This window comes from Eschscholzia californica, unplaced genomic scaffold (genome assembly GCF_041429995.1).
Source record: "Eschscholzia californica isolate CP2 unplaced genomic scaffold, dmEscCali1.0.p SCAF_1, whole genome shotgun sequence".
NCBI lineage: Eukaryota > Viridiplantae > Streptophyta > Magnoliopsida > Ranunculales > Papaveraceae > Eschscholzia > Eschscholzia californica.
In genome coordinates, this window is record NW_028238198.1 from 70365259 (window position 1) to 70649424 (window position 284166).

The 284166-nt window shown below is 35.9% G+C and overlaps 25 protein-coding genes, 1 long non-coding RNA gene and 2 pseudogenes across 49 annotated transcripts; 13 read left to right on the forward strand and 15 right to left on the reverse strand.

Moving 5' to 3' along the window:
- Window positions 1–2414: 2414 nt before the first annotated feature.
- On the forward strand, window positions 2415–4377 carry LOC147568729 (L-ascorbate oxidase homolog). The gene has a single exon (XM_086655128.1). It carries the CDS (start codon window positions 2538–2540, stop codon window positions 4188–4190), a length of 1653 nt encoding a protein of 550 aa, XP_086511254.1. The 5' UTR covers window positions 2415–2537; the 3' UTR covers window positions 4191–4377.
- A 313-nt stretch (window positions 4378–4690) lies between these two features.
- Window positions 4691–11180, reverse strand: LOC147568730 (Leucine-rich repeat protein kinase family protein). Of its 3 annotated transcripts, none has more exons than XM_086655125.1 (20): window positions 10795–11180; window positions 10394–10596; window positions 9194–9311; window positions 9028–9099; window positions 8825–8899; window positions 8664–8735; window positions 8419–8580; window positions 8244–8318; window positions 8093–8164; window positions 7915–7986; window positions 7760–7828; window positions 7578–7652; window positions 7405–7476; window positions 7163–7297; window positions 6809–7050; window positions 6349–6498; window positions 6100–6239; window positions 5758–5977; window positions 5418–5653; window positions 4691–5296 (listed from the first exon to the last, which is right to left on the reverse strand). In XM_086655125.1, the coding sequence occupies exons 2-20, from the start codon at window positions 10485–10487 to the stop codon at window positions 4781–4783; spliced, it is 2667 nt and encodes an 888-aa protein (XP_086511251.1). In that variant the 5' UTR covers window positions 10488–10596; window positions 10795–11180; the 3' UTR covers window positions 4691–4780. The 3 variants fall into 3 exon arrangements, with proteins under 3 accessions (XP_086511251.1, XP_086511249.1, XP_086511250.1); XM_086655123.1 differs by having other exon boundaries at window positions 6581–7050; XM_086655124.1 differs by lacking the exon at window positions 10795–11180 and having other exon boundaries at window positions 6581–7050; window positions 10394–10787.
- Window positions 11181–25786: 14606 nt separating this feature from the next.
- LOC147568731 (uncharacterized) lies at window positions 25787–28381 on the forward strand. The gene is made up of 5 exons (XM_086660855.1): window positions 25787–26030; window positions 26524–27249; window positions 27341–27482; window positions 27790–28049; window positions 28295–28381. The coding sequence occupies exons 2-5, from the start codon at window positions 26530–26532 to the stop codon at window positions 28379–28381; spliced, it is 1209 nt and encodes a 402-aa protein (XP_086516981.1). The 5' UTR covers window positions 25787–26030; window positions 26524–26529.
- Window positions 27840–30836, forward strand: LOC147568732 (uncharacterized). The gene is made up of 7 exons (XM_086655136.1): window positions 27840–28342; window positions 28568–29002; window positions 29365–29534; window positions 29611–29779; window positions 30040–30267; window positions 30364–30479; window positions 30563–30836. Exons 2-7 carry the CDS (start codon window positions 28790–28792, stop codon window positions 30732–30734), a joined length of 1068 nt encoding a protein of 355 aa, XP_086511262.1. The 5' UTR covers window positions 27840–28342; window positions 28568–28789; the 3' UTR covers window positions 30735–30836.
- A 1097-nt stretch (window positions 30837–31933) lies between these two features.
- Window positions 31934–34938, reverse strand: LOC147568733 (protein FAR1-RELATED SEQUENCE 6-like). The gene is made up of 3 exons (XM_086660869.1): window positions 34663–34938; window positions 33318–34363; window positions 31934–32971 (listed from the first exon to the last, which is right to left on the reverse strand). The coding sequence occupies exons 1-3, from the start codon at window positions 34686–34688 to the stop codon at window positions 31938–31940; spliced, it is 2106 nt and encodes a 701-aa protein (XP_086516995.1). The 5' UTR covers window positions 34689–34938; the 3' UTR covers window positions 31934–31937.
- A 2490-nt stretch (window positions 34939–37428) lies between these two features.
- Window positions 37429–40456, reverse strand: CP33 (chloroplast RNA-binding protein 33). Its single transcript, XM_086655137.1, has 4 exons — window positions 39849–40456; window positions 39667–39768; window positions 37952–38260; window positions 37429–37754 (listed from the first exon to the last, which is right to left on the reverse strand). The coding sequence occupies exons 1-4, from the start codon at window positions 40272–40274 to the stop codon at window positions 37629–37631; spliced, it is 963 nt and encodes a 320-aa protein (XP_086511263.1). The 5' UTR covers window positions 40275–40456; the 3' UTR covers window positions 37429–37628.
- Window positions 40457–41404: 948 nt separating this feature from the next.
- LOC147568735 (nuclear transcription factor Y subunit A-4-like) lies at window positions 41405–47240 on the reverse strand. 6 transcript variants are annotated; one of them, XM_086655142.1, is made up of 7 exons: window positions 47051–47236; window positions 46710–46729; window positions 45840–46110; window positions 44111–44229; window positions 43948–44016; window positions 42523–42663; window positions 41405–42222 (listed from the first exon to the last, which is right to left on the reverse strand). In XM_086655142.1, the coding sequence occupies exons 3-7, from the start codon at window positions 46096–46098 to the stop codon at window positions 41884–41886; spliced, it is 927 nt and encodes a 308-aa protein (XP_086511268.1). In that variant the 5' UTR covers window positions 46099–46110; window positions 46710–46729; window positions 47051–47236; the 3' UTR covers window positions 41405–41883. The 6 variants fall into 6 exon arrangements, with proteins under 6 accessions (XP_086511268.1, XP_086511264.1, XP_086511269.1 ...); XM_086655138.1 differs by lacking the exon at window positions 46710–46729 and having other exon boundaries at window positions 47051–47240; XM_086655143.1 differs by lacking the exon at window positions 46710–46729 and having other exon boundaries at window positions 45840–46126; window positions 47051–47185.
- A 4206-nt stretch (window positions 47241–51446) lies between these two features.
- Window positions 51447–57332, reverse strand: LOC147568736 (protein IQ-DOMAIN 5-like). 2 transcript variants are annotated; one of them, XM_086655145.1, is made up of 7 exons: window positions 56968–57332; window positions 55852–55978; window positions 55485–55733; window positions 53797–54024; window positions 53045–53158; window positions 52530–52959; window positions 51447–51976 (listed from the first exon to the last, which is right to left on the reverse strand). In XM_086655145.1, exons 2-7 carry the CDS (start codon window positions 55933–55935, stop codon window positions 51849–51851), a joined length of 1233 nt encoding a protein of 410 aa, XP_086511271.1. In that variant the 5' UTR covers window positions 55936–55978; window positions 56968–57332; the 3' UTR covers window positions 51447–51848. The 2 variants fall into 2 exon arrangements, with proteins under 2 accessions (XP_086511271.1, XP_086511270.1); XM_086655144.1 differs by having other exon boundaries at window positions 55852–55975; window positions 56968–57326.
- Window positions 57333–63914: 6582 nt separating this feature from the next.
- LOC147568737 (RING-H2 finger protein ATL70-like) lies at window positions 63915–64666 on the forward strand. Its single transcript, XM_086671378.1, has one exon. The coding sequence runs from the start codon at window positions 63945–63947 to the stop codon at window positions 64497–64499; it is 555 nt and encodes a 184-aa protein (XP_086527504.1). The 5' UTR covers window positions 63915–63944; the 3' UTR covers window positions 64500–64666.
- A 12357-nt stretch (window positions 64667–77023) lies between these two features.
- On the forward strand, window positions 77024–80526 carry LOC147568738 (wall-associated receptor kinase 2 pseudogene; annotated as a pseudogene). Its single transcript, XR_015234500.1, has 3 exons — window positions 77024–77987; window positions 78069–78242; window positions 79197–80526. The product of XR_015234500.1 is annotated as a wall-associated receptor kinase 2 pseudogene (transcript).
- A 406-nt stretch (window positions 80527–80932) lies between these two features.
- LOC147568739 (uncharacterized) lies at window positions 80933–85872 on the reverse strand. Its single transcript, XM_086655146.1, has 4 exons — window positions 85033–85872; window positions 83466–83621; window positions 82602–83288; window positions 80933–82232 (listed from the first exon to the last, which is right to left on the reverse strand). The coding sequence occupies exons 1-4, from the start codon at window positions 85375–85377 to the stop codon at window positions 81195–81197; spliced, it is 2226 nt and encodes a 741-aa protein (XP_086511272.1). The 5' UTR covers window positions 85378–85872; the 3' UTR covers window positions 80933–81194.
- A 5610-nt stretch (window positions 85873–91482) lies between these two features.
- Window positions 91483–100209, reverse strand: NUP1 (nuclear pore complex protein). 2 transcript variants are annotated; one of them, XM_086655148.1, is made up of 9 exons: window positions 99675–100209; window positions 98896–98942; window positions 98306–98424; window positions 97089–97296; window positions 96651–96956; window positions 96488–96562; window positions 95661–96380; window positions 94694–95133; window positions 91483–93828 (listed from the first exon to the last, which is right to left on the reverse strand). In XM_086655148.1, exons 1-9 carry the CDS (start codon window positions 99922–99924, stop codon window positions 91944–91946), a joined length of 4050 nt encoding a protein of 1349 aa, XP_086511274.1. In that variant the 5' UTR covers window positions 99925–100209; the 3' UTR covers window positions 91483–91943. The 2 variants fall into 2 exon arrangements, with proteins under 2 accessions (XP_086511274.1, XP_086511273.1); XM_086655147.1 differs by having other exon boundaries at window positions 96482–96562; window positions 99675–100171.
- Window positions 100210–101250: 1041 nt separating this feature from the next.
- LOC147568741 (importin subunit alpha-4-like) lies at window positions 101251–108515 on the forward strand (annotated as a pseudogene).
- Window positions 108516–113182: 4667 nt separating this feature from the next.
- Window positions 113183–119867, forward strand: LOC147568742 (uncharacterized). Its single transcript, XM_086655150.1, has 12 exons — window positions 113183–113290; window positions 113410–113771; window positions 114596–114771; window positions 114882–114991; window positions 115227–115335; window positions 115504–115543; window positions 115697–115786; window positions 115873–115972; window positions 117533–117672; window positions 118006–118108; window positions 118412–119166; window positions 119365–119867. The coding sequence occupies exons 3-12, from the start codon at window positions 114630–114632 to the stop codon at window positions 119597–119599; spliced, it is 1824 nt and encodes a 607-aa protein (XP_086511276.1). The 5' UTR covers window positions 113183–113290; window positions 113410–113771; window positions 114596–114629; the 3' UTR covers window positions 119600–119867.
- On the reverse strand, window positions 113967–122260 carry LOC147568743 (Single hybrid motif superfamily protein). Of its 6 annotated transcripts, none has more exons than XM_086655157.1 (4): window positions 121576–122260; window positions 120092–120190; window positions 116218–116879; window positions 113967–114326 (listed from the first exon to the last, which is right to left on the reverse strand). In XM_086655157.1, exons 2-3 carry the CDS (start codon window positions 120152–120154, stop codon window positions 116232–116234), a joined length of 711 nt encoding a protein of 236 aa, XP_086511283.1. In that variant the 5' UTR covers window positions 120155–120190; window positions 121576–122260; the 3' UTR covers window positions 113967–114326; window positions 116218–116231. The 6 variants fall into 6 exon arrangements, with proteins under 6 accessions (XP_086511283.1, XP_086511279.1, XP_086511278.1 ...); XM_086655153.1 differs by having other exon boundaries at window positions 120092–120203; window positions 121576–121662; XM_086655152.1 differs by having other exon boundaries at window positions 116212–116879; window positions 120092–120203; window positions 121576–121662.
- Window positions 121825–125522, forward strand: LOC147568744 (DNAJ heat shock N-terminal domain-containing protein). Its single transcript, XM_086655151.1, has 7 exons — window positions 121825–122168; window positions 122295–122391; window positions 122477–122566; window positions 123001–123066; window positions 123317–123385; window positions 123577–123719; window positions 125178–125522. The coding sequence occupies exons 1-6, from the start codon at window positions 121825–121827 to the stop codon at window positions 123712–123714; spliced, it is 804 nt and encodes a 267-aa protein (XP_086511277.1). The 3' UTR covers window positions 123715–123719; window positions 125178–125522.
- Window positions 125523–137635: 12113 nt separating this feature from the next.
- Window positions 137636–142192, forward strand: LOC147568745 (uncharacterized). Its single transcript, XM_086655161.1, has 9 exons — window positions 137636–138045; window positions 138394–138668; window positions 138769–139134; window positions 139247–139305; window positions 140034–140111; window positions 140215–140296; window positions 140407–140478; window positions 140581–140691; window positions 141387–142192. The coding sequence occupies exons 2-9, from the start codon at window positions 138432–138434 to the stop codon at window positions 141936–141938; spliced, it is 1557 nt and encodes a 518-aa protein (XP_086511287.1). The 5' UTR covers window positions 137636–138045; window positions 138394–138431; the 3' UTR covers window positions 141939–142192.
- A 2975-nt stretch (window positions 142193–145167) lies between these two features.
- On the forward strand, window positions 145168–149255 carry LOC147568746 (fasciclin-like arabinogalactan protein 17). The gene is made up of 3 exons (XM_086655162.1): window positions 145168–146894; window positions 148428–148548; window positions 148925–149255. The coding sequence occupies exons 1-2, from the start codon at window positions 145556–145558 to the stop codon at window positions 148499–148501; spliced, it is 1413 nt and encodes a 470-aa protein (XP_086511288.1). The 5' UTR covers window positions 145168–145555; the 3' UTR covers window positions 148502–148548; window positions 148925–149255.
- Window positions 149256–151114: 1859 nt separating this feature from the next.
- On the reverse strand, window positions 151115–155034 carry LOC147568747 (putative hexosyltransferase MUCI70). Of its 8 annotated transcripts, none has more exons than XR_015231119.1 (9): window positions 154637–154762; window positions 154476–154541; window positions 154243–154382; window positions 153409–154140; window positions 153076–153142; window positions 152860–152975; window positions 152612–152756; window positions 152034–152155; window positions 151115–151916 (listed from the first exon to the last, which is right to left on the reverse strand). XR_015231119.1 is itself a non-coding variant. In XM_086655159.1 (7 exons), exons 4-7 carry the CDS (start codon window positions 154067–154069, stop codon window positions 152951–152953), a joined length of 282 nt encoding a protein of 93 aa, XP_086511285.1. In that variant the 5' UTR covers window positions 154070–154174; window positions 154243–154382; window positions 154476–154541; window positions 154736–155034; the 3' UTR covers window positions 152793–152950. The 8 variants fall into 8 exon arrangements, 1 of the variants encoding a protein (XP_086511285.1); XR_015231118.1 differs by having other exon boundaries at window positions 153409–154149; XR_015231117.1 differs by having other exon boundaries at window positions 153409–153590; window positions 154062–154382; window positions 154637–154750.
- A 4828-nt stretch (window positions 155035–159862) lies between these two features.
- LOC147568748 (fasciclin-like arabinogalactan protein 17) lies at window positions 159863–163949 on the reverse strand. The gene is made up of 3 exons (XM_086655163.1): window positions 162454–163949; window positions 160900–161022; window positions 159863–160163 (listed from the first exon to the last, which is right to left on the reverse strand). The coding sequence occupies exons 1-2, from the start codon at window positions 163796–163798 to the stop codon at window positions 160949–160951; spliced, it is 1419 nt and encodes a 472-aa protein (XP_086511289.1). The 5' UTR covers window positions 163799–163949; the 3' UTR covers window positions 159863–160163; window positions 160900–160948.
- A 4021-nt stretch (window positions 163950–167970) lies between these two features.
- Window positions 167971–172932, reverse strand: LOC147568749 (E3 ubiquitin-protein ligase RHF2A-like). Of its 2 annotated transcripts, none has more exons than XM_086655165.1 (9): window positions 172732–172932; window positions 172198–172332; window positions 172024–172070; window positions 171347–171409; window positions 171142–171250; window positions 170626–171020; window positions 170414–170521; window positions 169932–170295; window positions 167971–168188 (listed from the first exon to the last, which is right to left on the reverse strand). In XM_086655165.1, exons 2-8 carry the CDS (start codon window positions 172321–172323, stop codon window positions 169983–169985), a joined length of 1161 nt encoding a protein of 386 aa, XP_086511291.1. In that variant the 5' UTR covers window positions 172324–172332; window positions 172732–172932; the 3' UTR covers window positions 167971–168188; window positions 169932–169982. The 2 variants fall into 2 exon arrangements, with proteins under 2 accessions (XP_086511291.1, XP_086511292.1); XM_086655166.1 differs by having other exon boundaries at window positions 172198–172327; window positions 172732–172931.
- A 5073-nt stretch (window positions 172933–178005) lies between these two features.
- LOC147568750 (uncharacterized) lies at window positions 178006–199091 on the reverse strand. The gene is made up of 2 exons (XM_086655167.1): window positions 199067–199091; window positions 178006–179150 (listed from the first exon to the last, which is right to left on the reverse strand). Exon 2 carries the CDS (start codon window positions 178624–178626, stop codon window positions 178123–178125), a length of 504 nt encoding a protein of 167 aa, XP_086511293.1. The 5' UTR covers window positions 178627–179150; window positions 199067–199091; the 3' UTR covers window positions 178006–178122.
- LOC147568751 (ABC transporter G family member 22-like) lies at window positions 185760–193072 on the reverse strand. Its single transcript, XM_086655160.1, has 11 exons — window positions 192768–193072; window positions 190857–191208; window positions 189714–189781; window positions 189253–189491; window positions 188996–189151; window positions 188429–188612; window positions 187565–187873; window positions 186921–187211; window positions 186555–186839; window positions 186369–186476; window positions 185760–186269 (listed from the first exon to the last, which is right to left on the reverse strand). The coding sequence occupies exons 2-11, from the start codon at window positions 191206–191208 to the stop codon at window positions 186048–186050; spliced, it is 2214 nt and encodes a 737-aa protein (XP_086511286.1). The 5' UTR covers window positions 192768–193072; the 3' UTR covers window positions 185760–186047.
- A 3768-nt stretch (window positions 199092–202859) lies between the features above and the next one.
- On the reverse strand, window positions 202860–208157 carry LOC147568752 (calcium-dependent protein kinase 20-like). Its single transcript, XM_086655168.1, has 7 exons — window positions 206840–208157; window positions 205430–205573; window positions 205179–205331; window positions 204687–204802; window positions 203919–204086; window positions 203299–203523; window positions 202860–203191 (listed from the first exon to the last, which is right to left on the reverse strand). The coding sequence occupies exons 1-7, from the start codon at window positions 207642–207644 to the stop codon at window positions 203075–203077; spliced, it is 1728 nt and encodes a 575-aa protein (XP_086511294.1). The 5' UTR covers window positions 207645–208157; the 3' UTR covers window positions 202860–203074.
- Window positions 208158–210970: 2813 nt separating this feature from the next.
- Window positions 210971–212505, forward strand: LOC147568753 (large ribosomal subunit protein eL21x/eL21w-like). The gene is made up of 2 exons (XM_086655169.1): window positions 210971–211380; window positions 212072–212505. The coding sequence occupies exons 1-2, from the start codon at window positions 211144–211146 to the stop codon at window positions 212327–212329; spliced, it is 495 nt and encodes a 164-aa protein (XP_086511295.1). The 5' UTR covers window positions 210971–211143; the 3' UTR covers window positions 212330–212505.
- An 11702-nt stretch (window positions 212506–224207) lies between these two features.
- On the forward strand, window positions 224208–227318 carry LOC147568754 (uncharacterized). Its single transcript, XM_086660919.1, has 7 exons — window positions 224208–224811; window positions 224933–225016; window positions 225625–225783; window positions 225877–226011; window positions 226485–226550; window positions 226632–226813; window positions 227061–227318. The coding sequence occupies exons 1-7, from the start codon at window positions 224208–224210 to the stop codon at window positions 227316–227318; spliced, it is 1488 nt and encodes a 495-aa protein (XP_086517045.1).
- A 31908-nt stretch (window positions 227319–259226) lies between these two features.
- LOC147568755 (uncharacterized) lies at window positions 259227–263969 on the forward strand. The gene is made up of 5 exons (XR_015238429.1): window positions 259227–259567; window positions 262204–262402; window positions 262534–262863; window positions 262966–263514; window positions 263687–263969. It is a non-coding gene; the product is annotated as an uncharacterized LOC147568755 (long non-coding RNA).
- Window positions 263970–269873: 5904 nt separating this feature from the next.
- LOC147568756 (protein FAR1-RELATED SEQUENCE 5-like) lies at window positions 269874–270703 on the reverse strand. Its single transcript, XM_086660931.1, has 2 exons — window positions 270220–270703; window positions 269874–270079 (listed from the first exon to the last, which is right to left on the reverse strand). Exons 1-2 carry the CDS (start codon window positions 270701–270703, stop codon window positions 269874–269876), a joined length of 690 nt encoding a protein of 229 aa, XP_086517057.1.
- Window positions 270704–284166: the final 13463 nt, after the last annotated feature.

Sequence of the window (284166 nt, forward strand, 5' to 3'; positions counted from 1 at the left end):
GATTTTTTTTAAGAAAACAATAGATGAAAATGTAAATATTTCAATTGAAATCATTTTATATATCTGTTGACATAATGATGTTAAAATATATATACAAAAAATTGTATGTTACTGAGTTTTTTTTTGTTGAAATGTACTTTACTCAGTTGAGTACTAGATGTATATATTAACTCTTGCAACAAAAAATGTAAATAATTTATAATGACTTCAAGGTCAAAGGGCCCCATGTAGATGGGGACACTGCCGTCTTACGTGTATCCACACCCATGTAAATAAATGTACCACTGAATTTTATACGACCGTAAGGAGCTAGTTATCTTGCAAAAGAAAACTGATTGGAGAAGAAAAATGCATAGACGCCCTTGTTTACAACTTTACGTGTACTTTTAACTTTTGTTAAAGGTAACTTAAGTTTAAGAAATACGAGTTAGATTACAGTACATATTAGTAATAAATTTTGGGATATTTTCAAAATCTACATGACTACATCCTTGAATTTTCCAAGCTCATTTGGCGAGTTTGTCCGCCGAAGAGTTCTATGTCCTGGTAATGTGAGAGAATTTGATATCAGTAAATTACGGGGTGAGCTCTCTTATTAGTTGTATGTGGGTTTCCGATGCATATACTTGTGAGCCATCGCCCAACGAATCAGTTAAATTAGAGATACACAAAGAAGACTGAGAGTTCAAAGGTGTTTTTTTTTATGAACAAGTTCAAAGGTGTTTCATTGATTTAATTTACATATACTTATAGAAGAATTTACATGAGAAAAATTTACATAATGGGAAATATTAAAATGGAAATCCTATTTAAAAAAGTAGAAACAATAAATCTAATTACGAAAACTACTCTAATTATATTGGAAGCTAATATATTTGCAATCTTCTATTATTCTTGCCGTTTTGGTTAATGGAAGGTGCCCATTACTATGAGCACCTCCAATGTTACTTCAATAGTTCAATACCCCCTGCAAGTTGGATGTGAGGAAGAAATCTGAGTCAAGCCCAACTTGGAAGTTAATCGATGTAATGGTCAGAGCCAAGAGGCTTTGTGAAAACATCAGCTACCTGATCTGCAGAGCGAACATGAGATATTTGGATAAAACCACTTTCAAGTTTCTCACGAACAAAGTGGCAATTGAGTTCGATATGCTTTGTTCGTTCGTGGAAAACTAGATTAGCAGCGATATGCATAGCTGCTTTGTTGTCACATAAACCTTGAAAAGGTTCCGGAATAGAAATCCGAAAGTCCTGGAAAAAGTACTTCAACCATTGTAGCTCGGCAGTAAGCAAAGCAAGGGCACGATATTCTGCCTCAGCAGATGATCGGGAGACGGTCGGTTGTTTCTTAGATTTCCAAGACAATGGACTCGCTTAAAGAAGAATTAGAGATACACAGAGAAGATTGAGAGTTCAAAGGTATTTCATTGATTGAATTTACAAATATTTATAGAAGAATTTATATGAGAAGAATTTACATAACGGGAAAGATTAAAATGGAAATCCTAATTACAAAAGTAGAAATAACAAACCTAATTACGAAAACTACTCTAATTATATTGGAAGCTAATATATTTCCAATCTTCTTGCCGTTTTGGTTAATGGGAGGTGCCCGTTACTATGAGCACCTCCAATGTTACTTCAATAGAATCTCTGTAAGTATGGTTTTTGCTTCACTTTCCTCACTAGTGTGCGCACGCAGTGCTTCTGCTTTAGCTTCGATGAATTTTGCCTGGGAATCGTAGATGATGAAACGGACACCAATACAGTTATGTATATCAACAAAAGTCAAAAGGTGCATCCACATTAATTTTGAGAGATGTGATCAATGCTTTGTTTACGTGTATTTAAGTTCTTGACATAGTTCAACCAAATTTTATACGATCCAAAGGAGCTACTGATCTTGCGAAAAAATGTGAGCAGAAAAGTGCATAGGTGACATTGTTTATGTGTACTTGAGTTCCTGAAATTGACATATCTTACAATAGCCTAAAAGTGTATCTTTCGCAACAAAAAAAAAAAGACGAAACACTGCTTGTTATCGTTGTAACGGAAGAAAGAGATAAATACAATATTTCTTTTTGTCAAACGTGGAGGAAGTCATGGCCATGGGCATACGTTGGGTCGACATATGTGGTTCATGGACCGAACCGGCCCAGCTCGAACGATGCCACTATGTAGAAGGTAAATAACGGTTATAACAGTTATAATAAAAGTCCTTCAATTCCTTTTTACCTAGAGAACATTCTGTTTTGACCTATTCTAACTTGAAATGAACACCAAGAGAGAAACAAGGAAGAGAAAGAACAATGAATTAATGGCTATCCTAACTTCATGCCCTTGAATTATGGTTGTCTTAAAATAACAATCAAGTCATAATTTTAAGAGTATAAAAGGAGAAGAAATCTCATCTTTCAAATCACAACCTTCAGAGTTATATTCCATTATAACTCTTTAAGGTAGTCATTTCTTTATAAAATATAAATTCATACAAGAGAGAACAATCACATCTATATATAGAGAGAGAGCTCTAGAGAGATGGCTGCCTATGTATCATTTCTTGCATTGTTGTTGTGTTTATCAACATCAACACTTCTCGTCCGTGCCGAAGATCCTTACTTATTCTTTACATGGAATGTAAGCTATGGCACCATCTCTCCTCTTGGAGTACCTCAACAAGCCATTCTCATTAACAACCAATTCCCTGGCCCTAACATTAACTCCACCACCAACAACAACATCGTCGTTAACGTCTTCAACAACCTCGACGAACCTTTCCTCTTGACATGGAATGGTGTTCAACACAGGAAGAATTCATGGCAAGATGGTATGTTAGGAACTAACTGTCCTATCCAACCTGGTAAGAACTTCACCTACCATTTCCAAGTTAAGGATCAGATTGGTAGCTACATTTACTACCCAAGTATCGGTATGCACCGAGCTGTTGGTGGGTTCGGTGGTCTTCGTGTCAATAGTCGTCTTCTCATTCCTGTCCCCTTCGCTGACCCTGAAGACGATTACACCGTTCTTATTGGTGATTGGTATACTAGTAGTCACACCGATCTTAAGAAGACCTTGGATGATGGTAAGACCATTAAGAGGCCCGACGGTGTCCTCTTGAATGGTAAGTCTGGCAAAGATGCCAAACCCGAATTCACCATGAAGGCAGGTAAGACTTACAGGTACAGGATTTGCAATGTTGGAATCAAGACTTCTTTGAACTTTAGGATTCAAGGTCACACCATGAAGTTGGTTGAGATGGATGGATCTCATGTTGTTCAAAATGACTACAAGTCCCTCGACATTCACGTCGGTCAGTGCTTATCCGTGTTGGTGACAGCAAACCAGGAGCCAAAAGACTACTTAATGGTTGCTTCAACCAGGTTTATCAAGGATGTCCTTAACGTTACTGGCATTATCAGCTACGAAAACAGTCAAGGTCCTGCTTCTGTTGCGCTACCTGAGGCACCCACAGGTATTCTATTCTCACTCAATCAGTTCCGTTCCTTCCGATGGAATCTTACCGCTAGTGCTGCCAGACCTAACCCACAAGGTTCTTACCATTACGGTGGTATCAACATTACCCGCACCATTAAGATCGTTAACTCTGCCTCCACTGTCGATGGAAAGCTTCGTTATGCCATTAACGGTGTCTCACACACTAACCCAGAGACTCCTCTCAAACTAGCTGAATACTACGGAGCTCCTGACCAGGTATTCAAGTACAACCTTATCTCTGACGAACCCACAGAAGATGCTGAAACTAAGATCACGGTTGCACCAAACGTTCTAAACGCAACTTTCCGTGACTTTGTTGAAATCATATTCGAGAACCACGAGAAGTCAATCCAGTCATGGCATTTGGATGGATACTCATTCTTCGCCGTGGCTATTGAAGCTGGAAAATGGACACCAGAGAAGAGAAAGAACTACAACTTGCTTGATGCTGTGAGCAGACACTCAATTCAAGTCTACCCAGGTTGTTGGGCAGCCATAATGCTTACTTTCGATAACGCCGGAATGTGGAACTTGAGGTCTACCCTTTGGGAAAGGAACTACTTAGGGCAACAAATGTATATCAGTGTTCAATCACCAGCTCGATCACTCAGAGATGAATACAATGTCCCTGATAATGTTGAACTTTGTGGCGTTGTTAAGGACTTGCCCAAGCCAGCTCCTTACACCATCTAAGTATATTTATATTTGTACTAGTGATGTAATACTTGTATGATCATATATTTATGTTGTACTTAAATGGTGAATAAGAGAGATGGTGTTGTGAGACATTGAAAGGGTTGTGGGAGTAGTGACGAAAGAAATGTATGGGAAGGGTGGTTTACCAAATGGGAATGTGTCTTAATGTATCAGATGTTCTCTCTATCTCTCTCTCCGATTGAAAGATCAACTTTTAGCAGTTATCGATATTATGCGTCCTTTTTTACACCTAGGCCAAGGAATACAAAGTTTTGTTCTTGGTAGGAAGCTCCACGAGCCCACCTAAAAAACCTCACGACTTACTAAGCTTGAGCTTGCACCTATAACCAAGAATGTGGGACTCTCTCTCTCTCTCTCTCTCACCCATACTGCAATCTATACTGGCTCAGTCTTTTCTTATTTGATGTTCTAACATATGCAGGTCATTTTTGTGAATTCACTTCAAGCTACTATCCCAATTCTCTAAGAACAACTACTTTAGAAAGATTGACTCAATTCAGTTACTCAAAGAAAAATGTATTTTTCTTTTACATGACAAACAATTATCACAAAATGGTAAAAATCTATTACTTAGGTTCGACTTTGGTCGAAAATCCGTACCCACCACTATAATCAAAAGAATCACTGCTATTTGTTTCCTTTTTAGTGAGAAACTCATTACTATAAGGATGTGTGGGAACTCCACCCTTTGCATTTTTAAACTCTGTAGCCGACGAAGATGCTGAAGTTGAATTTGTGCTTACACCATCATTTTGTAATATAGTTTCTATTTCCTTCACCAAATCACTCATTGACGGACGATCTGCCGCTGACTCTTCAACACATTTCATAGCTAACTCTAGAAACTTCGAAAATCCTATTAGTCGGCCCACATTTCTAATATTTGGATCCATTATCTCTGTTAAACCACAATGCTGTTCATCGTTTTCGTTCATTACCATCTTTACTTCTCGAACTATGTATTTTCCCTTCTCTATTGGTTGTCTAGCCGTTATCAATTCAAGCATTACTACTCCGAAACTGTAAACATCGCTTTTCTCTGTTAATTGTTGTGTCATGTAGTACTCTGGGTCGAGGTAACCCTGCAAAAAACATTGAAAAGTGAGAGAACAGAGAGAGAATTTAGTTCTTAAGCCGACGGTCACCTTCAAGAAAGATAGTCGTATATCATATAAAGATCTATATACTTGCACTAACACTCACCAGTGTGCCTTTGACTTGAGTAGAAACATGCCCCTTCTCGCTATCTGATACCAATTTTGACAGGCCAAAATCTGCAACCTTTGCAGTTAAATACTCATCCAAAAGAATATTGGGGGATTTGACATCTCTATGAATAATAGGCGGATTAGCAAGCTCGTGAAGGTATGAAAGTCCTCTAGCCGATCCTAAAGCAACCCGAAGTCTCCTCTTCCAGTCCAGGTAAATACCAGACTTCCCTACAATTTATAATGAAAGAACGGTTACGGGTAAATGCTGAAACAACAGGAGTTCCCACCCACAAAGCAACAAGTTTAGCTTAAGATACGGTTGAAGAGCTTACCGGATAAGCTTTCTCTTAGCGTTCCATTGGGCATAAATTCATAAACTAGCATCTGTTCCCCTTGTTCAAAACAAAAACCAACTAGCCCAACAAGGTTCTTGTGATGGACCCTTGAGAGCAACTCAATTTCGGTCTTGAACTCGAGGCCACCTTGCATTGATCCTTGTTGGGCTCTTTTTATTGCTATGGCTTGTCCATCCGGGAGTATTCCTCTATAAACCTGAATACAATGGGAAGATTCTGAGTAAATATATAACTCACACACACACACACACACACACACACACACACACACACACACACACACACACACATATAAATGTTGCCAGTAATGGATCTCACCTTCCCATATCCGCCGGAACCAATTTCATTACTATCCAAGAAGTTGTTGGTGTATTTCTTTAATTCATCATAAGAAAACCACCTCGCTCCTTTTAGTTGTGGTGCACCACCGCTATCTTTACCACTTGGTGCCCAAGATGCTATAAAGTAAAGAAGAAAGTTCAAATAAGCCAATGATCTACTTATCTAGATAGTCTTAAACTCTTTTAAGTCGGCTTATATCAGAAGAAGTTCTGTTTTACACATTACCAAATGGTCTGCTCAATTCAAGAGCTTTTTCTGCACGTTTCTTTTGTCGAATGGCATAGATTCCAACTACCACAAGTACAAGGACGAGAATGGCACAACCCACGGTTATTCCGATGATCACACTCGTCTTCATTTGACCTCCATGTTCACCTAAAACATTTTGTTACGTTGTCTGTTAATCTAATGCAAGACAAGTAAATAATCCAAATTACATAATTAATTAGATTAGTACCTGGGAAAACATAAGGAAAAGCAATGAAGTAATATGGTCCAAATACTTTCGGAGGCTTATAAATTTGATTACTAAGATACAACCCGATCTTCTGAATTTCCGGTCTAGTGAAGTACTTGTTACTAGATGGATAGATACCCAAATGAACTTGAAGGTAGTCATCTGGATTGAAGAATGGGTTTTCAAGGTAAATTGAACCAGGAGGAAGTGTAAGATTCACCCACATACTCATTTCGAGAGAACGGAAAACGGTAGAGTTAGTAACATCACGGAAAAACGGTGCTCTGAAATATAAAGTTCCTTCATATGGATAAGCACATTCACAAAGAGGGCTACGCTTTTGATCCGAGGGACATGACTGGGTTCCACATTGTGCTAGATTAGTCGTATATGGTCTTTTGTTCTGTACTTGAGCTTTGCAGTAGTTAGTATTTTCAAGATTACCGATGCACACAGGATTTCCAATTAATCTGCAGCAAATAGATCGAAGGAAATGGTCAGAGAACAAGATTACATACTAATCTTGCAGATAAAAGTAGAATATATATATATATATATATATATATATATGTAGGTTCTTACATTAGAGTGCTTGTATATCCGGAACCCAACTTTACGGAGTTAATTTGATTGTTCTGCAAATCGACGAGTTGTAGTTGCTGGCTGATGCTATCACCCATGTCTAGAGTGTCATTGAAAAGATTATCCTTTAGAATCCTGTTGAATATGTGCAAGATTAGAAGTTTCCGTCATTTGGGACTAGAAAATAATTCTAAACTTTGATATTGTCGTAATCATTTACTCGTCGATCATTTCCTACTTACACTTGTTGTAGTTGTGGAAAGCTGAAGAGCTTTTGTGGCACGGTTCCTTGAAGATTTCCATTTTGTAGTATTCTATTCATTCATATCAAAAGTGAGATATTGGTCAGGATTTGTTATAATGTTCAAGAAATGCAAGTGATTTGGAAGCTCAAGTGGTTGTTGAGAAAACTCACAAGGTAGTGAGAGATTGAACAGTTGAGAACCACTTGGGAGGTTCCGATAGGGTGAACGAGTTGTTGCTCATGTCCCTGCGACGTCAATAAACCAAAATGAGTTTGTTAGTAGATGTTGATCACCTGCAGTTTCTATAAAAGCTCAATTCAAATGAAGTAATTCCGATGTTTTTTTTTCTTACACGTAGTTGAGTGAATTCATTCCAGTTAGATCAGGTACTGTGCCTACTAGGTCATTGTTTGCTAGATGCCTGAAAAGAACAGAACATAAGTTATTACTCAGTTCCCACATTTACAGAACTACCACTACTGAAAGCAGTCAAAAACATAATCTCACAATTCATTGAGGTTTGTAAGATTGTTCAAGTTGGATGGAACCGGCCCACTCAGAGAATTCCTATCAAGCCGACTGTTTCACAAGAGAAGTTAACGTGTAAATGAACCCAATGGCGTTAAGAAATAGGCCCAAGAGAAAATGGAGAATGAGTGAAGTGATAATAAAATTGGGTACTCACAGAGCCTCGAGAGTTTGAATGAGCCCAATCGTGTTCGGAATAGTCCCGGTAAATTGATTTCCATCAAACAATCTGCCCGTAAAGAAGCAAACAATCAGAAGCAGTTCCAAATATCGGACTCGTAACTATTATTGTCTGGGTTGTTTCTTACATATGTATAAGCACCATATCCGAGCTGAAAAGCTTAGCAGGGATGCTACCTGATAACTTGTTCTTGTTGAAATGACTGAAAATACGTATATATGTATATCAGCATAATGATAAAAAAACACGTATGTTATGACTATTTGATAAATAAACTTTGGAGGTTTTCTTATAGGACTTACAAGTGCTTTGTTTTATGGAGAAGGTCCAAGCCTGGATCAGTAGCTGTCGAAACGGGTAGAGATCCAGTGAGCTGATTATCCGACAGGTCCAGCCAGTAAACTTGGGAAAGCTTACCCAATGTTGGAGGTATGCTTCCGGTAAAGTTGTTCGAATTGAGAGCCCTAAGTAATTATCAGATTTTGTATCAGAATTCTTCAAAATAGCTAAAAATATTGAGAAACTTTTCATTTTATAGCTAGCTTACAAGAAGGATAGGTTTGCTAGTTTGCCTAATTCTTTGGGAATGGTACCACTGAATCCACAAGCAGCTACAATCCTGAGAAATGGGTACCGAAGACTATTAGATGAGTGCAGTTTTTAGTCAATGAAACTCACATCTTTGAGCTACTTATTGATGAATCTTACATAATGTGTAGGTTTTGCAGATCTCCTATCCGTGCCGTGAGCGGACCGGTAAGCTCCCGGTTGTATGACAGGTCCCTGCAGCGATTGGTTTACGTTTGCACATGTCGTAAGATAAAGTAATGATCTCACTTTCCTCATAGTTTACAAACACAGTACATATATACATTTATACCAAGTGGATAAGAAGGCATGATCGAACTCACAATGATCTTAGCTCGGAGAGTGCTCCAATGTCACCACTTACTGTACCTCTGATACCCATGCCGGAAAATCCCCTAAAAAACATAAACTGAAGAATGTAAAGAACTATTAAGGTGGTGAATAAAAAAGATTTACTCACAAAAATGAATGTCATAAGATATATCTCACAATGCAGTAATTCTAGAATTGGTGCAGTTGACTCCTTCCCACTCCGCACAAGGATCATCCGAGTTCCAACTAGGAGGTGTGTTTTGCCAATTAGACTTTAACGATCTGAGTGCCGATGCTGCATTATCACCATAATATTTCTTTAGATCTTTATTTTACTTTATCACAATGTTTCGTTTTCTTCTTGTAATCAACAAAAATTACGATAGACGTCTGATAGTTGATATTGTCTCTCTTTCTATTGAAGTTTAGCAGGTTATATGTATCATTGCTTGCATTTTTTTTCTAACAATCAACTCAAGAAAATACTTGTGCTCACAAAACCACATTCATTTCAATCAATTCAAAGAAGACCCAAATTTTGATATCTTTCTCTATTAATTTATGAATGGGCTAGGTTGAAACCAGTCCAAGAACCCGAATTTATGTTCTTGTCTATTAGGTATTGCCTTTTCAGTAAATTACTTACTCCTAACCCGGTTCTCTTTTTTTTTTTGAAACATTTGATTAATATTAATAGAAACCGGAGGCGTACGAGGCCACTAGGGGCTAAACAAAAAGAGAACAAAAGTAGCCAAAAGCTACGAAGAAACAAACAAAAGTTAGAAACTTAGAAGGGACATGGGAGCCGATCGGACCCTTCCCCGATACCCCTTAGGAAGATATCTAAAGCCCCTGGCTAACCTCCCTCTACCAAATGAGGGGGTAGCTCGCCGGTTTTACCTACCATCCCAAGGTAACTGAACCCGGTACCCCCCTTACACAAAAAACTAACCCGGTTCTCTTTCAAACTTTGATGTTTTATGAAATAGCACAATGATTTTATAACCTCCACGAGCAAGAGTTGGAACTCTAGTCTCTGCAGTGAAGATAATTAACCTATGGCCCATGATATCGCCTGACCAACGTGGGTTTCACCATAAAAACAAATTTGCAAGTTCTTTATGGGTTATGCTTCTTTCTATGTGACCTAGTTAGGTTGGAGCTAAGAACACTATCAACACACTATGAAATATTATCTAAATTTTTGAAAGATCAAAATTTCAATCCAACTAGTACTTTGTTCATTGTATAGAAAGCTTCATACAAATAGATTCCCAACTAGCTAGTACTCAATAAAAACAGAGCAATTAGACAACTATGACCAAAATTAAAATGAAAAATCGAAATATTTTGAGATTGCTAGATCATTTACTATACCATCTCCACTATCTGTTTGGATAGAGATTACTTGAAGTAGTCCAGGAGAAGTACAGAACACCAGAAAGATCAATAATAGCTTGATTTTCGCCATTAATGGAGCGAAAAAATCAATCCTTGCTTCTTCTATTAGTCAACTGGTTTAAATCGAACTTCAACTCTTCTTCATAGTTGAATTAGCAACTTGGGTCGTTGTTGTTTATCTGCAATTAACAACAAAAAATTAATTCTCCTTCTCTCTCTCTCTAGGAAACTCAACCAACCACAGGAGGGAGGTGGTTGGTTTTCTATAAATGTTGGAATAGGAAATTGAAACTCAAAAGAATGATAGACATATCTAATTAGAAGATGATTATGGGTAATTTTGAGCAAGTGGGAATCTGAATTTGTACTTATTTTACCTTGTCTTTGAAGGCAATCTAACAACTAAATGACATTCAAAGTTGAATCCATGATTTCTCTTTGTGGGGTTCTACTTCATGATTATAAAATTGAGTGGACATTTTACCATTTTTCCTACCCAACCACCATGGATTGAAGAAGTACCCACGACTTCATTATTTAGAGAGAGAAAGGATAAGAAGAAATATAATGGGTGGATGATTGTTTGAACTTTTTTTTTTTTTTTAATGAAATTCAATTGAATTTTTGTAATATTAAAATCTTACTGTAATATAGACTTGGTCCAAATTAGCTTTTAGTTTTGAAATTTATGACAAGTTGGACAATAGCTAAGTGGGTGTTAAGACCCATCTCTCTCTCTCTCTAAAAAGGACAATTTGTGTGTATATGTCCTAAGATGCTCTAGTACATTAGTAACATCCAACAAGATTTACCCTTAAGGTTTACTTACAACAAAATAATAAGGGTAATTCCCAAATGGCCCTTAAGGTGATAGGATGTAAAATTTTTTTTTAAAGGAATAGGATGTAAATTTAGTACTCATATTTTTTTTTAAAGGAATAGGATGTAAATTTAGTACTCATATTTTTTTTTAAAGGAATAGGGTAAATAAATTGGTCGATCAACCTCAACTAGATTGTAGGGTTTCTCTTCCGGGCTTCCAATATTTTCTTTTGGTTGAAATTTTGAGCTTAAAACTTGGAATGATTGAAATTCTCTTGCTTAGTCTTCGTAACAAAAAACATTCTTGCAACCAAAATGAGGTTTAAAAAAAAATATATTCATCAGAACTCTCCAGGTTTTCTAAGCACAATGTAGATGCCTTTTTGTTCTTTCCCCGCAAGTGGTTAAGTAAACTGGAAATTTGACTTGGTATGGTACCATGACTTGTGATCGAGAAACATAGATTTTTGAGAGTCAGTAACAAACATTCCTTTCGTAAATTGTGAAAGAGAGTATGCAGAAGGGATGAGAGGTTACCGACCTTTGTGAAGGAGAGCAAGGAGAAATAAATCATTTGAAGAGGTTAAAATAGTGAATTGGTCACTTCTGCAGCAAAACTAATAAGTTAAACTTCCTGCAACTAATTAATGGAGGTAAAAGACACCAAAAGAACCACCAACTTAAACAACCATGATAGAAGTATTGCCCACCTCACATTGCTCTATGCTGCCGACAAGGGACAATGCTATCTATTTTAGTGGTGGTCAACAGGCCGTGTCGTGGCGACACGACCCGTTTGACAGTCGTGGCGTGTTAGACACCCCACATCCACGCCAGACACGACTTTGAGCCGTGCCGTGTCGTGCCTAGATTACAAGGTCTTAGCACAGAAACGCCCCATGGCAACGACCCAACCGTTGCCGTGCTGTTTTCGTGGCGGTCCGAGTCGTTTCCGTGTCGGGTCGTGGCTAATGGGCCAACTGTTGCCAAACGCAACAAAAGAAAACACTAAATAATTTTCAAGTCAAACGTTGTGCTATTTGTTTAAACTTTAGAATCTATGTTTATTTTGTTACTTAATAATTTTAATAACTATTAATTTTATCAATTAACAACTACTTTTAATAAACTAACAATAATGTTTTGTAAATTAAGTACCCGTTTCTAACGGGTTAGCGTGTCGTGGCGGGTTAGGAACATCACGGGCCGTGGCGTGTCGTGTTTCCGTCCTAATGTGCCGTGGTTGACGGGTCTGGGAGCTTAAAATCCCAGACCCGCCACGACCCGCTTGACCCGTGACGGGTCGGCACGACACGGCACGCGACGTTCCGTGCCGTGTCGTGTTGCCTTATAAACGGGTTGTGCCGGTCCATTTCCGTGCCGACAAGACCCGTTGGCCACCACTAATCTATTTACACCTTTTTCAAGGGCAATATCGTCATTTCACACCGGCGGCAGGAGAAGGTGTGAGGTGGATATTATTTTTTTTTTTTTTTGTTGAACTAAATATTCTTTTTTGTTGAAAGAACCAAATATGAGTTGATGGATAACTTATAATTCAAAGTAATATTCACCAACAAAAAAAAATATATATTTGGTTGACATCCTAACCTCCTAAACGGTCCCCAACTGTGGAAAGGATTTTGAGGAAGCTGACTAAAAGGACCGTCATGAAAGACTAGATTACAGGTGGTATTTCTCACTCACGTTATGGTAAGTGTACAAGAAACTGCCACACAAGCTTCAGAAAAACTTCAAATTGGAATAATTGGGGAGTAATTAAAGTCAAAAATTAAGGTTCTCAGGCAATAAGTTTAGGTGGAAATAATTTTTTTCGTTTGCTCCAAACAACACCCTTTCAATTTTTTATTCTTTTTCTTTTTCTCTCACCTCAACTAGAATTCCGGCGACCTCCACCAGATTTCGGGGACTTCCACCATTAGTACCAGCGATCACCATCAACAGAGTTCTCTCTTTTTTCTTTTTTCTTCTATCTCTTTTCTTCTCTCTCTCCTCTTATCCTCTTTTCCTCTCTCATTATCTCACGAAAGTTCCAGCGAAGAGTATCTCCCTTCGCCGAAAACTCGTCTAGGTCTGGTTCTTCCAGATCCAGACGAGACGCCTTCGTCTGGATCTGAAAGAACCAGATCCAAATGCCTTTGTCTGGTTTCCAGTCGAAGGAACCCCACCTTCGTCTGGAACCAGACGAAGGGTTCTGGCAAAGGAAAAATCCCTTCGCCGCAATTGTAACAAAGAAAGAAAGAGAAGAAAAGAAGGGAGAGTGAACGGAAGAGATAAACAGAGAGAGAGAATGGCAGATAGAGATGAGATGAGAAGAAAGAGGGAGAGAGAGAGAGAAGAGAGAGAGAAACGGCCATTTCCGGCGACTTGAGGGGGAGTGTTTGGTTTGAGTTTTTTTTATTTTCCATGGTTCCACCGTCTTCCCCAGAAACTATTCTGCTTTCCCCAAAACGGCGACCAAAATTAATAATCACTTAATGATATTTAACACCCTCCGAGAATTTAAGTGGAAAACTCTCTCATTGTCCACTTCTCCTAATGCATGTACTGATTTCTCTGTCCTTTCATTGTCGATCAAGCGTTTCACTTTCATACACAAATATTTCATGTTTGCCTCGTTATTGAAATGGTAATACTCTATGAGTAACAATCACACAGTATCTCATAAATACATCCGCATAATATATGTTTGAAAAGAAAAAAATGGTGGATCATAATAGTATATTAATTAGTGTATTAATCAATATTCGTTCGAAGAATAATTTTTTTTCCAAATAAAGTCAAATGGGGATCATAATAGTATATTAATGTATTCATTAAATATAATCGTGATAGTTAACTTTGTGTTTGATTTGTTTTATGGAGGATCCAAAATGACAATCAAGGTTGTTTGGTGGGCCGGCAAATTTGAAGTCCGCCTGGCAGCTTAAGGAGCCCTAGCTAGCAAGTGGAAAGCATTGAGGAGGAGAGCTTGAGCAATTTTGTCTTTCTTTTTTCGAAATATTTTGGGCTAATATCTTTTGTGTTTCTCCAAACTTCACTATTTTTTTTTCTCTTCATTCTGGCAAGAGTCGTTGTCGATCTCTCTCTTTCTCTTTTTCCTCCCTCCATCCCCTCCCCTCTCCTTTATTCCAGTCGTAGAAGTTTGCCAACAATCTTTGTACTGTGCACCACTCTTTGGTTCAGTGGTTGGACACCCCTCTTAAGCTCATGAAGTCGTAGGATCGAGTCTCGATTGAAGCAGTTTGCCATCAACATGTACCCCGTGTAATTTAGATAATATAGAGTAAATAATATAATAAATTTGTCAGGTTTTAGGCCTCTTTCATGTTGTCAGACTTTAGACTCCTTTCATTATGGTTTAAATTAGGCGGTTATCGTGCTCATCACATCTTCATGATGTATCAATGCTTTGTAACGATCAACATAAATTGTAGTCTAAAAAAAAAACAATCTTTTCAAGTGCGAGGAGAAGAGTGTTGTTAAGTTGGGAAAAGAATCCATCAACAAAAAAAAAATTGGGAAAAGAATAAAAATTTAGAATTTTTGAGCTTATAGCCCTAAAAACGGGTCCTAATATGACATTTAGTCATCTCTAATCCTTTGAAGGGTTTGAAAACCAAAATAATAATGTGAATGGATATCTAGTCCATTTGTATACATCTAGAGAGAAAACACAAATCCCTAGAATACCAATTAAATCATAATCTAACCTTCCTCATATATTATAGTTGATTTATCTTCAAAATCCATAAATATCTTCTTCCATTTTTATCTCCCACATTCTCTCTCCAATCACGTTTCTAAATCTAACCTTCCTCATATATTATAACTGATTTATCTTCAAAATCCATAAATATCTTCTTCCATTTTTATCTCCCACATTCTCTCTCCAATCACGTTTCTAAACAAAGGTTTGTTAGCTTCATTATTTTCAGTAACCGAAACCTCTTTATTCTCTCTCTAAATCCGATTCACATAACAAAACCTCAATTAAAATCTGAAATCTTGTTTCATCTTCATTAGATTGTTTTTCGAACATTCGTCTTCTAATCAGGTTTTACAAATATTCATCCTTCATCAGCTTCTCGGGTTAAAGTAACAGATTTTCTATCTCTAACATTAATCGTAACAGATTTATTCATTTTGTTTTCCCGTTTGTTTACAGATTTATGAGGTTTATTTTCTCTCTCTAAGATTTTCATAACTGTTTATGATATGGATGGTTAATCCTTCTTTACCGATTCGTTCAAACTGATTATGTTTTGCTTTCATCTGATTATCATATCATATTTCTGTAGATTTATGTTTAATTTTCTGTGGTTTCTGATCTTTCTTCAGATCAGATCCATCTGTCCGTATAATTTTCGAACCTGGTGATTATCCGTACTGTTTCTCGTAACAGAATATACAGTGCAGTTAATTTAGTATACATTTCTATACTTTTCAGTAAATTACGCGAACTTTACAGGTAAGATGTTATTATTACTGAATGATATATATGTGTATTTTTAATACAAATTATACGTACTTTAGTATTGATATCAAATACATATTACAGATGTGCATACAGTATTAAAAATTTATCCAACATTACTCTACCTTTTCATATCTGCAAAATGCTACGACAAGCGTATAAAGCTTCTCTTAACCAAATAAACAATCGTACTTTGCCATACATTATATATAATTTACTGAAATGTACATGTCATTAATGATACAAATTTTGTTTTCATATTAAATGTCTCATTATTAATGTATGTTAATTTAGGTTTAAACTTCTTGATTTTCTGATATTTCTTCACCTCAGATCTTTGGTTTCGTACAATTTTATGAATCAGGTGTTATTCCGTACGTTTATCATAACAGAATATACAATATAGGTAATTTACAGTAAATTTTCATACTTTCTAGTACATTTACGGAACTGTACATGTAGTTTATAATACAATATATGATATTTATGTTTAATGTATATGTACTTATGTGTGTAGATTTGATATAACAGATGGAATTTCAAACAGAATCATCAAATCAAAGTAAGTCATCGAAACTAAAACCTGTTGGCTGGGATAAAATATTTACTGAAGTTGGTCAGGTGTTTCCTGGTGGTACAAAAGCATTTAGATATGGTCTTCGACAATATAGTGTAACTATTGTTTGTCCTGCTCAAGACTACAAATGAAGAGTACATGGATGAGCATCATTTTTGAACTAGATAAGATTTTGTACGTTTTTTTTGTAACAAAATGTAAACGATGTGTAATGTAAAAGAAATCATGTGTAATTTGTTGAACAAGACCCACGTACATTTGATAAATTACGTTGTATACATGAAAAATGATAGTTTTCTCGTCATAAATAACACATAATTTACGTATTTGTTTCATAATTTGTATTCGATGTGTATTTATGTATGAGTAAAAACGAAAACAAATGTTACTTTAATGTTCCTAGAAAAATACACTATTTCCAAATCTGAAAGTTAAGTGAGAGAAAGTGATATATATGTTTTGTATATTAACCCCCAAATCACGCTAAATTGATCCCAGAAAATATACTCTTTCCAAATCTGAAAGTTAAGTGAGAGAAAATTGATTTGAATCGAAAAAAAAAATTTACATAGTAAGATAGAGAAAATTGATTTGGTTTCCAAATCTGTAAAGAAGGAGAGAAAATTGATTTGGAAATAGCCGTGGTGATTTTGGTTAGGAGATTGGTTTCTGATTGATTCGGATAATAGGAAAGAATAAATTTAATTTTCAAATCTGTTTAGAGGAGAGAGAAATTATGATTTGTTTCTATCCATTTTTTGCTAATAAATCCCCCAAATCACGCCCAAATCTATCTTTTCAGAATGCGCGAATTTTGAACGTGGGACATTGACAGTACTGTGTTTAGAAAGTGAGGATTTTTATGTCCATAATATAAAAGGACTAAATATCTATATTTTGGGAAGATTTGGATCATAAACCTTTTTTGAACATTATTTTGGTCTATATATCCATGGACTCAAAAATTTATCCTAAAATTTTGACAACCCCTCATTTTTGGTCCCCCAAATGTTGACCTCAACTTCTCATAAAGGTCCAAACATTGACCTCACTTTTCATAAAGGTGTGACGGGTGAGTGTGTGACCATCACATAAAATGGACGGAGATCTTTATAGACATTTATTGGTACTAAAGGACTCTAAATGTACATTAATTACTCAAATAAGTTAATTTATGGAAAAGATATTCGTATCACATAAAGTGCACATTTATTATAGGTGTGAGTATGTGGCTATCACATAAAATGTACATTTATTAAGGTGTGAGTGCTTGAGCATCTTCGATGTTATGTTTGCCGACATATCTTCATTTCTCGTACTTATTTTTTCTTTCTTATCCGTCTTTTTTCTACTTTACGAACATGTATCGAATATTTAAAATTAATAAATCACAACAATTCGAAATAAAAATTATAAATTGTAAGAATTTTGTAAACTTCTCATTTGTTCTTTGCATTACGTTAAAATTGATGTTTCCAAGTGTAATCAATTTGAAGAAGACCTCTTCATATTTGTTGTTCTTCCTATTAAATATAACTCGTATGCATTCAAAAGATACAAATTGAAATTATAAATTTAACAAAAAAAAAATTAAAAATTAGAAAATATATTGTTAATTGAACTTGCAAATTAAATAGAAAAATTCAGGACTTGAGTTAGAATATTATGCAAGCCGTGAACTTACAAATTAGATAGAAAAATTCATGGAAAAACTGAAGTGTAGTGATATGAGAAGAAAAAAAGAAAATATAATAGGTGTAGGGTTATTTTGTACTTACTAGTGCAAAAAAGGGGAACATTAAATTAAAAAATGGGGTACCGCTAATTGGACATTAGTGGTGAGGAAGTATCGATAAATTCCCCATATTTAATTCATCACGGAAAAAGCACCTTTTTCTGGCGAGATGTATAGCACTCATTAAGGCTGCTAGTCGATAACTTTGCTACATATCGATGACTCGCTACCACTTTGAGAAAGGGCAGGTGTCGTATTTTCTTATGCAGAGTACCTGGATATACCCAAAACGGCAAAACGTGGCCGACAGACTCAGGCCAAGTTTTTAATGCCTTACCGATGTGGAAGTAGGGGGATGGGTGGAGGATAAAGCGGTATACAAAATTACGACATCAGGTGAATATACAATAAAGGATACTTACAATTATATTTGCCGCAAAGGAAACAAGGTCCCTTGGGGGAGACTTGTGTGGCGCCAGAGAGGTAACGAAGGTTGCTTTGATTACTTAAAAACAAAGGGAAAATTGCGTACATGGGTCTACAGGTTGATGTATTATGTTCATTTTGTCATGCAGGGAAGGGCACGGATGAACACATTTTTCCAATGTAAGTTCTCTCTAACTGTTTGGTATGAACTTCTCATGCTAGGTGTAAACCGTAAACATGTGTGTGGTCCGAGGAAATAAGCTAGTGCGTTGAGGTTTTTCGAGGTAACTCGGTTCTTGGTCCCATGGGCAATCTTGTCTACACGGCTTTTGTTAATAGCATATGGACTGAGAGGAACAATAGGGTATTCCGAGACGAGTAAAAAACAACCCAACTAGTTATGTTGTTCGTTAGTGTACAAATGAGAAATAATCTATTCTTTCTGTAATTATAGAGATAGACTAAACAAGTTTCTGTAAAAACAAAGATAGACAATATGGTTCATGTTTTATAAAAACAAAGAAGGTAAATGAACTCCTTTAGAAGGAATAAACTATCATTAACAAGTCTAAAGAATATGTTGAAAGAATAAAGAAAACATATATAATGAGATTCTTATAACCGAGGCTGAAATACTTCTTTCTAATCGGAAATCATTCGAACGTTAAGTAAATAGTTTAGACTCTTAAGTGGAGCACAAGGAACTCTATCAAATATTTTTTTTAATATTATACTCATACATATGGAATCGGTTTTATGCAATTCTTAGCTCGAGCTTCAAGCCTTCGACGACACGAACACAACTAGGGGCGGGTTCGGGCTCTTACTTTCGCGAGTACGGGCGGATCGGGTTCTATGGTGTTGTGTCCGATCGGGCTATCGGGCGGATCGGGCCGGTCATATATGCGTTATTTTGTGCCCGCGACCCGATTTTGCCCGAGAACCCGATCGGGCTCTGGCAGACGGGTTACGGGTTTTTTCCATAAAAAATAATATAAATAAAACTTAACTACAAAAAAAGAAATTACACAAAATAATAAAAATTAATTATAGACAAAAATTACAAAAAAAAAGATACATCAAAAGATTTACACCAAAACGATACAGAAAAAGAAATTACATAAATAAACAACAGGAAACAAAAATTAATAACTAAAAAGAAAATATTCAAGTCCCAACACATCTGCAAACACAAGTAACTCAACTCACCTGCAAACACAAATAACCCCATCATCTTCATCATCAAATAGTCCTGAAAACATCTTCAAATAATCCTAATTTCTTGTTCAAACCCTAATTTCTTGATGAAAACCCATAGTAAGAATCTTTACCATCTCTACAAGTGGAACCAAAAGATTCAAAATCAGAGAAGATGCGAGCTTTAGCACAATATCAGAGAATCATTAGTGAGTTGATCGAAGAGGTTACACTACTAACAATCGGAGAACAACAAGGTTGAACCATTGAAGGGAGATGCAAGCTTTAGAACTTTAGGGTTTCGGTTGGTTGTGGTAACAGAAGAAGATTGATCTATAACCTATTTTTGTTTCTCAAAAGCATCCACATAATGTTGTAGAAACCATGAAATGAACATAAAAAACTTTTCACAAATAGGTCTAAAAGGCAGTAGACAAACAAGTAAACCTAGTTCCTTGTGGTAAGTTGGTAACTAAAGACTATAGAGAGAGAGAGATTCAGAGAAGTGAGGGGGCGGTGAAGCTTGTAACAGTTATTAGGGTTTGGGTTAGGGGTAGGAATCGGTTCGGACGGACGGAAAACGGACACTAAGTCAACCGGTCCGGGCGGAACGGGCATAAGTCTTAAGTGTCCATTTGGACATCCGGGCAAAACGGACGGACATTTCGGATTTTTCTCTAACAAAGTGCCCGTCCGTGACCGTTTTGATAGTCGGGCAAACCAGGTATCGGTCGGTCGGTCACCGGTTACTAATGAACACATAAAAAAAAATTATTCAAAATTAAAACTGTTTAGTTACTAAACACAACTTTCTAAACTCCCACTACAATTCCAAAAAGTACATGAATACAAAATTAAAAGATAATCATTGAGATTTCTCATAGATTGCGATCGGTTCTATTCTTCTTCACATAGATTACGATCGGTGCATTGTGGGTTCTACGGTGTATTGTGGGTTCAAGGGTTACTGGTGAGATATTGAGATTTTGGAGGAGAGAGAGACTAGAGAAGTAGAGAGGTGAAGATAAGATTAAGAAAATTGATTTCTAGGGTTATATATTTTTACTCTTGAAATCTAACGGTTGTAGCTGACCCTACAAATCTAAAGGCTTAAAATCAATCATATAGGCGGGCGGGTATAACTGGTAGGATAAACGAACGGGTATGGACGGATTCGGTCGGGCGGACAATATAAGCGGGCGGATTCGGTCGAATCACCGGGTAAGGACCTATGCCCGCGTCCGTCCGCTTAAACTCTTTCGGTCGGGCGGGTACGGACCGATTCGGGCAGCGGACGGTCACGGCCGCTTCGGACTCGGGCGGTCGTGGGCGGATTCCGGGTTTACACACCAAAATCCCACCCCTAGTTTGGGTGGATATTATAGAGGTGGGCGGCTAGGGTTTCTGACCCCTTTTAATCCAACGGCTGGGAATGCATCAGCCGCTGGATCGTGTAAAAGGTCACGGATATGTAACGTGCGGTCGAGTAAACTTTCTTCCGGGCGGACGGGTAACGGGTTTCTTTCGGGCGGGCAGGTAGCGAACTCCAAACGGGCGGGTGTAATGGGACGGGACTCGGGTAGAGGGTCTTGCCCGAGTCTCGCCCACGCCCGCTCAAAATTACGGGTCGGGTATGCCCGACTCGGATTCCATTCGGATTTCGGGTACTAACGGTCCGGGCGGATTGGGCCGGATCTCGGGTTCCCGGACCGTTTTCTCGCCCCTAAACGCAACGATATGGTTTTTGAGTCGTTTTAATTAGGTGTCGTTTGGCAACCAAAAGTAGAAATACTTTTGCTTGTAGTAGAAGTTCTTTTACTTTAAAAAAGTAAAAATAAAAATAAAAATACATTTGGCAAAAATGTTACAAAAAAAGTCAAAAAGTTAGTTTGATAACTTAATTTACTTTTTATAATTTTATTTTTCTCTCATAGAGATACTTGATTTTAATTTGAATTTATTTATGATTTTCACGATTACTCTTGTATACGAAGTAGTGGTGATATTGGTAGTAGTGGTGGTGCTACGAAGGTATGGTTATAGGGCGTGGTGGTGGTTGAGGTTTGATGGTGGTGGTGGTCGAGAGGTATGATGGTGGCAGCGGTGGTGGTGGAAGTATGATGGTGGCTATGGTGGTTGAAGTATGGTGGTGGAAGTACGGTGGTGGTGATGATGGAAATACGGTGGTGGTGGTGGTGGATAAGGTATGCGAGTGATAGTGATGGAGTTATGGTGATGGTGGTAAAGGTGGTGGATAAGATATGTAGGTGGTAATGATGGAGGTATGGTGGTGGTGGTGGTGAAGGTACCGTGCTGGTGGTGAAGGTACTGTGACGGTGAAGGTACCGTGGTTGTGGTGAAGGTACGGTGATGGTGGTGGAACTACAAGGTGGTTGTTGTCGAGATGTGGTGGTGTATGGTGGTGGTGGTGGTACGAAGGTGGAGATTAAGGTGTGGTGGTGGTAGTTGAGGTAGGGTGGTGGGGGAGGTGCAATGCTTGTTGTGGTGGTGGTGAGGGTAGAATAGTATGGTATAAGTTTAATTGTGGTAGTTGAGCGGAGATAGACAAAAAAAAATTCGTCAAGTAAAATTCATGCATGTCTCAAAAAAAGTTACTTTACTTTGAAGTCAAAAGCTAAAAATTTTAAATTAAAAAAAAAAGTCAAATTTTAACTTAAATGAAGTCGGTAATTTTTGCGTACTAAACTAATTTTTTGACTTTTCTACTTAAATAAGAAAAAAAGTATTAGTGCTGCCAAACGACACCTTAGTAGAACCCACTCAAATATGCAGAAAAACATTCCCAACTGATGACCAATTCCAACACGTTCTGAAGGATGTGGTAGATGAAGCGCAAATGAAGGTCAAGGAATGGTAATGGAAACCGAATATAGTTTCGACAGCTGAAGCCAAACAAATATTAGATTGATTGAACATTGTTTTCACTCTTACCATGAAACTAGCGGAGACTTGTAAACTGGAGAGCCCAGAAGCAGGCGACATACTTATCAACACCGATGGGGCATCCGAAATTACATCAGGAGGGTTCAGATCATATGCTCATAATTCAAATTGAGAGATCATTGTAGCCGCAGCAACAGTGACAACAAGGGTGTCCGTATTGAATTACTGATACTACATGTAATGCAAGGAGTTAAAGCTGGGCTTTCAAGTTGCACTCGAAATAGGTAGGAGACAGGTTAAAATAAGGCCAGCGCTTTGGGGAAAGCTAAATAGTTTTCGGGGTGTGAAATTTTAAAGGGAATATGTAGAATTTTAGAAATTTTTCGGGGAAATAAAAAAAACACTCCACCTCACCTCACTCTCTCTCCACCTCACCTCTTTGTCTTCTCCGATTAGGTCGCCGGCAGGAAAATTTTCCGGCCGGCGACCTAATCGGAGAAGAAAGAGAGAGAATGGTAGGGAGAGAGAAGATGAGGTGGAGAGAGAGAAGTGAGGTGGAGAGAGAGAAGTGAGGTGGAGAGAGAGAGCTGAGGTGGAGAAGCTATTTTGCTTTCCCCCTAAATAAAATTGTCAAACAAAATTGACTATTTTTTACCTAAGTCTTCACACCTCGGAAACTATTTATAGCTTTCCCCAAAGCGCTGGCCTAAAATAACCACAAATTCGGTATTTAAATTCACAATTTGAAGTACAAGTAGCATTTTCTTTTATTTATTGTGATTGACTTTTTGTTATATGTTTCAACCCGTTTTGGACATTTTTAGATGCTAAAACCGATTATGTGGAGGATTAATTAAAAAACAGGAAATTGGGCTGGAGACCCAATTTTTTGTTTTTTTTTGTCAAAAAGACAAGTTATCTTTTTTTCCTTCTAGGCACCATGAAAAGTTTGGAAATAGGCTTGAAGGACAATTCTAAAAATCCCTTAATTTTGTATACCTGAATTGACCTTTGTATAAAGGAAAATTTTAGAAACACCCTCAGATTTTCCAAAAACCCTCACATTTTATATAATCTTACTTCTTAGTTACTTATTTTGTTAGGGTTTGATTTTGCGAAGCTTTGCAAACTAGTTTGCAAACTGATTTGCAAACTGGTATGCACTACTTTGCAAATTGGTTTGCAATCTGGTTTGCCTTGCAGAGCTTTGCAAACTGATTTGCAAACTGATTTGCAAACTGGTTTGCAATCTGGTTTGCAAACTGGTTTGCACTAGTTTGCAATCTGGTTTGCCTTGCAAACTAGTTTGCAATAAGGTCAGTTTTGTCTTTTCCCTATATTAGATAATTTACAAAAATGCCACAGGGAGCTGAAGCCCATAAAAAATTGTCCAATCCTTTTTAACCAAAGGCCAAAGTTTTTAGGGAGTTTTGGCCAAATTTCCCTTTGGCAAACAACTTGGTGTATAGTATTTCTTATTTTCATGACAATCACAATGTTTTTACGGCAATGTGCCTTCCACGCCACCAAAGGCATAGAAGTACGTCAATTTATAGAATAAAACCCTAGCTAAAAGCTTAACGATGATTATACGGTTGTCATATGTAAAATTTTAATCTCTTAGTTTTGTAACTTTTGTTTAAGTAGATAACTGATGGACCACTCTTCATATTTTAAGATGTGTTTCATCTTTCACTACTTTCTTAAAGGAGTGTAAGAACACATTCACACATGTTCATTTGGTGTAGCATGTACCTTTATCTATTTTCAATTTGTCCATGTTCTATAGGTTAGATCAGTCTCATGAGGTTAAAGTTTTAGTCAAACCCTTTACTAATAGAGTATATTTGTGGTTGCCTTTATAATTTTTCGCGATTACAATCATTATTATTATTATGTGATAACATTTGCGAGTAAGATGACCTTTTATAGTGACGAATGATCTTATTGTGACTTTTGAAATGACTAACTAATCTTATGGACCCAAACACCAACACAGGTTATAAACTCCAACACAGGTTATATACAAAATCAACACAAGTTACAAACTCCAACACAGATTATAAACAAAATCAAAGTTAGACGTGAGAATTGTTTCTCCGAACAGATACAAACTCCAACACGGGTTATAAACAAAATCAAAGCGACATCAACTAAACCACTGAAAGCAAGCAACAAGGCCGACAACAAATCTCATCATTCCTGGCGCCCTCCAGCAGAACCATATCTTAAAATAAATATAGATGCCTCTTTTATTAGTCTACCAGAATTAGCAGGAATTGGTTGCATCATGTATGATTATCAAGCAAATTTCATAGAAGCTAAAACAGACACTACCAGAGGACAGAATGCAGAAGAATGTGAATGCATAGCGAACCGGTGTGCTATTCAATGGGCTATCGATCTTCACATCTCCCATCTATATATTGAAAGCGACAACCTCAACTTCATCAATCATATTCAAGACCTCAACATATCAATCCAATGGCAATCCAGCAAGCACACTCAAGAAATCTTTAACCTCAAGGCGAATTTTACCAGCATCATTTTCACCTACACCCCACGAAGAAGACATCACCAGAATCATATTTGGATCTCTCTTCCAGACTTTCTTACTAGTATAGATACAATTAAGAGTATAATATAATTTGAACTAGGGAGACATGTACGGAAGTATGCCAAATGAATAGATTGATTTAGACATAAAATTAAAATTTAATCACTATTATACCCTTAGCGTTTTTGGTCAAGAATTTAGAATCACAAAATTTATTTTAAATTTAACTTATACATCACACAAATAAAATGAAACCAATCGTAAGAAATGAAATTTGAATTTGAACAGTAAAAAATAACGAGAATAATAACTAAATTAATTAGAATTTCTCATTGATGTTTAGTAAATGGGGATTGTTTGACCTCTTGTTTGATGAAGATGTGCACCGACTAAACTTATTATAAAATCTATTTGAGACCAACTAATGATTTGTTTCTTTAAAAATCAGGCTAGATTTTTTAATGGGAAATTTGGCCAAAACACCCTAAAAAATTGAGGCTTTGGTTAAAAAGGATCTATCAACTTTTTGTAGGCTTCAGCTCCCCGGGGCATTTTTGTAAATTATTTCATATAAAGAAAAGACTAAATTAACCATATTTGTTAGAGAAATTACAAACCCAAATCAGGTTGATATTTCCCTCTTTCTCTCTCTATCCCGTATTTCTCTCTCTATCCCGTATTTCAACCCTCTCGGTTTGAAATTACAAACCCAAATCGATTCTTCTCTTTCCCGTATTTCAACCCAAATCAGGTTTTCATTGATTTACTAGGGTTTACAAAACATTCCCTACACGATTACACGTTATTATTGCTTCCCAAATCGTTATTATTGATTTACTAGGGTTTTCATTGCTTCCCAATCGTTTCCATCTCAAATCTCTCCACTATCCCTCTCAGGTTCTCTCTCTCTCTCTCTCTCTTTTCCTATTTTACTGATTTTTTGTTCAGATTTATTATTTGTAAAGAAACCCGAATGATTGAATCAAATAGAAAGAACCCCATTGATCAAGGTGTTAAAGAAAATTAATTAGGGTTTGTGAATCAAACCTAAATTAGCCCTTTTCTTGGTGATTTGGAATTACAATTTCGATTTGAGGTAAACAGGTTTGTGAATCGGGTTTGGTATATTACTTAGGGTTTGTGAATCAGGTTTGGTGATTTGTGAATTACAATTAATTAGGGTTTGTGAATCAGGTTTGGTATATTACTTTGTTTCTGGCTATTAGCTTTGATTTGATATTTGTTAGTATGATAAGATCATCAGAGTATATAAATGAATTTTAGTATGTTCTAGCAATAGTACTATGCTGTATTTGGATTTTGGAATCATATAACTAATCTTGATGAATATTTTTCACTTAAACATAATAAATGTTTGTTTGTTTTGAAGCACAGTATGGCTCGAACAAAAGAAAACAAGCAAAGCAAATCGGTCGATACATCTACTGGTATCGAACGTAAGGTATCAATTCGATCTAGTTTGAACGGGTTGTGCAGTTGTTTAGATGATTTCAAGAAAAATATTAACGAGAACATCATCCGGATGTTGAAAGAGACACCATTCGGAAACTTGTTTGATGCAATATTGCAGAAGAGGATTACAACTAGTAAGAAGGATAACACAACCGATTCAGTGAACAAAGTACTCAAAACCTTCAATCTTAGTAGTTGTGAATTCCGTATTGGAAGCAAAAGTATAACGTTTACAACTAATGATTTGGCATTATTGTTTGGGGTGCCAAACGTTGGGAGTATTAAATTTCCAAAAGGAAACCTACGAAATAGTGAATTCATCCAAAAATATTTCAATGGATCAGGGAAGATAAAAAAGACGGATGTCAGTACTCGTTTGAAAGAACTATCAACGAAGATAGAGGAAGAATACGATGAAGGACTTGATGAGGATTTTGTTAAGTTGCTGCTTCTCTACATGCTAGCGACACTTTTTTATGCTAATGGTCCGGGAATTATACCACAGCATGCAATTAGTGCTGTTATTGATTTAAAAAAAATCAATGACTTCAATTGGGCTGCTGATATACACAGAGAATTAGCGGATAAGTTATCAAAATGTGAGACAACTTCACATTTTGCTGGTTGTGCAGTAGCTATTTTGGTAAGTTTATAATATGTTATTTTTAACTTCATGTTATTGACATTATTGCTCATTCCCAAATTGATTTTTAACGATCTGTTATTTTTTGTAGTGCTTTATATGTGAAAAAGTGAAAATTATTGAACCGATTGAAGGAAATGAAGCTCTAACTCCACGAGTAACAAGATGGGATCTTCAAATATTACAATCGACATTGAAAGAAGTTGATCTTGCCACTGTTGGGAGTGAAAAATGTAAGATCTCTATTGTTAAATGTTACTATTTTCCTTGAGAATTGGTTTGCAAGAGGTCTGCTAAGTTTCGCAAATCAGTTTGCAAATCAATTTGCAAATCAGTTTGCAAATCAGTTTGCAAATCAGTTTGCAAATCAGTTTGCAAATCAGTTTGCAAATCAGTTAGCAAATCAGTTTGCAAATCAGTTTGCAAATCAGTTTGCAAATCAATTTGCAAATCAATTTGCTAACTGATTTGCAGAGCTTTGCTTTATAGTTTGCATATAGGTTTTTTAATATAGTTTTAAATATTAATTTTGAAATGCAGGCTTTAAAATTGTTAATAAGTTCTTCATTATGCACTTAATGCAGGTATATGATGAATTCCTAGAAATTAGTCATGAAGAAACTCTATTACTATCTTCTTCGAACAATTTGCAAAGAAAGGAGAGCATTGGAAATCACCCAATGCCAAAGGAAAGACCTCCAATGCCAGTAAATGATGCTTCAGCTGGAAAAACAACACTTGCTATTCTTGAGAAAAGGATTGATGATCAAGCGAATGAAATCAAAATGCTCAAGAATGAAGTAAGTAAATTAACAAGAAGAGTGAAGTATTTAGAAAAAACGGCAAAGTTGAGGCAGGAGTAAATGAAGATGATGAAGAAAATAGTGGTGAACAAGGTGATGAACATGATGAAAAAAAAGCACAAGATGCTGAAGAAAGCTCTGGAAATGAGAAAGAAGAAGAAGACGACAATGATGATAATGAAGAAGGAGAGAGCAGTAAAAATGGGAGAGAAAATTATGAAAAAGATGGTGAAAATGGGCAGGGTAAAGATGCAGAAGATAACAGTAAAGATGATGTTGGGAGTGATAATGTAAGATCTTTGTACTCAAAGTCTTGGTTTGCAAACTGATTTGCAAATTGATTTGCAAATTGATTTGCAAATTGATTTGCAAACTGATTTGCAAATTGGTTTGCAAACGAGTTTGCAAGTTGATTTGCAAATCAATTTGCAAACTGATTTGCAAATTGATTTGCAAACTGATTGCCTTGCATTTTAGGTAAAAAATAATAAATGTTTATTATGTACTTAATGCAGGTTAATGATGAGTTCCAACAAACTAATCATGAAGATGAAGAGAGAGGCGAGGGAGATGAAAAAGATGGTGTAGATGAAGATAGTAGAGTTGGAAAGGAATTGGATGAACATGATGTGAGCAAAGATATAGTTGATGTTGTGAAGGAGATAAATGAGGGACTAGAAAAGGAAAAGGCAAACGAGGAAAACAAATATGAGGAAAAAACAGAAAGTGATGCCGAAATGAAGAAAGAGAAGGGAAAAGGGAAAGTGGAAATGAAAGGCCTTAATGAGGAACAACAAAGAGATGAAAATGTTGCTGAATTGAGGGAAATAGTTAAAGGATCCATTGAAAAGGGTGTGAAGGAGCGTCCTAAGAGAAAACAACTGGAAGACCCTATGTTTGTTTACACTAAAAAGGAAAAGAAACAAAAAAAGGCAGGACACACTTCAAAGGTGAATGAGAACAATTAAAAACATGTGTTCTAAACAATATCTTTAATAGTTTATTATGTTGAGTACATTCGATTACTTCGTTGTTCTTGTATGAATTTGAATTTTGGTATCACTTTTTGAATTGACTTGCAAAGCTCTTTAAAATCGCTGCAGAGCTGTGCAAACTGGTTTGCAGAGCTGTTTGCAAACTGATTTGCAGTGCTTTGCAAACTGGTTTGCAGAGCTGTTTGCACAGCTTTGCAGAGCTTTGCAAACTGGTTTGCAGAGTCTTGCTTTATAGTTTCATTTTTTTTTAATCTTTTTCATTAATATCTGAAGTCTAACAAATCTTTTTATGACATTGTTGATTCTATTAAATGTAGGAACAACAAGTTGAAAAGGGAAAAACGGTGTTAATTGATGACGATGATTTTGAGGATCCACCAGTTGAATATGGAAATGTTCTTGACCTAACAAGGTGTAAAATCTTCAAAATGTTGACATCAAAAGAGAAAAATGCAATTCAGAAAGATTGGTGTGATTACCGTAGAAGGTAATGCACATTTACTGTGTTTTTAGACAAAATTTACTTTACTAAAATAACAGAAGTGTTTGTCAATATTTTTTAGTGATCTTGTATGGTGTTCAAAAGAAGAGAGGATCAACATAACAGTTGATCAATTAGAAGATCTTCTATCAAATCGATTTGTTAATGGGTCAATCATCGATTGGTTTGCATATAAATTGAAGAAGGAAGGGACCGAAAAGAAATTCACTTACATCAGCCACTTTGATAGCGTAAGTATCTTTAATTTTTGTTTTTCTTAGTACGTTGATTGTATTTGTTCTTATATGTTGCTGATTTGCAAATTGATTTGCAAACTGATTTGCAAATTGATTTGCAAACTGATTTGCAAACTGATTTGCAAATTGATTTACAAACTGATTTGCAAATTGATTTGCAAACTGATTTGCAGAGCTTTGCAACTCAGTTGCAATGATGTCTTTGAAAAATAACGACAACATACTCACATGTTTCTTTAATTATTTTTCAATAGAAGCCGAAGATGACCGATAGTTTGACAACAAAGATATGCAACTTTGATGTTTCTTCTCAAATGCTGATATTCCCGCTTAATCATTCAAAGGAAAATAAGGATCCAACTGGTTATCATTGGTCAGTTCTGATATTGTGCATGATGAAACCATGGAAATGGTTTCACTTCAACTCCATGATGCCAAGAAAAAAAACGAATGACAAATTCTCCGCATGTGCGAAAAATACGGTAAACATATATATACCACAATTCGCATAAATAAAATGAATAGTGTAATTAAACTTATACTACAATGTTTAAATCAAGTATTTTCTTATATTTTAGGTAAATATTGTGGAAGGTCTTCTTCATTATGCTTACGATACGGATAATTTGCGTCCAAAACCTCCATCAAGAATTAAGAGAGTACAAGTAGACTGCCCACAACAACTAGAAACGTCGTAAGTATAAATTAATCATGCTTATTAATCAACAAGTAATTTTTTTTAATTTATAAGCTAAATGACTTGTTTTTTCTTTACAGAGTTGATTGTGGTTTATATGTATGTCAATTCATTTCGAATGCTACAAAAGGCCAGGATTTTGAAGAAATGGAGATTGACCCTCATGAGATAACAAAACTTAGAGGAAAGATAGTTGCTGAAATTGTTTCAGATGAAAAATATTGTTGGATTCAATCAAAAAAAGGCGTTTGAATATAGTGTTTGTTGTGAATATTTTGATGAATGTGTTTGTGAATATTTTGATGAATCTTTAATAGCTTTTTAATCTTATTATGTTGAGCATTTATTTGGTTACTTATTTGGTCTGATGAATTTAGGTTTCAGTGGTTTGCAAACTGATTTGCAAATTGATTTGCATTGTGGTTTGCAGTGGTTTGCAAATTGATTTGCAGTGGTTTTTAAAATTGATTTGCAGTGATTTGCAAATTGATTTGCAGTGGTTTGCAAATTGATTTGCAGTGGATTGCATGTCTTTGCAAATCAGTGGTTTACAAGCTTGATTCTTCTAATTTTGTAATTCAATTAATCGTTTTTTAAATCTCGACAAAAAAAACGAGGACTACACCCCCGAACTCCTGTAAAAAGACACGTAATCCAATTAGTTTGTAATTCATCAAAATGTTGCATACATTGTGTACATAAACTGATTTGCATTAGTTTGCATTATGATTGGCAGTGGTTTGGAAACAAGATTTTTTATTCAAATAGTCACAACATACTCATATGTTTCTTTAAATATTTTTCAATAGATGCAGGATGAACGAAAGATTAAATCCTTTTCGAAAGATTTATTCTTCATTTTTTTATTCGTGAACTCATCAAAATTGAACTCATCAAAATAATACGTGAACTCATCAAAATTGAAGGATATGCAACTATTCCTAAAAGTAATTTCCATCGAAGTTGCAAAAGGATTCTGAATTTTTTTATGACTTCGCAATCTTGTATGCAGTGGTTCGCAATATGGTTTGCAATATGATTTGCAATATGATTTGCAATATGATTTGCAATGGTTTGCAAATCAGTTTGCAAATCAGTTTGCAATATGGTTTGCAAATCAGTTTGCAATATGGTTTGCAAATCAGTTTGCAGTGGTTCGCTATATGGTTTGCAAACTGGTTTGCAAACTGATTTGCAAACTGATTTGCAAACTGATTTGCAAACTGATTTGCAAACTGATTTGCAAGACTTTGCAAACTGATTTGCAAACTGTATCAGCTCCAAGACCAAGACTTAAGGTTCACATACTATTTATAAGCAATTACACCAACATTGTTCATCCAATAAAAATAAAGACAACATATGCAAAAAGGCAAGTGAAAGCTAATGAAAACTAATTTATGAATTAAATTGACATGTCTTATTGTTAAAAGTAATAATGTAATGAGAACCGGTTCAAACATCATGTTTACAAGTCTTCTTGTTGTGACCAGATGTATGACACACGCTACACTTTATCGACCTCTTCCACTTTGCTCCACTATTTGGTATCCTCTTTTGCCTTGGTCTTCCAGGTTTCTTCTTCTCAGTCGGTGGTAAAGAAATAAGTTCGTCGGGATGATGATTCGGAAGATCATAATCAACCACAGGTTCAATAACTTTCTCGTACGACGCACAATAATGAGAAGAACGATAGAAATCACTAATGAAGTCGTATGGACTATAACCTGCACCTGAAATACAACATAGAGCATGATAGCAAGGAAAATCGTGTACTCTCCAATACCCACAACTACATGAACGATTCTCAAGGTCCACCCGAAAAGATCTACCATCAACAACCTCAAAAGTCGAGGATGATGCCCGTATTGCTCTAAAAACTCTACCTTTATTCAATCCTTCAGCAAGCTTTTTTTCCATCTCCGGTCCAAGAATAGTGGTCCAACTATACCCAAGATCACGTCTAGTAGAAAACAAAACCATCAACTTTTTGCGAATATAGTCAACCAAAGGTGTTATTGGATAGCTGTGACCTTCTAAAATCCATGAGTTAAAACTCTCAGCTATACCAGAACATGTATCACCATATCTGTTGCCTGGAAAGTAAGCATTTGCCCATTTCTCAACAGGTGCTGTTCTAAGAAATGCTTCAAAAGATTGGCCACCAACAGTTTTTAACTCTTCAAAAAGAGGTTTGAACTCTAAATGGTTTGGTGCATAAGCACATCGAGTGAAAAGATCAAGGATGTGAGATGATTCATATTTATTATCTCTTGTTCTAGTAGATATATTATGTTTTAAATGCCAAACACAATAACCATGGTGACTCGAAGGGAATACAGTAGATATACCATTTATAAGTCCAGGATGTCTATCAGTAAGAAATGTGTAAGTTCTTTCGGGAATAATCTGATAAAGAATCTCTAAAAACCATAACCAGTTAGCTTGATTTTCCGTGTCTACGAGCGCAAATACAAGTGGATAAAAACCTGCAAAAACAATAAAAGGAACAACACTATAATCAACATGTTTGCAATGCATTTGTAGAAGATTTGCAAATCAGTTTGCAAAGTCTTGCAAATCAGTTTGCAAATCAGTTTGCAAATCAGTTTGCAAATCAATTTGCAAACCACAATGCAAATCAATGCAACCCACAATGCAAATCAATTTGCAAACAAATGCAAATCAATGTGCAAATTGATTTGCAAAGCACTGCAAATCAGTTTGCAAAACACTGCAAATCAGTTTGCAAAGCACTGCAAATCAGTTTGCAATGGCTTGCAACGATTTGAACAAAATAAATACAAGAACAAAGCAGAAAAGAACATGTTTTACCTCCTTCGGCATTCTTGCCCGTTGCAGCTAATAAACATCCACTAAACTTTCCTTTGAAAAATGTTGCATCTAAATAAAGAATCGGACGGCAAAATCTAAATCCATGAATACAAGCCCCAAATGCAACAAATAAACGCTGAAATTCTTTTGAATCAGAGTCGATCTCAATTTTCACACAACTATTTGGGTTACTTCTTCGTAGAGCATCAACATAAGAAACTAAATGATGATAAGACGATGATGCATCCCCGTGAATATCCTTCAAAGCTAGTGCCTTGCCAGTATAAGAGTAATAGTAACTAACATCAAACCCATATGTATGCAATATATAATCAATAATTTGCCTAGGCTTGATAGATGGATCACTTTGAACACTATGCATCACCAATGTTTTTATCAAAGCACTTGTGAAACGACGTTTCTTAATGTCTTTTAGTCCAGCACCACAAGTATGACAATTATTCATCGTTTTGATAATAAAGATATCACTCTCTTTGGAGAATTTCGTGGAATGAATTCTCCAATTACATCCAGTTTCTTTTCTAGCACATTCCACTGTAACCCTATAAGGATCGTTTTTCACAAAACGAAATCCATAACCCGACTCAAGAGAGTATTTTATTAACTCCATACGTATTTCATGTACACCACCTGGAAATTTCTGACCTACATGTTTAAAAATGAATGCCCAAGTACTAGAAAGTAAAGGAACAGCACTTGGACTTGTGTTATGATTTGATGATGACGCGGTAGTAACGGTAGATGAAGAACAACTTGCATGATTTGTAATAGTAACTTGTATTTCAATAAGGTGAATATGTTTCGGCGAACAATAATAAAATATTGATTGTAAATGTAAATCAGATTCTACCTTCATATCTTGGTTGTTTATTTTGCAACTCAATTCGAAAAGTGATGGAGTCAAATCATTCCATTGTTTGCATAAGAACTCTTTCAAATGGAGTATAGTACTATCAATTCCAATCTTCGAACAAACAAAATTGCCCATATGTTGAAATACTCCAAGAACGGTCGGAACCATCAAACTGTAACAAAGAAACAGTTATGAGTTATAATAAATAACAACCGACTATTTGCAAATCACTGCAAAAGCAATGCAAACAATTTGCAATGCTTATAGAACAGAATTAATCTTATATAATTAATCTTCCTAACTCTTGTAAACAGAATTAATCTTATAGAACAGAATTTAAAGAAATCAAAATCAAATAGTAAATTATCATGAATAACTCAAAATTATTATTCATAAATCATAATCTATTGTGCAAAATATATCTTATATTTGTTGATGAATGAAAACAAACAAACTAAGAAGAAATTATACCTTGAAACAGAAGATTCTCCTTCCATTGTTGTCTATGACTCCAATAATGAAGAAAACAATGTTAAACCCTAGAAAAATCTTCCAATAGTTGATCAAAATGTACTTTCTCTCTCTAGAATTCTTTCCAAAAACTAATTGAAAACCCTAATATTCAACTTAAAAAACTAAATCCAGAGATTCAAAGCTAAGCCTAAAAGAAATTGTTGTTTTGATAGAGAAAATTGATCGAAACCCTAGCAAAGCTATAGCCAAAAATCGCCCAAATACAACCCTCTCGGTTAAGCTTTACATATGACAAAATCGCCCAAAAATCGCCAAAATTCTTTCCATCAGTTATCTACTTAAACAAAAGTTACAAAACTAAGAGATTAAAATTTTACATATGACAACCGTATAATCATCGTTAAGCTTTTAGCTAGGGTTTTATTCTATAAATTGACGTACTTCTATGCCTTTGGTGGTGTGGAAGGCACATTGCCGTAAAAACATTGTGATTGTCATGAAAATAAGAAATACTATACACCAAGTTGTTTGCCAAAGGGAAATTTGGCCAAAACTCCCTAAAAACTTTGGCCTTTGGTTAAAAAGGATTGGACAATTTTTTATGGGCTTCAGCTCCCTGTGGCATTTTTGTAAATTATCTAATATAGGGAAAAGACAAAACTGACCTTATTGCAAACTAGTTTGCAAGGCAAACCAGATTGCAAACTAGTGCAAACCAGTTTGCAAACCAGATTGCAAACCAGTTTGCAAATCAGTTTGCAAATCAGTTTGCAAAGCTCTGCAAGGCAAACCAGATTGCAAACCAATTTGCAAAGTAGTGCATACCAGTTTGCAAATCAGTTTGCAAACTAGTTTGCAAAGCTTCGCAAAATCAAACCCTAACAAAATAAGTAACTAAGAAGTAAGATTATATAAAATGTGAGGGTTTTTGGAAAATCTGAGGGTGTTTCTAAAATTTTCCTTTATACAAAGGTCAATTCAGGTATACAAAATTAAGGGATTTTTAGAATTGTCCTTCAAGCCTATTTCCAAACTTTTCATGGTGCCTAGAAGGAAAAAAAGATAACTTGTCTTTTTGACAAAAAAAAACAAAAAATTGGGTCTCCAGCCCAATTTCCTGTTTGCCAAAAAAGAATTAGACCGAGAATGTCAGACTGAAGAAGCAAGGATTTCTGCCGAAGTAGATGAGGAAGATTTGCTTCAAGATGAATTATGAGAAACGACTGATGAAGAAGCCACCATTGAGCATTTGATTATTTGAGAAATTTTTTTCTTATCCGTACATGAGTTTGTAAATTCATGAAAGGAAAAAGAAGAAGAAAAGGCAAGGAAGAAATGAGGAAATGGAATTTTAATGAGAGTAAGAGGAAGGGTCATTAACACTCTTATGCTTGAATATGGAGATTTGGTCGGTTATTTTTTGTTTAAAAGATTGATGTGTCTAGTCAGCATGTAAGAGCAACAAGTAAGAGCAACAAGTAAGAGCAACAATATGTCCTATCAGCATGTAAGGGTACTAATTTTGTCCTAGTCATTTTGACCTAATTTGTATTATCTATATAATATATAATAATAAGGGACCAGTGGCTAAGATTTACTCTCCCATGTTTATCTTTGATGGTTTACTCTTTCCGAGTTTGAGGGTTTGATTAGAATTCGTCCATGAGTTGAGATTATAAGAAGCAACATCTTTTAAAAGTCTCAGTTTTCTTTGGGAATATAGATATTTATGTTATAGGCACTCCATTTACATATGGATCCCTTAAACTTTAGCCTTTAAGGGGTGCCTATAGCTGTAATGTGGGGCGAATATAAATCAACCGCAATTATCTTAAAGCCAACCCCACTTGACGCATTTGATAGAACGGTATGTGTCTAGTGGGCACGGATTATACCCTCGGCTATATAACAAATGACATAGGTTTTTTTGTCATATCATAACTTGCATCTATACCCATGTTTATCTCAGACGTTCATTTCTTATTTATAAATCTTAACCGTTATTTTTAAAGAGTCTTTAAAAGATAGATATTATTTCTCACACTATTTCTTATTTAAAAGATAGTTTTTAAAGTCAAAAACACTTCCTATAACTTCTTACACTATTTCTCTCTCTTAAAAAAACACGATTACATTTCTCTCCCTTTATTTTTCTCTCTTCAAACAACCCAATATAATCTCCATTATTATTCTTTTAGAAAATGCAAATAATCAAAGTATTTGACGATAACCGCGTAACATGCATATAGAAATTTTTGTGCCCCACATGCACGGGTTATACCTAGTTCTTAATAAACTCCCCAATATCTAGTTGTTGCTATGGTTGAGTCATTAAGTGAGTTCGAGCCCTAACCTTATTTGCTAAAGATTTTCCGAGCATTTATAATGAGCCTCACAATTTAGAGAATGATTTCTCGGTCTAACTCTCAATTTTAAAAAGATCTCAACATCTTTTCTTCAATTAAAAGAAATCTAGAATCCGACTCGAAGTATGAATTAAGTTGACTCAGATTTTAAAGTGTTTAGTTTTATCTGATTCGTGTTGTTTGAACAACTGATATAGGTATATTTTATATCATTTGAATTCAAATTCAGACGAGTCAAATTTGCAAAATGAAAAAAAGAAACACCTAATTCGTTTAAAAAAAAACTCGATGATTCTCTTATTTTCATAAAATTCCCACCTTACCTTATATCTCCCTCCCATTCATAAACTTCATTAAAAAAAATTAGGTCACTGGTGAAGAAGAAAAGATTACCACATTTAGCACAAATATGAGATTCTTTAGAATTATTTGGAACCTGCAATAATCTTATACACAAATTGATGTCCCCTTCCTGCAGTCACGAAGAAAAAATTACCACACGAGGTTACAAATGTTTGGTTGCAATGTCGTAAACCTTAATTCATTCTCTTGAAGAATGCCTCAATTAAAACGAAGCGAAGGGTTTCATTCTTCCGTCTACAGGCTGGTACTAGCTTCCACTGCATTTTCATGGAAATCTTCTGTCTGCCTTGCTGGTCTAGAAGTGAAGTTGTTGGCCTTTTCTGCTGCTAGGTTTAATCTCAACGGCCGCCCTTCCACCTCCTAGTTAAATGCACATGTAGAAATAACCATACAAAAAAAAAAACGATTTAGAAAGATTTCAAGTAAATTGTGGCCCACATCATCTGACCACATGACATGATAGTTTACCGTCCGCTAGATGCCATGACATGTGGTCAACTAACGTGACTGTTTTAAACAAGGAAACGTAGATAGATAGGTTAGTCTGAAGCTCTTACCACTCCATTCAGGGCATCAATTGCAGCCTGTGCATCTTCTGCAGAAGAAAATGTGACAAACCCAAACCCTCTTGCCTTGCCAGAGTTTCTATCGTAGATGACTTTGGCACCTAATAAACCAGGCCTGTCTGCGAAGGTGTCTTTCAGGCCTTCGGAAGTGAGGTTCCATCCTAGATTACCAGCATAAATCTTGTACGGGCTATCTACAAAACCTCGGTAGCTGCCTCTAATTTTTGGTCCCATTACCTCTCTCTCTCCTCCTCGTGGAACTTCTGGAAAGTTAACTTTAACAGTACGACCTCCAACTTGCTATAACACCCAAGCCACACCACCAACAACAACAAAAACAAGACCAACATCAAGATTTCAGACAGTAGGAAACAAGAGACGATTGGAACTCCAACTCGAGTACCTTATGCACAATGTGGTCATTCCGGTAGATAGGTTAATGGGAATTAGCCAAAACTCCCTGGGGTAAAGTTTCTTTTGTTAAAAAATCCATCTATACTTTTTAGGCTCCGGTGCACTCCAGAGACAATTTCAGACCTGATGCTTCAGTGGAAAAGGGTGGAAGTTTCCACAACAAGAGGAAAGCTTTGGAATCTACTTCCTACAGCAATATTTTGGGCAATTTGGAAGTCGAGGAACTCAACCATTTTGGAGGAGAAAAAACGTGAACAGAAAATCAATAATTTTCCTCGCAAAAACTAATCTCTGTAGTTGGTCGAGAGGCAACTCCTGGACATCTAATCTTTTCTTTTTCTTTTTTGCTTTCTTGTATAGCTGGGAGGCCAGTATGGCTATTGTGTAATGGCCTTATCTTAGTTTCAAGAGGCCAATATCATTTGTCATTCTTGACTGTTTTACTTTATACTTTCAGTAAGACTAATCATTCTTTTCAACGAATATTAAATCGCAGTTTGAAAAAGATTTTTTTGTAGGCTTCCGCCTCCTATGTAAGGTTTGCACAGGTGTGCACGAATAAGCTCTGCCCAAGTTCGCACATGGTATGCTGAGTCAGTCGGTTTGCATAAGGAGTTAAAGTCTGAAAAATGCTGTCATGTTTTTTTAAACAAGACATCAACGAAATTGGGTCTTAGGCATAATATCGTGCTATAAGTTACTATTACTATTATTATAATTAGTACCATACACATTTTGTTGTGACATATTTAGACTGAATTTGGCGCTTGAGGACTTCATGGCCTTAAAATGCATCACTAGGAAGGGGTGCTTAAACACTTATAAGGAGCACCACACTTCATCTCCCACCGATGTCGGATTGCTTTACAACATGCCCTTCCAAGACCACATCTTAACAGAGACTATCGTGCTATAACGTGTTATAAGATTGTGCCGACCAACCTTTAGAGTTGCTAGTGATATCGTCCGCTATGGTGCTTTAGGGCCTCATGGTTTTAAAAGGTGTCTAGGAAGGGGTGCTTAAACCCTTAAAAAGAGCACACACTTCTTTTTTTTGCAAAAAAAGGGCACACACTTTGTCTCCGCTGATGTCGGATTGTTTTACAACACGTCAGATATTATATCCTTAATCTCGTATATATCTATCTACTCATACAAGTCTGTGTTGATAATACTTTTGACCTAATTGATACTTGAAACCGTAAGTATCAAATTCTAATCATAAGCTTGACATTTCTATAAAAATTCTAAAAAAGTATATAATTTTCAAATTGAAGAAGAAAAGTACTTACAGATCCTTCAAACAATCTAATAGCTTCTCTAGCTTCTTCACCACTACCCATTGTCACAAAAGCAAATCCTCTACTTCTATCTGTAACTCGATCATAAACTATCTAAAATTGAATTAGATAAAACTGTTTAGAAATTAAGAAACTATTTAGGGTTTTGAACTTCATAAAAAGAAGCCACCCACCTCTACAGAAGAAACTCTGCCAGCTTCATTGAAGATTTCTGTTAATTGGGTAGAAGTCATAGAGTAAGGCAAATTCCCAACATACAATCTGCACCCTTCTGATTGTTGTTCTACCAATTCTTCTTCATCTTCTTCGAATTCTTCATCGTTTTCAAATTCTTCATCCAATTCACTGTTGTAGTCTTTAATGGCAAAAGAAGAAGAAGAAGAAGAAGTGGAATCATGACAATGAAATGAATTTTTGAAATTTGAGAGATGGGTATTTGGGATTTCGAGTTTGAGAAATCTGGGTTTTGATTTGAAACATTTGGGTTTTAAAGTAAGAGGGCAATAATCAAAAGAGAGATTGAACATTCGGTGACTGAGACGAACAGAACTAGTAGTAGTAGCAGCAGCAGTAGCCATGGAGATAGAAGGTGATGCCATTAATTTGATGGTTAATTAAGGAGATGAGACTGTAATAAAATGGGGTTTTCTTGTGAGGAGATAATGTATAATTTAGAGAGAGAAAAGAGAGAGAGACATTGAAGTGGATAAAGTTACTATTTTGGAGGAAGATGAACTCGAATTCATGGCTCAGAGAATCCGAGTCGAGATACAGCTGAATCCCGATACCGTTTCAATATAAATCGGTGTTGGTGAATCCGGACCTTTTTTTGGGTTATTTCCCAAATGGCCCCCAACTTTATGACCAGCTTCCTGTCTGGCCCCCTACTTTAGCAATAATTCCCGTATGGCTCCCTTTTTCTGTTATCTTTAACTTTCAGTTCGGCGACCCCTGCCGGTGAACACGATGATGTGGCGTGTTGAAATGATGTGGCAGAGAGAGAAAATGAGATGGAAGAGAGAGAGTAACGGAAAGTTGAAGATAACGAAAAAAAGATGTCATACGGGAATTATTGCTAAAGTAGGGGGCCAGGCAGAAGCTGGTCACAAAATTGGGAGTCATTTGAGAAATAACCCTTTTTTTTTTGTTGAAAGATGAAAAAGTATTTTGTTGATGTTAATCAGCTTTACAAAATTCTACATCAGGCCCATAGGCCAATTTCGTCGCCTCGATTAACACCACTAACATACCGATTATGGTCCAGCTATAGACGTACAAACGACCCACAATATCCATGGGTTTTTTTAGTATATAGAGATTGCAAATTCAACTCACCTGTCATATTTATGAAGTCTATATGTTCCAACATAAATGTTATGTGGAAGAAAATGGAGGCCGACCCTGCCTGAAAGCTGATGTAGTCGGCTTTCATCGCCTCATCGGTCCAACCATGTGGAGAAAAAAGTCTAGAATGGAAGTCGGCCACATCAGAGACATCATTTTTATGTCTCGGGCTGAGGCCGACACCCATTTTCGGGCCTAGCATTTCTCTCCTTCCAATCGGTACAAGGCGAAAGCACAGGTTCTCCTTAACCAGTTAACACTTTATCTATGTTAAATACAATAATAAACAGGCAAACAAATACTCAAAAGTTGCCTTCTAATATTCACCTAAGGAAGCTTCAATCTGCATATTATAAATGGCAAATAAAAGCAATCATACCAATGATAACTCCAGAATCCAAACAGTACTTTATACATCAGAGTTGAAATCCAAACATCATAATCAAACTTCCAAGACACAAATTAAGTTTCTTCACAAACAATTCCATGAATCATAACCATACAAATAAGAGAGAGAATCAAGCCTTTAAAGGTCTTATTACTCGCAAATACTTAACCGAGAACAAGCCCGTTAACTGTTTTGTTTGTAAACAACACATTAAGGATTTCGAAGCCATTAAATACCTGAAACTTTTGACTTTCCAGGAATATCTCAGCTAGTAGAAACACTTTGATGTGAACAAAGCCAAGGATGAGTTGCCTACTCAAAGCAAGCAACTGAATGCGAGAATCCATTCAGTTGCAGCAAGGATGGGGTTGTTCATAGTGGAAGCAGCGAAACTTCAAAATTGTCCAATCAAAATTTAGATGAGATCGGAAAATCTGATGCTGAGTTTCAAACAACCCCATTTTACCCTTGCAAACTTATACTTTGAGGAAGTTACAACAACCATCAGTTGCTGTAACCCAAGTGTTGGGATTACCAACATTCTGCCCACGAGAAGCCGAGTGATGGAGATGATCTTCATTCTGAAAGGGATCAAGATAGCCCCTAGTGTATATGCTAGTTACCTCTGATGAGTTCATCTGCCCACTCTCAGATTGAAGAACTTCAGAACTTGAAGACCCAACTGGATGTGAAAGCTGCATATTGTGTTTTTTGTTTTCGTCAATCTTCCCCTTCACGTTCTTTGCCAAGAAGCGGCCCCCACCTCCTCTTGCTCGGCGTTTTGCATGGAGATGGCGTGACTTATGCAGGTATGGCTGTGGAAAGAGTATATCACGATTAGATAACGGAACTTCTGCAGAAGAACATGTCTATATCATGTTATTTGGCCGCATTTCGTGAAGTAAGAAGTCTAAATTAATTTATCGTTTTTCTTAATAGTGTAGAAGAAAACCACAAAAAGTTTACGGATCTTCTCTCCCTACAGTTCTTATACCTTGGGCTGAAATGGCACTAGAATCTTTTGTGAAAGATACCTTAATCCTAGGCTAACTGGATTACTTTATGGAATATCGAAATGAAGCAGGGGAGCTTTTACAGATATGAATCTAACAAACCTTCCGAGCTTTGATGGCTTTATTCTCGAGCTCTGCCTTTGCACGACATTGACGACGTCTCATGATTGCATTATACTGCTTAGCATTAACATATATAGGACCATTTTCTGTCAATGCATCCACAGGCAGCAACATTCGTCCCTACTCCATTGTGAAACGAAAATAATCGGATGAGAAATTATGCAGATAAGAGACATCTATATGTAAACTGACCACATTCAAGGCTATAGCTAAAGATCTACCAGAATAGTATGTCAGATTCTAATTTACATTAGACCTGATGCTCATAATTCTTTAACCAGTCAAGGCGACTAAGCAAAATAACATGAGAAAACAGCGTTCCGGAAGACCTGTCTTGAATCGCTTGAGAGCCATCGGGAAGTGGAAATACTACGTAGAATCTAGCTATAGCTTCACACATCCTTAAGCTTCAAGTTTGCCAAAACTATCTATCCATTTTTAGTAAAATGAACCCACTAAAATAAAGAAAAGAAGTGATTCTCGGTGCGTTTTTCGTCCAACTATAAAAAATACATATCCATATTTATGTGTATTAGTTAATTGAAAGCCTTATCTGAGGCTCTTTTACTTACTGTATTTGCCACCAATAAATTATTTTCAATGAAGTCTAAAGATCTTTGAAATGTGCAAGGGTCATATTTCTGAGGGTGCTTTGATATTTTACCTCTCAATGATTGTTCTTCCCGTTCACATTTCATATGTTTTATCTTCCATATCTGCGAGGATTATTTACTCTATAAACTTACCCCACTCTCCTAAATGTAATTTTCAAAAAGAATCACTTATATGCCCCTACATTCTATCTTAATGTCCACGTCTACCTAAAATCATCTTCATGTAAATCTCCACAATTTCACCCTCTCTACTACCAGTTTACATAGTACATATATATGGTACCATTGACTACCGTAGCTAGTCTTTTGGGGGTTAGAAGAATAATCAAATCATTCTCAAGTCTCAACAGATAAGCAGCAAAATGTCATGGTTAACCACAGTGATGTCCTTTAGTATATTTTCCTGTTTCACAGGAAAAGCATGAAAGAGCTCAAGTAGAAACAAATTCGCAGATAATAAGCCTTTCACCTCTATCATTGAGGCATCACACCAAATATTTGGTTTCGACTAAAGGTATACTTTCCGTCCATTCCATTACCAAGTACACATACCATCTCAGTTTTTACGTCTTTTTTCATATTTTCCTAACCTGTATGATTAGTATGTTTCCAGATTAATTCATTTCTTAGATTATTCTTCAAAGTGTTTCTAATTTACACTCGTAAGTAATCCATCTAAACTCCCTTGTCTCTAGCATGCCACTATAGTACAAGAAATTAATATCTAATGAATCTTGAACTTAAAAAAAACAATCGTATTAAATGAGGTGAATATCGTAGGAAAACCAACCGCTGCAGGAGGTCCATAACTTGCAAATACGCCATAGTTATGATCCACATAGGGGTAGTTTGCATAGAACTGCACAGTTAAATATCACAAACTACATCAGTCACGATTATTTCAAATAATCAGGAGTGATTAAACAGACAAATGTTTCAAAAAGAAATCTAACCATAGGTTGACCAAGTCCTAGTTCGAAATGAGAACGAAATTCAGGGTAAGATGGTTGCTGAGAGATGGTTGGTGGAAGTTCCTGAGAACTATGCCCCTTCCCAGAATCCTCTGTCATACCTGTATGGGATAAAAGATATTGCTAAACCAAAAGCGGCTTGATATAAGGTAATGACTAATGAGTAACATCAGCACTACGCCATTATTTGCCTTCAATTTCAGTGGTTCAAAAAACACAAAATCTAGCACAAATGCTAGCGAAGTAGTGCATTAAACTACATAACAATATCTGCTTTAGTCGTATGCTAGAGTACTTGGATCCCTGATACTCAATCCTGATACTGAGATATTTCAGTCGAACTCGCATTACTTCTATGTGTATAATTTAACATTCTATTTTAAATCTCGCATTCATGTAAAAAAAAAAGATAACCTTTAGCACTGCAATTAGAAAGCAAACCATCCTTAGCAGTGAGGAACTGAGGATAAACCAAAACTATCTGCTAGTAATCATCCCACTGATGTGGAAAACTTCAAAACCACCAATTGAAAAAGATCTAACTGCAGAAGAGCCAACTAGTATCAGAAGACCCTTATTTGGAGACACTCTTATTGTCTTCTGAATCACACGGTAAAAGAGTCATCTTAGGGAAATACATATATTGTCTATTTGTCTCTGCTATATCTTTTTATCTGAAGTTAGTAATTATATATTCACTCCTATAATATCACTTTTGCATCTGACTTCATGACTTGATTAAATTTGATATAGTTTCCATGTCTGAGAAGGCTTTATTATTTTATTTTAGACGTCCCGCTAATCAAATTATGTTTCCCTATAAGAGATGTACTACGTAGTTGTACTTGTTCCTTGTGGCACGTTTGGACCGTAGGACAAAAATATGTGAGGCATCCATTCATACTAATTACATTATATGAATATGTGCGTCAGAAATCCTTTATCTTGAATATATTCCTCGCAAGTTTTCCTTGAAAAATTTCGCAGAGACCATACTTGAGTCAGTGATACAAAATCTCACCCTCCACCCTCATAAACTAATGCAGCTTCTACTTTTCCAAATAATTTTCTTCATCTACCTACTTTATCTCTTTCAGTGCTCTACAGAAAATTACTCCGTCTAGGAAATTAGGAAATAAATACAACATAAACAACACATGCACAAGTCTCAGAGAAACTATGCTACCAGAGGTTCCTCGCGCCTTTAAGAGCGTTTTGTACATATTTTGGATGCAAGTGTTTTTTAACCTAGCAGCTTTCAGAATGACCAGAGTTACCCTTGGTGTTCGATCACGTTAATATATATGTTTAACTTAGATTTAACGTATTAACTTAAGGAAATTGTCTTCCTAGTGATCTCTACATGGGCGAATCTTAACTAAAGAAAATGGGAAATTGTGTACGCACTACGCAGGCCGTTATTGCAGAACAGATATTTTGGAGCAAAAATGGTAATGAACTTCCTTAAATTTAGGTCCCAGATCATTATTATGAGAAGGAAAGACAATCAGATCTCTTCAGAGATTAATTCGGAAAAATCATACTTAAAAGCGAAGAGTTTGTGCATTATATTCGACGTTATACACTTCAAGACTGTACTACAACAAATACTTAAACCAAATAATCGAAGTTATGAAAACTGAAATCCTATGCACCGAAAATGGAAACTTCAAAATATCATGAAAAAAATAAAGTAAGGTCTGAAAATTACCGGGACAGGAAGTTAACTGAGTAGTACCAAAATACTCTTTCTCTGGAGCTTGGTATATTTCACCCTGGGTTTGTCGAGGAGTGGTTGGGAAACGTTTTCCACCGTTATTATGTTCTGAAGTTAAAGACTTCATTTTGCCACTTGCTTCACTGTAAACTTGGTTTGGACCAAGTACACCCCACCATGGCAGAAGAGGTGAAGACTGCTCAACGGAATTATGAACGTTTACTCCGTGATCTTTAAAGCAAACACTTTCCATCTTGAGTACCCACTGAAGAAAATCGAAACTATGAATAAAGGTCGGTTCAAAATTAGGGATTAAACCTTCTTACCTGCAATTTTAACTACCCAATCAAAACTACACTGCAATAAAGTTGATTTTACACCCCCACAAGCAATAAACTAGAACAAATACGGATAATTTCCAACTTATAGACAAATTTCCTGAATTAGGGCAGGCAAGATCCAACACAAACTACAAAATTCCCTATGAGGCAAACCCAGATCATTATTGTTAATAAAAAACAATTTGAGACTTAAACCTAGTTCGTTACCTGCGATTTCGGAGCTTCACTTAAAGAAAAATTGAACAAAACCCCCAATTATAAGAGAGAAGAGAAGATCAGTGGAGCAATTTAAACCCTAAATTATATTATCTTAATTGGATTGAGAATGGATGATGTAATCCAAGTAAGATTAGTGATCAATAATACGACGTTTAAAGACATCCAAAACATAAAGTAAGATAATAAAATAGGGTTTAAGGAAGAAAGTAACTTTTTCTCATTCCCTTTTAAAATGAAAAAAATTGAAGAACATCTAAGATATCTTTAAAGTTTAAACAAGAATCAAATGGAAGATCAGTTCTACCTGATTGGGTGGAAGCTTAGCTGTATTTCACAAGATGAAGTCACACATGAAAAAGAAAAACAGGACAGAAGAAAGTAAACAAAACCACAGATCACATCCCACTTCAAATCCATTCAAATACTACAAAATCAGGATAACCCACTTTGATTAACAAAATCATTTTTAAACCTACTTTACTAGATTACTGTTGGGAACTAAGAGTAACCCTTAATTCCATTAGATAAAATCATACTCCCCAGGTATTCAAAACAAAAAAAACAGGTACTAAATAACAAATTCAAGAACTGAAATAAACAGAGTAGAGAGAGTAGAGAGTAGAGAGAGAGAGAGAGAGAGATTACATTTCAGTAAGCGCCTAGAAGGAAGGAGCAGCTTGGGTTTCTAAGCTTGGGAAACAATGCAACCACAATCCGCAGGAAAGTTGCGGCAAATATAGAAGCGGGAGTTTTAGTGAGAGAAAGATAAGAAGGGAGGAAACTATTTTGGAGGGAGTGAACATAGAAGAGACCAATGGTCAAAAGAGGTCTTTCTATATATTTATGTTCTATTTGGGATATTTAAGGCTAGTCATTTCAATTAGGGGTGTTTGTTGGTTAGGTGTCTAGTATTTTGGTGGCATCAGTATTAGTGATTTCTCAAACAGTTACCAATCCGCTCAATGTTTGGTTTGGTTTGGTTACCAACCAAACCGTCAATGAGCGGTTTGGATACAACTGGATACTAAACCATCAATAGGAAGTTTGTTTTCCGTGAAAATCGACGAATCGAGTTACTTTTTTTTTTTCATACATTGACGTATAAAATCAAGACAACACTTCTTAAATATCTGAAGAAACAATCAAACAAGAAGTTCAACGAACTCTTAAAATAGAGAAAGTTAAATTGAGTCGAGCTGAAAGAAAGAGACAAACAATTGAAGCAAATAATAATACGTCGAAAAACAATTTAAACAAGTTAAGACATGTGCAAGCCACTGACCGAAACATTATATACTAGCTAGTAACATTAATGATACATGGATCGTTTTAATCTAATACTAACTAGTGACATTGTATTGTAGTAGCCAACAACCCTTGGTTGAAGTGGTAAGAGGTATAATCCTCCACCTAGTGGTCAGGGACGGATCCAAGATTTTCACTTAGGGGTGCGGATTTACATATCTAAATAATTTTTTTTTTGCAAACACAATAATTAATTAAATACTTATATTCATTAATTATATTGATACATCAACGGTTACAAACGCAATTGACCCTCTACGAGAGTTCATATTTTGAAATGTTCGCATAATCGACTCATTGTCAATTTCACTAAAAACTTATTTTTCAATAGAGACTACTAAACTATTATTTAGCCACGCATCACTCATCCTCATTCTTAAGCGTGTTTTAACTTGCTTCATAGCTGAAAAAACTCTTTCAAAAGAGGCAGTTGCAACCGGCAAAGTTAGTGCTAAAGTGATAAGCAAATAAACTAAATGATATGATTTATCCCTCTTAGTTTCCACCAATGTTCTAGCAAGAGCTCCAATTCCATCTAAATTTGAGAAATCGTCATTTTGCCTCATATCGTAAATGTAATTATCAAGCTGAGAACTTAGTAGCATAATGTCAAGACTACTGAAATCCGACGGATAAAATTCAGCAAGACGCATCAACTTACTTTTGTCGAAAAGAAAATCTCTAGATGGACTCAAACATGCCATACAGCGGAGAAACTCGGTATTCTTCTCAGTGAAACGAGCCATTAAGATCAACAACTCCAATATTATGTTTTTCACAAAAAGTACAAATATTCCAGATCAATGATGACCACTCAAGGTCTCGTACACATTGGATTCTAGATTTTGATGACTCAACAAAATCCATGGCAGTCACAATATCGTGGTCTTTTCTTTGTAGTACTTGTGACAACTCATTTGTTATTCCCAACAAAAGCTTCATCAAATGTAAACAAAATACTACTTCAAAAGTTTGCATCTTGAATAACAAATCTATTGCTTCACTCTTTTGATCCGCTTTAACAAAATGTGTAGCAACAACTTCAAGGACATCTATCACACAACTGAACATGAAAAGTTCTAACAAAGATGCCAAACTGTTATAGTGTGAACCCCAACAAGTAGCTCCAGATCGCATAAGACTTTGTAGTCTAAGCCTCGGATCAATTGGTAAAGATGATAAATTAAATTCAAGAGGAGTTACCAATATCGGAGTCGGTTCTGGTGTTGGAATCGGTCCCGGTGTTAGAATAGAAAATAACGTTGGAGTCGAGTCCGGAACTTTCGGTGTTGAACTTGATTTTATACAGGTTAGTAGTTGAATTGATTATTTTCAAAAATAAAACTAATATTGGGGGAAGCTGGTTCGACCCGTGCCATTTTGGTTCCAGTCCAGAAGCCCGTCGATTTCTACCATCAGGCCACTCTCTAGTTTCGTTACAAGTATGCACGCTCACATGAATACACAATTTAAAGGCACAAGCACTTAAAAAAAAAAAACTAAAATGCTGAAGGTGGTGTTAGAACTCATAACCTTATGGTTAGGTAGATTTGAATCCCGTGTTTTACCATCACGCTAAAGCCTTCTTCATGGCAACTACACACATCCTTATATACATATCTGTCTATACCTACATGTATAAAAAAAAAAAAAAAAAAATTTATCACTACTACTACTTTTTTTCGGGAGGATCGAGGGGGTGCGGCCGTACCCTCATAGATCTGCCCCTGCTAGTGGTCAAGGGTTCGAGGCACACGCTGAACAATTAAAAAAAAACATTATATTGTAGTAGTGTTGTTGGTTTGAAAACCGACTGAACCTGTTTGGTCCGGTATATTTTTGCACACCCCTAATTTCAATAAGGCTAGGTTGACCCTTTTTATTTATGACATAAAAGTAACAACTACAAGTATGTCTCTATTTTCCCATTCCGTTGTGGAGTGGCGGGACACCTACTCCATAAGTCGAAAATCTGATGTTCATCCTTCAATGAACTAGGGCATTATAAGATAGTCTCAAGAATCTTTACTTAGTCTTTAAGGTCTAAGATGATTTTGACAATCACTATAATATAAATAATATATTGATAAAATATCGATGTCATTTAAAGAATATAATGACTCTTTGAAGTTTTGTCAGAAAAAAATGAACTCATCATATAGTGTGGCCATTGTTTCTCTCTATTGTTTTTTATAATGGAAGATGCAAGTCTTTATAAAGTTTTCAACAAGATTCATGAACAATTGGATTGTCTTTTATCAAGTAGTGTATCAAAATATTTCAACAAAAAAAAAAAAGTAGTGTATCAAAACATTTGCATTAATTTAGAGTTGCATCATTGTACGGATAGTTAGGGGTCCAATAGATCTTGCCATCTTGGTGGAACCACTAGTTAATAAGCTTAATTTCCGAAACTTCACACGTTTACATTAATGTTTATACATCATTAGCTTTTTTTTATATATTTCCAAACATCACAACTTAAAAATGCATAACTACGACATTCTTTGCAAGGGCCAACGGTTCAACCCCCCATGGTAGTCCACATCAAAGTAAGGTCATCTTGTCACAGGTATGTAATAAGATTACATATATTATAACTCAACCTTTTCAGTTGTGTATGATAGCATTTGTCTTCACCTTTTCGAGTTCATTGTACCCAGAATGTTTAATTCTATAGGCAGAAACACTATATCAACCTCCCCAGAGTACAAGCTAGACTCAATATCGGGATAGAAAAAGGTTACTTGATGCAAAAACCGTTTTTCCACGGCCGGTTGGCCGAATCAGACTCTAGCCACCAAAATAATTTAATAAATAAACACATGAGGGGTGTAAGATTAGTCTATATCAAGGTGCAAATGGGTGTACGGTTTCCATTTATTTATACATACTTCCCTTTCAAGTAGGTTTCAACAACAAAAAAAAAAAAAAAGTTGGTTTTCTTATTTAAACCACATATAATTCTGCTTGGGCTTTTGACAAGTTACGTAGCTTAGGCCTTCGACAAGAACTTAAAATGTGCCTTAACATACTCTAATTGATGTTGGTTAAGTCCGTCATTTCAAGTCCAATTGATGTTGGTTAAGTTCGGCAATTCAGTTTCCCTCGCTACAGATGTTGTGGTCTAAATAGAGAAGAGAAGCAATCGAACAACAAATATTATGAAATTCAACCAGGAATTTTCGCACACTTTTACAAGATCACACTAAGAAAAATGCCAGTAGGAGAAAAGAAGCACAAACTCACATTCTTTTTCTCAAAATGTACCTACCTACCTTAATAGTACCGAGTACTACCAAGAAAATTTAAAAAAATTGGAAAAGCAGAGTGAGATATGATTCCCTTCCTTGCCTAAATCCCTTCCCACTTTCTAAATTGATGGCAACAAGCTCTTTAGAAAGTTGTTTATCCCTCTACAAAAAGAAAGCATCCTCAAAAAAGAAGAAACAAGAATTATTGGGGAATTCATATTTCATATTCCTTTTTCTCCACTTTCTTCCTTTAATGATCCTCTCTCTTCCTTCCCCCACCATTTATATTTCTCCTTTCTTCTCTCCAACTTACAACTGTACAAGCAAGTAAATATAAAATAAACCTTTTAGAAAAATACCCATACTTGGGGAAATCTCATAGGCTCAAGCTGGGCTGCAGCTGGACTTTCTATCGGGCCTGGGCCTCGTACGACTATTAGTCGATCATCTTCTTCTCTGAACTGAGATTTCGAAGATTTTCATTTGTTTATGAAGTTTCTTCATGAAGAATTTCAAGAATCAGGATCAATGGAGAAGTTCGAGTTTCTCTTTGTCTTTTTCTAATCTCAACAATCTTCTAAACAAGATAGGAAACAACAAGAGCTAACCTAAGTTTAAACTACATAAATAAAAGCTCATATCTTATACATAGTAGTAAATAAATTTGAAACAAGTTGGACTCCTAACTCCCCTTTGTATGAACTGGGATGACAACCAGATTCTGTGTCTTCCTTCCTGAAAATGCAGTATAGCATTATGGGATTAAAGACTAAGAACGAAATACGAGGAAATGAATTGAACCTTCCGTGTGAAAGCAGTAATAGTCCGACACTATATCGGTGAATTGATTGATGGCTTCAGATTTGACCTCTTCAAAAGAAGTGTCAAACTCGGATTGAATTTGCGGAGCCAGGATCACCATCTAACTTAGATTTTTCATTGATAGGTTTCTTTTTATTCGGGGTTCTGGTAACGAGTCCATTTGAGCGTCTACCAGCTTGTGCTCCGAGACCTGTTCATAAGTACTCCAGTTTGAGAACTTTCAAAGAAACTTGTGTGTGTGTGTGTGTGTGTGTGTGTGTGTGTGTGTGTGTGTGTGTGTGTGTGTGTGTGTGTGTGTGTGTGTGTGTGTCTGTGTGTGTGTCTGTGTGTGTGTCTGTGTGTGTGTGTGTCTGTGTCTGTGTCTGTGTCTGTGTCTGTGTGTGTGTGTCTGTGTGTGTCTGTGTGTGTGTCTGTGTGTGTGTCTGTGTGTGTGTCTGTGTGTGTCTGTGTCTGTGTGTGTTCAATCTTAATTTTAAGTCCAATTGATCAAATTGAACATTTTTCAGACTCAAAGTGGTTTAGTTTCTGACTCTAGTACCGTTTTCTGCAATAAGTGAAAATCGTGGAAGTAAGGGGCTGGTTGCCGTTCTGCCATGGTGTTCATCAAATGGCAAAACCTATGCCTAATACATCCATTCCATAAATGAATGAGATAAACTTTTCCGAAGTAAGATTTATATAATTGAATCGGAAAAAATCAAATCGAATAACTAGACTAAAGAATAGGTGGATAAAACACTTACCACTACTTGGCAGGGACAACCGTTTCTTTGCTTGCTTATCATGTTGTTTGGGTCTTTCTTTTGGATTACTACAGGATCTGGCCATTGTCTGTGAGTTCTTTTCTTCGACTTGCTCCTCTTCAGATACCTTAGGTTTAGGCATGTTAGGTGGTGTGCCAGCGGTGGCTAACACACTAGCAAATTGGCTTGATGAAGATGCAGTTCCATCAGAATGAGATGGAACTGGTTTTTTATTTGAGGTTTTGGCACCATTTGTTTCCTTCTCTGTTCCATTTTCACAGACCCGGTCTCCATCTTTGGGGTTCATGTCGAGGAACCGGTTCTCCCATGGACGAACTGCCATCCATCTCTCCAACCAATTCCAACCCCAATTAGCTTTATCAGGCTCAAATCCTGTACTTTGGACCTGTTGCCTTGATCCTGCCTGCCACTGCAAGGAATAACTCCATGATCCCAAGGTAACACAAATACAAAACCAGAAATATCTTATGATTCTATGATATTGAAGGGTTTACTTGATGAGCTAGAGCATATGCCATGGCTCTCTCACGCTTGGCTGCAGCCTCTTGCCTTTTCAACAACTTGGCCTGAATATCTTCTACGGATCCAACACTGTCACACCACCCTTCCTGCATCAACAACAAGAAAAGAGATATCTCACTCATAACTTCTGTGGGAAATACTACAAGAGAAGCATATACAAAAATTCATTTCCAAGATACGTATACGAGAGGTGAATTTCGAAATAGACACAAACGTGGGACTTTTGGGCCTTTAGGCAAACCCCACAATACTAAGATTAGAGAGTTAGAGTAAATTTGTAGAGCTTGAACATTTATTTTTAAATTATAGATATAACGATAGGTTTGTCAGAGGTATATATTATGACATGTATTCTATGCTGAAGAGAAGGTAGAAAAATCTATACATAATCTGTTAGAGAAAAATTTAGTATCAATTGTGCAGTTACTGCATTAGACTAGATGAGTTTGGGGATTTCAAAATCCGACTGATGCCATAGGGGAATGGGGTTCTTTCGTAAATAGCCAACTCTAGAAAAAGTATAAATTGTTTGACATAACAAAAAGGCTAATAATCTAAAAATAATGTCACCTTTGACTCATTGTGAGGCTATGTGTTTGCATGGCTTTACTGTACTTGTATATTTATTGGAACATCGTATAAAGCAGTGAGCTGTTTTAGAACATGAAACTGAGAAAAGAGCATCGTTTTTTGAAAGAAACATAGCACTAATTGTGTCTCTTACCTCAATTTCTCGAACATGAGCCTTATGTAGAAGTTCTGGTTGAGGTTTTTCTTCTAGAGTCTGATTTTCTAAGGCAATTCGGACACGCCTTGCTCGGACACGAGCCTGAACTCTCACCAAAGCTTGCATACATCGAAGAGTTATCGCAGCTTGCTTTCTTACAGCATGACCCCTGACAAGTGCCTGGAGCCTCACCAGACCTTTCAGAGCCTTTAATGCTCGCCTCGCCTGTCAAACAACAATCCAACCTTTGAATAGGAGATTCTAATGTTTCTCTTCCAGAAAGCACATTCCAGTAAGCTCTCAAATCTCAATATAATTGCTGAAAGAAATAACACTAACACAAATTCGGTCGGGCTTTTCTTGTTATAACCACTTCAAGATCACAAATTAGTTTTTATTTTGTTCTTGTTAAAAAGACCATAAATTTGATTATTTTTTGAAATGCTAACCAACAGTTAATTTGCAAATTGCAACCCAGTGTCTACGTGACATTGAGATGACGAGGTAGGAGCATTCATAAAAATAAACCCAATTTAACACCATCGTGTAATAGAAAATAAAAAAACATTCTCTCGAAACTTTTGATATTTCAATCATCGTCCTCACTAAGCTACAATCAATCAGTTATTTATTTATTTACGCTTCCAGATGCAAATCAAATCTCATATCCACATATTCATCATTGCAGAGTTGTCCTTAGCTTTTGGGGTACTCAAAGTGGAATTTCGAATTGCTGCCCTTTATGGTAGTAAAACCCATATAGATTTTCAACAAATTGCAAATATGTCATTAAAATTGTAAAAGTAAATATTAATCAAGTGAATTAGAAATGTATGTACAAAAAGTATAAAAAAAAAACTACAGTCTTTGTACTTCGTAAGTGGTTGTCTAAATTACGTCAAGTAACCAATCAGCTAACATCGATCTCAAAACATTTTTATTACCTTCTTTCTGTGCCTTAATGATCACTAGAGCAACAGATTTGTATCACTATTCACTCTTTTTTTTGGCCGAACTATGTAGCACACGGTCTTTTAGTGTCCTCTACAATTTTGGTTCCAAATCAATTGTTTATTGGCTTTTGGCCTTGTGTCACGACCTTACTTCTTCGGAAGGTGTCGTGCGGCACTTGTGCGCACTCTAGGTACAAGTCAGCCTAACAAAAGTAATATTACAAGAGATGGGTACAAATATATTGGGTAGCTACAATTGAAAGCAACAAGATTTTATTGATGGTAAACTTGAAAGCTACAAATTACAACAAGCATATGACTAAGTAAGCTTCCTAAAGGCTAGGGAAGCTTCCGGCTCTTTGGTTGCCCACTATTTGAAAGGTAGGGGTCTTCCACTCAAAGCTTACCATCCACTCCCCTACATAGTGTCAAATAACCGTTTAGCCTAATTTTACAAGGAAACATCAATATTTTCACCAGGCATACTCCTTTGTTTGGCCTAAATGACATCTATGTCCCCGTGCCAAGGGTATTCTGCCGGGTCGACCTAACGGGACAAAAAGGCCGTGACAATTGGTTACTGACTAACCAATGGGTATACACCGCAAACAACTTTACAAGCTTAAGAGTTAGCAACTTCCTTAATTAATTGTGGACCAGGGGTTATGATATAAATCTATCTAGTATCGGTTAATCATACATGGAAAGAACGGAATATGCAAATACTTATACCAGAAATCCTCGAAAAGCTGTTTGTATATATGTGGCAGCCCACTCCTCTTGATCATTCTGCTCAATTTGATGAGAACTTTGTACTTGCAGCGAGCTCTCAGCAAAGCTGATAGTATCTGTATCTAACTGGAGACTGGCATCTCCTAATTGTGAAGATGTATTTTGAAACAACTCATCCTTAAGAACATTACCATCAATCTGGACGGACTGCTTTCTACGATGCCAAAAGCGTTCACCAGGTGAAGTTTTCTATAATATTTCAAAATATGAAATAAGGCCTCTAGAAAGAAAAAAAAAAAGAATTCCAAAAAAAGTGAAAAGGAGACACTATTTTACCATATACATATGAAAGATAGGTTTTACTCACATTCTCATCTTTCTGTGAAACCCTTGACTTATCTGGCTTCTTTAAACCAACTAAAGTTCTAAGCCATTTCCCTGAGACACCCATGTTGCTGATTACTTTAGTCTTTAGATGTTCAAATTAAAACCTGCTAAGGAAAGAAACAATGTGATCAGAAGATATGTTTCATCTTTGTGTCAAATAGTACATAAGTAGAGAATACAACTACTAAGTTTCGATACGAATAAAACTCAATAAGAAACAATACCTTCAATATTAAAAAAAGAAAAATTGGGTTGCAGAACTAAAAAAATCCCCTAATAGTATACCATAAGCATGAATGGCTCATATAGAGAACGGTCCAGATTCAGTAAAATTTTGAAAGGAATCTCGCCACGTCATTTCAGCAAAAAAGTTGTCAAATTCTTTTGTGAACCTAGCATCTCCGTTCCCCTAATGCGGAAGCTAATAGATTCAATTTACACCAATAAAAGATTTTTACCAGATGGCAGTAACTTTTTTAGTTAACAAATGCAAATGCCTGATATAAAAACCCTCCCAGAAAAATTGCATCAAAGCGTGGTAACCAACCATTCTTTCCTAATTACAAAATGACAACTTTATAAGCACAATGGAGGAAATAGCGCAGAATATGAGCTCGAAGTAAACCCTAGCAACATAACAAGCTTTTAGACAACGTACTCGTTAGGTCTAATTGATTCCCATCACAATCAACAATTACCTGAATGTATTGTTCCAGTACTGAATTTTTTTTCTACTTCAACAATGCAATTACATAATAATTAACTCCATCATTAACTCAAACCGCCAATTCTTAATCTCAAGTTAATTGAAAGTTCTTATAAATACCACAAATTCCCTTTTCTCATCAGGCAGTGTGAAAAATACTGAAATTCTAGAGAGAGAGAGAGAGAGAGAAAGAGAGAGCTTGGTAACCAAATCAAAATCACCACAAAAAATCAGATATTTCCGTACAGAGTAGATCTAGGTATCAGATAAGGTGAAGTACCAACAAACTAGTTCACAAAAATAATTGAGTAACAGAGAAGTAAAATTGAACAATAATACAACTAAAATGAAGTAAACTACAAAGAGATTTTTAAAAACCCTAGAACTCACCTGAGAATAGTATCAACAAGCATTTCCATTAGAGAGAGAAGAAGAAGAAAGGAAATAGAAACATAAGCAGATCCAAATCAACATAAAAATCAAGACCAATCTAATCAATCACACTCAATCAGTAGTGTATAATAAGCAAATCTTTCTTCTACTTCTTTTATCAATCTTTCCCGGTTTTTATGGCTTGTTGTTGTTTATCTTCAGAAATTAGTAAATGAGAAAAGGTTCTTGATAACCTACTTTCTCTCGCTCTCTAAAATGATTCTTCTTTTTAAAGTTAAAATTTGAAGTTTTGAAGGTAAAAAATGCTTTTATGTTATTAGAGCCAGACAGAAGAAGACATCTAACTAAACAAAATCTAATACAAATATACCCTATCAGACATTTGATACACTATGTTCCTAGATCTGACACCTGCTACATACAAATTCCAAATCATTATATTAAGATTTTTGTCCCTTGTAATTAGAGTAACATTTCAAGTTTTAATTGAGATTATTATTTATGAGTGCCTATAATAGAAGTTTTTAATTTTTTGGTCTAAACTTGTGAACTTGTTTTATTTACTCATGTAATAAAGTTATATTGAAAAATTTTATAAGTTTTTCTGATAACTTTAAGGCGTCTTCTTGGTTACAAACTCCTTCTCAAATTTAGTTGAAATTAACGTCATTAACACGGGGGCGCCTACAAAAATTCTCAAGTTGTATTTGTAAACATAATGATTAGCTATTTAATACTTGAACAATAGCTTAGTGTAGACTATTTTTACAATAAAGGTTATATTGGCCATTGGGCTTGAAGATCGACGATTGTGCTTCCTTTTAATATTGAATCGTAATGTATATTGTATTTTATAGATTTGTTTTATTGTAACTTATTAATGAACCATTGTAATGAAAATAATTAGATGCACAAAATTTATTACTTTCAAACAACAAGGCTAAATTATCTATCTTTATAGTGGATTATGGTTGATTTTGTGGGACCAAATAAAATATTTGGTAAGATTATTTTCAGCAAGTGTGATGTTATGACTGTGTATTATATGTTTGCTTTGCTAAAATACACCATTCTCTACTATGGAGGTGTTGACAGAGATCACCGCTCAGTCCCCAAGAGAAGTCTGGGTTTCTTGTGAAGAAAGCGACCTGGCGCAAGTTAGCCATTACCTACTCCCCAAATATTATTAAGAAATAAAAAAAATAAAAATTTGACTTATCTATTTACTATTTTTTTTTTTATGTTTAGACTTTGTTAAAGGAAAATAATGGTGCTTTAGGCATCCATTTCTGTTGGGGGCAAGAAGATTTTGGGTGAATCATCTTGGGAGATTTTATAGGCGACGTCCAAAGTTGTTAAAGGCAAGTTCGCTAAAGGCAATCCTTAAAATGGTTAAAGGCAATGTGTGTATAGGAGCCAATGCCCCACTCAATGTTTGACTTAGCTAACAGCACAATTGACGCCGGTAGGTCGTCACCGGCAATCTCCAACCGGCTACCTTAATAAGTTAAAATAAAATCTTTCTTCTCTTCTCTCTTCTTTCGGCAAGGTCGTCGGTCGAATTGTTCTTCTTCTCATCCTCTTATCTTTTCTCTGATCACCTCTTCTCTCTCTATTAATAAACATATACTGTAATTCAATTCTAAAGAGAAGGAGAAGTGGGTAGAAAGAACAAGGATCGAACCTGGGCGAGCTTTGCCTTCTTGGATCGTCGTTGTAAGAGACGTGGGGAGTTGATGCAGCAGCACCAGTGGTGAGGGTAGTAGATCCTCTTTTATGAAAGAGAGACAGGGAAGAGAGAAAAAGTGAGGTGAGGGGTTTAGAGGAAAGAGAAGGATACGCGAAGATGATGACGATTGGAGAAGTTGAAGAAGCATCATCTGCGCCGTGAAGGTGGAAGGAGGGAGGAGAAAGTGCAGCATAGTAGCTTCCCAATTGTCACTGGAAACTGGTTAAGAATTAGGATTGAGTGGTGACTGGTGAGAAGATGTAATGTTGGCTTCTTCATTTCCTAGCCATCATTTGAGATATGATTTAAAGGTACTCCGGCTAATAGCCAAAATCTAACCACTTTTGTTCCACATTCTCAATTTCTCATTCGACTAGAGATACCTCTTCCTACAAAAATTCCTACCGGAATACTCGTCCTTGAGGTGTAAGCCTTCACCTGTGCGATGCTACCGCTAAACCAACCAATTTATCTCAATTTACCCATTTTTCCTTACAGTTCTGGTTTTCTTAACCTCCGACAAAGGGGAACTTCTTCGTCGGAGATTCCTTCGCTGGAGATTTTAGAGAGAGAGAATGGAGAAAAAAGATACGAGAATGAGAAGAAGAAGATGCAGAAGAAATTTAAGGTCGTCGGCCAAACTCTGACCGTCGATCTTTTGTCGGAAGAAGTTAAAAGAAACATTGCCTTTAACATTGCCTCTAACCATAATCGGTCAACTTGCTTTGACCAAGTTTTGGGTAAAAAAAACATTGCCTTTAACTTGTTTGGCCATTGCATATAAAATTTTCCATTCAAATTTGATTTTTTTTTTCGAGTTAAATCATAATTTTCATTCGCGTAGGTTACATTACATGATTTTGAGACTTTTGACTTCTTTGAAGAACAACATGAGACTTACAAAAATAAAGTAAAATACGAAGCTAAAGGAGTACAACATTCCAATAACAAAATCAAAAGACCTTATATCTCACAAATGAAAAGACGCTAAAGGTCACAAACGAAAAGATCATAAAGATCACAAATGATAAGACCCTACAAGTATTAAATTTTATTATACTTAAATATATGTAGGAACGATGAACCAAGTAAATGTTGTTAATTGTATAAGATGTTGTCCTCTTAATTCAATAAGTTGGTGCCCTCTGTTGAACTCAATTTCACCATCATAAAAAAGAATACTCTAAATTAAATTGTTTGATTGTCAAATGCTTCTAAGTCTTTAAATAAAATACTTCAAGAAAACCACCAAATAAAACAATTATTTTAACTAATTAAAGCGACTAGATCTGATGATGGTTTATCAAGAATAAAAGAATGATTTTCTTCCCATACCCGAACTTTCTCTCTGATGCAGGAGCACCCGGACCGGGCCCGTAAACCCGCAAGCCTCTCGACCATATAGGCTAGTCGGTTAGGCCATTAGTTTTAGAAAAGTCATAGTTTTGTAAGATTCATAATAAATCCAGGTTTAGGAAGTTACCTTATGTTAATATTTCCATTATTTAGGAAAGTAAAGTTTGAGTATATCTAGGAGAGTCTAATATCCTATAAAAGGATGCCCAGCCCGTCTTTATGATACACATTGAAGAGAAAAACCAATTGAGTTTAATCAAGTTTATAGTTATTTCGAGTTATTTAATCGTTCTTCGTTTACTTTTATTATCTTCTTTAAATTCTGCTGCGATTACATCACTCTCCTTTTAACTACTCCAAAAGGTTGAAATTAGATGGACAAACTAAGTAGAAAATCCAAATCGACAATTTCTACTTTGAACATGAGAGCGATCGAGCGAAGGGAAGACCCTTCGACGGAGAAGACTTGACTTGAAGGTAGTGTTGGACGACGATTTTAGGAAAGGAAGAAGAAGAAGTTTCTTCTTTTGTTTTTTACTCCAATTGATTATGACCTAACTTTACCATATTTCAAATCCAAGTGTTAGCATATTCGTATTTTTAGTCGCTCATCCTCATCATCACCTTGGTCCATCTCCATTTTTCTCCCTTCGTCCTTATCCTCACTCTGTCATGTTTATTTACAACGACGAAAGAGAAAACAAATGAGGATGTGTAACCGGAGGTGGGGTGATGACAAAGATGAAGATGAAGTGAAGTTGAAGGTGGAGACCATATTATGTTAACTGTTCGTATTTGGTTCATTCGATTAGATCGCTCCCAGGTATCTGTAAATGTGATCCGTCTTCCAAAACCAAGGGGTCTTTGTGTGGAAACCTCCACGAACAATCATTGTTTTAGTGGTTTTTCTGCTTCTCACAACTGCTCTTTTCATTCCTCAGGATATCTGGTGCCAGATCATTGCTTGTTTCTCTACTTCTTCGATATTAGAGTTGGCTATCTCTGTGGCATCGATTGTACAAGTTCGTGAAGAGGGTTGGATAAGTGGAATGAAGAAACCAAACCATTTCCGAGCAACAAACAATGAACGAAGTCGCTCGACCACTGGGAGAGGCCCATTAGTAAGGGTCAAGGGGGGTGCCACCCTTAACCCATATTTCATTGAATTCAAGACTCTCATATCAAAATCAAATGCTCTTTGAGACCTTACTAATATAGGTGGTAGCGCACCCTTTTTTAATTTGGTGGTCGAGGTCTTTTATATTACCAATCAGCCCGCGAAGGAGCATCCAAGTTACCTTCCAATAACGACGCAAGATAGATTCTTCTTGCTCTTAAGATTAAGCTGGCCGATCAACGCAAATCGAGCCAGGCTCCAGTAGAGAGTCACCTTTACTTTCCCTCGTTTTGCAAATTACATTTACGCTTTTCCGGCACGATTTTTTAGGTGTAGCCAAGCTAAAATATAAATATATTAATTTGTTACCTTAAATTAAAATATTTTTTTGTAGAAAGTATGACAAAGACATAGATACATAGTGAGGTATGATAAACACGATAACTGTCGAATTAAACTTTAAAAGAAAAGAGTATAAAATCCAACTAAATTACTAGTGTAAAGTCCAACCAAACAACACTTCTGCTAGGAATCAAACCTAGAACCTTTAGAGTTTAGAAGTAAATACCTTACCAACTGAACTATCAGTTGTTGACATATCAAAATACAGTTACTCACTTCACATTTATTAAAATCTTCCCTCCAACCTAAGTCCATATGGACCAAACTGGATAGATAATTTGATATGAACTTGGCTCTTTAGTCAGGGACGGATCCAGGATTTTTAGTCAGGGGGTGCGGATTTACATACTTAAATAAGTTTTTTCTTTTGCAAACCCAGTGGTTAACAAAATATTTATCTTCATTTATAATATTAATACCTCAACAATTACAAACACAATTGACCTTTAGAAAAGTTCATATTTTGAAATGTTCACATAATCGATTCATTGTTAGTTTCACTAAAAACTTTTTTTTCAATAAGGACTACTAAAATATCATTCAGTCATGAATAACTCGTCTTATTTTTTAAGCGTGTTTTAACTAGTTTCATAGCTGAAAAAACTCTTTCAACGGAGGCAGTTGCAGCCGGCAACGTTAGTGCTAAAGTGATAAGAAAATAAAGTAAATGATATGTTTTATCTCTCTTAGTTTCCATCAATGTTCTAGCAAGAGATTCAATCCCATCTAAATTTGAGAAATCATCATTCTGCCTCATATCGTAAATGTAGTTATCAAGTTGAGAACTAAGTAGCATAGTTTCAAGCCTTCTGAAATCAGACGGATAAAATTCAGCAAGAAGCATCAACTTACTTTTGTCGAAAAGTGGAAAACCTCTAGATGGACTCAAACATGCCATACAACGAAGCAACTCGGCATTCTTCTTAGTGAAACGAGCATTTAATTCTTGAAGTTGTATATCAATACCGGCATAGAAAATCTCCACATGATAGTGATACATGTTTCTAACTTGTTGTGCATTCTTCCTGCTTCTTCCTTGAACGATGTATGAACCATTAAGATCAACAACTTCAATATTATGTTTTTCACGAAAAGTATAAACACTTTGAACCAAATGATGATCACTCATAGTCTCGTACATATTGGATTGTAGCTTTTGATGATTCAACAAAATCCATGGTAGATGAATTGAAATTTATAAGATTTATAATAGATGAATTGAATTTTATAGGGGTAGGGTAGTTGAATTGAATTTTATAGGGATTTATGGTAGTTGAATTTAATTTCAATATATAAAAAGTAAAAAAAACTTAAAAATTGTTTATCCTGAGACTCGAAATGTAAACCTCAAGCTCGCACTCACCCACAACTCAACTCTCCTAAACCACTAAGCCAAGCTCTACTTGATGTTAACTATCCACACGATTTGATATATACAGGTATATAGAGGTATATACACATATGTACAAAAATAATACTTTGGAGTGATAGTAGAGGGATTCGAACCCTTACCACACGGTCATGGCAGAACCCCACCCCACACTTTAACCATTGAGCCAGGCTCTTCTTTTTTGTCTTCTTAATACATTAGTAGATATAGGATCCAGGGGGTGCCGCCGCATCCCCATGGATCCGCCCCTGTCTTTAGTTCAAAAAATTTTGGAAATGGAGATTTGACCCTTCGTTGCATGTGTATGTATTTTGGGTGATGAGGTTTTTAGTTCATTAAAAACCAAACCTAACTCTGCCATCATCTTTTTCAACAAAAAAAAAAAAAAACTCTGCCATCATCTATCTACTATAAATTTCGTTGAAATTTTGCACTTACTACTTGGCATATAGCTGTAAAAACAAACTAAAATGCCAAAAATCATTTTGTCCATACAAGAATTGGTGGGGATTGAGCGGGCCATTTGTATATATTTTTTTGGGCCTTTAACAGGTTGATATGAGAAATAATAATAACAAGTAGCTAGAGATTGTTTGTGACAGACTAGAGAACCATTGACCTTGATCCATAAGGCTTACTTAAAAAATACCTCCTCTGATAACTTGTGCATGAACAAAACCTAGACTAATCAATTAATCAACTTGATCCCATCCATCTTAATCACCAACTTGACTCTCTCTCTCTTGCTTAACCTCAAATACATATATCCACCTTTGCTTCAAATAATAAACAAAAAAAATACCTACCCAATGATCATCTCTCTCTCTAGTCTCTAGCAAATAGCCATGTTCTAGTTGACTTCTTGAACCTTTGACTTTCTCTCTTCCCTTCCTCCCCATTCACCATTTCTCTCTCTCATTTATTTCTAACATCTTCTTCTTCTTATTCTTCAAGTAAGTAGAGGAGGAGATCATCAATCAATGAACAGCACAAATTTCGACACCGGCGGTGGATTTCTTTCTGACAAGATAGGCGGTTTTGGCTACGGTATCTGCGTGTCCATAGGCATTCTCTTCCTCATCACTACCATCACTCTCACCTCTTACTATTGTTCTCGTGCGAGTAACGTCGTCACATCACCTCCACCACCACCGTCGGCATCACCATCTATACATACCCATCATCGTCATCGTCGCGATCGTCAACATACAATTGATATTCATCATGAAGAAGAAAAAGGTCTAGATGAAGCTACTTTAAAAACATACCCAAAACTATTATATTCTCAAGCTAAAAAGCTTCATAACAAAAAAGAAACAACAACAAATTCTTGTTGTTCAATTTGTTTAGCTGATTATAAATCAACAGATACCCTTCGTTTATTACCAGATTGTTATCATCTTTTTCATCTTAAATGTGTTGATCCTTGGTTAAGACTTCATCCTACTTGTCCAGTTTGTCGAACAACACCGGTCCCGTCTCCAATGTCTACTCCTCTAGCTGAAGTTGTTCCTTTATCAAGTCGAATGGTATGAACTTATTATTGATTTTTTTTTTCTTTTTTCACACTTTCAATTTTTTTTCATAGGTTCATAGCTAGTTTATTTAATTGTTTCATTTTCACATCTTGTACATGAATATGAAATTTATGGGGGATCCATGTAAAACCTACTTATAGTGATAATTTTGTTCATTTCTCGTATCCTCTCTTTTTATTTTTTTGCAACAATAAGATTTGAACTTCGGTTTTTGGTCGATAAACATTCACCATTTCTTATAAGCTACCCATTCATTGAGGATGTAATTCATTTACAATTTCTCTCTTTTTTCATGTTGAAGACTTGAAGTTGATGAAGGTTTAAGCAATTCTCATCTATAATGTGTTAAAATAGTTAAATGGAATTCTTTTTTGATGAGAGTTAAATGGAATTTGTAGTATGTTAAGGTGTAGGCTGATATTGATTAGAACTAGCAAGTACTAAGTAGTCCCAAATCTCAAATCATTTCATTACACCCCCTCCCCCCACCCCATGGGTGAGTCAATACGGGCTCGGAAAGAGCACGGATTAGGTCCAGTCCGACCGGTCTGTGGGGCGCTAAGAATGAGGGATTAGGTCCAATCCGACCGGTCTATGGGGAGCTAAGAATGAGGTCGTGCCTATGACAATTTTCCAAAGTGCTTGCAGACCTTCGCCAAAAGAATAAATATTATCAGTAAGGTTTTTCTAGGGAGTTAGGGTTTAATTTTTGTTTTCTTTATTTTATTTCTTAGTGCCTAAATATGGTCCGTTCGCGTTTATATTCCTCTGAATTTCAGGGATGCAATCTAACTTGTGTACATTCAACTCATGAAACGAAAGACATTAAATTGAACCGAGATATATGTTTATTTTCTATTTTAAACAAGATTGATTCAAACCGTTGAAAATAATTCAATTAATTATAAATGATTTCAATATTAAAATTTGAGGAATAAAAAATAAATGAAGAAACCTTTCTTAAGTATGACTCTATACGGGTCACACCCTTAATCATATTTCCTATCTAAATAGAAAAACAAACACTAACCATTGGAATAGAAAACATCATTCAAGAATAGATTAATCAACACTATATAAATTAGTTAATGGACAATCCTACTATTTCCACCTAATACTTGAGTACAATATTTTCCTAAAACTTGAATCAAGTATGAGTTGTATATATCATTTGCCATTTGCTGTAAAGAAATTTATCTTATGTTTGGTAGTTGAACATAGCTATATTGGTTGGGCATTACAATTATATGGAAGTGCCTATAGTGTTTAAACAAATGAAAAATGATGTCCATCAAACTAATGCAAGCATATCATATGACAATTGCTCCTTGTTATAGGATGGTGCGGACCAGCCTTCCTGGCTGCTAGTGATACTGTCCACTTTGGCACACCTGGGCATCACAATTTTAAAAGGCCTCACTAGGAAAGGGTACTTAACCTCTTAAGAAGAGCACCACACTCCTGTCTCCGACCAATGTGGGATTGCTTTACAACACTCCTATTATATCCTCTTTTTTTTTTTCGGTGTTGAAAGGCTCCAATTATATCCTTAGGATGTAACAACACTAGTATATGATAATCATCTTTCAACAAAAAAAAAGTATACGATAATCATAATTATAGGATGACATAATGTAATGTATTATAAATAAAAACAAATTTCTAGTCAACCCTCTTGGTTCCAAGTAGTTGGTAGCGTTGGCATATCCTCTAAAATCCTGTAAATTCTAGCTCTATGTAGTGGGGCAAATACAAACCCACTTTTTTTTGTCACGGGTTTGAGATAACCACCAACACTAAATAAAATTGCAACTAAAAACGATACAAATTAATCTATTTTCTTACAATCCATCTATTTTATGGGAAATTAAGGCCTATATATCAAACACAAGTTACATGACCTAGGAAAAAGATGGTTAATTAGGTAGGCAATGGAGAAGGAGGAGGAGATCCAGTTTGTTGTTGATGATGATAAACCGATATAGATAACTTCAGACCAAGATTACAGTAATTAGCGACGGAGCATATAAAATAAAAAACACCATCTTGAACAAAAGTAACAGAGGCTGGTCCTACCAAGAATTCTCTAAAAGGATTTTCACAACTACATGAATCATATTCTCTTCTTGATACTTGCATAACGTTGTACAATCCTCCATCAGATTCAAACTCAAACACTGCATAAAAATACAAAATTCTAGTCAGAGAATGAAAGGGTACTAAGAATGAGAGAGAATTAATTATTAGAGTTAGGTACCAAGAGTGTCGCCTATGTGGAAAGAACGATTATTGGACCAATTGTTATAGAAATCATTGTTTTCTGGAATTGACCAAATCAGAGAATCATCCCCTCCTGTGACTTTGGGTTGTATAGTAGATGTTGTTAGTATGAAAGAAAGAATAGTGAGAATTGGTATCATCATCATCATAAGATTGTTGTTTTCATGATTATTACCCATTTTAGAGAGAGAGAGAGAGAGAGAGAGAGAGAGAGGGGATTCTCTAGTAGATGTAGATGAGATGAAGAAGAGGCGTTACATTTAATTGGGTAGGAGATGATCAGTTATCGGCAGTTTTATTTATCAACCGACCAGCCCTCCCATTCATAAATGAGAAGCTCATATAGGCAAATGAGACACGGTTAATTCTAATTCCACGGACAATCCTTTCCTGTCAGAGGGTTGTGTGGGTCACATGGAAATCTGATGGGGCCACACGGACTAGGCAAGTGTGAGGACACTCAGACCTTAGTATATTCCGCATATCAGGGACAGAACCATTACTTTTGTTAGAGCATCTCCAATGGGACACTCTAACAAACACTCTAAAAGTCCTAGTTGTCAAGGGCCAATAAAGATTCTCTTTCCTAAATGTCAATATAGAGACACTCTAATTGATGTTGGTCTCCAATGGAGATCTCTAAAGTGTCTATACTTAATACACATGTCCTTCTTCAATTCAATAGATAAAAAGTAGTTGAAAAGCAAGATTTTCTATTGGTTGAAATTTAAAAGTAACTCTTAGAGGGTCTCAAGTAGACACTCTCATTTTAGAGTTTCTCTCTCTAGACACTCTATAATAAATGTGTCCACCTCATATTAGAGTGTCTAATAAGAGCATCTCCAATGGGACACTCAATCTCTAACACTTAGAGTGCCACATAGATTTTTTGGAGTTTTTGTTAAAAAATCATCTCCAATGGAACACTTTATTAGACACTCTAATATGAGGTGGACACATTTATTATAAAGTGTCTAGAGAGAGAAACTCTAAAATGAGAGTGTCTACTTGAGACTCTCTAAGTGTTACTTTTAATTTTCAACCAATAGAAAATCTTGCTTTTCAACTACTTTTTATCTATTGAATTGAAGAAGGACATGTGTATTAAGTATAGACACTTTAGAGATGTCCATTGGAGACCAACAACAATTAGAGTGTCTCTATATTGACATTTAGGAAAGAGAATCTCTATTAGCCCTTGACAACTAGGATTTTTAGAGTGTTTGTAAGAGTGTCCCATTGGAGATGCTCTAATTTAAGAAATTGATTATAGCAATCCGATTCAAAATTAGCACTTAAGCATATCAATTAAGTCGTAAAGATTAAACACAAAATAAGAAAAATAACATGGGACTACTATGGCTGATAGTTTTCTCTCTTTAAATAGGAACTTGTCACTCCTTCAAATCTCTCAAATTATCTATGATGGATGTTGTGCTAAAATTCTTAGTAATTTCATTTCCAATGTAAAAAATCAAAGTTTGGATGACTTGAATTAATTTCTCTTTATGACACGAATAGGTAGGAATTTAAGATTGTTCAAATTTAAGTCATTACTGAGTAAGAATTCTAGGCGGTGAAAGTTGGTAACTTAAAATAGGTCTTTATGAGAAGTTGGGAAAAGATCGTTCAAAATAAGTTTGTTGGGCAAGTTCTAGGCGGCAATAGTTGGTAACTTAGATCAAGTATTTGCAGGATAGAATATTTCAAAAAAAAAAAAAAGAGTTAATTCCTATATGGCCCCCTACTTTGTGACCAGCTTCCTTTATGGCCCCCTTTTTTTCGTAAATTCAAATATGACCCCCTATTTTCATGGAAATGTCCTAACTACCCTTCCTTTGAATCTTTTTTCAAAATAAAATCAAAAAAACAAACATAATTCCACCTCACTTCCCTCTCCACCACTTATCTCTCTCCACCTCACCTCTCTTCCCAAATCATCTTTCTCTCTCTACAACTCACCTCTTTCTCTCTCCACCTCACTCTATCTTCTCCGATGAAGGTCGCCGGCTGGCGACCTTCAACCTAAAAAAAAAAAAAAAAATTTTTTTTTTACTCTAATCTCCCTCTCTCTAAAAACTCCGGCGAAGGGGGTTCCCTTCGCCGGAGTACGGGTCTGTTGAAGAACAGACCAGATCTGGTCTGTTCTTCAACAGACCCGTACTCCGGCGAAGGGAACCCCCTTCGCCGGAGTTTTTAGAGAGAGAGAGAGAGAGAGAGATGAGAGTAAAAAAAAAAAATTTTTTTTTTTTTTTTAGGTTGAAGGTCGCCGGCCGGAAAATTTTCCGGCCGGCGACCTTCATCGGAGAAGATAGAGTGAGGTGGAGAGAGAGAGAGGTGAGGTGGAGAGAGAAAAAGGTGAGTTGGAGAGAGAGAAAGATGATTTGGGAAGAGAGGTGAGGTGGAGAGAGATAAGTGGTGGAGAGGGAAGTGAGGTGGAATTATGTTTGTTTTTTTGATTTTATTTTGAAAAAAGATTTAAAGGGTAGTTAGGACATTTCCATGAAAATAGGGGGCCATATTTGAATTTACGAAAAAAAGGGGGCTATAAAGGAAGCTGGTCACAAAGTAGGGGGCCATATAGGAATTAACTCAAAAAAAAATTATTTAGACATTGCCTCTTAGTTATTTAGCGATATTAGGACTGCACCCGCCAAAATGAAAATATGTATGACTTTTACCCCCATTTTCGATTTCTCTGTTAAATATCAGCTAAGTGGTTCACGTGCCAACCACATGCATGATTTATGACAAAAATGTCCTTCATAAAATGTTAGGTTATTTAGACATTGACCCACAACTATTTACTAATATTAGGACTACACCCCTAAAACAAAAATATGTTTAGGGTTGACTATCATTTTCGATTTTTTCGTCAAATACCAATTGAGTAGTTCGTGTGCGGTTCATATTCCTCTTATTTTTATAGATTTTCAGATATGATGGAAAACTCATCCTAATCTAACAACATGAGAATTTAATATCTCAAACTGCATTATCTACCGAAAGTGATCCGTCTGTGAACTCGAAGTTAGTTCGAGAACCTGATCAAAATAAGCAAGAAATATCAAGGAAAATAAGTTATCCGAACTCCGAGACGGGTTCAACCGGTCTGACTAAATATATTAGATAGAGTATCGACTGAAACATATAGAAAAATGCTTACCGCAATACTATTTGGTCGTCCAATAAGTTTGGTTATTTAAAGAGATTAGAGAAGGCTTCAGATATATAATCGTTTCATACAAAGTCCAGTCCTTAGTTAGTTTTAGATTTGTTACTTATAATATAAAAACTCATGCATGTGGTTGACATGCGACCCACTTACTGATGTTTGACGGAAAATCGAGAATCGAAGTCAACTACAAACATATTTTCATTTTGGGGGTGTAGTCCTCAAATTGCTAACTAACTTGGGGTCAATGCCTAAGTAACCTAAACATCCAGTGAAGAATATTTTTGTCATAAGTCACACATGTTGTTGACACGTGAACGACTTAACTGATATTTAACAGAAAAATCGAGATTGGAGGTCGACGCCATACATATTTTCGTTTTGGGAGTGTAGTCCTAATATCGATAAATAGTTGGGCATCTATGTCTTATAAGTATTTGCGGGTACAAATTTAAGTGAGCTTTAAGTTGGGTTTGACTTGGAGTTAGGTTAGGGTGGAAGCAATAAAGTAATGGGTAAAGCCTAAGGGCCAGGCCATGCCCTTAGCTAGATACGTCCATGTCTGCACTAAAATCGAACAACAAGGATTGAGGCTAGTCCGAGTGCCTCAGACTTCTCGGTCCAAAGCGCACGAGCAATGTTGAGAATGAAAGCTGACTTGAATGAAAAGGAAGAGCGTCTTTAGAGGCACTTGAGTTCATCTATATTTAGAGCATCTCCAATGTAACACTCAAATTGAAAAATTCAAAGTGTCACCTAGGACTTTTTGAGTTTTTTGTAACTCTCGGATGCAACACTCAATTTGGATCTCAAAATGATGTCTTTTGAATTGAGAATCTCAATATTGACATTTAGGAAAAAAAAAAAAAGAACTCAATGAGCCTTGACACATAAGACAATTTGAGTTTTGCATTGGAGATGCTCTTAGACAAATGATATTTTGAGTTTATCGCCATTTAGGAATATATACGTGACTAAAATTAGTTTGTTTAGCTCCATAAGTTTGACCAATACACTGTTTGATATCCTAATCGCTCTCCTCCATCACACCACCTCCTCCCCACCTCATCTTTCTTCTCAGGCGAATGGTCGCCGACCGGAATAAAAATTCTGACCGGTCACCTTTAATATAAAAAATAAAAATTATCTCTCTCTTCTTCTTCTTCTTCTTCTTCTCCTTCTTTCTCTCTCTTCTTCTTTTTTCTCTCTGTCCCTCTTCTTCTTCTTCTTCTTCCTCTCACTTTTCTTTCCTCTTCTTCTTCCTCTCAATTTTCTTTCTTTACCACTCTCTTTCTCTATCTGCTTTCCGGTGAAGGGGAACCCCCCTTCGTCGGACAGTTGGTAAAGAAAGAAAGTGGTAGAGAAATAGAAGTGAGAGGAAGAAGAAGGGGAGAGAGAGAAAGAAGAAGATGAGAGAGAAAGGAGGAGAAGAAGAAGAAGAGAAAGGAAGAATATTTTTTTATTTTTTATGTTAAAGGTGGTTGGCCGTAATTTTTATTCCGGTCGGCGACCATTCGTCGGAGAAGAAAGGTGAGGTGGACAGGAGGTGGTGTGATGGAGGAGAGATAAGGTGAAGTGGAGGAGAAAGAAATAGGTGATGTGGCTTTTGTGTCTTTAGCCTTTTTTTTCAAGAAATAATTCCATTTTGGCCCCCGAGGATAATTTGGTAGAAAATTTGGCCCTTTGGAGCCAAAACGAACTATTGGACACAATTGGGAGCCAAAACGGTGAGTTGGTCACAATATGGGGGCTAAAACGGATTTAACCCTCAAATATACGTATACGTACACATTTTTATTTCGAGATTTATCTCACATCCCTTTTGTAATTTCAATGTTATTTTTTCTCCCTCGTCTTTATTTTTCTCCTCTATCAGTGTAGGTCTCCGGCACCTCTGTTTCCCTGAAAAAGAAAACTCCCTCTGCAGTTATTTATTCCATCCTTGTGAATTGTTAAAAAAGATTTTAATTCTTGTTTCTCACGGGCGTTTACGGCTTATCTATTATATAAAACAGAATGAAGAGTGATGACGAGGACAAACTCAAAGACAAAACAAAGACAAACCAAAGATAAATCTAGCCGTCCATCTCAGATGAGCACAAATCACCATGATAAAATATAGGGATAAAAATCCTTGATAAATCTTGACCACCCGATTTATTGTTAAGTTTTACAAGGAATGGTACAAATTTAAAGCTCATTAACACTATTTACACAATAATGGCGAGAGGAGTTACATCTTCATTTTTTCTCTTTATTAGCTATTTATTTCATGATTCAATGGCCAAGATCAAATCTATTATATAAAATGTAATAGATTTTATATAATAGATAGACAATCCAACCGTTTATTTAATTTTCAACATTTTGCAAGACTAACCCATGAGATGTACAATTACCATTATAACCTTGTTACATAAGTAAGGAAATAAAACAATGTAATTAACCCTTATCTACATATTGATTAACACCCCCCCTCAAGCCGATCGTCGGTGTACCAGAGAGAGCTTGAAGTTTAAGTCAGAAAACTGAGAAGATGAGAGTCCTTTTGTAAAGATGTCAGCCAGTTGAGATTCTCCCGGCAAGTAGTGAACACGAATTCTTCCATTTGTGACTTGTTCTCTAACAAAATGAAAGTCAATGGAGGCATGCCTTGTGCGTGAATGTAAGATTGGATTCACAGCCAAATAAGTGGTGCTTATGTTATCACAATGTATTATTGGAGAATGTTTGGAAGAGAAACCCAATTCTTTTAATAAATTTTGCAACCAAATAATATCAGCACACGTGTGAGCCACAGCCCTATATTCTGCTTCAGTTGAGGAGCGGGCCACAGTGGGCTGAGTTTTGGAGGCCCACATTATAAGATTAGGGCCCAGAAAGACACACGACCCTGTAGTTGATCGGCGATCATCCGGTGAGCCTGCCCAATCGGCATCGGAATAACCTAGTAACGGAAGGGATGTCGCTGATCTTAGACAAAGGCCAGTAGTGAGAGAGCCTTTAAGGTATCTAAGGATTCGTTTTGCAGCTATCCAGTGAGCTGTAGTTGGTTGATTCATGAATTTGGAAACTTGATTGACCGAATAAGCAATATCTAGTCTTGTTAATGTTAGATATTGGAGGGCACCCACAAGACTTCGAAATTCTTGAGGGTTTGATAATGGTGTACCATCTAATTTAGATAACTTTTTACCAGTAACAACAGGGGTATTGACTGATTTGGAATCAAGAAGACCAAATCGTTTGAGAAGATCTACAGTGTATTTTTGTTGTGTCAATGTAATGGACTGATCATCACGAAAAACCTCCATGCCCAAAAAGAAACTTAGGTCTCCCAAATCCGTTATTTCAAAATTGGATTTGAGAGATAAAATGAGACTCTGTAAATGACCATCAGAAGAGCCAGTGACAATAATGTCGTCGACATAGAGTAATAGAATAGTGATACCTGAAGATGATTGATGAAAGAACATAGAGGGATCTGAAATTGATTGACTGAACCCCAATTGAAACAGGCAGGTACTAAATCGGTGATGCCAAGCCCTGGGAGCTTGTTTGAGTCCATAGATCGCTTTATGGAGCTTACAAACATGATTGGGAAAGTTTGGATCTTCGAACCCCTTGTTGTTGTGTGTAACCTCTTGCCACCAATCTAGCCTTAAACCTCTCAATTGAGCCGTCCGATTTTTGTTTGATTCTATAGATCCACTTACAGTCGACAAGATTCATTTGGGGGGTTTTAGGAACTAGGGTCCAGGTATTATTTTTATGAAGAGCATGAAGCTCTTCAATCATTGCTTTACGTCAATAATCATGCTTGGACGCTTGAAGAAACGTAGTAGGTTCTTCAAGAATCGAAGTGGTGGCGATTTTAGGTGTAATAGGAGAATGAACTGGTTTAGAAAATAAAAATTTTGGCTTTCGTGTGCCATCCCTACTTCGAGTAACCATGGGATGTTTTGAGGTAGTGGGTAAGAGAGAGGGAACATGATGATCAGAAGGCTGAGGATGAGAGGAAGACGACGGTTGGGGAACATGATCATTTGGAATCTCAGAATTTCTGAAAGGAGAGAAGGAAGGACTGTTCGTTTGAGCAGGTGAAGTGGGAATAGGGTCGGCTAAGGGAGTAGTGGACAGATGTTGTACTGTTTGTGACAGATTGGGGGCCAGAGAGACAGCTGGAACAAGAGAGTGGTGAGGCGGAGATGAGCGGCTGAGATTAGAAGGATGATTAGGGTTTCGAATTGTATTTAAGGGATAATGGGACAAAGTAGGGACCAACGGTCGTCTAGGAGGTAAGGAGACAGGTGGAGGGATTTGGACGGATGAGTTAATATTGGAATTTACTGGTGGGTCCCTCAGATTTGAATTAGAATGAGTGGGAAAGTTTTGGGCTAAGTTCCAATTCAATGTTAATGGTGAAGAAACAGAGGAATGAGAAGAAGACAACCTCTGAAGCTGTGAAGAAAAGGGAAACACAAGTTCATCAAAAATGACGTTTCTGGAAATGAATACTCGTTTGGAAGTCTCATCAAGGCACCGATAACCTTTATGGTCAGGGCTGTATCCTATGAAGATGCAGGATTTTGATTTGTAGTCAAGCTTGGAAGAACGATAGGGTGTGAGAAGAGGAAAGCAGCGACAGCCAAATATGCGAATAAAGTTGTAATCGGGGGGTTTTCCTGTTAATTTTTGAAAGGGAGATAAGCCATCAATAACCTTGGTTGGAAGGCGATTAATGATGTAAATGGATGTTTGAAAAGCATCAGGCCATAGAGAAGAAGGGGCAGAGGCCTGATGAAGGAGACAGAGAGAGGTTTCAACAAGATGTTTTACTTTCCTCTCAGCCACCCCATTCTGCTGGGGTGTATGAGGACAAGACTTTCTGTGAATTATACCATTGTCCTGGAGGAAAGAAGAAAAGGAGTGACTTATGTATTCCCCTCCACCATCTGTTTGGAGGATTTTAATGGGTGTTGAAAATTGATTTTCAACCATAACTTTGAAGTTTTTAAAGTACATTTCAACCTCTGATTTGTGTTTCATGAAGTAGATCCAGGTAAAACGTGTGAAATCATCAATTAACAATAAAACAAAACGAAAACCATAATTAGAAATAGATGGAGAAGGACCCCATAAGTCAGAGTGTATTAACTCATTAGGAGAAGAAGATGAGTGAATAACAGAGGAAAATGGAAATTGATGATGCTTTCCAGCAATACAACTGATGCATTTAGTTTTTGTCATTACAGACTTTGTTAAAGGTAATACATTAGTGGTAATTAGGGAATTTAAAACTTGCTGATTGAGATGACCAAGGCGACAATGCCATATATCTGAAGAGGTTCGGCTGCCATTAGAGAAGGACTGAGTGAAGAAGGATGATGATGATGGTGAGGAAGCAGAGGAGATACGAAATAGACCACCCTTAATCGTTCCGACGAGGAGTATCTTCCCTGTGGGAAGTTCCTGGATGAAGAAACCATTTCGATGAAATAGAACAAAGCAGTTATAATCACGAAGAAGTTGAGAAATGGAGATTAAATTTTTCTTAAAAGAAGGAACAATCAAAACATTTTTAAGGATGAGATTAGAGTTTAAAGGAATGTTACCAACACCAGAGACAGAAGCTGTGTTTCCATTTCCCACCATTACTTGATCAAGAGCAGAGACATCTGATCGAGAAAGAACAGAGACATTATCTGAAGCTATGTGAGATGTTGCACCTGAATCGACATACCAATTTGGATCAGAAGATAGAGAATCAAGTCCAAGGGTAGCAAACGACTGAGCAAGATCATTTGCTCGAGTGAGACTGTAGCATTGACGTGCTGTGTGGCCTTGTTTTCCACAATATTGACAAATAACAACATGTCGATCTGGGGGAGGACCTAAAACAGAGTTTGAGAAGGGACGTTGATGTCCTCCCCTGTTTGAGAATGAACCTCGATGGTTTCCTCGATATCCACCTCTGTGAGCAGAACGACCTCTGTAGCCTCTATTAGCTGAGGGTGGAGGACGAGAGAAATTAGGAGATTGAGTAAAAAGAGCAGTAGGTTGTGATGAAATGGGTGAAAGAAGTTGAAGTCGAAACTCATGAGTAAGAAGATGAGAATGTAGCTCAGAGGAGGTAGGAGGTGAAGTTCTGGTAGTCATAGAGGTAACAAAACTCTCATAATCAGATCCAAGACCTGAAAGGATTATGAGGACCATTTCATCATCAGCTACTGGATGACCAATAGCTGCAAGAGAGTCTGATAGAGATTTTAGACGAAGCAAATAATCAGAAACAGAGGAGCTACCCTTTTTCGTGGTTTGAAGTTGCAGTTTTAAGTTCATAAGTCGAGCAGAGTTAATGGAGGAAAAGGTTCTCTCGAGAGATTCCCACACAGCTCTAGAAGAGGTGAGTCCCAATACTTGAGTTAGAATGGGTTCAGTGAGTGTTGCATTTATCCAAGAAAGAAGCATTTGATCAATGCGATACCAGTAGATAAAATCTGGATTAGGGATAGGAGAAGAAGAAGAACTTTCTGAGGGAGTAGGTAGAAACTCAGAAGGTGGTGGGAAGTCACCATTAACAAACTTATACAAGTCCTGAGAGTGAAGAACAGGTAGGAGCTGAAACTTAAGAAAAGAGCTCTAATCCCTAAGCTCTGATACCATGCAAAATGTTGAGTCGAGATGCCCTAACTAGGGCAGAGGTAATTGCATTTATAGAATATTCATGAGATGTACAATTACCATTATAACCTTGTTACATAAGTAAGGAAATAAAACAATGTAATTAACCCTTATCTACATATTGATTAACAAGTCTACCCATAGCTCCGTCTCTGACCCCACTCAAACGTCAAGTAGGTCGATTTAAAAAAACAAGTCAAGCAAAATGACAAGAAATGTCTAAAAGAAATATCTTCTAATCAATCCCCTTCATAAAGTTGTGGTCGTAAATATAGTAAGCGGGTCAAGCAGAGAAAAACAAATGTTGAAAATTAACAAAAAAACAAAGAAAATCCAAAAAAAAAAGCTCAAGAAGAATTGTCTTCTAAGGAGAATCCTCTCTCTCTATAAATATATAGGTTAAGGATTCTGACAATGGGAGCATAAACAAAATTGAGTCCCATTAAGTATGGTTGCAGCAGAGCACTCATCAATGTTGATTCTACCCATCTTAATATTACTAGTAGTACCAACCACAACGGTGGCTACGATGATGATCACCACCACAAAGCCTGGGTGCAAAGAAAAATGCGGCGGTATTAGCATTCCCTACCCATTTGGCATCGGCAAAGGTTGTTACCACTATGAACCTCGGTACCCGGATGGGGAGGTCCAACCGTTTCTGTTAAATTGCAGTTACGCTTCCAATCCTCCAATGCTGTTGTATGGTAATATAAATGTCTTAAACGTATCAATATTGGACGGGGAATTAAGAGTAAAACTACGCACTGCCACAGATTGTAATGATTATGAAGGGAAGACCTCGGCCAATCTTGGAAAATTCACATTCTCGGATACTAAAAACAAGTTTTTTGGTATCGGTTGCAACATGGACAACTATGTCGTACTTGATGGAAGATTAGAAGGTAACTTTACCAGAGAATGTCAGTCTACTTGTAAGAGTATAAATGATGTAGTGAATGGAACTTGCTCGGGCAAAGGTTGTTGCAAGACCCCCATTCCGAAAGGCATCTACGGATATAGTGTCACCATTCAAGAACCTGAAAGTCTTGCTATGAATTTGGGTATGTGTAATACGGCATTTATAGCCGAAGAAAATTTGTTTAACTTTACAACATCATATCTAAAGGGATTTGATAAAGACGCTTATCTGTATGCTCCTGCAATAACGGATTGGACCATTGGGGAAGAGAAGTGCGATGAAGCTATAAAAAACTTAACTAGCTATGCGTGTGGGCCGAATACCCAATGCTACGAGCCAGAAGGTGCTCCTGGTTATCGATGCAAGTGCGATAGTGGATATGAAGGTAATCCGTACCTTATGAGTACTCCAGGTAGTTGTCAAGGTAATCGTTGTATTCATATCTGATATCAACTTAATTTTTTAGGATAATTTCGATTATAATTATCGTATTTTTTTTCTTTAGATATTAATGAATGCGACAATAGTTGTAAAGGAGAATTAAACAAGTGTACAAACACAGACGGTAGCTATACATGTTTTTGCCCAGATGGTTATCGTCGTGAGAACATGTCAAACTCTGTCACATTTAATTGCTATGCCCCAGTCCGCCAATTCCCCCGCCCAGTCCGGAGAGGAGGTTTTTACCTATTCAAATAATTATAGGTAAGTAACTTTTTTAATATTGAAATGACAGTGTATTAGGATTTTTTTTTTTTGTTGAAAGAGTTGTATTAGTATTGGATAGGTTAACATTCAAAAGAGGAGATACCCCTCTCTATAGGCTAATTGTGTTTTGACCCCCAATTTGTCATCAGTTGGCCGTTTTGGTCCTCGTAGAGTCGTAGGTGTCCAACAGTCTAAATTAATTCCTAAGGCCTAAGGGCCAATTATTTTTTTTTTACTTTTTACAGAAATACACTTAGTAGCCAAAATGAAATTAATCTAAAAATAGTATTGAAACATTAATTCCACACTATCTCTCATTTTCTCATCTCCACTTCATCTATTCCTCCCTCCACCTCACTCTTCTACTCCGCCAGAAAGTTACCGACATTAGTCGACAACCTCTAGTCGGCAACTTTATGCTAGAGACGAAAGGTGAGGTGAAGAGAGGGAAAGATGAAGTTGAAGAGGGATAAGATGAAGTTGAGGAGGGATGAGATGAAGTGGAAAATACAAGGGAGGATGACGTGGAATTAATGTTTTAATACTTGTTTGGGATTAATTATAATTTAGCCGCTAAAGATATTTCTGGGAAAAGTTGAATTCTCCTTACCTTTGATGGCCAAATCGAACTCTTAGACGGTTATAGGGGCCAAAACGATTTGTGGCTAAAAAATGAGGGCCAAAACAAAATCAACCCAAGATTTCTTACGCATAGAATCAAACTTATAAAGAGAAATAAAATTTGTGACATTAGAACTTGAGCTAAAGAGAACCAAATAGAAGAAAGTGTTTTACTCCCTTTTGAAATCGTAAACTCAAGATCTGTCCAAATCCACTGATTTCAAGTCAAACACAAAAGTGATAGTGGTTATTTTGAGAGGACGTGCTTTTAACGGTTAGTCGGAAAAGTTGCGGTCTGGTTGCTAAATGCAAATGTTGATTGGTAAACATGAATTACCATTCTATGCAGGTAGTTGTGTAGGCTTGATAGTCTTACTTGCGAGCAGCTTTTGCTCATATTTGTGGTATATGAAGATAAAATTCCTCAAGGTTAGAGAGAAATTTTTTATGCAAAATGGAGGTTTAATGTTGCAACAACTCCTTCGTGAACGAGAAGAAGCATTGGAAGATAATAGGAGTGGCACAAATGGAAGAAGTAGCAAGTCAATTGCGAAAATATTTACAATGGAAGAACTAAACAAAGCCACCAACAATTACCACGAGACTCGAATTCTTGGTCAAGGAGGATATGGCACCGTCTATAAAGGAGTCTTGTCTAACAGTGAAGTCGTCGCCATTAAGAAATCAAAAGTGATTGACAGGACTCAAATTGACCAATTTATAAACGAAGTGGTTGTTTTATCACAAATCAACCACAGACATGTGGTTCGTCTTTTGGGTTGTTGTCTAGAATCTGAAGTTCCATTACTAGTTTATGAGTTTATTACGAATGGAACACTTTTTGGACATTTACACGCCAATAGTGAGAAAAAAGTACCAAATATTTTATGGAATGACCGCTTAAGGATAGCGGCAGAGGTGGCAGGATCACTTGCATACTTACATTCGGATGCTTCCATACCTATAATTCATAGGGACATTAAGTCAGGTAATATACTCTTAGACGATTATTATAAAGCTAAAGTATCAGATTTCGGAGCATCAAGATTAGTCCCTCTCGATCAAACACTATTAAATACAGCAGTTCAAGGAACTTTTGGGTACATGGACCCAGAATACTTTCTTACGGGACAACTAACAGAGAAAAGTGATGTTTACAGTTACGGAGTTCTACTTGCAGAACTACTCACAGGGGAAAAGGCAGTTTCTCTTGCTAGACACGAAAATCACCGTAGCTTAGCTAATTATTTCCTCTCTTCGATGAGAGAAAATCGATTGTTTCATATTCGTGACCATAAGCTTGCGAGTAGTGAAAATGATGAACAACGATATCAAGTGGAACAGGTTGCAGAACTAACAAAGAGATGCTTAAGAACAAAAAGAGAAAGTAGACCTAAAATGAAAGAAGTATTTATGGTGTTGGATGGACTGATGAAAAATTCTTTCAATCATAAGCGGGTTTTCAACGAGTCCGTAGGAAATGATGATGAAGAAGGAAGTTTCAAACTATCTTACGGTGGTAGTACTAGTAATACAATTGGTGACACTGAAGCAATTGTTTCATTAGAATTTGGGGGTCGTTAGTGTTTTGTTGTAATGTATATAACCAGCCTGTCATTCTTACATGGGATTCTTACATTAGTCTTTCGTTATAGTAATGGTGAAGGGCAATTTTTTTTAACCAACAAAGAGATGAACCTAAAAAAAAACAGAGAATAATCCAAAGTAAAGACTATTCCAAACAGAAGCTTCCAGAAAAGAATATCAACATCAAGGTAAAAGTAGTCTTCCACCTTCCTTCTGACAAGCAACTTTTTAACTGTCCTTGAAAAGGAATCTTTTCACATGTTGCCATTTTCTTTCATAGTTCTTAGACTAGGGTTTCAAGTTACATTTATCAAAGGGCATTGTCAACATAATTAATCAAGCCCTAATTCAATAATGAAACTGGAACGAATTAACAACTCAACTCAAACTCCATCACCAACTCAAGATATAGTTCACTCTTCTACAAACAAATAACAAAATGATTCGGCCGAGTTCATAAAACTTTATGTTAGCATATAGTTGATGTAAAAATACATTATCAAAACTTACATCGGTTAGAAAAAAAAAAAAAGTACGGAGAAGAAAACTTAACACTCTAACGGGAAAACTTTAATTATATTCTGACCCGAGAATCTTCATGTTACCTAAAATTATTTCCGTGTTAAAGACGCACACACACAGACAAAAGATTAGTTGATAAAAGTACTTGCCTGCTCAACTTAAGTCGATGATCTTTGAGGAGTTTGTTTTGTTGTTACCGTTGTTGTGAGAACTCGATATAATGGAATTCAATCTGCAACCTGTGATGAATCGGCGTCGAAGATTTTAATCCCTTTTTGATATCGACTTGCAATTCTCTTATGGGAATTGCAGCTAAGAAACTCTTGATGTACTCTTTACATGTATCTATGCCTTCACAAACAACCTCCTCTTTTCCTTCACTTTCTTTCGGTTCTTGTAACTTAACTAGAGATGAATTTGCCGATGGTTCTTCGTTTGGCCTTCGTTGATTTCTTGTATCTGTCGTTGAAGCAATGATCTGTTGATCAACAGCTTGTTTCTCTTTTAATGACTTTTCTACTTCTTCTTCGGGTACTCTGTGGATTATTGTGTTCCTGTCGAATTTCAAAATGTAAGCTTGGTTGCAGCCTTCGTAGAGCCTCTCACCCAAGGTGTCGATAATGTAGTAGGCCTCTGGTTCGACTTTCAGAATAAAAAAATGGTCGTTCCAGCTAACTATGTAGATCTGAGGTTCTCCATTGCTGGAGCACTTCGTGTTTCCATGGCTGATCTCGTCCCAGATACTGTCAAAAGACATAGCACCTTGGAGAAACTCAAAATCTCCTCCTTCGATTCCTTCTGGGTAAAAAAATCCGATGAAAGATTTTTCAGAAGCAATGGAGATTGGACGAATATTAGCTTCAAGAACTGTTTCAAGGTCAAAATGCTTGTCAGGAAACTTTTCTCGATATTTTTCGTTCTCGCATAGATTTCTCCATTCCAGTGAGCCTTCTCTGATAAGGATATCAAACTGTGATTTGATGGGCATGGAATCTCTGTTGGCTTGAAACCAGTTAGAAATTACAGCAACTAGAGCTGTGCATGCACTTTCTCCTGCTGCCCGTTCACTTCGTTGATCAATTGAAGCCAAAAAGACTTGAGTTTCGAGCTTCATGTGTCCATCACGGCTTACAAATTCTTTTTGTTCCCAACTTCCTATAGCAAAATTGTCATCCCCAAATTCAGATATTGATGACCGATTAGCCGCTGAATCTTCATCAGATTTGAGACGCTGTGAGATTGATTAGAAAATCAGTTATTTCGTTTGATGTTAATAACTAGACGGCAAATGTATGATAAAATTTAAAGACCCACTTATATCTGTATATCATATTCTCCAAACTTGATGCATATATTTCGTAACGTGGTACTCGACATAACAATTAGAGAGAAATTAGCGAGTTAAAAACCTAGAACAACATAACCTTCTATATATGTAGAGGCTCTATCTTTCTTGACAAACATAAAAATTCTGTAAAATCATTTAGTGGCTCCATTCAAGAGGCGACGAAGTCATTTTTATCTTTAAATGTTATTAGCTATCACTACCAATGTGGGAAAGAACTAACAGAAAAGATGGAGTATAAGAATTAATGCTTACTGCTAAAGCAGTGGACTCGTCAGAGGAGCTTAGCTGACGGCGATCATAATCAATGTCATCTCCACCCTCTTCAGCATAAGCTTTCTTTAACAGTGGTTCCCCTTTGGCTTTAGGAGATCTAAAATTTAGCTTCCTTTTCTTCCAGGATAGAATACTCCTTCGTTTTGAACTCTGCAAAAGACTTTGGTCAGAGACGGGAACAGATGAATCCTCGACATTCACACAACCCACATCCGATTTCCGGTTACTATAGTAGATCAAATCCTCATTTTCATCATTGATCCTCATCTCGGAGATATATGACCCACCAACACAATTTGCATATGCCAAGGTGCCATAACTGAATGACTTCCTTACATTCGAACCATCTTCAACCCCCAATCTCCGTTCATCGCAATCATCAAGAGAATCTGTGTCGAATGGGAATACGTATTCATCATCGTCACTCCTAAGAGAGCACCTACCTTCACTTCCATCTTCCTCGCGGAAAATCTTCTTAGCTTTTCGATTCGAAACATAATCCTTCAAGATTTTTACTTTTCTTAAACCAGCTTTAAGAGCAGAGAGCTCGTCTTTCTCAGCTGGTAAAATTTCAGGTTCAGGTGAAAGGGGATCAGGAATTACTGATCTCTGTGCTGACTCAGATGGTTCTTGTATGGTTGTCAGTTCCAATAACCTCAGAGATAGCTGCAAGCGAAAAAATTACACTTCGTTAGAGCCCCATTACTGAAGTAAGAAAAAAATACCTGAATTACAAGAAAAGTACACCCAACAAAACCGAGAAATATGTATTACTTGGGGATATCAGAAAAGTACAAGAAAATGGGGGTTTATCAAAATTTAAACAGGTCAAAAAGCACGTACACAAAGACATGGATGAGAGTCGGCACTTCCATCCGGCACAGAGAGAGGAATTTTAACTTCAACCTCTTTTTTTGCCGCAGACGATGCAAATTCTGCTAGATTCAGGCACGCTGTTCCAATAACTGAAACCTTGTTCTTCAATCCTTGGTTCGAGCTCTGAATTCAAATAACATGGTTTGAGTTCTTTAGGGAAAAAAATAATATCTAATGATGCAGAGAGTAAATTTACTCGTTAAAGGGAATAAAAGAGTAAATGATAACTGTTTTAAGGTTCGCCATAAGAACAATCCGTATTCGACATTGCAGATAAGTAACAACTCTTCCCATGAATACTCTGTCCTGCCATTTCAAAGATATCTACAGCGAAACGACACAACAGCACTGATGTATATTTCAGTAGGCCACAGATTATACGAGAGTGAGTTCGGAACTAAACACAAAATTGTTTCATAAGACATATTATAGTGACATTAACCTAAGAACCATGATAAAGATCCTTTCCATTAGCTCATCTATGTGATTGGGTCCTTTGGATGCATTAGAAAATAGGTAATTTGACTTGCTGTTTGAAAAAGTGAGGCTCACTTTAAGAAAGTGAAAACAAATTGTTTCTAGATCAAGTCCTCATGGGTCACTGTGAAAGCTAACACTAAAGAACATCCTCACCCCAGTATACAATTAGAATATCGAAAGTCTATTAACATGGATAACTCTTTCTCACAACTATTTGCCTCGTCTCGAAACTAGACATCCAAGTCCGAAACTCGTAGTAACTTGTGTATAATGTAAAAACTGCTCTGGCTTTATGTCTTTTGTTCATAATGTAACAACTTTTTTCCTCAGTAACAAAAATACAACTCTAGGATACCGTTTTTTTTTTCTCGTTGAGTCCCTCACCAAGTATCGGTGTTAGATACCAAAACCCTAGAGGTGATGTTTACATATCGAAAACCCTGTCTAAGGGAAACTTAATAACCAACTTATATAACAAAACTACCTAAAACAGCTCAGGTTTCCAACATTTATAACCCCTGTAACAGCCTACACTTAACTCCTCATTGAAATCCATATCAATCAACTTTTTCATCAACAAGGTGAGATCTGAGGGCAGTTGCTTCATATAGCATTCGATATTGATTATCAAACCAACAGTACGGTTAATGTTGAAGTGCACAATTAACAAAGTTATTCATTAACACAACAACCCAAATTAATAGCTAGCACAACCCTCTGAGAAGCTCATCATTGATGACTTTGAGACAATAAAAAGAAACAAGTCTAGGGTTTCTCAAACAAAGTATATGAATAAGGGTATGCACATCTGAAGTAACAATTTAAAAACTCATAGATCAAAAACCCAAATCTTAAATCTCCATGGCTTCCAAAATACAGAATTTAGACTAGCATATCATGAATATTGAACTTAGCTCAAGAAAAAAAAAAGGAAAAATCAGTCAATCTTCATATCCAAACAAAAGAAAGTAACAAACAACCATCAAATAATTATGAATAAAACGAAATCTTCTTTGATAATAAATTAGAAGAAAGTTCAGAGAATTAAACTCACATTTAGAACTGCAAATGATATTTCCCATGGATGAAATAAGTTCTCTTTGAAAGCAGAAAAATTACAAACGCTCTGAAAATCTTCATTCCATTCAACAACACCATCATCTCTCTTCATCACTTCCACCTCTTTGGTGAAATTCCTCTTCACTGATCGTCTAAAACGACTTAACCCTAATTTCGGACCTTTCCATCTAATTTCCACTGATAATTTCGTAAAATCAACTGATTGTTTCTCTCCTTCAATCACACCAAGATTAAACTCTTCAAGTCTATTTATAACAATTTTCACCTCAAATTTCTTTGATAATGGAGGTGGCCATGGCCATCTCATCTTCACCACCATTTTCACCTCTTTATTATCTTCACCTAATCCAGAAAAAAACCCTAATTTCTCAAATTTCACCGCTAAAAATCACAGATCTTACAGAATTTAATGTCCGAACTAATCAAAATTAACGAATTAAAACTGTAAGATTCTATTACAAAGATCAAAATACGTTAGTTTGAAATACTAGATCTTCAAAAACGAATTAAGAAAAGGAAAATTTGGTCTGTGAGAAGAATAAAGAGAAATGAAATTAGTCACGAATAGGTGAGGATTTATAGTAAAGAACAAAAGCGGCAACGGAATCCTATATTTCTAGAGAGAGAAAGAGAGGGAGCTACTCGATTTCTAGAGAGAGAAAGAGAGTTGGGGTGCCTATCACAATTCACATGTACTTTGTTTTATTTTATTTACAATTTGATCCATAAAACAACAATAATGTCACTATCAGTCCAGCAAATATTAACTACTACTACCAAGTACCAACACTTTAACTAGACCCCAAAAGAAACTAAACCATCATGGTTAGATTTTGAAGTATTATACGGTTTAATGGTCACCAAAGTTGAAAACTATGCAAATAGTAGTTGACTATTATTTGAGACTTTGAGTTCTTCATTGTAACTTTGGTGGATCAAACCAAAGATATTATACTATTTGAAAGTATGACTAATGTGCATCACTAGACAAATTCATAACTTTCATTAGGAGAGTGACATGGTTGATGATTTAAGCTTTTTTTTTTATATCAATGGGTATGGTACTTTATAGTGTTGAAATTAATTAATTGCTTTCATATTTTAGTCTACGTATATTCAACGGAATTAACTACATGAGTCGAAATCGGCTAAAAAATCTAATTTTTATACGTATGATTTGAGACTTGAGTTCTTTATTTTGACTTGAGTGGATCAGATCAAAGATATTATTATTTGGAAGTATGACTAATGTGTATGAATCTACAAATTCATTACTTTCATTACGAGAGTGACATGGTTAATGATTTACGTTTTTTTTTTAAATTAATGGTTATCGTACTTGATAGTGTTGAAATGAATGAATTGCTTTCATATTTTAGTCTATGTATATCTAACAGAATCAGTTACGTGAGTCGAAATCTGCTAAAGAGTTCAACTTTTCTACAAAGTTCTTTTCCCTTTTCTCAAGTTCCTTATGAGAGACCAAACCAAACCTAATAGTCTTAAACCGTCTATTTTCCTTCGCCGGATCTGTTTTTATCATTGTTTGTTAGTCTTCCCTCCATTAATAATTTCTCCTAATAATTGTTCTTTTTCTTCTTCAATCTCTCTAAAACCAGTGAGATTTGCGAACCGTACCGATCGCCCTTAACGTCATGGAGTTTTGCTCGGAACTCCGCAGTAATGGTTAGAATCCAGGGACCTGTGTAAGCATCATACTGTGTAATTATATCTTTGATTTTGGGATAGTAGAACTGGTTTTGCTTCAAATTTTAGTTTAGATTTCACCAAGTTATAAGGGATTAATTCTCAGTTCTGTTGATCTTTTAACCTTTGGTTCATCTTAAAAAATGAATCCTTAATTAGTTAGTAGATGAAATTTGAAGATGCATAAGTGTTGATTATATAAATTCATCTTCAATTTTCGTTTACATCGTGATGGTAGACTCCGTTGAAGGAATCCTTCGACCACGATGATGTTGTTCGTTAAATCATCTTCTTCTCTATATTCTTAATAATCTTCATAATTTCATAAAACCCCCATGGACAGCAAAAGAAAGTTCATGAATCAGTGGTTTATTTCTATCTGGAATCGATGATTAATTTTCTATTAGTTCAGTCATGATTGAAATCTGATGAACAGATTGGTGTGGTATTGTCTACTCCTCAAATTCAGACATTATAGAAGATGGATCAAAATCTATGATCCAGTTTGTGATGCGGAGCAAAGGAGAAGAGAGAGTTATTAGTTTTATATTCTTAGTACAATAAAGGTTATGGTTCTTTGTTGGTCTTTAGAGCCTATTTTGTTGGTCTTTAGGACCCGGAATTCTGCACGTCGACGGTTGACGGCGAGAAGAGAAGAAGGTGAAAGAAGCATCGATTATAAAACTACCCTCAAATGGTTAGTGGGCATAACTTGTATTGTTTGTCCTGTTTTGGCTGTGTCTTTGTTTTCTTTAAACTTCATGATGTAATTCTCATTAGCCTATTGGTTTTTAAATGAAGTTTGATTTCCAAAAAAAGAATAGTCTTAACCCAAACAAATAAAGAGATTCACCATATAATCAAACACCATATAATCAAACACGTTACAAGTTATATTTCTTAGAATAATGCGTAGTCTTTTTAAACTTGAAAATTTTCATGTTCCTTCACGTCTTTGTTATAACTATCTTAATCGTACATACAATTGTTATATTTTTGTAATTAAACAATGAGGAATGTAGTTTATTTATTTTTTTCAGAAATAGAACGTAGTTTATTATACCAGTTTTTTTCGACATGAATCTTTCATCTACGGGTTGTCTTTTAACAATTCTAAATAACAAAAATAACAATTGTTTTTCTTATTATTGCGCTAATTTATTTTCCTTTTTCCATCTAAACTTAAATAAATACCGAAGAATGATTTCCATAATAATTTTAACAGACAACTCGTACCATTAGTAATAAAATTAGGAAAACTTTACTTCAAAATTACTTAAATTACATCATTATGATTAAAGATTATATTAACAACAACTTTTTACAAATCAACCTCATAACGGAATATTTAACCTTTTTCTTTTTTGTTGAACCGGAATATTTAACCTAGAAAGTACAAATGTAATCAGGCAAACTCATAAAAAATCAAGGGCTAGTGGCCAATAACTAAAAACAATTTCAAAACAAAAAATGAAAAGTTGCAATTGACCCCTGACCTGTTAGCAACCACAACACAGAAAAGAAAAAAGAAAGAAAAGATTGAAATAGGTCCACTAATATGAAATGTGGGCGAGTACAAGCTTTAAGCCTTTAGCAATAAGATTTTCCTATTAATCATTTCAAAGTTGACCAACTTTATAGAAAAATATGGTCGATTGTTCATTTAAAAAAAAAAGTGCATTAGGCATTAGTGCATATTCATCACTCTAGAAAGATGGATATAGTAGTACTTCCAAATTACTCAATTCAATTGAACTAACAATTTAACACTAAAGGCCCTCTTAATAGTCGTCATAGATTTCTTAAAAAAAAAATAAAAAATAGTCGTCATAGCTCATAGTAATTATACGTGCAAGTGGTAATAATGTGTACGAAATTTTAAATATGAGAGAAATTTGTGCTAAAACGTAATTGCGTTGTAAATTAAAATAAACATTTTAAATTATCGATTTACGTTGCATGTATTATTTAGTACAAGTACATGAGTGGAAAAAGTAGACTCTGAAGTAAGTGGTCGTTATTCTTCATAAAAAAAAAGTAAGTGTTTGTTATGTAACTTATTCTTTATCAACCTATTTTGGATGATTCTTATAGACTACGGCTTTGGGGATCTAAGATGTTCTCCGTTAGGTCAATAAGAAATGAGCTAGTGAAAAAGATTTTCCTCCTTTTTGAAGAGACAATTGGTAGTGGTAGCAGAGGTGACAAGTGGTGGTCAGACGTGAGGGAGAATGTAAAGATTAGACCGTAAAACACAAACAGGTCTATTTTTTAGACTCGATATCTTTAATATCAATTCTGATCGTCAAAATCCTTCTTACTCTAAAAAAAAAATATTATAGATGTTTGAAGTCACTACCTCAATAGTATTGGATAACAAAGATCCCCTCAATAAATAGGCTTATTCAATGGTTCCATGCATGCTGACCATTAAAAATGAGATAGGTTTATTGAAGTGATCAACTTCTTTCTTTGTTGGTATTATTCAAGTGATCTATTTGGGCACTCATTTATAATCAATCATTAATAAGATTTTATCTTCCTCCTATTCTCCATCTGTGACTAATCAGCTATTCAAACAACTAATATGACAATAAAATAACTTATGCCCAAATACAACTACATTTAAAATTTTTGTTCACCCATTCTATTGCAATATTATATATCAAGAATTAGAGAAATTAGATGGAACAGATAGATTCTAGTAGCAATGTTATGATATAATTGAAAATCCCAAACATTAGGAGATATAAAACAAACAGACAGATTATGGCTAATGAGAGGATAATTTTGGGGTGCACATGGAAAGTGGAAGCATGTGGTCGGTATAAATGTTTTTTTTTTTTTGGGTTATTTCCCTAATAGCCCCCAACTTTGTGACCGGTTTCCTGCTTAGTCCCCCACTTTATAAAAAATATTCAGATGACCTCCTTTTTCAGATTCCGTCATCATCTCTTTCTCCTCCATCTCATCTCCTCTCTCTGCCACCTCATCTTCTCGCCACCTCATCATCTTTACCGGCGAAGGTTGCCGGCCGACCAATTTTTCGGTCGGCGACCTTCGTCGGTGAAGATGAAGAGGTGACAGAGAGAGGAGATGAGATGGAGGAAGAGAGAGATGATGACTAGTTAACGGTGTTAAAAAGGAATCTAAAAAAAATGATCATTTGAGTATTTTTGATAAAGTAGGGAGCTAAGCAGGAAATCGGTCACAAAGTTGGGGGCTATTAGAAAAATAACTATCTTTTTTTTTTTTTTTTTTTTTTGAAAAGTATAAATGGGGTTGGTGTGTACTAGTTTTTCACACTTTTCCCTTGTGGTGTGTTTGGTGGTACCATGAGAAGACTGAAGACACGTGATGAAGTGGGTTTTGAGCCATTTAATGTTGATCCCATATCCATCATTGATTCCAAAAAGACATCTTTCAATGCTTTTCTATAAAAGTGATGGTCCCTTTAACAGCTAGCTGTTTATGTACTGTTTTGTTCATTAGGGTTTTTATTCTGGGGTAATTCATTTTTGGTCCCATTATTTGATCAACTTCTTTAGGAACTTCCTTCTTTTTTCGTTAAGTCATGTTTAAGGGTCTTCGTTTAACTCAACGTCCATTAACCGTTAAGTACGTTAATTTTTCTAAAGGAACTTCAATTATTCAAGCTTTTATTCAACACCATTCTTTGTCACTCTCATCCAAGTTGGATGAGCTAGGGTTTCTATTGTTTCAAATAGTTGACTTTGAAATTTAGACCTACTTTACCAATTGGAAGAAAAACATAACAATTCACACTTGTATAGACCCTCAATACCTTACTAACTCCTTGCAGTATAGAAAACTTTTAAAGTCTTCTCTGAGTTCTCTTGTACCCCTGATTAATCATATTCCTTAAACAATTTGTAGATTCGATAGTAAAAAGATATTTAACTAACGAAGAAAAACTAACAACTAATGGCCTTCAATCCTTTATTGACAAACAATTTATCTTAAAGAGAAAACATACAAGTTAAGAAACCTTTATGAAAAAACAACTATTATTTACGTTATTAAGAAAGACCGCTTTTCAGATACACATTTCTAATTTGGTCGACTTTGACCTCTTTAGAAAAACATGTTTATGGCGATGATCGATTGCGTATAATACATGCACAATCTAAGCACCATGAGTATGCATGATGTGAGATGGAGGGGACTAGTCACTAGGTATTGTTAGGAAACATGGAAACAAAAAGTATTTTCACCATTATAACCCAATGGACGACATATTTGAGTGCTTATATCTTTTGATTCTTTCCTAGTGTTGCCATTTCAAGACCCTTTGTCCTACTTAACCAGGTCAAAACCTCACAGACAATGAGATTCTCATTCCAAGTATGTGACTTCTTCTCCTTGGTTGGGATGGGAATTGAGTTGGGCTTGGGTACCCATGGGTATCCGGAGTGAATATCGAAGTTGTCGGGCGATCTTGAACCAGATAGACACGAACATATAGTGAGCAAAGCCCGCTTTGGCTGGCTTATGACGAAATAATATAACAAATTTTGCTGGATCATAACATAATTTCATTTGAAGTGAACCCTAAAAAGAGACCATAGTCCTTACTATGCTGTGTTTAATTCTCATCTACTTTTGTGGTTTACTACCTATTTTTAGTAATACCCATATCAATATTTCAACTTTATCGTCAAATTCGTCCATAATCTGGAAAATTGGGGCAAAGAGATGACAATAATAATAACAATAAATAGTTTTCGAAAAGAGATTACAACCATATCTTACTATGTATGTTACACAGTAACTAGTAATACATAAAAAAAAAGCATAATCAGAAGCCTGACCAGACGAAAATCCTTTAACAACAACCAACCAACCTAAAGTGGTTGAATTAAAACAAGAATTCTACTTAAAAACAAACTAAGACCAAAATTGGAAAACTTAAATTCAAGCAGAACTTGTGAATTATGAGAAGAAATGTTGGCACATAAAGGGGTAATAAGAAAATCGAAAGGAAGCAATCAGGATTACCGATATATCGTGAACCAGGAGAAAAGGGTTGGTTTCCTTTTTTGATCTGTACCAGGAGATCCAGCAGAACTAGCTACTTCACATGCATAGTATATGTTTCTCTCTGTCTCTCTTTCCTCCTCCACTAGTAATATAATTTGGCCTATTGCTTACAACAATTTACCTTTTTCGGGATTTATCTCTTCTAACTTTAATAATTTTTCGAGCAGATTTATCACCACCACCATTGCTTCCAAGTGAGAAACTACCACCAGGAGTACCAGTAGCCTGAAATGGAGATGGATTTTGTGGCGGGACTGGATTTTGTGGAGCGCCGAATTGAAACATAGAAGCTCCTCCTGGGGCGGGAGAACCGAATGTGAATGGTGAAGGTGAATTCACTGGTTGACCAAATGTAGGAACTGCTGAAGCTGGGGCATTCATGGTGTCCTCGGCCATGCTATCTTCCATGCTCATCTGGTCATTTGGGGATGCAGAACCAAATGGATTAACTTGGTTTCTGTTTCCAAACATAGAGCCAATAGGGGAGGAGAGAGAAGTTGCAGTAGTAGTAGGGGCAGTAAATGAAAATGCTGATCCTGATGATGAACCCACGGATGCTCCAAATGTTACTGGTGCTCCAAAGGATGTAGGAGTTGCTGATGGTGCTCCAAACGAAAATCCTGCTGCTCCAGAAGATGCAGAACTGGCAGCAGGAGTTGCTGCAGATGCTCCGAATGAGAATAACCCAGTTGCTGGAGAAGATGCAGAGCCCACAGCAGGAGTTGCTGCCGATGCTCCAAATGAGAACCCGGTTGCCGCAGAAGATGCAGAGCCCGTAGAAGGAGTTGCTGCCGATGCTCCAAATGAGAACCCGGTTGCTGCAGAAGAGCCCGCAGCTGGAGTTGCTGCCGATGCTCCGAACGAAAACCCAGTTGCTGCAGAAGATGAAGAGCCAGTAGCGGGAGCTGCTGGTGATGCTCCAAATGCGAACCCAGTTGCTGCAGAAGATGAAGAACCAGTAGCAGGGGATGCTGACGCGGCTCCAAATGAGAACCCAGTTGCTGCAGAAGATGAAGAACCGGTAGCAGAAGTTGTTGCCGATGCTCCGAATGAGAACCCTGTGGTTGCCGGTGATGGTGAAGAACCAAACCCAGAACCAAAAACGGGCGATGCAGTAGACTGAGAACTAGAACCGAATAAACTACTAGTATCACTGCCAGAACTGCTAGAAACAGCACTGGTGGAGAATGACGTGGACGAATTTGAACCAAACATTTTGGAACCAGTGGATGAAGACCCAAATGTGAAAACACTCGAGCTTAATGTAGAAGAGCCACTCAACCCAAAGGATGGAGAAGGAGAAGACGAATCAAACTGACTTGGCATGCTCTTGGTAGATGGTACAACTCCAGTTCCATTTTCAGAAGGAGCCTTCCCCTGAGCACTGAACAGAGATCCAGTTGTGGCAGCAGAAGCATTGGAACTTTGAGATTGGTTATTAATAGACAAGTTTGCTGTACTTGATGGACCTGAAGCACCGAAACTAAAAACACTGTTTGTTGTACTTGTCAAAGAAGGTGATGAAGCGCCAGGTAAATTTCCAAAGAGTGAGGTCTGCTTTGTTTTGTTTTCTGAATCTGTAGACTCTACACCAGAAGCTGCCAGTGGCAGCGAGGTCACCTTAGTAGATGAAATAGCTGGTGCAGAGGAAAGAGAACCAAACTGGCAAGGTGCAGATGAGAAGCTAGACGTTGCAGAAGTGGTAGATTGACCGCCATTAGCATTTGCTATAACTACTGGGACGGAGGTTGAAGCAGGGGGAACAGCAGGAGTTGAAAACACAGTAGTAGTCGAAGAAAATAAACCATTAGTCGAACTCGAATTAGAAGAACCTCCAAAGGAAAAAATATTTGTTGCAGCTGATGTGGATACTGGGGAGAAAATAGAGTTTTCAGGGTGTTTGAACAAGTCTCCAGCTTTCTCAGTCTTCTCAGAATCACTTTTAACCAATTCCACAGCTTCAGGTGCAGTTTTTGTTGCATGAACAGCCAAAGCGGAAGGACTGCAGTAAGGATTCCAAAAGAAGAAAGTCAGAGATACATTAGTTCTGCATAAGTTAACATCTTGCTTAAGTAGATTAAACTGGGAAATATATGATGCTTCCAACAATACCCCTATACCAAAGATAGTTTCCATCAACACCGAAGGTGAAGAAAAACCCTTGGTTTTGATCCATATTCCATACAGCATCTCATTCTAGAATACATAGAGACCATGTCCTCAAATCTGACTAGTACCACAAATCAACACGTGTAACCATCTATGCATATGTTGTTAAAGGCACCACTTCAGACCCGCCACGACCCTACTTCATAACTAGGGGCCCCCTCTGACTGGTACAGCATCTCATTCTAGAATACAGCATCTCATTCTAGAATACATAGAGACCATGTCCTCAAATCTGACTAGTACCACAAATCAACACGTGTAACCATCTATGCATATGTTGTTAAAGGCACCACTTCAGACCCGCCACGACCCTACTTCATAAATAGGGGCCCCCTCTTAGTTAATGTTTCTTGACTAACTAAATGACCACAGTAAACTATTTGGCGTGGCAATTGAAATAACATTGAAATAATATCGTTTACATGTTGATTTAACTAACTAAATTATCAGTAAGTTAATATCCATATTATGTTATGAATTTACGAGATATAAATATGACGTGTCTCCCCACCTTTCCCCTCCCTACCCTTCTCTACTAACCTTAGACTCCACCCATCCCTACTTTCACCTCTGACAACCTCAATCTATGGCTCTATGCAACAAGGAAGTACACCAACACATTATGATAAAGCAAGATGATGGAAAAATAGCTACTAGGTTGTGTACTATATGTAAATCGCTTGAAAGCATAAACTGACCTGCTTGATGCTTCTGGCTTTGGATCTGATTTAACCCCAAGTACTATGCCTGAAGTTTCAAATTTAGAAACCTTGTCGGAGCTCTTGGATGTAAAGTTGGAGACAGGAGTTGCAGTTTGGTTTTTTGGCTCTGCTAGTTCAACTGATAAGTGGGGCTGAGAAGCAAGTGTAGATGGTGATGCTGCCGTAGTGGAAGGTGTGACGGCAAAAGCAAAGCCTGAGTCTTTGGGAAGTGCCTTACCATCAGAAATTCCAGTATCAGTGCCATTAGCTACGGAACTTCCAGGACTTGTTTCAGAAGAAACAAGAGGATTCCCAAATGTTACTGTTTTAGCAACAAAGGTCCTGCTCTCCACCGCAGGAGTCAGTTTTTCTTTTCCTGCGTTCAATGTCGGTGCAGCTATACCACTATCACTGTCATCATCCAGTTCGAGATAATCCTTCAAAACCAAAGTTAAAACATAAGCAAAACATAAGCATGTTGTGAGAAGCTTGAAGCATCTGATTTTGAAAGTAATTAAATTTACATCAAGACAAATGTAGGCAAGGTATTAAATTAAGGTCCGCTTGGAAACCCAATTTTTGAGAAAAAAATTTTGGTTAGTGGGGAAACGGCTACAAACATATGTATTCATGTAAATGGCGGAAATTGTGTAAGTGATGGAAATGTTAGCAAACAGTACGAGAAGCATAGCATAGATAGCATGACACGAAGTCCTACCAGTAACTGTTGTAGAAATGGAATAATTTTGACTAAATGTGTCAAATTTAATATTATGGTCCTAGGTCAAAGTTCACCAAAACCTGAGGATCAAAATTGTGAAATCAGTAGAATTAAAATTATTCGCCTAACTGTTCTGGATCCCCCTGTAATCGATTGTAAGGCTAGGTAGTCTAACTAAAAAGTCTAAAGTCCTCTTTCAATACAAAATTTTATTTTACTACTTGCGCAATCACAAGTGCATACCTCGTGTGCACTCATTTGGAAAGCTCGTTTTGGTGGAGACTTCACAACAGGATCGGAAACGTTTAAATCTGAAGTCTTGTCACTGGGGACATCTTTAGTAGATCCCGTAGCCTGTAAGCCGTTTGGCTTGGGACCATTTTCATCAGTCATGTCTTGCTTTGCAGGAGCTGAATTTCGGGGACTAGGTACAGACCTACCACCCAGACAATCCGTATTAACCGGGTTTTGTGCATTACGTAAGAACATTGACGAGTTGACTTCTTCGAGACTTCTAAGAGCCTTTCCCTGTAACATGCTAAGAGTCAACTTAGAAGGTGATTTTTCCCTTGCAGCAGCAAGCCTGAGCTCAGATGATTTCTGTTTGGGTGAGTCGACCAACTTATCAAGCTGATGCAATATTTTTTGGGCCATTTCAGTAGACTGGGAAGGGACAGATGAAAAATTTGTAGTGTTAATGCTATCACGGCCATTTTCTGACTGGCTTAGATCTGATGTGATACGTTTTGATTCGTCCAACAGGGAACGTCTTTGGGTTGACAAAGCCTCTCGAGGAGCATGAGAACCATCAGCAATTACAGGATTAGAAAGAGAGCTTCCAGGTGCCGATAAGATCATGTTTTTTGAAGGAGACATCCCCAAGCTAGTTTTCTGGCGAATTCTTCGGATGGGACCAACAGAACCAATGTCGTTATCCAATAGCGAAATCCTCCTTTTGGAGGCCTACACATTCATTATAACCAAACCAGTAATCAGAGGATGAAATGATGAAGCCCAATAAGAACGATCAGTAAAAAGCTGCATTTTTTTAAGGTCGAACTCACAATCACCTGTTTGCCATCAGAAGGTGTGTTTTTCTCCCATTTCAACTGAGATGATGTTGATGGGGTCATATGTGCCTCAATCTAGAAACATAACAACGAACAATGAGAAAAATAAAGGATGGTGGAAAAAAACAGAACATCGTCACTTTCAAATTCCAAGACCGTGTACCTTTGGAGTACCAGAGTTATGACCTCGAGAATATGGTGTACGAGCCATGCTGTATATTGCTGATCTGCCTCGAGGTCTGGGGGTCGTATACCCATTTTCAGAAACACCAGAAAAGCGATCAGCATGCCTTGGTCCAAGTGACATACGAGGCGATTTTGGAGTAAATGGTACATTATTTAACAGTGGCAGGTCTTGTCTTAGTGCTTGACTACGCAAACCTAGCATTGATGGGGATACTTTTGAAGGCCTATTCCCCATGAAGGCTTTTGCCAGCTCAGCTGGTGAAGCAAGTTCTTGTTCGAGAGCCTGCAAAGAATAACACCTAATGAGTGAAAAATTAAGAATTGTCCGAAATGTGCCACATCCTTTCATCAATGACTTGCAAGTTGCTTTACTTTGTGAATCAGAACTAAAGCAAAAGGTGGAATTGTTTCCTACATTTGAACTGACAATAGGAGCTGAACCCCTCCCAAGTAACTTTTGGCTGTCTATTCCATTTTTTTGAAGTACCACTTGTTCCGGCTCCAAATTGTCTTGGGTCGTCACCGTCCTCGACGAGCTTGGGAGAGATGTTCTAATTCCATTCTCTGAAGGTAAATCAACAGTTCTTGAGTGAAGCAATTCTGTCAAACGATCAATCTCGGCTCTGTACACCAGCAAACATTCATTTCAAACAGAATACCACCATCAGAAAGTATAATCATGTTTAGGTGACGCAAGCACATGAAATACATAAATGGCGAGGTGATGCAATCTCAGCTCAGGCAAGGAAACTTTAATAAGGTATCGCCTTACATGCACATTGAAGGAGCAAGGCAAGAAACATTCGAGCGTAAATAAAATGTAAGCATTTTGTGTAAGAAGATTCGGTAAATTGAACAATTATAGTACATGAAATACAAAAATAGTTTAATTAGTAATAAGAAGTTCAATTACTAACATTTAAAATAAATCCTGCCATTAACTATTAACATACAACATATTATGTAACAACTAAGAATATAACAAAACTTTAAAATAAAAGTGAGAAAAAGATAAACCGATGCTAGTGATGGATTAGGGATGTGTTGGCCATTAAGAAATTAAATTGCTCATTCACAAGTACTCTCCAACTAAATATAAGATGGCAAAACTGGAAACATGATGGATAAGAGAACTAAATTTAGATGTAAATAATTGCTTCTCATAATACTATTCATGTCTTGCTTGGTGTGCGCTTGGCCTTAAGCCCTGAACCTTAGGTGATATAGGCACAGTGAGAGCCTTGAGCGCTTCTTCCACCTTTAGGTATATATTATTGTCAATTGCAGTCGAGAAGGGAAGAACAAAAATAAAAGTGATCATTGCAAACCTACTCAAATGCTCCTTGATAAGTCATGAGGATAATTCTATCAACATGATATACATAAAGGATTTGAACCTGGCTCAGGGCACTGTTTCTTGTTTATTCGTATTTATGTAGATAGTAAATCATGTAATTCATCAAACTGCGGTAGATATATAATTTGATATACAGTGATTAACGGTTCACATACGTCCAAATTATTGTATGAATATCAACTGACTAAACAAATATAAACACCGTACTTCGAACCTTAGTCAAGCAACTAGAGTTCACAACACAATAATCATGAGAAACTTGCAGATTCACTTGCCTTGTGAATGTTTTTTGTCCAAGAATTTGCTCCAGATCATTAATCCCACTGGCTTGGGAACTGGTATTCGGGTAGTCACCTTCTCTGTGAACATGTCCATTTGCACCAGAAGATCGAACCTGTGCACCAAAGTACAAGATAAAGCATGGAAGTAAATCCCGTAGGTTCTTGGAACCATAGCAACTGATCCAACTGAAGATAGCTTTCAAAATATTGGGAGTATAATATATATGGTTTGTGGTCACTCCGGTGCAAAAGTAAATACACTCTCGTGCCCCATTATGATCCATATTAGCCAACTCAATATTTCTTAGAGACAAGTTGGCAGACTTCCCAAGATTTGAAGGCAATATCAGCAAAATAGATGGTCTAACAAAATACCATATTCCAAACAAGAAGCAAACAATCTTAGATATGGTTCAAGGTTTCGTGTTTAGTTTAACAAGAAATATTTTTCCTCAAGTTAACCATTTTATAGAGTATAGACTATACGGAAAATCAACTTCAGTAAGACGAGACATTTATGTACTTCCATGCAGCAGAAGAAAATAAATTCAGAATTATCACCCTAAAATACCATTCTAACTTACAGTAAGATCAGCTTCTCGAGCATTTCCCCTTGGTTCATGATCGGTCTCTGAACAGTCAAAACGTAACACATTAGCACGAATTGTTTATCAGAAACATCATAGTTGCACACGCAACTCCTCAATTAAAGCATGAAATATGTTTAGAAGCATGTCAGGGTAAGTAATGTAATTTTGAAAAAAAGAAACCAATGAACAAAACGAAAAATTTAAGTGGAATCCAGTCTTTTTAACCCTAGATATCAAAGTTAGGGTTTTTCTTCTCTTAATAATGTTTTAATGAATGGAGGAATATCCATGCATATCTCTTTCATACTGTCTATTTGATTAGCATTTAAGTTTCCAAATAATATCAAGTTAGATTCTTTTTTCGCTTTAAACCTCTGCTAGACTGAATTTACAATATTATTAAGACTGCCCATCAAATAACACGAAATATTTCTCAAACCTCATGGCAATAAAAAGCCCTAAAAATCAATTAAGAGACTCCAACCAATCTCTAGTCAGATTCCACATTCCTGTCGTTACCACCTCTTATAGATAATTAACTATGATATCAACCAACTAACAATAAAAGATACAAATTTTACCAATTAATTGTCAAATTATCCACCAATTAAAAACAAATAGCATTAACCCTAGAGCACCAAAACCCTAGATATACAAAATCCCAAAACTAACTATCTTAAACCCCCAAACCATTTAATGTCAGAATCCCATTAAGAACAGCAAAATCGAATTAATCCAACACAATTAAAGAGAATGATGAACAAAAACCTGACCTGATACAGAAGGTGGAGCCGGAAGATTCTTCCTGAATAGAGAGGAGAAGAAAACCTGAGCACTTTTAGTAATGATTCTAGATGCTGGATCAACAATTTTTGAAAACCATCGATTTCTGCTACCTTCAATAGGGTTTCTAATAGCCGTTGGAGGTCGTTCATAAGGGGTAGAGTTTCTACGAAACCCTGGTCTCTTACGAAACTTCCCTCCAGCTCCACCTTCGTATGAAGCTGCCGGCGGCGTAGCCATTAAAGCTCTACTTGGAAGGTTTTGAAGAGAGAGAGAGAGAGAGAGAGAGAGAGGAAAATGTTTCAGACAGGCGTAATAGGGTTTTTAATCGAAAGAGAAAGAGGCGAGAGTAAAATATCAAATAAACCCCCAAATATGATCAGAGGGAAAGTGATTTTGCCACAGCAACGTCTATTATTAGAAAAACACAAATACGCACTTTTGATTTTTACGGTTAGGGTCCTCTAATGGCCACTACGTTCGGGATAAAATTTTCGCCATCTTTTTTTTTTTTTTATTTGTTTGCTCGTGGCGGCACCATTTTCTTTTACCACTCTAGCAAGGATGGTCGGTAAATTACGATTGGCGGCAATTTTTAGTATTTTCTCATCACATTTTTCTCTCTCCTCGTTCGACCATGCCACATTCGACACTATTTCTCTCTTTCTTTTCTTTTTATTCTCTCTCCTCTTCTCCCTCTTTCTCTAACCGGAGCTGATAGAGGGACTTAGGGGCGGAACCAGAAAATAGTGTGAGGGAGGGCAAAGATGAAATCTAAAAAAAGATATCATACATAAAAATTTTGTGGGAGTCAAAATTACTATTAGAAGTCAAATTTCAGGGAGGGCCACTGCCCTCCCCGGCCACCCCCTAGTTCCGCCCCTGGAGGGACTTCCCCGTACACTCTCTAATGTACTCATTCTAATAGGACAAGATGTATTTTAGTCACCTCAAATAGCGAAAAGTTTTAAAATACTCTTTGTCTTAATAGTCACCTCAACAATGAAGTATGTCAGAGAGTACACGGGGAAGTCCCCCAAACATTTTTATTCTCTAATTGTTCCGTCAAAGGAGATGCTCCCCTTCATCAGAACATTCGTTCTAGTAAATAAGATTTCTCCCCCAAAAGTAGTGCAAACCAGATTGGCTACTAGTTTGGGAGGATTTCCTCGAACCAGCGGTTGGCGTTCCGTGGAGAAATCCTCTTCGTTGGGATAGATAAAGAGAGACAGGAAGGAGAAAAGATAAAGGATGTGAGAGCGGGCATGGTGGTGACTGGAGGTGGTGACTGGAGGTGGTGGAAGTGGTGGGCGGAAATGGGGTAGATGAAGAAGAAGATGATGAAGTTTGTTGCTCGTAAAATTAGACAAAATCCACCGTTTACTACCTTCAAAATTCTTTACCATGAAAATATTTCATGTTTTTCAAAACGTCGATCTTCTTAAAATAAATGTGTCTCTAGGTTATTTGACTGATGATGTTGATTCCAAAAGAAATAGAATCGGTGACCCACCTACTTCTTGATTGAGAACTCCTCCTTCTAGGGAGATCCCTATTCCGATAAAAATGCAGGGTCTTAGATATTTATGTATTTCAAATACCGCGACTCTTGAGGACTGTATGAGGATTGCAATTCATCCTCTTGCATCAAACAAGACCAAGAGGATATTCGGTACACAATAATATTGTGATCGTCATGAATTATATTAGAAACCAAATAATGAATTATCAAAAAGACTTCAACAAAAAAAATTTATCAAAAGGAGTAACCCTAATGTCAGTGGCTTAGGGGTTTGTGGATGTGTGATTCGTTTTATTCCTAAATAATAATAGTTAATAAATCAAATAATCTATGTAGCCATGATATTCGATTATTTAATTTTTTTCCCTCCGCATTTGGTACTTTTTCATTGTAATTTTAATTTTTCAGATTAACACTCTCTAAAGATAAGTATTGTCTTCTAGAGGTACAAGATTTATCGTAAATTATTAAGATTTTCGAAACTACAAAACTTTTTTTGGTTTTGATGTTTTAAATCTATTTAGTAAATCTTTTCAGGAAAATATTCTAGTTTTCTTTTATAGATAGCAAGCCGCCCCCATGTTATTTTTCTGCACATGTATTACTAAAAATGTTTGCAAATTGTGATATAATTATTAGATATAATTTTTCATTTAGGTTCAAGTCCAATTTGATGCAGTCAATTAAGACCCCATTTAAAAAAAATCCAAACTCCAACTTAGGTCTTACAAAAAGTTATGAAAATTTGAAATGTAAGATTCTAACCACATAGTATTTGAACAAACAAAAATTCACAATGAAAGAATAAAAGACATCTCCATTCTCAAAATGATCAATACATAAAGGGGTGCAATTATAAACTGTAACTTCACTTTCCATCATTTCATGTTCATTGGATTATCAAACCAACTCCATATCACAATAACTTAAAGTTAGAAGAAACAAAATCAGATTTTTAACAAAAGTAAACTGCGAGATAAATGAAGTTATGAGAGGGAAAGGAACACATATTTTTGTCTTTTATTCTTTTTATAGGCAAAGAAACACTTGGTAACAAAATGAGATAAATGAATGGTCAATGAAAAAGAAATGATAATAAAGTTATGAGAGGAGAAAGAACGCTTGATAAAAGAATGATAAAAATGATGTGTACATGAAAAAAAGGACAAATAAAGTTGTGAGAGGGAAAAGAACACTTAGTAATTGAATGAGATAAATGAAGGGTCAATGAAGAGTACATGAACATTCATATTGAATGTGAAAAAAATGGATGGTTGGATATGAATGAGAAGTGGTTGTCTTAATCATATGTTTGTGTGGTTGTCCAGTCATCATCTGGGAACAATAATTTTGTCCTAGTCATATTGATGTATTTTGTATAATAGATATAGGTTACACCCAAATACTGAATTTAGGATGTTTACAAAGAAAAACACATCCAACAGAAAGAAGAATACATGTGGGAGTGTGTAAGCATAGTCCCACCCACATGGACAAAGGGAAGTCTCAGCTAGTGTTTTGAGTCAGATGTCTACAAACATTATACTTGACTTCGTTCGCGTGTGTTTTCAGAGCGCATCACTCCGATTGAAGAAGTAATCAAAGCTGGTGTTGTGCCTAGGTTTGTGGAATTTCTTGAAAAGCATGACCAACCTCAATTGCAAGTATGTGCTCATAGATTTTAGTTAATCTTCAAGAAAAAAACATATTATTTTAGACGTTGTGAGGTTAAAACTTGTTTGTTGATTTCAGTTTGAGGTTGCGTGGGCCTTCACCAATATTGCTTCTCGGACATCAAAATATACTCCGAGGGTTATACTAAGCATGGTGTTGTCCCAAAATTTGTACAACTTCTTATCTCCTCAAGTGATGATATTTGAGAATAAGTAATGTTGTAGACTCTAGGAACTCTTTATATACCTTTCCAATGCTACTGATTTTTCTTTCTTAAGTTACTAATGTATTGATTTTTTTCTTTACAACCACCTCTTTCTATGACAGGCTGTGTGGGTAGTGGGTAATGCGGCTGGTGATTCACCGAACTCTAGGGATCTTGTTCTTAGTGAAGGTGCACTCGTCCCACTGCTCAGTCAGTTAAATGAAAACTCAAAATCATCTATCCTAAGGAATACAACATGGGCTTTGTCAAACTTTTGTCGCGGGAAGCCACCAGCTCCTTTCAACCAGGTCTGTAATTTTTTTGGATGTCTTTGGTTTGGTAATCGATGTTTAAGATGTCTCTTAATTGTCTTTGCTTTACATTAGGTGAAATCTGCTTTGCCTACGCTTCAACACCTTATCCACTTGAGGGATGAAGAAGCCTAACAGATGCTTGTTGGGTTATCTCTTATCTCTCTGATCGCACAAACAATAAAATCCAAGCCGTGATGGAGTTCGGTTTGTGTTCGTGTCTAGTTGAGCTTCTACTGTAAGATGCTCTGTCTTGTGTGTATTCTGTTGCATATTTTTGTTCAAGTCACGTGTTAAAAAAAAAACTTCTTCTTCATTTGGTCTTCTTCTCCCTCTATTTAGAAACTTATTGATTAATTTACATATCATAATTGACTTATGGAGTGTGTAGGCATTATTACTTCCCTTCAGTTGAACTGAAAACCCAACAGAGACCCCAAATACTGGATTTAGGATTACACCTCCTCAATGAAATTCAAAATACTATATATTTATTACAGTCTAAAATTTAAATCTTGTTAAATAAAAATATTATACATTTATTTTTGAAGTTTTTAATAAACTTATTAGATATTAAATAATTGATATTTTTTAAGTGAAAATATTTTTTAATAGATATATTTTTAAGTGAATATGTTTTTCTTCTTGTATTTAAGTTTTAAATAGATATATTTTTAAGTGAAGATATTTGTATTAAATAAAAATACTATATATTTATTACAGTCTAAAGTGTAAATTGATCTTATTAAATAAAAATATATACATTTATTTTTGAAGGTTTTAATAAATTGATTAGATATTAAATAATTGATATACATTTTTACTTAAAATAAAAGGTATAATTGTAGAATCTTATCTTTTTTATAAAACTACTGTAATAATGTAATGAATACAACATGAACATACTGAATTTCTGTCGCGGGAAACCACCGACTCCATTCGATCAGGTCTCCAATTCTTTTGGTAGTATTTGATTTGACAATCGATATTTAAGATGTCTCTTAATTGTCTTTGCTTTACATTAAGTGAAATATGATTTTCCTACGTTTCATCTACTGTAAGATGCTATGTTTTGTTTTTATTCAGTTGTATATTTTTGTTTAAGTCACGTATTATTAGATTTAGGGTTATACCTTTAAATTGATTTTATTAAACAAAAATATTATACATTTGTTTTTAAAGTGTTTAATAAACTGATTAGATATTATATAATTGATACATTTTTAAGTGCAAATATTTTTAAATAGATATATTTTTAAGTGATATGTTTTTCTTCTTATATTTAATTTTAAACTAGATATATTTGTAAGTGAAGATATTTTTATTAAAAGAAATATTATATATTTATTTCCGTCTAAAGTGTAAATTGATCTTATTAAATAAAAATATTTTTATTTTATTTTTGAAGTTTTTAATAAACTGATAAGATATTAAATGATTGATATGCAATTTTACCTACAATAAAAGGTATAACTGTAAAATCTTATTTTTAACCAAACAACTGTAATATTTAATGACATGTATATATAAACTACTTTATTATTATATTAAATATGTTTTAATAAAAAATATTATAAAAAATTTAATGATATTAGAAGATTATAAACATAATCATCAAAATAAGTTTCTACGTGGACTTCATGAAAATATGTTCGGCTTTGGGAAACTTGAGTGCTTGGTTTATGTGACCGATGGTAATTTTGTACATTTTACTTTTAAACAATTATGGTTTGTGAAAAACAAAAAACTAATCGTGAGCATTTTTCGATCAAGATGAGAGAGAATGTTTGGTCTATTACTTTATTGCAATTGAAGTTTAATGTAGCATTTTACTTTACATTTACTAATTTTCTGGAGGAAGTTGGAAGCAACTTCATCATAGGAGGAAGTTGGACGTTATAAAAAAAAAAAAGTGAGTGTGGTAAAGAAACATGTAGATGATCCTGAGGGTCAGATAATTGATTATGAAGACATTGGGGAACATATATAATGACAAGAAAAACGGTAAATTTCTATCTTTGATAGCTTAAATCAGAGTTTTTTTTAATTTATTTATTTGCGATTAGGGCTTTAAATAATTAGTAGTATTACCATGTGTGGCACTGAATAAATGTACTCGCAATCAAAATGTGTGGCATTGAAAAACTCAACTAATAACACGTTAAATTTTGATGATCAAGTAAATTTCTTTATAAATTATTAACCTAACCCCCTCTCACTTAGCCTTTTTCTTGAGGTAAATAGACATGAACAATGAATAACACGTTAAATTTTGATGATCAAGTAAATAACAAATATATTTCCTCAAAAAAAAGTAAATAACAAATATAATAATACCAAAACCACATTTTTCCCTAACTCCGCAAAAAAAAATGAAAGGGCACGATAAAAAACAAACCTTATAATTAATCACACTTCTCAACTTCTTTATGGACAACATTAATTAGGGTTGCCATTATTTCGAGTTAATTTTATGCAAATGGTAGGTAACATCTCTGTCACTTTTTTTACTTCTAATCTTATTTACCTTTAAGAAGTATACTAATATTGTATTTGGGTTCAGTATTTGCTTGGAAGTTGGTTTATCCAATCTAAAGTGAAAATGAGAGAAATCATTTTTACAAATCTAGAATCATATAGTCACAATTTAATAATCTTATAACGGAATATGACAATGATGATATAATAGAGTTTTTTTTTGTCTCATAAAAAAAAAAGAGTTCATTTTTTCATCTTATACGGGGTATAAATAGGTTAATGATGGATAGGAATCCAAAAGTGGGTATTTTAATTCGGAAATGTTGTTTAGCATGACCCAATAGCGACCCAGTAATAAAGTGACGCGTGGCGACCCTAAAGAGAAACACGTGAATTCTCAATAAGCCGCGGCTTTGGGGAATAAAGAAAATTCTCCGGGGAATAAATTCTCGAGGGAATCCAAATTTTTTTGGAAGCTCACTGGGGAATAAATTTTTAAGGGGAATACTGAATACATTTTTTTGAAAGTTCTCCTCCACCTCATCTGTTCTCTCTGCCACTTCATCTTCTCGCCACCTCATCATCTTCTCCGGCGAAGGTCGCCGGCCGACCAATTTTTCGGCCGGCGACCTTCAAACATAATATTTTTTTTTATTTATTTTCTCTCTCCTCTCTCTCTCTAATATTTTTTTTCCTTTTCTCTCTCTCTCTAGAACAGATCTAGAGAGAGAGGATCTGTTCTCACGAACAAACCTTGAATGGTCTATTCGTGAGAGGATATGTTCTAGAGACAGAGAGAGAAAAAAAATTAGAGAGAGAAAATAAAAAGAAAGATTTTTTTTTTTATGTATGAAGGTCGCAGGCCGGAAATTTTTTCGGCCGGCGACCTTTGCCGGAGAAGATGATGAGATGGCGTGGTAGAGAGAGGTGATGAGATGGAGGAGCCTTCTAAAATTTGTTTTATTTTGAACTCCCAAAATTAGAAGCACCTTAGCAATAATAAGAAACATAAAAGTCAATCTTATTTGACTAATTTTAAGAAAAGTCTTTATTCCGCGGAGAATTTTCTTTATTCCCCGAAGCCGCGGCCTTTTCAATAACAATGCTTAATATTCACGCTTTAGTCCCAAGTCATCCCATGTTCCAACTTTGGTCTTTATGAAAACTAATCTAGACCGTTGATCTTTTCAACGGTCCAGATTATAACAACTACATTACTAAGCCTCAAGATAAGTGAAACATGGAATTTCAAACCTAAAATTGGAAGAATCATCAACCCTCCTTGTCTCTCTCTCTCTAAAAGAGAAACGAACTTGGGGTTCCAAGGTTTTATATGAGGTTTTCCTTTTAATCAAAATTTCATATATTTCAAAGGGGTTGACATTAAATTGTTGTTTTACATTTGTGCTCAAAACTGATAACAACAGAGAAGATTTGGATTTTGGATTTTTTTGAATATGGCATGACAAAGTATTATCTGCTTAAAATTAATTTGCCTGAAAGACCATGCAAATTCACATTTAGAATACCAACAGTGATGCAATATCTAGATGATAAGTGGTTTACTTCTCTTAGAGAGAGATCGGAGACCTTTGATATATATAGTGGATTTTAATTGTTCTTTAGATTAAAGCTGAAACATAGTATTTCTGTTCACATTTAAAAAAAAAAAAACACAAAAAAGATGTTTTATAAGGGTAGTTCTCTATGCCATAGTTTAATTAGGAAAAAGTAAGATTATTTATTACAACTTGATGATTAAAAGAATTCTAATTAGAACAATGACGGTAAGTTGTCACTGTGAAAATTGTACCCCATGAACCAAGAGAATCATGTAACAAATAATATAATATGACACTCGTTGCATATTGGTTCTCAATTCAATGCCTACAAACTTAACATGATGCAGAACTAGGCTCACACGTGATGTTGTTAGTTGAATCCTACATCTATCATTTCAAAACTAAATTTGTTAAACTCTACTCTTCACAGTTAAATCGACATGTTTTCAAAAAATTAATGCGTTTACTCACATATTCAACAATTCATTTTCACATTGTCTATTCAACGATTTTCTCTAATTTTCTACCCCATCCTCAATAACTATATCCCTCCGTATGATAATGTATTCATATCTTCTTTCACTTTCTTACCTAAAAAATTAATGCGTTAAAAGAATTAATGCGTTAACTCACATATCCAGCAATTCCTCTTCACATTGTCTCTTCAACGATTTCACAAAATTATCAACTGTAGGAAGCGCCTCAATAGAATCAGTGTAATTTTAAAGAAGGATGAAGTTATTTCGGAGGAGGAGGAGATCTCCACTGAGGCCATCAAGTATTTTAGCAACCTGTATGAGGAACCCAGGTTGTGGAGGCCTGGTCTGGGGAATATGACTCTTCCTTCCTTGTCTGAAGTAGAGGCAAGTATGCTGGACGCTGATATTTCAGAAGAGGAAGTTGTAAGAGCCATCAAACATTTGGCTATTGATAAGGCCCCAGGACCAGAAGGCTTTCCCATCTCTTTCTTTGTTAAAACTTGGGACACTACCAAAGATACCATGATGGAAATGATCTCAGAGTTTATGGATGGTGCGACTTTCAATTCTAGGCTGAATCATACCTTTATAGATCCCTAAAGTTCAGAACAATTCTAAATTTCAAGATTACAGACCCATTAGCCTAGTAGGAGGGGCTTATAAGATTATCTCTAAGATCTTAGCCATGAGGCTCTCTAAGGTAATTAGTAGTATTATTTCACCCTTTCAAGGTGCTTTCGTGAATGGAAGGCAAATTCTAAATGGGGTCATGATTGCTAACGAATTAATCGATTCCAGAAGGAAAGATGGCAGGAGAGGGTTGGTAGTTAAAGCAAACCTGAAGGAGGCCTATGATAGAACATCTTGGATTTCTTATACCATGCTATCGAAAGAATGGGTTTCGGGTATAAGTGGAGAAGTTGGGTGTATTCCCGTATCTCTACAACCACCTTCTCAGTTTTGATTAATGGTAGACTTTCCTAGGTGTTCCAAAGCTCTCGAGGAATCAGACAAGGGGACCCCTTTTCTCCCCTTTTTTTCCTTTTAGTCGCTGAAATTCTAAGTCAGTGTCTACAGAGTGCAGGGAGAATAGGCTAGATTAATGGCTTCAAAGCCTCCCAAGAGGGGATCCCATTAATCACCTGCAGTTTGCTGATGACACTTTATTCTTCATCGATGAAGACGCAGATCAACTTAGAAGATTGAGAGACATTTTGATTTGGTATGAAATTGCCTCTGGGCTGAAGGTCAACCTCAAGAAATCCTATATCTATAGTGCCATCAAGGTGGGGGAGAACAACATGAATCATGAAATGATTAAAGAGTTTGGATGCCAAGTGGGCACCCTTCCCACCTCCTACCTTGGTCTGTCACTTGGGGAAAGATACAAATCCAAGAAGTTATGGGATCCGGTCCTGGAACGCATCAATAAAAGGTTGACAGCTTGGAAAGGGCACCTCATATCAAAGGGTGGTAAGATCACTCTCCTTAAGTCGGTTATCCAAGCCTTGCCCACTTATTACTTATCTCTCTTCTCCATGCCTCTAGGAGTCCTCAGAGAAATTGATAAAAAAAAATGAGTTCATTCTTATGGAACTCTAACAAGGACCAGAGAAGGATGCGTTGAATGAAGTGGAAGAAAGTTTGCACTAGCAGGAAGAAGGGAGGCTTGGGTATTAAGAACCTTCAGCTTATGAATCAAGCCTTTCTCATGAAATGTCTTTGGCGTATGGATCAAGAAAAAAACACCCTATGACAAAAGGTTATTCTCGACAAATACGGCTTAGTCAGTGAAGAATGGGTGAATAATTGCGCTAAGGACACTTATGGATGTGGAGTTTGGAAGGGCATTGTGGCCAATTTGAAGAAGTACTTCAATATCACCAAATGGAAGCTAGGCAATGGGAAAAAGATTCACTTCTGGTCAGACGTTGGGATTGGTAGGGAGACTCTTAAAGGATGCTTTCCGGAAATTTATAAGGTTGTTAACACTAGACACATAAGCGTGTCTGAGGCTTATAACCTTGTTCTCCATGTGTGGGAAATCACTCTTCGAAGGAACCTCAACGACTGGGAGGTGCAATAGTACATCAAGCTCTTGAACATTCTTCAAGGGGTCAAGCTTTCGGAGGATGAGGACTCAAACGTCTGGGTTATGGAGGAGGAAGATCCCTTTTCAGTCTCGAATTGCTACAAGAGGCTTGATCAAGATGATACCATTCTCGACAACTGCGAATAAAGAGTGATTTGGGTTAACCCCCCCCCCCCCCCCCCCCCCCCGAGAGTTGGATTCTTTATTTGGGCTATGCTTCTTCGCAAAATCCCAACTGTGGACGCCCTTAGGAGAAGAGGTTTTCAAATGCCAAATAAATGCATCCTATGCAAAGCTGAGGAGAAAAATGCTGATCATTTATTTCTGAATTACATTATAGCTGCAGGCATCTGGAGCTTTTTCTCCAAATCTCTAGCTACCCACTGGTTCTAGCAGCCATTATGTGGAACATTTGGGTAGACAGAAACAACAGAATCTTCAAGGATAAGAACCTGAATTCGAATGTGGATGTTGAAGATATTAAAGGAACTTTATATGTTTGGATTAAAAATTTAGATAAGTATAAAGATATAACATACCTAGGTGTGGTTGTAAACTGAGAGGCTTGGATGTCGTGAGACGTTTTGTTCTTAGCCTACCCCTTTTTTTCTAAATAGTTTTTCCGTTAATATATTCATTCTAAGTTTCAAAACAAAACTTTAATTTTAAAAAAAAATCTGAGCAAAAACGAATTTGTTCATAAATTCACAAAATTGTTGAGAGCAACTGAGATTTGTTCACAAATTTTCAAAAATGTTTTTCAAGTTAATTTAGAGGGAAAATTTCATTTTTTTTTTGAATGAAGGGAAACATATCCATTAAAAGTGATAAAATCACAATGATACAAGGATAGAAATTGTAATTACTCTCCTCTGAAGACTTCATGAGAGTTACATACCTTTAAATGCAAAGTGCCTCACGAAGGGAAAGAAATTGGACTAGACACTGACACAAAGGATCCTAAAGATCCGAGAATAGAGACCCCAAAGGTCTGACAAAAGGATCCTAAATATCCGAGACAGGGGATCCTTAAGGTCTGACAAAAACGAAATTATTGTACTAATAATATCACAAAAAACAAAAGAAAAACTAAATTTACATCCCGTCGCTTTCGCCGGAAATCCACCGATGCCACCGGAAACCGCTATTGTCGCCGGAAAACCGTCGCTAGGGAAAATTTCATTTGGGGGCAAATTTGTATTTTTACGAAATGGTTTTTACAGTATTATTTCGATTTGGGTTTAATTTTCTGTTATCCCCTAAATTTTAGGTTTTATATTTATCCTTCCCAGCATAAAACTTTAATTTTTTTAATTAAGTATTTGACTTTTGGATGTTATTTAAAGTAATAGGGTTATGTAAAATGCTCGGGAACGGTAATATAGGACAGTTCATGCTCCATACGAAACATCACGATAAGATACCAAGTTTTACAAGACCACGGCTTTGGAGAATAAAGAAAAGTCTCCGGATATAAAGATTTTCGTCAGCTAGATCTGACTTATGGGACATTTTTATTTTGAGTCTAAAAATTAATTTTTTTGACTTTTGCTACCTAATCTTCATCTCCTCCTCTCTTCCTCTCTGTCTTCTGCTCATCCTCTCTTATCTTTCTCTTTGTGTTACTAATTCTCTCTCTATCTTTTTCATTGTTGTTCTTTCTCTATCTCATTGTTGTTCATTCTTTTTGGGTTTCTTTTGTTTATAGCTACAAGACAACTCTCTCCTCTCATTTTTCTCGCTCTAAACCGTGGAACCTTTATTTCTCTCACTACAAATCCTAATCAAAGTCAAACCCTGAATCATGAATCATTTTGTTTTCCCAATCAAGAGGATTCAAGAGAGACAACCTCCATGCTTAACGCCACTATGTAACAGAAATTGATTCATCCAAAACCCTAATGGTAAATAATGAATTCATATAATCCCTCATCTAGATAATACATGGAAACCCACACAAAATATGAAAATTCTCCACCTCCCTGTTAATTTCGAGTATTAAGATCCAACCACCACTGGATTCATAGATTCTAGCCTTTACAATGGGTTGAATATAAGAGAAAGGAAAAATGATGACGGTAAAAAATTTGGGGAAGAAATTGCCTTAAGAAGATCTGAAATTTCGATGTCTATTGAAGAATTAATGCTGAAAAATTCAAGTAAGAAATTGTCAGATATCGTGGATTTGATAAATTTATTGATTGTCCAGATGAAGAATTTGGGAAACCTATTCTAACAGGGTATGGATGGAAAGAAAGAAAAAAGGATTAGAAATAATTCAGAAGAAGTTAAATTGTTGAGGGTTGAGGTGGAAAGGCAGAAATTGAAGGATTAGGTTCTGATCAATTCTAGAGAGAGAGAATGATCCAGAGATAGAGGAAGAGAGAGAAAAAAATGAAGAGATGAAAGATTACGGGGTGAAAAATAATAAAGTATATTTTCGGACCCAAAATAAAAATGTCTCTTATGTCAAGTCTAGTTGACCAAAGTCTTTATTCCCCTGAGACTTTTCTTTATTCCCCAAAGCCGCGGCCTTCTGTAGTCAGGAAAGGCATTACAATTTTATGCTTCCTGAACCTCTGGCTAATTTTACATTTTCCGGCTGACCTTTAGCCCATTTCAGAATTTAAAATAGATTTTTGGCCCATTCCGGAACTTCAAATAGATTTTTGGCCCATCTCCACGGCAACAGGGGGAAATGACTTTTGGTCCGAGCTAGCAGACCACGTTAGAACTTGGGCCCAAATCGGACAGCCAGCCGGGCCAAATACCATTTCTCAAAAAATTATGGCCTTCAGAGACTGGCTTGTCCATAAAAGTCTCAAACCACCCCAACTTCATATTTAATGTAACAAATAGCAATTCCGATAGTTACATCAGAGACGGATTTTTGACCCCTAATTAAACTATCGTCTATCCAGTAATTTGACTTGGGGCACAAGCCCTTTTCACACCATTAAATCTTTCACTAATTAGATCGAAAAACGATTTGTTGATAACTCTAGTTATTGAATGCCTAAAAAAAGAAATGTACTTAGGGAGAAACTACTCCTTGGAAAAGCACATAACTACTTAAGCATGTAAGGACATAATCAAATTCAATGCCATGAAAATGACATCAAATGACACCAAACTTCCAACCACCAAAAGTCATCTTCATTCACAATCACAATTCACAAACACTACATATGGTCCAACACGCCTCTTGTTGGTCGCCTAAACTGACGCTTTGTTACACTTTTGTTCGTTTTTAAGGAAATGCGATCACATGGGCGATATACTGGTACATGGTTTCTACATCATGTTGAGGTGTAAACCCACCCAACCCAAACATCAATGGTAACTTTTTTGGTATTATAAAGCCCTTTTCGATAAGGTACTAACATGTATTGATGTCTACAGCTTTGGGCGAGATTCTGATCCTCGATATTGAGGTATCGGTCGTATACTTGTATATGAACCATTTCGAAGATGAAATATTTTGATATCAATGCCATTATTGATAACTCAATGAGTTTCAGAGGGTCCCACAACAGTAATTATCATCTGGCACAAAGTAGTTAGCTGGTTTAACTGCTGTGGACTCATGAGACAAAGAGTTCATATATATGTTGTGATAAAACTACTTATAGTTGAAGAATTGGTTCAGCTGCTTTGATGGTGCTAATTTGTTCTTCATGAAGGGTTTTCATAGTTGAAACTCCAACTCTGTTTTCAACAAATTAGTTCAAGAATACATTTCTGCAGTTTTCTCTTCTCATCAGGTAAAAACTTTTGAATTATCCCCTCAATTTCATTTTCTAAACCCATGGTCATGGATTCTTCAATCTCTCTCTCTCTCTCTACCTTTTCCTGTATGGGTTTTATTTTTCTCTTTACAGATGAGATTTCTGTAAGTGGGTTAAACTTCTTTCTTTAGTTAATGGGGATCAGCAAAAAACAAAAAGGAACTAGGGATAACAACATTGAACACATAATATACGAGTGAAACTCGAAATGGAGACCTGTAAAAGGAAGTAATATATAATCCACTATGTAGGTGGTTTTGTATCAAATCAAGACAAAGCTACATATATCCCCTATAGAATATGCAAAGTAGAGTTGAAGACAGATTGGAGAAATTTTAACAGAACATAGAAAATAGTTAAGATATGAACCAAAAGAACATATGACACATACCGACAACTGATGGGCTGTCCGGGACGGATGGAAATGACGAGAGTACACCCATAAAACCACCTGTAACGATCACTGGCACAGAACTGGAGGTGTTCAGCAGATGATCTTCGTCACTGCTGCGATAATTTCTTTTGGATTGCCTTTTCGAGTGTTTATTACTAACGCATTAGTTATGGGTTTTAAGCAAAATAGATTTAACAATAAAGAAAGTAACAGCATCATAATTTGAGTAAAATCAGAGGAGAATTGGGTAACCACACAGAGTTCACAATCTACTCACTCATGAATCATTATTAGTACTAGCTTGTTGGTTTATTTAAGATTATGTAGGAGTTCGCTAATTGTTCAAGTCACTTTGGCTTCTTCTTTCTTCGTTTATTCCCCTTGTTTTTCTTCGTTTTCATTTCAGATTTCAGCAAGACCTTGGGCGTGGGTTGTAGAAAATGGCAACCAGGAAACAGAAGATCTCGGAATATCGGGAGAAAATGGACAAAACGTTGGCATCTAATGAACTTATAAATATCGAGTCTATCAAAACGCTCGTGAAGAGACAAGTCTTACTCTCATCACAATCTCAAAGTGAAGGTAGATAACTATTCAAACACAGTAACTAATGAAAGATCTGATCATCAATGAAAATATGGTAAGAAAGAGTATCGTTTGTTATAACAATTTGTGTACCTATTGTCCTACAGAAACAAATGAAGTGGTTCTAGAGAAAAGATCAATGGAAGTAAAGAATTTTCTTGACATGATGAGGAGTGCTTCTGGAGATCACCACCATAACAATAAGAGTGACTGGAAGGTTTGTTCAACGAATTTACTGTAACAAGAGAAAATTATTTTGCATTCATAAGAATGAGGAAATTAGGAGTGAATCATAACAAGCAACTTACCACCAATAAAGAAAAATATCATAAATAGGAAAGAACAACCTCATAAAATATCGAAAGAGGTTTTTTTCGTTTTTTATGGAGTTAACCTTTAGTGCTCGACTGCTTGTATTTCGAGACTTATTTAGTTATTTTTAATTTTTATAGGTAAAGGAAGACAACGATGCTTATCGAGTCATGTATCGAGAAGGACCTGAGGGAACTCCTTTTCACATATTACTTGTCGAAGGCTATGCAGATGCACCTATGGATGTTTGTAAGTTTAATTGAAGTCAAATATATATATAGAGTGTGTTTGGCGCTTTTATTACGACTATGTGACTTTAGACAAAATTTTGGATCTAATTGTGAGTGCCCTCCAAATCAATGTTATAATCTTTTCATGAACTATACACAAGACCTCCTTTGATGGTTTTCATTGTAGGTTTATGTGCTGCATGGGAAACAACTCTTTACAAGAAATGGTAAGAACTATTGATATAAATGTTTTCACAGTACATCTACTCATAAACTTTATGTTGTTTTATCTTAGTCACAGTTTAGCTGATGAAATATGTTACATATTAATGTAAAGTTAGGAAAGATTTTCTGATCTCGATGACAAAATATTTGAACAGGTGGCCTCAAATCACAATTCCAACTTTCAAAATTCTAGCAGACTCTTGTTTGCAAAAGATTCGAATTGGCGAGCATCTTTCTTTAGTCAGGTTCGTCTAGCATTGATTCAAAGTTCTTTTTCTTCTCTCTTTCGTTTTTTCTATGTTAATTTGTTCTATAACTATGTGGAAGAAAGGATGAAGGTGACGTGGCCATTATCAGCTAGAGAGGTTATTGTGCACTATTTCGAACTTGAATATCTTGAAGATGATATGATCATTGGACTTCTAACTACCGTAAGTAGTCCTGAAAATTCTTGTCCGTTTATAACATTTCTTAAAATTTCTATCTCTCTTAACTTGAAGTATTAATTATACTAAAAGATGGCATTAGAAGAATCTCAGTGTTAACTTGAAATATTAATAATACTAAAAGATTCTATTACCGAAAGAAATTAAGTGGGATAAAAGGGTTTCAATAACTAAAAGCAGAAAAAAAGAAGCTAGTTGATATCAAGCTTCAAAGAAAGGCATACCTTTACCTCCCGTTATAGGTTCAGCAAAGGCCTCTCAATTTCTTGAATTCTTCAAGACTCAACAACTGATTCTTGACTTTGAGCCAATCGTTAGGTTTTGGCATGACAATTGCAACATATCCTTCTCTATCTGCTGATGAACTGAGCAGCTCAGGATGCTTAATTAGCCTCTCATTCACCTCCAACAAGGCCCCTTTCACACAGCACCTAACAATGTAGAAAGTATCATCCTTCAAAACTTTACATAAAACTGTACTGGGTTCAAAATGGTGTGCGTTCCTTTTACGCTTCCCTGAAACCTTAATCTCACTGCGGTCAGATTTTCCAACATTAAAGTCAACAGTCACTACTCCCTTTTCTCTCAGAGCAACATGGGTAGAAGCCAAACCGATTACACATAATCCATTTGGGTGGCGATAAACATACTGGTCGTGTCCTGGCTTCATAAAATCCGGAGCAAAATAACTAACAAAGTTGCAATCAGTTGCAGAAGGAGGAACTGGTGGGAGATTGCAAAAATCGCTAATGTTAAGCCCATGTGGTGGTTCTACGCCTTGCTGGCTTGAACAAGAAAAAACTGAAATTGAGCTCTTATTCTCTTGTGGGGCTTGGATATTGTTACTATTGTCTTCTACTTTGGGTTCCTTCTCCATTGGAAAGTTTGAAACCTAACAAATCACCAATATAACAACTTAATGAAGTACAAGAGAAGAGATAATGTGATTCTATAACGAACTTACAATGTAGAATCTATATGCAGATATAGCAAGGACTGATTCGCTCTGAGGATGGTACCACATTGTTCAACCACTTCCAACCTAATTTGGAACCTTCAGAATAGAGATTCTTTTTTATGTGATTTACGTGGCGAGGAAGTCATTTTTAACCTTCGAAATATCTCCTAGCGAGTCCTAAAATATCATAGAGTGTTGCAATAGTATTATAATAAGCAACGTTGCAAATAGCAAGTTTAACGTATATCAAGAAACTTTATTTTTCGCCTTAAGATGGACTGATGTAAATACAATGCTTATAGTATTTTAGACTTTTGATAAGTATCTCATTAAAATAAAAATTCAGTTATTATTATTATTGTCATGATTATTAATATGATTATTATTAAAGTAACAAACCCTTGTACAATTAAGTATTTTCATCCGAAAGAAAACGAAATGGTATCTTCTTTCTTCACTTAAACTTACTAATTTAGTAGGTAGAAGTAGAAACTTAACAAGCTAACAGAACTATATCCTGATCTGTGGAAAACTTATTACAAAATTGTGCATCAGAGTAACATATACTGATGAGATTCCAATATCAGGTGCCAGACACGGATAATATTAAAAAAGATACTCATGGATTCAGCAATGAAGGGATACCAAAAGCAAAAGATATTGTTCGTATGGATTTCATAGGCGGCACAGCTATGAAGAAGCTATCCGACAATAAAACTTACTACCGGTGAGTTCATGACTCCTTTAATGATGGGAAAGTTCACGACTGCACAATATCTACACATTTTGGCCTATAAGATTAATGTGTGAAACTTCAGCTGTAGATGCCTATTATTGCTTCAAAATCGTCTATTATCTATGTATGACTTTTGTGATGATAGTAAGTTTTTTTGAATTACAATTTATTATGTCACTGGTTTTTAATACCACATATACAATTTTAAAAATAAAAACTTCCAGTTTTTTTTTTGGGTTCATTATTTGTGTTGGGAAATCTTCTACGAATTATAATTGTAATCAACAAACTTCTTTTAATGCATGTAATTTGTTGGAGTTGTAGGACAATAGGATCGATGGATGTAAAACTGGACCTTGTTCCTACTTGGCTAATTAACTTCATGGCAAGACAACTCATGGGTGGTGCTTGTAAACTCTATCAGAAGGTTTCAGTTTTCCTCAACATTTCTATTGTCCATTCATTATGAATAATCTTTTCATACTTCTCAAATATTAATATAAGTATAGCATAGGTTTTGAGTTTTGAAGATAATGTTTTGAGAAAACCAGACCAAATAAGATCCAGAACTGTTTCTGTTCGAACAGAACCAAAGCTACGATGTTTTTTTTTTCTCGTAGAAAAACAATCCCGTAGCATTTTTCTTGATCTAATTATGCATTCATTTTTTTCCCAGTCACTCTTTTAGGCTTTTAGCTTACATCTTCCATGCAAATCCTTGTCATTTCAGACTGTTGCTTCTGTGACTAAAGATAAAGATTTCGAGGAAGCCTTAAAAGACCCACTATATGTCCGAATTCGTGAAGGTTTGAGCTCTAGCAAAAAATTAAAAAACCATTCAGAACTAAAAGCCATTGAAAGTACAACAAAATCTACTGTGGTGCTATCAGAACAACACGAAATTGAAGAGATTGAACCGGATTCAGACTCTGAAAGATTTGTTGAAGTGGAAAAAATGGAACCAGAGTCAGGCTTAAAAGGAAACGAGAAAGAAACAATACAGTTCTCAACTGCCCAACCTATTGAAGAACACGAAAGTACAACAAAATCTACTGTGGTCCTATCAAAACAACACGAAATTGAAGAGATTGAACCGGATTCAGACTCTGAAAGATTTGTTGAAGTGGAAAAAATTGAACCGGAGTCAGGCTTAAAAGGAAATGAGAAAGAAACAATACAGTTCTCAACTGCCCAAGCTATTGAACAATGCCATGATATTGATAACAAAGAAAAAAAGGTGTTTATCAGTGCAGAGGTAAAAGAAGCTTTGGGAACGTTAGATAGTTTCATTGATATGTTTCAAAAAGGTGAACTTAGTAAAGAAACAGGCTTTCGATATGAATCGACCAATAAAGAGATTCTAGATTTAAAACCGGTTGTAGCAAAGGTGGCATCAACTTCTTTGGCGGGAGGTGCATCAGAAATGGACAACATAAGTAAGGGTCTTACTGAAGCTACCAATGATTCTGATGTTCATAGTTTCAGGTACCATTATACCACCTTCTTTTTGAATGAGTAACCCCTGGTTAACCTGGGCCTTGCCCACTTTTAGTGAGGGGTAGACAGGAAACCTTCTCTTAACACTGGCTCTGCCCTAAACCCTCGTCATGTATCCTTGTTGGTTTAAGAATTGAAGCACAACTCTATGTTGCATTTGTTAACTACATTTACGACTTCGTGCAGGTTTACAATACCTTATTTATCAAGAGAAGTGAACCGTAACAGGATAGCACCAGCATTTCCTATACAAAATAATGTTATTTTGATAAAAAGTCAAAATTTCAATCACACATCATCTCAAGATAGTGAAGAAGTTACGACTGAGGTGATTGCTACTAATGAGAGCAATGTCGATTGTGGGAGAGAGAATCTGAGGCCGAAAAAGAAATGGAGGTACTCTTGCTTGCGCATCACCTAAAGCCTCAGTTGAAGTTTCCAAGGACATATTAAACAGTAGTTATTAAATGTTATCATTAATCTACCTAGTTTGAAACTTTTAATTGTTTCTGTTGATTACTTGAAGTTAATGACAATTGATTATAGCAAGTTAACTTGTTTTCTGGTAGACCATCTGGATTTGGTATATACGTCAGTACGCGTGAAGCAAGTCTGTCGGAACTGATTGTCTTCATGGTTAAGGTGGATAATGAGATATTTGTTTAAGTACTAGAATTTCTTGTTGAAAACTATTGAGGTTCTCTCTGCTTGATTGTCATGGCACTTGATCGCAAATGTTTATGGCCAAGCAGTAATTCTTTTTAAGGTTTTAACTTTATTAGATCCATAATTAAGCAGCAACATCAAACAAGAAAAGAGAAGGAACTTGACATATATCTTATAGTTCCGTATCAAATTACCCCATACTAAATTCTTCAATTATTAAAAATAGAGGTGATCTTAATAAACTGACCTCGGATTTCGACTCTGAGCTCCCAAACTCCCCATTCCTAGTTTCCAGTATATCATCACCCATGGCTTTGGGGAACAGATGTGAAACAAACAGTTTAAGCTGCCACTAGAAACTGCGAGGATGCAAAGAATACAACTAACGTAAGAATGAATGTAATTTTGATCAACTTTCAGAATATAAATTCCCGTCTTGATAAGCAATTCTAAATGTGCAAATGAAATTCTTAAATAATTTTTTCAGTTATTCATTCCTCTTCTATTCACTTGGTTAACTAGTCCACTGTTCAGTTCTATTGAAGGGTTTAAGAGATGTAATATGTGTGTGTGTGTTACTTCTAAATCTGTATGGTATATTGAATCCTGGAGGCTGGAGGTCCCAGGTCCGATTCCCAGCGGAGGTGAAATCCATGGTTTATTGAACTTGGGTTATTAAATGTATAAATAAAGTAGTTTGGTTGGGCTTTAGGCCCGTAGTTTATTTAGCATTAGGCTGTAGTTTAGTTCGTGATTTTGACGTTGATTAAACTGTGACTGTGATTTGCCATAATAAGGTGGTGTTTGTTGTTTTAGTTGTGACTGGTTTACGTCTGAGTTGACTGTCTCACTTGTTCCAGTCAGGGACATAACTTATTTCAGTGAATGGGCTAAAAATTCAAAATTAGTTTGTCCGACTCTAATTGATCCAAAATTAACCCAAGTAAGCAACTCAAACGAGAGCACGAGTTAGATACGAAAAAACAAACGTTCTGACTTTGAAAAAAACACCACCTAAGTCTTATTCGAACCAATCTTACTTGCAGCGAGGAATGCTCGCGAAAGTCCGGAGCCTGGGGTACGGGCATACGCTCATACTTTGTAAGTGTCGAGGTCTTTTGAATGGGCTCGTGGATCTCTTGCCTACTGAAATTTTCATTTCTATGCCTACTGAAATTTTCATTTCCATGTCTATTGAAATTTCATTCCTTGTCGATAACTGCTAACGCTTGCGGAGCCACAAGTTTACCCCGAGATCTTAGACAAAGTATATTGTGGCCGAATTGTATGATTGCTAGCCACATTATGTTTAGTTCCCAGTTTGGCATAGAATTCGAGCTCAATGACATTGCCGAGGATCTTAAGCACAACCGATTTAGAGTATAAGATAGAGATACAAAAGTAGTCATAACCAGACCTAATGACCTCAAAGAATGTTGAATCCCAAAAAAAAATTCTAAAAGCAATCATAGATTAGACTAGAAACTAATATAACCAAATTGTCATCAGCAATAATCTTACTATTCAGATTTCCTGATTCTCAAACTACACTAACAGAGGAATGTAAAATGCCAATGATCATCATGATGTCAAAATAAACATCTACAAATCCCTAAACTTCAATTACCACAGATTTTTGGAAAGATAGAATGGGAGGCATAAACCCTAAACCCTAGATATAAAATAAGAACAAGAAATTTAAGAAGAACAGAGAAAGAAGAAGAGAAGAACCTGAAGAAAAGTATATTTGAGTCCTCTTTGCGGTTGTTCTTCTAGGGCATTTTTTATCCAAGCTTAACACACTGAGATCATAAGTAGTAGTATTTGGAAACGGAAAAATTGATTCTGTCCCCAAAATTTACCGAAAAGACAAAATTACCCTTGTACTTTTTGGAATTCATTCAGGAGTTGATTCTCTCTCTATAAGTTTCTTCCCTCCATTTTCCCCCCTTTCTTACTACTCCTCAAACCCTAACAAGAATGTTGAATAAAACTCTACGAATCTCTACCATCACAATTCTAACCAGAAATTTACGTTCAATTTGTGGATCCTCTACCATCCTTAATCCAAAGTTGGAACCTTCTAGGGTTTTTTCTTGCTCGTTTCACCATGATAGAGAATCTAGGGCTTCCAGGAGCTACATCAACAAATATCCAGCAAATTATACTCTTAGTATAAGACACTTCTGTTCATCTGATGGAAGCTTGGATAAATGCTGGAATTGTGGTTCTATTTCTGTATCAAAACCATTTCTTGCCTGTGAATCTTGTAAAAGCGTCCAACCTGTTTCTTCTTCTGTGAATTACTTCCAGATATTTGGATTGTAAGTCTTCTGCAAACTAGTTCCTTGTTTAATTGGATTATCAATGGCGTCCAAAGTTCAAACAGAGTTTAAAATATCTAGTTTTGTTTGAATAGTTGTAAATTTGTTATGAATTTTATATAACAGGGAGAAAATTTTTGACATAGAGGAAACTAATCTTGAGAGAATATATAAAGATTGGCAGAAGAAATTGCATCCTGATTTAGTCCATACAAAATCTGAGGTTTGTGTTTTCACTTAAAGAACAATTTGAATTTTGAAACTTGTTTGAAATTTGTGATCCATGTTAAGTTTTATGCTTTCTTTAGAAAGAGAAGGAGTATGCTGCTGAACAATCTGCTCGGGTGATTGACGCGTATCGAACTCTCAGAAAGCCATTGTCAAGGGCGATTTACCTTGTAAGATTTCTATAGTTTATTTTATTTTGGTAGTCATTGTTGATATTGAAGGATTGGGTATGAAATTGTCATATGAAAAGAACCTGATACTCTGAATATACAATCATAATATTTGACTCGTATGGAAAATGTAAACAGTTTCAAACTAATAAGGCATTTTCTGTAATCGGAGACCATTAGGTTTTGATCATTTTACTTGTCAGCCGTTACCTTTACGGCTTTACAATAGAAAAAAACAATCCTTTTGAAACATATGCCCAAAGTTTTTTGCTTTTTGTTGGTTTGGAGCACATTTTTTCGACCAAGGGTAACGCTGAATACGGGAACAATATTCAAAAACTCTCTGCAAGTTTACACTTGCTTTGTTATTTCAGCTCCAAGTCTTTTTCTTGGCCAATATAACATATTCTGACTTTACATTTGGTTTCTGGAAGTTGCGTCTTGAAGGTGTACATGTGGATGAAGAAAGAACAGTATCTGATCCAGAATTACTAGCTGAGGTACATTATATGAATCTGATTTGGTACAATTCATATTCCGTGTAGTTTTAAACTTGGCTATTTGTTATACTAATTGGAATCCTAGATATTATAACTTATAAGATTTCCTAGTAATCTCATTTCGAAATTGTATTGGGGAAACGGTTTTTAAGAATTCAGCATCCTTGTTTGTTCGTATATACTTCTCAAGCATAGCATTAGTTTACTTATACCAATTTTTTATTTCTGAATTTATTGTTCTTTGTTAAAGATTATGGAAATTAGGGAAGCTGTCGAAGAGGCTGGTAACTCGGAGATTCTAAAGCAAATTCAGGTCCAGGTAATGAGAGTCACTTTTTCTTGATAGGATAAAATGTTAAAGTCGTCCTACTTGGTACGAGTTAGTCCCCACGACTTGGAATAATGATATTGTCCATTCTAACCTGCTTTTGGGACTTGATCTGTATCTATTTGACATATCTTCTATACCTCAATTGTTGAATTAATATGACCATCTTCAATTTGTTCTAGGTACTAGAAAAACTGGAAACTTGGTCCAAATCGTTTGGAAATGCATTGAGGGACAAGAAATTCGAAGATGCCGTTACCTCGATCCAAAGAATGACCTATTATGACCGTATAAATGAAGAAATTGTAAAGAAATTTTGATTAAGGTAATATCTGCTGACCCTACAATAACTAAATCTGTCTTTCTCATGCATGTGGAAACAAATACCAGTATGGTGTTTTTTGAACTATATGTCTTTGATGAAAACTTAGCCTAGTTCAAGTATATGGCAATTGGCAACTATAGTATCTGACAAAATTTTCCCCATTTCAGTAATTCACTTCATACCATTTACTTGGGCCTTTATACTCATTACTCAGTGAACAAGTAGATGTTGATCGAACATGTGTTTCATATTCATAGTAAAGGTAGGTGAATAGGACTATTAGCTTAAGTATTACTAAACTTGATTCTGTTCCATGTTATATCAGAAATCATTTAGGTGATTATCTACTTTAACCTTGAATCTGTTCCATGTTATATTGGGAATCATTTAGGCGATTATCTACTTTAAATTTGATTCTGTTTGATGTTATATTTGAAATAATTTGAGTTGGACTAGGGCTCGGGCACGAACATACTGGCTGCTCTTGTTGACTTGGGCCCTGCCCCATTGCTGATGCCCCACCAACTTAAGTTTTGTCCCTGTGGATATTGCTTGTTTAGCAATTCTCACTTTTCATTACAACTATTTCTTAAAGAACTCTAAAAGTGGTATTTTGTCCTTCTAATATGGATGATATCACTGAAAAAGAAAATCTGGAAGGAGAATTTTTGGACATGGTTATTCAATAAAGAATGAAATTAGAAATGTTTGACCTGCATTTCTAAAATCTTCATTTCATAAGGGTCCTCACTCCTCAGTTAGAGTTTCATACGACAACCAGAGCCCTTTTTCTACTTACCTTATTAGCTGAAAAGTTTGAACTTAATAAAAGAGAAGGCACGCTTTGTGGTTATATACATTATATAGGTTTTGTGGTGAAAATTACCAAATAAATCTATATGATCCCTTTAAATAGGTTTTGCAAAATGCATATAATCATTATCCTTTAAACATTGTGTATATCTTTTAAGGCTTTATCTATTCGATATGGTTAAAGCTAGTAGATTTTGTTCTACTCGTTTTCTTCATTCTGATTCTTGTTTCCCTGAAACATTTCAGCCATACTTATATTCGGGTATCAATTGTTTGCATTTACTTTGATTAGTCCATCTTATGTATGTAGACTAACTAGAGTAATAGAGTTACAACTTTCATACATGATTTCCTCTTCTGAAACATGTCGATTATGTCAAGAGAAATACAAGATTTTCTTTATATTATTCAATGCACCTAATTTAGTGGACTAGTTATGAATCTTAAGAATTACTAACCACATTCCAGCATTTATCAGTTTCTGTATTAGATTATTGTGATATGGTGGGCTCGTTATTAGATTAGGCATACTCTTATGTCCTATCTTTCGATTGTATTTGTCTATTTGAAATTGTCGAGAAGGATTGCCGAAGTTATCAACTTCCTTACATAACTTGTTGCTTCTTCTTCTTTTTGGGAACTCAGAAGAGTTTGCTTGACAAAGACGACCAACAAAGTGAGACACTGAAATGAAGAGCAATAAGAGCCTGGTAGGCGATTTTCTGGCCCAGACTGCATTCGATGCTGCCTTTGAACAGCGTCGGCCATTCTCGTGTCTAGACTTCTGCAGTTTCCTCTGGTAAACTGACGAACTCGATTTCGAATTCCAGAATAGCTTAGTGCTTATTTATTGTAACTGTTCTTTATATTATTTGCTATTTTTTTTAACATTACGAGGAGAAAATAAGGGATCAATTAGGAGATGTTTGTTCTGTTATACCCACCACATCTAATGAAAGTCATAAAATACAGAAGCGTTATAGAATTAAAGACATACCCAGATTCATTATCATCGTCGTAATCAAATTAATCAACAAAATGTTGAAATAGTAGTAGTAGCTTCCAAGAAATATTTGGGCCCTTAAAATTCAGAGTATAATAATCATCTTCATGTGTTTTATATACTATATGCACTGAAACCTGATCTTCTGAATAGTATAATTGCTGGATTTTAGGTCAGAAAAGCATGTGCTATTGTTTGTTATATACATATATGTATGTATACTGCCATATAGGTCCCCCTCTTGAAATTATCGTGTTTGGTGTGTTTTATTATATTCTGTAGTTTTGGTGAAGGAAAAAAGCAGACTTGTGAATCTATTTCTTCGAAAAATATAGGAAAGTGGACCAACTTTTGTCTTGTGAAAAAATCTAGCTTGTCTGTTATTTTCTTAGAAAAGTAAAGGAAAAAACGGGACCAATATCGATTGAACTTTTTATTTGCTAGCTTTTTAGGTCCTAACTTGGAAAACAATGAAAATGTGGGGAGTGCCCCACAATCACTACCAGAAGTGAGAATATGACACATTGAGAGGGCCAATTATAGTCAAACTGGTCGGTTCTGGCTAAGATTGTTGCCCCAAGTAAAAAATCCAAATTTCAAATCACTTTCTGTCACAAAAACTAAAGATTTCTTTATATTCAACTCACCTAATAATTTGACAGTGGCAAACTGGCAATTGAGAATATAGAGAGAGATACTATGGTCTTGGCCTCTTGGGACTATCTGAAAAACTAGTCTACTTATGCTATGTTCGTGGCACGCCGCAAAAGAAATAGAAATATTATACTATAATTAACAATCTCATAATGTTTTTCTAGTAATTGCGGTACTAGTACATTATTTCGTGTGGTAATAAATATTGCAAGTGGAGATTTAGGGTGTCTTCCAAAGATAACGGAATGGTAAATATGTATACTATAACTGTCAATCAAGACATTTTAGATTCTAAAGGTCATATAAAGACTCTTACGGTCATGTAAGGGACTAAAAGTACATCTATTTCTATTTGATTTGTTGCCGAAACTACAAGAGATAAATCTCGATGATAAACTACTTCTACCGAGTTTCGATCCCAGAGGTTTAAGAGGGGCAATGCTGCAGTAAAAGATGCTGGAGTATCAAACACCATTATAAAATGTAATTTTTGATAATTGCATTTTATTATAAGAAAGAACAGTTATCCTCTATGTGAATGATGAGTCCTTTTGTCTTGGAAATAGGTATTTTCCTATTCGGCACCGACAGGTTCTTGGCTCAATCAGCAAGGTGTAAAGCATGCATCTCCCGACCGGTGGGCCTAATTCAAATTTGCCTTTTTTATGTTAATCAATAATTAAAATATAATCTTTTCTTAACTAGAAATAATGATAAGAATAAATATTAAATTTTAGTATAATTCCAATATTCTCCCTTGACCAATAGACTGATGTTAGGAAAATATGTCTCGAGCGAGACTCGGATTAAACGATCAACAGATCCGCCTACCCTACACTATTTTTGGGTCGCCATGTTTATCTTTTTGGTTGGGTCGGCCTGATAAGCATCCCTTGTAACCAGCTTTTAGTTGTTTTTTAATTTCTCTAGTTTCAGTCCTATTTGACCAGATGAATTTATGTATGCTTATTGTTACTAAAAAAACTACTTTTACTAGATGCATTATATTATACACAATCTACATATGTTAGTGAAGAAATAAGATAAACATGTCATTGTAAACCTCATGTCACCACCAGAAGATCCGAACGTTACACCCACCGAGCCGATGTGACCTACTTTGAAGTACAGAGTGGTATGTTTGTGTTGATAGATTTTGTGTGGCTGTTTTCGCATCTTCGAATTATTCCATTTCATTGTTATTTTCAAGTGTCCCACAAGAACTCAACTACTCAAGTACTACTATGACCAAAAGAATAGGAAGAGAAGTTTAGACGTTTAGAAGTTGAGGTGTTCGATAGGAGTTAGGAAGTGAAGTTCAAGATTTGACACTGAATGAATAATAATACCCAAAGCATAGGAAAAGAAGTTGAGGGGTTTGGATATTTTTCTACATTATTTATCATTTTCTTTGAGAAGGTTATGTTTTTTTTTTTTTTTGATGAGAGTTGAGAAGGTTATGTTAGTGATGGCTTCTTTAGTGTCATTTGTGGAAGTTTTTATTTTTATTTTTTTTGTTGAAAGTGTCATGGTGAAAGTTGGAGTGTTATAATGTTAGGATTATGGGTTTGTAAGACTTCCACTTTTGTGCTTGAAGTTTCTTTTTTTTTTTTTGAGATAATTCAAACAACCAACATAGGTTGGGCGGTTGATCGAGATGAACGATTTGGAAAACTATATCATGGGAATATGGATTAGAACTAATAGAAGTCTTTTATTATCATACACTCAAAATAACAAACAGACGTTCCAAAGATCACACCCTCAATTTTGAGAGATGTTGTACGTAAAGTCCTAAAATAATATTATCGAATATTGGATAAGAAAAATGGTAGAGAACAAAAAAATCCAGACATATTTTAGACATACATCAGATGTGGCTTCCTGTGATCAGGGGCGGCCCGGGCCCAAAGCAACCAAAACGGTCGCTTTGGGCCCCGACGTAGTCAAGGGCCTTATATACCGAATGATGCATGTTATTTTTGGAATAATAATTACGTAGGGATTTTTGACATGAATCAAGTTGTAGCTCATTAGTTCAAGAGCTTAAACTTTGTATGAAAGGTCATGAGATCGACTCCACTTTTAAACAACATCAAAATTTTATTTATTTTTTCTACCAGACACTATATAGGGCCCCGTATTTTAGTTTCGCTTGGGGCCTCCCACATGTTAGGTCCGGCCCTGGCTGTGGTTCGCGTTTTTGATGATTCTAATTCACTAGACAACGAATCACGACAAGCCACATAGGATGTATGTCTAGAGTATGTCTGGATTTTCTTGTTCTCTATCATTTCTCGTCTAGATTTTCTTGTTCTCTATCATTTCTCATATCCAATATTCGATAATATTATTTTATGGCTTTACGTACAACATCTCTCAAAATTGAGAGTGTGGTCTTTGGAACGAATCCAGGATTTCGACCTAGTGGTGCGAAATTATATACTTCAAAAAAATTTGCAAACACAGTAATTAACAAAATACATATATTTATTGATTATATTGATAAATTTATGGATACATCACATTGGTAAATTGTATTGATAAATTCATTAATCAAAAAGTTTATCTTTTACTTACGAATTACTGTGTATTCGAAAATTTGTAGCTAAAGCCATTTGTGAATTGCAGCCGTACACCTTAGACCAGTCCTTGCGTGAGTTGAGCTTCCGTAACTAAAGTATAAAAACAAAAATTACTTTATTTTTTTTATAAACACTTTTTTTTTTATAAAGAAACAAAAATTACTTCAAAACACAAGAAAAGAAAAGGTTTATAAAATTGTGAAGATTAATTCTAACTAGAGACACTACTTACCCCAAGACTAAAAGATTCGCAAATTTAAAATGCCTCACTAGGAAAATATAGAAAAAAAGTTGGTCGGAATTAACTAGAGATACAAATAAATGCACAACCAAAGGTTAACAATTCTCCATTTTGTTTTTTTTTTAAATCAAACTTCATTTAAAGGCTAATGAGAATTACATCATGAAGTTTAGATAACAAAGAGTTAAAGACACAACCAAAATCGGACAAACAAGACAAGTTATGCCCACTTGGGGTGCCTCTAGAGCTGTCTGATCTAACTGGTGGGCTACTTCTGGTGCATGCAGTCGCCACTAACCATGTAAGGGTAGTTTTATAACTGATGCTTCTTTCACCTTCTTCTCTTCTCGCCGTCAACCGTCGACGTGCAAATCTCCGGTTTGCGCCTCCGAATCCGTTACATCGGTAAAGAGAGTTGTAAGTTGATGAAGAAACTCCCAATAGTGGTCTATGATCAAAGCACTCGGACCTGAATAAAAACGAAAAAGAAAAGGGTCCTAAAGACCAACAAAAAATGCCCTAAAGACCAACAAAGAAACATAACCTTTATTGTACTAAGTAAAAAAGAAAACTATCTCAACAAAAAAAAAAGTAAAAAAGTAAAAAAGAAAACTAGTAATTCTCTCTTCTCCTTTGCTCCACATCACTAACTGGATCGATCTTAGGTTCCGATCTAAATTCTATGATGTCTAACTTCGAGAAGTAGACAATATTGAAGGATATTATCGCTGCATGCTTGGCTAATTGCTTCAAAGAAGTGGGAGAACATACTGCTCAAGTGGGTGTCATAGGGATACTAGAGGATAAAGACAACATTGAATAATCCCTATGGATTATCCTATTGAAAATTCCTTCTTGTTTTCTTTCTGTTAGGTCAGAAAGAAGAGAAATTAAAAAAAAGGATAGATAACGTTGGTTACACTGAGTAGGATGAATATTAGATTTCTTTTTGGTGTTATTTTAATGGAGGCGTTAATGGTGAAGTAATTACATGTTTTCTGTCCTCTGAATTAGTACCTGGATCAGTTCCAAACCACCATTGAAAACAAGAACTCCACCTCCATTTCATAAACCACAGCTGTCTTCTTCAGGAAAAACAACAACTCCACCACCATATCATAAAACAAACAACTCTACCACCACCATTGAAACAACAATTCCACCACCACCATCACATAAAACAACTCCACCACCATCTCATAAAACACTTCCACTAAAACACCACTGATTTTAATCCCAGCATCCCGCCCAATCACCACCACAACCAGAACGAAACAAACGATTAAAGAGAGAAAGAGGGAAAGAAAACGAAACAAACGATTAAAGGGAGAAAGAGGAAAAGAAAACGATAAAGGAAAGCATAAAAGAGGAAAATCCGTCGAAAGGAAACCCTTCGCCGGAAAAACTAGTCTCGAACTTTTCTTTCTGTAGGAAGAAAATGGTTATGCAGAGCACTTCCAAACGGTTATAATTCTCCATTTTGTTGTCTAATGCATGGATCAGATGATATGGAATTTTGGATAGTTAGATAGTAATCGTCGATCGACGTGGGCACGTTATTGCCAGCTCACTCCGTCAATAGTTGGTACACACATGTCAGTGGGTCGACTGATAACGGTTACAGATCACGTGTCTATGAGCCCGCGTAAGCGTGAATGATGAAACACTATCTAACGGAGATTTATTATTACTGCAGGCACTCTTGTTTCTCCTGATTCATCCCTTCAGATACTTTAAGTCACGAAAATACCCCTTTGAAATCGAATTGACAAAGAGATATTAATTGCTCTTTTAAGAGTTTTCTATTTATACCATTAGGTAAACACAAATTAAGAAACTTCTAATTTATATCATATACTTAAATCTCCTACTTGTACTTACTTTCTTTGGCGCCAGACAAAATTGTTTTAAATTTATCATAATTTATATTTGGGTGCTTCTAAAGGCACCGGACCAAAAGACTGTTAACATCTATCTCTGTTAACACCAGACCCAACCGCTCATTTCTCTGTTAGCACCGTCCAACTATGTAGGCACCGGTCAAGTGGAGTTAACCCTAACCCCTCCAACCGTATCTCACAAAATCAAACCAGAATTTCGAACAGAATAATGATGCACTAAGAAATACTAGATGGACCCGACCGGTCCGTCTGTTTCCATTAAGTCACGGATTAGCTAATCTGTTACTCTTCATATTCTCAGTGATTGTTTTAAATTTATCATAATTCATATTTGGGTGCTTCTAAAGGCACCAGGCCAAAAGACTGTTAACATCTATCTCTGTTAACACCAGGCCCAACCGCTCCTTTCTCTGTTAGCACCGTCCAACTATGTAGGCACCGGTCAAGTGGAGTTAACCCTAACCCCTCCAACCATCTCTCACAAAATCAAACCAGAATTTCGAACAAAATAATGATGCACTAAGAAATACTAGACGGACTCGACCGGTCCGTCCGTTTCCATTAAGTCACGGATTAGCCAATCTGTTACTCTTCATATTCTCAGGGATTGTTTTAAATTTATCATAATTCATATTTGGGTGCTTCTAAAGGCACCAGGCTAAAAGGTTGTTAGCATCCATCTCTGTTAGAACCATACCCAACCGCTCATTTCTCTGTTAGCACCGTCCAACTATGTAAGCACTGTTGAAGTGGAGTTAACCCTAACACCCCATCCATCTCTCACAAAATCCAACCAGAATTTCGAACAGAACAATGATGCACTAAGAGATACTAGACGGACTCGACCGGTCCGCCCGTTTCCATTAAGTCACGGATTAGCCAACCTGTTACTCTTCACATACTCACGGATTGACTAATCCGTTTCTCTTCACATACTCACGGATTGGTCAATCCATGAGTATTTCAATCCACAGAAAACAGAGATGCAAAATTCTTAAATGTCAATCTCTCTTCCTCCATTTAGACTATCTCTGTCGTGATTTAATTTACCAGCAAGAGCTTCTTCTTCCTCCTCTTCTTCTTCTCCAAGCCGAGGCAAAACCCTAATTTATCTTCATATTCTCATCCATACAAAGTCAGTATCTCTCTCTCTCTCTTTTTCTCTTTCTCTCTCTCTCTCCAGTTAACGCATATAACATATTACCAAGATTGGCTAATTATAGAGCAGTTTTAATCCAACAATTTTCTGAAAATCTGTCTGAGTCTTACCCTTGTAATGCTGATGAGTTAAAGTACACAATTAGAAACTCATGATTTTATCACTCTTTGATCAATAGATCACACTAAAAATAGCTCTTTTTAATTAAAATTCACCGTTTCTGAAATTTCAGGCAACGATAGGGTTTCATAATTTTAATTTCAACTATCTGTATAGTACATTAGATAAACTCTCCAGAGTCCACCATTTAAAAAAAACAATGTTTTCTCAATGTGATAATTCCAGTAGAGCAAACACCAACATTTATTCAATTCTTAATCTTTTTTTTATCTTTGGGTATCTTTTTTTTTGTTCTCAATTGTTAGTTAAAGAAAGAATCAACAATAGGCGCACCATGTTCGAAGAAAATCCACAGAGAGAGGGAACAAATTCCCAACTTGTCAGTCAACTTAAAAGATAATCGATTTTCAATCAGATCAATAAACGAATAAAACCCATACCTGAATTTACATCAACAGGAACAGACCCGGATCTCAGTAGGTAAGCTTGTAATCTTAAAACAGATTTGAATCATTAGTTGCAACTGCTTCATAGGCTTTGTAAAATTTAAGGTTCTGCAGTTCTTTACGTTTGGAATAAGAAGATAGAAGAAGCAAATGAAGGTGAACGTCATCCACATTAAAAATCGGTGCTAATAGAGAACTCGGGTCAAGGGCAATCAATAAAATTTCCGGATGCTAACAGCCTTTTGGCCCGTTGCCTTTAGAAGCACCCTTCATATTTTTACTTATACAAACTTCTCAATCTAACTTAGTTATCTGAAAATTCTTAATGTTAGTTTTACGTTATATTTTATTTCAGTCTAGCTTAAGGATCTTACATTTTTTTCTTTATTATTTTTATGAAGGTTTTGTGCTCAGTCCAGTTACTAAGATCTTGGTTTGCAACGAAATGCGAACTCCATGACCAAAAACTGACTATGCGAGTGCGACACTAAATCCACCTTTTTCGTTGATTTCACAAGAGGTCAGTTATTAACAAACTTAAATTTTATGATGTTGTATTAATCAAAGAAACTATGTAAGAAAAGCCCAAGATTTGGGCCCGAATACGAAAAAAAAACCCACTCGGGAATAATAATGTAAAAAAAAAAACAATTTTGAAACTGTTGGCAACACTTTTGAAACTATTACAACACTTTTGAAACTGTGACAACATATATATTTATGTTCTTAATTATGTGTGAACAAAAACAAATTTGTTCATACATTTACAAAATTGTTAAGAGCAAATACAAAATGGTTGAGAGCAAACCGTGTTTTGTTCAGAAATTTTTATAAATGTTTTGTAATTTTAATTTTTGGGTTTTTTTTTTGCATTATTATTCTGAGTTGAGCTTCATTTGATATTTGACCCGAATTTTGGGCCTTATAATTTTCCTCTATATCCTATTAAATTTGTTGTATTACTGATCGGATTATATTTTACCTATTATGTCAAACCCCCTTTTTCTCCCACTGTGGATCAACCCATTTTTGGGTGAAATGGATAATAATGGGTCATGCTTGAATGATGCAGTGTCATTTTAACTACTACGTCCAAATTCCAAAGCATAAGTTTCCTCACACACTGCGACCATGTTGAGTAAAAGAGTCTGATTTCTAGGATTATCAAAATCGTAATGACTTAGTAATTGTAATGCAGTGTATGCTTTGGTTAAAAAAGGATTAATATTCTTCCTCTTAAAAATAATTCCTTAAAGTTGTAAATGTGATTTTTTGTACTTGTCATGTATCTTCGTCAAGAGATTTAAATTAATAATTTTTGAGTTTATAGCTCAAAAAATGGGTCCTAATAGGAGATATAGTCCTCTATAATCCTAAAAAGGATTTCAAAACCTAAATAATAATTTAAATGGATATCTAGTCCTTTTGGTCTCATCTAGAGAGAAAACACAAATCCATATAATACATATTAAAGATTTAATACCTATATTAACCTTCTTTAATATCAAAACGTGATTTACATTCTAAACTGTTAAAGATATTTTTTCCATTTTTATCTCAACTTTCTCTCTCCAATCACGTTTCAATGGAAAGTAACCAAAATCTTCAATATATTCCGTGATTGAAATCTGGTAACTTTCTCTCTCTCTCTCTAAAAACTAAATCTTCAATAAACCTCCATTAAACTCACCAACAGCAGCTCAAACCTTCATTGCTTCATCTTCATACAGCAGCAGTAGTAAAAACCTCCATTGTAATTCAGGTTTTAAACTGTTTCTCTATTTATTCAAACCATTGATAAGATCTAATTTTTATTTTCTCTCTTTTAAACTCGAAACTAGTTGTTAAACCTCCATTAATCTCAGAACTTTTCTTTCATCTTCATTAGATTGCTCGAAAATCATTCATCTTTTATATGGTTTAGAATTTACAGTTTTGTATTAACACCATTGTTAAGATCTAGTGATGATTCTTTTTTTCCATTATCAGATTACGATGCTCTATTATTAAACATATTACATTTGTGATCCAACTACATAAGATATGTTTCCATCTTAACTAGCTTCGAATGGAAGATTTATAATTTTTCTCTCTAAAACTTTCATAACTCTTTAAGATCTTTGATGTTTATTTCTTTATTTAATGATGTGTTCAATGTTAGTATGTTATTTCTCCTTCCAATGTTCATTGTATATTTCTTCAGATCTACGTTAATTCCTTTTTTTTTTGTTTTTTTTGCAGATCAGAATCATCTGTCCGTACAGTTCTTGATCTTTGTGATTATCCACACTTATTCCTTTAACAGAATATAAAGTACAGGTACTTTACGATAACTTTCCATGTTTTCTGATACAATTGGTTAATAATATATTGATGTTTATCCTTTCTGATTCATGTAACAAAATAAAAATTACAGTTACTTTACGATAAATTACCATACTTTCTGATACAATTTGCATACATTTCACATAAGATGATGTGTTAATGAACAAAGGTGCGTAAAGTATGAAAATTTATCCAACATTACACGTCCTTTTTTTACCAGAACAGTGGTCATGACAAGCATATAAAACTTCTCTTAACCTAATAAACAATTGTACTTTTTCATACATTATACATAACTTATTGATATGTACCTGTTATTTATGATCCATCTCATTTGTTTTTTATTAAATGTTTCATTATCAATGTATGTAAATTTGATTATAAATTTTTTTAACTAATATATATGTTTTTTTTTCTTGTAGTAAACCAGCACTGATGGAATTTCTTACAGAATCATCACATAAACTATAGAAGTATAAATTACGATGAAGAAGATTGTTTCTATGATCCTGTTTGGACAACGGAGTCTTACGTGAAGACTTACAAGGAACATATAAACCCTGCCCCTAACTTCGATGAACCATGTACATTTAATGAAGAGTCAAAAACACTACCATGTTTGATTCGCCGTAAACCTGGAAGACCAAAGACAATAAGGATCGAGAGCTCGGACAACATTCTGACGGAATTTGTTTTTAAGTTACCTAGTATACTATGTTCTTTTCATTTACAATAAAACACAGACTATTGTTCAATAAAATTTCGTTTCAGTCGTACAAAGGTTGTGTTATTTACTATACAGTATACATAATTTATGATAAATCACATACTTTATAACAAAAAACATCATTTCAGATTTACATTTCCTAACAAGTTACTATAATTTATGGTACATAATGGACATGTACGCGTAAAAAACAAGTAATTTATGTCAGAAAATAATCTAAGTATTCAATGGTACATAATGGATGACACACACACGTATGATAAATTACGTTGTGTACATGACAAATAATGGTTTCCTCGTCATAAATAACACATAATTTACGAACTTGTTTCATAATTTGTATTCGATGTGTGTTTATGTATGAGTAAAAAACGAAAGTTAAGTGAGAGAAAGTTGATATATATGTTTTGAATATTAACCCCCAAATCACGCTAATTGATCTCAGAAAATTTACTCATTCCAAATCTGAAAATTAAGTGAGAGAAAGTGATATATAGATTTGGTTTCCAAATAAGAAAGGACGAGAGAGAAAATCTGTTTTGGAAAATATCTGTTTTCCAAATCTGTTTTGAAAAATCTGTTTTGGAAAATATCCTTGATCCGTTACTTCCTATTAAATCTTTTCAGTTTATAACCTAAATATCTCCCCCAAATCACGCCCCCTGGTTTGGGAAACTTTCCGGATTCATTCCGAAATTTAAAAACCCCGGATTTTTTAGACGAGGGACATGGAGGGTATTTATCAATAAAGTATGAGTTATTTATGCCCTTATTGTAAAAGGACTAAATGTCCATATTTTGGGAAGATTGGTCTATATACCTATTATGAAAATGATTTTAGTCTATATACCCATGGACTCTTAAATTAAACATAAGGTACACTTTTGACCATTTTATTACTCAAATTGATCCATCTTGTTTGAGTCTATCCACTTCCTTATGTTCTAGAGTTGGATCTTTTTGTTATCCACATACCACTACGTTACCTAAATTTGAAGGGTAATTTTATAGGCAATGCCTTTTATTGTTAAATTGCAAGTTTGTCTTTATGTCCAAGTTTGGTTAAAACCAATGATATTTAATATTTATGAAGGTTAATTTCATCTATTCGACAAAAAGTCACCGGTCAAGATTGCCGCGATTTCAAGAAAAAATAAAAATAAAAATTTCTTCATCTTCTCCTTTCCTTCTTTTCCGGTGGTTGTGTGTAAGACTTGTGTCTGTAAATTTTTTATGTCTATCACAAGTTTCTTCAAGACATGATAAAGTAAAATCCGTCATTTTCTTTTCATAAAATAGTATATAATATTGGCCTCTAGATTTTGAGAGGATGAAGATGCAGAAAGAACAAAAGGAAGAAGATGAAGGAGAAGAGAAAGAGAGAGAGAAAAAAAAAAGTCAGTCAAAATCGTTGGTCGGAGCCTGTCGGCGGCCAGTCCAACTTTCGTTGAGGCATTGCCTCTTAAACACACATTGCCTTTAACCAAAATTGAGATTGCCTTTAACCACTTTGGGCATTGCCTATAAAATCTCCCATGTATCTTTTGCTCAAGGTAATGCACACATAAAATAAATTTTATTTTTTGGAAAACGACTACGGTGTACGTAAGTCGTGATATATGACATTTGATATATCATAGATGTGATAAGCTCGATAACCGTCCACTCAAACACTAACAAGACCCGATCTATAGTCCAACAAGACAATGGTCTGAAGCCCTACAACATTATTTATACCTTAATAATCTCAATTCAAATAATCAAAGATTCCACCTTTTCTGAGATTCAAACCTGAAACTTTTAAGACCTTCTGGAGTTTATGTCAACACCTTGGAACCACTTGCGTTACTAACGGTTGACAGCTACCAACTGTTGACACATACTTCGTCAAAAAAAAAACTGTTGACACATAAAATAAAAAGTTGCCATGTACAAAAATAAAATGGGCAAGTATGTAATAAAAGAAAAAAGTCTGGCATTTTCGTAAATAAAGAACCCTTTTATCTACTCATTTGAAAAGGCTCCTTGCCTACTCGTTCCTTTTGTTTTACTCTATTTCGGGGAAAGAGTTTTCTTTTTTGTGTAAATTCGTTGAACAAGAGTTGATTTTGAGTCCACAGTGAGTGAAGTAGCAGAGAAGAACAAAAAAAAAAAACTAGGGTTTCCATTTAATCGTACAATCTTCACTCGATTTCGATCTCAACTAAAAACTCCTAGCTTCTCTATTTGAACTTAACTACCTTTCTTCTCTCTCTTCAAATCCATGAATATCGCTGCATTTCTCGATCATTCCTCTACTCGTCGAAGTATATTCGTTCCGTGATTCATCTTTGTGCTTTTGGATTCGTATAGGTAATACTTGTTGATTTTGTTGGCGATCTGCTTTTAACTTTGCATTTTTTGATTCTGATGATTTTCGTGTTAGTAGTTAGTAAGATTTGATCTATGTTTTTCCAATTTTTATCTGTTTATGATGTTTGAAGTTATAGATTAGGGCAAAATAGAGTTGATCTGTATGTTTATTGTGGGTGTTTGTTGTGATTTGATTATAATAAGCATTGAGTGGTTACTGGTAACTAGCTACCTAGTATTTTAGATCGTCTTGTTCTTTTAATATGTGAATGTTATTTGATGGTATGTTAGTAAGGAAATAGAGAGTGTAGATTCTGATTTTGATTAGTCTTGAATCTTGATCTGCAGAAATTAGTTCTCTCAGTTTTAAGAATCAGTTGCAGAAAATGAATTCGGGAAATGGGGTTTCTTTGGAGCATGAAAATGGTGTTGTTGAGATAACTACAATGGTAGAAGAACTGGGTATGAATACAGAGAAAGAAAATGGGAATTTTGACAAGGTTGTTGATGTTATGGAAGTAAAGGATGTATCTGAAGATTTATCCAATGTCAAAGAACTCGATACTTCTGCCGTGGAAGTAGAGGCTTCTGCGTCTATTTCCCCGAGTCTAGATTCACCAAACGTATGGTTCATTCTTTAATTTTTACTTGTGAGTTGTTGTTAATTTGTTATTATGTAGATTACTGAGAATTAATAGAGAAAATCTCAATGTCTCATAATAGAAATCTGGAGTTGGGGATGCTAATGGGGTGAAAAGCAGTAAAGCGACCAGTGATCATGCCGGCAAGAAAGGTTCAACTACTGCTCCTAAAAGCCAAAAGCCAACCCTTTCCCAAAGTCGCTCTTTCGCGTCAAGGGGGACTTCTGGAAATGGTCAGAAAAAGAGCACTGATGGTAAGTCAGTTAAAGCAAATGCCCTGCATCCTCAGACGAATGGACAAGCCGAGGCGGGAGTTGCTTCTCGCTCCAACCTTCCAAACAGGCGAGCTTCCACTGGTGTCAGTTCTTCGAATGCAACTTTAAAGACTTCTGGACCCTCGGCTAGACGCACTACTTTACCTGCTGTGCCTACCTCTCAACGATCTCTGGTAATGCTTTTGTTGCTTTGTTTTTCGTTATGTTTACTGCAAATATCCCATTCCATTCTCTCTCTGGTTCTCGTATTCTAGTTTCTCTTATTCTATATCTACATTAAATCAGACTGGCAAGTTGGGCTCTGGGAATGCAAGTACCCGTGATCCATCCTCAGATATCTCCCTGTAAGCTTCTGCCTTCAATTCGTTTCTTGGAGTTCTTAATTTACTAAAGACGGGATAATTTATAAGTCTAGGCAATGGTTCTATTGTTTCTGTATGATCTAGATCCTACATTTATCAGTTGTAAGGTACTGTTTGGCATGTTGAAATTCTTTAGTTAACAAATGGAAGTTCTCCTATCTGATCAGTTCACAATCTTGAAAAGTAATTCAGTCAATTGTGGTATTGTACTATTGGGGAGTGGCTGGATTTCTTGTTCAAAACTCTGCCATGGACTCACTTCTCTGTGCTTACTTGATTGTTGTTTGATGTTTTGGCAGTGGCTTATGTAATTTGTTTTGATGTTTTGATTTTCCGAATTAATTGGATATTTTAATCTTTTTATAAACTAGAAGCATTGTTTATGCCAGATGCCCAAAATCACAAATACCCATGCATGTTACATCAAGGAGATCGTGAGAAGTTAACTTATTTTCCTATGTTTCATATTATCTATTACAGTATCCATAATCCTATGTTGTACATTTTTTGCTCTTGTACAACGTAAACAAGTGAAAGTAGTCAACAAAGAGGTGGGGACACATCTTGATGAATAATATAATTTCAAATTGTTAGGGTTTAAGATTACTTTCTATCTCGATTGCAATTGTAGTTTCCGTCATGAACTCTGAAATATTTACGACATTAGAAAACCCTACTTTTTATTAAATGAATTTTGTTTGTAATTGCAGATCAGATGATCAAAATCAACAACAGATAAAGGGATCAGTACTCAGTAAGGATGATGAAGATACACATTCCATTACCTCGTTAGTCTTCTTTTTCTGCCATTTGAGTTCGTTATTGTTTACTGGCACAGTTCTATATACATATATATCTTATCAAGGCTAAGATATTCTGTTGTATCATCAGAACTACTACTCCTCGGGGGACACGGGTTAGCGCTTCTGGATTTACCTTTAGATTGGGTGAGCGCGCTGAGAAAAGAAGAGAGGTTAGACCATCTTAATGTATTTATTAATCATTTCCTCTTTTTCTTATTATCATTATTCACTTGTTTTAGATTAAATGTTTTGAAGATTTGACTTCTGTGACTTTTATTAGTACTATTCGAAGTTAGAAGAGAGAATTCATGCCAAGGAAGTGGAAAAAAATAATTTGCAAGCAAAGTCAAAGGTTGGAAACAAAACTAGTTCAATTCAAATGTCTTAGGTCAACCTGTCTGTTTCCAATGTGTTCACCATTATAACCTATTCATTTTTCTCTGTTACTTTGCAGGAGAGTCAGGAGGCAGAAATTAAGCAACTAAGGAAGAGCTTGACATTCAAAGCAGCACCAATGCCTAGTTTCTACAAAGAACCTCCTCCTCCAAAGACTGAACTGAAAAAGGTTTGTCATTTATCGATTTCACTTCATACTATTCGATGTACCTACAAAAAGTTATTATCCACGTCATCTTTCTATACAATGATTTTTCTGTAGTTTGTGGCATGGTTCCGAATATTGGTCTGTCCCCAGTAACTATAACCTATTAAAATAACAATAGAAAGTTTACGTCAACATAAGTGAACAAAGAGAGTGGGAGTAGGTTTTAAATGTTTTGATGACCTGAATGAGTGCAACCATGTCCATTTGTAACTTCATTTGTTCAGAAAATTGCAAAAGATTTAACGTACTGCCATGGTGATGGAAAATTATCTCAAATAACAATATATGGAAATTTATCATTCGGCTACTTCTAGAGAGCTTCTTTAGTCGTAGAGGTGGAACCAGGAATTTGTATATAGCTATAAAGATGGGCTGGTTTATATTAATTATTCTGGTTGATAGATTTGATCAGGCTAAATAGTTCGACTACAACATATTTGAATCTGTTAAGGCGCTCAGAGCATACATATAAATCAGCAAGCGGTCTTTAGGGCGACATCTAATGCTTGATGCAACCTGACCTAGAAGTAGGACCCTTGATTCTAACCTTGTATCGACTTAGCATGCTGTGTGACCAGGCTTTGGGTACTTTTTTACTTGAATGTTAAATATTGTTAGGTTGATTAGCTTGAGTTTTCTATTATGAATCGATGTAGATTCCAACAACACGGGCAAAATCACCAAAGCTTGGGAGGAATAAGACTTCTGTTGTTGCACCAAACTCTTCAGAAAGCAGTGGACCTCTTCAGAGTCCACGAAGGAGTAGCGTGGACCACATCAAGCCCACCAAAAGATCTTCAGGGGATACTAATGTAGACACTGCTGCGACTAATGCACCAATTCGGAGGTCATCACTATCAAAGGTTCCATCTAAAAAATCAGCAACCGTTAAACCTGAAACAAAGCAACTCTCAAAGCCAAAAGCAGGAGAACCTGAACTTGATAACCAGAAGGCAGAAGATATTGGAGAAAACAAAACGAACTCTCTCGAGAATCCCCCATCCCTGAATGGTGAAGCAACTACCATTGAGGAAACTCAAAGCAGCTCTATGGAGAAAAACCCTTCCCTCGAAATCGAATCTATCACTGACAAGAAGAAAAGCATCTATGAGGATATCCCTACCCTCGAAATCGAATCAATTGCAGAACCACCTACGGAGGAGGGCGACGTCATCTTGCATTTACCCGATCCAGAGATTACCTGTTAAAAGGTGAGTTTCTCTCTCTGTTGTGTTTCAACATTTTGTGCAGATAGTGATCTTCATCGCTTTGTGAATAGCAAGGGGGTGTGGTAGTTTCTTCTATGTTGTTTGTGCTTCTTCTTGAAAAAGATATAATTGAAGTTCCAATTCGAACAACTGAGTTATATATAAACATGCCTCTGTTTGTAAGGGAGTTCCATATAGTTTGTTCAGAAAACCTTGGATTAAATTCTTCTTGTTAAGGAAACTTTACATCAAAATAACGGCGTCTTTAAAGGTAATATTATGATGTACATTGTCGAATGAATCGGTAAGATGTCTGTTTTAGTAGTGCTATAATCTATTTGTTTAAGCCTTTTCTTCCTGTTATTTTGACATAGCCGTTACACATGATGTTATATTACTGTTTCTTAGTTATTCAATCATTGCTTGCTTTTATAACTCTAGGTGGAAGTGGAATGGTTGAACACAAGTTGAACTTTTTGTAGCCAGTGATTCATATAGGACGACCTTCCTGAACTGTCATTGTTGATAAGCAAGTTGTTTCTGTCTACTTGTTTGCTTCTAAGCATGGATAATTGTAGCTTAAACAAATTATTAAAACAAAATAGGAATGGACAAATATCACCACATTCATTTGGCTGCTTCCTATAGATAAAAAATGATGGTCAGAAAAAATGGGTCGAAATTCAAGGCGAGCCGTTGAGTTTCGCCCTCTGTTCCTCTCTCTTGATTGGTGGGGTGAAAGCAGACCTTCCACCTCCGAATTGTTCTTCGGATAGCACTGGAATATTCATAAATTTTGCTACATTCTACTAGTGGTAGAAAAATTGCAAGAAGTACGACGAATTATTCTAGTTGTCCTAGTTACTTTAAAAAAATTGGTTAAGACATCAAATTATAACTCATAAAATGTGTTAGATAGAGAGACTTATGGTCTATTCTACTTTTTATAGTACTTTTGTAGTTGTATTGTATGAGCAGATAATACACATTTATTTTGTATTGCAAGAGAGGTTGACAGTTGTATATACTTCTTCCACTAGTTTACACAAAAGATAGATATTTACGTGTTGTTAAATCAAACCCTAGAAAGAGTTGCTTAAAGGTGAAACTTGAAAGCATAGTTTTTGGCTATTTCCTTCTGTTTTTCTTTTGGTATCTCTCCATGTTATTGAGCAGTCTTAAAAGGGTATTGCATGTGTACATTATATATAAAGAATTTATTTTTCCTAATTAGGAAAAATTACATCTCCACAATGAATTTTGATCATCTGATGTTTAAGTCCATTTCAAAAAAGAGCACCGATCTGAAAATGGGTACCCCAAAAGGCAGCAATTTTGTTTACTTAGGTTCGCTTTCACTCTTAGCACTTCTCATGGATGAAGTTCGAGGTCCACGGACCTGGCAGTTCTCATGGATGAAGTTCGAGGTCCACGGACCTGGCAGTCTGAGGGCATTAAGATTGGTCTCAACCCGAACTGTCCAATCTGAGTGTCCTCGACTTGCCTAGTTCGAGAAGGCGAAGAGAGAAAACAGGTCTAGGTAAAATAAGGACGGTCTATAGATGCTCCCTCTAAAAAATGATGCTTAAATGAAGATTTTGTTGGAGGTTACCAATTTGTATTGGATTTGGTAATTTGGATAAATAAATGGTAAAGTTCATACCAAATGAATAGAATTTTAGCATTAATATGAGTCTGACTTAGTGGGGCTTGAAACTTGTTTGCCATGTGAGAGTTATTGGACTGTAGTGTAGCAGTATCAACATGTCCGAGTTAGTAATCTGACTTTCCTGACAATATATTACACATATCTCCAAATATATTATTCTTGTTAACTAACAATCAGGACTAACATAGGCCACTTAAACATAAAATGTCATGTTTACTTTGTTACTTTTACCTTCCTCAAAAGGGTGCCGCTAAAGGGACCGGAGAGGTGCTGTTAGCAACCAGGGAAGAGATTGACCAAGGTCAATCTCTTTTGACCGCAAACATCTATTAACAACCGATTACAAAGGAAAACGATCGACCAGTCCGAAAGTCAAAACAAGAGTTTGGACTCGGACAAGTCGAATCCCTTGCTTTGCGTTTTACACTGACTAGTCCAACGCTCTCGTGCGGGCCAGTTCGAGTTGTTATCTTGCTCAACGAGAAAACTAACATTTATATGAGGAGTGTACTAGCTTTGATTTCGAGTCGGAAGACATGAATCTCCTGTATTCTCAGGTCAAAATGTGTGGATCCGTCATCTAGTTCAGATTTTGATTTAATGGTGAATGTAAAAATAGTCTCTGTTACAGCCTTGTTAGAGAAGCAAAGAAAGGAACGAAAGAATTTAGACAAACAAGCTTCAACTTCGTGTCTCTCTCTAATCCCTAGGACGACGAGAGAGGAAATAATTGGTTGTAACTTCTAACAAAACAAACACATCTTAAAAATTCGATGCCCGTTGTGGAGAAGTATTAATTTCTCTCTCTAGAAATTTAGTTATCGGTAAAGAAGAAAGAAGTGGAAGGGGCACAGGGTTTACAGAAGAAGAAAATAGTTGTAACTTCTAGGACACATCTTTTTTTTCTTAAAAATTCGATGCCCGCTGCGGAGATGGATTGATTTCTCTCTCTAGAAATTCAGAAGAAGAAAAAATTATCTGAAGAGAGTAATGAATTGGTTGTAGCTTCTAACAAAACAAACACATCTTCTTAAAACTCGTTGTGGAGAAGGATTAGCTTCTCTCTCTAAAAATTTAGTTATTGGTAAAGAAGAAGAAATAAGTAGAAGGGGCCTAGGGTCTATGAAGAAGAAAATGAGAGAATATGTGGAGAACTTAAATTAAAAATTCTAATTTTTGGAGAGAATGAGCGATATATATTAGAGTAACATCTCCCTAAAAATTGTTGTCTGTATAAGATTTCTAATTTTATCCGTTGTTCATATAAAATTATTATACACATAAGCTATATGGTTGTCCATATATTAACCACCAAAAATAAGAAGGGAGGACGCGTAGGACGCCTAACCCGGGTCGGATAGTAATTTCTCTGGGTGCCTTTAGCTGCTCCCTCCTCTAAATTCACTAAGTTCCTTAAATGAAAAATGATAAACGTTTTCAGTTTTAATGTACAGATTAACTCAAAATTTCATTATTATCTTCTAATCACATGAAGAAGTGGAGAGAATGAGTGAAGCTGTAATAAAGTAGTAGCCTAGTAGGTGATGGAACAAAGTAGCCGTGCAAACTACGCGCTATCTCTCTTTCTCTCAAGATGTAAAAAACTTTGCTTCTTATAATCGCCACGTCTCCTCGTACTCGAGGAGGAACTTACCCCTTCCGCTATTAAATCAATTTAATAACTTTTTTTTTTTTTTTTTTTGTTGAAAAATCAATTTAATAACTTACTTTCAAGTCCGCCCACTTTGATTATACCACTACCAACTAGTTTTACCACTTTACCGTCACTCCAGTCTTTTAGAGAGAGAAAGTGATAGAGAGAGAGAGAGAGAGAGAGAGAACAAAGAGAACAAAAGAAACGAGAAGAAAATAAAAAAGAGAAAGCATTTCATTCTTACCTTCTTCTCTCCTCAACCATTCTTCTTCTTCTTCTTCTTGGTTGATCGTTATGGATTTCCATATCCATGGCGTCTTTTACAAAATCATCATCGTCCTCTTTTACTTTTGTTTTCTATCCGTGGCCGGAATCTATGCTACATTGCCGGAAAATTCGACTCATAAGTCTTCTTCTAATTCGTTGAATTCGGTTCAGATTAATTCTAATTCAGTTCTCGTTGCTCTTCTTGACTCACACTACACTGAGCTATCTGAGTTAGTCGAGAAAGCTCTGTTACTACAGACATTGGAAGAAGCTGTTGGTAAACACAATCTCACGATTTTTGCCCCAAAAAATGAAGCTCTTGAACGAGATCTTGATCCTGAGTTTAAGAGATTTCTTCTTGAACCTGGTAACATCAAATCTCTACAGAAACTTCTTCTGTTTCATGTTATTCCTAATCGAATTAGATCGTCTGAGTGGCCTAGTTCAGAGTCTGACGAGTCATTCAAACACGTAACGCTCTCTACCGAACATCTTCACCTAACGAACAAAGATTCAGGCTGGAAGGTCGATCTCGCGGCGGTGATTCATCCAGACGCCGTGGTTCGTCCTGACGGAGTCATCCACGGAATCGAACGCCTATTAATTCCGCGATCTGTTCAAGAAGATTTCAACCGTCGAAGGAATCTCGGTTCTATCTCAGCCGTTTTACCGACAGGAGCACCAGAGGTTGATCCTAGAACGAATCGGCTGAAAAAAACAGTCGCACCGGTTCCAGCCGGTTCGCCGCCGGCTCTACCGATTCAGGACGCAATGGCACCCGGTCCATCACTAGCACCGGCTCCAGCACCAGGTCCAGGGGGACCGCGCCACCACTTCGACGGACATAGCCAGGTGAAGGATTTCATCCAAACCCTAATGCATTATGGAGGTTACAACGAAATGGCTGATATTCTAGTAAACTTAACTTCATTAGCCACAGAAATGGGGAAATTAGTTTCAGAAGGTTACGTAATTACAGTTCTAGCCCCTAACGATGAAGCAATGTCTAGATTGACGACGGACCAGTTGAGTGAGCCTGGTGCGCCGGAACAGATAATGTATTACCACATAATCCCAGAGTATCAAACTGAAGAAAGTATGTATAATGCTGTTAGGAGATTTGGTAAAGTTCAATATGATACTTTGAGATTACCACATAAAGTTGTAGCTCAGGAAGCTGATGGGTCTGTTAAATTTGGGAATGGTGATGAATCTGCTTATCTATTTGATCCTGATATTTTCACTGATGGTCGAATATCAGTTCAAGGAATTGATGGTGTTTTGTTTCCTCCTAATGAAGAATCAAAATCTGAAACAAAAACAATCGAGTCAAAAACAAAGATTTCTTCAGTTAAACCAAGAAGAGGTGCGTTTCCCCTTTCATCCCTTTTCCAATTTTTGATTGTTAATGTTCTACACAGTTAGTAGTTTTGATTTTAAGGCGTTAGTTCAGGAGGTCGGAAACCATACCTCAAAGTTTCACTTTCCAGCTAATGCTAGAGTCAGATTCCGGCAACCTTAATGTCTGAATCATTTATTTTGTGGGTCAGATACTTCACTAGTGTATCAGTGTATGTTTAGGTATAATGCTCTTACCTGAGAATTACCATCTTAGGACTGAGCAAGATTACAATAATGTATATTAGGTTGGTTGCTCATTGTTTTATGGGGTATTATAGTCACGATGAGAGTAATTCGACATTTACGATAAGGTCCAAAACCCATTCATTACTTACGAACTTTACAAGGAACAGTGATAGTAGGAAAATTGTTATCAATCACACCAATTAGCTGTCCGTTTATTGGATTTTTCCCTGCTACAATTATAATGTGAAGGCTGTAAATCGTTGATCTTGAATCTACAATTCTGTTCTATTGTGGTTGATATATACTTATATGTAACATGTCATTCACTTGTTTGTTTAAGGTCGCTTTCGTCAACCACATCGTTCCCTGTGGTCCTATACTCCTTCGCTACACATTTAGGTGAAAATGTCAACCATTTGAGAGTAAAGTTAGGGTGATATTAACGCTTATGTAGATGTGTTCTGGAGGGAAAAAGAAAGGAGAGAGATAGTGCGGCTGTTAATGAACTAGTGAGACCTAATTAATTTGAGTGGAGTTTAGCCCGTACATCTACCCATTTAGGTGTTGTAAAATGAGCCACTGGATCAATTGTTCTTGAGAATCTCAAGACAAAAAAAATACTAAATCCTAAAATTGTTCCACAAACCCCAGATCCGATGGTCCAACTTGTGCCACGAAGGGATGCAACTAGATGCACAACAAACCTAAAGGTCTCTACGTCTAGAATTTTCTTTTATAAATCATGGGTGGTCTCTACGTCTAGAATTTTCTTTTATAAATCATGGGTGGTCTCTACGTCTAGAATTTTCTTTTATAAATCATGGGTGAAGGTGAGAATTCAATAAACGGACAGAGATTTCAAATGTGACTTTTGAAGCCTGTCCGAAATACATGGCCGTTTGATTAAATATTTAGTTTTCACCTGTGATTCTATTTGCTTAGCGAGTAAAAAGTAGAGATAGTAGTAGTAAAAGAGAGAAAGGACAACGCGTAAAGTCTAGCTGTTGTTTGTGGTGGTGGTGGTACAAGCTGCAAGTAAGGTTTTGCTGTTTTCTGGTTTTGAGAATCTAAATTCCTCACCGACACTTTTTATAACTCCAACAAATAATATTTATTAATTAGTCGAACAACATGATTTGCTTTTGTTTGTTCTTGAGTTTCAATATATTTAATCAACAGTTGAATTAATTGCCCATAGGTTTTGGTTATTATATTTAATGATTAGTCTACTCTGAACCAAACCCAATTTAATTATTTAGTATTATTGATGAATACTGCTACAATATATTAATCGGTTCTAATGTACGTGCAGGGAAATTGCTGGAAGTAACTTGCAGAATGCTAGGGGCGTTCGGTCAGGATTCACGTTTCATCTCCTGCCAATGAAAACACATTTTACACCAACAATACCAAACTCTTTGAAGCAAAGAAAGGTATGCCAAATCTATACGCCATCTTTCCCTTTTCACATAATGTAAAACTTCGGACATTTCAAAACCCTAATTCCCAACTCGACGACCAACCCTAGCTAGAAGCTTGTTCGGGTGAGTTAAGGTTAGGCTCGAGAGATGCACATGTTATCATCTACTGTAGTTTACTTGCAAATCAAATCATCGAAAAGGGACTCCTCAAAGAACCATGAAGTATTGCTTATTTTTTTTTTCCAAAAAGCATAGACCTAAAATGAGTGTGCTCCCAATCCCAAATAACATTTTATGTAGTCATTTTATGGGATTGAATATTGAAAGATACTACTACTCCACTTAAAAGAGTATTACTTATGATGATAATATAATATGATGGGTACAGGTAATGTTACAGGCTAGCTGCATCCATTCCAGATTGATGGAAAAGCAAAGAAAAAGAAAGGAGAGGTGTACAGAGTGTTTCAATTGAATGAAGGACCCCACACGGATTAATGGGGTCAACTACACAAATATATGTATTTTTTTTTTGTTTAAGGGGAAAAAATTAAATCCATTTTGGTATTCTTTTTGTTTGGTGATTATTTTGTTCTTTGCAATGAAAAGCTTTAGAAAAAGTTTTCATTGGTAATTTGGTATTCCTATTACTAGTTTTTTTTTATTATTAAACATATGTGCATGTTAAAAAGTACAATACAAAACCTCATTTTTCTCTCTTTGTTTTGTTCTCTTTCTCTTTTTTGATCTATGTATGAGATGAACATATTAAGAATAATAAGCTGTTGAGCTTCAACACTCTTTTCAGCAGATTGATATTGTAATTTAGTTGATTTTCGTTCGTCGATTGGACAAACGAAGAAGATGAAGATTTTAGAGATAAACGTTTTATTTTGTCATACCTACCATATCCACCATTGTGTTCTTAAAACAATGTTAGTCTCCTTCCTATCCGTGGTGGTAAGAACGAATCTGCCTAAAGTTCATCCAGTGTCGAATTATATGTAATCTTACAAGAAATTCAGAATCAATCTTTTCATGTATTTTGTGTTCATATATCTTACCGGAAGGTTTTCTGAATTGACTTGTGAGGAAATGCTCTTAGGTATATGTAGCAAGGAAGTCCGAAACATTTATCTTTAGGAAGTTTTTAGGGCAAAACCAGAATATTTCAGGCCCAATTTCGTAACTTCCATAGTCATTATAAGCACTCTGGTAGCTGAATTTTGTGAAAGGTAGTGTGGGGCGCCTTCAGACTATACCCCTTGTTCTTAATACAGAAATTCTAGAGTCACTCTTATATAGTTAGGCCTAGCTGAATGTCAAAATGCCTTCACTTTGAAGTCCAAGCTTTTGTAATTTCAGGGTACGTTCCACCTGAAGTCAACACATGCCGAGAGTGTTTGTTGTTTAACAGATTAGTAATTGTTAAGGTTGTGGTCATCCAACTCAAAATCAATTAACAATGAGTGGAAATGACCCCAGACGTTACATTCTTGATTGCTAAATCGCCCTTCTCCCATGACAATTCTCACTGTAACATGTGTACCTCTCTATTGCAGAGAGAAGAAGATGAATCCCAATTTTAGAGGTTCAAGGTACTCCAAAATTAAAACTCACACCGAATGATTAGCGTTTCTTAGTTCTTACTTCTCCAACGAGAAGAAAATGTATCTTCTATTGGTTATCAACTTAGTCCCAATCGTAAAACTTCAAAACAATTACAAGAATACTGCAAAACTTTTGTTTTGGAATTGTAATACTCAAAACGTCAGTATCTCAAGTTAAGAGACATATACATGATACATGTTACTACTCAACTAAAATGAGTTTCACATTAATGCACTACTTCATCTCATCTACACACCAAAATTACAAAAATAAAAACAAAAAATAAAAACAAATAGGTATATTCGTTCGTCGTAATCACATCTCTCTCTCCCTAGTAATTCCACTTGGTTCCTCCCACTACCCTCAACTTTTCCATGCACAACAAGAAAAAAAAAGGTAAAAAAATAAAATTATTCCTTATCTTGATACTAGCTATAACCCGTGCCTCCGGCACGGATATTTTAATCGAGCACTTTACGAGCAGAAGTACAAATATGATGGTGAAAAAATACATAAAAAAGACACAGTAACAAAAAATGCAACAGTATCGCTAAAGAAAAATATAAGATAATAAATTCACCATGTCAGTTCAATAAAATACACAAGTTTCATGTGCAGGCATCTCACCCGCTGGTGCAATAAGTTGATCACTATCCCCTACAATAAATTGGGATAACTCCATTGTAGTCATATGTGATAGCATTCAGCAACCAATATACCAAGTAAATAGCACCTTTTAATACATATGGACAATGTCTGAAGTGACAACTAAACTCTAACATGAATCTCTAATTAAATGAAAGACAGTTACTTATTTTTTAGTGTCCTGCGAACTCTTCACAAAACTTTTTCTTGATTTGTTTTTAGACAAACCGTTCTCATGTGAGTGTATGATCTGTTTAGTCTAAGACTTGGAAAGTGATTGTACCAAATCACTTCAAATATATTATGTAGTAAACAAAAGCTACTGGATGGATTGAGATGATACTCAAAAATTGTAATCAAACATAAAATGGTTCCAAAATAGCAATAACAATTTTAAAAAGTGAGATTTTTATGGCTTACTCAGGGCAAGTATTAAGCATAAGCTCAACAGAATTATTCGAAGGATGGCGAAGTTTCTTCTCTTCTTCTTCTTCTTCATCTTCAAGCACCTTCAACCATAAAATAGTACGAACTCTCTCTCGCGGTATCGGATAATCTTTCGCCTCTCAACTATATGAACTTTAGGATCCTCCTTATGCAATTTATATATTTCAGCCTTCTCAGAATCCTTCAAATAAGATCCTCTCACACCAGGTTGTATTACTTGCTTTAACAATACATTTATTTCTTTCAGTTTCTCTCTTCATCTAATTACAAACGCTCTACTCCTCTTATTCTCCTTTTTCAGCTCTGACGCTTCACCTTTTTACATCTTCCGGTAGAGATGGACGACATTCGTGCCACCATTTCTGCAGTGACCTCCCATCCGAAAACTTCTTCATCGAAATGCTATTTCGTTTAATAGTCCACCATGATGAGAACTAAGATAGTAGAAGAAACACCCAATGTCTCCAGAAGCAACCACATACTTCTAGCAAGGTTTTATATAAAATAGTCAGTAACATACTTTATTTGAGGAGTTGAAAGCTTACTAATCCTCCTTTTTTGTATAGGTACTGTGACTGCCCACTAAATTCTATAGCTACTTTGCTAATTAATAACAACAGAATTACTCGTACAAGTCCTACTCTAACAGTTTATCAAGCACTGATCCGAAGGTTCTTCTACAAAAACAAAACAAATTCATAAGTTAAATAATGGCAATTAAAACCCGATAGACAATTGTGGTTACGTAACCAACAGATGATTACTCCGAAAGGGAGATTTCATATGCAAAAGACCTCAAGTAATCGCCATCTAGACCTGCAACAATAACGGCCTTCCCATCATGATCAGCTGCTTTACTGAAGAAATCGTAAAGGTATTCAAAGAATTGAGCTTCATCAATTCGTATGACATTCACCTACAAAGATATGTGGGTCCAATTAAAAACCTAACGCAGCTCTGGACTGTTTAGTTTGGTTCATGAGTAACCTTAGAGACAGATCAAACTCTGCAATAAACCAAGCCTAATCCAAGTTTGAAAAACTCAATAAGGCCCCATTCCCTTTCTCCCCTATGTTTTATTCACTTTTATTCTATATTATAGAAAGAACTTTAGAGTGGTAGTAGAAAAAATGCATTATATTTTATCTTGTACTATGTAATTGATGTTATATTTGTAATTTGTGTATATACGAGTATGTGTTAAAGAAATAACTGTAGACAAGTTGGTACAGTGATTCTCAAGTCTTTCGGCTAGTTCAAGCATCAGGCTTGGTCAAGCCAGTCCTTATCCTAACTACTTATGCCCCAACAACACTCTGCCTAGAAACAACACAATTGATTTTGTTGAATATTTCATACAAACAAAACCCACCTTATCATAAGCATCAACTCCAAGCTTTTGCCCGAATGAAGATAGATCAGGCAAAGCCCAGCATGGCAGTCTTGCCCCATCATGAGTTACAACAGATTCAAGTCTGAATCTGGTATCCTCGTTTGATTTTATCAACACTACATTTCTGCACCAGTAAAAATCCACAAGTTAAAATCTAGAATACTTGAAATGGTGGTTTTATTTACTACTCTTAGATAGCATTAGATGTTTCTAATTAAACTATGTACTCAATTTGTGTTCGCCGACGAAAGAGTAATGAAAACTTAAAGCTACACTTCTTCCCCACTGTCCTCTCTCGCTCGCTCCATTTTGAGTATATCAACTTCTCATAGTCCAGCTACCCCTGTAAAAAAAAATGAGATCCCGTTAAGAGTCTAGCAGATATTTCAGTAAATTATTTTTGAGAATTCCATAGTTTAAACATTGCCCGTTAAGATACTTACCTTTTACTTGGGGCTTCTAAGGACAATGACGACAAAATCACCACGGAGGAACATCTTCGAGATGAACCTGTGAAAAACAAAAGAAGCATAAATTAGGTTGTCAACATATCATCGAAAATATAAAGTAAATGTAACATACAATACATATCGGACAAATAGGCCAAACTTCCGCAAGAATTTCACATTTTTTTCAAAGAAAATCCTCTAAAGGACAACTGAAACTTCCTAAGCTTTATCAGAGAGAGAGATGGAAGTTTAGAGATCTTACTTTGTGTAATGAGATTATTGTTGTTGTAATTATATCTCTACCCGTATATATAGAGAATGACTCACCACTTGTATCTAGAAGCTTAGCTTCAGAATAATGTGTCAAACCCGCATTATTCTGAACCTCAACTTGGAAATCGGTGGAGGTGTATTTTGCAGCCGCTTTCTTAGTCTTTGCTTCCATAAACACATCAAATCGCCTATCATGATCAGAGATAGAAATAGTGGCATTCGTTTGCCACAAAAACCTGATAACAAATGGAATCAATGAAGGGGAATGAAAAGAAAAAATAATAATAGTAGAGATCATATCATTAAAGACCACTACTGACACAACAAAAAGTGACTCACATATAGTATTAGTTAAATGCAGAAGAACGATAAATGAAGAATGTGCAAGCCACTTTGCGCACCACAACATCTAACGAGAGAACCTAGTTTTTTGCAGTAGCACAATTCTGGAAATACGAAGAAGTTGCCGCTCTTGAGCCTAATGTATCGATATTTCATTTGCGTGAATATGATGTATTGTAACACATCATGTATTTAAGTTAACATAGTAATTTCATCAATCACGTTAACTAAGAATGTATTTCCATTTGATATCTATTTGATCCTAAGAAGAGAAGATGTGATATATATGTTTCTCAGTTATTGCTAACTCTAGTACATAAGTATGAAGAGATTCATATATTTGTAAAAGCAAGCTTGAACTTAACTTAAACATGTGAACTTCCTAAAACCCATCTTTTCTCAATCGCCCAGTATCAACCCAAAATCCAGTGTAAGAGTCTCAATCTGCGAGCGCTAGTAACCAATCCTCAAACACGCCCTAAATTAGAAGTTAGAATGGAAGGACAGGGAAGCGAAGGCAGATACTTGAAACAATGAAAATTTTACCTTTAGGAAACATCTGAAATATAATTATACATAACAATAGCACCATGAGAGTCTTCCCAAGTCCAGTTGACAACACCACTAATGTATTTGTAAATAGAGTTGTGTTCTTGAGAAAGCTGGTAATATCGAACTGGTGTATACTATATATACAGGAAGAATGAGAACAAAAAAAAGATTTTATTCTTAATTAACTCAAAATAGAAACTTCAACATGAAGTAAATCCCATACATACCTGGGAAATCCACGACAATCACTTACATCTTCAACATCTGCTAGTACTTGGTTTTCACAAAATTATCTAGGGTTGATGGCAGGGAGACCCATTAGATAAATTAATGTAGGAATTTTGTCAAACAAGCCAATCACCAAAAAGATTAAAACATAGAAAATTACCAAACAAGTTTGAAGCTCAGAAAAACCAACGATGAAGTGCTCCAATTGAGAGCAGTTAGGAATTAGGGCTTGAGAATCCAACAAAGGAATAATACTTACTTGATAATACTAACTTGGGAGCCATCCATGACGTTGTTGTAGACTGAAGAAGGAGATTGGGGAATTTTCTAACGTCCCACTCGGTAACGGAAAGTCTTCAATTGATGATAAAGACTTTTGGTCGTTTTTGTAACGGAACTCTTCAATGGAGGGAAGAATTCTGCCATGGTTATTTCTAATCGAAGAGTTTGGCGAAAGAAGAATTTCTAATCAATCTGGGTCGTTGATATTGACCGAGATTAGAAGAAAAGGGTCCGTTACTCCTACCTAAAGGTTAATATTAAGCTGACCGAGATTACAAGTAATATTGTAACGAGATAAAGAGGAAGTGGGTTGTAACGGCCGAGATGAAGAGGAAGTGGGGTTCTTTTACATTAATTAACCTAACTAAGAGTATAATTTTAATCTGAACGTTGAACCAGCCCGGGGAGTTTAGACGGTGTAGATTCAGAGTCTAATTTACTTTCTTACATGTAGTGGGTGAATAAATTGTATTTTTTAGGGAGGGTAATGGATCAAAGGGTGGGGATTGTATCAAAATCTCAACGGACGACCGGATTTGTCTTTCGACTTGTCCCAGTCAGCACAAAACATTGTGTTTTGTTATATAGATTAACTCTAAGAAATCAAGTTTATACCTCTGTACATGTTTTCCTAACCTTACTTCTCCTCACCATAACACTCCTGTATCTCAAATTAGAATAGATGTGTTGTGGGTTGCATTTAAAAAAATTGCAACTGTAACATTAAATGAACCACCAAATAACATTGCCTTAATTCAGATATCATCATCTATAGACCATTATATAGTAATATATCAGACAATAAAGTCTGCATTTATATGCATGAATTATGAATATTTTTCTTGGTGAAATGATCTGATACTAGAACCCCACTTCACTTAATTCATTAAAATTTGGATCTAAAGCTAGATATGTTAGCCACCATAGTAAGCATTTAATTTGACTTCCCTCCCACAAGATTCCCATATCTTAGATAGTAGTTAGATGTGAACCATCAGATAAAAGTTTGTATTCTACGAGGAGACCAGCTAAAATCACCCCAAAATTGTTGTTAAGCACCCAATCTCCTTTGAACCCAAATATCTATTGGAGCTCGGGCACGGATCGACCCGTCCAAAAGCCAAAGCAAAGATTCAGACTAGGACCAGTCTGAACCTTTGCTTTGGGGTTCAGACTGGCCAGTTCGAGTTGCCATTTTGCTTGTTTTGGGACTACTATCATATTCGGGCCTAACTTTGCTTCAAAACAAATTCTAACCTAATTTAATAGTTCAATATTAGATCTAATTTGCTGATTTAATGTTAGATCTATATATAATTTGTGTTTTAGGGTTGATGTTTTGGAATTACTTGTTTTGGGACTTTTAATCACAAATCTTCATCGATTTTCCATGGTAGTTCTTGTCGTGATGATGGTGATGAGGATAAGAAGAAGACACGAAAGAGAAGAAAAAGTCACGAAGAAGAAGAAGACACGACGAAGAAGGGAAAAAAAGAAGAAGGGAGCGACAATCAAATGGGCGCGCCCTTTCCTAATCCAAGCCATACCCGGCGCCAACAGGCACCCAGAGCGAACAACAAATTATTGGTCGGCAAGGTTTAGCCGCTTCCTTCCCTGAGTGATGAAAATGACACGGACATTTTCTACTATTTTACATCCCTGTACTGATAATAGGTGAATAATGGTGTACAAGGTCCTTGTGACTTCATCTGGTTTTTTTTATTAAAATTATTCTAACATTGTATTCTTTTTTGGGGAGATGCTACAATGACTTAGAGGGTGACTTAGAAGATAACATAATGACGTGGAGTACACTAAAAAACACTAAAAGACAATTTCTTTTGAAAGTTTGACTACCGTGGGGACCGCTTTTGTTTTAGGTGGTGTCAGTTTTGTCTTAGAACCTTTTCTTTTGACTTGTCGGAATAGCTTGTGCTTCTAAAGGCACCGAGCCAAAAGGCTGTTAGCATCCAACTCTATTAGCACCAGGCCCAACTGCTCGTTTCTCTGTTAGCACCGTCCAACTATGTAGGCACCGGTCAAAGTGGAGTTAACCCTAACCTCTCCATCCATTTCTCACAAAATCTGAAAATTGGAAATTCCAAACTTTCTCTCTCTAAGCTTTCTCACAAAATCTCACTGTCCATTTTTAATGTTTTTCTTATTTTCTTCTTCCCTTCCCCATCTTTCCTTTCCACCACCGTCAACTTCATTGACACCTCCCACACGAATTCCGGCTGTCATTTGTCTCTCTTTTTTCCCTCTCTTCTTTCCCTCTCTTTTTACTCTCTTCTATGTTCCTCCCTTTAATTAGAAGATTGTTTTGTTTGACTCATCTTAGTGATCCATTCGGGCTGATTTTTAGTCCCTTGAGTCAGAAATAATATAGGTTTGGTTGATTTTATAGTTAGTGAGTTGTGGGATGTAATTGGTGCAGAAAAATGCAAAAGTTGTTACGATTGATGGGTATGAAGATCCTCCAGTCATTGATGAGAATGCTTTGAAAAAAGCAGTTCCTAATCAACCAATTGTTGTTGCTATTGAAGGTGGTGGTTGAGCTTTCCAACTATACCAATCTATTCGGCTCTCTCTCTAGCTAAACATATAACAACACACAAGCAATATTGGTAATTTAAACCTAAATCTGTAAGTGTATGTTATCTTAGTACTGATTACCTACGGAGAAGAAAGGCTACGAATTTCTTTAGTAAACACTTTTCCAGGGTATATTCACAGGAAAATGTATTTGGGAACTAAACATAAAAGATTGGCTAAACCTAAAAGTGATAGGTATGCTTTCAGATTAGGAGATAAGTTGATGGAATCTGTACAAAAGAATGGTCGCCGGTAGGTATCGGTGCCGTTGCTGGAGAATGTTTACTCTTTTCTAGGGTTTTGTTTTGGAAGAAAAATTAATTGGGATTTCTTTTGTTTTGGAAGAAGAAGCAAACAAAGGTGAACGTCACCCGCATTAAAAACTGGTGCTTATAGAGAACTCGGGTCAATGACCATTGACCCGAGTCAATAACAATTCCGGATGCTAATAACCGTTTAGCCTGGTGCCTTTAGAAGCACCCTTAGTTGTTTTACAATCTTATATCTTTCCAATGGAGTTAAATCTTAAAACAAATATTTTTATCTAATACATGTCCTGTTTTGTGTGTATATGTGTGGTAAAAACCCTAAAGCTGAAGAAACAAAACGGATGCTACCATAAATGAGAAGCAGAAGTAGTGATGAAGTTATACCTTTCTTTGTTTGAAAGAGTTGTTTGGGTGTGTGACTGTGTGGGTGAATTGGAAGTTTTTCATTGACAGGCGATGAAAGGTGATGAAAGGTGACTCCTGACCAAATGCCCCTAACACTCAGCAAGTTAATTCCAATAATTTTCCTGCCAAATTCATCAAAACCACTTTTATTACAATCCCAACATAAAATGCAGTTTATTATTAACAAAAAAAAAAAAAAAAAAACATAAAATGCAGTTTATAGTACAGGATTCTTTCATATCTAGATATTTGTATTAAATAGTTTTCCTCAACGTTGGATAGAGTCCAATATGCATATATTCTTCTCATAGATTTGTAGTTGTTTCTTTTAGGATGTTTTTAAACTTCGACGCTACCATGGTTAAAGGTCTTAACATATTTGTATAGGTCTTTCAGGATGGCCTAACATGTTCATATACACAGTTATAGTGCTCATTATTTTTATATATCTTCTGATGATCTTTCTTGATTTGATTGCAGGGAGGTTATTTCATGACCTTTTGAAGTGCCCTAGTCTACTTCATTTGATTTTGATCTTTTGATTTAGTGTAAGCAATTTCTTTCAAATCTAGATATTTGGATGAAATAATTTTACGTTGTTGTTAATAACTTCAAAATTGCTTATATTCTTCTCACAGATTTGTAGTTGTTTCTTTTCTTGTAAGTTTTTTGAATTTCTTCAAAGTGTTTGTAACTTTGAAGAAATGCTTCACTGAATCTCTATGCTGCCCAAAGTCGTTGAAACCTCCGGTAAGTTGTAAATTTCACAACTTTTATACTTCTAAATCAGGACATTCAAGTTGTTTCATAACTTCAATTTGCTTATACTCTCTCTCTCTCTCTCACACACACACACACACACACACACACACACACACACACACATGTAGTTATCTTCATGTTCTCTTTATCAACTATTTCTTCTTCTCGATTTATTGCATAATCTCTCTAACTGTGGTCGAGTCAGACTGGGCAGATATTATGAAATCTGACTATGCCATGGTAGTGGCAGATTAGTTAGACTTTAGGTCTCTTATAATGGCCTAAAACGTCATTAGAATTCAATCTAGACAGTTATAGTGCTAACTTTTTATCTCTTTTGATTTGATGATCATTCTTGGTTGATCTTCTTTAATTTGATTTTTATATTTATGGTTTACGGAAATTTTATAGGCACTCTTAATTGGTAAAGTCGTATCTGGCTGTCATTATGCCTTAGATTTTGAAGTCCAGGCTCTGTAATTTTTTGGCACATTCAACCTGAAATCAACAGTCGCCAAACAGGGTAGTAACAACTGCATCTCTCCATGGCAAGAGAAGAATATGAACCCCAATTGAAGAGGTGTTGGTATAATCTCACTGGTTAGGGAAGGGGCAGCGTGTTGCTTTATAAGTATGGGAAAAACCTTACCTATTAAGTTAGCTTTTAGAGTGAGAGAAACCCAAAATCACCAACACTGGTACCAGGGCCCAGGTATAACAAGTCTGGGCCTAATAATAACTGTTGTGGGGGGAATTGTTGAGATAATCTCACATTAGTTGTGGAAGGGGCAAGGAGTGAATTTATAAAAGCGGGAAAAACCTTACCTCCTGCGCTTGCATTTGGGTGAGAGAGGCCTAAGATCACCCGACAAGAGTTTTATGGTCATCTCTAAAACTACACCCCACACTAGACCATTGATACCTCTACTAAGAAGGGAATGGCTTTCTTATCCGTTATCAACTAACTCCTACGTTCCAAGTACCATCTTAAAACAAAAATTCCAAAACAATTACACCAATGTTACAAATCTTTTTTTTTGTTAGTATCTCTAGTTGACAAAGATACATGTTACTACTCGACTAAAATGAGCTTCACATTAATGCACAACTTCTTCATCTCAATGATCTCATCTACACACAAAAAATTGCCAAAAAATAAATACATATATTGTTTTGTTGTAATCACATCTCTCTCAAGTAATTCCACTTGTTTCCTCCAACTACCCTCAACTTTTCCGTCCACAACAAGAAAACAAAAAAGTAAAAAAAAAAAATCATACATATAAAGGATGAAGAGTCCCTTCCAATTTTCCTCTGCACAATAACTTTGTACACCTCAGTCCAATGCTTTCCATGATTCAATTGCAATTGCAACTGTAAGATTAAATGAACCAACAAACACATTTCATTAATTCAGATATCATCATCTAGTATATACTATATAGTAATATATACATAGAGGTCAGACAATAAAGTTTGCATTTATATGCATGAATTATGAATATTTTTCTTGGGGAAATGACCTAATACTAGAACCCCACTTTATATAATTTATTAAAATTTAGATCTAAAGCTAAATATCTTGTGGGGACCCTAATAAGCATTTAATTTTTGACTTCTCTAGCACAAGATTTCCATATCTTAGATCTGAAAAATCAGATAAAAGTTTGTATTTCCTTAATAAGTGATGAAAATGACACTACTACTTTCTACTATTTTACATTCCTATATTCATAATAGCTAAACAATGGGTACAAGATTCTTCTGATTTCATCTTGTTTTCTTTGTTTAAATTATTCTACCATTGTACTTGTAGTTTTTTTAGGGTGTCTGTTTTGTTCGAAGTCAAACATGAATTTACTCAAAGATCCAATTTTAGAATGTTTGTTTTTGTTTGACTCGTCTAAATAGCGTTGAATCAATTTGAGTTAGACATATCTGAACTACATATAAACAAAATTCAGATTCTTACTAAAATAAACAACGCCGTTTTATGTGTATGTGTGGTAAAAATCCTTAAGCCGAAGAAACAAATAGGATGCTACCCTAAATGAGAAGTTAGTTCTCAACAAAAAAAAATGAGAAGTTAGAAGTAGTGAACAAGTTATACCTTTCTTTCTTTGAAAGAGTTGTTGGTTGTGTGGTTGAGTTGGAAGTTTTCATTGGCAGGTGATGAAACGTGAATCCTGACCAAATGCCCCTAACACTCTGCAAGTTACTTCCAATAATTTTCCTGCCAAATTAACCACAACCCACTTTTATTACAAACCTAACTTAAAATGCAGTTTATAGTAGAGACTTATATATATCAACGAAAATCGATTAAAATTGAATATATGAGAGTTGAAATTTGAAACCCACTTGTCTTAGAAAATTAACAATAATGCACTTTGGTTGGATGATAATATATACGTTTTTCTTCTCGAGAGACAACAATTCGAATTTTACTAGTTAAAGAAAACAATAACATACAATAACTGAGATTGCTATATCAAATCATTGTGAATTTGTGATCAATGAATTACTAGGGCAGGCAACTAATTAAAGAAGTGAGAATAAAAACAAAACAAATCATGTAGGAGACAATAAACAAAAAGTGCTTTGGAAGACTCAGCAAGTGTTAAAAAGTGAGTGTCGGCAAAGAATCAGAGACACCTTATATCTTTTATGTTATTATTTAGCAGCCTACTCACAAGCTGTGGAATTTACTCCCATCCCTTCTTTGATTCTTTAATCTTTATTATTGTTCTTCTCTCATTTCCTTCTTAAACTACTCTCAATAACAATTTCTCTCAGTAACTAAAAGAAAGATTACCAGGCCGTCCTAATCAAGTGTTTCATATCCGCTAAAACGACATAAGTACAAATATTAATCTCCAACCGAATACTTCCAATACTCATAATAAAAAAAAAGGTCGACGGGATAAAACTAGAATTAAGATTTAATAATATGTCGTTTATATTGATAATAAGGCCAAGCTGAATTCCAAGCGACTCTTAATACAAACCTAATCTTAATTGTTAAGTTCTTTATCATAACTCACAATTGACAATGAAGAGGGAAAACCTAGGTATACATATTCTTGGTTACTAGAGTATTTCATGTGAGATTATTTTCACACGATGCACAAAGTCGTAAAAGTTTTTTTATACTCTAAATATGTCTTGTAAACACTACTAAAAGGATAAGAGTTTTCATTGGTAAATGATTTAATCATCCTTTATGGATTCTCTCCTTAAACCCACTACAAAAAAACTAGTACTAAACTAGGTTTTTTTTTTTTGTTGAACTAGTACTAAACTAGGTTAGTAATAAAATAAGCAACCCACTCTACCAATTGCTAAACAATGGGAAGAATTGAAAGTCTTCAAAAGAACACCTGGGTAAACAGGGACAGGGGAAAGTTATAAAGCAGAGAGCTAGAAACACACACTGTAAAGAACAAAAGAATACCAAACTCATGCATATTGACCTGACCCACAATCAGACCCACCCACCGACACCGGAACCCCAATAAACCATCCATAGGTCAGGATTGGGGTCGGCCGGAATCCGGCTTGCCCGATAATTATAATCAAATTTTGAACTACTCTACTACATTTCACCCTAATTATAAAAACTACCAATAGAAATTAAAAAGGGGAACGGAAAAATGAAATGTACCTCTTCTTGGCTTGACCGAAATCTTCGTTTTTGACTCGATCGTTTTCGTTTCAGATTTTAATTGTTCATTAGGAGGAAACAAAACCCCATCAATCCCTTGAACAGAAATTCGACCATCGGTGAAGATATCAGGATCAAATAGATAAGCAGATTCATCACCATTCCCAAATTTAACAGACCCATCAGCTTCCTGAGCTACAACTTTGTGTGGTAATCTCAAAGTATCATATTGAACTTTACCAAATCTCCTAACAGCATTATACATACTTTCTTCAGTTTGATACTCTGGGATTATGTGGTAATACATTATCTGTTCCGGCGCACCAGGTTCACTCAACTGGTCCGTCGTCAATGTCGACATTGCTTCATCGTTAGGGGCAAGAACTGTAATTACGTAACCTTCTGAAACTAATTTCCCCATTTCTGTGGCTAATGAAGTTAAGTTTACTAGAATATCAGCCATTTCGTTGTAACCTCCATAATGCATTAGGGTTTGGATGAAATCCTTCACCTGGCTATGTCCGTCGAAGTGGTGGCGCGGTCCGCCTGGACCTGGTGCTGGAGCCGGTGCTAGTGATGGACCGGGAGCCATTGCGTCCTGAATCGGTAGAACCGGCGGCGAACCGGCCGGAACGGGTGCTACTGGTTTCTTCAGCCGATTCGTTCTAGGATCAACCTCTGGTGCTCCTGTTGGTAAAACGGCTGAGATTGAACCAAGATTTCTTCGACGGTTGAAATTTTCTTGAACAGATCGCGGAATTAACAGGCGTTCGATTCCGTGGATGACTCCGTCAGGACGAACCACGGCGTCTGGATGAATCACCGCCGCGAGGTCGACTTTCCAGCCTGAATCTTTGTTCGTTAGGTGAAGATGTTCGGTAGAGAGCGTTACGTGTTTGAATGACTCGTCAGACTCTGAACTAGGCCACTCGGACGATCCGATTCGATTAGGAATAACATGAAACAGAAGAAGTTTTTGTAGAGATTTGATGTTACCAGGTTCAAGAAGAAATCTCTTAAAGTCAGGATCAAGATCTCGTTCAAGAGCTTCATTTTTTGGGGCAAAAATGGTGAGATTGTGTTTACCAACAGCTTCTTCCAATGTCTGTAATAACAGAGCTTTCTCGACTAACTCAGATAGCTCAGTGTAATGAGAGTCGAGAAGAGCAACGAGAACTGAATTAGAATTAATCTGAACCGAATTCAACGAATTAGAAGAAGACTTATGAGTTGAATTTTCCGGCAATGTGGCATAGGTTCTGATTCCGGCGACAGTGAGAAAAGAGAAGTAGAAGAAGAGGATGATAATGATTTTGTAAAATACGCCATGGATATGAAAATCCATAGCGAATTTTAGAGATAGGAATTGAAGAAGAAAAAAGAATCAGTGATTTATACCACTAGAAGTACTACTAATCCATCTCTCTCTCTTTCTCTCTCTAAGTTTATGAGAGGAATTAATGAATGTTGGAATGTGGGTAAATATGGCGCGTAACAGAAGAATTTAATGGCTTAATTCTATTTAGTAGTTAGTACGACTATATTGTGAAAACATCTTTTTGGCTTCTCTATTTTGACCAAATCTGAATTTAACCCTCAAACTGACTAGTGTTTGTTAGATATATGTTAGGATAACTTTTCAAGTTAAATATCTTTCTCTTGAGATACCGTTAGAGGAAGTAGATTGACCCCATGGGCAAACATTTTCTTTTACCACCTCTTTAGTAGTTTTCAAATATCACATCCTATGGTTTTCTCTCAAAACACAAAGTAACGGTGGACAAAAGTGGCAAGGTCTGCAAGTCGAGCGGCCCCTCTTCCATTATGTAGAGAGACAGGGAGATATAGATTAATCGAGAGAGGGTACTACTGTATTAGTGAAAAACGAAGAATAAATTACTAGAAAAATTGAGAGTAAGCTACCAAAATAGAATATTTATTTTTAGAGCTAAAGGTGAAAATTGATCATGGGCTAAAAAGGTAAACTGATATATGCAGAAGTTGCTGCAACGTTCAAATTGGGATAACTTCACTTATTTTAGCACGAATCACACAATCTCAACAAGCTAACTCTAAATCTCAACATACTTAACACGTTTACATAATTTGATTGTACATTGATCTTGCGTGTTAGAATAGTTACACATATCACTTTCCTTCTATAGTTGTTTTAATTAAAAGGTTAATGAACAAAATTATTTGACAGTATTAAATTACAATGACAAGGGCAAATCTTGCTCCCCTAATGGAGCATCCACTTTTAACATTTTCTTTGGTTGTACGTCTAAGAACACGTCTAAAGTAGTACAATATTCACGTGAAGAACATCATATGATATAAAGGAGAGTACTAATATGGGTGGTATTTATCAGAAGGTCATAGATAAAGATGGGTTAATTTTTGGCCTTCTATTTCTTATAAGTTTCAAATTTAACCCCCTTGTTAGTTAATTTTCTTGTTATTTCTAAACCTGCCTGAAATTTTCTCCCACTTCTACTTCAATTAGATTAATTAATGAAGAAAAAGTAATATCAACAAATATATATATAGTAAAGAAAAATAATAGGTTAGAGAAGTATCATAAGATTCTCTCTCCTCAAGGCGATCATCAATCCCCTCTACCGTTGTCAATTCGATAGAGTGACGACCCCAACGAACGCGGGTAGTGTTGCGACTTGTTATGGGATGCGAGGGAAATTTCGTTGGATTCGGGAACCTTTTAGTGACGGCCACCATCTCTATATACAACACATCCCTATGTGGTAGGACGAAAAAGATAGAATATATCCCATATAATATTTTTGTTTTCTTTACCAACCGCCTGTTCAGAAGTCACAGTCACTTCTCCCTGAATTGATTCCACAAACTTAAAAGAAACAAAATGAGGCATTTTGAGCATATATCCATCCCTAGGTTGGTTAAGTACTTGATTTAACCTTTTAACTAGGATAGGCTATTTGCAAGAAAAGAAAACTAGGATAGGCTAATATAGAAAGCTCTCATCTAACCATGCCCTATTTTCCAAATATCTCATTTCTTGTAACACTCTTAGATTATATATAAGATTTACTTGAAATGGGATAATCTTTGGCCTAATCTAAATGAATTAGATTATTGGCGAGTTTAAGAATAAAACTAGACATTATTACACCCTCTGTGTTTTGCTCGGAAGTTTTAGGCGGAATACCAAAGTCTTTCCTTTTAATTCTTATACCAACCTGAAACACATTCAGTAACTGTGCCACAACTACCTATTGCTCTCACTATTTCTATATCGCAATTGTATGTGAGTACAGACAATTTTTTAGTTTTTTTATTAATTTGATCAAAAAACATATTCGGTACAACCACTCTCAAAAGTGCTTGAAAGTTACCTGAAGAGTGCAGCTAAAGGCTTCCGGCGAAAATGCTATAGGCCCTCAGATTGTGAGAGGTCCTATTTGTAATGCGAGAGCCTACAACATTCTCGTTGGGGCTTTAGCCCATCCCTCGCCTGAAATATCAAGTCTCTTCTATTGATTAATATGGAACTTTAAACAAATAAAGTAACACAAAACTTTTGTGAGCTTGCTAAGTGCAGTGAAAAAGAAAATTGTCTTTCATGTTGTAAAGCAATCCCACATTGGTGGGAGACAGGAGTATGGTGCTCCTCTTAAGAGGTTAAACACCCTTCCTAGTGAGGCCTTTTAAAACCGTGAGACCCAGGTGTGCCAAAGCGGACAGTATCACTAACAGCCCGGAAGGCTGGTCCACACCATCCTATAACATTTCACCATTTCTCCCAAAAATTGTAAAAGATTTAACACCATTTAAATGAATATACATATGTTTTTTCTGTTTATGTTATATTATACATAGTGTACTCAAAATACGCTTATAGTAAAAAGGAGTTGACATTTGGTTAGGACACATGGAATTAGGATCACAAAATCTAATATTTCATGTGCTAATTAACTAGTAATTAAATTAAGGAGTAATACAACTCACACTTTACAAATATTACAAGTTGTGACATTTAATTCTATATAAACCCATGTGTTATTCAGATTAAAAGTCCATATATAATCAAGTCTAGTATGCTTAATAAAAACCTTTACAATCTATCATTAGGTACACAATCTTCTAGTACCTCCTAAGTGTTAGCATTATTACTAATAAACATTTACATAATGTTATATTTTATGCTGAGTGTAGTTGATACTATGACAGTGATATGTGGGAGTGTTATTATATTCGATTACATAAATCAGTGATTAAATTGTTGATTGCAAAAATTGAGCTCACAAATCTCATAATATGCATGAGACTCTAGATGTTGACTTTGTTTAATGATACCACATTATCTTACCTCCAAGTAAATCAAGTTAAGGAGTCAAGGACCACCAAATGGACATAAAACACAAGGAGAACCAGATAGGGATTTTTTTTTTTTTTTTTGAGAACTGGACTACGACCTATGTTAGTCGTTACAAGGCATTGGTACATCATAAAGATGTGATGAGCACGATAACTGTCTAATTTAATCATAATGAAAGTGATCTAAAGCCCGACAACATGAAAGAGGCCTAAACCCTGACAAATTTATTATATTATTTACTTTACACATTACCTAAATTACAAGGGATAAATCTTGATAGCAAACTGCTTTCACCATATAAAAGTGATCTAAAGCCCGACAACATGAAAGAGGCCTAATCCCTGACAAATTTATTATATTATTTACTTTTTACATTACCTAAAATACATGAGATAAATTTTGTTAGCAAACTGCTTTCACCGAGACTCGATCTCATGACCTTATGGGCTCATGGGATTAAGAGGGTTGTCCAACAACTAAACCAAAGGGTGGTGGGCGACACAGATCCAATTAAGAAAGAGAGACTCCCATATTTGTTATTTTATAACGATAAGTTGTACTCCCTCCGTCTCAAATTAAGAGACCCAGACCTAAATTCCTACAAATTTTTCACATATTTTTTCTTCCACCTATACCCTCATTTGATGCTCAGATTAGTGAGATTCCTCTTTTTGGTTAAATTCAAATTAAATTTCTTTACAAAAAATAAGTGGAAGAAATTTGTATTTTATTTAATGATCAAATTATTTTCGGTAACAATCCAAATTGTTCATGCCTTTGTATGGTATTTTTGCTTCCAAATTGGATGTTATTTTTTCTTCCAAATTAGATTGTTACCGAAAATATATGTTTGAGGAGAAATGTATAATATAGAGATAAAGGACAATGTTGAAAATTTGATGGATTTTATATGACAAAAAAAGAAATGGGTCTTTTATTTTGAGACAAATCAAAAGAGAAAGTGGGTCTCTTAATTTGAGACGGAGGGAGTATTTCAAATCAACTTTCAGAATATTTATTTTGTTTCAGACGCACGATTTTGACCCAATATGATTTTTGGGCCCATTTCAGTTGGATGTCAAATAAGCCAGATTCAGATGACTCAGATCCAGACAATCAGAAGAAAAATAGGTAATCAAAAATGCAGGAATATGTAAAGATTGTACAAGTTTAAGTATGCACTTAAATAATATTATGTTTCAAGTCAAATGGGAGGAAGAAGCTTCTCTTTTTTTTTACAGTTTTTCTGTATACATTATAAAATTTGTTCGTGACCACAATCATCCCTTTCTTCTCCATGAGCCTCTCTGCCTTGGGTTTAGAAGGAAGAAAGAAAAGATAATAAATAGCAGTTGATACTTCAGTACACATACCTAACCTGCAAAACAAAATATATAATTCTTAGCCCACAGTTCATGAATCACAAAAACTGCAACAGAACATCATCAAATGATATCGAATATAATTCAGAACAAGAGTGAACTGAGATTCTCGGCTTCAGATAGTCACAAAGATTATACACGATGATTTTACTACTGAGCTAAACTGATAGATAATTGATAAGGAATTCAAGATGAACAATCACTGTTCAGACTTACAATCACTACAAAGAAGAGAGAAAAGGAAATCGTGATGTCTACATTACCAAAAGATATAAGATTTTCTAAAAGCTAACCTGGCAGGAAAGAAAGATAGAAGCGTCGCCACAAGGTGACTCATTAAGGTCTTGAGCCACATATATGTATATAGATTTTATATACTATCAATATATAAATGTCCAACTAGAGTTGGGTTATAACTTAAGAGCATATATTTATACACTCATGGATCTTGATAGTGTAAATCTTTTGCATATTAATCTAATTGATGAACAGTAGAGGTACATGCAGAGTGGGATCGGGGGTAGACGACAAAGTTAAGCAGTTTGGATCCCCAATCCACCCGCATAACTCGTGGACTGGGATCAGGGGTATACCGAGCCGATCCCCCCAAGTCAACTGTATATAACATCTTTGATGTATCAATGCCATTGTAATGACAATCGTAGATCGTATTCAATTTCAAAAAAAGAAACTGTATATAACATCAGATTATCTAATTATATATATATATATATATATATATATATATTTGAAGGATGCCTGCTCCCAAGCTGGTCCATAGCCGATCCTATTACCAGGGATCGGGATTGTGGACTAGATCGATAGACGACCCCGTCCGCAACTGCTTAGCGACAAATTATTGTACTATTGCTAAGCCTACAGATACAATAGGTGTAATGCCAACTTCAGAGATACATGGTTCTGCTCAGTGTGTAATGAAACTTCGCAATGAGAGAAATTGGGTTCATTATATGGGTTCATTATATGTATGACAAATGGGGATATAATTGGTAAAATATGTCATTAAGATGTGAATGGCGTATTTGAACCTGGAAGTGAAAATTGCAAATAAAGGGTGTACGTGCCTTTTGGAGTTAAAGTTACACGGTAAAAATACTAAAAACTACACATTTGGCTGTTGGGTTTAAGATGTTTTGGTCGTAGCTGATGATAAGCAAGCAAGCAAGCAAGCAAGGACACGAATAAGTATCTTCTAAACTCAATAAATATGAGAAGTAAGATTTTCAGGAAAAATACTTATTTAAGAAAAAAAATCGAATCAACAGATATTAAATGTCGTTAAGAAGACAACATAACCTGATGTATATTAATATCTTTCAAAGACTGGAACTAGCTCAAAGAAGTTTCACGAGAAGAGTAAAAAAGGCGGAAATAAGCAAGACATCTGGATTTTGGGATATGTATAAGAAATGCAGTGAAATAAGATATGGATATGAACATGATCATATGGAAACATAAGAAAACAAAATATAAGTGTGATTATATATATAAACACTAACTGCTTGAATATTTAATAATACGAACATTCAGTGTCAATATAAACAACAGAAGACAAACGATTAAGGAGTATCATAGGATGCATGTATCGGAAAGTGATAAAGATAATATTCTAGAAGACGATAAGTGTGAATCTACCATAGTAAACTCAAATTTCACTCCAACTATATGAAATGCATAAATTTGGTAGTAAGACAGTTGGGCAGAAGATCTAGACTCACCTTAAATGATGACGTCGATGTATTCCACTGGTCAATATTTAAAGGAAAACTTTAATTTGGACCTGAACGTGCGGCGCAGGATATGGATGTATTTCTTTCGGTAAGACGGGTGTTATCATGAGTCTCTGCAATCCCTTGGTTACTACGGTCGGTATCTGACACACCGTCTGATATATTTGATACGGAGGAACTGGTTGCTCTACTATTTTCTCTGGTCTCCAGGCGCTCCATCATCCGCGATACACTAGCAAGTCCAGCGTTTACCTCTTTCCTAACTTCGGACCCGAGATCGGAAATTGAAGTGTTTCGAGAGAATAGCCTTTCCTTCCATCCTCGTGTGCCCTTCGTGATGGACTCTTTATACCTTCATAAGGGGAAAAGAGGAATAAGATACTGTCGAGAGAGACATGAAACAGAGAGATGATTATCATATTGACCATGTACATGGTTCCTAAATATAGTAATTCCAACGTCGTACTAACCTCATTGAAACTGAATTCAGTCGAGATTTTAAAGATTCTGAAAACGAATGGAAATCAGATGGTCCAGCTCCATCTTGATTTGCTGGAGAAGATCGACTGGGAGAGTTCCTACACATGTTGAAGTAAAATAATTATTTTAGGTAAAAAAATCTACTCCAGATATGTTAAGTTTCACCGATAACAACTAAGCAAGTTTAGTCCCTATTGCGTACATATTACTAAAAGAGAAACCACGATGGTTTGCAGTGTTTCTGGATCGAGATGCTGGGGAGGGAATCTGATCAGCAAGTGCAGGAGGTAACTGCTGTCCATGTCGTGATGATTCTTCTCCTATCAATGTAAGTGGCACTGATGGAGTAGTTGAATTTTCTATAGGAAACTGTTCATTTTGTCCTCTTCTATTAGCTGGAGATGAAGAAACAGGACCAGTAGCAGCTACTTCAGGATTGGAGGAAAACCTCATGTTTTGCTGACGGGCTTGAGCTGTAGATCTACTCCGTTGGCTTTCCCTCCTAGCAATATGATGTGCTCTCCCCATTGCAGCAGCAGCAGCCAGGTGCTGAATTATACGCTCTTCTAATTCGATATCATTTGCACCTAAAGATAACTGCAGTGAAGTCAAAAAAGGTACTGTATTATATAAATGAGAGAAATTCCAACATCTTAAATTACTCTACAATTTTCATTGAACAATAGGAAAAAAAAAATACAGGCGAAGGATTACAGACATGTGGAATTTCAAAATCTCCCAATGTGGGATGACGAAATATCGTAGTGTTCCGTGATGGAGTGGATCGGAACTTTCTCTCCTGCTCCACTGCCTCAAGAAGTTCCTGACTGCCAAACCGAGCATAACACAGGATAGGCCTAATTATACAAATACTGTTTGAAACTACAATTGGAACAGAAAATCAGTGAGCAGTTTCAACGAACCTTGTAGCATCCTTTAGGCTGATGGCTTGCCAACACATGGGGCACTGCGAACTTCTTTGACACCTGCAGGATGTAAAATGATATTCTTAAAATAGGGTTCTTTGTTATGCAGCCTGGCTAGGACGATCAACCCGAGCTACTCGAGGATCGGCTCGTGCTCGGGGTGAGTCTCAACCTGACAAACACACTAAGCATTTAATAGCTATTTCCATCATAAGAATGTGAAAAATTGATAAATGAAAATGAGTATTAGCAAATATAATACAATGTCCATCAACAGGTTCTGCAGGCTGATAATGTGCAAAAGTCTAGAAGGGGGTTTTACTTCATCACTATGTCCATCTCATCGAAACACATAAAGTATCAAGTATAATGATAAGGAAACCAATAGGATCAAATGGAACTACTCTCATTCACCATAAAGTAAAAGTAAACAATAGCACATGCTCTAATATCATGAATCCATGATTTTAGTAAACTGAATCAGAGTGGGACATCAAAATAATCACAATCATGTATATATATAAATACTTCTCTTGACATAAGCCGCTAATCAATAAGCGAAAGAAAGATAAATAGGAAATCAAGTACCACAAAAGTGCGAGAACATTTCTAGTGAATGTAATGCTAATACTCAGCAAAAAAACAACACCGAAAAGAAAGTGAACAGATCTTACCATTCAAGGATGCATTGAAGATGATACTCATGCTTGCAGTTTGTAAGCTGCAAATACAAAGAAGAAAACATAAGGAATGCAAACCATAAAACAAGGAGATTCAAGTTAAAGATAAGAAATATGAATAAAAATTGGGTAAAATTAAAGAAACACAAATGAAAGAAAGATGCCCACCGCCGAAGGATCACTTTCTGAGAAGGCTTCAAGGCAGATGCTACAAGCATCATCACATGCATCCTGAACTCCCCCCTCCACAAAAGCAGCAGGGGATGTCAGATGGCTCTCACTCTTTTCATTCATCTCTCTACCCTTAAAAAGAAAAAACAATCCCCATTATACAATCTCATTACATCATCATATAACTACAGTTTCAGAGGAAATTTTGACAATCTTCAACAATTTAAATATTAGAACCACCATATAACGAAAAACCCCAATATTACATTTGCCCCAATTCAATCCTCTAAATTCATTAACCCTGCGATATTCTATAACCCGGAAAATCTCATAATACTTGATGAGAATCAATTATCATTGAAAAAAATATCACTTTTTAACAGAACAAAATGAGAAAAGAAAAACAAGCGTTAGAATCAGGGAAACTATCAAAACCCTAATAAAAGACATGGTTAAGAGAGATGATCGAGATAAATGAAACAAGTTGAAAATTTTCAAAAGAGATTGTTGAGGGAAAGAATATGGTTTTACCTCCGATTAATGTTATCAAAAAGTCGAATTGAGGGAGTCGAGAAATCGTTCGTGAATTTCAAACTGAAGATTGAATTTCATGAATTGATTTACTCGAAATCCATCGAGGAAAAGAAAAGAGAGAACCAGAAAGAAATGAACCCTAGCTTGCTTTCACAAAAGATGGAGAAAATTAATGGGAGACACGTTCTGACGCGGCCTTGTCTTCTATTTTTGACCGGTTGTTTCTTTACCAAAATTTCATATTAGCCCCTTCGTGAAATATGGTTTTTAGTGGTACACCCTTACACTTAGCAAAATTTCATATTAGCCCCTTCGCCGGAGTTTAGAGAGAGAGAGGGAGGTGAAAAAAAAAAAATTTTTTTTTTTAGAGAGAGAGAGGAGAGATGAAATTTTTTTTTTTTAGGTTTAAAGGTCGTCGGCCGGCGACCTTCCCGGAGAAGATGATGAGTTGGCAGGTTTTAACGAGGTGGCAGAGAGAGAAAACATGTTGGAGGAGAGAGAAAAGAAATGGAAGAGAGAGAGTAACGGTGTTATAACGGGAGGGGCCCATATGGACATTTCTCGTAAAGTAGGGGGCTAGGCAAGAAGCTGGTCACAAAGTAGGGGGCCATTAGGGAAATAACCCTTATTTATTTATGGGTTCCTTATGTAATCTTTCTATTTTTATAAATAAAGTGTAAAGTTTCATCCAAAAAAAGAAACATGACTCCCAACCCCAAAAGATCCATGGTGGTGCCCATGTTCTACCTCCATTCTTATCAAGTCAAAGAGAATATAGACAAAATCTAGAGGGGGAAGTAATATCAAAGAAGTATAATATTTTATGAAGCCTTTGAGACACTACTAAGCATCTTTTTGACATTTCTATAGATCTTAAATTGATCCAATTTAATAAACAAACGTAATGAAATGACCAACAGACAAAAAGGTAGATGTGGTCACTAAAGAAAGATAATCCCACTTTGTTCCTTAATGGTTTTCCTCATCATCACTAATTTGGAAGTTTTGAAATCTAAGAGAAATTTGATAGACAAATCGATAAGGAAAGCTCATTAAGTATAAGAGTTGGTCCATTCCAATAAGAATTTTAGTCTATTTCACTTCCACCTATCACTTTTTTTTTTTGTAAAGATATGTGATTTTAATCCAAAATTTGACTTAAGAAAAATCTTTGAGACAGAAGCTACCGTCATAAATTTCTTTCTACTATAAGTGGTCAAGGATCAGTCGAACACAACAAAAAGAAATCAAAGTACATTTGATGATCCAAAAATAATTGAGATCTTTTTAAACATGAATGGTTTTGGTGAGAAATTGATAAAATAGCACAAAAGTGAGTTAGTTAGATTATATTTTCTTATGTTTTCGAACTACCTAATGCAACTTATCGTCATTGGAGAAGAATGATAATGTTGTTTAAGTTATGAATAGTTTGTGACATTAGAATTTCTTTTTGAGATTATCACATACAATAAAATGTTACAACACATTTTTTTGTAGATTCTCTTCAATAAAATAATTGAAAAAAAAAAAAATCAAAAGAAAAGTTGAATAGTCAAAAGTGTTTCAACACATTTCTTGTAGATTTAATGATTCCTACACAAATGATTACAAAGGATAACTTGATACCTCATCAAAGATACAATATTCATCTAACTACCACACCTCTAAAGCAACTCATGAGAGGCTTTATTTTCTTCTTCCTTTTATTTTACATTTATACTTTAAGATATGGCGAAAAGCTTAACATTCAACCGTGTTTTTTTTTTTTTATGAGATACATTCAACCGTATCGGTGAAAAATATTTCAAAAACTAGATAAAGATGGAATAAAACTATCAATCTAAGTATTCCCACATTATAGAAGTGTTAGCCACTACGCGACTTCAATTAGTACATTCTCAAAGCATTTCAAATGTTGATTCCAGAGACGAGGTCTACTAGTTTCAGTGTTCTAGCAGAGATTCAAATGGGTGCATATTGTGCATCAAACAATATGCACCCATTTGAATGAGATACATTCAACCGTATTGGTGAAAAACATTTCAAAAACTAGATAAAGATGGAATAAAACTATCAATCTAAGTATTCCCACATTATAAAAGTGTTAGCCACTACGCAACTTCAATTAGTACATTCTCAAAACAATTGATCAAATGTTGATTCCAGAGACGAGGTCTAGTAGTTTCAGTGTTCTAGCAGAGATTCAAATGGGTGCATATTGTGCATCAAACAATATAGTTTACTATCGGATTACTTCATTTTCTCATAAGGATGTGTGTATAAACTTCATAAAAGTAAACAATAGTCAAAGTTAATCACAACAAATACTTCCAAATTAAATTTAATCTTTCTTGATATGTTTAAATTTTCTTCAAATGAATATAATCTGTTGCTTTCAACAACAACAAAAAAAAAAAGAATATAATCTGTTAGTAAACTAAGGTGCTGTTTGTTTTTTTTATTTTTTCAGATCTGAAATCTCAATTCAGATTTCAGATGTTTGCTTTTTAATTTTAAAAAATCTGAAAATTTTACTGAATTGGACTATGGTCTGAATGGGCTAAAAAAGAGTCCACAAATTTCAGACTTCAAAACAAGTCTGAAATATAGGGTCAATTGCTGAAATTTGTCAAAAGACTCTTCTGCCCCCATAAATAAAAAAATTTCCAACATTTTACTACAACCGACACAACCACCACCACCCAGCCACCAAGCCACCAAAAACACAGGAGGCTGTTCGGGAGACCACCACCAACAGAAAAACCATCACTACCACCAACAGACAACCCACCACCACCACCAACAGACAGCCCACCACCACCACCAACAGACAACCCACCACCACCATCAACAGACAACCACCACACACCGGGAGCAACACGAACAGAACACACAACGAACACCGCCAACAGAATAGAACCATCACACCAAGAAAATCGGTGAACCCTCGCCGGATCTAAGGAGGTTCGTCTTGTTCGAACCCTCGTCAGATCTGGCGAGGGTCACTAAACCATTTTCTTTGAAACCCTCCCAGATGTGTGAGGGTTTAGCTTTTCCGATCTTTGCGTAGAGAGAGAAAGAGGGAAAAAGAAAGAGACAGATCCAGTGAGAGTTCTCCCCATCGTGAGAGAAAGAGTCGGCGAGAACTTTTCATCGGTTAGAGGGAGAGAGATTCGGTGAGAGTTGCCATCGGTTAGAGAGGGAGAGAGAGATCAAGATAATATTTTCGTCAGAGAGAGACTTCCGGCAAGAGGGCAAGACGGCAAGAAGAGGGAGAGGAGAGGAAAAAATAAAAAACCCTAGCTTTTACTACCACTTTTATTTGGCCACGTTAAAGTCTGTTTGTTTTTTTTTTTAAGGCTTGGGGCTTGTTTGGCTTAATTATATTAGTGAGGGATAAAATGGTCAACTTTTTTATTCAGACATACTGATTCAGATTTAGAAAACAAACATCCAATTAGTGAAACAATTCAGCCAATTCAGATTCAGTCAATTCAGTTCAGTCAATTTAGATTCAGCCAATTCAGATTCAGACACAACTAAAAAAACAAACAGCACCAAGTTAAAGAGTATGTTAACACTTGTGTGCCTTCCAAGAATGAGGTTGTATTTAGGCTAAACTGAAAACATATGAAATGCTTATAATCCTTCTCTTTAATTCATATACCCACACACATTTTCTTCTGGGCATTTTTATATTCTTATAACACATGTAAAACAAGTACAAGATCAACCATACCGAGTCAAATATTATAGGTGTTTCCATATACTAAACACAATGTCAACATTAAGGACAACTAGGGAACCCTTCAACAAAAAAAAAAGAAAAGGACAACTAGGGACTATGAGAAGCCAACCATGTTCATGTGTAAATGGACTACTCCATGGCTGCTGGTCAACCCTAAGGGTCAAGAAAACCATCAAAGAATTATAGAAATGACATTAGAGCCGTCTATCTTAATCAATTACATTGCTTTCATACCCCTCATTTCTCAAATTATTAATAACTATATAATGATAATAGACTTAATTGGATTATGAAGTCGCGCAACAGGTGGCTATCTTACCTGTTATTTTCTTATTCAAATACAAAAGTTCATAAGCTAATTTCAACAAAAAAAAAAAGTTCATAAGCTAGTCTGAGATGCGATATTCATATTTTAAGAGAAAATGAACTCATCTACATACGCCAATATTAATGATGCATCACTTACACAAAGAGCCGCGTCCTACTAAAAAAAAGACTCTAGGCAAGCAAATAAATATTCATATTCCATTTAAATGACCCATTTATTGGCTCTTAACCAATAAATTACTCGATAAGATAAATAAAAACCATTCACAAACTAGCACCCAAGAAGAAAAAAACCCCAAAGTTACTTAAAAAGGGCTCCACCATTGATGGAACATCCAAGTTACTCTTAACCAAGCAAACAACCTAAAAAGAGAACTATTGTTTCACATATTTAAACAAGGGTAGAGACCTAAAATTGAAAATTTCTATTTATGGAATGAATTTTCATGTACTAATTTTAGTAATTAGGATTTTTTTAATGAACTATCAATGGTATAGATCAAATAAGGTCACTAGAATAGATGACTCAAGCCAATTAGTATAAGATCTAGTTAAAAGAAGATGTCTACTTAATAAGGCCCTAGAAGAGTAATAGTAGGCTAATCTTGATAATGATTCCACCCTAAACACGAGTTACGTTTTTTCTGAATGGAAAATGTTGAAGCCACCAAAAAATTAGCGCGAAGTTGGAGTGGAATTATATCGGACAGTTGGATTTGCACTACTTTCTCTCTCTTGATAAAACCGCATGAAAGTGAGTCGTTGGATCTGATTTCACGCCAAGATTTTTGGCGGGCCTATCATGACTGTATCTGAAATGACCATTCTAGTTGAGTAGTAACATGTATGTATTTCTACGAGGCACACAGAAGTTCAAATCGTACATTCTTACTCTTTAGAAAACAATTGCTTTCTCTCTCACACACACACACACACAAACATTGATAAAAGCTCCCATTTGGTTTACATTAAAATGGGAAACCACTCAACCAGGTGATCCACCAAAAGGGAAAAGAGTGGGCCTTTCACTCATCAATCACCCATTACCTTCTCATATTAAATTTCCCACATAAAAATAGAAAAGAAAATAGGAGAAGGAACTAGAGAAAATGATCAAAAATTAAGAATGACTATTTTCATTTTGACTAAAATCTAATTTCCATTACAAGAAAAAGTAATCACCTCTTTAAAATTCTAATCTCCTAATCAATACCCTAATCTTCCCTTAATCTCTTCACTACTAGTAACAAAAGGAATTCCTTAAATTCATAATAGAAGTAAGAAAAAAAGGAACAATTTTTATACAAAACTTACATGTTTCTTTGAGAAGGACTTCTCCAAAATCCAGCACCATTAAATTTACACCACATTTGTTCTTCTAATTCCATTAATTGTTTACTTGATAAAGAATCATCAGACTTTTCTTCAGATTCATCACTAAGTGAAGAAGATGAAATATTATTATTATTATTATGAACCCTAAAATCATCATCATCTTCAAAGGAATCATCACATTTCTTCAACCCAATTTGTGTTTGTTTTCTTTTCTTCTTCTTTCTTCTCTTTCTAATCTTCAAAGCTTTTCTACAAATCCCAACTGGTAATTTATACATAATTAGGATTAACAAATTCATAACTCCACATGGACAACAACAACAGATTGCTGCACATTCAGCTGTTGTTCCACCTACTATTTCCCCAAATTTGATTTTCCCTGTTCTTGATGATGATGATGATGAAGTTGGAGATTGATTTTGAATGAATGATTGATTACGATCTAGATTTGGGGGTGGGTTTTTTGTTTGTGAAGACATGATTGAATCGGATGATGACTCACTCAGTTTAAAGAAAGAGGAATAGAATAAGGAATGGTAATCGAAGAATTTCTTGTGGATAAAAAAAAAGATTGATGAATGAAATACTTTAGGGTTTAAGAAAATGGAATCGAATAAGAGAGATGAATGAATGAATGAATACCTAAGAACACAATAAGTGTTTTCTTCTCAAGAAGAGAATCAATAATATCCAGACAAGAATCAACGATTCTCTTAATCAATATAAAACTCCAAAAATGATGAAAACAGTAAAGATTACTGTTTAGAATCGAGAAAATCTTCGACTTTTTGTCTGCTTGAGTGTGTTTTCTTATCCAGATTAGGGCACAAAATCATAACAAAATGACTCTTCTTCGTTCTTCAAAATTCTGACTAAATCTCAATCTCAATTCAAAATTCACCTTTCGATCAAATAAACTCAAAAAGAACTTCGACGCGGCAAGAATAGAGAGAGAGAGATCTAGGGCTGAAAATCAATTAATCTGCAACGAGTTCTTCCTTTTCTCTCTCTCTCTCTCTAAAACTCTTCTTCTCCAGAGACGACGACAATCGGCTAGATTGAGAAAATACTCGAATAAAGGGTTTTATTCCGAACTCAACAAGAAAGAGAAATATACTGACAAAAACGTTTATTTCTACTTGAAGAGTTCTATAAGCGCCCGCAATAATTGCTTCGGACGCCCTTTGACAGCCAAAACTTGTGAATGCCTTTTGAGTAGTGAATATGGGTGGGAGCCGAACCGGGTGGGCAGTTCGTATGAACATCAGGACAAATCGGGGGGCACTTGGTAAAGTTTGGTCGTCCATCTGTGCCCGCCTAAATTGTGGGGCAATCCGAGTACCAGGCTAGTTGGAGTCGGACACAATATATTTTTTTTTATTGAGTGTCCATAAAAGATACTTATTAAGATTTCACCCAAGTAAAACTCATAAAACACAGTGTCATATTGTAAACTTTTTTAGATTAAAGAGATACAACGATTTATAATTAAGAAACATAGTTGCATATACGTGTAAATGTGTAGTCTAAATGTTAACTAAATTAATTGATTATAACTATCTACATACTATTAAAATGTCCAAGTAACTCGAAAATATCGGACGGGCTAGCTTATCGGTCGGACTCGGGCGGAATTTTGGTTATAGCCTTTTGTCCGTACCCGTCCGATTAAATTTGTCGGCCCAGACGAGTAGTGTTCATCTCAGACACCAGGTCCCCACGGTCATATCGGGTTCGGCCGGTTCGTGGGGAGATCCGGACTCGTAAACCTTTTTCCCTCCCCTCGTTGTGAAGGTAGATAGGGTGCACAAAGGAATTATACTCGGCGCCTATAGAACATCCGTTCTGTTCATGATATTTTTCTGTTTGTCTCAGAGACAGAGTTGATTCAATACTTCACGTTCTTATCAACTAGACGATTGATTTGCTCTTACGTGGTACGTTTTATTTTAATCTAACCAATCTTATTATGACACGTATAAGTCAGAGTCATGACTTGATTTGATATCGTCCGTTAGATGGTCAGTCACTATCATGAAAATATGTTTATGGTGCTGACAATAAACATCTGGCCACGTAAGACGACGTGGTTTGATGTGACTTTGATTAGTTGTTTCCTCGAGATCTTAAATTAGAAGAGATGAAGAATTTGTGACTGTTGATATTAAGGATGTGGGTATAACTCGGGTGGACCTGAGTTTAACTTTATTTACGTTTTTTGTCGTTTTCTTTTTAAAAGCGTGTCGTATTCGTTAAGGGCCGAAAGCAATTTTACGGTTTTTCAGTTCCACACTTTAACTACAGTGTATATGCACGTGTCGGTTTTTGTCTTGTGCATGAACGCAAATTAGGGCTTGGAAAAAAAGTTGTATACCAGTCAAGGACACCTATGTCTGATATAGGCTAGCCCATATACACCTCAAACTTGAAGACTCTTTCAACCCGACTAGCCCAATAAACGAGCTCTGACTACATGATCCTAGATTATAAGAAAGAACACATGAAAAATCTAAAATCTAGATTTAAATTGGAAAAAAATTCACCCGGAAAATAAAAATCGATTTATTATAACTTTTACATTTTTGACGACATACACAATTATGTTGTTAACAATTTAGTCCTATTCTTTTAATATTTTTTTTTACCCTCCTACGTTGATTTGGGCGGGAATTTCATTTCGGAGGTAGTTTTTATTTTTACGAAATGAATTCTTTTTACGCTATTATTTAAGTTTGGGTCCAATTTCTCTTTATCCCCAAATTTTAGATTTTATAGTTATCCTCCGTTATTTTTTTTTTGGAAGTCGACTACGATCTACGTATGTCGTTACATTTTGCACTTGATACATCATAGATGTGATAAGCTCGATAACCGCCCACTCAAACACTAACAGGACCGGGCCTATAGCCCAACTAGAACATGCCCTAAAGGCCAACAACATTATTTACACCCTAATAATCCCAATTCAAATAACCAAAGATTCCACCTTCTCTGGGATTCGAACCTGGGACCTCCAGGGCTTTCTGGAGTTTTATGTCAACACCTTGGAACCACTTGGGCTACCAACTGTTGACACCAAAATGATATGAAAATTTTGTAGACTTCAACCTAAAATTAAAACGAAAATAGGATAAAAACCTTAGGTTGAAATGGTTTTAGGTAAAGGTATACAATGTTGTATCTTATTGGGTTTGAGAGTATCTTGTTTGGGTGCCCTAAGAACTTTGTGTGTCTCAAGTTTTGCGCGAGATCTGAACCGTTCAAATCCAAAATTTCTAAAGTTATAGAGGTCTAGAAAGATTTTGGACAACAATTGTCGATAAATTTCCATCCCAATACATGTGACGGACATAATTTTTAGAGTTTAACTGGTCCAATCTGATGACAGTATAAGTTCGTGACCACACCCTTATTGTAAAATAGAAATGTCGGTATGAAACAATTCGGTGTGGTTGGTTTGTATGATTCATTTAGTTAAGTAAATAATGAACATATTTTTTTTTTAAATAACATGATTAGGTTGTAGTCATGGTTTTGATACATCAATTGATGGAATCTGCTTCTACTATTTGTTATAGAACTCTTAAAGGCCATTCCTATCTGTAGGCCAGTTGAATAACAAAAGAATTTCGCTTCTGATGGGAATCGACCTTAGGACCTCCTTAAATTTGGAGTAAATCACGTTAGCTGCATATGTGTTAAGTTGTAAAAGATTTACTTTTTTTTAATTGCATATTTAGACGTTGTTTGGGAAAACAAAAGAATTTCGTGGGCTACAAAATTTTAACAAAAAATTATAGATTTTATCACATTTTCCGCGACAACACAACTTATTCTTCTTCCTCCTTTTCGACCACCAGCTCCACTCACCACCACCATTCTCTCTTATTAATTTTCAATTAAAAAAAGATATTTCTAATTAAACATAAACTGGGAGGGGTTATACTGAATTCCCCTAATGATTTCTTCATATTTCCAAAAATACTAGGGAATTTAAGGCATGTAACAGCCGAAAGTTGATTAGATAAGGAGACAATAGCTTTTTCTTAACATGTGATATTATAAAACGATTTTTAACTACTTTTATCAAACTACTAGGAGTATATACCAAACCTTCAACACAAGGATCAAATACTTTTACTTTACCATATAAAAAAGCACTCGTGGATTTTTCTGTGCTTCAACGCTTTTTTTTTTCTTTACAAATATGTTTTCTTACATGTGCTTTGTTTCTTAAAAGTGTAATGTTCAAATTGTGAAATCTAAAAAGAAGATTTATTTTAATATCTGATTTTTCTAGAGAACGAAATGCAAACAAAATCTCGAATCATACATAAATCAAATTAGATATCTACAAATTCAGATTTATTTTAATACCTGATTTTTCTAGAGAAGGAAATTTGACCGATTTCTAAATTATAAAAATTTTAAGTTAAAATGATAAGTTATATTTGTTTGATTAAACCAAACATTTGTATTTTGTTTGGTTGAAAATCAAATACTTTTTACAACCCTTTTGCAAGTAATTGCAATCATTTTGCAAACAGTAGAAATCCTTTTGAAAGCAGTTACAGACATTTTGCAAACCAGATGCCATTTTACAAACATATGCAAACCTCTTGAGAATTTTTTTTATAGAGTTTTGACCACGTTTCCCTTAATTTTGTGTAAAATAGAGAACTCTAATAAAAGTAGTTGCTCAATAATTCCAATAAATTTCATCTTCACCACTGATTAAGTGGCAAAACAATAAAACAAATCGGGAGAGAAAATCTATCTCTACCAAATCAAGCGGAGAGAGAGAGAGATAGATCGAGAATTAGAGAAAAACTCCCAAACTATCTATCTAGTCTAAAGGATAATTGATCTTCCTCTGAATAAGGTCCCAGCTGTATCTAAAGTAGGGACATGCAAGTTGATTGCCCGGGTGTCTCAAGTAGAAGAGTTGCGGTTTGAAGTTCTGGTCTTCGGGATAAAGACAATCAGTTTATATAGTCCACGGGAAAGCGATTCTGATAAGTATATCCTTAATCCAGTTCATCTGTAGTTCATGCATGCGATCTTGGAACTAGTGTTAGACGTCTGAGATTCCGCTTAGACACTAGGTGACGCCATAACCCTATAGTGTCATAAGTGAATTTTTTGGGGGTTTTCATTTTTGTTTCCCTCAACCTCCATTATCATTCCTTTCCACTCCTGTAATGGTCATCGAATAACGACCACTGTTAGCAAGCTTCAATTTTTTTTGTCAAATCTTCTTTCTTTTCCTCCGCCCACCACCTTCAACCATCACCACCACCATTATTTCTCTCTTCTTTCCTTTCCGTTGCTCCTCCTCCCCCAATCTCTCTTCTCTCCCTATTTCTCTCCCCTCATCCTTCTCTTTCTATTTGTTCCGGCGAAGGTGAAGATCTCTTTTGTGTTTAAACGACATTGATTTGGAGAACCCCCCTCTCCCCCAAATCAATATGATATGGAGGAAGAAAAAAAGAAGAGAAAAGCGGTGGTGGACGGAATTGGTGGTCAGAGATGACGAAAAAGAAAATGCGTTGTTTCCTTTATAATTTTGTATCCTAAAAAATTTGACAAAATTCACAATCCCGTTAGTTAACAACGTGCGTCTTGATTAATGGAGAGGATTTTGGAGAAACAAAAAATCTAAAAGCACAAAGAGATTGCCCTCGTAAACAGTTGCTACCAAAATTTTTAAAATGGGAAGAAAGTGGTGTGTGCGCAACTAACCATTGACTATGTTTTATTCATCTGACATAAAGAGTTTGATTTTCTAACACTTATAAATGCTCCCACTTACAAAGTAATAATCACTTAAGAAGTGATGTCAATTGTAAGTGTTACGTCGTTTGTTTTCCAACACTCCTAAGTGCACGATTCTTGTTTTTATATGAATTCTAAGCGTTATAAAAATGAGTAATTATCTATTTTGACTTCAAAGTATTTAGATGTTAGCATTCATACTAATTCATTACGCCTACGATTCTTGTTAACAAAAACTTTATGAATACTTTGCGTGCAAAACAGTAATTTTTAAATAATTAAAAATTATGATGTAGAAACGAATCACGTTGCATCTTTAAGTTTGGATGGTTTTGTGATTAATGAAAAAAATGAGAAGAATCTAGGACAAAGGCTTAGGCGAATGATGAGTGATCATGAAGGGGAGAATCTTTGCTAAGTAATAAAGAAGTTTTAAATTTATCAATTATGATTATATTGGTCACTAATATATTAGGAGAATGATAAAATTGTTATTTTAGCCAAAATTATATTGGTCGTGCATGTTTTTTTTTTTTTTTTTTTTTTTGACAAGGCAATGTCTATAAACTAAGAGAGTTCTTGGTCTTTTCATCAAAAAAAAAAAAAAAAAAGAGAGTTCTTGGTCATGCATGTTTAAGTTTGAGAATGAAACCCCTTATTAAAAATTAGGTTAAAGTTTCAATTGTTATATTTTTTTAGAGTTAATTCCTATTTGGTCCCCTACTTTGTGACCAACTTCAAATATGACCCCTAAAATTCTGTAAATTCAAATATAGCCCCTTATTTTCATACAAATATCATAACTACCCCTCCTATTAATGTATTTTCAAAATAAAATAAAATAAAAAACCTAAATTCCACCTCACTTCCCTCTCCACCACTCATCTCTCTCCACGTCACCTCTCTCACCAACTCATCACTCTCTTCTCCGATGAAGGTCGCCAGCCGGTAAATTTTCCGGCCGGCGACCTTCGAACTTAAAAAAAAAAGTTTTTTTTTCACTCATCTCTCTCTCTCTCTAAAAATTCCGGCGAAGGGGGTTTCCCTTCGCCGGAATCCAGCCAGCGACCTTCATAGGAGAAGAGAGTGATGAGTTGGAGAGAGAGAGGTGAGTTGGAGAGAGAGGTGACGTGGAGAGAGATGAGTGGTGGAGAGGGAAGTGAGGTGGCATTTAGGTTTTCTTTTTTATTTTATTTTAAAAATACATTAATAGGAGGGGTAGTTATGGCATTTGTGTGAAAATAAGGAGCCATATTTGAATTTACAGAATTTTAGGAGCCATATTTGAAGCTGGTCACAAAGTAGGGGGGCATATAGGAATTAACTCTATTTTTTATGACATGCTGGGACTGGGACCCGTTCCATTAGAAGGGGCAAAATCATCCCCGTTCATGCGTGGACTTCAAGCACGCTAAACTTAACTTCGAAATCATCCACGTGGGAATGTAAATCAAAAGCTCTAAAAAAAGACATAAATGTACTCCACATATTGATACAACATTGGGGTCAATGTCAAAATTCCCTATTTTATTTACTCATGAACTAATTATTAATGACCTCAAATAGCTGATCCGCACTTAACCCTAAATGAAAATCACGCAATAAGTCCAAAAATAAAATACCCTCCTGGTCTGGGGTCATGTGTGTGGTAAGTTATCAACTTTCAGTCCTATAATCAGGCTATTTGTCATCTGGTTTCTTGTTTTTGAATCTTTATCTTCTTATTTAATCACTTAGATTCAGATATATTATCTCTCAACAGAGGTATCCATGATTCTTATCAATTTCTTTGTCACTCAAACTTTTAGTAAATTGAAAATTTTGAATTAAACCCACATTTCCATACAAGTACTCATCTATTTTCATTAATTATGTAAACATGGATAGATAGGGCATCCTCAGGGTTCCTTTACACTTATAACATAAAACTTAACCTGTTTCTAATAATTCAAAAGAGTTAGGAAAAGTTGATAGGAATGTCAAAATTCAAAAACCCTAAAACCATATAACTTAACCCTTCATGAGATGCTTATTTGGTGAAGGTAGTGATAGTCTTCAAAATTAGCTAGAATGCTTTCTAATGGTTGCACATAGTTTCTTCTCTGTATAAGGTCTATCTTGGTTATTAAGCTCCAGATTGGAGCTTCATTCGTCGTAGAGATAGGTAAGCCAAAAGGCGGTACCCGAATACCATTGCAACCATGGCCCCAACTTCCCTCAATCCGTTATCGAGTTTTATCCCGTTTACTGAGGGAGTGATGTGATCATATTGAACCTTTAGAAGAAGCTTATAGGTATGGTAGTTGAACGAAACATAGCGAATCCACGATATAAAGATGGGAACTTTCTGCAATGTATTAGCAAATGTTGTTATTCGGAAGGGTAGCTCGGAATTTGTAAGGGATGAATAGACTACTTCGAAAAGTGAATGATGCTAGATAAGTACCTTCACGAAGAACCCGCCAGCCAACATGAATGTCATCACTACTACCGAAGCTAAGGTTGTTGCCTTCTTGACATCCATCAGTGTTGCACCGATAGCTAGTCCAAGTCCCTGCAATTATACCTTTCGTCTTAGCTACTCAGTAATTTGGGAATGACCATAGCACAAATGAGATAATTGAAGACAAACCTGAGCTGCTACGATACTGAGGAATAAGGTAAGCATGGTGAGGAAGAACGAGGCGAAACTCAATCTCAAACCCGTCATGAAGTAGACAACAAGAAGGAACACAATGGGAAGAAAGAGGTCAAGTGGTAGGTCACTCGTGGTTCTGGCTAGGAAATATGCACTTAGCTTGTACATGTCAACTGCTCGTTCCTTATTTAGCATTGCTCGCTCTTGCGGAAATGTGAAGATTGCTGTGAATACAGGGAAAAATCCCCAGAAAACAGCAATGAAAAATAACAGCCCCGCCTGCAAAATTAATAAGGTTATGTAAATTTGATGTTGTGGTCATGATCGAAATATAGCGACAAACTAGGGAAAGGTTTTCACCTGATCTTGTAGATCTTTTGGGGTACTACCATCTGATTGCCACCATAGCAAACCCAAGATAATTGCAGTTGAAACAACTTGAGTTATTCTCAACCAGCTTAAGTAATCATGTCTCCTTTCCTTTAGACCTCTCCAGAATAGAATTGAGAACTGTTGGCACCAGCTAGCTCCCCATTCTCTTGTTGTTGAAAACACTTGAGCCTGCTTCGATTCTTCATTAATTCGGGTTGTCAACATAAGCTTTTTCTTTTCCGTGTCAGCTACTCTTGTTTCATAAGATTCTACTAGGTACTGTATTTCATCAAATTTTCATAAAGTTAGTATCTTATGGTCGCTAAGCGAACCACCTTGTTTACTTCGCATACTTAAATGGGTATGAAGTTCCATTGGAGAGCTAAGCGGTCGAATTTCCAAATAACTCCCGAGTTAATCGGTTTCAGTTTTCGTGGTTAAGTTTTCTAGAGAAAGAGATAAAAAAAAAAAAGTGTATTTCAAGCTTAAACATATCTAGCTGTATACATGACAGTACTCAGCTCCGACTCAGCCATGTCGAGTGGGCGAGTGGCCCGAGATCGAGTCGCGAGCCACTGCGGGCCCATCTACTTGGGCAGGGAGCTAATCGGTAACTTCAGTTAAGCATTTACCTCATGGACAACTGCTGGGGAAAGCTTTCCCTTCCTTGTGTTTGTCTCTGAATCTCCTATCTGCACTTTGTCTTCTAACTCTGACGGTACAGAAACATCATTTATGTTCCCATTTGCAAGGTCCAACAAGAATTCTGCAGGATTCATGGTTATTAGAGGCGAGCATCCTATCGAAGAGAAGTATCCCATTGCTTCTGACGCCTTTCCGAAATACAACAAGTTTCCTCTACCAAGTAGAATCAACTTATCAAACTTATGGAATAATCTGCTCGACGGTTGGTGGATTGTTGTTATAACTGTTTTCCCTACCTGCCATAAGCCAAAAAGAAACAATGTCATACCTCACAAGAAATGAATTGTTGATCAAGTTCCTGGCAGATCAGGTTTGAAACTAGACTTACTTTTCAGTACCCGTCACGAAGTAAATATTTCTTCATGCGATTTCTGCTGCAGAACTTAGATTGGACTTGTTGGCTGTTCTAAGCACCCAAGATGCTAAGCATCAAAATCTTTGTACACTTTGTTCAGCCAAGATATAATAAAATTATTTTGTCCTGGTCAATAACAATAGTGATATAGGAACACATTTATGCTATTTTCTTATTTGGAACGGTAAAACTCGAACCGTAGTCTCTCCAGTGGACAAACGTACATTTTATCACTCAAACAAAGTGGGTTTCACATATTCATTCTATTTTCATTGTTGAGCTTATATTGTGATTGAATTTTTAATTCAAGTTTTCTTATACCTTCCACTATAATAACTTTATTGTCTTAGAAAGCTAAACCATTGCTCATCTATGCAATTTAGTGGCTCGACCTTTTACAGTTATCTACTGATTCGAATCATGAACTTTATGTTACCTCAGCTATGTCTTGTAACATTTGTACAATCCTTAGGGCCGTTGTTGAATCCAGACCAGAGGTCGGCTCGTCAAGGAGCAAAATTGAAGGGTTCATTATGATTTCATTGCCGATGCATACTCTCTTCCTTTCACCACCTGAAACTCCTCGGACAAATGAGCCTCCTATCATAGTGTCTTGGCACCTAAACATGATATCCAATTCTTTAGCATTTGATAGGACACAAATATTGGGATGATTTCTGTCACCTAGAATTTCATAATGGGCTGTGTTGGCGCAGAAACGTCCCGACAAAGCCCGTTTTCTGGACATAGCAACCTAGCAACGGTCGTCTAAAGACGGATCATGACATGGGACGGGTGTTCCACTAGCACGGCCGGTTTAGCCACACCATCCCATATGACCAAACACCAAAACACGTTATAAATGTATTCCCATGGACACGGCACTACATGTTTATGGATCGTGCCTAACGTGGTTGACACGTCACGCCACGTAAATGGGCACTGTACAGTGTCATACTATCTGGTTAAGTAAATATGATCGTAGCAGAGAAAAAAGAATCACCTCTCTAAACCGAGCTCACTGATCACATCCATGGCTCGTTCTTCCTTCTCTTGTTTCGTTAGTGTCTTTGGCAACCGTAGGAGAGCTGCAAATGTCAACGTCTCTCTCACAGTAAGGTGAGGAAATAAGACATCATCTTGAGTCACAAATCCTACCCTGCAAAGTTTTTTTATATTATTTCTTAAATAGCGTCAATTTGAATATTGGACGTTCTTGTTTTTGATATTCTATGTGTATGATTCGTATGAACTAGTTACCTTCGTTTCAGAGACTTTGAATATGGGAGGTCGTTATATGTAATGGAACCGCCTGTTAATGTTGGTTCTCTTAATCTTCCACCGAGCATATTAAGAAGCGTAGTTTTTCCGCTCCCTGAAGGTCCCATCAGAGCTAGCACTTCACCAGGACTTGCTGAACCAGTAATCCCACTTAATATATCTTTCTCAATTGTTGTCCTTACTCCTTTTACAATAACTTTATAACTAACACTTCTAAACTGCATTTATAAGAAGAAAAACAACAACAACATCGTTATTTCATCGATGTTCTATAGAGATTGTCGAGGTGGCTCTGATTCTTGAAACCTCAAAATCTTGAAAAGCAAGAGAAGGTGTCCTAGTCCGCACGATACCCGTACTGAATTTATATTGATCTTGAAACAAATTCATAGTTGAGAACTTAGCACCCTTGGTTCTTAACTAGGGCAATTAGTTCATACCTTAAGATGAATTGGCAATGTGGGTTCCATATGCACCTTCTTGCTTGCACCAGCTTCAGCATCTTCAGCTGTAACCAAAAATATAGTACAAATCATAATAGAGCTAAAAGAACCTTTCTCTAAATAAAAGTTTACTATATCTTTTATAGTAAACATTTTTTCGTCTTTCTGTTATTTCGCATTTAGAAAAAAAGAAAAATTCTTTCGTATATTCGATATAAAATTCCTGATTAAAGTTGGGTGGGATTTGCATTCCCTTGACTTGAGTTGTCCTCAGTAGTCAATTGAGAGTATTGCTAGTGGGACCAAATCAATGTTGAAGACATATATCTATCTACTAGTCCAACTCAACCTAAAGAATCAAAGCCCTAAATGGTCCAAATCAAGAAAACTCTGTATATGCCTAGACAAGTGGGGTGCTAAATCAATGGATAAGATCTGTTAATGTGGTCCTGCCAATAAACAAAGAATGGTGGGATATGCTACTATTTGGTCAAAAGTCATTGACCACCAGTCTTCTCCTATATCAAGTTGTTAAGAATCAAATCACATTGGCCCACCAATCTTCTCCACTTTGAAGTCCTAAAGAGTCAAGCATTTTCTAAGGGCAACCCTTAACAGAACACTCAAGTTGGAGCTATAAGATTTTAAATTTTGCTTCGACAACTTCGAAAATCAATCTCTGATATGTAAATTTGACCGATATCTAAACATAGCATATAAGATTCTAAATTTTGAAAACGAAACAGTCACAACATAGAGTACTACCATTTTAAAATTGAGAGATGCTAGAATCACAAAAGATTTTGACAAAAAAAAGTTCCCAGCTGATGTGACTGTTGTGATTTTCATCTCTCAACGACCTAGATTTGGTCAAAGTTTGAAACCACACCCGCCACATCAGCTGGGAACTTTTTTTTGTCAAAATCTTTTGTAACTTCATCATTTCCCTTTAAAATTAGATATATACGTACTATTTTTCTATGGGAAGAGTTTTAAAAGGACCCCGTTTTTATTGAAAACGTCCGTGCTAGTAAAAAGTAGAAGAGCGTTAAGAGTTTTATTTATAGTTTACTAATCGTTTACGGTTTACTGCCTCTAAACTCATTTTTGTTAGTACTAAATAAAATAGAGAAGCCTTACAGATAGTGTCGGGATCGCTGAAGCCATGTAATTCGGAGATGTCTTGGGTGGGAATAGTAAAGCCGGTGAAAGAGAGACCCAAGCTGGCGCTGGAAGCTCGGCTAATAGCTGCGCTACTGTTGACTTCGTCAAAGTCAAATTTGAGCTGAGCACTTCGGGTCTTTCGAACGTGTGTTTTACCACGTCCTAAGCTCGACTTCCGTGAGTGACTAGCTGTAGAGCCACCAACTTCGGCTTCACTTAAGCTGGCTTGGCTTGGTGATTTCTTCATTATTCCTTCTAATTGATCTGATTTTGCCCTCGCCAGTCCAACTAAGGAAGGAGTCATTGATATTGATGTGGTATTGTCCATCTTCATCATTTCAAATATTTAAAATCACAAATTTTGTTACTTTAAAAATAAATATAAAACAACTTTAATGATATTGAATAATATTTCCAAAAGGGAGATGCTAGAGTGCCCAAATTTTTGGGCATTTTAATGCCCAGCTGATGTGGAATCACTAAAAGACAAGGGTTTTTCAAAGTTTGACTACGGTGGGGACCGCTTTTGTTTCTAAATGAGGAAATATGTCACCCTCTAAGTACCAATTTTTAAGTCACTCTATCATTACCCTTTCCAAAAATCAACTAAATAAATAAAAATGGAACTCTTATGAAGTAACACTTAAACGGATTATTCATGGTTGGTTGCAGAAAGAGATCGTAAAACCATAAAAAGTTATAATCGACTGAGCAACCCTTGTTGCAGTTTATCGTTATTGATGGGGTGGTTTTGCTCATGTTCTCTATTTTTCAAGGGGAGTCACCCTATAGGCTATACTCTCTGAGTGTTGCTTCGACATCAAATGTTTTTCCCTCTCTCATTTTGTGTTTTGTGTTGTCTCTGTTTTGCATCTTTTTTTCCCTTTTTATCTCTTCGTACATCTTTCTTTATTCTGCTCTTTCTCTTTTTTCTCGTACTTTTTATTTTAATCTCATCCATCCAATAATTTTCTTTTTGGTCACAATCCATATTGTAGTTCAAACAATTTTTCATCACTATTCACTCATCATAGAAGAGAGATAAAATGACTTTCCCAATCTAAATGCCCTAACAAGGGCCATATGAGCCTACCTAAAAGTGGACCCATATTCATTCAGAGTATCCATCTAGTCTGATTTTGTTTCTAAACAATCTTGGATACTGACTGAGGCAGATGCAATATGGGCCACATAATAACCCTACCCTCTTTTATATAGATTGGTACATGTATTAAATGTCTTACTTGGCACCCTCCATACCAAATTTATTGTTGTCCTTCAATAACAAAATAAACAAATCTACTTCTACTTTCTTGGATTGACACTAATTAGATTATCATAGGGGGATTGAACCTATTTTAGAATAGTGATCATGTAAGGTCTAGTGTGTACTTCAGTACTTAATATCGATTTATTTCTGTACGCAAATATACTATATTGTACGTTAGTCAGCTGACTTATCATTTACATGATTAAGCTTTCCGTATCAATAATTAGAGTGGGTTAGAAGACATTCATCCAACAAAAAAAACACACAAAATTATATGTGGGTTCATCAAACAACTAAATTCTCAATAAGTTTTATAGCAGATGAGAAAACAAGAAATAACCCACTTTCTAAATTTTCAGTTGGCCTTGTTTATTTCTCCTTAATAACTAGAAACCAAACTTATTGAGCTTGTCTAGTTCTTCTTTCACAACCCATGTAATATAAGTTTCTTTGGGTAAATTTCTATACTACATAACCTTCTGATCACCACATTAAGCCCATGCATTGACATGTACTCTAGTAGAGAGAGAGAGAGAGAGAGAGAGAGAGAGAGAGAGAGAGAGAGAGAGAGAGAGTAATTGATATTAAACAAGAAGGAGAGTGGAAGACATTAATACCTTTGGATGAAGAAGAAGGAAACTGAAAGCAGAGATGAAGAGTTGGAGGAAAATCCCAAATACCAACTTTTTCAAACAACCAACCTCTCACAAATTTTACTTTGCTTTCTACCTCTCAACTTGTAAGGAATGAGGAATTGAGGATGATCCACTATTAATAGGGAAATGACAAAAGTATTTGTGTGGCATAAATACCCCTAATTGTATGGATAAATTATACTACTTCCATTATCTATTTAAAATAGAAAACCAAATATAAACTTCAATTTTTAAAACAAAATAATTGCTTCTTCCTTCTAGAATTCGACTTAGAAATTAATGGTCTGTCCACCTTAACAACATGGTCTGCTTAAAGTTTGCAGTAAAAATCTCAGTAATTTAGTCTTAATAGTTTAAAGAAAAAATGAGTGAAAACCCCAAAAATCTAGACCCTAATAAGAAAAAAAGCCACTCAAAAATAATAATGTCAAAAAAACCCATTTTTTTAACATTTTTCAAAATGTTGACAATATATGTAATTATGTTGTTAACAAGGCAACATATTTTTTTTCATAATTCCACTTTTACCCTTATATGCTGACAACATATATCATTGTGTTGTTATAAAATGTTGACAATATCTATAATAATGTCCCGACTTATTATAAAATGTTGGCGTCATATATAATTATGTTCTTAACAACATATATAATGTATTAGTCAAAATATTATTTGTTCGTTAACGGATTTGTTAAATACAAAGGATAATATGCATAACATTTTAATTTTTGTAAAGGACAAATAAAAAATGCTTTAGTCTTTATATTTATGTTGAAAGCAAAACAGAAAATGCGAAAACCATTTATTTTTTCACAAGACAAATCGAAAAATGTTGTAGCCAAAATGTTTGTGTTTGTTTGTCAATGTAAAATGCAAAAGAAAAAAAATGCGAAATATTTTGGCAAAACAATGTCTATGCAAAAACGAATTTGTTCAAAAATTTACAAATTGTTGAGACAAACTAAGATTTGTTCAGAAATTTAAAAAATTGTCGAGAGCAAACCAAGAATTGTTCAGAACGCTGATTTGGGCGGAAAATTTCATTTTGGAGGGTAAAATTGTATTTTTACCTACTGGGTTTTTTCCTCATTATTATTTAGTATTGGGCCTGATTCTCTTTAACTTCCCCATTTTGGGCCTTATAATTACCGGCCCATAGTTTAAAATGAAAAGTAGAAAAGACGATATATAAATAATTCTAGCACTTTACTGAAAACAAATCATGAAAAGAGAAGAAAACAAAACAAGTTGTTCTAGCAATCCATCTACTAATCTTGCCGTCGCTAATGATTCTAACTAGGAACTTACATACTAAGAATTAGTAGAGCGTCAGTAACTCACCGACACGAGTTAAACTGGTAGAGTAGAACCAAAATAAAACTACGATAAAAAATATTTTGCGAGTAAAACATGCACATACATAAATATATCAATCCTAATACTAACTAGCATACAATAGCAGACTTAACTGCCCACCCATGATATGCTCCCAATCGACAGAGAGTTACAGATTCTATAGTACTTTGGCTACTACTGTCCCGTACCAACAGTGACCAAGGTACTAGTATTCTCTCGAGATCATTGATGCATTTCTTTCTTCACAATAACAATAAATCTATTGAGACACCATAATCTTGAATCAAATATGTGGCTCATGGATCTTAAGCATGAGCTTGCCTTGATCTTATACAAGTTAAAGAATTGTTATATTTCAAGATGTTTGTACAATAGATACGATATAATACGTACATACAGAATTATTATGCTGTAAAACTGAAGGATTAAATTTTTAATTTGTCATATCTTCCCCACACTATATCATACAACAAATACTCTTTTTGTATAAACTCTAGGTGATTGTTGTCCACAAGACCAACACAATCTTCTCATCCATATTATTTTAGAATGAGAGATTAATTTCATAAGAATTAGTACGACATATCACTTCATCAACAGCAGCGGACCCATCAACATGCATCTCATAAGAAAAAGTCGACATCCTACCTGTTGAAGATTTGATATATAATGTTTGTATTCTCTATAATATATGCTTTTCCTCTACTTCATTTGGGAAATAATACTAACAATATTCTCTATAGAAACCACCTTATCAAATTTAAAAAAATATAAACACTATATATATATATATATATATATATATATATATATATATATATATATATATATATATAAATATGTCCATATCTTTGAAAAAATTATAAAGTTGTCATATAATGTTTATCTTATTTGATAATATATCTTAAACAGAGTTACGAAGAAATCGTTTAGAACATGGTCTATATAGCCTTTACAGAAGAAAACTTGAAAACATGCTAATCATTTTTTACTCTTTCTTTAGTTACTTTTATCCAAATATAATATTACAAGATTTCTTTAGGCGTACTAATTTTTTGTATTCAATTATTGACTTGTACTCGTTTACATAGAATTCGAATATGTTTATTTTCATAGGAATTTTATCTGTGTAATGACTGATAATAATTTATTGAATAAAAAAAATGAATTATTCTCATTATGAACTGACTAGGATTAGTGCTTTTTACAAAACGTCTCTAACGGGTCTTCTTGCAAGAGGTCTTTTCTTAATATCAATCAATCGTGTTGTTGCTAGATCGAAAAGGGAATTCTAACCATTTCTTTATCCTCAAACGCTCCTTATTTTTAGGAATTAGTCACTTGACTCACTTCAACGGTCTTCAGTAGTCCTACAGTATCCTAAATAAGAACGAGATAAATGTTTGTTGTCCCAACCATTCTTGTTAGTTCCGTCATGCCATCATTGCTATAATCTAAAACAAGTTGTATAAACTCCTTAAAAGTTTATTTTTAGCCATTTTATATCCATTATATATGTTACTTTTTTTTTTTTAAGAGAAAGGGTAAATTAGTAACTAGAAGGAAGACCTTTATATCAGTATCAAGTGACTGTTGTGAGTAGTGTTAGCTGTCGATGAAGAAGCTAAAAAGGTCTTTTTTGGTGGTGCTTATTTGGATTCGTATGGCTGTGGGTCCCACTTTTTCTTAGTTAGTTGACACGTCTCTGTTCTTGATAATCTTAACGACTTCGAGAATTTTCATTTTTACCATCCACTTTTAAGGTCAAATGAAGGAAATCAGGCCGTGGGTTGAACTAATGTAAAATGTCATAAATAACCCTTACGAATTATCAACACACTAGCATGGGCCAACGACTGGTAGTCCAGTTGGTAAGTACGTGTACTTCGTAATGTGGAGGTTTCGATTCAATCCAGTGAAAGTGCAAATCTAGGAATATTAAACTTCAGTATAAATAAAATAGTTTATGTGAACTTTTTGGCCATTTCATTCGTGGGACTTTAGTCATTTAATTTCGTTAGGCTTTAAGTCAGGAGTAATTCGGCAGTTATCTGTTTATCACATTGTATCGATGTATCAATGTCTTTGTAATGAAATTATAGTCACTATTAAAAATAGCGCACTAGCATGGAATCTAACAATGATCCTAGTTTTAATTTTTAACCACTAGTATTCTTAAAAATTGAAGTATAAAAGTTAATGGTTATAAGAATGACATATCTCTTATTCCTACTTGGAACATGACTGGAGGGAAAAACATAATATATTTTTCTAATATAGGGATTATAGTTCCATGTATACTATATGCGCAGGGGGGGGGGGGGGGGGGGTCCGGGCCCAAAGCGGCTGTTTTGGAACCCCAACGTGACTGAGGGCCTAATGTTTTTTGTGTCAGTTTGTCGAAGGATAATAACATTCTACCTACTCTATAATTTATCTTGAGTTGTAGTTCAATGGTTAAGATTTTGGTTTACTTGTAAGAAGTCATGGGTTCAACTCCGTCCACAAGCATCTTTTTAGACAAAATTTCTAAGGGCATAGAGTCCCAATTTTTGACACTGCTTGGGACCTCCAAAATGTTTGGGCCGGCCCTATATACCTCGTAAGTATATTCTAGTACAACTCTAGTCTTGTCAGAGGTACATTAGCTCTAAGATGTATATTGTATCCTCAAAAATATTATTTATGATTTGATGTACCAGGTATACTTTTTGAATAGTTCAACAAAAAAAAATATACTTTTTAAATTAATAAACGATTTAAAAAAATTAAATTCAATAGCTTACTTAAAATGATGGAACTACAAGTATATTACATTAGCAGAACACAAGGTATAAACGAATCATGTCTTATTTGTTGGTAAAATTTTAGATGTTCTATATTTTTCACTAGTTTCCACTTTCACTTCGATCGGTCCTAGAACAGTGACAATACCATAGTCTGACTCTTTTAACCAACAATGTTTGCTAGAGGGCTAACATGGCACGTTCTGCTGACAATTAATCCATCCAACCGTTGGACATTGCCGAAACGATTAGTTCACCACATCACGGCTAAAACAAAATTAATCATATGGTTTACTTAAATGGTGATGCTATTTCGCGAAAAGATTGTATATAAGTATCGGGATTTGCGAAAAAAACATAACCATTTATTATTTTGCGAAGTGGTCGTGGACTAGTATTGACCGTAAATTAAGTGTTACATTTAATTTCGCATTGCATGAATAGTTAACTCGTTAAGTAGCTGTAACGCCGTTAACCCAAGTGAATCCAAAAGAATCTATTCGATTTTTGAATGAAAGAACATATTCATTTTATCTTCTTCCCTTTTTCTTTCGTTAACTTTGATTTTCATGAGAAATTTTTAAGAGGATCATTTTGTTTGATCTAGTAGTTTAAAAAATAAAAGATTATAGTTACGTTAACTGAAACAACTAGCAAATTTGGAAAACTAATACTTATCATGGTAAATATTATAATTTCTTAGGGAGTTTTGGTCAAATTCTCCTTAGAATTTTACGTTTTTTAGTGTTGTTAGATTTAATGGTGTTAAACTTTTTAAATATTAACTAGAATTAACAGTCACGTTCCTTCCACAAAATCTGATACTTATGATCGGTGGACATTAATGGTATTGATAGAAAATAAGAGTAAAAACTATATCTTTCGAAAAGAGTAAAAACAAGATAAATGAGACTTTCATTTTCACCTTTTTTTTCCCCTCTAAAATTGTTGGATAATTAGACTTTCACTTTCATATGTATCTCTCTTTCTCTACAATCTTTACAAAGAAAAAGGACGGTGCCGCCCCTAAAGAGGGGTACCCACGTGACAAAGACGACACTCTTTTCTGAACTGGATTTATCTGTCCGTCTCTACTGTTTTCTCACGTGTACGATTTATAGAAAACGAAATCCTCCCGTCGGCCGTCTCTATAGGACAAGTGTACTACTAACCCGTGGCCGTTTCTCTCTTGTACAAAATCCAAGAATATTCTGTCCTATTTATTTCCAACCACAAGTGCCCTAAAAACTCTCTCTCTCTCTCTCTGTCTCTTTCTTTCCACTTGGAAGTTTAGGTTATGGACCTCCCTTGTGGACCTTGACCTTTGGACTTTTGGAGGTGAGAGTTAAAATGGAGTAGAGTTTCATCTGGTTGTACATACAATTCTCTTATAAGAAAGAGACACATGTTAGACCTAGGTAGGGTTGTACAATGTTGCAGTAACTTTGAGCCATATGTACAAAGGGATCCAATAAGTTTAATTCATAGTTTGGTAATTGAACCATATTCTATTTGTATAGTTTTCTTCAGAAAAGAAAATCTATATTTATGTATAGTTTGATTAAGTTGGATATAAGAAAAAAAGAATACTTCAGTAAGAATTTTTCACCATAAAATCAAATGTAGTTTTATTTTTTTGTTGTTTGATACAGACTTCAAAAAGTCATTACAATTAATATGACATGAACACATAATGAATAAAAACATAAATTGAATAAGCAATATAACTACCGTAACACTAAAGCCCATTCCTATTTTTATTATATTCAACTGAAGGGGGGCATGAAAGTTCATTATTACCTTTAGTTATTTATTCCTTAACACAAGTCAATAAAGTTGGATTCCATTTCCAACGTGAATTTAACTGGTGAATTTCAGATTTTTGCTGTAGATGCACAACCAACTCGTCAAGCTGCGTGTGGTTGCTATAATTTTATGAGTTAATTCCTATATGGCCCCCTACTTTGTGACCAGCTTCCTTTATGGCCCCCTTTTTTTCGTAAATTCAAATATGACCCCCTATTTTCAAGTAAATGTCATTACTACCCTTCTTAATTTTAAATTTAAAACATTTAAAAAACATTATTTCCACCTCACCCTCTCTCTCTCTCTCTCCACCTCATCTCTCTCTACAACTCACCCATCTCTCTCTCCAATTCACCTCTCTATCTTTCCAACTCACCTCTTTCTCTTCCAACTCACCTCTCTCTCTCTCCAACTCACCTTCATTTTCCTCGATTAAGGTCGCCGGCCGGAAAATTTTTCGGCCGACGACCTCCAAAAAAAAAAAAAAAAAATTTCCTCTCATCTCTCTCTCTCTCTAAAAACTCCGGCGAAGGGGGTTTCCCTTCGCCGGAGCCGTGAACAGACCGATCTGGTCTGTTCACGAGCAGACCTTGAAAGATCTGGTCTGTTCACGAACAGACCTTTCAAGGTCTGCTCGTGAACAGACCGATCTGGTCTGTTCACGGCTCCGGCGAAGGAAAACCCCCTTCGCCGGAGTTTTTAGAGAGAGAGAGAGAGATGAGAGGAAATTTTTTTTTTTTTTTTTTGGAGGTCGCCGGCCGGAAAATTTTCTGGCCGGCGACCTTAATCGGGGAAGATGAAGGTGAGTTGGAGAGAGAGAGAGAGAGGTGAGTTGGAAGAGAGAGAGGTGAGTTGGAAGAGAAAGAGGTGAGTTGGAAAGATAGAGAGGTGAATTGGAGAGAGAGATGGGTGAGTTGTAGAGAGAGATGAGGTGGAGAGAGAGAGAGGGGTGAGGTGGAAATAATGTTTTTTAAATGTTTTAAATTTAAAATTAAGAAGGGTAGTAATGACATTTACTTGAAAATAGGGGGTCATATTTGAATTTACGAAAAAAAGAGGGCCATAAAGGAAGCTGGTCACAAAGTAGGGGGCCATATAGGAATTAACTCTAATTTTATTTAAAATTAGTTTGTTTTATAATGTGTTTCTTTGATGTATAAAATTTGATGGACATAGAGTGTACTATTAAAATCTGACATTTTAATCCAACTTACTTAAAATCAGTATTTAGTGTATATAATATGTATCTGTATTGTCAACAGTTGGTAGCCCAAGTGGTTCCAAGGTGTTGACATAAACTCCAGAAAGCCCTGGAGGTCCAGGTTGGAATCCCAGAGAAGGTGGAATCTTTGGTTATTTGAATTGGGTTTATTAGAGTGTAAATAATGTTGTTGGGCTTTAGGTCATGTCTTGTTGGGATATATGCCCGTTCTGTTAGTGTTTGAGGGGGCGGTTATCGAGCTTATCAATCTATGATGTATCAAGTGCCAAATGTAATGACATACTACTAGCTCGTAGTCGATTCTGGAAATTTAATAACCCAATAAATTTTCTGATTATTTCTGAATCATCTTGGGGCTAAGTGGAACGACTTAACATATTTTCAAAAGGTGGCACCTCATTATAATATGAAAACCTTAGTCATTAGTTTTGTTACTGATTAAGTTATCGATGTTCATTTTCAAATTATTCCCTCAATCGAACCGCAAAACACAATAAATCTTCTGATTGTTTGGCTCCTCTTCCAAAATGAAAAAAATTGTTTGATCAGATAGGTGTGCGCGACTAAAATAATTTTTATACAGTCTTATAGCTAAGCTTGTGCCTTGTTCAGAGTTTGTATTATCCTTGCACATAGTACATGTTAGGGCCTCCTTAGGTCTTTTGGTACCTTATGTCAATGGACAATTGATATAGGAAGATGTTTGTGTTTTTTTTTTTTTCTGATGAAGAGGAAGATGTTTGTTAAAATATGAATTCGGTAGATGATTAATTAGTACTTGTGTTTTGCAAATATTGTATATAAGATTTGTTTTAAGACCCAACGACTTCCACAATAACACGGTTGGAACAATTTTCTGAGTTAAAACTTAGTTGTATTTTTTGATTTAATTTTATTTGATTTTTTCTGAATCATCTTGGGGTTAAGTGGAACGACTTAACATATTTTCAAAAGGTGGCACCTCATTATAATATGAAAACCTTAGTCATTAGTTTTGTTACTGATTAAGTTATCGATGTTCATTTCTATTATGATATTCTTCCCCAACACATTGAGCTAGTTTCACTTGACCCTCATTAGGTCTTCTATAAAATAGATTTCAGAAATCTTGTCAAGATAAATCTCTATCAGTCTTTTTCGAAGAAAGACTTGTCCTTCATTTACGTGACATATGTACAGTATAGAAAATTGTACCCATCCGATAAGACAAATTAATAAGTTGGTAATGAAAACAAAAGAGAAAAAGTATCAATTTAAATTTATGAAATGAAATCCATGTATAATTAAGTAGAAAAGTGTAATACAGACTTTGTACACATAATGTTGAAATTTGATGTTAACATTATTATTGTCGATATCGCTAAAAGAAAAGGACTATGGTTGGCAATTAAGACATATACAATTCAAATGTCTCGAGCAGCCTCAACCATCCACGTTATTGAAGAAAAAAACCTTAACCATCAATTAAGTTCTTATTTTTCTTTTTCGTGGTCTTCATATTTTTTCTATGATAGTAAAAAATGAGTACATTATTTTTTTGAAAAATTTGGAAAATAGTAAATTAAAAGAGATTCACTTTCTTTCGCATACAAGATAACAAAGAAGTATTTTCTTAAAAGCAAAATAATTAAGTAGAAAAATCTTTTTAACTATAAATTATATGAAGAATTCTTTTCCTATATATTAACAATAGTAAGAGATACAATTATAATTAACTTATTTTTAATTCAAAGTTTCTTTTATTGTTAGTTTGTGGACACCAATAACTTATCCACATATAATTTACTAACTTTACAAGGTTCACATAGAGTAATTACTAACGAATCGTTCGAATTTTTACTGTATTTTGGTTATTTATAATGTACTACTATTTTCTCCCACTATTTGCAAGATTTGAAGATGGATTCTAGAGCAGGTCACACTCATTCGCTTTTAATAAAAAGAAGGCATCGGTCCACAATAATTAAAGAGGTTGAAAATGAAATAAGAGAGACGACGATGTTTGGTGTTTTCTGAGGTACTGTAGACAAAACAGTTAGGTACTTGTACTGAATCGATTGCCTGCTGGCTAGGTCAAGTCAGCCAACTCGAAAAACAAACAAAAAAGCTAAAAATTCATGTTAAGGAAATGGTAAATGTTTTGTAAACAAAAATATTCATATCGAGCTAACTATTGGATAGAACACTAGACCGAGGTTTTGGGTAACGAGTAAAGTGGTGAACTAAACCTCAACCTGTGGTCATCCATGGGTTTGATCTGGCTAGGTTTACAGGTGAGGTGCAGGAAGATGGTGAAAAAAACTTGTGTCTCTGAAATCTAACATGATCCTATAAAAGAGCGATAATTGATTTTCAGAGCTAAGTATGACTAAATGACAATCTTGATACAAAACATTAAACTGAAAACCGATCTTAGATGGAAAATGACGTAAAAGGAGATGGTGGTAGAAATGACCTGGTAAAACCTGTATCTTCTTGCCTGAGAAGAAGCTTGAGATACTCCCTGTTAAGCTCGAAGATTTGACGGAGATGGTAAAACCACTCTGGCAAAACTACGAATCATGATTTTTGTTCTGACACTACGCAATTGACCTGCAGACTTCATAAACATGACAGCAGTTATTGAATTCATTACTCAACTAATATGATCAGTTCATTCAATCTGACGACAACTTCCTGGCGGTCCGACTACCTGTTAAGAAATGCTGACTTGCATAATAAACAATGAAACAAAAGTAATAGAAGAAGATCAGCATAATATAAGAGAAAAATGGGTAAACTTGTATTCGAAATTCCTTCACCATGATGTCCCCTATATTTAACTCGGGTTAGTAAATCACAGTTCAAAGATGTATCTGAAGTAAGCTTAGCAACACAATAAAGTAGAGATATGAACATGAGGAAATAAATTGAAAATCTATTCAGAGTTGATGCACAACTAAACGAGGAAAATGTGGTAGTACAAACACGTAGCACTAAAATGCACCAGAATTCCATTTACGCAAACACTGGACGAGCATTACAAAAACTACGTGCTCAAATTTTCTCATGAAATGGAAATGAAAGAAAGTTTTAAAATACATAAATACTATCACGGATCATCCTATCTTTAATGCATCTCTGAAGCCAATGCTTGCGCTATTTTGAAGACCCTTCTTCCCGAATTGTCCATCTTGCATCATCGCCACAAACTCACTGTAATCAATTTTTCCATCCTGAGAATTGAAGGCAAGAGATGATCAGAATTGGTATATTAGAAACAGCTACGAAGGGAAATTCGGAGTGAGATTACGTGTTTCCTTTTATGAATTTGAAAACTTACGTTGTTATGATCCACTTCTTGAATCATTTCATCTAGGCGAACATCTCCCATACCAAAATCTTCACATGCCTGTTGGAGCTCATCTTGGGTGATAAACCCACTTCCATCCTTGTCAAAGTAAGAGAAAGCTGCGAACAAATGATCCTCCCTCTCGATCTTGTTTAGATGGAGAGTTGCAGCTAAGAACTCACCATAGTCTATTGTACCGCTGTTGTCAATGTCTGCCTGCAATTGTTTTTCAAAGTAAAATCGAAATATTACCAAGACATCAAATGGATTGGGACTCGGAGATTTCACATAGATTTATTAATCTTTACTGAAACTAGGAGGATCATGCTACGCGAAAAACGTTTTTAAATAGGTTTTTCCGCACATGAGTTTCATGAGTCTTTTTTCTTGGTTTAGGCATGACAGGGAGAAGCACTGTGATGAATGCGGTTTAAAGGGTCCAAATAAAAGTAAAACAAGTATAGGGCAGATGACGTTGATGATACGGTTGCACAAAATGGTTGCGTTGGGGGATTTTACAAATTTACAATAATAAAAATGAAATATCTTAGGGATGAACTACGTGAACGAACTGTAAAACAATGAGAAATGATTTACGAACTGACACTTACCGCTTGCATTAGTGCATAGATTTCAGATTCCTTGAGATTGGAACCCACTCTTTCCAAACCAGATTTAAGTTCTTCATACGTGATTTGTCCACTATTATCTGTGTCTATCATCATGAACATTTCTTTTAAACCAGCAATTTCCTCCTCAGACAGTCTTTCGGCAATTACCTGTAAAGTAGGAAAACAAATTATAAAGTACATTCCTGGATGACTTCTTCGGAAATATTTCAGCATTCCATTTTATGCTACATGCGCGGGAAAAAGACTCACCACAGTTTCAAAGGCTAGATTGTCACTCCTGAATCCTAAAGGTTCACATTCTAGTCCACTTCTAATTGAATTTGATCAACTTCATGACAAGCGTCGAGCAGATACAATCATCCTAAATTCTGAGGCACCAACTGGCACATGAACTCCTAACTAAATCAAACTCTAACTGTTCATGATAGTTTTACACATCATTACCATTGAGAAACAACCCTCACCTCGTTTCTCGTGGGTCATCTCAATAAATACATGTAGTGATAGATTTGCTTAAATTAGATCATTTCTAATAAAAAAGATTAATGCTATTATCACTCTGAAATAACAGAATTTTGTGCAAATTATGGTGTTATTAACATGTATGTCCTTTTTGTTGCATAATAATATTCTAAACTAAAACTCTAAAAGCTTTTTAGTAATCACAGCAAGCTGTCAAGCTATAGGTGAATTCCCAAAAACATACAGATATGCAAGTTCCACAAAGAAGGGGCTCGAGGTACTTACTCTAATTGCTATTTTCTTGAGTTTGTTCATGGCAGAGAATTGTTTCAAGCGAGAAAGAACTGCAGAGTCAAGAGGCTTGTCAGGAGCTACTCCGTTTTCCCGGACCCAAGGATGACCTGCCAACAGAATTAGCAGTTAGCTTGCGCAGAAATAACCGAGATTCCACGACAGCAAAATCTGGCAACTAAGTTGCGAGAGATAGACCACGTCTTACTCACTCCAAAGATCTATGCACATAATACTCTCAAAAGGACAAAAGTAAACTAGTAAACTTCAATCAGCAGAAACTGAAGCGCTGGTTTAAAAAAGTGTACTGCTGAGAAGGTGACCTTACTTTGTCCAATGAATCTCTACCAGGAGTTACCAATCTAGAAAACTAACTATTGCTACTGCACAAGAATTTGTTCTGATCCTTATAAGCAATGATGTTAAAATTGTACGATTTATGATTCAAATCGGATCGTAATTTATCAGAGAAAAAGTATTACTCACAGAGAACCTCATGTGCAGTTAGTCGCTTTTTGGGATCTCTTGCAAGCATTTTCCTTACCAAATCTTTTGCACTCTCAGAGATACTAGGCCACGGGTCTGATTCAAAATCAAGCTCACCCTTCAAAACCTGTTCAAATATTCCCTGTTCGGTTTCTGGATCAGCAGAAAAGGACAAAATACCCAGATAATTAGATGCTATCTATAGACAGGTTTGAGGAAAACATATCAAAGCGGTTGAGCTGAAGGATTACCATCCCAAAAAGGAGGAACTCCACTTAGTAAAATGTATACGATAACCCCTGCACTCCAAACATCACATTCTGGACCGTAATATTTACGCAACACTTCCGGGGCAACATAATAAGGACTGCCAACTACATCAGTAAATGTTTCACCTGAAACGCGAAATAGAAATAGCATATTAGATGAGAAAGAGGATGAGAATACTTTAGCAACTTAGCAAGTATCAATGGTAGAGTTAGAGATAATAAGGGCAATCAAGAGTAGTACAGTAATGGGTGAGACAAAAATTATAGTACCATGACCAAAACAGATAGTACCATTTCATCAATAAACTTGATCTCTTTTTTGCCATGATCTCATATTCAGAGTAAAATGTATGGTAGTACTAGTAGTTGATGAGGACAAAGATTTATACTGAACATATTTCGAACTTCGAAGAATTTCAACAACAGGATCTAATTTGTTTTCTATATTATACCTCAGTTTCCGTATTATATGTATCTTTCAATGAAGTATTTCCATTATTGATTTCATCATTGTCCCCATAGCCTGCCCTGCCCTACCTGGAAGCCATATTACGTTGCAGGAGTAAAGCTTAGGGCGTTCAGGGACAGAAGTAACAATATAGTCCTTCCATTGTCTTCTTGCAACAAGAAATTTGTATGCTCTTGTACCTATTGTAGGCTACCATATATTTCTCGAGTTACCATATATTTATTTCATTTCTTGAGTTTCTTATAGGCTACTACAAATATGATATACCGTGTTTGTGTAGCCCTAACTCCTTAAGTATATGACAGTTGTGTCTCCTTTTGCCATTTTCCAGTCACAGTATCTGACACCTTGTAACAGTTCTAACACTGAAATTTATATTGGTATCCATGTTACATGTTTAGAGAAAACAAAATTGTAAAATGATTTAATTTCACATGTTTATCAACTCTGGGAATATAATGAAAATGGTAGTCACGATAAGAGACGTGGTGTATAGTACCTCTACCACAATTTGCATCTTTCGTAACACTAAGCCCGTGACACGATACATATCCGAGATACACACGAAAAGATATTTAAAACTACGGCTATATTACCAAATAAACTAAAATAAATTAATTTGTAACACTCAAACACCGGTTTCATTGTCATCAATACCGTATCTTGACAATTTAGTCAAGGGTTATGTATAGAATGAAACCAGTTATATGATATCATATGATCATGATTAAGGAAAAAAACATATTTATCAGTACAACTCGTAGCAGCATTAATATTGCATTTAAATCGAAAAGTAAAATCTCTTCAACATACTGAGCTAACAGTATAATAATTTCTAAGACCTTAACAATGCATTCTCGAGCATGATCATCAAACCAATACAAGATTAGAAGAGAACAAAAATAGATTTATCAGAAATATACCTGGCTTAAAAAACACAGACAACCCAAAATCGATCGTTTTAAGTTGTGAATCCTCACTTTGATTAACAAAAAGAAAATTCTCGGGTTTTAGATCTCGATGCATAACACCTAAAGAATGACATGCTTCAACAACACCAACTATAACTCTAGTAAGGTCAGCTGCTTTTTTCTCTGTATAATGACCTCTTTGAATAATCCTATCAAAAAGCTCTCCACCAGCACATAAATCCATAACAACATGAACAGCAACTGCATCTTCATAAGCACCCTTAATAGAAATCACATTTGGATGACCTGCTAAATGATGCATTATTTGAATTTCTCTTCTAACATCTTCAACATCTTCTTCTGTTGTTAATTTTCTTTTAGCAATTGATTTACAAGCATAATCTTTCCCTGTTGATTTCTCTAAACAAAAAAATGTTGTTCCAAATTGCCCTTGTCCTAGTTTTCTTCCCAAACTATAAATTTCTTTCAGATTCTCTGTTTTTCGTTTTAATACGGATTCGATCTGAAGTCCTACACTTGATATTCTCTTAAAATGTTGAGGTTTTTTAACATTTGTTGAATCCCCAGATTGAGATTCTTCTCCTGTGATCTTGATCTGTTCTAAAGCAGGATCATTTATTGGTTTTGAAGGTTCAGCTGAACTAGGGTTACCTGCTGCATTGTTTGAATTTGATCCATCTCCATTAACAGGTGGAAGCATATCATCAGGTCCTTTAGTTCGCCAAACTGCATCTGAAACAGTTTGAAGCAATCCATTTTTTCCTACAGTTGAAGGTCCTGAACAATTATTCCCCATTAAAATTCACCTTCAAGATCTTCCAAAATCTCTACCTTGATTCCCAAATTTGAAATCTTGGGTTAAAGATTGAAACATGAGGAGGGTATGGTGAAGAAGAAGATCTCGAAATTCAATAACAGACAAAAATGTACCTCAATAAAATAACCCTAGTTTTTTTTTTTTTTTTACAGGAACTTCATCCGAGGATTTGTAAAAGAAATTCTTTAAAAAACAGAGATTTGAAAAGGTGTCTGAATATATAGAATATAAAAATGGAAATCTAGTGGAATGGTTCAAAAACTAAGATGATGACATCAATAAAAATGAAACAATAATTAAAGTGGATCTTTCTTCCCCCAAAAGATATTCATTCAGACCAATATTTCCACCTAATGAAAGAGATTGGAGAAGAAGAGAAAAAGTCATTGATTCTAACTAATTCTAGGGGCACAAAAAGTCCTCCCAAGAGTATGGTTTTCACTCGAGACGCCCTTCAATTGGCACATATGTCTTTGAGTCTTTCTATGGATCATTTGGTTGGGCTTAGGGGTGGGAAAAAATACCCACGGTCCCGAACCCGCCTACATGGACCCGAGCCCATAGCAGACCATGGGAGCCCACTGCCAGTCTCGGACACTACCGCCCCCCGCCCACTTCATTTTAGAGGGCGTAATCGGGTTGAAACCTTTACTGACATCACACCCACACTCGAGCCCGTTAAGTTGGCCAATGGGTGCCCGCGCTACCCGTTAAAATTACCGGCCCAGTTTAATCGACTAGCCTATTAGCCATTAAAGATATCCACCCGACCTGTCCGAGCACGAAAGAAGACTACTTGTGGGCGCCTATAACCGCCCAATTCCCACCCCTAGTTGAGCTTGCCTCTAGACTCCCCCAAAGACCATAAAATTGTTGTTTTGTACTAATGCATAATGTTTATAGACAACAATTGATTGACAAATTGGTTGTGCATCGTCAACACTTGGTTGCCCCTGTGGTTAAAAATGTTGACTTAAACTCCAAAATCTTAGATGTCCCAAGTTCGATTCCAAGAGAACATGAAATCCGTATTTAATAAATTTGTCGGGCTTTTAGTATGTTGTTGGGCTTTAGACATCTTTCATTCCTAATTTAATTTAGGCGGGTTATCGTGCTTATCACATCTTGATGATGTGTCAATGCCATGTAACGAATACCATAGATCGTAGTCCATATTCAAAAAATTGGTTGTGCGTCTACTCAGAAAAATTAGAGATCGCGAGTTCATTTGTTGGAAGACTGGTAATTTTGATAGATGTCGTGGAATTTCTCATATTTGTGAAGACAAAGATTTTTAGAGGCCCATTGATTCTCAAATTTTCGAATCTTGTACTTCTTGTTTTTTTTCTTTTGCAAAAAGAAAAATGTCTTTCAATTTTTTATCAGAACAAATGTCTTTCAATTGGTCATGTGAACACAATAAAAATGAAATAGCAAAGTAACTCTTTTCTTTATTTTACAAAAAGAAAAATATCTTTAAAACGACCATATAAAAAGAGATAAACAATTAAAATGAAATAGTAAAATCAATATAATAAAATAGCAAAGAAAAATGATGACTGGGATTAACATCATTTTTTATATAAAGGATATTGTTTAGAGTCTTTCCCAAAATTTAAAATATAGTAAATAAAATAACCTATTTAAAAAAATAATCGTGTCTTTCTTAGAAATAAAATAACTAATTTAAGAATAAAAGAAATAAAATAATTGCAAGGGTTTAAAAAAAGAAATTGAAATCCCTCTAGATTCGTTTAGGCAAGAAAGTTTTTACTCAGATTTGGGGAAATTTTCTACTCAGGTTTCTGGTGAGTACTCAACCCTATATTCAAATTATTCTTCTTCTTATTCTTTTTTTCTTAAATTATCATCTCCATTGTTAATTACAAAGATTTTTGGTGAGCCTGTCAAATCTCCATTGTTAAGTTGATTAAATTATCACCTCCATTATTAATTAAACACTATAAAATTTGTATTGGTTATTTACTATGAAAAAAGACTTAGACGATCAACTACTGAATATTCTAAGACAACCAAAAATGAGTTATAGGTTGTTGACCTAAATTTATGAAAAATGGATGCTTATTACACCGAGTATAAAAAACATAAACATTTATTTTAATAGTTTAAATTTTGAAATACTAATTTAGATGTGTAGCTCGTAAATGAAAAATGGTCTTAAAACTCATTTTGCATCACGAATTCGATTCTTGTATTAGACAAAGGAGTTCCGCCAAAGAGAACTCCGTCCAAGTTGAGAGAGAAAGCTAAGGAGTGAGAGACATGGTAGCAGTTAAGGGTGGGATTTTGGCCCGAAAATTCGGAACCCGCCCGCGACCGTCCGAGTCCGAAGTGTCTGTGATCGTGCGATGCCCGAATCGGTCTGAACCCGCCCGACCGGAAGAGCTTAAGCGGACAGACGGGGGCATAGATCCTTACCCGGTGATCCAACCGAGTCCACCCGCTTATATAGTCCGCCTAACGAACCCGTCCATTTATCCTACCCGTTATACTCGCCCGCCTATATGATCGATTTAAGCCTTTAGATCGGTAGGGTTAGCTACAACGGTTAGATTTCAAGAGTAAAAATATTTAACCTTAGAAATTACTTTTCTTAATCTTGTCTTCGCCTCTCTACTTCTCTAGTCTCTCTCTCCTCTAAAATCTCAATATCTCATTAATAACCCTAAAATCCACTATACACCGATCGTAATCCTCGTAATCCATGAGAAATCTCAATGATTTTCTTTTAATTTGTATTTATTTACTTTTTGGAATTGTAAAGTGGGGGTTTAGAAAGTTGTCGCTACAATTTCAAATAAAAAATTCTTTCTTTGTTCATTAGTGACCGGCGTCCGACCGACCGATACTCGATTTGCCAGACTATCAAAACGGTCACGGACGGGCACTTTGTTGGAGAAAAATGCGAAATGTCCGCCTATTTTGTCCAAATGTCTGAATGGACACTTAGGACTTGTGTCCGTTCCGCCCGGACGGGTTGAGTTAATGTCCGGTTTCCGCCCGTCCGGACCGATTCCCACCCCTAGTAGCAGTGGTGGTGAGTGGAAGCGAAATTGACAAATTCAAGTGAGGTGTGAGTGGGTATGTAGAAATGGTAAGTGCTTATAAATTGGTATGTCAAAAGTGGGTGCATGTAGCAAAAGTGGAGCGCCTTCAGAATTAGTCCTAACCCATTGACTATTTGACTAATGGGAGTTTAACTCCTTTCACTCACAAATTCTTCCTCTAATTTGCTTTCAGAGAGGCGCGTTTATTGTTCATGGTGGGCGGTTTTAACTCCCCCTGGCTATTTTTTGGGCACTTCCCCTGACTATTAACTAACCATCTTCTCTTACGAAATGCAGTTACTCCACACGTGCCAAAAGAAACCCTAGGGCTTTTCATTTTAAAAGAAAACCCTAGCATCAATCTCAAACTCTGAAGAGAGAACAAGAAGGTAGAGAAATTTAGGGTAAAAATGCCGGCTGGTCATGGTCTCCGTTCTAGAACTAGAGATCTGTTCTCTCGTCCATTCAGGAAGAAGGGTTACATCGCCCTAACAACTTACCTCAGAACCTACAAGGTTGGCGATTACGTCGATGTCAAGGTTAATGGAGCCATCCACAAAGGTATGCCTCATAAATTCTACCATGGGCGTACTGGTAAGGTCTGGAATGTTACAAAACGTGCCATTGGTGTTGAAATCAACAAGCAGGTATAACCCTTCTTTCTCTCTTACTGGTTTTGATTACTTCTTGGTTTTATTTATTAGGTACTTTCTTAGTAGATCTGATCACTCTATAATAGTTTTTCGGTTTAGAAGATGGGTTTCTTGAGTTATGTTGGTTTATTATAGGTTTTTGATTTATTAGGGCTAGGTAATCTTTGATGTAATTGAAGAATGTAATATATATGAACTTTGTAGATCAGTTTATTAATTACTTAATTTTGTAGGGTGGAATGATTCATGAAGTTGTATTATTATTTAGGGTTGATATAAAGTTGATTACTCTAGGCCTGGGGAATTGTACATTCTTGTAAAGTAGGACTGTATAGATGTGTATCAAACAACCAACTGATTAATATGTTGTCCGCTTACGGAAATAGCTTCAAACTTGTTTGTCGATGATTCTTTCTATACCATGTACTATTATATAAAGTGAATCTTGGTTTAATGTCATCTATAAAGCAAATAGGTAATCTTGATACCAACTTTGTGTCGGAAGATGACTATACGGATGGATAATGCTTGTACAAGTTAATTGGCTCCTGAAGACACTCTTTCATGTTCTGAGCTTAGGCTAGCCTCATTGTGTATCTTAATCAATATCTCCGTTGCTCGTTAAATAGTTTGTTTTGTTTTAATTGTGAATGATTTCAGAGTGTTTTATGTTTAATTGATGCAGGTTAGAGGTAATATTATCAGGAAAAGGATTCATGTAAGGATCGAGCATGTTCAACCATCAAGGTGCACTGAGGAGTTCAAGTTAAGGAAGATCCAGAATGACAAATTGAAGACAGAGGCAAAAGCTCGTGGTGAGAAGATCAGCACAAAGAGACAACCCGCTGGACCTAAGCCCGGTTTCATGGTTGAAGGAGCTACCCTCGAGACTGTCACTCCCATTCCTTACGATGTGGTCAATGACCTTAAAGGAGGATATTAGAAACTTTCTTCTAGTCCAGTCTATTTTGGTCAAGTTATCTCTTGCTGTCTTGAATTATTTTACGTTCTCCCTTATACTTTTGAGATAGTTGTTTTGTACTTGGTTCAGGCATTTTGAGTATATTTTGGTGAACTCTAAAAATTTCATGCAATTCCAAACTTCTTTAGGTATTTCTTGAATGTTTTTGTTCTTTAGAGTTTCTTTTGCCTTTGATATTACTTTTATGGTTCTGAAGTTTGGTTACCAGGGCGTAGAAAAGCTGTGCGGGCGCAGTTGATCGAGTGAAATTGTTTATGAATTAGGTCATTCCACATTTGAATTGCTCGATGGCAAGTAGAATGCATTTATAATGACTTCACTAATAATCTTTTCTCATTACAGTAGGAGTGATTTTATATTAGAAAATGTTATTCTAGTCAAAATATTAGACTATACAACAATACGAGTAATTAAGGGCACTTTTGATTTTATTAAGGGTACTTTTAATTTTAATTTTGTATATTTCAAAGATACTCTCAACCAACAAAAATAGTTCCCTCGAAAAATTCTAGTTGTGTTCTTTAACTCCACCGTCTTCCTTTTCTTCTCCTTTTTGTTGATCGTCTTCATCTACAGGTCATCTTCATCATCTTCTAGTTTTCGTAGGCCAATAACAAACCTCGATCTCTGCGTGAATCTAATTTGTTGTTAATTTCTTTGAAAGATGAAATTAGAATCATACATATTGAAAAACAATTTGTACGTCAAATCAACATTAGAGTATGAGGATTGGAAGTTCACCCATTCTCGAGAAAGTTTAGTCCTCCCAGAGGATTTTGTCAAATTATTGACTAAGCTACTTACAATACTATTTACCTAGTTATATGTCAAAAGATTAAAAGAGTTTTTGAGAGGTTTCAGTTTCACTATTGTTTTCTTGCATGTCGAATACCCTGAATTTCTTCTCCATGTAAACCTGCAATTATAACTTGCGAATCTCTTTCCAAAATGATGTTCTTCAGGTTGGGTTTCCATGTTAACCTGTAAATTGGACCTTGGTTTAATGTCATCTATAAAGCAAATAGGTAATCTTGATACCAACTTTGTGTCCCAAGACGACGATACGGATGGATAATCTTGTACAAGTCAATTGGCTCACGAAGGCACTATTTCATGTTCTAAGCTTAGGCCAGCCACATTGTGTATCTTAATCAATATATCCCTTGCTTGTTAATCAATATAAGCTTAGGCTAGCCGCTAGCCACATTGCGTATCTCAATCAATATAAGCTTAGGCTAGCCACATTGTTTTAATTTGTGCATGATTTCAGAGTGTTTTATGTTTAATTGATGCATGTTAGAGGCAATATCATCAAGAAAAGGATTCATGTAAGGATCGAGCATGTTCAACCATCAAGGTGCACGGAGGGGTTTCCCTTCGCCGAAGTTTTAAGAGAGAGAGGAGATATAAACAAATTCTTTTTTTAATGTTTGAAGGTCGCCGACCGAAAAATTGGCCGGCCGACGACCTTCGACGGTGAAGACGATGAGGTGACGAGAAGGTGAGGTGGGAGAGAGAGGCGATGAGTTGGATGAGAGAGATGTGATGCTAGCTAACGAAATTATAACGGTAACTGAAAAAAGGGGCCATATGAATATTTTTGATAAAGTAGGGGGCTAGGCAGGAAGCCGGTCACAAAGTTGAGGGCTATTTAAAAAACAGGAAATTGGGCTGGAGACCCAATTTTTTGTTTTTTTTTGTCAAAAAGACAAGTTATCTTTTTTTCCTTCTAGGCACCATGAAAAGTTTGGAAATAGGCTTGAAGGACAATTCTAAAAATCCCTTAATTTTGTATACCTGAATTGACCTTTGTATAAAGGAAAATTTTAGAAACACCCTAAGATTTTCCAAAAACCCTCACATTTTATATAATCTTACTTCTTAGTTACTTATTTTGTTAGGGTTTGATTTTGCGAAGCTTTGCAAACTAGTTTGCAAACTGATTTGCAAACTGGTTTGCAAACTGGTTTGCACTAGTTTGCAATCTGGTTTGCCTTGCAAACTAGTTTGCGATAAGGTCAGTTTTGTCTTTTCCCTATATTAGATAATTTACAAAAATGCCACAGGGAGCTGAAGCCTATAAAAAATTGTCCAATCCTTTTTAACCAAAGGCCAAATTTTTTAGGGAGCTTTGGCCAAATTTCCCGATCGAGAAATGAATTTAGTAAATCCCATGTGTTCTTCGACTTCCTTTTTGATCATTTTTTCTTGAGTTTGAATTGAGCAAAAAGTAGTTCCAAGGAATGAACTTTTAGTCATGGTTCTTTTACTACTGGCAGATGTTCATTAAAGGAATGCTAGTTTCAGTAAGGAAATAAATGAGTAAAATTAAAAGCCTAAGAATTGCTCCGGGCTTATTATTGAGCGATAATTGCATATATTTTTCACGGGCCATTCACTTTTCAGTAATTCTATAGTTATACCATGGGGAAAAGATCGATGCCTTGTTTGTGGCATTCAAATCGAGAATAAAATCGATTGCTAAGTTCACATTATTTTCAATCACACATTCATCACAAAAACGAGTTTGTTAGCATGCATGTAATGCCAATGATATATTCACTACTGATGCATTTTTATCTCATTTTCTTGACTTATGTATGTCTATATATGTTCACAAATAGTTCTATCATTTGCTAATTAAACTCAACCAACAATTACAATTTAAAAGACAAAGTGATAGAAGATATGGTGAAAAAAACATCTATGATTGATAAACAATTAAGATGATGGAGGAAACTGTAATTGTTAGATCAAATTAAAAAAGATGTTTTACTTACAAATTTGAAGATTCACCCCATATGTCCCTAATAAATGGTTTTAGGGTTTAAAAGTTGCCATATCTTTACCGTATGATAGAACTACTAGTTAATAAATATCTCAAATCAAAGGAAAGTATGAATATTTGTTTCCCTAGTTTTTAAAGAATTTTTACAGTCAATATAGACCAAATGTTAACTCTAAAATAAATAAATATAAATTCATGTATAAAAGTATATTTTTTTTTTACTATTTTGCCAAACAACTTAATCTAAGAAATTTGATTTAGTTAATTTCTCCACTCATTTCATCAAACAACTTTCTATAACAAATTCATTTACCTCCGTTTTATATTTTTATTATTTTTATATATTACTTACCGGATATAGATATTTATCGAATCGGATGTTGGTGTATCCGTACCTGATATCATATTCAGATTCGTATCTGAAGTTTTAGATTTTTTTAAAAAATCGAATATGGATACGGATCAGATGTCAAATGTTCAGATATCTATTGACATACTTAATTCTATTTTGAGATAATTGTTTTCGTCTTTGGTTGGCTGGAGTTGGCTGGCAGAAAGTAGTCTGCTGGAGTTAGTCGACGACTGCCAGCGACTTCATCTTCACTTTATTTCTTGTTTTTCTCACTTTTCTCTCTCCATTTCTCTCTCCTTCTCTGAAGCGAATGCTCCCTTTTAATTCTCATTTCTCATTCACCTTCTAATTCTCTTTCTCATTCTTCATCGTCAAATCTCACTTGCCAATCCAATCATCATCATTCCAAAATTCTAGTGATTGTTGTTGTTTAATCTGAATCACGTCAAGTTTCATTAATAATACAAGGTCACATGTTTGTGCCTTCCGTTAAGCTGAAGAAATATCTGTTAGACTAATATCTTTACTAAGTCAAGATCTTTCCTATGTTTACTCATTCAAAGATTATTGATAAGAATGGTTGACTCATTCAAATCAGATTTTGTAAACAGTTGTAACAGCTCATTGTATGAGCTATATATATTCATTGTAAAGCCTACAAACAAATAAACGAAATATATTTTCTACATGGTATCAGCAGCCCAAAGTTCCTTCTTTTCAAAATTTTGAATTCTCTTTCTTTTCATGGCTTCCACTCCAGTAACTACTACCACCACTTCCTCTACCATCACTGCCCCATCCTCTTCCACTGCAACTACCGTCTCTCCTGCTCCACTCAATCTCAACTTCCTCGTTCAGTTCGTCTCTGTTAAGTTAGAAGCCGAAAACTACCTTGTATGGCGCAAACAGATGCTGCGTCTCCTTTGCTCCCAAGATCTTTTTAAGTTTGTTGACAGTACCTTTGTCCCTCCTCCTTCTCACATACTTCAACATGGCAGTGATACTTCTATTCCCAACCCTGAATTCCAACAATGGGATAGACTTGATCAAACACTCTTTGTTGGGTTTTACACCCTTCTACTAGTGTTTATAGCGGAATTAAGACATCTAATGTCTACACTAGTATTCCCAGGATCACATGCATAAACCTATGATAATCATTAATTAAAACTAGAAAGATAAATACCTTATTCGCTAGTTTTCCCTCGAACCTTTCCAATTGCTTATGAGAAGACCAAGAGCTTCAAGTGTAGCTCCTCTACTTGGGACACGAGCAAACAATTTGATCTCCCACCTTGTTGTATAGCTAGCACACCAATGGTGGTTGGAAAAGAAGAACTCCTTTCTTCTTGACTAGATAGATAGTTAATGGGAATTAGCTCACTTTCTCCTCTCTACTTGTTGTGGTAGAGTAAGAAAACTTAGAGAGAAATTCCACACCTTATTCTCTGCCCTAAGAGTGTTTATATAGAACCCTAATAAGAATCCACCTCCTTTTAGGTTTCCTAAAACACCCTTTAGAATAAGATTTAAGGAAATAGTCGAAAATAGCAACTATTGGTATTTTCTCAATTCCCTAAGGAGGAGGTGCCCAAACACCACGAAAATTGGCAGATATAATGTTTATTATATCAGCAACTAACCCTCCAAAATTCAGCCCAATCCGAGTCCTAGAAGTACCCGAACCGGTCTAGGCCCAAAAACCCTGTTTTTGGCCTTTTTGTACTATCTTTGCCTAATTCCTTTTTAGGGCTATGAGATATGTTTATAGGACACTCCCATGATTATATCTCACTCCCACTAGTCATATCCTAGATCAATTTGTCACTCTTATGTGTAACCCGTTGTAGGATCCGATCGAAGTTAGCCGCGAATTACTTCGTAATTCGACGATCGTAGTTGGTCTCTAGCTACAACTCTACGATCCCTAAATCAATCGGACTTGATGATCTTCCACATCAATTGTCCTATCCGACAAATTGTTCGCATTGTCACCTTGGTCGAAGGACATCTCCTTCAACTCCTTCAGACTCCCACTTGGACTTAGAACAAGTACAATGCTCGATTCCCATGTCACTTAGTATCCCATCTGATACGTCACGTCATTCAGACTTTCTTGATCTCGAGTACAACTGTCAAAACAAATGATTAACTTTTAATCCATTTGAGCACGGTCATGCATTTTCAGTTGTTGCTCGTCAAGTGGCCCGAGGACACTGTACCCTAACATGGTTAGGAGGACATAATCCATTCTTGCGCTCCCACTCAACTTCATGTCTATCCTGTCCTTCCCAGTATCCGCCTTTATAACCTCCTTTTACGGCGCGGCGTTTAACGGAACCAAAGTCAGACATTCCTTACATAAGATGAGCTGAGCACTCATGTTTTGAGGAATCTCTTCAATCTTGTCTTTGTGAGAAGTTTGACGATTTCATCATTCTTTGGATGAACTTCTCACGTTGAGGGTTATTCCAGTGTATAATCCCTATTATGCACTCACGTAGTCGAATCGAATACACTATTTCTATAGCCCATGAAACTGCGCTATCCCATCGACTCCCGTACTAGTCTTCGTGAGTCATTGTTGTCCATGCAATGACCTGGACTAGGGAATTGATAATGAAATACTCCAAGTTCACTTAGTAGGGTTTCATTCATCAGATCACGTATCTGACAAGCCTACTCGGAGCGTTTTCTTTATCGTGTGGACTGTCTCTTAAAATACCAAACCAAATTTTAAGGACAAAATAAAATTTCTTTTATTTTATTTATCGAATGTAAGTAATTAGGCTCATAAACTCTATTATGAATCCAAATTACATTTGTTGCCATTCCCCAATGCGCTTTATACCAATGTCCCTCATGTGTGAATCATGTTTGGGCTGAGGTAACGGTTTGGTTAACGGATCTGCAACGTTATCATCCGTATGAACCTTGCAAATTACCACATCTTTTCTCTCTATGATTTCTCTAATCAAGTGGTACTTCCTTTGGATATGGTTGGATTTTTGGTGCGCTCTTGGTTCCTTGGCTTGGGCTATAGCTCCGTTGTTGTCACAATAGAGAGTCACGCCCTCTTCCATGCCAGGTACGACACCAAGTTCTATCATGAACTTCTTGATCCAGACTCCTTCCTTTGCAGCTTCCGAGGCCGCTAGGTATTCTGCTTCAGTGGTAGAGTCTGCAACTGTGCTCTGCTTGGAACTTTTCCAACATACCGCTCCTCCATTCAGACAGTAGACGAACCCAGATTGTGATTTGAAGTCGTCTCTATCCGTTTGAAAGCTTGCATCCACATGGCCTACAACTTTTAGTGTATCTTCCCCACCATATACCAGGAAATGATCCTTAGTCCTTTTCAGGTACTTTAGGATATTCTTGGCGGCGTGCCAGTGCGCTTGGCCTGGATTTGATTGGTAACGGCTACACATGCTCAAAGCATATGAGACGTCTGGGCGAGTGCAGATCATGGCGTACATGATTGATCCTATTGTCGAAGCATAGGGTACTTTCATCATGTGTGCTAGCTCATCAGGACTCTTAGGACACTGATCTTTGCTAAGCACCATACCATGTGACATGGGAAGGAATCCTCTTTTGGGGTTTGTCATCTCGAACCGTTGAAGAATCTTATCTATATAAGTTTCTTGACTAAGTCCGATCATCCTCCTTGATCTATCTCTATAGATCTTGATTCCCAATATGTATTCTGCTTCCCCTAAGTCCTTCATAGAGAAGCATTTCCGAAGCCAGTCTTTAACTGATTCCAACATCGGAATATTGTTTCCTATGATTAATATGTCATCGACATAAAGGACTAAGAAAACTAGGTCGCTCCCACTAACCTTCTTGTAAACACAAGATTCTTCTGCATTCTTGAGAAATCCAAATTCTTTGATTTTCTCGTCGAATCGAAGATTCCAACTCCGGCTTGCTTGCTTGAGTCCATAAATGGATTTCTTAAGCTTGCAAACTTTTCCAGCATTTTTGGAATCTACAAAACCTTCGGGTTGTGTCATGTACACATCCTCTTCCAAGTGTCCGTTCAGGAAGGCGGTTTTGACATCCATTTGCCAAATCTCATAATCATAATGAGCTGCAATTGCTAGAATGATCCGAATGGATTTAAGCATTGCGACAGGTGAAAAGGTTTCATCATAGTCTATGCCATGAATCTGTTTGTATCCTTTTGCCACGAGTCTAGCTTTGAAAACGCTAACGTTTCCATCCTTGTCAGTTTTTACTTTGAAAACCCATTTGCATCCGATTGGTTTTGCTCCGTCGGGCAAATCGATCAAGTTCCATACTTGATTTTCTGACATGGAATCCATTTCCGATCTCATGGCTTTTAGCCATTTTTCGGAGTCGGGGCTCGTCATAGCTTGGTTGTAGGTACTCGGCTCATTATCTTCTAACAGTAGGATATCTGTTTTCTGAGATAACTCCTGGAGCCTTTGAGATCTACGAGGGGCCTGAGCAACTTTTGGAGTGTTCTCAACTAGTTGAGATGTCTCCTGCGAATTTGATTCGACTTGAGCGGGAGGTACTCTCTCGACCTCATTTTCCTCTTCCATACTTTGTGTATAGATAGGAGCCGCTAAACCTCTTGATATTTCAATATCTGTGTTTATTTGTTGCTCATATCGAATTTCATCGATATCTACATTTCTCCCACTTGTCTGTTTGGAAAGGAATTCCTTTTCAAGGAAGACACCATCTCGAGCAACAAACACTTTGTTCTCAGATTCGTGGTAGAAGTAGTAACCCCTTGTCTCTTTTGGATAGCCCACAAAGAGACATTTGTCTGATTTAGGTGCGAGTTTGTCTCCTTGTAAGCGTTTTACATAAACTTCGCATCCCCAGACTTTGAGAAAAGACAACTTTGGAATCTTTCCAAACCATAACTCATATGGCGTCTTTTCTACAGCTTTTGACGGAGCTCGGTTAAGTGTGAAAGCAGCCGTTTCTAGAGCATACCCCCAGAACGTGTTTGGAAGATTTGCTAAGCTCATCATAGATCGAACCATGTCTAACAAGGTGCGATTTCTCCTTTCAGAAACACCATTCATCTGGGGTGTTCCTGGCGGAGTGAGTTGAGATACTATACCACAACTCCTAAGATGATCGTCAAATTCTTGACTCAAATATTCACCACCTCGATCGGATCGAATGGCTTTTATTTTCTTGCCAAGTTGATTCTCTACTTCGTTCTGAAATTGTTTGAACATGTCAAACGGTTCGGACTTATGCCTCATCAAGTATATGTAACCATAACGAGTGAAGTCATCCGTGAACGTGATGAAGTAGCCATAGTTACCTCTCGCCGGAGTACTCATTGGTCCGCATACATCCGTATGTATGAGTTCCAAGGGTTCTTTGGCTCGGTCTCCTTTTCCTTTAAAAGAAGACCTCGTTATTTTACCCATTAAACATGATTCGCATGTGTCATATGATTCTAAATTATACGAACCTAGAAGTCCATGCTCATGGAGCTTCTTCATGCGTGTCATGTTAATGTGACCCAAACGACAATGCCAAAGGTAACTTGGATTTGAATCATCTGACCGTAGCCTATTGGTTTCTATGTTGAAGACTTCGTTCTCAATATTCGTAATATAGAGACCGTTGTATAGCTTAGCACTGGTATAAAACATTTCACCTTTGTATAAAGAACAACGCTGGTTTTTTATTAATAGGTGATATCCCTCTTTATCTAATTCTGAGACAGATAATGTTTCTAGAAATAGAGGGTACATAATAGCAATTATGAAGTTCTAAAACTAGACCAGTTTCTAAAGGTAGACTGAATGTTCCTACAGCTTTCGCAGCAACCGTTGCTCTATTTGCTACTCGTAGGACAAGCTTCCTTCCAGATAAATACTTGATTCCCTTAAGGCCCTGCACATCATAAATGATATGAGCACCACATCCGGTATCGAATACCCAGGATTGAGAATCAAATGTATTTGCTAAGTTAACTTCGATAACATAGATACCTTGGTCGGAATCGTGAGTTCCTTCCTTTTTCCTTTTGTTCTTCTGAATCAGTTGAAGTTCTTTCTTTGATTCAGACATTCCAATGCCTCTCCGGATTGCCTTAGAAGTTCCGTACTTCCTCAACCGTGATTTGTTTCGGGACATGTCCCTTAATCGACGGATGATTGTGTGCGCATCCATTTTCCTGAATCTCTTTTGAAGATTAGGCTCCATGGTTGCCAACATAAGGCAAGTTACTGAAATTGATTTCATCCGGATACTTTTGGCCTGCTTTTGTTCCTCAATCTTTGAGTTCGCAGTTATTCTTGGAATAGGGGTATCCAGTACGCTTTCTTTGTTTGTAGATTTGAGAACACTTCTCAATCTCTTTTCCCAATCAAGGAAGTTATCCATGTTCAATTTGTCCTCATCAAGGATTGAACATAGGTTGAAAAGATTGATTTTTGCCATAGTAAAACTACATGAAATAGAAAAAGGATTTTGCTAAGTATTACATTCGATAATTTTTGCAAAAAGTCCTAAGTTTTTGCCACATTATTCAAGATAAAACGTGTCCCTAGATGAATAATGCGATTCCGAGATCCCATCTTTCAAGGATTAAGCGGACTAGGGCCCTGCCCTTAATTCCCATTGATTTAGGTGAGTGAATACTTTCACTGATCATACCATATGATTCTCGGTTGATGGATTACACGTTTAGTGTAAAATCCATCCTTTTGCCTCGAGTATCCAAGACTCTCTTGCTGATCTCGTTGAGTAGAACCATTTAGACATGTAGGCCTCTTCTATAGGCCTACCCGCAATGTCCCAAGGTAGAGGAGGTACTCTGCGAAGGCCTTGAATGGCCCGGATTAATTTCGGAAATATTTGGATTGGAATTTTGGGAGAAAATTTGGATAAAACTCCCACTCGAATAGTGGTCCCTTTTCGTGGTCCGAAAAGCCTTGAAAAGACCCGGGACAAGTCCTAGACAAGTCTCGGCCCAAGCCCACAAAAGGGCTTGGACAAGGTCCGGATATGGCACGGCCCATAGGGCCGGCATGTCCGAGCCGAGGCCAATAGGCCTGATCTCGTCCTGGCCGGAGCCAGGACGCTAGTCCAAGCACCAGACGCGTCCTAGACGCATCTGGTGCTGGACCGGACCAGCACTAGGTGTCTCGGACTTAGTCCGAGACACCCAGGACCCCAGACGCGTCTCCAAGACGCGTCTGGTAGTAGCTATTGGACGCGTCTGGAAGACGCGTCCTGGTTAAGCTACTGGTCGCGTCTGGAAGACGCGACCTGGAGCAGCTGGACGCGTCCTCAGACGCATCCAACAGTAATCTGGGACGCGTCTACCAGACGCGTCCTCCAGGCTACTGGTCCGGCCAGGAATCTTCCTTTTTTTTTTTTTTTTTTGCAATTTTAAATTGCTTTTTCCAAAATTTGAAACACTTCTAAAATATTTCAAATTCTTTTTAGAACTATTCTAAATTTCCAAATTTTGTTTTCCACAAGTTTCCAAAAAACTTAAAAACAACTCTTTTAATCAAACCTATTTGGATCAAAATTTTAGGTTTTGAAATTCTTTTCAAGAACAAATTTTGAAATCTTTTGACAAATACTTGAATCTTATTCAAAATTAATCAAAAACACTTTTAAACACAATAATCTATCTAGAAAAGCATGGAATTGGTCCAAAACTTAGATAAGATAGGCTAATTGCAAGAGGCTCTGACGCCACTGTTGGGTTTTACACCCTTCTACTAGTGTTTATAGCGGAATTAAGACATCTAATGTCTACACTAGTATTCCCAGGATCACATGCATAAACCTATGATAATCATTAATTAAAACTAGAAAGATAAATACCTTATTCGCTAGTTTTCCCTCGAACCTTTCCAATTGCTTATGAGAAGACCAAGAGCTTCAAGTGTAGCTCCTCTACTTGGGACACGAGCAATCAATTTGATCTCCCACCTTGTTGTATAGCTAGCACACCAATGGTGGTTGGAAAAGAAGAACTCCTTTCTTCTTGACTAGATAGATAGTTAATGGGAATTAGCTCACTTTCTCCTCTCTACTTGTTGTGGTAGAGTAAGAAAGCTTAGAGAGAAATTCCACACCTTATTCTCTGCCCTAAGAGTGTTTATATAGAACCCTAATAAGAATCCACCTCCTTTTTGGGTTTCCTAAAACACCCTTTAGAATAAGATTTAGGGAAATAGTCGAAAATAGCAACTATTGGTATTTTCTCAATTCCCTAAGGAGGAGGTGCCCAAACACCACGAAAATTGGCAGATATAATGTTTATTATATCAGCAACTAACCCTCCAAAATTCAGCCCAATCCGAGTCCTAGAAGTACCCGAACCGGTCTAGGCCCAAAAACCCTGTTTTTGGCCTTTTTGTACTATCTTTGCCTAATTCCTTTTTAGGCCTATGAGATATGTTTATGGGACACTCCCATGATTATATCTCACTCCCACTAGTCATATCCTAGATCAATTTGTCACTCTTATGTGTAACCCGTTGTAGGATCCGATCGAAGTTAGCCGCGAATTACTTCGTAATTCGACGATCGTAGTTGGTCTCTAGCTACAACTCTACGATCCCTAAATCAATCGGACTTGATGATCTTCCACATCAATTGTCCTATCCGACAAATTGTTCGCATTGTCACCTTGGTCGAAGGACATCTCCTTCAACTCCTTCACTAACCACATGACTGCAGATGCTACTCACTTGATGAATCGAACTCCATACTTGGGGACAGACCCAGCAACTGTTGGGGACGGTAATCTTCTTTCTATCTCTCATATGGGTAACCTCCAATTTAGAACTTCTAATAAGTCTATGTCTCTTGAACGTGTCCTCCAAGTTCCAAATATTACTCGTAATCTTATCTCCGTTTCTCAATTAACTCGCAATCTCAAATGTCTTGTTATTTTTGATGAATATGGTTTTGTCGTTCAGTGCAAGCGAACAGGGATGCTACTGTTGTGCGGCACCAATGAAGGGGGATTATATCGTTTACAAGAAACGCCATCTCTTCCGTCTTCTCCCTCTTCTTACATTGCCGTTCGAACCTCTTCTGATGTTTGGCACAAACGGTTGGGGCATCCTCACTCTCAAGTTTTTCATTCTTTAGTTTTGAATAAAAACATTTCCTTAGCAAATAAATTTGATAAGACTAAGGTGTGTGAAAGTTGTGTAATGTCAAAACACCATCGTTTGCCATTTGATTTACGTAGTTCTCATTCAAATGTTCCCTTAGGTGTTAGCCACTCTGACTTATGGGGTCCTTCACCTATTTCATCTCCTTCAGGTTTTAAGTATCTTTTGTTATTTATCGATGATTATTCTCAGTTTACTTCGTCTAACTTTTTAACAGATAAAAGTCAGGTTTTATAATGCTTTATAACTTTCAAATCCTTTGTTGAAAATAGGTTTCAAACAAAAATTCGAGTTTTCCAATCGGATGGTGGAGGAGAATATAATTCCAATAGTTTCAAAGATTTTGGCTCAACATGGTATACTGCATCAAAAATCGTGTCCGCATACTCCCAAACAAAATGGAGTAGCGGAACGAAAGATTCGACATTTAGTCGAAACTGGTCTAACACTTTTGCACCATAGTAAACTTTCCAAAGCCTTTTAGTCCGACGCCTTTGGTACTACAACTTATTTAATAAATCGCTTGCCTACTTCTATTTTAAATGACATTTCTCCCTTTGAAAATTTGCACAAACGACCTTCGGACTACAATTTTGTAAAGACTTTTGGATGTCTTTGCTATCCATATTTGGTACCGTATCGGTCAACAAAACTTGATTCAAAATCAAAATCATGTATTTTTATTGGTTATAGTGAATCCCATAAAGGCTACAAATGTTTTGATCCGACTTCAAAAAGAATTTACATTTCCCCTGATGTTATTTTTGACGAATCGACTTTTCCGTTTTTCACTTCATCTCCAACTGTACAAAGCCAAAAAAATGAAAATGATGTTGAGTGGGTATTTCTTAACTCTCCCACACCTCTTCCTGTTTCAACTGATCACTTTCCACCCCTATCCAATCTAATTCTCACCCTTCTCATCATACTAACTCATTATCTCCTGTTCCTGCTTCACCAATAGTTCCTTGTCCATCCAGTCTAAATAATTCAGGAAGTACATCAGGTGGAACAGAGTTCGGTGTGATTGAAAATGATGCGCCTTCTTCAACAGTGGCACCAACAAAGCACTCTCCTGAACCTTCACAACAACGCCACCGGATGGTCACTCGTTCTCAAGCAGGTATACATAAACCAACCCATCGCTTTAATCTTTGTGTATCGAGTAAATATCCTGTCTCATCTGCTCTTCTTTCCACTTTAACTGATATTCCAGCAGAGCCCACTTGTTACACAGTAGCTTCCAAAGACCCTAAATGGAGGTCAGCTATGCCTGAAGAGTTTAATGCTCTATTAGATAATCGCACATGGTCTTTATTTCCTCAAACCTCTGACATGAATCTAGTTGGTTGTAAGTGGGTGTACCCTATCAAAAGAAAGTCAGATGGCTCTATAGATCGGTATAAATCTCGACTTGTGGTCGAAGGATTTTCACAATAGTATGGTCTTGATTATGAAGAAACCTTTTCTCCTGTTGTCAAACCCGTAACTATCCGTCTTGTCTTAAGTATTGTTGTCAATTTAAATTGGCCGATGAGACAATTAGATGTTACAAATGCATTTTTGCATGGGTTTTAGACAAAGAAGTGTACATGATTCAACCGCCAGGTTTTCAAGATAAATCTTATCCTAACCATGTGTGTAAATTACACAAAGCTCTATATGGTTTAAAACAAGCCCCCCGTGCCTGGTTTCATCGTTTCACTGTTTTTTTGACTGAACTTGGATTCATTGGCTCTAAATCTGACACATCTCTTTTCATTCGTTATTCGGACACTGGTACCCTCATTTTACTATTATATGTTGATGATATAATTGTAACAGGCTCTGATACAACTCTCTTTCAACTTATTCAAACTCTTAAGAATAAGTTTGCAATGCCAGATTTGGGTGATCTTAACTATTTTCTCAGCATGAAAATCAAGCGAACCTCATCTGGGATTCATTTAACTTAAAACCGCAATACATTAGATATCTTAAATCGGGTTGATCTTCTAAATTCAAAACCTATCTCTACTCCTTGTTCTACTGGTAAGAAAATAAGTGCTTATGACGGAGTTCCATTTCAGGATGTTACCTTATATAGGATTTTAGTCGGAAGTTTACAGTATTTGTCTATGAAAAGACCCGATATTACTTTTTCTGTTAACCAAGTGAGTCAATTCATGCATTAACCTACTAATATTCATTTCCTTGCAGTTAAGAGAATCTTACGGTATCTAAAAGGTACCCTTGGTCGAGGATTATTCTTTTCCTCTAACAATAATTTTCAGGTTCTCTCCTTTGAAGTGCAAGGTTTTTAGCGATGCAGATTGAGCTGGAAATCCAGATACTAGGTGTTCCCCTACCGATAGTTGTGTTTTTATCGGCAATCATCTGATTAATTGGTTTTCTAAGAAGCAAGTGTCTGTATCAAGATCAAGCACAGAAGCAGAGTATCGTGCATTGGCTTTAACGGCAGCTGAAATTACGTGGATTCAATACCTCTTAAGAGATATCAAAATTCGTTTGAGGTCTCCACCGGTCATTTACTGTGACAACATTAGTGCTACGTACATGGCAGTTAATCCAATTTATCACGCACGTACCAAATATGTTGAAGTAGATTACCACTTCGTCCGTGAGCATGTGGCTAATGGTGCATTACAAGTACGGTAAAACCAGATTGCTGATATATTCACTAAAGGTTTGCAAAAAGCAAAGCATAAAGAACTTTGTATCAAGCTCTCTCTGTTGGATCCCAGCTCGGCTTGAAGGGGGGTGTTAGACTAATATCTTAACTAAGTCAAGATATTTCCTATGCTTCATTCAAAGATTATTGATAAGATTGGTTGACTCATTCAAATCAGATTTTGTAAACAGTTGTAACAACTCATTGTATGAGCTATATATATTCATTGTAAAGCCTACAAACAAATAAACGAAATATATTTTCTACAATATCAATTAATTTTTAATTTCCCCCTTCTCCCCTCTCTTTCTTGTTTACTTCTCTCTCGCGATCCCGTCTGGATCAATCACGGGGTACGATCTCTCTCTATCTTTAGGTTTGGTCAACAATACAAGATCTTTTTTTATTGATAACAAAATTATTCCTCTTAGATCCAATTTCGTGAAGCCCTCATATTCACATCTTGCGGAAGAAAAAATCGTTAGTCTTATTATGCATTTCAACTCGGTTTTCTAGATTTTGATTGCGATGGCCGATTGGTTGTAATGTTTTGTCTTCTCGATTTCGTTAGGATGAAAGTTCAGTTTGATAGGTTTTAAGTACATACGTGGAGTTCTTTGTTGTAGTTAAATCTAGGGTTTAGTTTGTGCACGATTCAGGAGTTAATTTGGTTTTGGGTTTTGAATTTCTTACTTAATTTTAACATTTGTCCTTGTGTAATTTTATGGTTTGAAGTGGGTTGACCACTCGAAATAGGAAGTTTTAACGGATTGCCAGTGTCTTCTGAGAGAGCTGCAAGTTTCTTTGCTCAATTCCTCAGATAAGTTTACATATACACATACGTAAATTTGAAAGTCATAAAGTAGAGAGAGGGATGACAAGAGAGAGAGAGAGAGAGGGATGAAGAGAGAGAAAGATAGACGAAGAGAGAAATGACAACCTGAGTTATTGTTGGCGGAGTTCATAATAGCCGTAGTTGATGGTGGAGTGAAGGAAGATGGAACAAGAACGACTTAAAAATAATTGGGTAGTGTTTGGAGGAACAAAAAAAAAATTATTTCCACCCAAAACTTTCTTCCCCGAATTTTTTTCTTACTTTCCCAAAACATCGACCTTTTTTTAGGGTTAGGTCCTCCCTAGTTTATCGGAAATACTCAAATGACCCCCTTTTTTGTCGTTACCGTCCATTAACGGTTAATTTTTTTTTGCTGTTACCGTCTATTAACTGTTAATTTTTTTCTAAAACTGCTATCTTTTAATTCCTAGTCATATCTCTTTGTGTCTCTTCCTAGAAGTCTCTTCCTCTCTCTCCAAAAACCCTGTCTCCCATCATCTCTTTCTCTTCCCTAGATTTTCTCTCTTTAAAGCTGAATAAAATAAATATTTTATAGACTACAATAACAAACAACAAATATCTCATCATCCACTATTTCATCATATATTTCAACATCAACTATTTCATCATCTATTTCAAACTCAATTATTTCATCATCAACTATTTCACCATAACTATTTCACCCTCAACTATTTCACCCTCAACTATTTCACCCTCAACTATTTCATCCTCTATTTCATCCTCTATTTCATCCTCGACGATTTCATATTAATACTTAGAGTTAGACGACGATTTCATATCAATACTTAGAGTTAGATTGAAGGAATTAAACAGTGACTTATTTCATCATCAACGAATCAAATAGACCTGAAATTTCGACAAATATTGAGACTTAGATCTACAGACAGAGAAGAAAGCTAAAGAAGCAATCAAAGAAAACCATCAACAATCTTAACATCATCAGATCTAACACCAAAGAGGATTCATTTTTTCTTTAGATCCAAGAGATATGAGAGAGAGTTTTTAGAGAGAGAGAAAGAGAAATAAAGCTTTTATAGAGAGAGAGAAATAAAATATTTAGAGAGAGAAATAAAATATTTACAGAGGGAGACATAGACTTTTTAGAGAGAGAGAGTGAAACAGAGTTGACTACGAAATTAAAGGAGGGCATCTTTGGAAAGTAAAAAAAAATTAATAGTTAATGGACGGTAACGACACAAATAGGGCCATCTGGGTATTTTCGATAAACTAGAGGACTACGCGGGAAGCTGATCATAAATTAGGGGGCCATTTGGGAACTAACCCTTAATTTTTTTGGAAGTAATTCCCTTTGGACTCTAAGGGGTAGTTCCGAAAAAAGTAGAGATTTTTTAGGCTATAAAGGGTCAAATTGAACTGCTGGAAAGTTATGGAGGCAAAAACGGCGAATTGGTCACAAATTGGAAGCCTAAATGAAATTTACCCTTTTTTTCAAAGATGAAACTGCAATCGTATATATCAAAAAAACATTTAGTACATCTTATCATCATCAAGTACGAGGAGTGAATTTGAATTTCATCTAGCTCGAGAAATGAATTTAATAAATCCCATGTGTATTTGGACTTCTTTTTTTTCTGGGCATTTTTTCTTGAGTTTGAATTCAGTAGATGGCGCTTCTAGAGGCACTAGGCCAAACTGTTGTAAGCGGACAACCTTCTCATTGACTAGGGTCAATTGACCATTGGTTCGAGCTCGTTTTTTTTTTTGTTGAAACTATTCTGTCATTAATAGGAATAAACGTTATTACAATATTTATCAACTAAAATACAAGGAACATTATGCCACATTTTGCTTCTATTCTTCTTTCTCGCCCATTTTGCTAGCTTGTCTGCATTCAAGTTGAGATCTCTCTTGGTGTATTTGAATTGCACTATATCAAATTCTCTTCTGCTTTCTCGAATTCTTCGGATATGAATCAAAGATTGCCAGTTGACAGGGTGTCTTTTATCATGGATGTTCTTGATTAGATTTAAGTTGTCACTTTCTATGATTATTGACTTGTGATTTTGTTCTTTCGCCCAACGTAGACCTTCTAAGATCTCGAGCTCGTTAAATAGTAGTTGTTTTGTTTTAATTTGTGCATGATTTCAGAGTGTTCTATGTTTAATTGAGTTTATAACGACTTTACTAATAATCTTTTCTCATTACAGTAGGAGTGATTTTATATTAGAAGATGTTATTTGAGTCAAAATATTAGACTAGCACAAGTAAAAGTCATTGATGGTTTAAAATAGTGAAAATGGCTATTTGGATTTACAAAATTGTCATATGGGAAGTTTTATAAGGCCTCCCAATTTTGTTAAAAGGCCTCCCCATGAACCATTTTACTTGCTAAATTATCACTGAGGGGAGGCTTTTTAACAAAAATGAGGGGCCCTATAAAATCTCTCTTGTCATATTAGGGTGCTTCTAAAGGCACCGGGTCAAAAAACTGTTAGTATTCAAAAGTTTTATTGACTCGGGTCAATGGACATTGACCCAAGGTCTCTATAAGTAACGGGTTTTAATGTGGGTTACCTTCGTTTGCTTTTTCCATCTTCTTCTTCCAAAACTAAGATCACTCTTAGGTTCACTTTTATGAAAACAAAAAAGGTTAACAGAAGTGTAAGTAAAAATGCAAATAGAAACAGAGAAAAAACGACATTGATAACACATATGCGATAACATGAAACATGAAAGCGGGTAGAAGTAAGCTCTATAGATAACTCTGAGGTTAGACACTAGGTTTCTCGTTTGTGTTTCCCTTTACACCCACAGTGATCTATCTAATTCAGGTTGAGCTAGGCATTATAACCTTAACATTTATGGCATCTTGGGGTTCAAGTATTTTAACATGCACTAGTCAAAGTTTGTATGTCAAGTCAGACCTTCATCTCAAATTTAGTTTAATCTTGTGACGAAAAACTGACTTCAATATCTATCTCTTCCTAGAAGTCCTAAATCATTTACACAAGTCCAATTTAGTTTAATCATTAACATGCCGAAAAAGCAATTCTAACCTTTGGGCGTTGAGTTCAGTGGACATGCCAAAAAGAAAAACTAGTACTTATTTTAACATAACTAACTTATCTTTTATGTTACAGCCATTTGATCTGATTTTAAATTTGTACTTGCAATTCTCATCTAAGGGTTTGTCCATGGATTGACCACGTAGATATCGTATATTTCAGAAATGATTTCATAACTCTCTCTGTCTTTTTGTCCTTGTAATGAATACAAGTTGATAGTGATGGGTCTTTGAAGGTTTTGGTTCAGCTGTTTTGGAGTTGTGCATTCAAAACGATTTCGGGTTTTTATTTGTTTTCATCCACCCTGTTCTGAGTTCTGACCTATTGATTTACTTTTATTTTTATTTGTTTAGAGAGAGAAAGTTTGAAATTGGAATTTCTGGTTGGTTTTGCGAGAGATGGATGGAGGGGTTAGGGTTAACTGAAAAGGGACCGGTGCCTACATAATTTGTTGGTGCTAATAGAGAAAGGAGCGGTTGGGCCTTGTGCTAACAGAGATAGATGCTAACAGCCTTTTGGCCCGGTACCTTTAGAAGCACCCTAACTAAAAGGCCGCGGCTTTGGGGAATAAAAAAATCTCTGGGGAATAAAAATTCTCTACAAAATTGGTCAACCAAGATTGACTTTTTTTATATCTATTTGTTGTTATAGGGCTCCCAATTTTAGAGTTAAACAAAACTAAATTTTTAGAAGATCCTATAAATGAATTTAGAAAGAACTTTTATAAATTTAAGCAAAATCTTTCTAGGGTTCTAAACCCTAAACTCTTTCCAAGTTTCTTCTTTTCTTCATCTTATTTTTCAAAGCTTTGTTTTCTTCTAATCACTAAACCCTAAAAACATAGGAGAGCAACCTAATATGTTTAGAAGTGAATATGTTTGAGGGTTCCAAAATTAATTGATTTTTAGGGTTTATAATGTGTTTATCTTGGGAGGATTAATGGAGGAAGAAACTTGCTTTGGACATCCCATGGAAGATGTATTAAGGACTTCAAAATATTTTGTTTGATGATTTCTAGGGTTTAGAATATTTTTTTCCTCTTTATCTCTCTAACTTTGTTGTTGATTTTAAAGAAATAAGGTTAGTATGTATTTGAGATTTGGGGAAGATAAGTAAGAGAAGTGATAGAGAAGGAAAAAAGATGAGATGAATAAGTTTTTTTTTCCGGGGAAGAAGAAAGAGGTGTAAGTTATAAAAAAAAATTGTGTTCCCCATAAAAAAAATATTCCCTAGAGATTTCACAAAGAAACATGGATTCCCCTTCCCCGGTGAATTTATTCCTCGGAGATTTTTCTTTATTCCCCAAAATATTATAGGTAATAATAGGTCAAGTTTGAAATAATTTTGATAATTACTATTGGCTTGGACTTTGGGGCATAACGGAGTGTCTCTGGGGAATAAAGACTCCAGTCAACTAGTTTTGACTGAGGAGCCATATTCATTTTTTAATCCAAAATTTTGCATTTTTTGTTTTTGGCATGTAAGCTTCATCTCCTTATCTCTTCTTCCTGCTAATTCATTAATGCTCATTCCCTCTCTCACTGTAGAAATATTGTAAGTTTGGTTGGAGATAGTCCTTCATCTCCCTCTCTGTTTCACTAGTTCTGCGTAACCTTTTCTCTTCTGAAATCAAGCCCGTCATTCTAAACCCTCATCCCTTCTCTCTTCCACTTCACTTTCTATTCTCTTCTTCAAATTAAAACAATTTATCATTTTGTTTCTCCCCAGACATGCAGAAGAGAGAGAGAGATATGAAGTTCATGTTAATGAAAACTAGAAACTATTTCGGGTTCTTTTCTTTCGGTATCTCAACTTGCTCATCATCGACTTACTCAACGTTGGGAATAAAGCTTCTGTTCTCAATTTCTTACGGCATGTTTCGATGATTTTTCTTAGTTCAAGATTGTTTCTGATATGGTTGTTTTGATAAATTAGGTTTATTAATTTAAAATCTGTTTGTTGTCTTGAAGGTTTTTAAGTCTTCGATTGAGATCAATTTAGAGATGTGGGTTGAAGAAATTGAAACCACTCTTATTAACCCTAACAGTATTCCGACTCATCTTCATATTTTCCCTATTGAAGGTGACCTTTTATTATTCTTATCATATTTGAAGATCACCATAGTTTGATTATAAGCAGGAGGGATATTGAATGTTTAGAAGAGCTAGAGAATGGCATGCGAGAGAGAAAGACAATAAGATACAGAGAGAGAGAGAAAGAGATGCAGGAGACATAGATCAGACTAGGAGAAATTAGAAGAGAGGAAAGAGAAGAGGAACAGTGGTGGTCGGTGATCGGAATGGTGTTGGTCGAAAATGGTGGTGGTGGTGGTGGTGGTAAGAAGTGTGATGGCGAAGATGATGAGAAAATGAAGATTAGGAGGCAATATTTAATCTAGTTAATTTTTGGACTAAACAATAAATATGTTTCTTGAGTCAATTTGATTAACTAAATCTTTATGCCCGTAGATTTTTCTTTATTCCCCAAAGCCGCGGCCTTACTATTCAGGTCATTTTCTAATTGTTTGGTTCCTAAAATACCTTTACCCATTAGTAATCACTTTCTCTCTCAAGTAACCCAAATTGTTTTTAGGGGTACTTTTCTTTTTTGTCCCTCTTCAAATCCTCTTCTTCTTCTTCGAATCTTCTTCTTTTCTAATCTCTTTTTCTCCGAATCTCTTCTTCTTCGAATCTTCTTCTTCTTTTTCGAATTTCTTCTTCTTCTTCAAAACTTCTTCTTCTTCGATTTGTTTCTTCAAATTGCTTACTGCTTCTCACTAATGGCGACTTGAACAAGAAGAGTATTAGTAGAAACACTAAAAACTATATCTCCAGTTGAGGCATCTGTAACAAAGAATCCAAAGTCTTGTTTCAAAACTAATTCTGAATATTTCTTTCTTAATTTACTCACTTGTCTCTCTCCCGTATTTGATGGAAATCACTAGGATCTTGAACTTCAAGACACCCTAAAGACTCCAGACAGCGTGAACTATTTCATGGAAATCACTAGGATCTTGAAGTTTAGGACACTGAAAAGCACTCCAGACAGCGTGTTAATAGATTGAATGCAATGGAAAATAATCAAATCACTTAGGTTTCCATTTTCCAGAGCTGTGGCGTTTGTGGGGATTCTTTTCGTGCTCCATGGTCACATGTTGGAGGAATTCAGACCCTTAGGAATTGACTTCATATCTTTGGAACAATCTAAGCGTCAAAGAGAGAGGTGAAGTCAAAGTCAGAGTCGGGCTCTTGAAACAGGCTATATTTGGAGAAGCTGGACACAAATTGCAGTTAGAGATTCTGGGGGCACTTCTCTTTGGAGCTGAGGAAAGGATTGAGCGAACTATCCAACTTTTAGAGATTTAATGCGCAATTGTGATAGTTTTATTTATCCATTGCAATTTTGTTTTGCTTGTTTTGGTTGATAGGTTTGTTATAAGATGATCCTTGTTCCCCGTAAGGTTGTTTTATTCAATGTATTCTTTTTCACTTCCAATTTTTTTTTTCAGTTTAAGCTAATGCTGGAAACTTGAACCCATGACTTTTGAGCTCTATTTTGTTCAATTAATACTAGATGAGCTGTGAGATGAAGTAACAGTATTCAAAACAGTTGTAAGTACCTTCATTTTCTCCGTCAACATCACTCGCACATTCAGAGCACATGTGCTACTTCAAGACAAGGACTGTGTGAAGGACTTGACTGGCTCTCCAACAACGTTGCTAGCAAGTCATAGAGGTTGGAATTATTTTTTTAGCTGCTTTTGGTATAAAAGTTGGATTAGAGATATTATATAAACTACTGTTGTTATTGTTTTGGTGGGATTATTAACTATTAGTCGTTTGAATGGTTGCCCTTTTTTTCTTCTCCTCTTGATGCAAGAAAGGAATGAGTTGTTGGTCAATCCTTTTTTCTTCCCTCTAGTTTTTTTCAAACGATCCAGATCTCGATTTTATATGATGAAATCAATTCCAAACTCAAGATTTCGTAGATATATACTCTTAGTTTATATTCTCGATTTGCAGATCGAGTTTGCAAGATATGCAACCCAAGATTATATTCTGCAAAGCCTGCAAATCATGTTTGCAATCTATATTTTGCAAACACAGTTTGCAGTTTATATTATGCAAACACAGTATGCAGAATAGATTGTTGCAAACACAGTTTGCAGAATAGATCGTTGCAAACACAGTTTGCAGAATAGATCGTTTCAAACACATGTTTGCAAAATATATTGTTGCAAACAAGTGTTTGCAAAACAGATTGTTGCAAACACGTGTTTGTCGAACAACGTAAGGGAAAAAACGTCATTTTTTCCTGTTTTTTTTTTTTTGAAAAAAAGTATTGAAAGTGGATCTTGTTAGAAAGTTAATGAAAAATCATTTCTAAATATATAATTTTTATAGAAATTCGACATCTTAAACAAAAGTTATATCAATTTAAAGTTTAAAAAAAATAAAAGAATATAGTTACACAAAATGACAAAAAAAATTATTTTAGTATTTTTATATATACTTTTGACGTGAATAATAATTTTTAAACGTTTTGGACTTTTCTACTCATTTTCAATATTATTTTGATCTTTATAGAAATTACCCCTTTAAAATAGGCCAGCGCTTTGGGGAAAGCTAAATAGTTTCCGGGGTGTGAAATTTTAAAGGAAATATGTAGAATTTTAGAAAATTTCCAGGGAAATAAATTTTAAGGGGAAATAAAAAAAAACACTCCACCTCACCTCACTCTCTCTCACCACCTCACCTCGCTCTCTTCTCCGACAAGATCGCCGGCCGGAAAATTTTCCGCCCGGCGACCATTAAAAAAAAAAAAAAAATTTCACTCTCTTTCCCTCCTCTCTCTCTCTCTAATTTTTTTTTCCTTCTCTCTAAAACAAATCTAGAGAGAGAAGATTTGTTGAAGGTCCCGAACAGGACCTTCAACGGATCTGTTGAAGGTCTGTTCGGGACCTTCAACAGATCTTCTCTCTCTAGATTTGTTCTAGAGAGAGAGAGAAGAAAAAAAATCGTTTTTTAGAGAGAGAGAGGAGGGACAGTGAAATTTTTTTTTTTATGGTCGCCGGCCGGAAAATTTTCCGGCCGGCGACCTGTCGTAGAAGAGAGATAGTGGTGGGGAGAGAGAAGATGAGGTGGAGAAAGAGAAGTGAGGTAGAGAGAGAGGGAGCTGAGGTGGAGAAGCTATTTTGCTTTCCCCCTAAATAAAATTGTCAAACAAAATTGACCAATTTTTGACCAAGTCTTGACACCCCGGAAGCTATTTTGCTTTCCCCAAAGCGCTGGCCTTAAAATAACTCAAAATTGCATGTTTTATGTAGATGATGTAGATGTAGATGTGATTTGTGTGCGAAAGATACTCTCAATCAACAAAAATAGTTTTCACTCTGAAAAATTCTAGTTGTATTCTTCTTTAACTTCACCGTCTTCCTCTTCTTCTGCTTTTTGTTGACCTTTTTCATCTTTATCTTCAACTCATCGTCATCATCTTCTAGTTTTTGTCGGCCAATATCAAACCTAGATCTGTGCGTGAATCTAATTTTTTGTTAATATCTTTGACAGATGCAACTGGAATCATACATATCGAAAAACAATTTGTACATCAGATCATCATCAGAGTATGAGGATTGGAAGTTCACCCATTCTCGAGAAAGTTTAGTCCTGCGAGAGGATTTTGTCAAATAATTGACTAATTACAAGTCTAGTTACTTAGTTACATGTCAAAATATTAAAAGAGTTCTTCAGAGATTTCAGTTTCCCTATTGTTTTCTTGCATGTCCGATACCCTGAATATCTTCTCTCTTGTGAACCTGCAATTATATTTTGCGAATCTCCTTCCAACATGATGTTCTTCATGTTGAGTTTCCTGGCTAATTGAAGAACATGAATCGCAGACAAGGCTTCACCTTCATCTCCTATCCTGCATCTGATGAGTGAGGATTGACCTGCAACACAAGTTCCTGAGTGATAACGTATAATGTAATGTTCACTATTGATGCTACTCCCGATGAATTCTTAAAGGAGACATCAAAATTGCATTAAAATAAGGAAAGGTGGGTGATTTGAGGAAATAAGGAAATTATCCGCGGTACAAAGTTATAGGTGGAAACAAAAAAAATTTGGAACATTTTGCTTCCTCCAAACTCTTCAACTGTTAAGCTTCTTCCTCAACCAAAAATTTTGGCGACATCCTTCATTGACGTTAGGCGATTTCCACCACCAAGTTCGTCTCCTCTTCCTCTCTCTCTTTCTCTATTTTCTTCCCTCTTCTTTTTCTCTCTTTCTCTCCCTCTCGCTCTCATTCTTATGTGTGTTATATAAGTGCCGGTAAAGGGGCTCTTCCTTTCGCCGAAAACTCATCTGATTTTTCAGAAGAGCTTGCTTCGTCTGGATCTGGTTCTTCCACATCAAGACGAAGGGTTCCGGCGAAGGGGCTCTCCCCTTCACCGGAACTTAGAGAGAGAAAGAGACAGAAGCGGGAGAGGGATGAAGAGAGAGAAAGAAGAGGCACTGAGAGAAAGAGGAGAGAGAGATTTGTCACCGGCCAAGAGCCGACCCGCGACTCTCTAGCGGCAACATGAGAGGTGGATGTGGTTTGTGGTGGATTTGGTTTGTGGTGGATTGGTTCTCACTGTTATACTTTTGTGGTGCATCTTTTGTAATTTTGGTTCTTTTCATTGGAAGCAGGATTCATATCTAATTTGAGTTGAGGAGGGAATTTGAATTACGGGAGTGCTACATGTACAAAATCCTTGACAAAATTCTTGACTTAATGACTTATTTTCATTAAAAGCCAAAAGTTGATCAAAGTTTTTCAAAGTTTGACTTTGATCGGACCGTTCACTTAGCATTTTGTCAAGAATCTTGTCAAAGATTCTTTGTACGTTTAGCATTTCCCTTTGAATTATATCTAGCTCTAGAATTAAATTGTAGTATATACTATGTGTTTTTGGATTATCTTTTTTACATTTTTTCTTGAGCTTGAATCCAATAGAAATAAAATGAGTAAGAAAATAAAATGATCAGTAAAATTCAAAACCAAAGACCTTACCCGGCCTTACTGTTGAAAATAATCGCACATATTTTTCATGAGCCCTTTCACAAATTCCAGTACTTCTAATGAACAATTGTTGCGTATATTTTTCACGAATTATTCCCACTTTTCAGTAATTCTACAGTTATCATATCATGGTTAAAAGACCGATCCCTTTGTTTGTGGCATTCAAATCGAGAATTAAAGCGGTTGCTAAGTTCACATTATTTTCAATTGTATATTCATCACAAACCGAGTTTTTTTTAGCATGCCTGGCAATGATATATTCAGTACTGATATATTGTTATTTCATACTAGGTTTCCGCCGCGTCATACGGACGCAACAGATCCCTCTTGGCTACACAGGTAAACAACATTTTATCTGAAGAAGATAAAGATAATGATTTGAAAAAATTTATAGGAAAGAAGAAGATAAAAATAAGGGAGAGTTGGAAGTGAGAAATCGTGAGATGTTGGGAGATATTTTAGGGAGATTTTTAACTGATTTAATTGTTGACACTAATACCCCAACCAGACTTATCTAAAATAACCGAGTGAATTGTTTTTATATATTAAATGTTTTTTTTTTATGAAAGTTATATATTAGATGTTAGTTAAATAGTTCTATCATTTGTTAGTTAAAAGAAAAACTGATAGAAGAAATGGTGAAAATAACATTGATGAATGATAAACAATTGAGATGAGGGAGGAAACTGTAATGGTTATATTTAATAAAAACGTTTTACTTAGGATAGTTGGTAGAAGGCATGGGCGGAGCTGAACCCACAAAACCAATCAAGTTGTAATGAGTGAAATTAAAGAAGCTACCAATATTTAAAGGGAAATTACCACAAGAATATGTATTTTTACTAGTGTTTAAGGAATTTTTGCTGTCCATATAGACCAAATGTTAACTCTAGAAAAATATACATTCATGTAAATGGACACTTAGTTCAACAAAAAAAAATGTACATGGACACTTTTTTGCTTCACTATTTCGCCAAACAACTTAATCTAAGAAATTTGATTTATTTAATTTGGTCACTTATTTTATCAAAGCAACTTTGTCTATCAAACTCATTCACCTCCCCGTAATCAAGAAGACACCAAACATTAATAAAGAGGAGAAGGCGAAAGCAAATTTCTTTAAATATTTAATACAAATTCCTCGTCTATAACTATAACTTTTCTAGTTTGCCACTAACCCATTTTATTCAGTTCTATTTATCCCTAAATGATGGATCAACAACCAAAAAAGTGAAATAAAGAAGTCAACTGAATAAAATCTGATTAAGTAATTTCTATGAAAATTTGTGTATATATAGCATAACCTTCTAAGAGCATACTTTCTTTAACAGACAAGACTATGATCTAACGAGTTACGAGACGCTAGAATATTAAATTAAGAATAGAAGACAATAGTGTGTCCTTGAAAAAAATGCAAGAAATGTTGATTTTGGTTATCAACCAAATATTATTATTTTTGTGTTTGATTCGAACAATGTCGCACCCAATTGGATCACAGTCTTCAGTGGTTGCTATTAGCAGAAATGCCAGATACCTTATTTTGTGAATATTGTAGATTTAAGAAAATGTTCTGCAATATTCTTACATGTTTTAAAGATGGAATAAGTTTAAATGGTTATTCATTTTGGAATTCCTTAATATTTTTGTCTTACGAAAAAGAAATTCTAACAAACCATCACATAGAACGTGTTCAACAAAAAAAAAAATAGTGCAACGCGTTTTCTCCAGAAGAACCAATCCCATGTTTGCTGTTGAACTTAATTGCACATTTTTATGACCAAATTCACACTTTCTAGTAATTTTACAGTTATTTCTAAAGTACAGATGCATTTGGCCACAGCATGTAATGGCAATGATATGCTCATCTCTAACTCATTTTATCTAATTTTATTGGCCATATGGTTATGTTATATATACACAATTAGTTTCTATCATTTGTTAAAAGTTGGGCAAAGTTTTAGAGGGAATTCATTTAAAAGAAAAAGTGAAAGACGAATAGGTGAAAATAGTATTTATTAGTGACCCTATGGTTTTGAGATGATGGAGGAAACTTTAATAATTAATTTTTGTAAACCAAATTTGGCCGACAAAACGGTCATTTTCTATGTGTGCGAACTTGATGTTTTTCCGACAAAAAAATCGTTTTGGCTTTACCGGATCATAACATCGCACTCTACCTGGATCAAGTCCATTAGTTGGGAGAATATATCGTTTGGACCTGAATCGTGAAATTCTTCATCAAGTAGAATATCTTGAGTCATTTGTCTTTCCAATTTTTCTATTTGATCTTGTCAAATACCACTAAATTGGGTTCAATATATATTAAGACTACAAACAGTTAATATTCCTTACCGAAACTGAAATACTAGACTTAGTGAAAAGTTCAATCAAAGATTTTTTCTTTTTATAATTCTTAACTAAGCAAACAGTATACACCAATCAAACCTAAACCTCCTTCTAACTTCTCTATCCACTTCAATCACCAGCAACACAATTATCATAAAAATACAGTAGTGAAAACACGAAAGAAACTAATAAGTTAAATATATACCATCTTTTCCCCAGCTAATGGTTGCACCGCAACAAGATTTTTTGCGTGTATCAGTCTTTTTATACAACATCGTACGAGAGGGGGACTTGTTATGCTCTTTCCTTAACTATGAAAGAAAAATACAGTAAGGTCTAAGCACATAGCAAATATAATCATTCGTATTAAATATGGAAAAGACAAAAGTAACCTCTTCCGCATATTTAGCTTACGATTTTGAACCACCTGTGGGTGGAATCCGGTTACAAACCCTATTTCGTGCATTTTTAAGGTTTTTCCTACATTATAAGAACCAATTTTTTTTTACAAAATATAATTTAATAATAGAAGTAGTAAGTAATTTCTTATCATCAGTACCTTGACTTTATCTTTGTTCCAATAATTGACCATCTCCACCCATTGACTTGGGACAAATCGGTCAGGTCGATTAGCGTACTCATCTTCTATTTTGTCAAATGGAGTGAACCCTTCTCTTTTAATCTTACATTTAAAACCTGTCCATTTGAAACTCAGCCTCTTAGATAACCATTCGTTGAGATCAGGAGTATCGAATATTTCCTTGTACAGAAAAAAGAAATCAATTAAAATATATGTCATGTTGTAAGAGGCGGTTTAACAATTCAAATTGAGGGCGGTTGGCAGTTTCATTGAGGCGGTTTAACAATTCAAATTGAAGCAGTTTCATTGAGGCGGTTTAACAATTGCTCATAGGCGGTTTTTGTTGTAGGAGGCATTTTGTAAAAGTTAGAAACAAATTTACTAAATCCTTATTATGGTATGGTCAGTGGTTGCATATATAAATAGGGGGTTTAAGAAACATCAACGCACAAACACAACAACTATTCTTTAAAGAGAACTAGATAGAGAGCAAGTGAGAGAGAAATTTTATTCATTGTTTTGAGCGGTGTTTAATTTCTCGGTCGTCGAAGATCTAGTATAGAAGGTTAAATTTCTATACGGTACTGTCTTGAAACGAACTTGTGGGTTGTGTGAGTCGTCTTCATCTATCCTTCAATAAAGTTTTCTTATTCGCCCGAGGACGTAGGCTTTAAGCCGAACCTCGTTAAATTCTGTTTGCACATTTAGTTTTTGGCTTAGCTTTTCGATTAATTTTCAAAGTTGGATCAATTTCAAGGATAGGTTCGATAGCTTCCACGAACGTTTAGTACTAACAATTGGTATTAGAGCCTTGTTGAGATTGAATTAAGAGAAGATGGGTCCAGAAGTGGTACGGTCAAATCAGGGAAATATGAGATAGAGAAGTTCAATGGAAAAAACGATTTTTCTTATTGGCATATGCAGATGAAGAATCTGCTAATCTCGTAGAAATTATACAAGACGTTGACGGGAAAGAAACCAAGAGATATGTCAGATGAGGATTGGGAAAAGTTAGATTTCGAAGCACGGGCAACCATTATGTTGTGTCTTGAGAGGGACGTGACGTTCCTAGTAGACGGAGAAACAACGGTGGCGAGTGTGTGGTTAAAGCTAGAAAGCAATTTCATGACGAAAACTTTAACGAATCGGGTCTAATTAAAATCCAAATTATTCACATGTAGACTGGAAGAGGGTTCTGCTATTCAGGAATATGTGAACAGGTTTGACAGGATTATCTCAGATTTGATGAGGATGAGGACCAATCCCTCATATTGTTACTTTCATTACCTAAATCCTATGAGAACCTTGTTCAAACTTTGTTGCTTGTTGGTGACAGGTTAAGAATGGAAGAGACGAGAAATTCGTTATTAGCGGATGACCTTCGTAAGGTTGCTACTAGCAGTATGACGTCAGGTGGAGTAGACAAGGATCAAGCACAAGGGTTGTTTGCAACGAGGGGGAGGAGTAATGAAAGAGGAAAGGGAAAGGGCGGGAAATCTAGATCCAAATCTAGAGGCTCTTTCAAGAAAACATGCTTTAGTTGTGGTGAACTTGACCACTTTAAAGAGGCTTGCCCAAAGAGAAAGTTGAAGCAAAAGAACCAAGGCTACAAGGAGAAACAAGAGATGCAAGAGGCGGGATATGTGTCAGAAGACCCTGACGAATGTTTCCCGGTGACAGAGGTGTCTGAGAAGATCTCCGATAAATGGATGCTTGATTCAGGGGCGTCACACCATATGTGTCCAAATAGGAAGTGGTTTACTACCTATAGGAGTATAGATGGTGGTACAGTTATAATGGGTAATGATAATATATGTAAAAATGTGGGACTCCGAACAATACGTATTCAGATGCACGACAGAGTGGTGAGAACATTGACGGACGTAAGACACATACCCGATTTGTGGAAAGATCTAATTTCCCTCGGTGTGTTAGAGCGGAACGGTTGTAAGATAGTTATAGAGAATGGCTCCATAAAAGTCGTTAAGGGTTCTTTGGTAGTGATGAGAGGTACTCGTTACGACAATTTATACAAACTTTTGGGGACAACAATTACGGGAGATGTAGCAGTAGGAATCAGTGGAAGGGATCCAACGGCTAGTACGAGGCTTTGGCATATGCGCCTTGGGCATTTGTCAGAAAATGGTCTACTCGACAGATGCCTTGCCTCGATTGCCAGCCCTACCTCATAAGCCCGCCTCGATTAGAAAGTTTTCGTAAGGAGCACTCATCGTACGTGTCTTGCCTTAACTGACAATCCTTCATCCCAACGTGTCTCGTCAGGAGAACTGGATCAGCCTCGGCAAGAGCACAAAATTAGCCTCAAACAGTCTACCTCAAGAGCAGTAGGCAGATTTGCCACACCTTGATTAGTACCCCTACCTTCCAAACTGAAGGAGATGTCCTTCCGAAGGAGTGTCCTTCGACCAAGGGATGGTCAGACGTGTCTGAGGCATCGAGACGCGTCTGGGACGCGTCTGTGCCATCGAGACGCGTCAGGGACGCGTCTGATCCATAGAGATGCGTCTGAGTCTACGAGGCGCATAAGATATGAAACATTAGCAATGATACTATAGGCTACGATCAAAGGATTCAAACCGGTTAACTCTGTTTTGTCATTGCGTCAAATTGACATAAAACACATGAAGAAGATTCATTGGTATGGACTTCTAAGTCCAATTTTTTAGAATCATATGTCACATGTGAATTTTGCTCAAGAGGACTATTTGACAAAGTCACCTTTTGGAAAGGAAGATATGACTAGTGAACTAATAGTATCATACATACGGATGTATGTAAAACTATTAATACACTAACTAGAGTCAACCCGAATTCACTTGACAAAAATATAAGTCATTCGATTGGATCGAGATAATGAATATTTGAGTCAAGAATTTGATAACCATCAAAGAAGTTGAGAAATAATTTCTCACCTTTCTCAAACAAACACATCATATGGGTGATGAGTCCAGTGGGAGCGATCGAACATGTTAGACATGAGTCGGTCAAGGATGGGTACAGGCCAATCTTCCGAACACTTTACGGGGTATATTATCAACACGGTCGTTTTTCCTACCTAACCACGTTCCGTCGATAGCTGAAAAGACACCATAAGAGTAAGGGTTTGGAATGGTTCCAGAAAGGAGAAGGGGAAAGCGAATTTCTTTAAAATATTCAATACAAATTCCTTGTCTATAACTATAATTTCTCTATTTTGCCCCATTTATCACTAAATGATGGATCAAAAACAAAAAAATTAAAATAAAGAAGTAAAATCTGATTAAGTCATTTCTATAAATATCTTTTGTGTACGTATAGCATAATCTTCTAAGAGAACCACCCGCTACGTTAATAAATAGAATAGAAGACAATAAATGTTGATTCCATCCAACAATGTAGCACCCAATTGGATCATAGTCTTGTGTGGATGCTATAAGCACAAAACCTCCTTTGGTGGATATTATAGATTTTTTTATGAAGGGTGGATATTATAGATTTAAGAAATGTCGTGCAATTTCTTTAATGTTCTGAAGATGGAACACGTTTAAATGGTTATTTAAATTTTTCCAATTGTTAAGTTCTTACAAGAAACTAAACAGAAGTGTAAATAAAGTAAGGAAGGGGGTTCCAATCTTCCTCTGGTTATTCTTCCTCCCCCACCCATTTAAACAAAGCATCCGCTATCACGTTGTAAGCTCTAGAAATGTAGGAGAATTTCGACTCTGTGAATTTGTCTTTCAGTTCTAAGATTTCGACCCACTGTTTCCTGGATTGTCATTGCGTGGTGAAAGATTGATCTTCGAGTAATGAAATGACGTTAAGATTGTCACTTTCTATATGCACGTGAGAAATCTTGAGATTAATTGCTCACATAAGAGCAGTCTTTATAGCCAGATATTCACACTCTTCCGCATTTTGTCCACGAGTAGTATCTCTAATGCTGAGATGAAGTTGCCCTCGGAATCATGAATTACACATCCGACTCCTGCCGGCTCCGATAAATCTGTGAAAGAGGCGTCTGTGTTGATTTTGAGAAATGGTATCGATGGAGGGCTCCATTTTTGGTGCTTTGGTTCTTTGGTCTTCGTTGTTACTTTCAGTGGTTCTAGTGTGGTAGTTGGATCATTTGTATTATATGCATAGGAGATTGTTTTTTGATGTGAAGCAGGCCTCACATCTCGCTTTCCAGATGAACCATAAGATTTTAGCATACATATTTGTGAGATCCTCATCCAGATCCTTCCAAAAAAGGGTCAATAGTTTAATTGACTGTAATTGCTCCGTCCGGACCTGAAAGTAGAACCAAATTTCTTTGGCAAAATGACATCGTAATAACACATGACTAATTTCGTTAGATGCACATTTTATACAGTTGTATATGTCACAAATATATTTTCCTATTTTATCTCTTATTAGTAAACTATTGGTGCAACATTTCTATAGAAACAATTTTAAACGTGGTATAATGTTCATTGACCATATATGGTTCCGTTCCGTAGTGTCATTGCTAAGCTCATTTCCATTGGTGCGAATATGATGATATATGGATTTAACAGGGAAGTTACCTGATTTGGTTAAAGGCCATCTCGTAGTGTCCTCTGCGTCTACCTACAGGTTAATACTGATAATAGCATTTTTAATGTTAGGGGTAAAACAGTTATCAATAATATTTATATTCCGAGCATTATTCGTAATTAACTGACTAACCTACTGTAAATTCACATTTCTAGTATTGTGTATGGGTAGAGGGTGGTTAGGAATCCAGTTGTTCTGCCAAATGTTGACTTGGATGCCTTTATTGATATCCCAAAATATCAGATTGTTCACTTGGTCATAGTGCTTCCGGATGGATTTCCACGACCATGAGTGATTAGCGTTAGGGAGGTTAGGTTTTGAGGATTTGGGAAAATATTTAGCTTTCAGAATTCGGGCCCACAGATCCTGGGGATTTTTTTATCATCCTCCACACTAATTTACTGAGAAAAGCTTGATTATCAATGTGAGGAAATTGAAATCCCAGACCCCCTAGTTTACGAAGTTTGCAGATAGCTTCCCAATTGATGGTATGGATAAATTTGGTTTTTCTCCACCAAAAGGCCCTTTGCAGGGTCTCGATGCTATTACTTATGCCTTTTGGGATGGCAAAGCATTGCATTTGGTATCAAGGAACGATTGCTACTATAGAGGAAATTACTATCGAGCGACCAGCTTGAGAGAGAAGGTTCGTCTGCCACTTGAACAGCTTGTTCTGGATTTGGGAGAGGAGAGCGGAAAAGAGCTGCTTTTTGTTTTTGTTGATGAAAATGGATATTCAATTTGGAATTCGTTAATATTTTTTTTGTTACAAAAAAGAAATTCTAACAAACCATCACCTAGAACAATAAAAACAGTAAAATTAAGGACATAGAGAATGAGACAAAACACCAAAAATATTAGTGTGAAATAGTGCAATGTGTTTTCTATAACCCATTTTACTGTTGAACTGTAATTTTACAGTTATTTGTAAAGGTCGGTGTTTTGAGGAAACGATAATAGTTTCCGTGGGAAAAGGTGGAAACCCAAGAAAATAAGGACCAAACACACCCTTAAGGTCGCCGACAGCCGGCTGGAGTTACCGACGACAGCCGGCGACATTATCTCTCTATTTTTCTCTCTCTCTCTTCACTCACTCTCTCTCTTTCTTCTCGTTTTCTTCTCTCTCTCAAACTCCGACAAAGGAGGAGGAACCCCTTCGCTGGATTTCCGGTTTCCAAACGAAACCGGTCTGGTTTCGTCTGGAAACCAGACGAGATCTGATCTCTTCTGGTTCCAGACCAGACCAGATCTCATCTGGTCTGGTTTCCACACGAAACCAGATCGGTTTCGTTTGGAAACTAGGGTTCTGGCGAAGGGGTTCGACCCCTTCGCCGGAGATATGGAGAGAGAGAACAGATGGAGCAGAGAGAGAGGGGAAGAGAGAAGAAAGAGAAAAGTATTACCTGAAAGTTCACCGGAATTTTATGGAGGTTGTCGGAGTTCATGTGGAAGTGGAAGAAGAAGAAGCTGAAAATACGAAGTGTTTGGGAGAAACAAAAAAATTCTGTTTCCCCCCAAAATTTTGTACCCTTCAAAATTCCTTTATTTCCCCAAATCACCCACATTTGTAAAATATAGATACACTTCGCCATAGCATGTAACGGCAATGGTATGTTCATCTCTAAATCATTTTTATCTAATTTTGTTGGCCATTTGGCTATGTTGTAACCTGTATACACACAATTAGTTTCTATCATTTGTTAAAAGTTTTTAGAGAGGAAATTTATTTAAAAGAGAAAAAGTGAAAGAAGAATAGGGGAAAATAACAATTATTAGTGACCTATCATCAAGGACGGATCTACATGCAGGCCAAAGGGGGCCATGGCCCCCCTTGACTTGCTGCAAATTGATTTAGAAATGTTGATTGCCCTCTGATTTATCACATAAATAATGTTCAAGTCAAACTCATGATACATATGTAGTGTGGTTGAGATGGTAGAGGCGGGAGTTGTGGACATGAGAGACCTGAGTTCGATCATGCTTAGATTTTTTCAAATTTCATAAGGTTTTTGGTTGGCCCCCTTGATTTCTACTCTTAGTTCCGTCCCTGCCTATCATTTTGACACGATGGAGTAAACTTTAATAATTAATTCAAGGGTTATTTCCCAAATAGCCCCCAACTTTATGATCAATTTCCTGCCTAGCCCCCTACTTTATCAAAAATACTCAGATGATCCCTTTTTTCAATTACCGTTAACTAGTCATCACCTTCTCTCCTCCACCTCATCATATCTCTCTGCCACCTCACCTTCTCGCCACCTCATCGTCTTCACCGGCGAAGGTTGTCGGCCGGCAAATATAGTAGTTTTAATAAAAATGTCATGAAATTCCTTAGATATGTAAGGACAAAGACACTTAATTAGAGGGTCACTCATTTTTTTTTTCTTTGTTGAAATGAAGGTTGCTCATTCTAATATTTTGGAATCAATTTTTTATTTTAATTTGCAAAAAGAAAAATTTACACAATTATTTTGTGTTACGAAATAAAGGGGTAACTAGTCTTGGTTCAGCCACAAACAAGTGATTAAAATGGTAGAGGAGGATTAATAAAAAACATAGAAAGGATGTGTGCATCATTCTATCTTTTACCGACCTTAATTCCAACGAGTCTACTTTTGAGTCATGACTCTTTCCATTAACTGAATGATAGTTTCAGTTTTATTTTGAATTGTCAGCGTGTCTCGGATTCTTGACTTGTAAGGTGGAGATAGTTCAACTTTCAACACAAGAAATAAGTCGAGTAGAATTTAAACCCTAAGAATTGATTATGACTTAGGTGCTGTTTGTTTTTTTGTTTTTTCAGATCTGAAATCTGAATAGAAACCCAATTCAGATTTCAGATGTTTGGTTTTTCAATATAAGAAAATTTGAAAATATCACTGAATTGGGCAATGGTCTGAATGGGCTGAAAAAGTACCCACATATTTCAGACTTCAAACAAGTCTGAAATATGTCAAAAGACGCTTCTATCCCTATGATTTAACAAAATCTGGTCTCATGTCCAAATCTCACCACCGGCAATACCGCCAGCAAGACCACCACCACCACCGGAAAACTACCACCACCACCGGAAAACTACCACCACCGTCGGCAAAATCACCACCATAAGCTACCAATAGCACCACCGCAGAGGCACAACCCACCGCCACCGCCACACAGGAGACACAAACCACACCACCACCACAAAAGAGACAGACCAAACCACCACCACCACCGCCACCACCACCACCATCACAACACCGACACCACCACAACCCAGAACGCCACCACATACTACGACCAGAAACCCTAAATGATTTTTTTTTTTTTGTTGAAACCCTAACTGATTTCTTCCTCTCCAACTTCATTAATGGCCATTCAACAAAAACAAAACTATATTAGTGGCTTCTTCCAATACCCCCACTGATTTCTTGGTATGTTCTTTATGCGATGCTCCGGCGAGAGGGTTAGAGAGAAATCCGTGAGAGGGTTAGAGAGACAGAGATCCGGCGAGAGCCAGTGAAAACTTTGATTGGTTAGAGAAAGAGAGAAAGGGTCGACGAGACCTACCCACCGGTCAGAGAGAGAAAGAGAGATCCGGCAAGTGTTTTCCACAGTGCTTTTCGAACAGATATAGTTCCGGCTAGAGAGTTCCGGCGGAGAGAGGCAGAGTGAAACTGAAATTTTGACTAAAGATGAAAACCCTAACATAGAGGCAGAGTGTTTGTTTCTGGTCGGCTAGAGAGTTTTCTAACATTTTATTAGGGCAAACAATCACTAGGGTCTGTTTGGTGTAACATATAGATGAAGGGTACATTTGTCAATTCTTTATTCAGATCCAATGATTCAGATTTTAGAAAACAAACATCTGATCAACAAATAATTCAGATAATTTCAGATTCAGTCAATTCAGTTCAGCCAATTCAGATTCAGACACATTTAAAAAAACAAACACAACCTTACTATTGAACCGTAATTGCATATATTTTTCTTGATCCATTCACACTTTTTAATCATTTATGGTTATTATGCCATGGTGAAAAGATTGGTTATCTGAGCCACTCCAAGTGAGAATGAATTCGGTTGGTTCACATTACTTTCAAATTAGATATACATCACATTAACGAGTTTGTTAGCATTCATGTAATTGCAATGCCATATTCATTACTGGTGCCCTTTTATCTGATTTTTTAATCATATGTATATCTATATATGTACACAATTAGCTCTATCATTTGTTAAACTTTGTGTAACAATTTTAATATGAAAAAAAATGAGGGATGAGACGGTGAAAAGAACATTTTCGAATGATAAACACTTGAGATGATGGATGAAACTTTAAGTGTTAATTTTAGTAAAAAGAATTTTTCATTTTACAAATGCAGATATATAGTAGACTAATGAAACTTACATTAGTACAATTCTCTATAATTTTTTCTTGTTTAACGCATTGCACGTAAGTACATATACAACCAATTGTAATTTCCAAAAAAAAAAAGATACAACGAATTGTAGTAAGTACGGAGACAAAACGTTATATCATACATTAGTTGAAAACAATATTTGTCATAAAAAATGAAATTTTGTTGAACGACATTGTAAGTACGGAGACAAAACATTGTAGTAAGTATAGATACAAGGCATTGTAGTAAGTACGGAGACAAACCATTATATTATATATTAGTACAATTCTTAATAACTTTTAGAGTTCAAAACCACTGATCACAAAGTCATTTTTGCAGACCCATTTTCAACCTGCTAGATGAAGGCATGTATGAGGGAATTATTTATCTAATGTAATTTCTTTCATGTTGCTTAAAGCTTCTTTTTTTTTGTTATGTTGCTTAAATTTTATCTCATTCATCACCTAAACAACTTTCTTTCGACAATATTTGCTGCTTATCTAAGGAGGTATAACCCACATGTAAAAGTCTATAGATTTATTCGAGACACTGACTTCTTCCATCGGAATATGCAAAGTAGTGTTCTCGCCATCATTATCATCTATCGAAAACATTAACTTCAGCAAATGATTAGTAGAGGTGGGGGTTTTATTTCCACGTGAGGGCCATGTCCTTTACGAAATACGAATAGTAGACTAATGAAATTGATATTAGTACAATTGTCTATAATTTTTTCTTGTTTAACACACAGTATGTAAGTACGGATTCAAAACATTACGTTATGCATAAGTTGAAAATAATTAGTGTCGTGTTCCAAAAAAAAATATATGCATAACTTGAAAATAATTAGTGTCGTGATCCAAAAAAAAAATGATATTTTTTTTGGAACAATTAAATCCTAAATTAAATTATTTGATTGACAAACTTTAATAGGATAAGTTACATAAGATGGATCGAGAATAGGAGATCCGGCGGTCAAGATGAGTTCGAGAAATAATATACTTGTCTAACACGTGTATGTACGTGACGGATCGAGAAGACGAGATCCGACAATCAAGAAGAATTCAGAATATATTTGAAGATATGTGAAGATATTGAAGATATATTGAAGACATGTAATAATTAGTATAATATATTCAGAATATCCCTTGTAACTATCTAATGGTAATATTAGATAGATTTTATATTAATTCCTAGTTTAGTAATCAGAAACTAGGAAACCCTAAACCCTAAGTTATCTATAAATAGAAGAGGGTTCTAGGAATCAAACTCATCGAGTTATGTCTGACCAATGTAACCGATCAAACCCATATACAATTGTATGTGGTGATTATTAATAAATAAAGAAGTTGTTCTCCGTGGATGTAGGTCTCGAGTATTCGACCGAACCACGTTAAATTATCGTGTCATTACTTTCTGTCCATATCTCCGATTATTTATATAATCGTGAATTTAACAAACTTTTCTAAGTCTTCAAATAAAGTACTTAAAAACAAACACCAAATAAAGTACTTCAAAAAAAACACCAAATCAAACAATTAACTAATTAAAGCGATTGAATCTGATGATGGCTTATCAAGAATGGAAGAATGATCTTCTTTTCATACCCGAACTTCCTCTCCTTCTTTTATCTACTTCAAAACATAGAAATTAGATGGACAAACTAAGTAAAAACATAAGTCGGCAAAAGGAAGACCCTTTAAAAAACTTGATCACAAAACTGTTGATGTAAGAAGAGACGATTTCAAACTCAACTTAGAGCATCTCCAATGGGACACTCTAACAAAAACTCTAAAATCTAAATGTCAAGTGCGAAATATAAAGACACTCTAAATTATTTTAGTTTCCAATGGAGATATTTAAAATCTATTTACTTAATACACATGTCACCCTTAAATTGAATAGGGAAAAAGTAGTTGAAAAGAAAATGTTTCTATTGGTTTAAATTTTAAAGCGGCACTTAGAGAGTCTCAAAGAGACACTCTAGTTTTAGAGTGCCTCTGTTGAGTGTCTCCATAATAAATGCTCACACATCATCATGGAGTGTCAAATAGAGTGTTCTATTGGATAATGTTTTTTAATAAAATCTCTAAAAATCCTAAGTGCCACTCTAAGAGCATCTTCAATGCAACACTCAAACTCTAAAATTTAGAGTGTCAGATAGGATATTTTAGAGATTTTGCCTAAAAATCATCTCCAATGCAAAACTTAATTTCGATCTCTAAAGTGAGGTGACGGTAGTTATTTTAGAGATCCTTAAAAGGACACTCTAAATTTAGAGTGTCCTCTTGAGGATCTCTAAGTGCCACATAAGCAAATCGATTAGTTTTATAGTTTAAATATAAAAAATTTGGGTTCCAAGTCCAAAAATCTACACCTAAACACACATTTAGTCCACCCTAATATTAATATAGAATTTTAAGTCAAAATAATAATTGTAATGGATATTTAGTCCAAATTGACCCATTTCTATAGAAAAACAAATCTCCATCATTTCAATTTAATCATTATTTAATCATAATACTCATTATAACCTTTTATATAAGGAAAAAACCCACTTTTGAAAATCAATCCCCAAAATTCTCTTTCTTTCTTTTTCTCAGATTTTTTCGGTTGGTTTCAAACTTACTATTTGTTTCGCAATATACACGTTATTTAGTATCAATTACGTATATTTCGTCAACAAAAGATATTTAGTATAGTTAAAGTATGTCTAGATGTCAAAGTTACAGTGTTTTTCTGTTTATTGATTCTTGTCTTGTTTCACAAATAACATGTTATTTATTGTTAAAGTTTCATACTTTATTTCATTTTTTTTATATGTGTCATACATAACACATTATGTATCAACAATGTTCCTTCCAAACGGGAAAATGACTAAAATCCTATTTTCTTGAAATATTGGACCTTAATCCCTTTTTGAATTTTATTTTGGACCTAAAATATAAGCTTTAGAGTTTCTCTTGAGTGTTGCATTGGAGAATGTTTTATAATAGAGTATCTCTAAATAGCCAAGTAGGAAAGAGACAATTTAGAGATTCAATTTTCACACTTGACACCTAGGATTTTCAGAGATTTTCTTGAGTGTTGCATTGGAGATGCTCTAAATGTTAAAGTTACACCTTCCCATCGGAGATGCTCTTAGGGAGAGAAGGTTTGCCAACTTGCGGCAAAATTGTCCTTTTTATGCCTTATTCTTGGTTGTTTTAAGTTTTAACCCCTTCTTAAAATCAGAGAAGATATCTGGCTGTTTTAATTATCTATTTTTCTGAATTAGTAGCTAGCAAATTATACAAAAAAAGATATAATTAATTTACTTTGAGACATTTTGTAGCTAATCTGGAACATGGATAAACATAAAGAAAATTATAGTTACACAATGCTAGAAAGAACTGGAAAGTTTAACAAAAAAAAATTGAAACCAAACCAGAAGTCCTAATACAAACACAACTGGAATCAAGGCCGGACTTAAATTGGGTTGTAATAGCTAGATCACAAATTTGAGCCAAAAACGAATTAGTTTAGGTCGATTCTCCCTTCTGCCACCACTTCTGTATCTCTTCTTCTCTGTCGTGTAGCCATCATCTTCACACCCGCCATCTTTCTACTCCGGGGACACCAAGCACCGGTGAACGACACAATGGTTTCTAACTCTCTCTCTCTCTGTCTCTCTCTATACGTGCAGATTAATGTAGTACGCCAGCAATAGTCGTGGACAAACTTCACGACGACCTTCTTGGTGAAATTCTGATACGACTGCCTTTGAAAACTGTAATTGGATTTAAAGTTATCAACGAAAGATGGTATTTCCTTCATCTCTGATCCTCACTTTGCATATAAAATGAGGGAATGGACGTAAGGTCCGAAATTGGGCCAAAAAAGAGGGCCCAATCCATTCAGACCCGAAAATGAGATCCCGGTCCAAAGCGTCAGAGGGCTCATGAAAATTACGGAAAAATCCGTGTTCTTTTAAGGTATTTACGAAGAATGCCACTGAATGCTTACCCGGGAAACCGCCAAATTTTCAGATTCGTTTTGAATTCTGACAGACATGATGGAACCGAAGTGACCGTTGCAGAGAGTTGTCCAATCAACTGATGCACCCGAAAAGGTTACACCCAAGCGGAGGTATCAAGTAGTAACCCGGTAAAGCCGGGATCGATCCAAGGATAGGAAGGTGATTCGGATAACGAAGGGTCTTATCCACCGGTCTAGGTATCACTAGCTAACTTAGACTAATAAGGAAAAGAACAAAGATAAATGAGGGGATTTTAATGATTGATTCACGAGGAAATAAAGAGAACAAATAAAACTACTAAACAATCAAAGTAAACGGGCGAGAGAGATTCGAGAGAAGTGTCGGAGAAACAAGAGTCGGGAGATGGTAAGACTCGATTCGGGCAAACATCGATCGAGAGGGATACTTCGATCCACAAGATTGAAAGTGGCAATTACTAATAATCTATTCACATGAAAATGCAATCAACTTCACCCACATTGACAATTCTAAGCATCATGTATCTAACTAAGCATAATCGATCAAACGTCACTAAGCATCGACTATCAAACTTATACACACTATCTAATGAATTGCAAATGAACAAATATGACACTAATAAGCATAATACGTCAAACTAAGTATAATCGATCAAAAGTTAGTAAGTATCGATTATCAAACTAAGTATGCATTATCAAACTTTGTGTCAATAGGCGATTAAGATCAAGGCTTCTAGTTTATAAAACTAAACGAAGTCAATTAAACTCACATGTAACCAAATAATAAGTCATTCATCACATTCCAATCATGCTTCAAGAGTATCCGAATACAAGAGTAAGGTGTCGAAGTCTAGGAATCCATAATGATAAATCTACAACTATGTATGGTCCGTTCTAATGTTCCTAAGTATAATCGATGTTCGACTCCTAAGGTGATGTCTATAAGCACTACGTATATCCGGAGATCATACTTAGTCAAACAAACGTCATAATCGGTTAATCCCGAGTCAACGAAAGTGTTGTCTAGTCACCTAACTATGTGAAGTGCATGACAAGACATATGAAATTATGACTTAGACTACGATCGATATCGAATACTTCGTTTCGTCTATTAACTATGCGAAGTGCTTGGCAAGACACATGAAAATACGATCAAAACGATAATCGAAATAAATGAACATCAATTTATAATCAAAACATCAAATCATATTAAACATAATCACGAATTCATCACATTTCATCTCATATAATCGACACACTAAAGTTAGCTAACATGGTGATTGAATAAGAAATGGAAAGAAAATGATGAGAGAATCCCCCTTTTTCGATGTGGTTTGAGGCTAAGATCGTCAGAAAATATAAGTCTCTAGTTGCAGCCGATCTCCCCTTAACAATTTTCAGGGTTCCTCATAGCGACCACCATTATCTTCTCCAATTAGAACACAACCTCCATTAAAGCTAAACCCTAGCTTTCTCTCTCTAGCAATCTTCAAACAAAATCAAATGAAACTATATGGGAAGCAAGATCAAGTTACGGGGAGCAAAAGCCGTAAGGTTTCAGACCAAGAAGGTTGTCGGAAACCCTAAAAGTCCGGCAAAAACAAGTTCCGGCCAAGGTATGAAGTTTCCGGCCAAAATATGCAAAATCCGGCCAAATCTATGCACCAACAAGCCGCGGCTGCTGTCTTTGGTCGCGTCTCGTGAGTACGCGCCGTTCCGAGCTTGAGAACGCGTCCTGTGAAGTACAACCCGAGTTGTGAAGGAAGCTCCCGCAGCTGCTGCTCGGATGCGCGTCCAGCAGCTCCCGAGCTGCTGTCTTGCAGCGGCTGCCTTCCCGTGCTGCAGACGCACTCGTCCCTTGCTGCCATTTTGCTCCCGTGCTCCCGTGATGCAGTCCCGAGCAGCTCGAGCTGCTGCCGGCCAAGGCTAGGCCGGCCCTAGTGTTGGCCGGCCTCCTCCTTCTTCTCTCTTTTTCCCTCTCTTTCAAACTCTTGAACCTTTCAAACCCTAGAACTCCTTTAGCCTCTCTCTACTCTCTCCCTTGGTGGTTGGTTGATGAATGATGAAGATGATGAATAGTAGCCTAAACTACTAAAACCCTAGAGTCCCTTGACTTAGTCAATTCATTTAGACTTTGTTGACTCTAATCCATAAAGAGAGGGTGCTCATATAATTCTTCCTTGTCATTTTTCTTTGGGCTTGTGTGGGTTTTGGGCTTGGTTAAGAAACCAAGAGGTGCCTCCATCCTTGTCTCTACATCTTCAAATTGTCACAAAGGACTAAAATACCCTCGGACTTCTTTCTTTCATAACTTCCCCGTCCGAACTCGGAATTAACTTCCGTTTTCACCGTCGGACTCGTCATTGCCTCCACTTGTAATTTGATTTGCTTGAAGTCATTTTCTCTCATTTTGGGCACATGAAATGATAGTGATAATTCGCTCCTTTATTCTGAATCACACGCTTAACTCCAAAATAAGTACCTAACATGAAAAACACATAAAATATTATTGATAACACTCGAAAAATACTAATTAGTCTAAGTTAGGGCGCTCCAAATGTGACATTTTCGTGTCACATCATCAACCATAACGCCTATTCCATTCAGTTTCTCTTTTCGTCCTCATCTTCCTAAAAAACGTTCCAGTTTTCCAAATCTAAGAAAGAAACTAAAAACCAACCACCACCATTAAACCTTGAAGCCGAAAATTCTTTCTTATTAAACCTAAAAGTTGTTACAAATCAACAGTACTATTCAAAAAATTTTGAAGAAAAGAGTTAGACGAAGAAACCCTAAGGCTAGAGATCAATCAAAGGTAATTTTTCTCGGTTTCTCTCTCTACCTTCTGTTTATAAAGCCTAATGTTCATAAATTAGAGAGGAAGCTAAGTGATTTCGTTACTGTGTGATATTTATTTGTTTTAGGAAGATGGTGAAACCTAATACGCCCAAACAATAAACAAAGAAAATAAGCCTTGAAGAGCCAAGATCTACCAGATCGAAAACAGTTACGGAGGAACAAGCTACAAGAAGAATGAGCCCTAGGAAAAGGGTAAGTAACTGAAAACTTTTATTTTTTTTCTGTTTCACAAATTATTATTACTACATAATAAAAATTCTTGTAGATTGATCTGTTTCATAAAGTTGTTATCTATAAACAGAAAAATTTCTACGAAATTTTTCAGTGTACTGGTAGGACTAGAATGATTTCCAAGGGTTTGTATGTACATTGATCTCTTTTTTATGTGAGTGGTTTGTAATCTGTTTTTTGATAAAGTTGTATATTATAAACTGAATAATTCCTAGGAAATTTTTCAGTGTACAGGTAGGACAAAATATCACTGGTAAACCAGTTGATTTCATGAAAACTGAATGCAAAACATGGTTAAGTATTCTGTATGAAAAGACAAAAATTATTTCCAAAAATTAGACTCTTTCTAATGTGAGTGGTTTGTAATCTGTTTTTTTATAAAGTTGTATATTATAAACTGATAAATTCTTAGGGCAATTTTTGGGTGTACTAGTAGGACCAAATATTATCGGTAAACCAGTTGATTTCCTGTACACTGCATGTTAAAAATGATTAAGTATTCTGTATGAAATACACAAATGATTTCCAAAAAAATTATATTCTTTCTTATGTGAGTGGTTTGTAATATTTTTATAAACAGAATAATTCCTAGGAAAATTTTCAGTGTATAGGTCGACCAAATATTACTAGTAAACCAGTTGATTTCATGGAAACTGAATGCTAAACATGGATCAGTCTTATGTGAGTGGTTTGTAATATGTGTTTCTATAATGTGCGTGGTTTGTAATCTGTGCTTTTATAATGTTGAATATTATAGAGAGAATAACACCTAGGAAATTAGACAGTTTATTGGTATAAGAAAATAGTAGCAGTAAAACTCCTGTAAAGTGGATGGTTACCATCATTTACTAACAAGTATGTAAGACACGGAGTATTGGTAAAATTCAACACTTCCTTATGTAAGTGTTTTTTTTTTAAAAATTTCAGGTCTCCGTTGATGAAAGTTCAACAGTCGTGAAACCAACTCAAGCAAAGAGGAAAATGCCAAAGGATAAAGCAGAAGAAAGGAAGACAAAGAAGTCAAAGCTATCTGTGCAGGAAGTTGGTTCTGGTAGTCAGGCCAGAATAATCCAACATGGGCTGGTTGGCTCTCCCAGTGAGCCCAAAAATGTACCAGATAATTTGGCGACGAGATTGACAAAAGTGTACAAGTATTCCCTGAAGAATACATGAATACAGTTGAAAAGAACTTTTCCAAAGTTGACACAGAGACAGAAGGATTTGTTGGCAGAGAGTCCATTCAACAACTTGATCAAAGCGTTTGTGAATGACAAGATTGACATGGACCACCCACCTAGACCAAACAAAGCTGTTTTTGAACTTCTCTGCTTGTATTCATCTTCAACAGAAACTATCAATCTCGCCGGGAAGGCATTAAAGGTAAAGCCTCAGGATATTTCGGTGATTCTTGGAATGTCGTTGGGAGGGAAGGTGACAAATGTCTTCCAGAGCACGAAAGTAATGAAGAAACCACAAATAGCGTTTTGTGAAAAGTACTTCGGAGAGGTGCCTCCCAAAGTTTCCTGCATTAAAATAGGTAAGGCACTGAGAATGGCAGTTGGAGATGAGATGGATGCAATTAGGTTGATAATCATGTGTATTGCTGCAAATATTCTATTTCCTACAACATCAGGGTACTCGGTTTCCACACAGATTCTGCTTTACCTAACTACAAAATAGACAGGCTTTAGCTACACCTCTTTTGTTACGGACTGCAAGTACCGTAGCTATTAGTCGATATTTGCTACGGAAATTTACTAGTCGTAGAAACTACAAACCGATAGCTACAAACTTCTTGTGCACTTGCTACACATAAGTCCGTATCAACTGCATCACACACACAATTTTTTCAAAAATTCGAAAGTGCCTTTTTGCTACTATACATTGGGCATAGGGGCATCTGCTACAAATAGTCCGTAATTAGTGGGTTAATATGATAACAAATGTTGGTCAAATTTTGGGCGAAAGAATTGCGCCACAAATTTAGAGTGAGCGACTAGGGAAAATAAATTGCGCCAAAAATTTAGAGTTTCGCGGCTAGGGCAAAAATGACACTGGGAGAAAGTGAGTGGGAGAGAAGGAGAAAAAGAATGGGAGAGGGAGGGAGAGGCAAACGTTTTCAAATCCATATCCAAATCACTTCACAAATCAGTAGCTTGATTCTCACGAGAAGTTTTTCCAGAACTGGCAATTTTCTCTCTCTAAATAGGTCTCCCATCTTTTTATTCGTTTCTTCTTCGTCTGATCTATTCGAAGATCTAGCTCTTAGTTCAGTGTGATCGAGGAGAAGCTTTTCTTCCTGATCTATTTCTTGGGTTAGGTAAGGTAATCCAGTCTTTATGATGTAGACGCAGCGGAATAATTAAAGAACAATAAAATAAACTAAGAATAATTAAAGAAAACTGTAAGAAACGATAAAATAAACTTAAATTCTTAATAACTTCAATGGTTTTTCTCTTCAAGGTGAATAATAACATAGACTAGATCTCCTTTTATAAGATAATAAACCTTCCTAGATAGACTCAAACTAGGATTCCTAAAATAATAAACTACTCAAACATAGAAACTTTAAAAATAAAGAAATATCAAATTAAAGTAACTTCTCCTATACTAAATAAACTACTATTATAACCAAATAGGATGTGGGCACGCGTGGACGTGGGCCCACACGTTTATGCGCCTGCATCAGCACCCTGTTCCCCAGAAGGTTCGTCCCGAACGATTTCGATGAAGAAAACAAGTTGATGCACCCGCAGACGATGACCTTTGTCATGGCGATCCGTAATTCCCACTTCAAACGAAGTTTGCACTGGAATGGAAGGATACTAATGTGCAAGTAATCGTCAACCTCGTACCCAAACTCATATGCCAATGATTCTCGCAAAATTAACCTTAGTGAATAAATAATGTTCATCTCGCCATCTTCCCACGGTAGGCACAACCACTTAATATTCAAGAAAGTGTGAAGTACTATGAGCAAGTGTGAAGTAAGAGTAATTGTAACAAATTTCCAAAATACTTCATCAATAGCCAAAGTATAAGCATAACCATCGCTAACTAAGATATCGATATGGAACCATGTAGTGTAGATATGCCACGCAAAATTGACTTTTCCAAGTTCATCTTCATGTAGTTTATGTACTCTAACGTGATCAATACCTGGAGCCCACTGTTTATTTTCTTCAATTGATATGTGAAACCTAGATGGAAGTTGTTCAATTGGTATGTGATCTTTGACTATTGAGTATAGGTTCATTGTAAGAATTGGGAAATTGATCCTCTTTTTCTTAATTGTTTGAAGAAAATTTGGTAGGAAGAGATTTGATAGAGAAAGCGGCGATGTGGGACATAATTGATTCAGAAAATTCTGGGTTGTTTTTCTTGTTCCTCTTTTTCTTAATTGTTTCTCTTGTAGTTCTTCTTCTTGGTTGTGATGGGTTTTGATAATTGTTTTTTGTTCTTCTTTTCCTTCACTAAATTCTGGGTTTTGAGTACTTGGGTGTGTTGATAACTGAGTTTCAACTTGAGGAGAAGATTCAAAATTTTCTGACAGAAGTGTTGGGGATATGGAAGATTCAAAATTTTCTGGTAGAAGTGTTGAGGATATGGAATAGTAAGGAGAGGTTTGTTGTGTTGGTGATGGTGTTTGACACCAAAAGATTGGGAGGGAAACAGGAACATGTTGGTGATATTGGGGTAGGGTTATTTGGGTGGTGGATGGTGGTGGTGTCGGTAGAGATGAGGGTTCGAAGTTGCGGTTTATGTGGTGGGTTTCGAGTGGAATGGTGCTTGGTGAATAATATTGCCGAGGGGTCTGGAATGGGTATGGTTGGGTTATACTTGTGTTGGTAGTAGATTGGTGGTCGTTGAAGGAAAAAGGTGGTGTGGTTGTAGGGTTTATGTATGTTAATGGGAAAACCGGTAAGAGTGGTGGTGTAGTGTTGATGTGAATCGGTGGGAGGAAAGTGGTCGGGCATGGGTTAGTGATAGGTTGACCAAGTAGGGGAATTGAAATTGGTGTTGTGGTTGGGAGTGGTTGTGGTGATGATGTTTGAATGGAAGTAGTAGATGAAGGAGTGGTGGTAAAAGAGGGAGACTTACATATGCCTTCGAGTTGTTTAGATAACTTCATGATGGAATCATTGACTTAATCGAATTTTTCCATATTTTCCTTCTTGTAATTTTCGAAAGCTTCATCCAATTTTGTAACCGAGGATAACTTCTTGTTGATGTTGTCCCATTCGGAGGCAAAAGTTGGTGTCTTCTCTTTGATTGTTGGAGTAGGAACGGTAGGATTAACCATTGTGATTGGTTAAGAAAATGGCTCTGAATACCACTTGATGTAGACGCAGCGGAATAATTAAAGAACAATAAAATAAACTAAGAATAATTAAAGAAAACTGTAAGAAACGATAAAATAAACTTAAATTCTTAATAACTTCAATGGTTTTTCTCTTCAAGGTGAATAATAACATAGACTAGATCTCCTTTTATAAGATAATAAACCTTCCTAGATAGACTCAAACTAGGATTCCTAAAAGAATAAACTACTCAAACATAGAAACTTTAAAAATAAAGAAATATCAGATTAAAGTAACTTCTCCTATACTAAATAAACTACTATTATAACCAAATAGGATGTGGGCACGCGTGGACGTGGGCCCACACGTTTATGCGCCTGCATCACTTTACCTTAATCTATTATGTTTTTCTATCTATAAATAGCTTAATTTTTACTTAATCTTTAGAAACAAAAAAAACCCTAGAATTGTTTCAGGTCTCTTGTAACTTGTGTTTGGATTAAGGGTTGTTCAAATATGTTTTTGTGTAGTCGATTACTTGTTGATTTTGGTTATTTGGTCTCTGGGTTTAGATATTGTTTTTCATCTTTAATTCATTTATTTACCTGTGTGTTACATGTATTCTTTAACTGTCGAAATTGTTGAATTTACACAGTTGAACATCTGTATGTTCTTACTTTTCAATTTTCATGGATGAACCAACATGTGCTCTTGACGCAGGGGTTATGAGAAGTGTAAGGAACATTGTTGATTGTGGTGAAACAGTTGCTATTGATGAAAAGGGGTAGGGGCAGTCAAATTATTTGTTCTGACCTTTGGGCAAGAACTCACACATGGTTATTGACCATTTTAGGGTATGAAAAGTTTTTTTTTTCTTATGTTAATGACAAACTCATTCATTATATATCTAGCTCTACGTTCAACTTGATCCAAACATTTCCAGACAATATTCTTAATCCAACATATGGCTGCTGTGCTCTTAAAGTCTCAGCTACAGTTTCAAGGCGCATAATCGTAGGCTCATAGCTAATACGAGATGAGCTCTTACTCTTCTTATTATTTTCTTGTCTGGCGGTTTTATCCTCCCAAAAGGTTAGTAAATCTGCCGCTTTCTTTGATTTAATATTCTAAACAGGATCAACTAACTATGGCAGCAGTATTGAATGTTTTGTTATCCTAAGAGGTACCTTTGTTATGTTTGAAACAGATCAAATACCGAAATGGTGGGTATGGGCTAGTGGATTTCGCCTTTATCGTATGGTATGATATCATGGCCGCTAATGAGATGTTTGCTCCGAGGTGGATGGACAAATGAGTACGTAGTTTCTATTTATTTAACCATGTAAATATCTCAATATAGTCGCCATCTAATTGGAAACTAAATAGTTTTTAACAAGATTTCAAATAAATATTGCAGGCATCTAATAGAGTAACAAAGTTAGGCATTAAAGTGCTAGAGAACTTCAGCATTTCCCGAGAAATCTATTGGTATTGGATTGGTGCTATAACCCTAGTTGGTTTCAGCTTGCTTTTAAACGTCTTATCCCTCTCTTCCCAATGTACCTAGATTGTAAGTACTACCTACTTCATTCTCGATTAGTAGATAATACAGTTGAAATAAAAATATGACCCAACTTGTCTCTTCTCAAAACTAACTATTAAGTGTAGTGTGCTCTATCGTTGTTTAAATTTCGTTTTAAGATACTATGCTAATCAGAGATTTTTGCATGTGATTTTGATTTAATAGCTTTTGGCAAACCAAAAAAGCAAATGTAAATAAGGAAACGACGATTCGACGAATAAGACGAGAGAAAGGGCGAGCCTAGACTCTAAACAACACTTATGGATGTTCTTGGTGGACGAATAATAGGTGGATACTTCGAACGAGATACTAGAATTTCAGGTTACCCCATGAAGCAAGACATTTGCAAGATTTTTGAGGTACTGTGAACACCATTCCCACAAGGTATTGTCAAATAATCTTCAATCTATTTTGCATTCCTATGCCTCAGCATAGACATAGCTCAGAGGACAACATGGGTCGACAACAATTTTTCTTTGGTAATTTTTAGAGGTTATTCAAGATACGAAGTTTTTTAGTGTACTAAATTGATCTTTAATTTCAATATTGTGTTTAGGTGTTTGTTGATCAGGTAGTGGAAGTTAAAGAGCTTGATAATCTAAGGATGCTATAGTTAGGCTTCCAGGAGTTTTAGGCCTTTCAACCGAACAAAGAAAAAGACAGACGATGGTCGCTGAGCTTGTTGCCAATCCTTTAATCATTTTCAGGGTGCAACAAGTGTATTTCTTTATTAAATATTAAATGTATAACTCTTCGATAATTGAATATGATTGATTCTTCATTACTATTATTGTAACTACTAATTATTTCTTTAATGAACACTCTGAAATTTTTGAGTATATAACTGTAATTACAGGATACGTTTCTAGATTTTTTTTGCTACAGAGTAGGTAACACGAAATAAATAATAATTTTTTTATTTTTTTTTGAAAAAAGCAAGGTCTTTTGGTATGGTCTACGTTGTAGCCAATAGGTCCCATTTAGTTACGGTATTATTTCCATAGCAAAAAGCCAAAATGTTCGTAGCTAAAACTATTTGCTACGGGACTATCTGTCACGAAACACTGTCCGTAGTTATTGATCGTTTGCTACGGATTTTCATGTTTTAGCTACGACTTGATGCCATAACAAAAACACGCCTATTTTATAGCTAGAATCAATGGAAACCAGTAAGACTTACAATTGGCCAGTTGCGGTGCACCAATTCATGATTGACCACATCAAAAAGCACCAGAACGACCCAATTAAAGCTTCAGGCTGCCTGCTAATCCTCCCTGTAAGTATGTTTAAGTTTCTTTCAATTATAACTTACCATTGTAGTTCCTTACTCAATCTACATAAATTTGTTTGTGTTATTTAAAGCTCTAGTTCTGCGAACATACTACATGTTATGAAAGAGAGGAGAAATACAAAGAAGAAATACGAAGGATTTTAAGGTGGTCTCTTAGCAAAATAGAGGAAACCTTTGTTGAAAAGCTAGCAAGTCTGACAGAAGAACAGGTATAACATGCCATTTAGATAATGGAAAGATTTTTGGTTTCTAGAAAACTGACTTGTTTCTACTAAAATTAATGATTTTTGGTAATCTTGCTGATTTATTAAACATTCTTTGGTTTAATGGAAACAAACTGACTTGTTTTCTCTTTCAGGTGAGCGAAAAATATGTTTTCCCCCTAAGCGAAGAAGAAACAAAGATGTTGCAGACAACAGAAACTGGGGGCAACGAAAGTGAGATGCTTCTCCTGCTTGAACAATAGAAGGAAACAATTGCCCAGCTCGAGACAGAAATAGATAAACTTAAGCTGGAAAATGAAGAGCTTAGGAAAGAACTGGCAGAAGTTATTGATGAGAGGGACGAAGCATTCAAAGCTTATTCTGAACTACTAGCTGAGGGAATGGTTCAAGAAAACAAGGACATTAGACTAGAGGAGAGTAATTTCATGCCTGCAGAAGAGAGCAGTTTAGTGCCTGCAAAGAAAGCACCAGTACAACAACAGACGGCTCAGAAAAAAAAAGGGAAATGGAGAAAAAATAGAGAAGAAAGATAAGGGAAAGGGTAAACATAGTAAGGAGGTTTCAGGAAAGGAGATTTCAGGAAAGAAAGTTTCAGGAAAGGAGGTTTTAGGAAAGCAAGTTTCGGGAAAGGGACAAAAAGAAAAGGAGAAGAAAGATAAGCTCAATGCTAAAGAGAGCAATGAAGAAAAATCTGAGAGTGAAGAAGAAGATAAGGATGAGGAAGAAGAAGGTGAGGAAGTAGAGGCTGAACAAGATGAGGGTGAGGAAGAAGACGATGAGGACAGTGAGGAAGAAGAGTCGGAAGACAGAAAGGAAGAAAAGGAAGAAGAGGAGGTTGAAGTTGAACCAAAAAAGGTTGCAAGAAAGGGTACAGGGAAAGGTCAAACCAAGGGCACAGGCAAAGGTCAAACCAAGGGTGCGAAAAAAGGCAAACACTAATTTCAAATGTTTCAATGTTTTAAATATTTATGTTCTTATTCCAAAAGTAGTAAACAATTGGCAAGTTTTAAGTATAATGCGCGCACATAGGTTTTTATGGTGTTGAAATTCTGATAAACAGAATTTTGATAATACATAGTAAATTTATACATTCATAGAAAATTATTATATGTCTGGGCAATGACTTAGTGTTGTTTACACTGAAGTTATATCAGACAGTAGCGATGACAACGAGGAAAGCGAACAAAGCGAGGAAAGAGAGGAAAGCGAGGATAGCGAGGGAGATGCTGAGAATAACCAAGGCAAACTATTATTTTGATGATATATAGTTAATTTTTACATTCATAGTAAGTTATTCAATGTCTGGAAAATAACTTAGTGTTGTTTACACTGAAGTTATATTAGACAATAGCAATGACAAGGACGAAAGCGAGGAAAGCGAGGAAAGAGAAAAATGCAAGGAAAGCGAGAAAAGCAAGGAGAACGAGGAAAAAAAAGGAAGCGATAATAAAAAAGAAAAGGACGAGGGAGATGCTCAGCAAAACCAAGGCAAACTATTATTTTCCTTCAAAATTAAATTCAATAATTTACAAAATTGTCTTCAAATTAAAGTTTCAAATTATTCTTCTTGTCTACAATTTATATAGATGATCAAGAGGAGGTAGAAGTGAATTTGTCAAGTCAGGAAGGAGGCTGGGTTGCAGATACACTGGCAAAAGGATCTGTCAAAAGAAAGAGGTAGGTACCCACATACATTCTTAGTAAACTTAATAGTTTATAGGAAACTGGAAAATTTACCCACATTCATACTTAGAAAACTTACGAAGTTTTTAGGAAACAGAAAAATTCACCAACATAAATGCCTAGGGAACTTACTAGTTTATAGCAAACTGGACAATGTTCCCACATTCTGACTTTGGGAACTTACGAACTTTGTTTTGTTTATAGATTATAATGTGAGGAGGAGGTTGAATGAAATAGACGATTGTCCTAGTTTTGATCTCAACATAGAACTCGGGACTCAAATAATTGAGTGGACTCCTCCAAGAAGTCTTCCATGCTGGTTAAAGAAGCTGAAGAGAGTACACCAGGGGACAATAAATTCAAAAATATTGCTGAAATGGGAAGAGAATCAGTGTCAAAACTGTCTGCAGACATGAGACAATTTGAATCACCACATGTCAGTCCTCCCAAAAGAGTAGCATCCCAAAAAGGGAACAAAGGGTCATCCCCGGTCCCAACATCACTTGTGAAAAGGATTAAAAATAATCCAAGGGTGAGGAGAAAAACGGAAAAAGGAGGTGCCAGTGAAGTACAGGTCATTGACTTGGAGATGATAAAACTAAAGAAAGAACCCCATGTCAAATTGAGTGACTGGAGAAAAAGGGGGTTATGGCCATATGTGCAAGAAACTGAAAAACCTCTGATGGAAGAATTCATGAAAAATGGATGGGCAAGTTATAATCTATTTTCTCTAGAATTTTTTGGTTTGTAATAAGTTTGGCCGACAGAAAATTAGTCTGTGTCTGGTACACATGTAGGTTAAATGTAAACAAGTATGTGGTCAAGGAACAAGACAGTTTCTGGTAAATTATCCTGTGGTTAATGCGTTCTACTTTGTTTTATACAACCTGGATGTCTGGAACAAGGACCAACAACACTGCCTAAGAGCAAAAGATTTAGATGAACTGATGATGAACAGAGGGTGTGACTCCCAGATAATTGACTGGTTTGAAGACCACTTAATGTTCTCATCTACCAACATCGACCGTGAAGTGTTGTTCCTATCATCATTGCTATTTGTAAGATTCCTAAACATTACTATAATCGATTTGAATAGGATTTGTGAATTGACTAGTAAACTTACATGACACAATTGCAGACATTGATAAGACAGAAGCGCAGTGAGAAGAACATCAAAGTGAATTTAAATGATCGGATTGAAAAACACTTAATCAAAGGTCATACGAGCAAGTTGTGCGTTCCACTTAATACACCATACAATGATGACTCTTTCGAGGGCCATCACTGGACTTTGTTGGTGTATGATTTTGAGGAGAACGAATGGATGCACTTCAACTCCTTAACTCGTGACATGGACCAGGCAAACAGATGTAACTACATTGCAAAAGAATTGGCAGAAATCCTGGCAGCAACGATGATAAAGATGAAGTGCGGAAGGAAAAAAATTGACAAAAAAATCTCATTCATAAAAGATGTTGAATGCCCCCAACAAAGGAAAGGTGAGGACAAATTTTGGAGCATTAATTAACTATGTTATTCCTTACTTGAAATTAACATTATCTTGCTCAAAATTTAAAATCCAACAGTCCAGATTGTGGTCTATACGTGATGCTAAAGATGAAGGAAATATTTCTCGAAAGCATCCAGAATAATTACCCTGGAAAGTGCTCACAAAAGGAACAATATGAAGATGAAGCAAGGAGATTGAGAGCAGAAGTAACATACCTAATCTTGGACGAATCAAAGTACAGATGGAGAAATCAAATTGCAGAAGAAAACTAAAAATTGGATAATCTGAATTTTGTTAACGTTAAAACACTATTTATGTGTTGTTTTGTTAACGTTACTTACGAACGGATTATATGGTGACAGTTTTATGGTTTATAACTTAGAACACTGACACATTTACGGATGCATTCATCATTTTCTTCGTAAGATACGTCCCAAAATAAAAATTGGGAATACAGTTTCTGGTGCACCATAAAATTTTCCAGTTACCAAAAACGATGCTGATAAATAGGATAATTTACTGGTGCATAGTAAATTTGAATGACAATAAAAAAACAACTACGGGAACACATAAATTCAGTGCAAACAACTTGAGATAGAATAAAAATAGTTCTATGTCGACTACATTACAAGATTTACAAGCTTCCAAGAAACTGTTCTACGTCGAGTACATTACAAGATTTACTACAACCAAAATAGGAAACTGAACAACATAGGTCCGGAACATAATAGTTTGGTTGAACTAAATAACCAACTTAGATACCAGATAGACAGTACATTTACAAGCTCCAGTAAATAGCTCTATTTCCAATACATTACGAAATTTAGTGGAAACAAAATAGAATACTCAATAACAGAGATCCTTACACTAAATAACTGTCTTACATTCAATGTCGAATACATTACATGATGTACTGTAAACAACATGGAATCCGGAACATAATAGTTTGATTGAGCTAAATAACTAAATTATGTTTCATATAGAAAGTAAATTTACAAGCTCCCAGTAAACATCTCTATTTCCAATACATTACCAAATTTACTAGACACAAAATAGAATACTGACTTACGTTCAACATGATTTACACAAAAAAAGACATCGCAATGTCAATAAAAACACATGCTCTCTTCAGAATCTGAAAAACACCAACACTGTGGAAGCTATTCAAAATTGTAGAATGCCCGGCAATAAATTTTCCCCTAATCAAATAGGTTGGTTGCACGAAGCACTGTTGTGATAAGAGAGTTGTTTACATCTACCGCATACCCTCTGCCTTTTACGAAAGTTCCTGGAACTTTCAATCCTCATAGTTCGCGGTCTCCCGGGACGCTTCTTGGTTAAGGGAGGAAGTATCATGTTGGCTTTATCGAATGATTTTGGTGCATCAAAAGTAGGGACAGGGTTGATGGAAAGACGGTAGGTCTTACAATAAGCTTCCGTTGTGACGGCAGGATAAAAAAACTTTGAGCTAGGCCTCCATGCACTTTAATACACAAGATAGCATGTTTACATGGAATACCTTGAACTTGCCACTTACGACATGAGCAAGTCAGATTAGCAAGATCAACAGAGTGGCTGGGGTTCGACATAACTTCATATTAAAATTCAGCAGATTGAAGACACTTCCAAATGCAGGCGACATTAAATCTGGACTTCATTGTCTCATTGACTTTCGGGCATAGGAATGAGTTCCAGGAGGCCGATTCAATCCTTCGATCGTTCATCATGTTCATTATTTTAACCCGCAACATATCGAGCATGACAGAAATGGGAAGAACTCTCTCGTCCTTTATCCAAGAATTGAAAGACTCAGATAGAGAAGAACAAATTAAACCATACCTATTACCCACAAAATACACATCGGCCCAGTTTTTAGGATCGACGGAGTACAAAAACGACTGAACACCATTGCCGCCCATGACAACAAGTTCTGTAGTGTACTTTTGAAAGTCCGATACAGTTAGCACCCGAGCCGCTTTAAATATTAGCGACTGAAAATAATCAGACTTCTTTGCGCCATTTTTGACACGTACATTCAAATTGTGCGTAAATGCCAAACGCAAAATGAATGGTGGGCCTCTGGGAATATGTTGGAAACTGCATTAATAATACCATGGTGGCGATCCGACATAAACGTCAACGCTGGACTACTAGGAACAACTCGTCCCAAATGGCAGAAAAGCCAAGTCCAGTTTGTATCATTCTCTACATCAACAACGGCGTAGGCAACCAAAAAAAATCCTACAATGAAACAGTAATTGGAATAAATATACATTAGGGACAAGACCATGTAGTTTTACGGAAATAAGGAAGTGTTCAGAAACCGGGTGCTGTTTAAAAAAGCAGGTAGTTCTCGGAAAAATATATGTTGACGTACTTACCATCGTTCCTATTCTTTGCCACAGCTGCAAGTATGCATCCATTGTATTTAGGTTTGGCAAAGGTACGATCAACAAATATTAGCGGTCGGCAGTGCTTGTAGCCTTCAATACTTGCTCTAAGAGCAATAAATATTCTAACAAAACGACGGGAAACTGGATCAACCTGAAGATCAATGTGACTATTTGGGTTCGACCGAGATAGTGCATCCACATACCACTGGAGCTTAGCATATGAATCCTCTTCTTCACCAGATGTTAAAGAAATAGCAGCATTCTGAGCTTTATATGAATAGTAGTAGCTAAGAGCTATACCATAATCCTTTTTAAATGATGTTATAATATCTTTGGTACTCTTTGTAGTATTCTCTCGGATGTCATCAGTTATTAACTGGCTGACAGCTTCTGTTGACAGCCTAGGCTTACGAGAAGACAATACAAGATCATCACACGTATGGACAGGGTTGAAAGCTTTCAGAACAAACATGGAACGGGACTTCAGAGGAGCAACAACATGAATGGTCCAACCACAGCTAGGAGTTTTGCATACACAAGTTATCCGGGATAGATCATTCTTAAGGAATTTATAATTGTATCCATGTTTTATGGAATAACGATTAAGAGCCTGTCGAAACGCAGGAGCACCCCTGGGAAATTCCTGCCCAATGGATGTAAAAACTTCCGGCCAACTATCTGATCGTAGAGGTTCACTCCTAACGAGGGCAGTAGATGCATCAGCATGAGTTGTTGAAGAGGGAGAGAGGAAATTTTCTGGAAAACTGCAGGACACAAGCTAGTTTTTAGGAAACTATAATGTTTACTAGGAACAAAATAATGTACGAATCATGCTTCGGGATCTTACGAGTTTATAATGTTTGCAGAAAACTTAAAATTTACCCATATACATGCTTAGGGAACTTAATTGATTATGGGGAACTGGAAAATTTCCTACGCAACATGAGGATAAATAGGGTAGTGTACCGATGTATTTCTTGTTGGAAACTCCATCCTGTGCTACAGATACAGAAGCAGAGGTGGGACAGAAAAAGTCGCGCTCCACACTGAGTAGTTCAAGTAAACATGGATTTAAGTAATCATTAGAAAAAGCAAAAGGGAAGTACTAAACAAAGTAATATAAACATTGATTCACCAGAGAGGACGGGTTGATTCAACATTCAAAAGCGTTTGACTGAAACATGGAAAACATAAACAATAATAAGAATACGAAAACAGTTATATATGTGATCAGGAAACAAATTAGGCAAATCGCTTAGGAAACTTACTAGTCTAGAGGAAACTTGAGAATTTACCCACATACATGCTTAGGGAACTTACGTAGTTATTAGGAAACTGGGAAATGCACCTACATATAGGCTTAGGAAACTTACGAGTTTATAAGAAACTGGACAATTGGCCGCTATACATGCTTAGAAAACTTCCCAAGTTATTAGGAAACTGGAAAATTCAAGCACATAAATGCTTAGGAAACTTTGTAGTTAATAAGAAACTGGACAATTTTTGCCTAAGGTATATAAATTCAAGCACATAGACTCTTAGAAAACTTACTAGTTTAGAGGAAACTGGACAATTTACCACTAAGGTATATAAATTGTTATGAAATTAGGTAGTGTACCGATGTATTTCATGTTGAACAATTTCATCCTGTGCTACAGCTACAGAAGCCGAGGTGGAAGAGACAAATTCGCGGTCCACACTGATTAGTTCAAGTAAACATGAATTCAAGTAATCATTTTAAGAGTTTGTCATTTTAAAAAGAAAAAGAGAAAAACTAAACAAAGTAACATAAACATTAATTCACCAGAGAGGATGGGTGGATTGAACATTCAAAAGCATTTGACTGAAACATGGAAAACACAAAAAATATTAGAGTACGAAAACAGTTACATAAGTGAGCAGGAGACAAGTTAATTTACTAAAAACCTGATAGTTTACTAACAACATAATAACATCAACTTAATTAGTTAAATTGGTTAGAGAACATTCTAGTTTACAAGATACTGGACAATTTACCTACATACATGCATAGTGAACTTACCAAGTGATTAGGAAACTGGATAATGCACCCACATAAAAGCTTAGGAAACTTACTACTTTAGAGGAAACTTTTGAATTTACCCATATACATGCTTAGGGAACTTACCAAGTGATTAGGAAACTGGATAATGCACCCACATAAAAGCTTAGGAAACTTTCTACTTTAGAGGAAACTTTTGAATTTACCCATATACATGGAGACTAGATATCTTACTACTTTAGAGGAAACTGGATAATGCACCCACAAAGGCTTAGGGAACTTACTAGTTTAGAGGAAACTGGACAATTCCCCTACATAAATGCTTAGGAAACTGGACATTTCACCTACCAAGTTATTGGAAAACGAGAAAAATGCACACACATAAAAGGTTAGGAAACGTACTACTTTAGAGCAAACTGGAAAATTTACCAATATACATGCTTAGGGAACTTACCAAGTTATTAGGAAACTGGAAAAGGCACACACAAAGGCTTAGGAAACTTACTAGTTTAGAGGAAACTGGAAAATTAACCCACAAACATGCTTAAGGAACTTACCAAGTTATTAGGAAACAGGGAAAATTCAACCAAATAAATGCTTAGGGAAGTTTCTACTTTAGAGGAAACTGGACAATTTACCCACCTAAACGCATAGGGAACTCATCAAGTTATAAAAATCCGAAAACAGAAAGGATAAAAAGATTCCGAAAACAGTTACATCAGTGATGAAGAAATAACATTAAAAATATCAAACGAACTACTTACGTGAATGATACTATGTTTGAAGAGGTGGACAATTGTACAATGCTATCCATTATGTAGTTGGAAAATCATAAACAAAATAACGGTAAACGGTGAGGACTTATTTGGTTTGGTGGATCTTTAATAACATTAATGTTTAGTAAATCAGAAACATTCAGGTGAACTATTTAGGATAGCATTGAAGACAAATGAAGATAATGGAAGATAATGGTTTTTGTTAAGCATTGAAGTTAATGGTTTTGGGTAAGATAATTAACTTCATCTAATGTATAAATAAGGTGGAAAATGAATTGATTCAAATTATGGGCGGGATGCGAAATTTTAGTTTCAAATTTCGCCAAAAATTTGAAATTTGGAAACAAATGGAGAGGGATGAAGCTGTTTTGAGAAGGATTTAGAGAGAGAAAGAAGAAAAAATAGCAAGATTTAGGAAAAATAGGTAGGATTTGGCGGGATTTAGAGAGATGGAGGGAAGATTTAGAGAGATGGAGGGTGACATTAAGGTCAAATCATGGCTGGGACTTAAATGCTCCCTCTCCATCAACCTGACAACGGCCATTCCCTCATTAACCAATCCCAGTTTCCCATCGGAGGGGTAAAAGGGGAAAAAAAGGAAAACTGGGATGATTTCTGACACTTTGGACTGGAAATGAATATAGGGCCGTTTTTGGACGACTAGCTTATTTCCCCCCCCCCCCCCCCCCCCCCCATTTTTTGGACCAAACGCTCATTTTTTGATAAAATTACTAGTCGTCAAACCAATCCAGATGTTTACACTTTTTTTTTCCGAATGTTCAACTCGTGGAAGTATCGTTTGAAGATCTTTTGATCGCTCTTCAACCAATCTCCTTAGTGAAACCATCATCTCTCTCGGCTTACCCGAAGCATTTGCGAAAAATAGGGGGGCACTCATCTCAGCTAGTTGTAATGGCCTTCTTGTGGTTTTGCTTCAAAACTAGGACATTAGCACTTTGAACACTTTCACCAAGGAATGCGAATTTAGTCCATCTCCTCCCAACTACGTTTGCATTTTCAACCCTTAAACAAAGAAAAAACAACTTATTCGATCTCCTCCTAACAAATGAGGTTGCTGTCTTAGTTTCGGGTTAGTCTTTCAATGTAGTTTGCTTGGTTAGAGGAAGGGCAGCGCTTAGCTTCAAGGTTTTCAATCCAGAGAAAGGGTGTTGGATAAATTCCAACAAGACTACGAGGATCTACTATGGTTGTAATGGCTTGAAGCAGCACTCGGTAAATTTACGTTCCCATCCTGTTTGTTTTCGAGGGATTATACGTACTCTGGTTATCCGGTAATGGGGTTATCATTGCATTCGATGCAGATAAAGATGAGAGCAAGATAATTCAAATACCATCCATTGCATCTGAAATAGTGGTAGCCCAAACAACAACACGTAATTGGCTTCGGTTATTGGGAAGGTTTATTTGGCTTGGAATGGTAGAAGATGAAGTTAATCTTGTATTTTGTACCCCACAAAATGAAGTGTTCATTTGGGTACTTGATGATTATGAAAACAACAAATGGAAGCTCAAGAGGAAGGATGCGATCAAAAGAGAAATAATTCCTCTCCTAAGTTACATGCAACCCATTTTCTTTGATGTGAGAGATTAGTTGTAGACCACCCCACGTGGCGTATATATCATTGGGGAAGAACACAATATCCAAACTGGTATTTCAAGATCTTTCTGTTCTTCAGGTGAAAAACTTGGTTTTCATTACGTAACCACTCTAACTGAAGTTTCAACGAGCAACCAAGACAACTAAAGCTTGATCTGAAAACTAGCTAGTATGTATAAATTTATGGGATTTTGGCTTTGTTTCATTATAGTGAGATATGTTATGAATTGCATAGTAGTTTGGTATTGAATTCTGGTAAGTTATTTTTGACCTTTAACTTTTCTTAAGTCATTGTGAAATAGTAATTTCGGTAGTCCATGTAGACATGTAGTTTTAAATGTCTGAATCCTTTGCAAGATGGACACTGGAAAAATAATTGGGAAGAAAACGACATTCAAGCCGGTGATTCAGAACCTTTATTTTCCAGTGGTCATGTTCATGTTATCAGATAACAAATTCTGAACAACGTCAGAGTATAATTTCTAAATCATTTCTTATCCGAGTGTTATTCGTTAATCTTATAGTTCATCAATTCTTTATGTTAAATTCTGGAATTCTTATGTTATTTTTAGATTTTTATGAGTGGTTTAATTTGGGTTGCTTAATCTTTTTTTCTTGATGTCTTCTTTATTTATGAAGAACTTGATGATGATGATGATGATTCTCTTTAAGTTTGTGAGATTTGAGTTGTGGGCAATTTTTGTTTGTCCTTTGTGAAGAAAATATTTTCAAACTTCAAAGTGTTCTGATACTTTCGAATGTATTTAAAGTGTTCGCCAACTTCATTTGGATGCTACGGTTTCAGTTTCATCCATTTCAAAACCACTCTCGCTGTCGTGGGTTTCACTTTCACACATTTTAGCATTTGTAAAAGCTCAAGAAAGAATACCAAAAATGAAGTTAAGGTTTATAAAACAGAACCCTAGAACTTTAACAGAGACAAAAATAACTACGAAAATTTGTAGTGAACAGTTGAGGGAAATATTCTACTTCTGACTTTATTTTCGGAAATCTCTCTGAATATCACCTGCTGATTTCTAACACTTTACTGTTTTCCTGTGCTTAGAGCATCTCCAATGCAAGACTCAAGAAAAACTCTAAAAATCCTATGTGTCAAGATTGAAAAATGGATCTCTAAATGGTCTCTTTCCTATTTGGCCATTTAGAGACACTCTATTTCAAAATCATCTCCAATGCAACACTCAAGAGAAACTCTGAAAATCTATATTTTAGTTTATAACTAATTGATTTGCTTATGTGGCACTTAGAGAAACTCAAGAGGACACTGTCCTCTTAAGGATCTCTAAAATGAATCTTGACACATCACTTTAGAGATTCATGTTGAGTTTTGCATTGGAGATGGATCTTAGAGAAAAACTTAAAAAAACCCTATGTGGCACTCTAAGATTTAGAGTTTGAGTGTTGCATTGGAGATGCTCTTACGCTTATTAAGTTACTTACAGTAATCATAGACTTTCGTAGCTTATAGATTGAAGCGAAATTAAGAAGTTAAGTCAGATATTCATATTCACGAGGGCCCATCAACAGTTAGAAAAATGTTTGATCCTTTACAAAAAGTGTAACAAGTGATGGGAAAAAGATGCAATGAAACATCCACATATATTTTTTGGGAAATTTTATAGGTAATGTCCAAATGTGTTAAGGGCAATGTATTTTTCACTCAATAATTGGTCAAAACAAATTGACTAAGAATGGTTGGACGCAATGCTCAAACTTGAGGGGTTTATCGCCCACATTTACTTTCTCTTATTCCGGAAAAATGTCACTTCCGACATTCCACGATGAACTTAATTTTTTTTCTCTTCCTTCTTCTTCTTCTCTTCTCTTCTTTTCTCTCTCTACTCTCTCCCACCAGACCTTTAAGTTAATGGGTATCTTTCTGCAAATAAAGCGATAGAAAATTAGGGTTGTTGAAATCGTCCATTTTGGTTGTTGTTGATTTGTGCCTGGTGATGAACTTTAAAAATCAGAGAGAAGTTAGGGTTACCAAGGTTGTGGTAATTGGTGGTCATAGGAAGAAAGAGGGCAGTTGTTTCATCATCAGTAAGATGATGATTATGAGAGGGGTCATCTTCATCATAGGAGACAAACAATTACCACAATTATAATCCCAAACAAACCCCCATGAAATTGCTGCTTGGACCTCCCATATTCTCCCTCTCACTCTCTCTCTCTCTCTGTCCCTCACTCTCTCTAACATAATTCTTTTTCATATCTCTCTTGATTTTAAATGATGATAACAATCTTTGTTACTTCTCATAAAAAGGCACTAATATGATTTATCTCTCTACCTTAACTACAATTAGTGAGAGAGAAACCAAAGATTGCAGAACCCACACATGCAGATGAAAGAACGAGAATAAGGAAGAAAGAAAGAAGAAGAAGGAGGAAGAAATAATTTTTTTTTTTTTTTTATTATGGTCCCGTCGGAGATTGTCAGCCGACGACGACCTAACGGTGTCAATTTTGCCGTTAGGTCAAACATTAGTTAGAGCATTCCCTCCTATACACACATTGCTTTTAACCAGTTTAGGAATTGCCTCTAGCAAGCTTGCCTCTAACAAGTTTTGGCATTGCCTATAAAATCTCCCATATTTTTTTTGTTCAGAATTTGGGAATTTCTAAATAAAGGTAATATTTCTAGGAGATAAATTTGGATATGAGAAAAGACTGGTTCTTAGAAATGATTATTGGTCTTGACCTTAAGTTACAAGAGGAAAAGAAAGAGAAAATGAGGTGATCCTATAAGATGTAAATATGAGTTGTGTTCATCAATAGAAAATAAATATGTAAGTTGGTCCAATTGCAACAAAAGGATCCCAAAGTTACGAAAAAAGGAATTGATCAAATAACAACCAAAGTCTATGAAATTCGTCGATGTTCATACTTCATAAGTGGTCGTCATTTGTGTCACACAAAACACAATTCCGAACTCTTCAGTAATTTTTTGTATAACCTAACAAAACATGAATTATGCGTGAGATTTCAGCGTCCCAAGCGAATGTACTTTAGACTTGTTGCGTGTTGCTCAACATGACACAACACATGACACGACCTGTGATTTACATAGGACATTACACACCTAGTTAAACTGCGAGTTAATTGTTCCCTGCCATCGGTAGTTGGATGACTTCGATTTCTCAAAAAAAAAAAAAGATAGTTGGGTGTATTTTTCACGAGTCATTCACACTTTTCAATAAGGCCGCGGCTTTGGGAAATAAAGAAAATTCTCCGGGGAATAAAGACTTTTCTTAAAACTAGTCAAATAAGATTGACTTTTTATTGCTAAGGGGCTTCTAATTTTAGAAGATGCTATAAAAAAGGTTCCTCCATCTCATCACCTCTCTCTGCCACTTCATCTTCTCGACACCTCATCATCTTCTCCGGTGAAAGTCGCCGGCCGGCTAATTTTCGGGTGGGCGACCTTCAAACACTAAAAAAAAAAAAAAAAATTAAAATTTTAAAATTTTCTCCCTCCTCTCTCTCTCTCTCATTTTTTTTTCCTTTTTTTCTTTTCTCTCTCTCTCTGGAACAGATCTAGAGAGAGAGAACGAACAGACCACAAAGGTCTCACGAACAGATGGTCTGTTCGTGTAAGCCTATATTCAATCTTGATGTCTGTAAGTGTAAGCCTCTTGAAATTCAATCTTGATGTCTGTAAGTGTAAGCCTCTTGAAATTCAACTGGCTTCTCACCATATCAGGAGCATCAACACAAGCCTATATTCAAAAAGTAAATTCCTTTACAACAATAGTATATAATAAGATTCTTCTAACTTAAGCCATTTCCCTATCAATCTGAATTATAAGCTCAATACTAATGAATCTGAACTAGGGTTTTGTTCAACTAATTCTTCTCCATTCATCTAGGGCTTCAAATAACAAAAAAACATGTTAGTCGGAATGAGAAGTACCCTATTTTGATCGATAACATCGACAATCACGACGAGCTGGCCGTGATCCTTTCCATTGAATCTCTCTCTCTAGATCTGTTCTAGAGAGAGAGAAAAGAAAAAAAATAGAGAGAGAGAGAGGAGAGAGAAAATTTAAATTTTTTTTTTTTTTATGATGAGGTGTCGAGAAGATGAAGTGGAAGCGAGAACAGATGAGATGGAGGAGAACTTTCAAAAAATGTATTTTGTATTCCCCATACAAATTTATTCCCCGGAGAATTTTCAAAAAAATCTAGATTCCCTCGAGAATTTATTCCCCGGAGAATTTTCTTTATTCCCCAAAGTCGCGGCCTTCAATAATTCTACCATTATTATATCGTGGTAAAAAGATCGATCCCTTGGTTGTGGCATTCGAATCGAGAATTAAATCTGTTGCTAAGTTCACATTATTTTGAACTATATATCCATCACAAAAAACGAGTTTTTTAAGCATGCATGTAATGGCAATGATATATTCCGTAGTGATGCATTTTTATCTAATTTTCTTGAGTATATGCAGTATGTCTACAATATATGCAAATGGTTCTATCATTTGTTAGTTAAATGAGCCCAACAATTAGCATTTAAAAGAAAAAAATGATAGAAGAAATGGTGAAATGTCATCTATGAATGATAAACGATTAAGATGACAGAGGAAACTGTAATTTTTAGATCAGTTTCGAAACTTGGAACATCTCTGCAATTTAATACTAGAACTATGAGGAGTCAATAAATTTTAAATAAGGGAAACTATCATGAATATTTGTTTTGTTAGTTTTTACTTAATTTTTACAGTTAAGATGCATTCATGCAAAAAACATGCATTCATGTAAAAAACAGTTAGTAACTTTTTTCTTTGCCGAACAACTTAATCTAAGAAATTTGATTTCTGTAATTTCTTCACTCATTTCATCAAAAACAAATTTCTCTAACAAACTCATTTGAATTCAGAAGTTATTGACTTATTGTTAACGCCGGATCATGAAACTTAGTAGTCATTAATCAATACAAATTTCTTAACAAAATTCATTACGCCAAAACATTAATAAAAGAGAAGGGGAAAGCAAAATTCTTTTAAATCATTCAATACAAATTCGTTGTCTATTATTTCTCTATAAGTATCAGTTCGAAATAGTGCACCCATAATTTCTCCACTAGAACCAAATTTTATTGTTGAACTGCACTTGCACATTTTTGTGACGAGACATTCACACTTTCTAGTAACTTTACAGTTATTTCTAAAATATAGGTGCATTTTTCCATAGCATGTAATGGCAATGATATTGTTCATCTCTAACTTATTTTATCTAATTTTGTTGGCCATATGGTTACGTTATATATACACATTTAATTTCTATTATTTGTTAAAGTTTGGCAAAGTTCTAGAGAAAGTTCATTTTAAAAGAAAAAGTGAAAGAACAATAGGTAAAAGTAGTGTTCATTGGTGACTTATGTTTTGAGATGATGGAGGAAACTTTGATAATTAATTCTAGTGAACCAAATGTTTCAATTACAATTTTGGAGGCTTATATCATTGTCTTTAAATCAAATGCTCTAGTTAAAGAATGTTCCACTGGATGGAGGAGATGGAGGAGAGAATAGCTCAGCGCAGTGGCAAAGTCAGGATTTTTTTGATGTGGGGGCACATTTAAGTCAAAAGAAAACAACAAATTTATCCATAGTTTTTAGTTTAAAACATCTCTCCATCACATTTTTGGAACAGAAAAAGAGAAATCATATTTTGTTTTCTTTTGATATTACGACTAAGAAAAAAAGATGGGAATGTAACGACTTCATGAGAATGTGACGACTTTAGAAAAACAGAAATCATTTTTTGTCTTTTATTGAGTTATTAGGGTTTAAAAAATTTATGAAGGAACACAGACAAAAATTAATTTTGAATAAAACATAACTAATTAAGAATTAGGGTTGAAAGTAACTTTAAAGGGATGTATAGGTACTGGTTTTTGTTACATACACGGTAATTAATTGAGTTGTATTTAAAATGGGCAGTTATTACTTTGGTGGATGGGGAATTATTAATTGGGTTGGGAGATGTAATTACTAGTGGGCTGAAGTTGGTTGGGTCATTTAATAGGTGGGCTGTTAATAAAGGATTTAGTATGATTAATCTGGGTATTTAAAGGGTCCACTACAGGCACCTCTAACAGCTAAAGGAACTCACATTTGGGTCTGTGGGGGCCTGCGCCCCCACGGGCCCCTATGTGGGCTCGCCCTGCCTCAGCTAGGGGTGGGAAAAAGATCCGGAAGACCGCTATCCGACCCGTTCGACCGAGATAAAAAGTGTCCATGGACACCCGATGGTCATAACGGTCAGTGTCCGACCGGCCCGAAAGAATTGGCGGACGGTCACGGTCAAAATTTTATGTCGAAGGACCGACCGCTGACCGACCGATACGAGTGACCGAATAGGTTGACCGACTAAACTGTCCTCATTTTTAGAAGTTGACCGTTGAATTTTATAGACATATAAATATATGATGTTCGTTGGCTATAGTCATATAGTCCTCTGGAAGACCAAACATTAGTGAATGGCTTAATTATATTTTGTCGAATGATGATCAACTGTGTTTTTTCTTTTTTGTATTTACTTTTGATTTCTTGGCTAAACATCTTCATTTGTAAGTAATTTTGTTTGTGGTAATAAAAATAAAGTTCTGAATTAAGTAAATTTATTGGAAAGTCCGGACCGAGACCGTCCGGTGTCCGACTGGACCGGTAAAATAAACGGTCTTGGACGGTCAATGGACAAAGAATTCTTGAGAGTGACCGTCCGAGTCCGCCCGAGTAAATAGGTGGTCACCAACAGTTTATGTCCGAGTCGACCGGTTCGATGAAGTTAGAGTCCGATACCGACCGGTCCGGACCGATTCCCACCCCTAGCCTCAGCGAAATACAATTAGAGATAACTTATCATTAAGTAAGTCTAAGTTTAGTCTTTCTCTCAACCATAAGCCACTTCAGTTTCTCCTACCTTCATGCTCAATTGTCTGGTCCATGGAGAATATATTAATGAAAAGTATATGTTGTTTGTAATAGGTTGTTCAAATGTCTGACGAAGAAGGTGTTTGATTTTTGCACTTATTGAGTTAATTTCATTTATTAAGTGCGGATCGGCAATTTAAATGCGGACCGGCAATTTATAAGTACAAAATCTTTTTGTGATTTTGGCATTGAATCTTTTCCTTCTTCACTCATCCTTCACCCAAGTTTTTCTCCTAATTTTTTTTACCTCTCCTCCTTCACTCGTACTTTTCCTCTGCATAATTTGATTTTATTTATATAACAAATTCCCTTAATATGTTTTTACTACTTATTATATGAAGGAGCGGAACCAGGATTTTATGTTAGACAGGGCTAGCCTACCTTACTATAATATAAACTTCAGCTGAAAACTTTGGAGTTTAGACTATAGTGTGTCGCAATACTCGCAACTTTGAAGTTCACGTGACATCATTTTGTATTACGATTCTCACACTTATCTTAATTTTCTGAGACAATAAGTTAATGGAGGATTTTTTTTGTTTAACTTTATAAGCTACAAAATATTAGTCAATGGCATGACAATTATCTTTTGACAAATTTGTACATCTAAAAAAAATACATGCTTTTCGAAACAGTTGTCAAATTTTCTAAAATGTCTGTATAGAATTGTTCAATGACACTTCAAATAAAAGAAATACATACGATAAAAAACCGTAAAAGCATAATAATGTGAGTCTTTTAAGTTTATGTCATCTTAGTAGAGGAAGTTTGAACCAAATAAGAAGTTTGAAAAACAAAGAGTGTGATTGAGCAAATAACAATGCTCTTTAGGATTTCTTCTTAAAAGTGAAAGAAAATAAAAGCATAAGATGAAACTTTGGGATTTGAACTCTGGTCGCCAAACACATATAACAATGGAAAATGATCCTCATCCCGGCACGAAACCCGGCCGAAACCCGACGGGATGACGTGTCTGGTTGTGATCTAGAGAGAGAAAGTGTCACTTTCTCTCTCTAGATCACATCCCGACACGTCACCCCGCCGGGTTTCGTGTCGGGATGTGTATCACGGTTGTATAACAATAGCATCTACCACTAAAGCTAAACACACTTGCATTAAAGGAAGCTTACAACAAATAAATATAGGAGCCCAGGCCGGGCAATGGCTTACTACAACTATAACTATCAGGAAACCAGGCCTGGCAATCAAGTAGGTCCGCCGCTGATTTTAAGGATTTCATTTTCGTTTTAATTTTGGAATAGTTAAACAACGAAAAAACTAATAGAATGTGTTTTATGGTTTTTAATAAGTTTGCACAAGATGTGCATTACGTATTCATGTTACAAAGTGTTTATCATATCGACTCGAGTTAGTTTTAGAGTATTTAGTTTTGCTGACTCGTCTAAATGTCTGAGTTTGTCAACTAAATTTTAGATCAATTTGATTCAAAAAATTCAAATTCAGGTGAGTCAAATGAGTAAGATTCCTACTAAAGTATTAAGTTTTAGCTGTTCAACTTGAAGCAATAAAAAAGTTAGGAACCTCGAAGGTAAGGAAAACGTAGAGCACAAAACTCTTAAAAAAAATACTCTTTATCATCAATAATGAAAAAGGTACATCTAGAAAAATCATGCTCACTGTTAAGAGGAAATAAATAAGAGAGATCACGAGGATTATGTGAAGCATCACTTCCCGCTGTAGCCAGAACGAGTAACACCTAAGAAAACCAGCAAAATTGAAAGATTAACTAAGTGTTTTAGAACTGAGATAGTTTTTTTCATTGAGTTATTAGCACAAAATTGAAAGATTAACCAAGTGTTTTAGAACTCGAGATAGTTTTTTCATTGAGTTATTAGCACAAGAAGGTCATATGAAGTTCAACTTCGTACTTCTAATCGATACGTTCATGAATCATTTAGTCTTAAAAAACCATAAATTAGTATGTAAAATTCTTCCGGGCTTGTGAAAGTAAAAAATTGTTTATAAACCGATACAAGAAACGTGAACTAAGAAGACTATATATTCACATAAATGTAATACTTATTAACAATTTTTCTTGCTAATTAGCTTCCCTCTAAACACGATAAGAAGATCCTCGATCCACGTACTAAGAATTCTATAGATACAAAAGGTCATTTCATTTGAATGACATTGGTACAACATGAATTAGGATGAGCATCATAACCTTTAATTAAGACATATTTACCCATTTTAGAAGGAAATGTAAGTCTATCTATTCCTAGATTTATTTTTTATTTTATTTTTTATTTTTATTTTTGAACTGCGATTCAATAAATCAAAGAACAATCGTCCAATACAAAACAATCCTACAGGACAAAAGAGCAATTAACAACATCAAAATGGGTACTACTGAGGTACCAATTCCTCATAAGCAAGTAAATGAGGGGCCGAATTTGAATTTCGGTAACAATAAGACACTTCTGCTTGAATTTCTCGCTTCAACACACGTAGCTGAGTGATGTCATTAGTTCGAATCTCCTTCAATTTGAATGTCATATAAATTCCCATCTTTAGCCATTTCCAGACCTAATCTGAAAGCCCT

What these genes read in the sequence shown, in the direction of transcription:
- LOC147568729 (XM_086655128.1), top strand. Translation starts at nt 2,538, where the DNA reads ATGGCTGCCTATGTATCATTTCTTGCATTGTTGTTGTGTTTATCAACA.
- LOC147568730 (XM_086655123.1), bottom strand. Translation starts at nt 10,487, where the DNA reads ATGGCGAAAATCAAGCTATTATTGATCTTTCTGGTGTTCTGTACTTCT. An exon ending in CTCTCCGAGCTAAGATCATT is followed by an intron (nt 8,900 to 9,027) that starts GTGAGTTCGATC and finishes CAATCGCTGCAG; the next exon opens with GGACCTGTCATACAACCGGG. An exon ending in ATGAATTCACTCAACTACGT is followed by an intron (nt 7,653 to 7,759) that starts GTAAGAAAAAAA and finishes TTGACGTCGCAG; the next exon opens with GGACATGAGCAACAACTCGT.
- LOC147568731 (XM_086660855.1), top strand. Translation starts at nt 26,530, where the DNA reads ATGGCTCGAACAAAAGAAAACAAGCAAAGCAAATCGGTCGATACATCT. An exon ending in CACTGTTGGGAGTGAAAAAT is followed by an intron (nt 27,483 to 27,789) that starts GTAAGATCTCTA and finishes TTTGAAATGCAG; the next exon opens with GCTTTAAAATTGTTAATAAG. An exon ending in TCAAAATGCTCAAGAATGAA is followed by an intron (nt 28,050 to 28,294) that starts GTAAGTAAATTA and finishes GAAAATGGGCAG; the next exon opens with GGTAAAGATGCAGAAGATAA.
- LOC147568732 (XM_086655136.1), top strand. Translation starts at nt 28,790, where the DNA reads ATGAAGAAAGAGAAGGGAAAAGGGAAAGTGGAAATGAAAGGCCTTAAT. An exon ending in AGGCAGGACACACTTCAAAG is followed by an intron (nt 29,003 to 29,364) that starts GTGAATGAGAAC and finishes TATTAAATGTAG; the next exon opens with GAACAACAAGTTGAAAAGGG. An exon ending in CCGCATGTGCGAAAAATACG is followed by an intron (nt 30,268 to 30,363) that starts GTAAACATATAT and finishes CTTATATTTTAG; the next exon opens with GTAAATATTGTGGAAGGTCT.
- LOC147568733 (XM_086660869.1), bottom strand. Translation starts at nt 34,688, where the DNA reads ATGGAAGGAGAATCTTCTGTTTCAAG. An exon ending in GGAGAATCTTCTGTTTCAAG is followed by an intron (nt 34,364 to 34,662) that starts GTATAATTTCTT and finishes TCTTTGTTACAG; the next exon opens with TTTGATGGTTCCGACCGTTC. An exon ending in GGGCAAGAATGCCGAAGGAG is followed by an intron (nt 32,972 to 33,317) that starts GTAAAACATGTT and finishes TTGTTTTTGCAG; the next exon opens with GTTTTTATCCACTTGTATTT.
- CP33 (XM_086655137.1), bottom strand. Translation starts at nt 40,274, where the DNA reads ATGGCATCACCTTCTATCTCCATGGCTACTGCTGCTGCTACTACTACT. An exon ending in TTAGATTGTTTGAAGGATCT is followed by an intron (nt 38,261 to 39,666) that starts GTAAGTACTTTT and finishes TGGGTGTTATAG; the next exon opens with CAAGTTGGAGGTCGTACTGT. An exon ending in TTGATGCCCTGAATGGAGTG is followed by an intron (nt 37,755 to 37,951) that starts GTAAGAGCTTCA and finishes GCATTTAACTAG; the next exon opens with GAGGTGGAAGGGCGGCCGTT.
- LOC147568735 (XM_086655138.1), bottom strand. Translation starts at nt 46,098, where the DNA reads ATGGAAAGTGTTTGCTTTAAAGATCACGGAGTAAACGTTCATAATTCC. An exon ending in TCAGTTAACTTCCTGTCCCG is followed by an intron (nt 44,230 to 45,839) that starts GTAATTTTCAGA and finishes TATCCCATACAG; the next exon opens with GTATGACAGAGGATTCTGGG. An exon ending in TAGGACTTGGTCAACCTATG is followed by an intron (nt 44,017 to 44,110) that starts GTTAGATTTCTT and finishes TTAACTGTGCAG; the next exon opens with TTCTATGCAAACTACCCCTA.
- LOC147568736 (XM_086655145.1), bottom strand. Translation starts at nt 55,935, where the DNA reads ATGGGTGTCTCAGGGAAATGGCTTAGAACTTTAGTTGGTTTAAAGAAG. An exon ending in CAGCTTTTCGAGGATTTCTG is followed by an intron (nt 54,025 to 55,484) that starts GTATAAGTATTT and finishes GTTGTTTGACAG; the next exon opens with GCGAGGCGAGCATTAAAGGC. An exon ending in CATATGCTCTAGCTCATCAA is followed by an intron (nt 52,960 to 53,044) that starts GTAAACCCTTCA and finishes TATTCCTTGCAG; the next exon opens with TGGCAGGCAGGATCAAGGCA.
- LOC147568737 (XM_086671378.1), top strand. Translation starts at nt 63,945, where the DNA reads ATGAACAGCACAAATTTCGACACCGGCGGTGGATTTCTTTCTGACAAG.
- LOC147568739 (XM_086655146.1), bottom strand. Translation starts at nt 85,377, where the DNA reads ATGGTGGTGAAGATGAGATGGCCATGGCCACCTCCATTATCAAAGAAA. An exon ending in TATCATTTGCAGTTCTAAAT is followed by an intron (nt 83,622 to 85,032) that starts GTGAGTTTAATT and finishes ATTTGAATTCAG; the next exon opens with AGCTCGAACCAAGGATTGAA. An exon ending in ACGAGTCCACTGCTTTAGCA is followed by an intron (nt 82,233 to 82,601) that starts GTAAGCATTAAT and finishes TCAATCTCACAG; the next exon opens with CGTCTCAAATCTGATGAAGA.
- NUP1 (XM_086655147.1), bottom strand. Translation starts at nt 99,924, where the DNA reads ATGGCTACGCCGCCGGCAGCTTCATACGAAGGTGGAGCTGGAGGGAAG. An exon ending in GGACAAAAAACATTCACAAG is followed by an intron (nt 97,297 to 98,305) that starts GCAAGTGAATCT and finishes GCTGGTGTACAG; the next exon opens with AGCCGAGATTGATCGTTTGA. An exon ending in CTGATGGCAAACAGGTGATT is followed by an intron (nt 96,381 to 96,481) that starts GTGAGTTCGACC and finishes ATGAATGTGTAG; the next exon opens with GCCTCCAAAAGGAGGATTTC.
- LOC147568742 (XM_086655150.1), top strand. Translation starts at nt 114,630, where the DNA reads ATGGCAACCAGGAAACAGAAGATCTCGGAATATCGGGAGAAAATGGAC. An exon ending in AGATGCACCTATGGATGTTT is followed by an intron (nt 115,336 to 115,503) that starts GTAAGTTTAATT and finishes TTTTCATTGTAG; the next exon opens with GTTTATGTGCTGCATGGGAA. An exon ending in TCATTGGACTTCTAACTACC is followed by an intron (nt 115,973 to 117,532) that starts GTAAGTAGTCCT and finishes TTCCAATATCAG; the next exon opens with GTGCCAGACACGGATAATAT.
- LOC147568743 (XM_086655157.1), bottom strand. Translation starts at nt 120,154, where the DNA reads ATGGGTGATGATATACTGGAAACTAGGAATGGGGAGTTTGGGAGCTCA. An exon ending in GCTCAGAGTCGAAATCCGAG is followed by an intron (nt 116,880 to 120,091) that starts GTCAGTTTATTA and finishes GTGATTTGTTAG; the next exon opens with GTTTCAAACTTTCCAATGGA.
- LOC147568744 (XM_086655151.1), top strand. Translation starts at nt 121,825, where the DNA reads ATGTTGAATAAAACTCTACGAATCTCTACCATCACAATTCTAACCAGA. An exon ending in TAGTCCATACAAAATCTGAG is followed by an intron (nt 122,392 to 122,476) that starts GTTTGTGTTTTC and finishes TGCTTTCTTTAG; the next exon opens with AAAGAGAAGGAGTATGCTGC. An exon ending in TGTCAAGGGCGATTTACCTT is followed by an intron (nt 122,567 to 123,000) that starts GTAAGATTTCTA and finishes GGTTTCTGGAAG; the next exon opens with TTGCGTCTTGAAGGTGTACA.
- LOC147568745 (XM_086655161.1), top strand. Translation starts at nt 138,432, where the DNA reads ATGAATTCGGGAAATGGGGTTTCTTTGGAGCATGAAAATGGTGTTGTT. An exon ending in CCATCCTCAGATATCTCCCT is followed by an intron (nt 139,306 to 140,033) that starts GTAAGCTTCTGC and finishes TTGTAATTGCAG; the next exon opens with ATCAGATGATCAAAATCAAC. An exon ending in GCGCTGAGAAAAGAAGAGAG is followed by an intron (nt 140,297 to 140,406) that starts GTTAGACCATCT and finishes GACTTTTATTAG; the next exon opens with TACTATTCGAAGTTAGAAGA.
- LOC147568746 (XM_086655162.1), top strand. Translation starts at nt 145,556, where the DNA reads ATGGATTTCCATATCCATGGCGTCTTTTACAAAATCATCATCGTCCTC. An exon ending in TTCAGTTAAACCAAGAAGAG is followed by an intron (nt 146,895 to 148,427) that starts GTGCGTTTCCCC and finishes ATGTACGTGCAG; the next exon opens with GGAAATTGCTGGAAGTAACT.
- LOC147568747 (XM_086655159.1), bottom strand. An exon ending in TAAGCTTCTAGATACAAGTG is followed by an intron (nt 153,143 to 153,408) that starts GTGAGTCATTCT and finishes TGTTTTTCACAG; the next exon opens with GTTCATCTCGAAGATGTTCC. An exon ending in TTAGAAGCCCCAAGTAAAAG is followed by an intron (nt 152,976 to 153,075) that starts GTAAGTATCTTA and finishes TTTTTTTTACAG; the next exon opens with GGGTAGCTGGACTATGAGAA.
- LOC147568748 (XM_086655163.1), bottom strand. Translation starts at nt 163,798, where the DNA reads ATGGATTTTCATATCCATGGCGTATTTTACAAAATCATTATCATCCTC. An exon ending in TTCGGTCAAGCCAAGAAGAG is followed by an intron (nt 161,023 to 162,453) that starts GTACATTTCATT and finishes TTAATTTGGCAG; the next exon opens with GAAAATTATTGGAAGTAACT.
- LOC147568749 (XM_086655165.1), bottom strand. Translation starts at nt 172,323, where the DNA reads ATGAATGAAAAGAGTGAGAGCCATCTGACATCCCCTGCTGCTTTTGTG. An exon ending in CTTCAATGCATCCTTGAATG is followed by an intron (nt 171,410 to 172,023) that starts GTAAGATCTGTT and finishes TACATCCTGCAG; the next exon opens with GTGTCAAAGAAGTTCGCAGT. An exon ending in GAGATTTTGAAATTCCACAT is followed by an intron (nt 171,021 to 171,141) that starts GTCTGTAATCCT and finishes ACTTCACTGCAG; the next exon opens with TTATCTTTAGGTGCAAATGA.
- LOC147568750 (XM_086655167.1), bottom strand. Translation starts at nt 178,626, where the DNA reads ATGTCTTCACAAACAAAAAACCCACCCCCAAATCTAGATCGTAATCAA.
- LOC147568751 (XM_086655160.1), bottom strand. Translation starts at nt 191,208, where the DNA reads ATGGACAATACCACATCAATATCAATGACTCCTTCCTTAGTTGGACTG. An exon ending in CATTGCCAATTCATCTTAAG is followed by an intron (nt 189,492 to 189,713) that starts GTATGAACTAAT and finishes TTATAAATGCAG; the next exon opens with TTTAGAAGTGTTAGTTATAA. An exon ending in AGTGAGCTCGGTTTAGAGAG is followed by an intron (nt 188,613 to 188,995) that starts GTGATTCTTTTT and finishes TATCATGTTTAG; the next exon opens with GTGCCAAGACACTATGATAG.
- LOC147568752 (XM_086655168.1), bottom strand. Translation starts at nt 207,644, where the DNA reads ATGGGGAATAATTGTTCAGGACCTTCAACTGTAGGAAAAAATGGATTG. An exon ending in AGTTCCTCCTTTTTGGGATG is followed by an intron (nt 205,332 to 205,429) that starts GTAATCCTTCAG and finishes CTGCTGATCCAG; the next exon opens with AAACCGAACAGGGAATATTT. An exon ending in AACTGCACATGAGGTTCTCT is followed by an intron (nt 204,803 to 205,178) that starts GTGAGTAATACT and finishes TTCTGTTGGCAG; the next exon opens with GTCATCCTTGGGTCCGGGAA.
- LOC147568753 (XM_086655169.1), top strand. Translation starts at nt 211,144, where the DNA reads ATGCCGGCTGGTCATGGTCTCCGTTCTAGAACTAGAGATCTGTTCTCT. An exon ending in GTGTTGAAATCAACAAGCAG is followed by an intron (nt 211,381 to 212,071) that starts GTATAACCCTTC and finishes TAATTGATGCAG; the next exon opens with GTTAGAGGTAATATTATCAG.
- LOC147568754 (XM_086660919.1), top strand. Translation starts at nt 224,208, where the DNA reads ATGACTGCAGATGCTACTCACTTGATGAATCGAACTCCATACTTGGGG. An exon ending in TGACATGAATCTAGTTGGTT is followed by an intron (nt 226,012 to 226,484) that starts GTAAGTGGGTGT and finishes TAATTGTAACAG; the next exon opens with GCTCTGATACAACTCTCTTT. An exon ending in TTACTTTTTCTGTTAACCAA is followed by an intron (nt 226,814 to 227,060) that starts GTGAGTCAATTC and finishes TTTTCTAAGAAG; the next exon opens with CAAGTGTCTGTATCAAGATC.
- LOC147568756 (XM_086660931.1), bottom strand. Translation starts at nt 270,703, where the DNA reads ATGTTTGTTCTGAAAGCTTTCAACCCTGTCCATACGTGTGATGATCTT. An exon ending in GGCAAAGAATAGGAACGATG is followed by an intron (nt 270,080 to 270,219) that starts GTAAGTACGTCA and finishes GTTTCATTGTAG; the next exon opens with GATTTTTTTTGGTTGCCTAC.